General features: G+C 31.8%; 6 protein-coding genes and 2 long non-coding RNA genes across 24 annotated transcripts; 3 read left to right on the plus strand and 5 right to left on the minus strand.

Moving 5' to 3' along the window:
• Positions 1-3945: 3945 nt before the first annotated feature.
• LOC130895231 (uncharacterized) lies at positions 3946-12006 on the minus strand. 5 transcript variants are annotated; one of them, XR_009059449.1, is made up of 5 exons: positions 11790-11988; positions 11558-11732; positions 11147-11259; positions 5261-5460; positions 4184-4197 (listed from the first exon to the last, which is right to left on the minus strand). XR_009059449.1 is itself a non-coding variant. In XM_057802433.1 (4 exons), exons 1-4 carry the CDS (start codon positions 11968-11970, stop codon positions 5363-5365), a joined length of 567 nt encoding a protein of 188 aa, XP_057658416.1. In that variant the 5' UTR covers positions 11971-11988; the 3' UTR covers positions 3946-5362. The 5 variants fall into 5 exon arrangements, 4 of the variants coding, with proteins under 4 accessions (XP_057658416.1, XP_057658417.1, XP_057658418.1 ...); XM_057802433.1 differs by having other exon boundaries at positions 3946-5460; XM_057802434.1 differs by lacking the exon at positions 5261-5460 and having other exon boundaries at positions 3993-4197.
• Positions 12007-12563: 557 nt separating this feature from the next.
• LOC130895222 (ATP-binding cassette sub-family F member 3) lies at positions 12564-38936 on the plus strand. 3 transcript variants are annotated; one of them, XM_057802413.1, is made up of 15 exons: positions 12564-12743; positions 12916-13023; positions 13090-13167; positions 14383-14491; positions 14544-14718; positions 16438-16652; positions 17674-17830; positions 19566-19672; positions 25325-25525; positions 25907-26089; positions 26146-26319; positions 26373-26547; positions 27726-27906; positions 31545-31765; positions 35464-38936. In XM_057802413.1, exons 2-15 carry the CDS (start codon positions 12987-12989, stop codon positions 35623-35625), a joined length of 2175 nt encoding a protein of 724 aa, XP_057658396.1. In that variant the 5' UTR covers positions 12564-12743; positions 12916-12986; the 3' UTR covers positions 35626-38936. The 3 variants fall into 3 exon arrangements, with proteins under 3 accessions (XP_057658396.1, XP_057658397.1, XP_057658398.1); XM_057802414.1 differs by having other exon boundaries at positions 12578-12743; positions 13071-13167; XM_057802415.1 differs by lacking the exons at positions 12564-12743; positions 12916-13023; positions 13090-13167 and adding an exon at positions 14016-14332.
• Positions 38937-41643: 2707 nt separating this feature from the next.
• LOC130895216 (uncharacterized) lies at positions 41644-45219 on the plus strand. The gene is made up of 2 exons (XR_009059447.1): positions 41644-41761; positions 42373-45219. It is a non-coding gene; the product is annotated as an uncharacterized LOC130895216 (long non-coding RNA).
• Positions 45220-46018: 799 nt separating this feature from the next.
• Positions 46019-49330, minus strand: LOC130895408 (uncharacterized). Of its 4 annotated transcripts, XM_057802661.1 has the most exons (4): positions 48757-49330; positions 48555-48701; positions 48336-48498; positions 46509-48278 (listed from the first exon to the last, which is right to left on the minus strand). In XM_057802661.1, the coding sequence occupies exons 1-4, from the start codon at positions 48784-48786 to the stop codon at positions 48181-48183; spliced, it is 438 nt and encodes a 145-aa protein (XP_057658644.1). In that variant the 5' UTR covers positions 48787-49330; the 3' UTR covers positions 46509-48180. The 4 variants fall into 4 exon arrangements, with proteins under 4 accessions (XP_057658642.1, XP_057658641.1, XP_057658644.1 ...); XM_057802659.1 differs by having other exon boundaries at positions 46019-48278; positions 48555-49330; XM_057802658.1 differs by having other exon boundaries at positions 46019-48278; positions 48336-49330.
• A 19020-nt stretch (positions 49331-68350) lies between these two features.
• On the minus strand, positions 68351-69400 carry LOC130895129 (uncharacterized). The gene is made up of 2 exons (XR_009059437.1): positions 69067-69400; positions 68351-68952 (listed from the first exon to the last, which is right to left on the minus strand). It is a non-coding gene; the product is annotated as an uncharacterized LOC130895129 (long non-coding RNA).
• A 33317-nt stretch (positions 69401-102717) lies between these two features.
• Positions 102718-115507, minus strand: LOC130895525 (sin3 histone deacetylase corepressor complex component SDS3). The gene is made up of 5 exons (XM_057802865.1): positions 115200-115507; positions 114790-115139; positions 114461-114673; positions 109269-109383; positions 102718-103068 (listed from the first exon to the last, which is right to left on the minus strand). The coding sequence occupies exons 1-5, from the start codon at positions 115351-115353 to the stop codon at positions 102923-102925; spliced, it is 978 nt and encodes a 325-aa protein (XP_057658848.1). The 5' UTR covers positions 115354-115507; the 3' UTR covers positions 102718-102922.
• Positions 115508-115614: 107 nt separating this feature from the next.
• LOC130895197 (protein cereblon) lies at positions 115615-162714 on the plus strand. Of its 5 annotated transcripts, XR_009059446.1 has the most exons (13): positions 115879-116091; positions 116226-116290; positions 116339-116535; positions 119284-119574; positions 137301-137404; positions 141700-141839; positions 149541-149643; positions 156685-156775; positions 159440-159664; positions 161903-161988; positions 162049-162224; positions 162386-162431; positions 162487-162714. XR_009059446.1 is itself a non-coding variant. In XM_057802382.1 (11 exons), exons 2-10 carry the CDS (start codon positions 115971-115973, stop codon positions 159657-159659), a joined length of 1332 nt encoding a protein of 443 aa, XP_057658365.1. In that variant the 5' UTR covers positions 115615-115810; positions 115866-115970; the 3' UTR covers positions 159660-159664; positions 162487-162714. The 5 variants fall into 5 exon arrangements, 2 of the variants coding, with proteins under 2 accessions (XP_057658365.1, XP_057658364.1); XR_009059445.1 differs by having other exon boundaries at positions 162049-162431; XR_009059444.1 differs by lacking the exon at positions 162386-162431.
• A 13873-nt stretch (positions 162715-176587) lies between these two features.
• LOC130895378 (protein suppressor of sable-like) lies at positions 176588-200345 on the minus strand. Of its 4 annotated transcripts, none has more exons than XM_057802620.1 (11): positions 200115-200345; positions 194973-195331; positions 189788-189972; positions 189409-189726; positions 187827-188025; positions 186431-186655; positions 183961-184090; positions 182715-183311; positions 182423-182651; positions 182134-182311; positions 176588-179897 (listed from the first exon to the last, which is right to left on the minus strand). In XM_057802620.1, exons 1-11 carry the CDS (start codon positions 200138-200140, stop codon positions 178924-178926), a joined length of 3420 nt encoding a protein of 1139 aa, XP_057658603.1. In that variant the 5' UTR covers positions 200141-200345; the 3' UTR covers positions 176588-178923. The 4 variants fall into 4 exon arrangements, with proteins under 4 accessions (XP_057658603.1, XP_057658602.1, XP_057658605.1 ...); XM_057802619.1 differs by lacking the exon at positions 200115-200345 and adding an exon at positions 199798-199832; XM_057802622.1 differs by lacking the exon at positions 186431-186655 and having other exon boundaries at positions 187974-188025.
• Between the last annotated feature and the right edge of the window lie 46213 nt (positions 200346-246558).

The raw sequence follows: 246558 nt of genomic DNA on the forward strand, positions 1-246558 counted from the left end.
GAAATATCTATTCTGACATTTGTGGCTTGTTGGTTTTTATTTTTTTATAAATGTTTACCAAGTTTAATCTATTGTCAGATATTTCGCCAATAACAATAAATCGACGTTGAAAAGGGGTTTTTGTATGAGGTACTGTGATAATTAAAACATTTCCGATATTATCATATCATTATTTTATATAATTCCTCCCTCCGCGGAGATCCTGCGATCCCGAATATTAAAGCAACTTGAAAAATATTTTAAATAATATCTAAGCTTACATTGATTTTTTTTGCTGCCATACCTTATGCATGAGATAATGATCGTCTAGAGCTTGCAACAGAAACTTACTAATTTCTTCATGGACAAATGTTTTAGAGTTTTTGGGTCTATAGCCAACTGATATATTTTTCAAATATGCAATGAGTTTCGAGTATTTATTAATGTCTACGTCGTTATTTTCCATTCAGTTTTGACCAAAGTCGACCACATTTTGGATTTAATTTCAAAATAAGCTAGTAACACTCTTTCTATGAAGTTCTTTTTCCTTTTTTTAGTACGCCACTCCATAAAAGAATTATATAGGTACCTTTAAATACTGTTCCATGGATTTCTCTGGGAGAAGATTTATAATCGCTGCAGTTGCCGATTCAACATCTTCTGGTGTGCAGTTTAAACTTTCTTAACTATTACTCTTCATTACTAATAATAATACTGCACTCCTTTTAATTAGACACCAAACGGATTTTCTTGAACGAATATCAAGAAATAAAAGTGTGATAGTTTATTGAAGAAACGATTTGATATGAGAGAGAAAGTCACAGTCCACTATTTTGATAAAACAATTTTATGATTGCGTTTTGATATTGAATTTGATATGACACGTTACAGCACTTTTTTAACGCAAAAGCGTGAAAAATTGAACCGCTACAGTACTTTTTTTCACGTTTTTTGACCGATTCAGACATTACATTCTTTATGAATGCAAATGAATGAAAAAAAACGTGAATCATAACGGACGTAGAAAAATTTCTATTGAGGTCTCCGCAGCGTAGTGGTTGAAGTAGGTACTACCGCACAAAGTGCACCTAATATTAGAATTGTTACTTATTCAATTCGTCTGTTGTTTTGTTAATTTATATTAAAACATTTTGATAAAGACTCAAAAATATTTGCTAAATCAGTGGGAGACCGTCTTGATCACGCGGGAAGTCGTCTTAGTTGTGTGATCTTTACCATCTACGTTTCACTCCCGACTATCTCGAATGTTATTGTTGACTTTAGGCTGCTGAAGAGAACTCGTGTTTCGTGCGAAGCTGTAACATTTAACAACGTCATATCTATCAATTTCTTTAACCTTAACAATTTCGTACGGACCTAAAAATTTTTTCTTTAATTTTGGATCAGATGTAAACTGGGTTCTTTTTATGGCAATCAAATTATTCTTCCTATATACTCGCTTTCTTTAATTCTTTTACGTATTATCTCCTCTTCTATGATTTCTTTGATTTTAACGTCTTCTTTATTTTTCATTTTAACTAATTCAAAGGGTGGGTGTGGTACCTATGCTTCGCTGATAGGTCGAATTCAAGGCAGTCTGTACTTTGTCAACGTATTTATACCACTTTCCTGAGTCTTCAAAACTGAGTTTTGTCAAGACGGTTATGGGTGTCCTATTTATCCTTTCCACTTGTCAATTACCTCGTGAGACTCCACAAATTGTTAAAACATGTTTAATATTTTCTTTTTCTTCTTAAAGCTACACAAGTTTGGAAAAGTCATCAACTACCACAAAAATGTGCTGATAATTTTTGTTTGTTGACTTCATTGGTCCTAAGTGGTCGACATGATACATCTCTAACGGACCTTCTAGTTTTTGTATAGGATGAAGCATTCCTTCTTTCTTTCCTTCCTTTTTATTCTCTAATATACAAGGTATACAGTTAGTTTTAATCGCTTCTATTTTTTCTTTTAGTCTTGGTATGTAAAATTCTTTGTTTACTACTTATTTTGTCTTTTTCTTTGAATAATGTCCTATCTCGTGGGCTTTTGTTATTATTTTAGTCTGCATGTTCTTTGGAACGACAAGTAATTTTAATCCATTCTCGTATTTATACAATATATCATGCTCTAAATAAACATCTTCATACTTTTCTTTAGTCAAAATCCTTTTTATCACGTTAACGTGTTCGTCTTTCTCTTATTCTTGTCTAATTCTTTGAATGATACCGATTTCTGTAGCAATTATCAGTACTACTGGATTCTTGCTAAGAGCAACGACGTGAGAAATCTGTGTACCTCGTCTATGCTCAATTTCATACTGGAATTCTTCTAGCATCAGGACCCATCGTACAACTCGTGTTGTAAGGTCCTTTTTTTATTTAACTATTATTTCCGTTTCATCATTGATCCCTGCCTGAATACTAAATGTTCCAAGTGTTTTCACTCTGGTATTTTTACCTAATCCTTTTAACATTATATTGTTAGGTATCAATACTAGGTTTCTAAAATGTGCATTATAAACATCTTCTCTGATCGTACAAACATCACTCCCATTATCAAATAGAGCTAACATCCCTACTCCTCCTATACTCAGCTAATCGGCATTTTTTTGGTTTAGTTTCTATTACATTCACGTTAAAATTTCCACCAGTAGATTTTGCAACGTTCTTCGGACATTTATTTGACATGTGGCCATATTTATTACAGCTGAAACACTTCGTACCCCTTCGACTTATCTAGGCAAAGTTTGGATTTATGTCCTCGACCTCCACAGTTGAAACAGGTGAATCTGTTCTCCTTCTTGACATTTTGAATTATTTCTTGGGTATCTCTCTCTTGATGTTTCTTTTCGATAGATTCTTCATTTTGTCTCAATGTCTCTTTTTTTTAGCTCAGACCAACTTCTGATGCTCTTTTCAGATTGTATAAATAATTTAGCCAGATCTCGTAAACATTTCTTTGCGTAAATGAGTTTTTGTAAATCGTTCCAACCCGTAATTTCTACAGCTTCTTCAAATTTAAAAATCCACGTCTGAATTGGATATTCGTATTTGCCATCAAAAGGTCTGATACTCTCTTCTACTTCCCTTAAACTTAATGTAAAGCAATCTCGTTGTCTGCTGCCAACATCTGTATTCTCATAATTTCGCCTTATCGCTTCATTTTCACGCCTTTTTCTCGCTTCTTCGCCATTCATACCGTCGTCTCATGTCAAATTCTCGCGTTCTCTCTAGCTCACGCATATTCTCTAGCCTCCGTTTTTATTCGTCTTTCCCGATGTTAGTCTTTCGTCATAATCAATTTTTTCTGCGTTTCTTATCTTTTCACCTTCGCTATTTAAGCCGTCTTCTTCGTAATATTCGCTATTTAATCCGTCTTCTTCGTCGTTTTCGCTGATTTCACCTCCTTCGTTTGTCACTATTATTCCCAGATATTCCAGCTCCTGGACTTTATCAAATCTATACTCCTTGTTCTTCTTTGTTCTTTCTTTCAATTGGTTGCAGCTATTCAGACCCCTTCCCATCTTCATATATTTGCTTTTTTGATCATTAATGCACATCAATAAAAATAAATATTATACCTTTACAAGTTATAATAACTCATTCTATCCAGTCCCTTTTGGAATATATCGCACAAAGCCAATTGTACCGCCATCTATTCAGAGGTTTGGAAGTTGACTTTTTGATTTATCTTTCTTAGAGAAATTAATTCATAAAAAATATGGTACATTAAGCAAGTTAACTTCTCCAAAATTTTCAAAATTAAAAATCAGTATTACAGGTACCTAGAATTATAATAATTATATAAATTATAACAAAAAGCTACTATGATTTAATTTCTATTCATTATTTCTCACTGAAATTAAATATATTGAAAATAAATGTTTTTATTGTGATTGCTTACTTCTGAAATAATTTTGACGCATTATTTGGAGAACAAAATCAGAGAGAGCTTGTAATTAGAAAAAAATAAAAAAGATTAATTTTTGAAAAATTGTATTTTTTTACTCATACATAAATCCATTTCTCCCAACAACGTGCATTAATTTCATGGGTTATTCATATGATACATCTCAAGTGAGATTGACGATTTACATCTAAATCAGCTGTGACTCCAATTGGTCCTATAGCACCATTATTCAGTACACCGAACATCAAAATATAAACAGACGAAGTGATGTTTAGCACTTTCATGACGCACACACCAGAATATACCCTAAGAAGAAATGTAAACTCAGTTGTTATTATGGAAGGTAGAGGTAAGGAGAACCATCTCTGTGCTACAGAAAGTGTCCATAAAATTCTTTATGTTATGGAGGAGCTACTATCGCATGAGTGTAAATTTTAAATAAAGCGCTAGAAATTTAAGAATAAGGACAGAGAAAGAAAGAAGTGATAATTGACACTTTCCTTCTTACAAATTCACAATAATTAATTAACATTCACGGTTATCTCACAGTAGTTTTTCTAGTTTATATTTACTAAATTATTTTGTACTCCATGAATAGTTTAAATTTTGTATACCAATATTTAATTAACGACTCTAGTCATTTGAAACATAAAATTTTCTAACACTGCATACTTCACTCTATCTAAAATAACTAAGTTCATATGATATCTCGTCCGACAGGAGCGCCATTCTGGTCAAATTTTGAATTATAATTTACCGTCTACAAGCGAACAATTTTTAAGCTATGCCCCTAAATGAGATGGTCCTCCTTACCTCTACCCTCCATATTTATTATGCAATGGAAGCAACATGGCGGATTTTCGATACCAGTGCCCTCGGTGGTAGAACTAATTTATTTTCGCGGTTCGTTTAAATTTACAACAAAGAATACTGTATTCAATTATATTCATTCCTATCCACTTCAGATTTCACACTTTCCTGAATCACTAATAAAAACACCTTAGGTCACATTTATTTACAAAATAAGATTTTTATACATTTTCAACTAACCAAAAATTTCAGTTAAAATAAGAACTAATAAAATACAGTTTTTTATAACAAATTGAAAATTATAATATGTAAATAAATACTAACCAGAAATAAAACAGTAAAATATCAGTACAATATCATTTTGGGATTTTACAAAAAATATTCTATACAAACAAAAGTTTCAAAAATTCATGAACGTGTTCCAAAATCAAAATAATTCAAAACAAGAAAAACAAATCAAGTACACAAGTAAAAAATATTAGGTGGCGCAAAAAGGACGCATGAATTTCAAACCAGTATAATTTGTTTTATTTGCTGGTTACATACAAAATGGACTCACATGAATACAATGTATAGACTATCCAATTTATGACTTTGTTCATTGGAATATTTATATGCACTGTTTGTAGAGAACTGTTCTTCCGCGTCGATATACAAAAGTCTATCTTCGAAGATTTTCATTAATTTTGACAATGTCTTGTTGGAAATATCTGTGATTTCTCCCCGTATTGTTTTCAGGTCCCCTCGCGTACGGGTTTGCTGCAATAAACTTTACTTTTTAAGTAGCCCCCTGGGAAAAAATCACTCCGAGAGATCTGGGGAGCGTGCAGATCAGTGGATATCGCAGAAACCCAAGCAGCACAGTGTCGTTATAATGACGTCAATTATTGGACATTATTAGTCGGCGACGTCGTAGACCAATAAGCGACGTCCATATGACGTGACATTTCAGATGTCATTTTGACGTCGTCTAGAGACGTCTTTCGTACGTTTGTTTTCGGTCATTTTAAGTGCTTTTTAATCAACTATACTCAATTGACTAAATCTTCAGGACAAATTATTAGAGGTAAAAAATATAATTGTCCATTTGCATGAATTGCTTAAAATGTATACTTTAAACTGTGAGTTATTATTTATGTCCATTATTTCCTAGGAGAATTTGTTAATTCTCTATTTTACAGGTTCTGCGTCAAATCAGTAATTTTGCCAGGCTGCTGTTTCGAACTCGTCACCATATAATCCGTCAACTAGTAAAGCAACTGATGTACAGAGCAACATCAGAGCTGTAGTGGAAAGTAATGGAGGTAAAAACCAAAAAATAATGTAAAAACTGTTTTGGTACTAAGGTATATTTTGTCCATGCCAGCAAACACTCAAGATGATGTAATCACTTTATTGAAGACCATTAGAGAACAGAACAATCAAATTTTGCAGTGGATCCGAAAACAAGATCGCAGTGGCAATCACGCCAGTAATACAGATTTACCAGATGATATAGGGGTACAGTTTCCTTTGAATTCTCAAGAGGATATTACCAAATTGGAAACATACCTGAGTGAAAAAAATAATTGCCTGGCTTTGGTGGGTGTTCTGTACCACTTAATATGTATTTTACAATTTAAATTATGTGATTCCAGTCGGCATATCTATCGACTTTTGGAGGGAGAGATTTTACTGGACATACAAACCGCATTTTAAATTTTTTGTTCACTTATTCTCTTGCAACTAATTGGAATTTTTGTGGCAAACGAGGTGAGAAAAAGGCTTTTAAAAACTTAAACGTAAAGGATGTGATTATTGGTAAGTGTTTTCACTTGTAGGTGCATACTTATTATTAATCTGAAACAACATTTTTAGGTGCTGTAAGAAAAAGCTCCCCTCTAGTCAGTCAGAAAGAAATAGAAGATACCATCAAGGTGTGGTTGAAACATGCACCAGAGAAATTGAAAAAGCAGAAGCATGGCAACCCGTAAGAAAAAAAGTGTTGTTAGTCAAAGACAACTCTACAGAAGGGTGGCAGAAGCAAATTTAGCACCTGTGAGTCAGAATTGTTATAATACATCTTTAATAGTTAATAATGATTCCAATGAATCATCAAATTCCGTTTTTTTTGCTGATTCAATGTGTGAAAGTGAAAATGACACCTGTTCCTCAAGAGATTTAGATTTTAATGAAAATTTGCTCTTCAATGATGCGACGTTATACAACCATTTGACTTCCTTTTCCAGTAACGTGCCCCCTAACGATTTATTTTCTAATGAACCGCCGCCTAGCGATTTGCATTCGAAATTGTCAAACTGGGCAGTTTCAAGGTACGTTCGACGTACAGTAGTTACTCATCTCTTGCATATCTTGCATCTATACCATAATGAGTTACCGTTAGACAGTCGAACGCTGCTGAAAACGCCCAGAGAAACGAAAACAAAATCGTTGTTAAATGACGAATATTGTCATTTTGGACTTGTTAACGCTTTAAAATTAAAGTTATTGTCAGTGCCTAATATTTCTCAGTACAGCATTATCAACATTTCATTTAATGTAGATGGACTGCCCATTTATAGAAATGGTCAGAAACATGATCTCTGGCCCATTTTAGCACTTGTAAAAAATTTTAAGAGTGAGCCGTTTGTTGTTGGTTCTTTTTTAGGAAGTGGCAAACCAAATTTATTGTCAGCGTTTTTAGAAGATTTTTTAATTGAGTTATCGAACTTACTTACCACGGGCATTGAAATTAATAATAATATCCATGAAGTAAAAGTTCACAGCTTTGTTTGCGATGCTCCTGCGCGCGCATATCTGAAATGTGTGAAGACCCATTCAGGCTATAGTTCCTGTGAAAGGTGCGACAACTCTGGAGAACACTTGGGACGTGTCATTTTCAAAAATTTACCTTTTAACAAGAGAGACAACGAATCTTTTCGGACTAAAATTGATGTATCTCATCATCATGGAGAATCTCCTCTAATAGCTCTTCCTATAGATTTGATCTATGTCTTTTCTTTAGACTATATGCACCTAGTTTGTCTAGGTGTAATGAAAAAACTTTTGCGTATTTGGACAGGACGCGCAAGCCGAGCCAAAATGAGCTCTACTGCATTTCAAAATGTATCTGAAAAAATTGTTTTTCTCAGTAAATGTATTCCAGTAGAATTCAATCGGAAAGGGCGCAGTTTGTCTCAGTTGGCAGATTGGAAAGCAACGGAATTTCGAACATTTTTACTGTATATTGGGCCAGTTGCTTTGTATGGGAATGTCGATTTGGCAATATATGAGCATTTTTTGCTATTTCATTGTTCAATTATGATACTTATTTCTAAACGCCATATTGAAAAATTCGGAGTTCCATTTGCGCGCCAACTTTTGCATTTATTCGTAACGCACAGTGAAAAGATCTACGGATTAGAGTTCTTAGTTTACAATGTACATTCCTTATTACATTTGGCAGATGACGTTGAAAATTTCGGGCCACTAGACAATTCGTCAGCATTTCCATTTGAAAATTATCTCCACCATTTAAAATCGTTAGTTCAGTCTCCGAATAAACCGTTACAACAGATTAATAGACGCTTAAAAGAAATTGAAATGACAGTGTACGAAAAACATGACTCTACTTCACCTGATGATGAACACTTCTGTAAATGTGAATTGTCCCATTTCTTAGGACCAACGCCAAATTTCTCTTGCAAGCAGTATAAAAAGCTTCATTATAAAGATTTTATTTTTTCTATTGCATCATATTCAGAAGCAAATTGTTTTTGTCTTACCTTAGAAGGACTGGTTTTCAAAATAGAAAATATAGTAGTGGATAATAATGGAGCAGTTTTTATATTAGGTAGGAGGTTTCAGGATTACCGTTCATTTTACAAATACCCTGTCGACTCAAAAGAATTCTATGTTTATCGCATCCAAAATTTATCAGAGTATATCGAGTTATTGCACTGCCACAAAGTTTTTTCGAAATGTATTGTTTTTCCTTTCAAGCAGGAATGGTTGTCATTTTCATTATTGCATCATTAGTAATTCCTTATTTCAACTTTTATGTTCTATAAGTGTAATAGTATGTAGTTTTTTAAGATTTTGTAATAAACTGGTATTAATTTGAACGCATTTTTTTATATTTTTGATCCTACTTATACGTCATTTGTCAAAAATAAGTACGTCATTTTGACGTCTCACCAGCCGGACTAGGTACGTCATTAGTTGACGTCTGTAGGATGTGACATTAACCCGTCATAATCACGTCATTTTAGACGTCCCCATTGGTCGCCAATGGCCTATAATTGACGTCATAGTAACGACACTGTGCTGCTTGGGAAACGTGAAATCACCAGACGACTTCTACTTTATAACTGGTCCAGTTGTGCAAAAAGAGGCAACCTAACGAAGTATCGTGTTGAGATCAGATATTGAACCATTTCGTGGAACATTGCACTTTGTACTGAAAAGCCGTTCAACAGTAATAACGGGTTCATTACTTTTGAACAAATATTCAACAGCGAAAACGCGATGCGCCACGGTCCACTGCGCCATTGCTACTAAGACACGATTCTCTAACCTACAAAACAACCAGCTCCCGCTCCTCCCACTCCCACTACTCAACTCAAATTCATGGGCCACCCAGTATAAACATTTTGAAAAACAAAAATAAATATTCTCTTTATGAACATAAATCAAAAAAATTTTAAAATAAATCAGCCATCTATAATAAACAAAAGAAAATTTTGATTCCACATTTCTTCCAGTGTTGAAACTAGAGGCAACTGGAAATAATTTGATAAATATCTGTACAACCTAGGACATCTTTTGTACATAGAAAGAGCAAAAGTTTTATCCTGTATAGTCCATCATTTTTCTGTACTTTGTCTATGAATATTTCTTAACTGTGAGTAAATAACTTCTTTCGTTACATTATTTGAACTTTACATTATTTAAACTTTCTCAAATGTTTGTTATTGTTTGTTATTCTTTAGACTGTTTTTCAATTTTGATATTTTGGCTATTAATTCCAATGAACCTGATACATAACCATTTCTCTAGGTGTTAAATTGTTCTTACTAGTTTCCAGCTACAGACAAAAGCCCAATTTTTCTTTGTCAAAGCCATTAATTTCCTCTATAACAATGGAGTCTGAAAATTCACTTGAAAACTCCATTGGTTCTTCCATAGGTAAATTGCCAGATGTTATGGTATCAACATCCGAACTATCAATTTGATGCTCCTCGACAATCATATGTTGTGTGTGAGAAAAGTTGATTGGCCAACGAAGCTTTTTGGCGTTCCGAACCAGAGCAATCTAAATGTATCCATGTAAGCTTGTGTGGAATTCTTAGATCTCGTGCAGAGTCTTTGCTTTCTTGTTCATTTAATAATGAAATTTCTTTAACGCAGTCTTTATTTAATTGTACTCCATTCAAATTAAATCCAGAATCAATAAAGTTGTTTTGTATTAATTTAATTAAATGCGGTGTGTCAGCAAAGACGAAAACTTTGAGATTTGGATCTTGTGGGTGTAGGAAAAAACAATTTTCATTTTCGCCTGTGCCTACGTTAAGTGAACTCCAAACAGAAGTATTTGTTGATCCAATATCTGTTACTTGTGCTACTACTATGTAAATAGCAGCATAAAGTTGATCTATTGTATCATTTACAATTTCCGCAGTAAGAGGGGTATCGTAGTTATAATAAATAGGTTGTTTCCATTTAGCAAAAAGACCTCTAACCATCCCAACTTGGACTCGCTTGTGAGGCCCAACTTTTTTTTCTTCTTTACGGTCGACTTCTACTTTTTGCGAGATATAAACTTCATCAAAACATAGCACACACAGTCTGTCAATAAGACTGTTAGCACACATTGTATTTAAAATTGATTTTAGTTTCCCAGGATTCAGATCCACCGCAGCTGCTTGTTTCCTCAACGTAGATAAGGGAGGTAAAGGATGATTTCTTTTTTTTAAGTACCTGTAACCTTTTGGTGATACGCTCCTAAGTGCAATAGCAAATGGTATGTCTTCTTCACTCCATTTGATTCTTTTCTTGTTGGGACTCATGAGTTTGTGTATCTGTCCAATTGTAAAAACTGGTCTTAACAAGTCATACACTTTTTCTTTCACTTTCTTTTGATTTTCTTTTTCTTGCAGATGAAGTTTTTTAGACAGCTTTAACACATCATTTTTTAAAGACTTAGTCTCATTTTTTAAATACTGATTTTCATTTTTTAAATCTTCCATAATACTATCATAATGATTAGATTTTGTCTTCAATTTACCATTTTCAATCTTCAAATATAAGTTTTCTGTTGCTAAACTACTATCTAGGTGATGTGATGAATTTAATTGGCTTTGATCTTCAATGCTAGTAAATCTGTATGTTAAAAAAATAAAATATTGAATAATTATATTTTATTGCCATAGAACTTTTTGAAATATTACTAAACTTGTATACTCACAGTATATTCGATTCCTCTGGTACATGTAAACATTCAGCTGGTGCCAGCTGATATGTTGAACTACTTTGGAGTGGAAGAGGTTCATCATATTCAGTAGTTTATAATTTTTATTCCTGAAATATGTGATGTCAACATGGAATCATACACAGAGTATAGTTTACAAGTTCTTATTAAAAAGGAATATTTATTAGAAAATGAATGTACCAAAGATCTCCATCAATATTTTATTTTGAACCTTCATTTCCATCAAAATTTGCTTTTTTATGAACTATCACCTCATCTTGCTTGGTGTCCATCAAAAATTTCCTTTTTCTACCCTGTCTGTGACATTAAATTTTTTTTTGTATTCTAATAGTTCAATAGTACTTGAAAATTTTTTGCTCACTACATTTGCATCATTATCAATTTTACCTTAAGACATTTTGTTGTCTTTGACTTTGAAAAACTATTTCATTCTGTTGTATATTTTTCATTGGGACAGCAGTCTTTTTTAGTTTGGGAAAAAGACGAACTCTAGAATGAATACTTCTATTAGGAGATTTTTCTTCATAGCAACTATTATTAAATTGATCTGAGCAAATACGAGCTGTAAAAAGTTGATGTTTTAATTTTTATAATAAAAACTGTGTCATATTTTTTTTACCATTTTCTAGTTTAAGTTCTTCAACTCCACAAGCTTTTCTCCATATTTCACGTAACACAGAATCTTGTGGGAATCTGTGATAATGCACATTGCTGTTTCTTGTGTTTTTGTTATGATTTTTACAAAACTTCACTGTACAAGATGGCATTTTACAAATTTTACCATACATCAACACAAACATAACCACTTAACACATGAATATTTTGCAGCAAATGCCAAAGGTAATCGCAACGAAGTGAGCATGCGCTGGAAATAAGTGTTCTAGTCTCCGAAAACCCATTACACCATCCGAAAACCAAGCTTTTGTAATAATTATTTTTTTAGGTGCACGTATTCACAATAACGAAAACGTTCGTTTATTCGTTGCTTATTGCGAACAGACTTTTACATGTATTCTAAATATAAAGATTGCCTCTGTTCCCATCTAGCTATAATATTATTTATGGTGATCAAATTATTGTTTTGCGTTAGTTTTTACACTTTTCCTGTACCTCCAAATTTTGCAAAAAATCCATTTATACAAGTATTTAATTAAAATGTTTCAAATTGGCGCGTCGTTTTGGGAGAAAATCCTCATTGGCTGCTTTCCAGCTGGTGCACAATAGCACACCTTGTAGTTTTTACACCATGAGTTTGTGCACTAGAATAGAAGTTCAGGACGATTTTCAACGCCATCTCTGTGACTGGTTCACATCTAAAGCTTATTTTTTGGTGTTTTATTTTTGAATGTTTGTCAATCTGGATTCTGAATCTAAGTTGCAATCATGTATCGAAAGAAAACCTAGGATTATTGAATGAACAACGTCCATCTTGCAAAGATGATTGATATTGTTTGTTTATTAGCTATTTGCATTTTTGTGCATTTAAAAGTTGTACTGTCGAGTTTACTTACTCAATATGAGTAAACGAGTAAAGGCCTGCTGTGTACCAGAAGCAGAATAAGCAAGCGAAAAGGTGAGAGTAATATTTACTATTTATCAACATAAAAATATTTAAATTGAAAGCAAGTTCATGTCTAAACGAGAATAACCTTTTCTTCCTAACTTCATTAATTTGTATTTAGGAAATCATTTTGTTGAATGGTTAAATATGTTGAATGATTTTATCCTTATTTTACTTTTTATAGACATTCCATTCCTATGAAGAAATGAAGACGTTCGCAGAATTTGGTTGCAATGAATAAATAACCCCTAGTTAATGATTGCAGATAGAGAAAAAACTCTACATTTACCTGGTAAGTACTTATATTTACTGTGATAATAAATTTCTTATGAATCATAGTGAAAAGTTATGTTTGTAGGCTATGAAAAAGGTGAAAATAATATTTTTTGGGTACAGGAGCAACCATCTTCATTTTTAACTCCAAAAAAGCTGATAGGTAGGTATGAATTGTAATATATTATTTCCACAAAAATCTGCCTATTGATTCTCCTAGTCATGTAATCAAGATGCTAAATTGTTTGAATCATTGTACATTTTTGTTATAGGCATGACTCGACCATTTATGGCGGTTATAAGCAGGTAGTTATTTAAAAACAAAGAAATGGATTGATATGTTTAACATCTGAGGAACAGGCTTCATGCTTTTATTTCATATTAATAACCAGAAGGATTATTCAGTAATATTCAATAATAATTAAGGTGAAAGATAAATCTCATTGTATATTTTCTATAATGTAGTTGTCCATATGTTTATTTTTGCTTACTGATTTCACACCAATATCTCACTGTTGACAGTCCTAAGCCTGCTAAAGTGTGAAGGAAAATTTTTTGTGGATATAATTATAAATTGTCAAAAACAAAATAAAAATTATGATAATGATCCTGTGTATCAATATTCCATCTACATATATCTTATATAAACCATTTAATTGTGAAATTTAGATGGTCGCACCAGGTTGTCACATAAATTGTACATGAATCCAAAATATTTTACAAAATACTTCATTTAAACAGCATTTTAATTTCAGATATTTATATTTTCTTGTAAACAACAATATTTGAATTTGAAATGTTAGCAAAATGAAAGTATTTTGCATAATACTTTTGTTTCATTCACTTTTTGATGTGACAACTAGCTTCGAGCATTTAAAATTACTCGAGTTATTTTCAAATTTCCCGCGAAATTGTGAATCCATTTTCAAATATCCCGCGCAAGCCAATTTTCAAACGTCCGCGCATCTACAGCGTTAGCATCGATATGAACCTTAGATCAAATCTTTGATTATAGAAATCTTTTTTTCTTATCTAAGGATCAAATGAATAATTAGTACGGAACCAATCTGAGATCTGTCGCTAGAATCGAACTTTGTCGTAAAATTTTTATACAGAGTGGCAGATCTATCCGTGTATATAATCTTTGTCTATGGCTACCAAAAATTTTTGTCACTTCGATGGAGTTTTAAGGTTATAAGTATTCGTCAATTTCATTTCTAACGAAATTGTTATATTTATTCAGTTTCTCAGAATAATGGGAACGTGTAGCGAATATATAAAATCGATTTTTCCTTTAATAGATGATGACTTGAAAAAATATGTTGAAGGTAATTGCTTACATAAATCTAAAATATTTAAGCTACCTAAAATATTGTAGGTGTTCTGTTAAACGGTGCAGATGAATTTGAAGACAGCGACGAAGTTTATGAAGCTATAGGAGAAGTTTTGCAAGAAATATCCAATGATAAGTCCGAAGAAGATATCAGGTGTGCTTATTTCATCTTTGGTAGTACACACTAATTTATTTAAATATTTAAGGAATATATGTGATCAACTACTTTGTATGTTAAAACCTGAAAGGACTAAGGCAACTGCTAATGGAGCAATGAAAGTATTAAATGCACCAGTTCATTTAGGTTCTATGGTAGATAACACAGGGCAAAATGTAGAAGATGTCAAAAGCATATGGCTGATACAAAGAGACGATTCACTGGTAAGATACTAGAGCTAGGGAATCTGGCTTTAGTAATCTTAGATATTACTTACAGAAAAAAACTGAATTTTAAAAATTATAATTATTATTAACTACTTTTTAACAAATCAAAATTTTCATTTAAATTATGTAACTATAAATCTATTAATATCAATAAAAACTGATTCAACAAAAGTTTAGGCTTTTTAAAAAATGAGGTTTACAAAATTTCTCTAACTATTAGAGAGAATCATAGAGGCGCTCTGATCCTTTTGAACTTAGCATTGCATTGATGCTAACAGTGAAATCTTTGAACATTTAGTTTAATATTACGGTTGGGATTATACTTTTGGTGACTTTTTTGTTTTAAGATATTTTATTAAAATTTATTCTTATTATTAGAGCATACTGAGAAAGTGTAATAGTTGAATATTGATTATGATTTACAATAAATATTACAAAATAACTCCTTTTTCATGAACTTTGGCTATAAAAAATTCTGAGGAAAATATTTTGATAAAAACTTAATAAAGGTGAAATGTCAATATTCTCATTAATATCAAACATTAAAGCATAATTAGTAATAGATGATCTACAGGAAACTGTTTTAAGTAAATTTACTTGAATATTCCTAGAAAGTATACCTAGAAATTATATACTTCAATTCACAATTCAGCTAGAACAAAATATGGAATCAATTTTCTGGATGCCAGATTATATAGAGTTAACCATTATATAATAACAATATGGTATTCAAAACCAACTTTCTCTTCAAGATATTCAAACGTCAATTTAAGTCATTCTATGTCGCAAAAAAGATTAGTAATTATTCCTCCTCAGATCCTGAATTGAAATGAAAATGACAGATAACATGTTCCAAAGAAGGATAAATAAATATTATAATCAATCAAGGAACAAAATAGAACCTAAACATCAAAATGTAGAACACACTTCCTTACCATAAGTACAAGCAGGGCCGGTTTAAGGTTTACAAAGCCTGGGACTAAAATACTGACGGAGCCCCCTTAAGGAATTTGGAAACCCGGAAAAATTAAAAAAAATAATATCAATACATTAGATTTGTGGTATCAACACATCAAAAAATACAGAATACAGACTTTCACAACAACTAGTAAATTATCTTGACAATATAATATTGGAACAAGTCGTAAAAGATATAATACATTATCAATATATTTCACTAAACTAAAATCCAAAACACCTAGAAACAAATAAAGTAACATTTTGATCAATTAAATAGTCATCAATATGATATAAAAAATAAAACTACATAACAAACCATATAATATCAAAAAACATACATTCAATTATAAAAATTCAAAAATTGTTGAAACACTGTCAAATACAAATAATGATAATTTTTAGAAATGATTTTCATACTTAGAAACAAGACAGTTATCAATGGTAAAAAGACCTAAATCATTTGAGAAAAATATATAATGCTATTGTATAAATTTCATTGTAGCTATGAGTAATTTAATTGAATGTTCTTACTTGTGTTAAGATAAAACAACTTAGAATAAAAAATTTAGTGTGGTTATTTTGATATCAATGTTATAGGTGATATATTGATTAATATAATTATGAAAATTGTCCATGTCAAAATTAAACACCAAAGTGTACTAATTCAATTTTATTTAATGTTAAATCATCATGATTTTAGTGAAAGGTTAGAGAAAATCTCACAATAGTTAATTGATTTACTGTTTTTTTAATTAGAAAGTTGATGCAAAAAAATTAGAAAAAGCCGAAGCCAAATTACAAGAAAAACAAGACAAGAGAACTAAAGAAGTGAAAACAATTGCACCACCTAAGCTACAAACTGCTACAGCATCTCAAGTTACCAGTAAAAAAGATAGTAAATTGGAAGCCAAAGGTACTAACAGAACACAGGATATTAGAATAGAGAACTTTGATGTTGCATATGGAGACAGGTAAGTATATGGAATAAGGATCTTGCTTCCTAGTTTCAATAAATAATATGTGAATTCATTTATACATCCTCACATTGTGGTATACATATATAAACTAATTAAAATGAGTGGAACAGTGTGCTTCTTAGAAAAAAATAAAATATTAATCTCAAAGACTAGAAACTAGGCTTAGAAAAAATTGCAGTTTCTATATAGACTGTTGAAAAGTTCTAATATTGTAATTTTAATTTCAAGATAAAAAGCTGTTAGCTTAGGTTAGTAAGGGTAACTTTGATCTGGATTGGGCGTGGTTCACTCGATGGCCCTAGACGCATTGCGTTACCCTCTATATTCCATAATTTGGAAATTAAGTTAACTAGCTTACCACCCTCCCATATTTTACCCTTTTTTAGCTTATAAGAATTTCCAACCCAGAATAAAGTTCTTAGGTTTTCTATTTCTAATTCTGTTATTTTTTCGGGAAAAACTACCGTGTCATTCACCAAAATTTGATGTCGTCTTTTGTACAAGGTAGGGCACTGGAAAAGCAGATGCTAGATAGTATTTTCTTGTACGTTACAACATTTATCATAGTTGTCTATTGTCACTCTCTATTTCTGGAGTAATGTGCCAACAGTACAATGCCTAGTGATAACTCTGTAGTTGTTGCTTCCACACTGGACGTGATGGCTGTTTCCTCCGCATCTTAGCATCAACAGCTTCCTATATGACCTGGTTGCCTCTTCCAGATCACGGATTCAAGATAGTAGTGACCCTTCCTCATCTAATATCATGCAGCCAGAAACAATAAGTAATTGGTTTATTACTTTTTTGTTGAGATTTTTCTTAACTACTATAAAAGTTCTTTGACCTCAATACAAGAATCTTGTCTCCATTGATCCAAGGCTCCTGTATCAAATACAGCATCAAATCTTCAGTGGTTGCCTCTCATTAATACATATTTATAACACTCACAGTCCCTTCTAATTTAATAGCTAAAGATTTGTTTGTGTTCCTTATGTACTGCTATATTTATTTTAAGGGTGTTACTACAAGGAGCTGATCTAACACTAGCTCATGGTAGGAGGTATGGTCTTGTTGGTCGAAACGGCTTAGGAAAAAGTACTTTACTTAGAATGATTTCAAGTTTTCAGCTAAGAATTCCTTCACATGTATCGATTCTTCATGTAGAACAAGAAGTAAGTTAAGTTGAATTTTTTCTTCTATAAAATAATGCTTATACTCATAAAGCTCTTTTGTTAGTATAAATTATATCGAAAAATAGATTTATTGAAAAATTTTGTATTATCTTTATGTATAAAAAACTCATAAAAAATAATATGTAACAGTCGTTTACCAACTTACAGTTTTTTTGTTATTTAATAGTTAAAATCTATAAAATACTTACTGTTTGATTGACGTAATAATATTCCTTTCATATCCTAAGTTTGTTTCAAAATATTATTATATACATTTACATTTGTTTTGTTTTTTATATATAATATAACTCACATGTTTTCTATTATTTGCACCTTATAATGCCACATTAGGCATTTTACTTCTCAATTTTTGATAGTCATACATTTTATCATTTCTTTTATTGTATTAGCTGTGCCTACTGTTAATGTTCTTATCTCACCTTGTCTTCTGACAGCTATTTCATTTTTATTCCATTGTATTATCTATTATAGCTTTTAATAATATTCCATGTCCTGTATTATTCAACTATATCTTCTTGTTCACATTTTTGGTAAGTGGCATCGAGTGCAAAATATTTACATTTCCTCATAGAAATATAAAGATGGAGCTTTCCAAGGTCACCGGTATGTCCAGCATGGCACGTCATAAGCCTGAACTGTGTCTTTTATAACTTCGCCGTTATCAGATATAAACTCAAAGAATTTGTTGAATTTCAAACTTACAAATTAAGAGGACCAGTCTGGATTACTTAGTCTTGGTTTCTTCTTACCGTCCTTGCTTGATTGAATTTCACAGTCCAATACGAATATCTTATTACAATATAAAAATAGTCAAATATTGAAACATGTTAACGTTATTGAAAACAAAGTATTGACTTTTTTTTATGCATGCTTAATGCACTTTTAATATGTTTAAATTTTTCCAAATTTATGGATTGTAATTTAATTGCACCATCTCAAAAATTTGATATTTTTCGTGAATATGTAACATCTGGAAATATTAGTTTAATTTCGCTAATTTTCGAGGGGCTTAATTTTAATACCATCAATGTACACTTTGTACTCTGAATCAAGCTCTAGGATAAAAGTTTTCTGTATTGGAAAACTTTCTTAATTATAGCTGCACTTTTGATCATCGGGACTTATTTCGGGACATATTAGAATTCTTTTTTCTCCAGGTTTTGAATTATTAATTATTGAATTTGAACAGCTAACAGCTGTCGTAATGAAACGTTTTTGAAGTAGTCAAGAATATGAATTTCACATTGAGTATATGATTGCAAATATACTCTTTGGATAAGACTTCTTGACAATTTTTGTAGAAAAACAGGAGAAGTCATTTAGAATAAAGAATTTCAATTGGGATAGAATTACTTTGAACGATTTTTATGTGAATACCGGCAACAACTACATATGGGAAGCTTACATGGGTTGTTGGGATTTGGTTGATTCCTGCTTTAATTTAAAGATGACCTCACTATACAGATTTGTCTAGATTAATTTAGAAATTGGCTTCTTTCATCTTGAAAAAAGTTATTGTGCCTCCAGTGAGTCTTGTGAAATTACAAGAATTGATTATTAACTAAAACAATGTGAATTTCGATTACTTGAAATAGAGGTTTGAGAAAGGGAACTAATTTGGCTTCTCCAATATTACCTTATAATTAAAATCCATTATTGTTTGTCGAATATTTTTTATGTAAATTATGATGTGCAATATTCTTTCTTATTTTAGGTTATAGGAGACGATACTTTGGCATTAAATAGTGTTTTAGAATGTGATACTGTAAGAGAAGAGTTGCTTAAAAGAGAACGAGAGATTAATGCAGCCATTAATACTGGGTAAGATTGAATATTTCATACTGCAATTTGTAAGAAATGACCACATTTATTGATGTATTGGAAAGAAACTTGGTAGTTAATTGGAAATCATTTCTTAAAGTTATTCTGTAAAACTGTAAAACACAAGCTAATATTGCATATATGGCCAATATTAGCTTGTGTTTTTGATTGGCAACTGTGGTCCTTACATGTCCTTTGTGTCCTAATTAAGCTGAGGTTACATTATGTTTTCTATTGGACAATACAATAGTTTGCTAGTATTTTTTAAAACAATTATAGATGATATCAGATTCGACATTATGCTTGAGAGATTGTATGTAAAATACAGTTATGATTACAGAAAACAGTAAACAGCTATATTAACAGACGATACCATCATTTTATGGACTGACACAAAATACTATAGTCCACAAACTATCACATCCATGAATTTTATGTTTTTACAAAAAATTACACAAAGAACCGTCGAATCTTAACTAATTATTTCCCAGACAATAATTACATAAGTATTCAACAGCTCGGAATATATTAAAGTAGTTAGATAAGTTAGATTAGGCTAGATTGTTGTGAATTATGTTTAATATTGATTGGAATAGTCATTGGTTCAATTATGAATAACATACAAGTTATTTTTATGAAGTATTGGCTATGAATGATAATTGATATATATTCCAGAACTTGGTTTCCTATACCAGTCAATTAAAATTTTATTTATTTCTAATAAATTTAGTGTCAAGAAAGGTAAAGATTTTTCAGTATTCTCCTTTTCAATAATGAATTGTATATGAGGATTGAAACTATTGAAGTAAAATAGTAAATTATCAATTTCATTATGGAAGAGATAAAATTATATCATCTACATACTTTTTAATGAAGAATAATTTGAAGGGTAAAACATATATAAGAAAGTCCAAAATATAATCCATTACATATTTACTTATATAGGGGATAATGAAGAGCCTATTGGGGTTCCAAACATTTTTGTTAGTAATTTTTATTATTATAAGAAAAATATATATTGAAATATAATAGAGTTTCTTTATTAAGTTTGCAAATTTTACTTATATCACTTGATTTATGTTATAAGGCATATATTTAAGTGGACATTACTTAAGAGGGATATTACATCTAATTCTAATGAGACGTAATTCTGTGGAAATACCATATAATCAAAAGTTTCATTGAATTTAAATGAGTCGGGAGTTCTGTGAATGAGCACGTGTGTGAAAGTGAATTTTCTTCAAAAATTTATATTAAATTCTGAATTTTCGAATAATTAAGTTCTTACTGGTGCAATTCTAATCTTGTAGAACACGCAGTAAGTTGAAAGCTCAAAGCTCGCTAACCCTAATTTTAAGCACTCATGTCGTTGGATTCGGTGGGCCCTGGGCCTCTTCATCCCAAACTTCTTGACAATCACATATCACAATCCAACATAACTAAGATCTCAATAAAAAATTATGAAGTATATGATAAAGCCCCGTACATTGTATAAATTGCTAGGAAAGGAAGAAACAGAATTGGAATTGAATTTATCACCTCACACCATGTCAATACCTTTCTCACTAATAAAATAATATCAGAAAAATACTGGGATGCATCTATCCCTTCTTCACTAGTTTCAGTAAGAGGAATAGTTAGGTACTAATTGATAATAACACCTCAATGGAAGAAGTAATTACGGAGGGAGTGTCTACAAGACCAATAATAGCAGCTAGAAGATTAAGTAGAAGAATTATTGTAAATGAAGATAATATGATTGAATATAAACCAACACAAATTATAGTAGTCGCCTTTAGAGGCAAGGAATTGCCAAAAGCGATTGCTGTAAATTACTTGAGTCGATAGTACAGGTATATATTGAACCAGTTATCCAATGCATGAACTGTTTAAGATTTGGGCACACAAAAGGAGCCAGAAGAGGTGCTCCATATGTGATAGGAGGAATGTCAACTGAAGAAACCGAAATGCTTCTTCTCAAATGCTCAACATAAATCCACAGACAGAAACTGTAAGGAACATGAAAGACAAAAAAGTATTGAAAAACTTATGACATTTGAAAATTGCTCATACTTTGAAGCCAGCCAGAGGTTTCCTAGAATTGAAAGACAAAGAGATACAATTATATTTACTGGTAGAGATTTTCCTGTATTAAAAAAGAAGTAACAACTTTGAACAACTTTTTACACCAAAAATGAAGTATACACAAATAGTAGATAGAAAAAGGAAACCACAATCTCCAACACCAGCTTATGATGTGGAACTCCACAAAAGATGCTTACTCCCACCACCATGTAGAACTCCTACCCCAGAGATAGTCAATAAGTTTCACTAGTAGATTTTCTGAAAAGATTACTGAAGCATTAAAAAATTAAGGATATAACAAAGAGGGAAGTACTTTCAGAAATTGAGAGAATTGCACATTCGTATATTCTAGAATCGCCTGAAGTGGCGGATATAGAAATGGATCAAAGACAACAGGATATGACTTTTGAAACGATATAAAAAATGAATACAGATGAGATTCCAGTACCAAACAGCCCCGATGAATCTGATGCACAAAGGACATATTAATGACGCATAAATGAAAAAGAAAAAAAAAATAATTATTCTACAATGGAACATTAGAAGTTTATATTCGAATTATTCTGAGTTAAGAGTTTTAACACATGAAAAACAGCCAGACAATTCTTCTGAACGAAACATTTCTCAAACAGGATCAAAGCATTGCTTTCCCACATTATACAAACGTACGGCAAGATAGAAATGACGGAAGGGGAGGCTTAGCTATCCTTATTAATAAAGACAGTTTACTCAACCGGTTTCAGATCTTAGGAGTAAAGGTTAAAGAAATTTTAATAGTTATAATCTATTGCCCACCGGATTTGTACATTACAAAACAAAATTATCTAGAGATATTTAGGAAAATACGCGGACCATTTATCACCATGAGAGATCTGAATGCCCAAAATCAAAGGTGGGGATCAGGCACTACAAATACGAAAGGTATACACTTAATGGACGCAATTGAAGAGCAAAATCTAGTATACTTGAATACAGAAGAAGCTACACGGTTGTCACAAACAGGTCAAAATCGAAGTGTCACGGACATAGCACTCGTGACTCCAGAATTAGCTCCATTTAGTCAATGGTAATAAAAACATCCAGAAATAGCGATCACATGCCCACAGCTACCACAATCAATCAAGAGATGGGATCTATTCAATATATGGTAACCATTCCATCAGAAAATGGAGGACAAAGAAAGCAGATTGGAATAAATACGGCATTAGAAAGGCATTGGAAAACGTTGAATTAGGATTAACTTATGAGGAGTGGGAAATGAAAATTGAAGAAAGAGCTAATATAGCTATCCCAGAAACAAGAATCACGATGAGAACAAGAAAACAGTTAGAAAAGCCAATATGGTGGGATAGTGATTATGAAAAAGCTCGCAGCTTAAGAAGTAGCGCATTGAAGAAATATAAGAACGACTTTTCCGAGGAAAACTACGTAGAATATAAGAAAATGGTAGCCAGGGCTAGGAGAATCATGGAGAAAAGGAAGCAGGAGAGTTTTAAATCCTTTACGGAATCATTAAGCAGAGACTATCCTATTAGAGGTTTGGAAGGTTGTGAGAAAATATCCAAAAGGAGGTAAAGAAAGTGGGACTCAATGTACAGAATCGGAACAATGGTTAGAAACAATGTTGGACGCGATAACCCCGACGATCATTCCGAGGGACGAAGAAGTTATTATATTTAGAAATTCAGTTCCTTCGCCACCAACTAGTGAGGATGAATTACGTTCGTTTCTAATGAATAAAAAGAGGGATACAGGACCATGAAAACTTACTCAATGTTGGCGAACTTACCAGAGATCATGATCAAAAAATTGCTTAATATTTACAACAACGTTATCAACGGACATATGCCCTTACCTGAACAATGGAAAACATCGATAATAATACCGGGTAAAGTCGCTAGTAGCCACGATAACTACCGCCCAATAGCATTAACATCTTGCGTAAGTAAAATGCTGGAGAACGTAATACAAATGAGAATAGATCATTTTTTAGAAAGCAACAAAACATCCAATGATCTACAAGTCGGCTTCAGAAAAAGCAGAGGAGTAATGGAATGCCTCACAAAATTAACTCTAGAGATTTATACGGCATTTACTGAGGGGAAAATAACGTTACGCATATTCTTAGATATCTTTGCAGCCTATGATAATGTTCTTTTTGATAAATTAGCACAACACCTAAATGACATCAATCAATCAATCAATGCCGGCATTATTCGGTTAATCACAGATATGTTGACAGCAAGAAGAATATTTATGAGATCGCCAACTTCTGGCCGGCTAATTGGTCCTAGACAATCTATGAAGGTACTACCACAGGGCTCTCCCCTAAGTCCACTGCTATTCAATGTCTACACAGCAAGTTTGAGGAAGATTGTTAATTGTTCTATCAAGATGATATTATACTGACTTACTCACACTCTAATATCGATCACTTAAGGTACTGTATGGAAGAAGCTCTACATCAAGTTCATAAATGGCTTATCGAACATGGCATGGAAATTTCTGTTAACAAGATTAAGGCGATTATATTCAGTATTTATTGATTCTTTCGATAAATCTAAATATTGTTGTTTCTCCATAATCACCTTTGTCAGATGGTGTGACTATCAAATTTGGATTTTCTTTTAAAACATTCTTTTTGGTTTTATATAATTATATAATAGATCTCTAAATTTAGAAGAGTGTTTAGGTTCATGAATATGGTTGGTTAAAATGTTGGTTGCTTTGGCTATTGAGTTTTAATAACTGAATTGATTTTTTTGTTAATAAGAATATTAATTCAATTCTTTGTTTGTTTTTGATTTGATAAAATTATTTATTATAAATAACTTGTTGCAAGCTATTATTATTAAGTTTGAATATTGTTTTTTAATTACAATTTCATTATTCAAAAGCTTATGTACCAATTCGTTAATCTGGTGACCTGTCTGGCTAAAACTCCCTATCTAGCTGTCAGGATATGCATCATATAAATAATTCTTAACAACTATTGAACCTGATACCATCTTAAATTCCTCATTCAAACTAAATATTATTATTTAAACTATTTTAAAAATAACTATATAAAAATGTAGCCCCCTCAAGTGAGCATGTTACTCATTAAGTAAAGTCTAAACTATTACATCATGTTGATTTTCGAAAATTTGGAAAAATCAGTTAAGCAAAACCGAAGCTATAGAAGATTTTTAGAATAAAGCTCACACTCTTTCCCATTGCTTGTTTGAGTTTATAGTAAAAAACTTGTAATTTAAAATATATATAGATTTTTTTAATAATGCTGTGATTTTCTGTCGGGTTGTTTTTGTAAAATTTGGCTTTTAAAATTTGTTGACTCAATTACTCTCTCTGGCGATAGGTATATGAATATAAAAATAATTTCCAAATTTTTCTGGGCATTTTTCCCTGCAACTCTACATTAAACGATTTCTTATATATGCCCGAGAGGCATTCTTTTGGGGACACACGGTACATTATTTTAATCGGTATTCAAATCAAATCATTCTAATCTACAATAATGAAAACACAATTTCAACCGAAAATGAAATTGATTTATGTTTCTTGCAGCTCTGTTGACCCTCTGCTGAATAGCCAATTGACAGAAGTATACAACCAATTACAAAACATAGAAGCAGATAAAGCACCATCTAAAGCTTCTATAATTTTAAATGGTTTAGGTTTTACATCAGAAATGCAACAGAATGCGACAAAAACGTTTTCTGGGGGATGGAGAATGAGATTAGCATTAGCACGTGCTCTATTTTCAAGGTAATGGTGAATATAAAAGTAAAATAATATAACATGAGCATTCTGGCTATTTTGAATATTATACTATGTAAATTCTGAAATTTATTCCAATCATTTACTTTATTAAATAAATATTTTATCAACTGATTCAATCACTTCTGAAGTGCTTTTTCATTTCACTCGAACAAAATACCTGAAAATTCGTTAAGTTTGTTATATAATTTCCGGTAGGACATCTTGATATCATAATGTCATATTTCTGTACACTTCTAGTAAAGAATACAATATATGAAATTATTAGCTATAAAAAGTTTTAATAAATTTATTTATGATTCGTTGATTGTTGTATAATTTTGGTAGTTATGTTAGCATGTTAGCAAACAGGGAAACTATTTGTTTCAGACCAGATCTTCTACTTCTTGATGAACCTACGAACATGTTGGACATTAAAGCCATCATTTGGTTAGAAAATTATCTACAGAATTGGCCAACGACGTTACTTGTGGTATCTCATGACAGGAATTTCCTAGACACTGTACCTACTGACATTTTACACCTGCATTCTCAAAGGATAGATGCATATAGGTAAATTTATTTTTATTAAAATCGTCCATTTTATTTCAATTATTATAATTTTACAGGGGTAATTATGAACAATTTGAAAAAACTAAAACCGAAAAACTGAAAAATCAACAAAGAGAATATGAAGCTCAAATGCAACAACGACAACACGTTCAAGAATTCATTGATAGATTTAGATATAATGCAAATAGGGCCGCCTTGGTTCAATCTAAAATCAAAATGTTGGAAAAACTGTAAGTATTAAAACACTGTAACTAATAGTATTTGTGTAAACGTTCAGTTTTAGTCCTGAATTGAAACCAATTGTTAAAGAAGTAGAAGTGGTACTCAAATTACCAGACACAGAAACTCTCTCACCCCCTATTCTGCAACTTGATGAGATTATGTTTCAATATACATCTGAACGGGTTATATTTAGTAATGTTAATCTTGGTGCTACAATGGATTCAAGAATATGTATTGTAAGTAATATATTTTTGAAAGTTGAACATGATTTGAAATATACAGGGTGTTTCAATAAAAGATGACCCTGTCTTGAGGGTGGGTAGAAAACTGAAAAATAAATGGGTTTGATGTGCAAAAAAATGCTCAACTCCATCTATATTCAAGATAAAAGACGTTGAAAATAATTATACAATATATTTTATTATTTATTTTAATTATTTTGTTATCTTCAAACCGTCTCTTATAAATCCCCACGGCTGTGGTAAAATTGTCAACTTTCAAGTTTTGTTTAAGTTTATGGCATTATAAATAAATTTTTCAAATGTATCTTGAAATTATAAATAGATCAATGATGGCAACTTAATCTTACTTGAATTGTTTGGTGTTTGATTTAAATTTTCAATTTGTCCAAATTGTGTAAACTCATTTTCTCATCAATATATTCAATATGCAATGTTTTAAAACTATTCAATTGTTTTTAATCTAGCTAAAAGTAGACTAACTTTTGTTTGATCACCATTGATTTTATCAAGAAATGTTTCAAATCTGCTTAATGACCTTAGAAAGGAGCACTTTATAACTTATAAATTTAGTAGTAACCTCAGATTTTCAACTAGATTTCTATCATTTTCTCATGGAGTTACAGAAAATTTGAAATAAGAGAATATTCTACATTATAAATTATTGTTTTAATTTTTGAGATCAAAAATTTTGTTTTGTACAGCAGCTTTCATAGAAATTTTATTTACTTTTCAAATCAAAAATATACAATATCCTTTGTGATAGTTGTTATGCTGGTTACACAGAACAGGCATCTCAATAATTTAAAAATCATCAATACAACAAAAAATACTTACATTTATTTAAGACAAAAGAAATATCAAAAAAACTTAGTAATCTAGTAAAATTTATAATTCTATTCATGTATTTGAATTTTGTCAAAAAACTGTTAATTTGGTCAAGGATAGATTCTATTTTGATATTAATGTTGTGGGTGATTTATTAAATCGTATAAATCTCATACGTCTCAATGTCAGATAATACTTCAAGAAAAGCTGAAATTAAGTGGAAAAGTCAAAAATAATTTCTATAAAAAATTGATATTAACAATAAAATTTAATATTTTATATTTCAAATTATTCTTTATTTTTAAAACGGTAGGAATAAAATGACCTGAAAATTATTTTAATTTTAGGTTGGTGATAATGGTGCCGGTAAGACTACACTTTTAAAGATCATTATGGGAATTTTATCTCCTACGTCTGGAATGAGACATGTACATAGGAATCTAAAATTTGGTTATTTCAGTCAGCATCATGTAGACCAATTAGATATGAATGTTAATTCTGTGGAATTACTCCAACAGACCTATCCTGGTAAGTAAAAATTGTAATACTTTGTTATATTGGATCACTGCAAGTTTCAATATTTTTTATGTGGTAAATATATCAATTACTCTGTTTCATATTTGACCATTTTATTATCCAGGTCGCTTGATTAAGAATTGAAAATGTTAATAGATATCCTCTTAATATATCACAATCTAAAATATTTTCCATTCAAAATAAGGGTTGAAACAACTTTATTTTCACTACCTTCTAGTCATGGCATTTTCATTCAATAATGTCTTGTTGAATCTCTAGACAAGGAATGTTATCCCTGTACAAACCCTTTGTATCGAGCTAGATTCAATTTGCAGCCAAGACTTGGTACAATAATGTTCTCTTTTTATTCTCATAATTCATTTTATCTTTTGAACTTGGGATACTATTATGGACTAAATTGATATTGAAACTAGATAAATTATCTATACTAAAAAAAACACAAATAATTATAGTTTTTTTCAAGGGCAACATTAACCCTTTCAGACCTATAATACACTATGGTGTTCATACTATTAATTGATTATTATCATTAATTATTTTGTTCGCAATTTACATTTTGGTACCGTGTGGCAACATCTAGTAGGTAAAGACACAACTACTAGTCACTTGCTGAACATGGCCGACGATAAATTGCTATGTTGACATTCGAATTATATGTATATAACTGCATGTAACGTGAGTCTGAATAGATTTCGAAACCTGACTTACTGTCTGACAAAGAAATAAAAAGAGAAAAAAACTGTTTGCATGGCTTCCAATTTCATTGGAAAAGGACAGGAAGATATTGCTAGAAGGTGGGACATGAAATCTAATAAATACTTGAATATATCGATGCCTGAAGTAATTGCAAAATACAATCACTCAATGGGAGGTGTTGACTTATTAGATCAAATGATTAGCACTTATAGAATTTTCATAAAGCCACGAAAATGGATTTTGCTATTAATAATGCACATGATAGATTTTGTTCTAGCTGACTGTCAACTAAGAAATATTCCTAAAAATAAATTAATTGATTTTCTTCACTTTCGCTTTGATGTAACCAATGGTCTCATAATGGCAAATAGGCCCATTGAGAAAGTAAGAAAAAGAAGACCAATCTCAGCTTGTGATGATATACCAACATTAACAAAAAGTGTCAGAAGAGGCGAGAAAAGACCCATTGCTGATGATAATGTTGATCATATGCCTCTCTGACAATAAAAAGGAACCCACTAGATGCAAAATGCCACGTTGCAAACAACGTAGTCATATTTTTGTCAAAAATGTAAAGTGCACCTTTGCCTCGTAAATTTCAATTGAAAATAAAGTCTTATTATAACATGTAAAAAAATATTTTCGGACTTTTTTACATTTTAATCTACAAATAGAAATCTACAACTGTTGAGTCTCAATGGACCGTATAATGTACCATAATATTTTGATTGATACAAAATTTTGTTTGTCACAGTACAATTCTTTGATGGGTTAAAAACCACTCGGCAACAAGAAAATAATTTTTTCACAACAAAAAATCAGGTATGAAAGGGTTGAAACTATTTTCTAGTTTAATCCTATATTTTATGTTCTATTAAAATTTCGGCTATGTAATAAATATCTTGGAAAAATTCAACAACGTCGTGCAAAATGGGCGGAACCCTGATTTGTGTCTTAACTTTTATGGAAAAATACATTTTGTATACTCTCTAATGACGTTTGCTGATTTATTTGTTTATGTCACTTTTTTTGGATAGGACGTCATCAAATAATATTTTAAGGGCATCATTCTATATTTATAATTTCTTTGAATAAATATGATATTGCCGATATAGTGACTTACATATTACGGATTAACAACATTCTAACCTATCCTAACCTTTCAACAAACGACTAGCAAAGTTTGAATCATTTCAAACGCTATATTTTTTACCTTGTCTTTGATTCGATCTTTTAGTTATCAGCTTAAAACAAAAAATGCATTAGATATAAATCCAGTGACCTTGCCGCCAACTGAATATAAACTTTTACACCTTTGGATCTCTACAAAAATACAATGTTCAGATTTTGTCTAACCCTAGCAGCATAATGAGATGAAACGAAATTTCTCCTGATAACTGTAAATGATTAATACGATTGAAGAGAGAACGAATTAATTCTGGTACTATCTGATAGCGTAAAAGTTATTTGTTTCAAGGCGGTCATACACCCACATAGCTCCATAGCTCGAACATAGTGTTCAATAAATAAGTCTCAATAACCAAGGCAATCCTTTAAGGCAGCTAAAGCATTAAAGTAGTTTTTACCTGATGAAGGAAAACTGTTAACGAGTGCCGCTTGATACAAGTATTGTAACTTATCTCCGTCACTGAGGATTTTATTTTGGCTTATACTCGAAAACTGAGTTCAACAGGCAATCCTCTTGGAAATATTACCTTTATAGGGCTCTAACTGGAACTTATTTCTCACCCCAGGGTCGGTGAGGACTTTGTTAAACTCAGCGGGATTCGTTTCAAACAGCTCGGCATAATTTTTTTCAATTTCACTGCGCTAACTCAAAGTATTTACATTCAATAAGTCTCTGTATATCGTTTATCTCAACATTCGCCTCCGTAAAAGCGGCAGTAGTATACCTTTGTGAGGGACGCACGAACAAGTCAAAGCTTCGCTGTGTTTTATTTTAAGTCATAATTTTTTACGAATATTTTATTCAGAAATACGTACATTTTCCACAAATACGAAAGCGATCGTTCTTTTCTCACGCAGGGATTCAAAATCACAAACTATAGTCTTCACACCGACGAACTGTCCCTTACCAACTTTCTCCATAATGTCCTGTGACGGTTGCCAAAATGTGCGAATTACTATCAAATTAAATAATTGTTACAAATCGGGGAACAGAACCACAGAAACGAAACACGCAGTTTTGTGAAACTAACGATTATATTTACAAAAAAACACTTGGGCTTTACATTGTACAAACAAGGTTGATAGGTCATGTTAACACTTAATAGAATAGTTCGTTATTTATTGTGAGTGTTGGATTTTGAATTTTTAGGTTCTTCCTGTACATTTAATATCTTCATTTGTAGCTGTTTATTTTCGTTAAAAATCGGTAATATTTCTTACACTGTCAGTTTCATCAAGTTTCTCACATTTCGGAAAATATAGATTTGGAAAAATGAGAATATCTGTCAGGATATGTATCATTAAACACGCCGGCGGCTTGTAACGATCTTTTAGTGTCTCAACATCAATAAAGTAATTTTTTCAAGTGCACTTCTAACATGATAATGTATAAATTTCAAATATCTTGTTACATCAAATGTGATGAAACAACAAACTGGAGTTTCAATCTTTATCAATTAGTACTGAGACCAAACCTGGAATCAGTATTTTATTAATCAAAAATATAGAAATACAGTGTGATGCAATTAAAATATTTCCTCATGACGTTATATCTCAAAAAATATGACATAAACAGAAAATGTGCAAACACCAGATAGTATATAATATATACTAAAAAATTATATTCATTTCGTCCATTTTACTCTACTTTGTATATTTTTACAAACCGATATCTTCATAGAAATTTTATTGTTGTAATAATAAAGATATTTGCAAATTCATTATCTATGCACATATTGTTAAAGGTAAACCAATTGAAGAATATAGAAGACAATTGGGTAGCTTTGGAGTATCTGGCGATTTAGCATTACAAACAGTATCAAGTTTATCAGGAGGTCAGAAATCTAGGGTGGCATTTGCAAGAATGTGCATGGGTCGACCGAACTTTTTAGTCCTAGATGAACCTACTAATCATTTAGATATAGAAACCATTGAAGCATTAGGAAAATCTATTCAAAAATATACGGCATGTATATTATTTAATTTTATTATTATTATTATTAGGGTATTAGGAATGTAGCAAAATTAAACACCAAAGTGTACTAACTTAAATATATTTCGAGCTTTCGAATTCTTATGTATATCATAAAAAGAACCTCAAAATACATTACAAATTTTTTTATGAAAACTCATATCCTTCATATCTTTTGAAACGAATTCTGTATAACTTAACACTATAACTTAACTTAAATAAATTAACATTTATATACCTTATCCGTATTTAAAACCAGTCACTCCTAAACTTTTTGGAATATTTAAACAACACAATATTAAGATACCATACAGTCAAACCCTTGATATTCAATCTATGTTCACTAAAATAAAAGATAAAACACTAATTAATAAATTACCATGGCTTTTTTGGCGGCGGATTGATGTTATTAGAGTTTGGTTGAAAACTTAAAAATTTATATTGATTTTTTAAAATGCTTTTTCAAGATCTAATAAAATATAGGTGTATCTCTCCGTCTCCTCTTATTACTTTTCCAGATGTTTGTCTAATTGTGAAGTTTGCATCTCGTCGACTTAATTCGTAAACCACGTAAATCCGTTTTTCCTATTCAACATTTTGATAACATTAGATAGGTAATTTCTGAACGCATCTAACAAAAAAACTCGTGAAAGTTAAAAAAAATTCAACACAATTTAAAAGTCTAAATAGAAAACTTCAGACTGCTATTTTGTTTAAAGCTAAAACTCCGTTTCAAGTTAATTGAACTGTTTTTCTTCAAATATTTTATAGAAATTGGCTACTATTTTAATCCTTTATCAAAAAGTTGAAGGTCTTCATTCAACTTTTTACGTCGATAAGTTTTTTATGTCAATTGTAAAATTTGGGGATATGGAGTTACGAGGTTTGCGACTTAAGCCGATGATCTGTTGTTCCCCTGTTTACTCTAAATCCTTCTTGTGAATGTTTTTCCAGTTCAACTGTTTTCTTTTATTGCTGACTGAATATAGTAATTTGATTCTTCTATAATTGTTGCAATTCCTTATGTATAATGTATATGTATATGTATAATGGTGTAATAATTGCACTTGCCAATCTACTGGCGCTTCTCTGTAGCTTCCCTGTTTGTTATTTGGTCTATTCCTGGTGCCTCCCCTAGTTTCTGGTATTGTAAGTATTATTTATTTTGTACTTATTTTATGTTTCGTTGTTTCAGTTTCTGCTACTCCTGCTTGTCTTTTCGTCTCTTTGTTTTGCGCCTTTTATATCCTTTCTAAAAAATATCTAAATATTTTCTCCGCCTTTTCATGATAACATCCCCGTTTACTATTATCTTTTCTTTTGCATGTGTTTTGCTTATGAGTCAACTTTTATTCTTGTTGTTTTTTGCGTTTTCAATAACACCTGAGAATAATTTTTGTTTTTTCCTATAGGCGTTTATCATCTTCTCTCCAAATTATCGCCACATTTTTAGTACCTCTGTGCGTTATATAAGTTTATCCTCTGTGCATGTGTTTATTATTCTTCCATAGTTCCATTGTTTGTTTCTTTTAGTTATTTTCCAGATACCTTTATTCTCTTATTATATTCAGTTTGCTTATTATTATATCACAGTTACTATCGTCTATTATAGTTCTTCCAATATCAATCGCAGATTATAAAAACCGGTTCGAAACCCTTGCCGACAATTTTGTTTGACCTACCATAGGCGTAGATACCTCGTTTTTGTAAATTTATTATTTTTATAAATAATTTCAAAAATATGTATATCTTATGCGAGAAAGTATTCGTTAAAAGGCAATCGGATCATTATGAACTGGACGGCATTATACGCCGTTATTTAGACAGATGCACTTAATTTTAGTCCTACTTGGATTATCATTATTATACCTCGTTAGCTTGCTACAACTGAATATTAAATTATAAAACCTAAATAGACCAGTAAAATGTACCTGCCTCTAATGGCGTACCTGTCTTTATTCTCACTACACTGTGCAATTTCATAAAGAAATTTATGAATTAAATGAATCTCACGAAACGACGCGTTTGCTTATCGTAGACTGTCTGACAGGAATATTTCGAAGAAATTGTGTACATACGCTTTCCGACAGCTTCGGACAATAGAAATGCATTTATGTTTACGATTCGATGTTTTCATTGGTAAACAGAAGAGATGATGAATTTTGACCCACATTCATCAAGTCCACGTAGACTGACGGTTCGTTAGATGTTTACCGACTTTTATACGGGGAGTAAACATTATTTTTCATCTTCCTTCTTTTAATTGTATGACTCTTACTGATTTGAAATTTTTAATTGATTCAAGTCCCTTTTTTCTGTTTTCGTAATAAGACTCGAGTACAGTGTTATTTATCCACGTTAGCATAGAGAACCGCCCTGTTTGCGATTCAAACTCCTAATAGATAAATATATTGCTCAAAACTTATCGAAATATTACTAGTTGATGTGTCTGTATTTCTTCAATTTTTTCTAGGCCTCTTTCAATGATAAATAAAAGATTTTTTAGACATCTTCTGTTCTTTTCAGCTAATTTCGGTTTTTATCAAAATATAATCTAAAATTTATAACATTATTAAATACCTATTTGGATCACTCACCCACTATTCATTTTAAAGAGAGGCGTAACATTAACTGCCGACATCATCTCTTAATTGTTGGAAAATATTTGACCACCAAGCCATTTTTTTATGTCTGGGAATAGATAATAATCCGAGGTGGCTGAATCTGGCGAATAGAGTGCATGAGGTAGTAATTCAAACTTCAATTCATTAATTGTTGCAATTGCAATAACGGATGTGTGAGCTGGTGCATTGTCCTGATGAAACAACACTTTCTTCTTATCCAAATGTGGCCGTTTTTACTTGATTCCTTTGCTTAAACGTTGCAATAAGTTCGCATAATACTCGTCGTTGATAGTTTTCCCCTTTTCAAGATAGTCAATGGCAACTATTCTTGGCTGCAGATGGAACGGCTTTTGCCTTCTTTGGAGCCGGTTCTTCCTTTTCAGTCCATTATTTGATTGTTACGGCTTTCATTTAGGCTTGCTTCGACCGCCATATGAATAAACTTTAGAGTAGTTAGATTGGATATTACAGCTCAACAGTTATTCTTTAATCCCGATTTTGAGCTGACAACTGTAGGTGTTTTCTCCTAATTTTTTTAATAAGGAAGAGTTTCAAATGCAAAAATTAAATTTATTTCTATCTATCTTTAAAATAAACGTCAGTCCCAACCGATTTTGTGCTGACAACTGTAGGTGTTTTCTCCTATTTTTTTTAATGAGGAAGAGTTTCAATTGCAAAAATTGAATTTATTTCTATTTCAATGAGAACGATTAACTTCTTTTTTGGTCCTTACTTAACGAATATTTTAACTAGTTGGTAGATTATTGAATAATAATTGCCTTTTTTTACCAAAAACTATCCTTCATTTAAAATATTCTGCCAATTAACCAAAACACACGAAATTTACTTCTCTGATACTATGGGTTTTTAAGAGATATATATTTATTTATAGATTTAATTTTTGTATTTTTTTGACACATGTCCTCATCTTCGCTTTAACCTGTAGCCATGATTTCAAATATAATGAAGCGATGTGTACGGAATCAAAATAACGTTTCCGGCTTTAACTTGAACATTAGAATTCTCGATTAAATTTGTGTAAAATAATTCTAATTGTTCTAATTTTAGGGTGGTGTAATTCTAGTCTCCCACGACGAACGACTTATACGAATGGTCTGCAATGAATTATGGGTCTGTGGAAATGGCTCAGTTAAAAGTATAGAAGGAGGTTTTGATGAATACCGCAAAATAGTGGAACAAGAGCTAGAAGCTGCAGCACAAACAAAATAACATTTTTCATTTATTAAATTGAAAATAAAAGCACTGTGTTTCAGGCTTCATGAAATATTAAGATCGTGACTGTTCCAAATATTGCTCTCAAAATATTAAGTTTTTCCCATTTTATGGGAATGAATATAATAAGATGAAAGAATAAAATAACATTTAAAAATGGTGCTTATTTCCACTCATTGTAATTATTAAAGCAATTTGAGTCAGCACTTCTTGCTGAACAGTAAATGGCAACCCAGCATTTATTTTATGAAGAAAATTCAGTTTTTGTTGTTGAGTATTTCAACATAACACCAACTTGACTTTTGACATTACAATAGTCAGCACTTATGGAAATGATTTTAAAATTCACATATATTTTCTTTATTTCTAAAGAGCATTAACTCAAATTTCTTTTTGGTCAGTGCTTTCACCTGCTTTATTCAGTATTATTAAACCTCTACTTTATACTCTTTATAGTTATAAATATCTACATTTTTTCAAACTACAATAAAGAAAAAATAGACATTATATTTTTGGCAGCATTTGAAATTACTGGTATCAAATAACTTACAATGTCTAAACACAACAGTCCTTAAAATCTAACTGATTTTGAAAGTTGTGAGAAAGAAATAAATTTTTTTGCCTACTATACAGTTATTCTCTGGCATTATTCAGAAGTGATATATTTGAGGTTTTTAAAGGGAGACATGATTCAAATTTTTAAATTTTTCTTAAAAAAAACATATTTTTTATTGGCTTGAAAAATTCTTTGAACCCTTTAGAATTCATTGGTATGACCAATTTTGTTTTCTAACAATTATAATTTTAAAAATTTAATACGTAATTGATTTTTCGTAGTCACTTGCAACAAAACACTCCAAATAAACCAAACGCTGCGCACTCCAAAAAATCATTTTCGCGCAAGGTCTGAACAACCTGCAACAAAATATTTTGCGTGCTTATTTGTGTATTTGTCGACATGGATTTAACTGATATTACTATAACCGCTGGTGCCTTTTTAATTGTAGAGGTATTAGCGGGTAATAGAAGAGCAAAAAAGAAAACCAAAAATGTGGGCAAGACATCTCTTTTTGCGCCTTCAAAATATGATCTAGATTATATGCAGATGAAAATTTTTAGAATAATGGCTGCAGAATATTTCGAGAATCTGATATGTTTTAATAGGTCCTAGAATAATAAAAAAATACCCTATTTCGAAAGTCAATTTCTGTACAAGGTTTCCTGTCTGTTACACTGCGCTTTTTAGCCACTGGGGTCTCTTAACATAGTGTACAATAATTATTTAAAATTTTGATACGATGAATCGGCTTTATAATTAATAAAACCTGCAACGCCCTTATACAAGAACTTAAAGATAAAATAAAGGTTTGTTAATTTATGTGAATAATGTTATTCACATAAATTAACAAATGTTGCAGGGTCTAGACACAGAAATTTGAATGGGTGCAGAGAGATTGGATAATTGATTTACATTAAATGGTTGGTAATTGCCTTGCTTTTCCGATGATATATTGTCCTTCTTAGTATTTTCTCCACATGTTGTTCATATATTTGGTCTTTTTCGTTTCATAAACTGCTTTACAGGTGTGGCTGACGTGCTTGGTTTTGAAGCTAACACAATTACAGCGCATGTGCTTTTGTTGTGTAGCAGGTGCCCTTGATGTTAATTCCGTAGCAAATATATTGACACAAATAAAAGAAGAATTAGCATTAAGTACTGTCCCTGTCCTACAATAATTAATAAATCTCAGTAAGTAAATAGTTCCAATCTTTATATTTACCTTTGCATGTTCCTATGTCCCTTTTGCTTTCTTCTAAAACTCGATATAAGACTTTCCATTTTTTTCCACGTCCGATGCGATGCACCTTATGCAATTACTACGTATCCATCACGCTTCTTTACTTTTTCATAATTTGTTCCATTTGTAGGATCCCATAAAATAGCTACGCACAGTTAAAACACCACAAACGCAGCGGACGTTCAAACTGTCGTATCTACTGAACATCGGCGAACGAATTAATTCCCTTTGAGGAAGTTTTATTTATCTACAAATCTCCGAAAAAGTTTTGCATGTTCTGTTATGTTCGGTGCCATGTACTGATTAGACGAATTTGATACAACGCGCGCGGCGCGTTTTCTTCGTTCGAAGTGCTTTGTTGCAAATGAATACCCACCATTAAAAAGCGGGAATTTTGAATGTCGCAGAATACTCGAGCTTTTAATATGATTTCTTAAAATAATAAGTTAGCTTCAGAAAAAATAGTAGAAAATGCGATATTTCTGAAAACGTTTCCAATGCTCTAAAATGAAAAGATAATGTCAAAATCGGTCTGTCATAACTCTGTAAGTACTATAAATAGGAACTCAAAATTTGATTCCGAGGAAGCGGGTCTTAAAGTTATGTAATTCGAAATTTTTGTTTGCGGTTCTTCAAAGGAGAAAACTACTTTCCTGACTAATACCCCGACGAAGATTGAATTACATCTCTGAAAAACGAGATATAAATAGCAACATCCCTAATAACTCACAATTGGGAGAGAGAGGGTTGTAACCGCTGATTAGTTTCGACGTTTTTGTTTTTCTTTAGACCGGCGTAATCACGTCTCGTTCGGAATTTTTAATCTGAACTAAGACGATACGAGTGAGCGCTATTATTAAGTTCATGTAGTTAAACATTCATTCCCCAAAAAACCCTATTTCGCGCTGACCATATATAATATAAATATATAAAATCTGCTTGTCACCTCTTATACTATATCGAATTGTTTCCACCTTTAAAGAACGTCAAACAATAATTTCGAATTATTGAAAATCGAAATACTATATAATCGCACAACTGCGGCAAAATTTTAACTGACTAATGAAGTGAAGATTGCACCAGATATCTGGGGGATATTTAACTACATGAACCAACTAGCAGTACTTGCTGGTGTTTTCTTAGGTTCGGATTAGAGACTCCGAAAGAGAGGTTATTACGCCGCTCAAACATACAAACCATCGAAACTAGTCAGACTTTTGCTTTGCAATTGAAAGCCATTAGGGATATTTATATCGACAAATATTTGAAAATTACTTAATGCTGTTACTGTTGGATGGTAAATTATTCAGGAATTGTTTGTGCTTAATACTCAATCAACAACTACTGATTTTTTAATTTATTCAAGTTCATAAACTGAATATAAATAACTTAATTATGTAATGTAAACATCAATTGGAAAATTCAATTTCTCACGTTTCATTTTTGATATACATTTTCGATATGTTTTATTACAATAAATAAAAAATATATTTTCTTAAAAATCAAAAATCTTATTCTGTAGTAATCCAAAACTTCTCTATTTTTCAAGTGTGATAAGCTGAGAGTACGCTACTCATTACATATCGCACTAAAACTTCTAATTCTAGTTTATAGCTTAATTTTAGTGATCACACTTTATCAGTAAAAACAGCAAAGTTATGCTAGTATAAAGCATAATAGTCCATTAGGATAAAGGTGTATGTGAAATTTACGGATCTTTAGCATACATATCTGGAATGAAAAATATTTGCTGATTATTGTGTAAGCATCATGCAAGTGTATACTTCATATATTTTCACTTGAAGAACTGTGAAATGTATCTAAAGTATTTTGACTGCGAAACTGATACAGCGGGACAAGATTTAAAGAATTGCTTATAATCTGCTTTTCATGACAAAATTAGAAAATTTTACTAATTAGTATTTCCTCCTTATCAGTTCTCACAAGCATTCGTCAACCTTTTGATATAAATGTCACTTTTCAAAATCAAACTATTGTAAAAATTAAACTCAAAGTCAATGAGTTACGCATAAAAGAATGTGATATATAATTTTGTGGATAAAATTATACATCGTACTCAGCATATAGCATATAGACAATCTAGCAAAAGAAGCCATGAGAAATGCACTGTCAATAAATAACAAAATAACTGGAAAAATATATAAATGAAACAAAAATTAAGTTGAAAGGAGGATGAAAGCACTTTTGCTACGGATATTGCATCAATAAACCAACAAGATATACACAAATAAATCTATAAATTCCCAGTCAACTGGTATAGGAACCAACAAACCACTATATGATCTAGATAGACTCGGTTTTAGACCTCCGGGCTTAACTTGAGTCGTTTGAATACGTCTTCTAAATTCTCCAGATATTCTTCAAATGTTTTCTCTAGTACTACGATGTCATCCAAATAGTCTAGGTATGTATTCTAACGTAACCTTCTCAAGACGTTTTTTATAATTCTTTCAAATATCACGAAACGCATGACGTCGATTTGCCAAAGTGTAGTTCCTGTGACAAAAATAATATTATCCTTATTTTCTGGGACCGTTTCTACTTGCCAATATCCAGAGCTCAATTCTAACCTAGAAAACACATTACTGTCAGCTAAAGTTTCTAGTATCAATTCGAGGCAAAAGATAAATGTCTACGGGACTGACGATAGTCTACCCTGAATATCGTAGTTCCATCCTTTTTCTTGACGAGCACTACTAGATACATCCGTGGACTAATAGATGGTTGAATTACTCTCTCCTATTCAATCTCACGAATTATTCTTTCATTGTTTGGTGGTTGTTGAATTTAAGTCTGGCTTCTTACTTGATGGTAATACTTTACTTTCATTATAAGTTCTGGGATTTCCTTCACCGACTTTTCGTACAACTCTCGTAGTTTGAAATAGAATACAAACTCTTCTAACTTTATCATTTGATTCGTTATGCTCCTGTCTCAAATTATTCACCTAAAGAATTACTAAAACTTGATTTATGGTACTACATCCACTAATGTTTCTAAACCTCTCTGTCATTTCCTTTCAATTTACTTCTCATAGTTTTAAATGACATTTTGGTAATTATCAACATTTATATTATTGTAAAAATGATTTTTATTTCTACGTAAAATCGTATACTTTATTTTACATTTATAATTTTCGCTGCTGCTTGTTTTAGCAGATTCCTATCTTCCATGTCTATCCTTATTCCTTACGTTACAAGATTGTTTTTCTAAATTTTTATTCCCATTTCTATTGTCTTCTGAAGAGGGGGAATGTTACGAGCTCTCCCACTGATATACATCGTGGAGCCTGTCCTGTTGTAATATTTTAATCGAAGCTAAAGTTAGGTAAATGCGCTAGTTATTCATTGCTTTTGTGGCAGCTACTTTTTTACCTGCAAACATTATGTTGTGACTGCTCCTATACAAACAATTTCTAAGAAGTTTTTTTGTTTGTTTACGACAAATTAGAGATTTCCAGGAAATTTTAAATTCTGGAAATTGATGATAGTATACAAAAGAGATTAGTTTTTCAAAAGTAGACGCGACATTTTTTGGTCTGAATGGCATTCTTTGAATAGAATTTGGAAAAAGCGAAAGAGCGAGATCAAAATTTGTGATTTGAAATGCTACATTTTGAAGAGGGTTTTTCTGTTTTTCTCGGGATTTGTCGGCAATATTCAAACTAATGCAGTATAAGTAGATATGAAAGAAAGATTTTTATATTTTAATGGGAAATATCGATTTTTAACGTTCGAATGCTATGTAGACAATATTGTATTAAGTAGACTCTAGAGTCTATACTATCAAGCGGCTTGAGCAAATTTATATATCAAGCGTGATTGATAGTTGAGAAACGCGTTTGAAGCTTGAAGCAAGCATTGACCGTGATTGATAAAAAGTTTGAATGAATCAAGCCGCTTGATAGTCTAGGGCAATTTCCATCAATCATAGCGTCAGTCAAGCGCTCCACTTCGGAAAGCGAGGTTCGTGAAAACTCGGAGCGGGAATTTTTCAGTTTGTTTATTGAATTAAATCGCGATAGTCCAAAATTGTGGAAAATGAAGAGCAAGGATTATTTTAATAGAAATTAAAAAAGTGCGGCGCTAGAAAAAATTGTGAGGTAATTGAAAAAGATAAAATCCGATTTTAGTGTGATACAAATGAAACAAAAAATTAATGTTCTCAGAAAAAACTTCAAAAAGGAGTCAAGGCCATCGAGGGTAAAAAAGTCAGTGTCTACAGACAGCTTCCATGAACCTTTGCTTTGGTATTACAATGACATGCACTTCATAAAAGACCAGTTGGAAATCGCACAAACCGAAACTTCTGAAGTAAGAATTTTATTTTAATTTTTCACAGTACCTATAATTATTGTATATCACGAGTAATGTTACACAAGGCAATATTCTTTTTGCATTTACTGTAGAATTGTCTTTGGTTCTTTGAAATTGTGCCATCTCTTGAATTTCTTGCCTCCCTGACCTAGGTTCTACAGCACCAGACATAATATCGTCTCTGCCAATATCCCGAGGTTGCAAATATTTGGCTCTGTTTTTTGAGCACAAGTAGTTGTGCAAATGGCAACATGCCATTACAATTTTCATAGCTTTCGGTAGTTCAAATTTAATGGCATTTTGAAATATTTTGAAACTCTTCGTTAATGTATCAAATGCATTTTCAACAACTTTTCTGGCTCGGGAGAGTCTATAGTTGAAAATAGTTTTCTCGTTCGTCGAAGCAGCTTCATTTCCAATGAAGACATGCGGAAATTTTTCATTAGGAGTGTCTGATAACTCACGAAGACCAGGCATGTCAAGCAGCAGACAACTTGTGCCAAAATAATGTGTTCTTCAACACACCACCATCTGACACTAGTCTATTTGCTCCCACATAAGAAATTTATAATTTTCTTTCATTCACTGTATTTTATTTTTTGTTACAGCAACCGACTCCGGATGAACACTCGCAATCACAACTCAGTTTCGAAAGTGTAGGGTCTCCTTATGACGTAGTTACACCCCTAACTCCGAAACCAGCCATCCCTGTAAAGACGGGTAAAAAAAGGAAGGCGGGCCTAATAACACTGATCAATTAGTGGGACTAGCGAATGAATATTTCAAGCGACATGAAACTGAAGGAGATACTTTGGCTAAGGGATGGGCTATGAAATTAAAAAAGATAACTCCAGACCAACGACACTTCGCCGAAAAAATTATAAATTACACGCTTTTTTAAGCAGAAATGGACAATTTAACAAGGGAAAGAGTGCGTTTCTGATCCCTCCCTTTTCGTTGGTCACCCTCGCTACCTTCATCGTCATCTTCTTCAATAAATAGTTGGTAAGATACTCCAACCCAGGACAGACGCTGTACATTTCGCATCCAAGTGAAATCCCTTCATACCCAGAGCAATATCACGAAAAGTCTGATAAAGATAATGCTGCTACGTTCTTCTCCTCATTTACCTCAATGTAAACTTGTGCCCTAATCTTTTCAGTTCAGCAATAATGCACATTACCTGTGCGATATCTGTATTATCAGTGAAGTGTAATTATTTTTTTTTCTTGAAATATAAAGAGATTTAATTGGGCAATAATTTCTTACCTGGATGTTTTCCTTCAATGCCTTGATAATTGCAGAGCTAGTTTCCATTATGATGAGCTCCAGAGTCTGCGGAGAAATGACACGCGTGAATTTCAGGTTTTCTAAATCCATGCCAGATGCTAGGTACCTCAACGTGACAATCTCTGATTTGCAGGAATCGTCTCACGCATTCTCGTATCCATCTTCTCGATGTCTTGGCAGAAACTTTCTTGGTCCATGCGAAGAAAATTCCTATAACTCTCTGGTTCCTAACCACTAAAAAAGTTAAGATGTTGATGAGTGAAGCGGTTCCTCATTTTATACCAGACCTTAGACTACCACCTTTTTTTTGTAGTTTCTCCCCTTCACAGCAACCAATGTTAAGGTCAGGAAGCCCAAATCTACTTTTGATACCTTTATACGCTCCACACTCCTCCTCTTCTAAGCTTCGACTGAGAGTTTTGATCAAAATATTGATGTGTTGATTGAAGCACGCTTGAAGCGCCCATCAATAGGACCCGCAAGCATTTGATCAAGCCGCTTGATAATGTAGGGCCTACTTTACTTTATGCTTTGCAACTTGTATGTATGTAGATATTGGGGTTCATATACACTGCAGCTCATAGAATCTATTGTGTCCCCCTTTCTTACTGTGATACTGTGGAACTTTGTGTTTACAGCTGGTATGTGGGATGGCTGTAGTTGCCAGAGATCTTCGTATATTTCATACATTTTCAGGTATAGGGCTCTGAAATCAGTAGTGTTTCACATTTAGAGAGAAATTCAAACCCTTCCTAAACTTTTTGTCGAAGTTAGAAAAAAAATGCAAAACATTACAATTTCCGATAGAGAGATTTCTTTTATTTTATAATTATGTTATTTTATCCAAATCTAATAATTTTTCAGCTAAATGTGCTCCTAAATATATTCCTTGTATTGTCAACAAAGTTATTTCTAAATTAATTTATAAATTAAAAGATGTTTCTGGTAATGACCTAGGTAACTGGCAGATTTATTATTGACGTAGATGAAAATCTTCCCGATAATGATTCTTCAGATCAACATTCTGGTTTTCCAGACTTATCTGGCAATAATTATAATTTGCGAATCAGATTCGACAGTGCTACTGATTAATTCAAAGATTTTTGTTTTTCATTTAGATTTTTGCATGATTATACTTATCTACCTTTTCATTTCAGCCCCATAAAAGGTTATTAGTTTTTTAACTAAAAATAATCAAGCAATTTAAAACAAAATTATAAAAAATTTTTTCTCCGGTGGCGTAAAAAATAGGGGGATAAAAGTCTATTTATCTATTTATAACCCAGAAGTATGGTAGCGAATATCACACATAGTTATTATATTTTTTTTTGAAAATTATTGTAAATGTTCTCATCTTATTGTTGAAATGTTTAGCATTTCATTATCTTTTTCTCAGCACATGTTTAACATTTCATTTTTTGATCAAGTTTACCGTTCCAATGCCAAAATATATTACTACTAAACATATTCTCCTCTTAAGTGTTTCTTCTTTCTTTGCAAACCAGACCTCCACAGCTTTTATTACCTCCTCGATAGAAGAAAATTTACGACCTTTTAAATTTTTCACTTAAGGAAAGAAATGATAGTCGGACGGAGCCAAATCTGGTGAATAAGGGGGGTGTTCTAGTAATTAAAACCTTAAATCACGAATTTTTTGCATGGTAACATGAGATTTGTGTACAGGGGCGTTATCCTGCAAAAACAAAAAAACCTTTGGATAGCTTTCCGCGTCTTTTCTAGTTTCAGTTATTATTCTACCCTTATCCAAAAAATCAATAATGATTACTCCATGGCAATCCCAAAAAACTGAAGCAAGAACTTTTCCAGCAGATTTTTGGATCTAGGAGAACCTGAACGTCGCCATTCCATGTTGCTTTGTTTCTGGATTTAGAAATTAAACCAAGTCTCATCCATAGTAACAATTCGGTTTAAGAAGTCTACATCGTTTTCAAAGCGAACGCGATGCTTCTACCCTTGCTTCTTACCCTTGCATGCATTATGGGGGAATAATGTTGGTCACTTCACCGGAAAGTTCATCAATCGAATTATCACAGAAAAAGTGTCACAAGAAGTTTCAAAGAAAAAATGAAAAGAAAATATAGACAAATTCCAGTTGATAAGTAAAACCTGTATTATCTCACTACATCACACTGTAAATACAAACCATTTTTATGATGTAACATAGTGTTTCATTGAAAGATCAGGTATTAAAATAAAAAAAGTTTTTTTCTCCAACCATCAAATTTTTGTACTATTTTCAGGTGCAAAAGCCATCAATTCCCATACCGTACAAAAATTTGCTCGTTGCTTAGCAACACTTTTAATCCTAGGATTAAAAACGGTACTTTTAATCCTAGGATTAAAAATGGTACTTTTAATTCTAGGACTAAAAGTACTACTAAACTACTACAAAAATTATATGATTAGTACGTCTACTTGACAATCGATATTGCTATACCTTACGATACCAACAATACCAGATATCCATGACTACCGCTTGCTATCGCTGTTATAATTAATAGGTGCTCAGATTTATTACTATTTTATTAACGATTTTTGAATAAAGCTAACTTTATTTTACTTGTGACATGGTTGGAGAAAAAATAGTATATATCATACGGACTAAAAGTACCTATTTTTACTCGCAATTTTGCATTCACTCGACTGCGCTGCGCTCCGCCTCGCAACTGCAAATTTTGCTCGTAAAAAATATGCACTTTTAATCCCTTATAATATAATATCCCAAGCAGCACAGTGTCGTTACTATGACGTCAATTATAGGCCATTGGCGACCAATGGGGACGTCTAAAAAGACGTCTAAAATGACGTGATTATGACGGGTTAATGTCACATCCTACAGACGTCAACTAATGACGTACCTAGTCCGGCTGGTGAGACGTCAAAATGACGTACTTACTTTTGACAAATGACGTATAAGTAGGATCAAAAATATAAAAAAATGCGTTCAAATTAATACCAGTTTATTACAAAATCTTAAAAAACTACATACTATTACACTTATAGAACATAAAAGTTGAAATAAGGAATTACTAATGATGCAATAATGAAAATGACAACCATTCCTGCTTGAAAGGAAAAACAATACATTTCGAAAAAACTTTGTGGCAGTGCAATAACTCGATATACTCTGATAAATTTTGGATGCGATAAACATAGAATTCTTTTGAGTCGACAGGGTATTTGTAAAATGAACGGTAATCCTGAAACCTCCTACCTAATATAAAAACTGCTCCATTATTATCCACTACTATATTTTCTATTTTGAAAACCAGTCCTTCTAAGGTAAGACAAAAACAATTTGCTTCTGAATATGATGCAATAGAAAAAATAAAATCTTTATAATGAAGCTTTTTATACTGCTTGCAAGAGAAATTTGGCGTTGGTCCTAAGAAATGGGACATTTCACATTTACAGAAGTGTTCATCATCAGGTGAAGTAGAGTCATGTTTTTCGTACACTGTCATTTCAATTTCTTTTAAGCGTCTATTAATCTGTTGTAACGGTTTATTCGGAGACTGAACTAACGATTTTAAATGGTGGAGATAATTTTCAAATGGAAATGCTGACGAATTGTCTAGTGGCCCGAAATTTTCAACGTCATCTGCCAAATGTAATAAGAAATGTACATTGTAAACTAAGAACTCTAATCCGTAGATCTTTTTACTGTGCGTTACGAATAAATGCAAAAGTTGGCGCGCAAATGGAACTCCGAATTTTTCAATATGGCGTTTAGAAATAAGTATCATAATTGAACAATGAAATAGCAAAAAATGCTCATATATTGCCAAATCGACATTCCCATACAAAGCAACTGGCCCAATATACAGTAAAAATGTTCGAAATTCCGTTGCTTTCCAATCTGCCAACTGAGACAAACTGCGCCCTTTCCGATTGAATTCTACTGGAATACATTTACTGAGAAAAACAATTTTTTCAGATACATTTTGAAATGCAGTAGAGCTCATTTTGGCTCGGCTTGCGCGTCCTGTCCAAATACGCAAAAGTTTTTTCATTACACCTAGACAAACTAGGTGCATATAGTCTAAAGAAAAGACATAGATCAAATCTATAGGAAGAGCTATTAGAGGAGATTCTCCATGATGATGAGATACATCAATTTTAGTCCAAAAAGATTCGTTGTCTCTCTTGTTAAAAGGTAAATTTTTGAAAATGACACGTCCCAAGTGTTCTCCAGAGTTGTCGCACCTTCACAGGAACTATACCCTGAATGGGTCTTCACACATTTCAGATATGCGCGCGCAGGAGCATCGCAAACAAAGCTGTGAAATTTTACTTCATGGATATTATTATTAATTTCAATGCCCGTGGTAAGTAAGTTCGATAACTCAATTAAAAAATCTTCTAAAAATGCTGACAATAAATTTGGTTTGCCACTTCCTAAAAAAGAACCAACAACAAACGGCTCACTCTTAAAATTTTTTACAAGTGCTAAAATGGGCCAGAGATCATGTTTCTGACCATTTCTATAAATGGGCAGTCCATCTACATTAAATGAAATGTTGATAATGCTGTACTGAGAAATATTAGGCACTGACAATAACTTTAATTTTAAAGCGTTAACAAGTCCAAAATGACAATATTCGCCATTTAACAACGATTTTGTTTTCGTTTCTCTGGGCGTTTTCAGCAGCGTTCGACTGTCTAACGGTAACTCATTATGGTATGGATGCAAGATATGCAAAAGATGAGTAACTACTGTACGTCGAACGTACCTTGAAGCTGCCCAGTTTGACAATTTCGAATGCAAATCGCTAGGCGGCGGTTCATTAGGAAATAAATCGTTAGGGGGCACGTTACTGGAATAGGAAGTCAAATGGTTGTATAACGTCGCATCATTGAAGAGCAAATTTTCATTAGGCGAGTTTACATTAAAATCTAAATCTCTTGAGGAACAGGTGTCATTTTCACTTTCACACATTGAATCAGCAAAAAAAACGGAATTTGATGATTCATTGGAATCATTATTAACTATTAAAGATGTATTATAACAATTCTGACTCACAGGTGCTAAATTTGCTTCTGCCACCCTTCTGTAGAGTTGTCTTTGACTAACAACACTTTTTTTCTTACGGGTTGCCATGCTGCTACTTTTTCAATTTCTCTGGTGCATGTTTCAACCACACCTTGATGGTATCTTCTATTTCTTTCTGACTGACTAGAGGGGAGCTTTTTCTTACAGCACCTAAAAATGTTGTTTCAGATTAATAATAAGTATGCACCTACAAGTGAAAACACTTACCAATAATCACATCCTTTACGTTTAAGTTTTTAAAAGCCTTTTTCTCACCTCGTTTGCCACAAAAATTCCAATTAGTTGCAAGAGAATAAGTGAACAAAAAATTTAAAATCCGGTTTGTATGTCCAGTAAAATCTCTCCCTCCAAAAGTCGATAGATATGCCGACTGGAATCACATAATTTAAATTGTAAAATACATATTAAGTGGTACAGAACACCCACCAAAGCCAGGCAATTATTTTTTTCACTCAGGTATGTTTCCAATTTGGTAATATCCTCTTGAGAATTCAAAGGAAACTGTACGCCTATATCATCTGGTAAATCTGTATTACTGGCGTGATTGCCACTGCGATCTTGTTTTCGGATCCACTGCAAAATTTGATTGTTCTGTTCTCTAATGGTCTTCAATAAAGTGATTACATACGCCAAACAACTTTTTGCTGCCGTCCGCCATTACGCGCACACGCGTTCACACCAGCAGTCCAGCACGCATGCGCCTGCACGTCTCGTATCGTATCGTGGCATTTCGATTAAAAACGCGCCAAAATTAAATCTTGGTCGACAGCCTCGACAGGAATCGATGCTAAAAATAATTGTTTCCTACTAATAAAATAGTTAAATAATTGTTAATTACAACATTCTCACTTCATCTTTAAATTCAAATTGCATTTCCACTTAAAACGTCAGTTTAGTATTTTCATTGCTAATTAATGAATTTATATTTATATCCAAATTTTAGGTAAACAACAATTTAAAATGTACAATTTTTTATAAAGCACGTATAGGGCTTAGTTTTTGTAATAAACTTTCGTTCTAATTTTTTTTATAGTTGATTAAAAAGCACTTAAAACGACCGAAAACAAACGTACGAAAGACGTCTCTAGACGACGTCAAAATGACATCTGAAATGTCACGTCATATGGACGTCGCTTATTGGTCTACGACGTCGCCGACTAATAATGTCCAATAATTGACGTCATTATAACGACACTGTGCTGCTTGGGATACTATTTGTTGGCCTGTAATATTAACATAGTTAAGACATAGAATTAAGAACGAGCAAGGCTTATCGTTTATATGCGTAGCAACCCCCTAACAAAAGAAAAGGGGAATTATCTTCAACGCGCAATTAAATTGGAACGATCACATTAAGGACCTTATTGTCAGATGTCAGAATGGATTAAACCTAGTAAAAGTTCTCTCAAACAAGGACTGGGGATCTGACCAAGAGACTTTACTCTCAATCTACAGGTATGTCATAAGATCTAGGATTTATTATGGGTCCATCGCTTATGCCTCCGCTAAAAAACTGATACTAAAATGTTTAAACACCATAGCCAATCAACAGGGTCGCCCCGAGGTTAGAAGGCGCCCGGGGCGAGATTTTCAATGGCGCCCCCCTCCCACCAAACCATCCGAAAAACCATGATAACTTGGTCCAAATGTAGCAATAAATTTATCATTGAAAAACTTTAAAACAATTAATAATAATAGATATTATTAATTTTAAATCCTAATAATATTATTTTCACTGTGAACATGGACTAATTCTAATCTAATGTTTGAGTTTGCTTTGAGTTCTTCCTCAATTTCTAGGCCGTGACAACCGGTTCAATTTCAAATTCTTCGGCAATTTCCTTAGCGGATATCATTGCGTCTAAAAGACCCTTTTCTCTGAAGGATGAGAGGAATTCTTAAAAACTTAACCATAACTCTGCTTCAAACCAGATAGTAATATATTTAAAATGTTCAAGTGAAGTTTCTTGTGAATCTAATCGTTCAGAGAGGTGTTTCCAGTCATTAAAACCTGACTTTTGCCCAAATTGTGATTTTGAGTTAGGCTCAAAAAGTCAGCAACAAAAACAGTAGACTGAGTTGGAACCTTCAGAATATACTAGCCATTTATGTTTAACTTTTTCTCCATTTTCTACGTAGCGAAACTGGTAATCGTTAGAAAAATGTCTCTTTTGATCATTTTTTGGATAATTATTTTCAGCCTTTAATGGCAAGGGACCTTTTAAAACTAGCTCATCTTTTTGAATTTTATTTATAAACTCTGGCCAAGAGGATGGATCTGAATTGATTTGGTCAACAGTTGTTTTAGGAGAAGAAATTGGTAATGTTTTGTCAGCTTCACTCACATTAATCTCATCAATAGGATTTTAATCTGGGATTGATGGTTGTTCATTAGTTCAACTCACGTTCATCACAGATAAAGAACTAGGAACGAAATATGATGTCAGCTTTGGCACTTTTTAAAGCAGTGCTTCAGTTGTAGCCTCCTCGTCCATTGTTATCTTACGTCTTTGCGCCCTTGACAGCTTTTTAGACATTGTACTGTACAGCACTATTAACTGAATAATAAGCGGTAAATTACTTCACTATAGGTATTGTAACCCACACTGCTGAAAATTACTATAATGTGTCACTGTAAGAATCAGAAAAGAAATTATAATTCGAAAAGACGAAAAAAAAAACAAGTATAAAGACAATTGCAACAGGCACACACGATTAGAAATGGCGATTCCTATGTAGTGTGTGACGTATGTGTATGTAGGGACGCGCGTGCGCGAAGTCTTATGCCTAGTCGGCAGTGCGCAACTCTAGATCATGAGTGGACGGACGAGTCCTATAGTTTTCCCGGGGGAGTTAGCTTAAGAGTTCGGTTTGATACCTATTACTTGCGGAATAGGTCAGCACGGCATAAAACATATTGTAGGTGAAGCATGTATTATAATAGCGACTCACTTACTGCGTCGGGACGGAAATTATTAAGATACTTCCAAATTTTGCAATCAAACACCGGTATTTTTCCGAGAGTGAACTCCGGATCAGAGAATAGTTCGGAAATTTCAAAGGGGCGCCCAGGTATATGCATATTATATTTTGATTTTGAATAATATTTTATACATAAACGAAGAAATAAATCAACATTGTAAGAAAAGTTAGTTAGCGGACACAAGAATATTTCCGCAGAATATATTTGTGCACCCACGATAAACAAGATTGCAGGAAGTATTTCCTTTACACAGTGCCGCTGCCGCGGCGCCCGCCCTGCCCTCGGGGCGGCCCTGCCAATCAAGCCTCACACATAATTACTGGAACTTACAGAACATCTCCCATCAAATGGTTACAAGTAGAACTAGGAGAGCTGTTATTAGCTGAAAGACGACAATACCTAACCTCATCATATGCCATTATAGTATTATAATGAGCAACCATAAACATTAAAACTAGAATATCACAGTTGCAAACAGATATTAAAGCACGTTCGAATTCCAGAAAAAAATCGGCTATTCCTTTTATCAGAGTTTTTAAATATATCAGACTAGATATGCAGTTTCCTCCCATTCTACAATTAAATATTGATATACTTTTCCTATGGCTGATTAAAATTCCGATCATTAACACAAATTTGAATATCTTTAACAAGTAGAAATGTCAGCCTCCATAATATATCAGAACTTTCACTTAAAACTCTCAATGTATTCTAACTTCCATAAAATATACACCGATACATCTAGAACCCCCAATTGAGTAAGGGCTTCTGTTATCACCTCTAATAAATCTTTCCACAAGAAACAATAGCTAACTTGATTAGATCAATGCCTAATCGTATAAGAAATGTTATTAGTGCAAAAGGAGGTCATAACCATTTTTAAGACATCAAGTGTAAGTTTAAAATTGTCAATAATCCTATTTTTATGTAAATAATGAAAAAGCTTAATTTGCTTAATGCCTTAATTTCACTATGTTAAACATAGGAAGTTGAAATAGGTTTTCATAAATTTAAACACTCATTAAAGCATATTAAATTGTATTTTAAACGCATGTATATATTGGTGAAATATACAACCTCATTGAAACAACATATTAGATAGACTCTTTATTATAAAAAGATACCAATACAGCTACAAAGTCTTTATTCGAATTTCAAAAATATATATATACACTTAATATAAGTGATCGGAATTGACTTACTTATAAAAAAAATCATTTTTGATTCTTTTCCAGTTTCTTTGTTCCTACAATATACTTATTCATAGTTTTATAACACAGATACTGAATGGTCAGCATACATCCCACAAGAAAAATAAATCCTTGAGGTAAAAATATCAAAAAAATTAAGTAAACAGAAAACAAAACCTGAAAAAAAACTATCAAACACCCAATATAAACTCCTGCGCTAAATAGAAATGTCGGATCAAAGAAATTCGCTAATTTTATTGATATCCATACCCTCATAACATTCTGAATTTTTCCAATATTGAATTTAGTTTTGAAAAAAAATGTAAAACACTTGAAGAAAGCATTTAAAAAAACTGTCCTTAAAAAATGAATTGTACCCTCTGTCGCTGTTTGCAGGTTTGACTGTGAAGATTTTAACCAATTAAGTAATGCTGGAAGCACATAGTATTGTTGGGAGCATATAAATGAGTTGAATTTCTTTATTTTATCTAATGACGAAGAGCGACTGAGTCTCGATTGTGGTTCTTCTATTTTCAGCTTGGTAATGGATCTTGGAGAAAGAGTTCTCAATTCGGTTGACATATTGGCTATTTTATCTGAAAATAAAAAAAAATAGTTTCATGCTCAAAATTTATGTCATAGATATATGGAAAACCATTAGTTTTATCATAAAAATAAAAATTTTTAGAAAATCAAGGTTTTTTATACCGATATTGAAATATTTTAATGATAATAGGCATCAAATAAAAATGGTCACCCAATTAGTTTAAATTAAAACGATAAAATATTAATATATACAATATTTCGTTAACAGTTCAACCAGTAATTTGATTAATTGTGGTTATTTCTACATATTTTGTGATAACATTTACGTCATTTTACCGACAAAGAGCCATCAGTTCAACAGAAAAAACCATCGAATTGATAACTCGTTCATTTTAAGTAAAAATGTTTGAGTGTTATATCGATTTTCTACCGAGTCGAAGTGATTTCAAATCAAAGAATATCAAATCCATTATTGGGCCCAAAAGGCGAAAAACAATAGATAATAAGTCAACTCTTTGTATATGTTCAATAAAATTCAGTTAGTTCAAGAAATTGATCATTTGAAAATCTCTCCCCAATTGGGTCAATGAGAATTATTAAATTTTGATATAATCTCCATATAAAAGTGTCATAAGCTTAACAAGAACTGAAGTTTTGGCTTTATCTTTTACATTTTAGTGCAAAGTGAAATGAACTGTTTTTTCTTTATATTACTATGTTTTTATTACTTATATGATACCAAAGAATCCATCATAAGGGTGAATTACGGGTGGTAATATTCTTATTTTTATGCGTGAATATCTCATAATTTAATAGGAAAATAGTGCAATTTTGAGAAGGAAATTAAAAAAAAAGTAATTATCATGAAGAACTCCAACTAATTATCCAAATGGAGGAGACCGCCCAAAAGGCTTGAAAGCTTGAAACTTGATAAATACACAATAACAATAATTTCCAGAAAAGCTTTTAAGAGGATACTCTGAGTACCTCTCCCTATTGGAAGGTAAAAATTACCTCTAATTTCCGGTTAAACAGTATTTTTGGTGAAAAAATACATGAAATGAATAAAGAACTATTGAAAGTCCATCAAAGGTACGGGCGAATATAATTTATAATAATTCACCCTTATATGAGGGGGTGGAAACAACCTCTCAAAATTTTAAACATGTTTGATTAAACTTTAGGTCAACAGCTCAAGGAAGCTTACTTCCACTCACAGTTACTTTAATAATACGACTACCTCGTATAGTATTACCATGCATTTTGAAGGTGGGTTCCTGAACTTTCAATTAATACCAATTAAAAACTTTTTGGTGGATCTTTGAGAGATATTAAATTCAAAATATCTGTATTTTTTTTCTTGGAAACTTAGAATCCCAGCATCAGAATGGTACCACACATATAATAGATTTTCCGATGTATTTGTATAGTATTTAATTGAGTCGAGGTTTTTAGGTGATTGAAAAAGTACTCGATTTGCAAAGTAGTATGCAACCATTTGTGAAAGAGTTCTATCGTGCGACTTCATGAAATATCTTGGAAAATACTTAAATTTGTACAATGGTTCCGATTGCTGAAAATATTCTGTCCAAAAATCACAAAATTTACTTGTGTCTTTTTAAAAATAACAATAACTAATTCTGCGTAGTTTCAAAGAATCGACAGTCTTTTCCCATTCCAGAGCTAATAATAACTATTATTAACTTTTTTACATAGAACCGTCAAGTGACTGTACATGATAAAGTGTTGATGATGTCTTTTTGTATAATATACTTCCCGTACAATTGAAGAATGACTCTTCTCAATTATTCTTTCACCTTTTCATTCTACAGTTCAATATATTGGTGATAAAACCTAATTTCTAATTTTCTTCCATCTTTCTATTTCTTTTTTGGTTTTTATGATCGCTCTGTAATAATCTCCTATTTTATTTTGCGTTCGACTTATAATATCGTCCTTGATTTTTTCCAATTTATCTTCTATACTTTTCTTCATATTCTGTGTTATATTCCGTTGGATATTTTCTAGCTGGTCCCTCTGTTTTCCTTATACATCTTCTTGTCTCCTTCATAGATTTTCTACTTTATTGCCAAATTTTTTTCTATTTTCTTCAGTTCTTCTATGTTCTCAGTTCGTTTATATGTATATTTTTTTCAACTATTTCTCTTATTTAATTTATGTTGTATATTATTACAGAAGTTTACTGTAATCTTTTCCTTTTGCCTTTCACTTGGCTTTCCAGTGTTTTTCTTTTCTTTTTCTAAATTTTCTTCTTGTATTTTTGGTATCCAATATTTCTTAATCTCATAGTCATCTCATAGTCATAAAGGGCATAATACTTTATCAACCAATAAAATAAGTTGATATTCTATATATGAGGTTCCTTCTACAGGTCCTAATTGTCATGCTGTTCACATATCAATATTTATAATAAAATCAAACATCATTAAGAAGCAAAAAAATATATGAAACATTTATGAAATTTTGTATTTTTTTGTGCTTAACTTGAAGGATTTTACATTTTAAAAATTATGAAAAATTAACAATTAATGGATCATTTAAAAAAACAAGATTTAAGAAACTGGCAAATACGCTTCATTGACGATTTAAAAAGTGGTAAAGGTGGCATGCACACGTTCTAAAAATGAGCTTATGTTATTTCTCTTTGAATAAAATCAGTAAATTTAAAAAATCATTATTTCACAGCCTTAAATTGAAAATAGACCCTTTATATTTAAGTTTATTAAATATATTGGTTATTTGGTACCAGCATTAAATAACTAACACTTGAGGAAAGCAGACGTTAAGAACTCCAGAATAACAAATCTAGTTTGACGATCAATAAAAAATTAATTGATAGGAAAGATAATCATCTGTAGTAGTTTGCCACATTTTTATGACCATATAATTATAGAGCCAAATTCTCATAATTAGTACTGTACAATTATTTTTGTTTGCCACAAAGGTCAATAGCTTTCTTCAAACGATTGAAGGCTGTATTTTTTGTTGGTCCGTTTATTTTCAGAAATACATTCTACTTCGAACAGAATCTCGCGCATACAGTTGTGTCTGATAAGTAAAATTATAATACGTTATTTAGCAAATTCTTTATTTAAAACTTCGCTCTGACACAGGACTTTCAATGTTTCATTACAATATTATTTTTAATAATCTTAAGATTAATGTCCTTGAATACTATTCATGATGTATACATCAAAGTAGTCTGATGCATTGAAACTTTAATTAATATATTGGTCAAATGCATACCAAGTTAAGCCTAAAGACATATCATTCCTTGATTGGAATTTCCTCTACTATTTATGAAAAGAAACCTTGGTATTATTATTTGAAATTAACCACGAAGGTAAATGTTCAATAGCTGTGATTGGTTGATTTCTTCGGTAAACGCCATTTAATGACAGAATTTTTTCAATTCATATTAGAAACGGTCACATAAATAAAATTCAAAATTTGTAACATGATCAGGCAAAAATATGCAACAAGATATATCAAAGCTGATTGAAATTCAATAACAAGCCATATATTTTTTGAGATTTTAGAACATATTCAACTTATTCAAGATCCCAAAGTTGATAACTGCTCTCAATCTCCTCGTAGTCACTCTTCTAGTGTGGCCACTCAATACAACTAAGTAACCCTATTTTCAACCAAATATTCACACCTGCAACTCAAACTTAACCCAAGAGTGATGCTCCTCTTCAATCCTCCTCTTTCAGTGAAGGTCATAGCGCCACTCGTATCACTACCTTAATCTGTTTATTTTATAATAAAACAGGTCATAGAATTTATTCTTGCCTCTCTTCGTACTAAACTCTAACAAACAGATGAGAGATAACTTAATGGGCATTGGATGTCTGGGTTCTGTTAGTAATAAAAAAACAAGATCATTGTGATAAAGAGGCATTAACAATATTTACTAAATGGTCACCATTCCTTTTCAACCAACCACTGATAAATCAACTAGTTCTGAAACAACCTCTGTCACTCGTTTTACGTTGAGTAACGAATCCAGTCGACCATCAGAAATAAATTTTTTGAAACAAACAACAAATCCCAAATCTTAACAGCATTCACAAATTATCGTCGCCAACTAATCCACCTTCCTCCACTGGTTTGGAGGATCAACTGAGGGTGTCCCTTCTTCATATCAAGGATGGATCTGACAAAATGTACAGAATAAATGTACAGCCGATTTTCATACATTTATTACCCCTCCCGCCAATAATATAATTCCCATGCGCGCCAAAAACCCAAAACTCCCTAATAGATCCCCTATAATTACAAAGTCCAGGTACTAGCTCATCAGTTAGCTCAAGACCAGCAGTGATTGTGTTGGTATCAACAGTATTCTCGATGGGAAGCATATTATTCTTCTTTCCTATTTTAATCATTTTATATTATTTTGTTTCAGCTTTTCTTTTTCACGATAAAGTTCCAAGAATTGGCAGATTGAGGAAAAAAAGGAGTGATTCGTTGCGTGGAGTAGGCAGATGAGACCACGTAATCAGATCACTTCTGACCATCCTATCCCTAATACCCCTATAGGCTTCTTAGCGGTTTCTTCTTCACCAAAATAGACTAACTTTGATATATTTTCCGAGCTTTGGAATACTTATGTATTTATCGTCTGGGAAATAATTAATTAAGATTTGTGGTTGCTTTAAGTTGTATAGATTATTGTAAAAATTTTAAATTCATGACGGTGATAGAAGTATTGATTGATTGATCTCTCCTGATTGGAAATTAGTTTTTTAAAATAACATGTAAAAATTGACATTTCGACTTACTTCGGTCAATTTAAATATTTATATTAATTAATAGATCACTTACATCATGATTATAAAAATGAAAATAAAATCAAAATAAAAGCCCGTTTAAAATGAAAAATTTATTTTCCACTTTTTTATTATTTTTATACTACACTTTGGTTAGGTTAGGTTAATTTTGCCACAATCCCACTAAAACGAAATTCAAGTGATGAAGCTTCGTAGTTTTATTCAAAAACATTATAAGCGGAGACGTTAAAGACTTAATAAGCTTTATTTGTTTAAATATATATTTAATTGCTACATTTATGTTTCAAATATTGCAAATAGCAACTAAAAATTTTTAATTGTATACTTGAAATAGATAACACAGGTTATCATTTAAAAAATAAATCAAAAAATTATTCAAAAGGATTCGCGTGTTATATAATAATTTTAATATGATAAATTTTTGTATTTTGATAAATTTCCAAACAAATATTGAACCCATGAATACTTTTGTGATAATTAGGTCGAATGAATGAGATTTTATATTAAATATCATAAATTCCAACTATCCTTGAAAATATGATAGTAAAAACGTCGAGTCTACGAGTTTTTGATTGTTACTCTCACACAATATAAACTTTTCATATCAATTACCAATGAATCCACATCGCGATACGGGCATATTTCATATTTCATTTATTGCATTATCAATTGCAAAAGCTGTTTTATAATGAATCTAAAACTCACTTTGATAAGACGAGTTTATATGCAAAATAAAGAACCAAATAGTAATAATGTTGGCTATCAATATACATTCAAAGGATTTGTATGGATTTGATTGACATGTTAATGCAAAATATTTGCTGTTCAATCAATCAAAACTTAAATTAATATCCATTTTATTTAATTCCATTGCATTCTATTGCAAAATATGGTTTTTTATAACGATTGTAAAATAAAATTTAACTACAATGACTTTACACATACAAACCCAACAAGTTACTTTAAATGTAGTCGATTATCTCAAAAAGGAAAATATTCGAATATCTAATTATCCTTGATGAAACATCGCTCGGCAGCTATCATGCAGTAAATAACAGTGGAGTAGACAATATTCACATAAAAAAAAAGGAAAAACTGAATAGAGAAGAAATATTGAAAGAACAATTTGCTTCCTTCACATTCAGCACATCCGAGTAGAAGTAGAAGAACTAACCTTAAAATGAATGGATGGTTTAATATATTGTCATAATGTAATTATGGCGGTAGCGGCTATATCTATATTTCACTCGACTTATAGGAAGAGTATTTTTTACTTAAGTAAACTTTTAAATTCAAATAATCTTTCCAAAGTCAACTGTCAAACATGAATCAGTGCTACCAACCGACCAGCATCGTTAAGGTGTAATCTTCCTAATAAATATTTTTAACGATGAATAATGTGAAACAAAGCCAGAACAGAGAAAATAGTATGAAATACTCGTAACAGAAAGCCATTCCAGCATTCTTTCCTTGAATTTGGAACTCTTGCTGGAATGAAAAGCCTTCTGTTACATGTATTTTAATATACTATTCTCTATTTCGATATTAGAACAATGTTATTCTCCTACGACTCAATTCTTAAACGATTTTTGGTAATTTTTTGTAGTGAGTTGGTGCCCTTGAATAACTGTATCATTATGTCAGCTGACTAGATGATGCATTATTCGGTCATATGTGAGGTTATTTCAATTATAAGATATTATTTACAATAAATTATAATGAGTTTTTAGACAAAGTAAATGTAGTCAAGGAATATGGACAAACATACAAAACTGTATTGAAAAAATTTCTTGGAAATGAATAGGTGGTTTAATATATTGAAATCATGTGTCACTCTCTAGAATAAGGAAGATCTAAATATACCTACTCTTTGAAATTAAAAAGATAACTTCAACTACGACAGGAGTATAGATTAGATAAAAGCTAGAAGTTGAAATACCAGGAAGGACAATGAAAAATGAAGGAAATGAAATCATGGAAAACGACAACAGACTGACGTGTAGGCACAAGTTCGATTACCTGGAAGTGACAGTGACAAACGAAGGAAATGAAGCGTAATGTAAGGCGGTGGGGGCCATATCTCGCAACTCGTAGTGTAAATTGAAGTTCTTCACCCGACACTCCGCTTACAGAATGAGTTTTTTTTCTGACCCAAGCAAACTTTTAAATTCAAGTAATATTTCCAAAGTCAATTGTCAAACATTAATCAGTGCTACCAACCGACGGTATTATTTCCCTAATATTCATTTTTAACAATTTTTCTATAAATAAATGATGTGAATACAGGCCGAAACAGAGAAATAGTATAAAACTCTCGTAACATAAGACCATTCCAGCATTCGTTCCAACTATTCTTACATTATTTACCAGAATTTTCTCAACAACTATCAAATTATTTCAATAAATATTATATTAGTATAAGTTATAAAGACATGATACATCATCAAAATAGTACATTGAATTATAATCCCAAATACAAAATATTAAATAAGTAATATTATATATGAGTAGACAAAAATATATTAAAAAGTCATCAATATGATATAAAGATTCATTAAATAACCATTAAACATCAGAAAAACATACCTTTAATTATAAAAATTCAAAATTCCCTGAAATAGAAAGAAAAGGAACATCTTTAGGAATGGTGTACATACATAAAAACGAGAAAGCTCTTGATGATAAAAAAGGCCCAAATAAATCATTTTATAAATTTCAACGCGACTGTGCTTAATATGAATTGAAGGTGATACAATTGAGAATAAAAATTTTTATTTGGATACTCAAATGGTTGGTAATTCAATTTAGATTGTGATAAAGACCGAAATAGAGACTTAATATCGGGATCATTTATCAGCGAAAACAAACAAAAAGGTCTATCTGTCTATAGGGTTATGATAAAGTAACGCTCAAAATTCATTAAACGTACAATTTTCATTTTTGAACACAAAATTCAAAAAAACAGTTCATTTTATTCCGCGTCTTTTGATGTAAAGGTTTTTACATTCTTTGATGAAGCTTTTTATTGCAAAATAATTTAAGTAGGGATCAGAAATTAATAAACACGAAATAATTTTTAAATTAACTAGAAGTCTATCAAACCAAAACTATTTTTTTTTGGAACTGTGTCCCGTTCACTAACTGACATAGGCCAAGGCGATGGAAGACCTGATGTACAGAGATTTAGAACATCTGCGAAGTTATACGTGTCATTTCATATCTAATTCGGTCCATTAAGTCTTCCAAATTGTCAGTTGGTTAACGCAGACCCCACTTTTTGAATGTTCTCACAGAAAATATCAAGGGGGGTAAGGTCAGATGACTTAGGTGGCTACTCCATCAATTCACGTCTTCCAATCCACCTTCCTTAAAACTGATTATCCAGACACCTTCGTAAATTAAGAACATAATGTGATAGTGCACCATCTTGTTGGAAACAAATATTGGGATCCAATGTTTCCCTATTTGGAGATGATCGAAATATTACTTAGAAATAAAGACACGCACATCTGTCAGGGTATAATTTAAACAAGATACTTCATACACTGTTAGTTAATTTATTGATTGGTGTTCTATATTTGAGTTTACTGAAAGCAATTGAATGAATTGTACCTAAAGTGTTGGTTGTTTGCTATCTAAATATCATGTTGTTTAAAGATTCCGGAAAGTTTATGAGTAACTGATTTTATATATGGTAAAGATCAATGAAAAGGTTTTTACAGTATTTTATGTATTTTGTGGATTGTGGCAATGAAAAACCAAAGTACCTTTTTCTTAATTTAATATATACTCCTATCTTTCGAGTACCTACATAATCGAGACTGAAAAATCACAAAATGCGCAGACACGCGCCATCTCACTCGCACGATATGACGTCACGTTGGAATCAAAATGTGCAGTATAATATAAACTGTATACCTGTTAGAAAGTTTTATTTTGATTCCAAAAGTAATATTTGATCCAAAGACATGTCTATATATGTATTATTTATTTGGTTATTGAATTTACCAGTTAAATTACACGTTCTTAAGGCCGCGTGCTGTTTACAAGGAATATAATTTCCTGCCTGTTCCGCGAAATAAGAGACTTATTAGCAAAATTATGAAATTATTCAATTTAATAATGTTTTAAACTAAGACACTTTGCAATATATAGAACTACCCTCTTTGAAATAAATAATAAGGGGTATCATATCTAAATATTTCCAACCAGACTGAAACCGTTTTTGTTTATAATTCTATAGGTAAATAAATAAAAATATAAATAAGAATAATCATTGAATAAAAATGAAAATTGTGTGTGATATTTTGTGATTTACGAAATACATTTGCCATATTTTAAATAAATTTTATCTCTCTCCACTGCTTTTTAAAGTTTTTATTTGGTATTAACGTATTTAATACCTGTTTCTTTACTCATAACCATACTAAAAATTTTTTATCCTTAGATATTGTCATATAACAACTACCCTCAATGTACTTTAAAATTTTATTTAAATTGTTTAGTTCTTTTTTATTTTTTTATCATTGAGAGATTTTTCATTTCTATGTATATGAATCATTTCTACAAATTCTGTTTTTCTTGTATTTTTTTCTATCTAATAAATGTATGTTTTTTCGATATTTCATAGTTTGTTAGGGCAGTTTTCTAGCATGTTGATGTCTGACTGTCTTATATTAATAGCAGAACAATAATTATTACAAGTAACTTCCTAAAGTATGAATTCTTTTATTTTTGGTGTTTTAAGTGAAGTAAAATACTTTGATTATAAATATATATATATATATATATATATATATATATATATATATATATATATATATTAGATTATATATTAGACCTTATGATATGTTTATGATTCTAAATGTTCTTGAATTTAGGTCTCTTCTGTTTTAACATAGTTTTTTTTAAGAATTTTTGAAAGAAAGTCTTTATCAAAATATATTGAACCTGACAATTTGCGTATTTATATTAATCAATTGATCACCTACATCATGAACAGCAAATAAGATTAAATCAATATAGAAATTTGGTCTAATAAAAAGAAAAATGAATTTTTCCTTACATTACATCTCAAATATGGTCCATGGTTCGTTAATGCAGTTTTATTTTGTTATTCATTTTGATGACCTTTTTAGTTTATTTTCTAAATACTGAGATGTCTGCCCTATGTATATAGCAACAAAATTAATACAAAGCACTTGATATATAATATAATATTTTTTGGTGTTTTAGATTTTAATTTTGTGAAATATTTAGAGAATGTATTATATCATTTATGACATATACTAATATCAGATTTATTGAAATAATTCCATAGTTGTTGGAAAGTCTATGTACATATTATAAGGAAAAATGTTTTGATGTTTCGTTCTGTTTTGCTTTTTAATTAATTGTAGTATCTATTAATCCTTTTCTTGAATATGTTGTTAATCATTTTTCAAGTTCAAATATCTTGAGGACCAAGTTGGTTTCATATACCATTCTGTTCTTATATTATTGTTAATTTTATATAATCATGACATCAAAAAAATTGATTTTATTATTTTGTTCTATTTTGATTGTGAATTGTATTTTCAATGTGATTCTTTGGTACAACAGTAATGCAATTAAACAGAAATTAAAGAAAAAGAACAAAATCCAATATATTGGAGCTTACAGCAAATTTTGTTCTAACTAGTCAGCAAAGACTTGTATGTTTGATACCCTAAGGTATAGTGTATGTATATTTATGTTCTGTTTGTTAATTGATTTTAACCTTCTTCTGAATTTGTCATTTTTTATTTTTTCTGGATAATGCAATAAAAGTTCAATTGTTGCGAATCAAAAGTTAAAACACATTTTCAATTTCCAATTGTGATTTTTTATTCTATTTTTCAGTTTTAAATAAAAATTACAAATTCTTAATCTTGGTATTGTATAGAAAAATAATCAATACAAATGAATAAATAATAGTACCTTATTTACTGAAACGTGCTCCCACCAACTTAGAGCACTTGATAAATTCTCTATAGTAGTTTCAATTGGGATGGGATTTATAGTATCTGTTATTATATGTTTGAAGTCAATTAAATTGTTAAGAAACAGGTACACCAACAGAGTTGTATAATATAGAAGCACAAGTGCATGCCGTTGAATCAGTTTGCGAATCTAACATCACAATATGAATATCCCAACAATAATAGGAGACCAATAAGTGATGAAACTGCTCATTATGAGATGCTGATTTCGGTCAATGGTTTACTGCCAACCAAATGTGACAGTGTTGTTTAAGAGTCCGTGTCAAAATGTTTCGTTAAACAAGGCAAAAGTACTGACTGGCATTTATTGCGATGTGGCCACAACATTTAAAAATGGATAATATGGAAATAAGTGGATAAACTGATGAAATTAAATTCGCCTCTTCCTTTCATGGATTAAAATCTATGTGAAATGATTTTATTATTATCATTTTTTTCCAGATATGTAAAACAGATTTTAAATCATTATCTTTATTTTTTAATTAGAACTTTGTCTTTTTACTGCGAGCTTGTAGATACTTTTTTATTATTTTCAGTTGTGTGCGCAGATACTTTATATTTTTATACAAGTCCGAACATGGATTCATTCACCTGTATATAATTTAAAAGCATCATACTTATCGAAAAGGTCCAACAAAATTTTCAGTACACTGTTAGACGTTTTGCCCAAACAAATAAAGGATGACTATCTCATTATAAGACCAAGCATTAATATTTCTAGGGTTCACGCCATGTCGCCAAAATCATACACATCGACGACAAGTTTGTCGCCCAAAATATTTTTAAAAAAACCTATGTTTTATATTTACTGTGCTGTTTTTGCATAAAAGAATTTATATATGCCATAAAAATATGTATAAAAGTGTGTGTAGCATGCATATGTTAATTTTTTTACTTTTGTCTACCACGTTATATTTTTGGACCACTAAATCATAACTTAGGTGGTCCTTTTGGACCACTAAATTTTCATTGCTGGTGTGAACCCTAAATATTTCTTTGATATTGCCTTCTTCAGATATATCTAAACCCTGGTTTCTCTGTTGACCAATAGTATGAATTAGAAGTTTCAAATGATTTCTCTTTATCAACCTTGTGAATAACTTGTATCTGAAATTGTAATTTACTTATAATGCTCTTTTTCATTATAAGAATTTAGGAAAATGTCTCATAGAATCCATTGCTATTTATCCATGTTGTCGGTAAATTGTCTTCTTCATTTAATATCAAAATAATTTCTTTTTGAACTTTCAATTCCAGACTAAGCTGTTTATTTAAACTGAATAATTTTAAGGATTTCACCCCCTACACTCAATCCATGGACAAAGTGTATATATTTAATATACTCTGCCTACAAAATGGAAATATTAGGGAAGAAGTAATATTGAGAAAAGAGTCTACTATTTTTCCAATGTTTTGGAAATTCATTTTATTGAGTTCCTCAAAGACAATAAGTGAGAATTTATTACTATGTGTTACAAATTACAAAATTATAATTTCTTTCAATTTGAATTTTTTTAATTATCATAATTTTGGTTATTAATGTAAAATTTGGGTACTACCAAACTAAATTATATACCTACGTCTATTGAAAAACTATTGAGAAATAATTACATATATATGGTTGTAGAATGTAGGTACCTATATATAATGTGAAACAACACAAATGTATGTGTTTATAGATAAAGTGAGTAGAGAGAAATATAGATAAAATAGTGATAAAGTACTTACAGTAATTCAGCGTTCCCAAATATTCCATAAACTCTTTATTGGGGATATTTGCCAATAGTACTTGTTAATTGCAAGAGATCACAATACACGCAGTATAAGGTATGTATAAAACTCAAAAAACCATTTTCCATTTCACAATGTCTGTATACACTTCAGAATCTCACTGAAGAATAAATTCACTATTTAATCCAAACAAGTGCATTCCACTTCGTTTACAAAAGACTATATTGCAATAGTCACAATTATTATAACAATGTTGTCGCAGAAGAAGTTAGGTGAAGGAGGTGAACAGAATAAATATATATATATATATATATATAATAATATATATATGTATATATATATATATATATATAATAAGATATATATATATATATATATATATATATATATATATAATATATATAATAAGTTGAAACTAAAGATAATTTATTCACGAGTATATGCGATAATTATTATTTTAGTGATTGGACATTAAAAGCAAATGGATGAACTCAGCAATTTCCCTAAAATGCAAAAAAAGATTTCAATAAGTTTGGTTAAAAAGGTTCAATTCAGTTCATATTTGGTGTGATATTGATCAATATGTTTCTCAATGCTAGACCCAATTATAAATTATTGGCAGCATTGTCTACTTTATGACCATGTGTATAAAGAATTCTTGGGAGTTTCAGTACATTGTTGCCAGTAGACTGAAGGCTTATGATCGATTTTAATATTTTTACTGGAAGTTTATTTATATTCTAGGATATTAGATTGAACTTTCTTATCACATTGATAATCCTAAGTAAATTTGGAAAGTTTACTCGGCAAAATTATTAATGTCTAGTAGACAGTCATATAGCGTAACATCATGTAGATAATTAATCAGGATTTTTGGTTATTTCCCTAAAGACTTTTTCATACAAAAATTTTAGACGTTTCAATTCAAATTAAGCGTTTCTCAAAATATTATTTTACATTGATTTGATAAACATTATGTGTAAATACGTCTTTTATTACTTGATACGTAGCAAAATACACTTTGTTTAACTTTTATTATCAAGACTTTTTGTTATTGTTAATTTTAACGATAGGTAAATGAATAATAGGTTTGTATCTTATATATTTCATTAATTCAAAAAAAAACAGCGTATAAATACTGCATCAATTAAACTGTCTCAAACTTCATGACTACAAGTAAACCTACAACTCTTCTTTTATATAACAAACAAAACTAAACACTTAATTTGTGGCTAAGAGCATCCTATAGATAGCCCATATGGACAGTTTCTATAAGTGAAAGCTGTTCCGACTAAGAAAGACAGAATGGCAACGATTTCTCTATCCTCCGAAGTTTTCTACTTTTGGTGGCATACTTTAAATTTTAAATTCAAAAACAATCGTGACCATTTTGGTTGATACAACTCTTTGAACTGTTTCGAAAAATAACTGGACGAAAGTTGGTCTTAAATATAATTTCATTTTTAATTATGGGGAAATGGGGCGTCATAAATGAAAAAAAAAGAGAGAAACAGCAGTTTCTTATTACACTCTAAAATATACAAAATAAACATATAGATAAATAAATGTACGTATGTATATATTAGAGTATCATATACACCGCAAGTGAAAGGATCTATTGTGCCCCCTTTTAAGGCTGCGATACTGGGTATCCATATATTAATAAAATAATTGAATAATAATAAATAATAAAACAGAATAAAACTATATTTATTATAATATTTAACAAGTCAGTTTGCTTTTCAAGTGTATTATAGTTATGATAGTTCTACTGGAATGTCTGTTACTTCATCCACAGCTTGAAAAGTTGAGGGCAGATTCTGTAACACAAAAAAAGAAAAATGCAGTATGCTCCTTACTTAGCAGTTACATGTGTGGAAATTCACATGTCTTCATTAAATTTACCTGAGTTTTTGAAGAGTTGTCTTTTTCGTCTATTTACTAATGTGCTAATGGAGGTGTGCCAACAAATATTATTAAAGATAGTTATATAAACTTCTATTACAAACATCTAATAAGTATAGCTATTATACCTACCTTCAATTTTTTCTGGTATGTGAACGTTTTGTTTAAGTGGTGTTTGTGGTAGTAGAAACGAAAAGTTATCGGTGGAGTTTCCAACAACTGCGTAGCCTATAATTTGTGTTTATGTATTCTTTAATATCAATAAAAATAAAAAAAATACCTTACTAGAAAAATATAGGGATGGCACCGCACTTTTTAATAACTCCAAACCTTTGTCATCTTGTTTTAAACACAAATAGTTGATATTTTTTTTAGACATGCACTGCCGACAGAAAGTTTCCGGACAAGATGAAAATTTATTAAAAGTAAAATAAATCAAGTCAAAACAAGTTTTATTTTATAAATATTTAAAGATAACATTCTACGATCAAAGAAACCATAGAATGGAGAAGTTTCATGATGTTGTTAATATTATATTTAACGTGATGGTATTAAAATATAGATCAAAAGTAATTAATCACTAAAAAAATTTTTGAAATCCATCTATAAATGACTTAGAAATAAATTATTGAAGTTTACGTATTTTAGTACGGAACGTCTGTGGTTTCTGATTCGCCTGTGACGTCATTTGACCTATTCAATATCACCGCACCACGAATCATTCAAGTATTAGTTTCCGAGTTGCCGATATCTTTCTAAAAGATATCGGTAACGTTTCACGAATTTCTTCGATAGGTGGAAAATATATTAACTGTTTCATTCGGTCAGCTATTAAGGAAACAGTTTTATTGAATATTTTACTTACTGAGCTTTTAGAAATATCAAAATCTATAGCCAGACGTACATAGGAATCGTCTAAACGAATTTTCTTCAATGATATTAAAATATCTCTTAATGGACTAGCAACACTTTCAGATAGTAGTTTCGTGAGAAAAAAAAATCTCTTGTGGCAACCCTATATAAAAAATAACGTTTTTAGTTATTTTGTTTATGGTATCATTGCAATATTGAGGCTTGATTGTGTTTGAGAAGGAGCTAGCTGAACTTGTACTGTTCAGTGAAAATATTGATGTTTTTGATTGAGAACTGCTTAGAGAAGATATCGATATTCTCGATGGAGAGTGCTGAGGAGATTCACAAACAATTTGGGAGTATTTATTTCCTGTATTTTTCGCACTGTTCCTCCTTACAATTGTTTGCACTGCTTGATTTTTCTGTGACGTTTTCATATTTACTTGAACTCCTTTGTTTCTCTTTTTATTGGGATGATTATCTGATTCTGTAAAAATAATGCTCTCTGGTAGCGGATCCTCTATTTCATCTAACTCCATTTCATCACACACAATCATTTCAAAAGATTGAAACGAAGATGATTGACTTGAAGTCGATGGTACTTCTTTTGTTAATAGATTTTCATAAAATTAAATTCGACGTCTTTTTTCATACGCTACTCGTTCTTTTTGAGGTTTCATCGCCTTTTGACAGTCAAATTTATGAGGACATATGTTGGCTTTTAACTTCAATGTTCCCCCAACTAGTCGATGTTCAACTAAATTTTCTGTCATTTTCAACCTGTAAATAAATTCGATATTCACAGTACTTACATACATATGAAGTAAATAACAAATATATTTATATAAAATTTATAGTTATTTTTACTGAATAAGTTATTCCGGACCTACTTACGATTCAATAGCTATATCGATCAGAAACAGGCACCTATTATTAATAGTTACTTGTATCAAAATGATCTTCACACACATATTTCGTGCTTTTAGGGCCAATTAATCACGCTTCATTACTTTGCACCACTTTTTCCTTGTTGTTATATTATTTGGTACACGAAAAAAAAAATTATTGGGATTTTTAACTGTTGTGCTTTGACACATAGGAACAATACAATATTTGTAGGCATTTTTTTTTAACTTCTGCCATCGGGTAATAAACAAAATGCGAATCGAACGGCGCAAGCAACTACACAACAATACATTCGTACGTACTCAGCGAATACGTGCTGCGTCGTCTAGGTCAAATGACGTCAACGATGGAGCGCCGCGTGTAATAAAATTATTCTTGCAAGCGCAACTTCAAAGTACCATAACTTTTTAATTTCTTGAGATATTTTATTAATTCTTTCACGTGTTTGTTTTATTTTACTTAAATTTTTATAATTTATCTATATAAAAAAAATGAAAACTTCTTCATTATCGTGGGTATAGCGATCTTTAGATACGAACGAACAAATCATCTTAGATATAGAGGGAAATGTGAAAAGAATATATATTTATTTCCTACCGATTAATCAGAATAATATTCCTACAGAATAATACAGAATAATAATAATCCTACAGAATTGCTAAGAACTCTTGAAACCAATTCCCTTAGATTAATAACTAAGCTATTTAACGTTTAATGTAAAGATCATCGCTCGATAAATTTGATGAGTTATGTATTGAAAATATTCCTGAGCATTATACCCTAAAATATAGAAACACATTAGCTGTACTCAGTTTGGCTTTCTAAAAGGACTAGGAACTAGAGAGGGTTTGTTCAGCATTCAGGTTTTGGTGCAGAGGTATAGAGATGTCAACCGTAACGTATATTTATGCTTCATAGCTTTCGACATTCGACAAGATCCGTCATCATAAACTAATAAATATCCTACTGGCAACTGTCCCCACTACTTTTCAATTTATACTCGGAGCATATATCCGAGAGGCCTTCGGTGAAGATAATGAAGAAGGTACAAAAATAAATGGCGTGACCGTAAACAACTTCCGGTATGCCGATGACACTGCCCTCGTAGCTGACTCAATGGAAGGTTTACAAACGTTATTAAATCAAATGGTTGAGAAATGTCAGGACTATGGAATAAAACTTAATACCAAAAAGAGTACATGATCCAGTAAACGATGGTGACTGTATTGTTGACAATGAATCATTAAAACGAACGTAAAAGATTAACTATTAAGAAACAACTATTAATAACAAATGGGATCACTCAACAGAAATAAAATGTATTTAGAAAGCTAGAGCAGCATTCATTAGACCAAAAAACATCTTGTGTAGTCCAGATCCAAGTTTACAGCTTCGCGTCAGGGTTTTATGATATTACGTGTTTTCTATTCTTTTGTATGGTGTGGAAGCATGGACACTGATGGAAGCAACTCTTAAAAAGGTCGAAGCTTTTGAAGAACATCATGGTTGAAAAATTTACGTCAGTGGTTCAATCAGACAACTAGTTCACTCTTCCGAGCTGAAGTGAACAAAATTATCATAGCCAACATGATCGCTAATGTTCGATAACGGACTCGGCACTATAAGAAGAAGAAGAAGAAGGTTTTACTATTAAAATCATGAACATATTTTGTCTATTTTATTTTATAATGCTACACATTCTTTTCATAAAAGGAATGCCACTAATTTTTTAATTACACGTGGTATTTTTTTTATTAATTTTTCTAACATATTTTTTGGTATATTATTCCAAGACGTTTGATGAGCCTTCCAAAGAAGTGGGATTAAATTTTCTAGCTTTCCAATCCAGTTCATCTCACAATAATCCTATTGGATTGTGGGGGCTATTTCTAACTCACCACTATCTTCTTTATTTTTTAAATAGTTTAGACAAATGTAATGGTAAACATTTTTGTTCAGGGTTGCATTAATTATGTAGAGATCCCCTACCCCAGCATATGGAAAACATCCCTACACCATCCACCTCCATGTTTAACGGTTGGAATTATAGTATAGGGGTGCATTTGTTCCGAAGATCCACGATGAACATAAATTCTTCGCTTTTGACAAAACATTTCGAATTTGAACTCATCAGTCCACAGGACTTGTTTTCAGTTTTCTAATGTGTAAGAGGTAATTCTAGTCATTTTTTTCTGTTTCTGCGTCGCAAGAGTAGTTTCTTTGTAAAAATTCTACCATTTAGGCCAGCTTTTTGTAAACGTTCCTTTACTAAACTTACTGATATTTGTTTATCGTGACTTTCATTGAACCGCATTTGAATTTCCGGTGCTGTAAGCTTCCTATTTATTTTGGACATGATGATTAGGAATTTATTCTCTGCTTTAGAAGTTACACGGGGCCTCACACTGCGTTTTCTCTCCTGTTTTGAATCAGTTTTTTCCAAACGAGTAGAGCTTGGTATATTTATTTTTTTCGCAATATAACACTTAGTAAAACTTTCATTGTGAAGAGGAACAATAGATGCACGTACTTGTATTAGGGTGCCTTCCCATTTACTTTAATGAATAATTAAAAAAAATCAACTATATTGACTACAAGATGGAAATAATGCCACAAAACAAGAAAATTTACTTAACTTCAAAGTAATATAATTATGTGGAAATAATCACTATTAGAAATTGAAAAAGAGCAAAAAATAATCCAATTTTTATAACAAAGAGCAAAAAATAATCCAATTTTTATAACAAATACAAAAAAATATTCTTCTTCGTTGCAAGCCAGATGCGTACTAAATGTTAGGGATGAATATATTATTTTGTTTTTCACAAACAGTGCGCGGGGACAGGTAGAAGACACGATCGTGCAGACTTCGTAAACTACGCATTTGTAGATCAAGTTAATGTGATTATGTATCATATTTCAATTAAAAAGTAAGCAAAAAGCTTGTCAGGAAACTTTCCCTTCGGTAGTGTATATTCAAATTTCCTGATATGTTGCCCATAATATCGGCCCGGTTTAGCCAGAAAGAAGAGCAAACCTAAAATAAGTACAACGTTAATATAATTAACCAACGCTTTTCTTGTACATATATAATATATAAACATAGATTAGTAAATATATATATATATATATATATATATATATATATATATATATATATATATATATATATATATATATATATCCTTAAGCTTCAGTTGTCTACAACAATTTGAAATTAAATACTTTTTTACACCCATTTCAGATCAAATCAAAATAACGGGAATAAAACGAAAACACGTGCTATAATTAGATTAAGAAATTGTTGTTCGTAGGCCTCATATATCAACTACGTATCCACTATATTATGCCAAATGTCAATGCTGTTCTGTGATTAACTCAATATCATAGCCACTAGTGCTACCCACAGTCAAATCTGTAAATGTATTAGTTGTGCTCATGAACCAAGAGAGGATGCTACAGTTCATTTTCTCCTCCCGCACCAGCAAGTTTCCATACACTGGTTATTCCTTAAAAAATCACTAAACAGATATTTCTAAATCAGTTTAGGTTTTAACTAGGTTTAATATATTTTGTTAATATATCAGCTACATAGTTGGTTTCCACTCTTAATATGCGTAATAATTAACACTATATTCATCTTTCCATTTATACATCAACAAACAATCGAATATCAACATGTTTCATTTCCAATTAATTGTTCTCCTAATTATTCGCCATTTATTTTACTGGTTATGATTCTCACTTTATGATATAAGACTTATGGTCTTTGACATAATGCAATACAACGTGCAAGAAATTGCATGCAAGTTTCTATAAACAGTAGAAGTAAACAAATTCTTAACCTCAAATTTTATCTAATATTTTGTACCCACTTTAACAATGAAAATACCAAAGTTAAGTTTTTTGATAGTCAGCTGATCTGTTAGGCCAAAAGTAACTAGATTGCAACTTGTACGCAATAAAAATGGCACAAAACCGATAATGTCAAGATCTTGCATGAAACAATCAATTAATTTCATCTGCGCATGCTTTTGTTTAAGAAATATTGCGTCTTACATTGCATTGTATGTTGTATTGTATCATTTCAAGCCTTTATTAAGGCAATAAAACGTGCAATGCTGTGCAAGACGCAATATTTCTTGATCAAAAGCATGTGGAAATGAGTTTCTAATCTACTAATTTTAAGTTTTATTTTCATTAGGAGTTTTTCAAATGTTTCTTCATCTATACTCATCTAATTTTTCTATGTTTTTCTCGTCTAATTCTCTAGCTAATAATCTGTATATCATACTCCAAAAGCACGGCAGAGGCAGATATAATTATTGCAAGTGATGCATTGGTCACTTTTTTCTTGTTTACTTTCATTAGAACTGCTATTTCCAATTTTAAACTGCCCACAAAATATTAAATAAAGTTTGAGATTAGGAAATTGTTTACTTTTACTTTTTGAATTGTAATTAGTGGCAACACATACGGGTTGAGATTATTAGCAACTAACAAAGAAAAGTACATTCCAACTACTGTTTTTGATGGTGAAACAAATAAGCTATTGAGATTTATTGATTCATTACGATTTTCGGGGGCGTCGGAATGTATTAAGAAAAACTCTTTGTGTTGACGAGTTTGAATTTGTATTATGAACAATAGATTTTAAGCTCAAAAAAGAATTTTTTCTTGCGATTTAATAGACTATAGAGAAAAGTTGAATAAAATAGTTTTTCCTTCTTTATCATTAACATATTTCATGTGAAAAGATTATATATATTTAAATATACAATCTCTTGCAGAATATTTAGATTTGTATTTTGTAATTTTTTTCTTATGTATTTAAACTATTTCTAAAGCTGGATTGAATTTATACAAACTGTCACTTACTTACTTAATTTATTTACACAGTAATTCTAGAAAGTAATCAAACAAATAAATAAATAAAAAGGCCTTCCCACAAATTATAGAAAATTATATAAACGAATTACCGCTGTAATAAAAACATGTAAAAAAACAACCATCGCATTCGCCAAATTTAAGATTCTTCCATCGTAACCGAACAGGACCGATTTCACTGTCCATGTTGTGGACGAGCTCGTAACAGTAGATGTCTTTGAACAATTCCGAGAGAAGTGTTATGTTACGTTTGGTTTAGGTATCTCATGGTATTATATGATGCCTGATTATGCTTCTAAGCGATATTGATAGTTTTGTTCATAGAAGATGATATACAAGGAAAAATATGTTTGCTGCAACAGATATTCTGAGGAAAATACATATTCAAGCAAATAACATGTATAGGTCAGAATATTGTGATAGGTACACAGCTGCACTTAATCTGACAGCACAGATCATCTTAAGGTTACAATGTAATAGATTTCAACCTTCCAAATGTAGTTTAAATTTAGATGTGAATAAACAATATGGAAGTTATATTTTAGAAGTTGACTGAGATTATTATGAAAAATTACGTTATTATCACAGTGATTTTCCATTTTTTCCTGATTATGGTATATTCGAAAAGTTCAAAGCATGTAAAAATTTTTACTACTATATGTTTGCGCTCCATCAAGACCAGCTCTTGAATCCGAGTCCAATTTCTACAGAGCGGTGTCTCCGAGTCTTAAGTGTTTGAAACAGCCATTTGGCGGCACTGCTATCTAGGGATGGAAAATTACATTATAAACTATTTTTATTCAAAACAATTTATTATAGAAATAATAAAGATAATAACTATTATTATTAGGTTACCATAATATGGCACCGTTAAGCTATATTGCACAAGCGCTCATTATACATCTCTCGGCAAACTTCCTTCAGTCTCTGAAGACATAACTTGGTTAAGGAAACGTGTGTCATACGGTCTAATTGTGAATGTTGGTTTAGCGCTATTGTAAACAGTGTCTTCAGTATTTTGGAACATGCTTAAATGTGGACCGTTGATAATCGTAAAAGACTTTTGGCATTAAAATACTGGATCTTCCTTTTTTTGACTGTTTATTATTATCTTTTCTATTATTTAGTTCCTGTTTTTACGACTACTTAATGAATGAATGAATAATACCAGAGTATTTTTCGTTAACAATGGTAGATATTCTCAGGGTTTTTACTTATATACAAATCTAGCTTTCGCATGTTTGTTATTAAAATGTCATCGATCGAAAACAAAAAATTGCTCAACTAAAACGAGCAATTATAAAAAAATATATGGTATTAAATCTAAATAGAACAAATCATTGAATAAATGATTTAAGCAAATATCTGAACACCTACAAATCATTGAATAAATGATGTAAGCAAAAATCTTAACACCTACAAAAATTGTTAAAATACGAAATATTGACGTTATAATGAGCTTAAAGGAGAATCTTTCATAATAAAAAACCTAAACAAGAAAAACATTTGTCGCCTTATAAATAAAGAAGTTCTTTTCGTACTTCTTATACTCATTAATGTGTGAAAGTGCAATAACCTACTAAAAATAAAATATACAAAAAAAATTTTCAAATAAAAGTTGTTATATTTGCACAGATACACATTTTCAAAGTATTTTGAGGTATACAGGGAGGGTGTTCAGCCTAAGCGTTGTCTGCGACTAAACTCTATCCTGTGACGACTCTTCTCCGAAAAATGTTTGTAAAAATAAAAGATTCATATATATACATACATATATATAGTCGCGGTTGTTCTTTGACGTAACCCCACCAAAAAAATCTATTTTTGTAAGGTCCGGTGAACAAGGTCATTTATGGTATATTTATACGTCTCCTATCATGAGCAGGTAATTACTGAAGTAGTTAAGGTAATTCGTTTTGTAAGAAATTTGCCCATTAAGAGTTCCGTCAAAGAAATATGGGCCTATGACATGATTCCCAATTATTCCACCCAATATATTTAATGACCACCTTGTTTGACTGATAGTCCATATACAATGCGGTTGATCTGACATTTCAGCCAGCCTTTACCTTCGTACTTACTAAAAAAACAGAGCTAGATGCAGAATTTTACGCTAAATTCGATGGTAAACAAATATACAGAGTGTCCTATTTAAAAAAACTTTACTTCATGTTGTCAGGCTTAGGCTATATACCCTGTATACCTCAAAATATTTTGAAAATGTGTATCTTTGCAAATATAACAACTTTTATTTGAAAATTTTTTTTGTATATTTTATTTTTAGTAAGTTATTGCATTTCCACACATTAATGTGTACAAGAGGTACGAAAAGAACTTCTTTATTTATAAGGCGACAAATGTTTTTCTTGCTTAAGTTTTTTATTACGAAAGATTCTTCTTTAAGCTCATTATAACAACAATATTTCGTATTTTAACAATTTTTGTAGGTGTTCAGATATTTGCTGAAATCATTTATTCAATTTGTTCTGTTTAGGTTCAATGCCACATATTTTTTTATAATTACTCGTTTTAGTTGAGCAATTTTTCGTTTTAGATCGATGACGTTTTATTAACAATAACAAAAAGACTCTGGAATCATTCATACTACTGAGTCATTAAGTATTTGTAAAAAAAGGAAATAAGTAATAGAAAAGATAATAATAAACAGTCAAAAAAATATGCAAATATAACAACTCTTATTTAAAATTTTTTTGTATATTTTATTTTAAGTAAGTTATTGCATTTCAAGGGCCACCCCGTAGATGTTTATGGAAGAAACTACAGACCACGTCATCTTTGAGTGCCCAGAATTACATGGAGAAAATTATAGAAGGTCATTTTAATAAAACGCAATAGTATCAAATATTGTAAACACGTTGTCAGCAATAATTTCATTATATAGCTAAACGAAAGAATGTAAACACCTTTGTAATGTATTATAGTTAGTTCGCTTAAGAGATTTATAATAATCATTCACCATTTGTAATTTTATATCGAATAAAATTTTTTTATAAAACATATTTTCGGTAACGAAAAATATAATTCCAGCACAGTTTTTTTGGAATTTTTACATGAACTGTGATCATCGCTGGTGCTACAGAGTGTCTTCCAGCTAACATATGAATCGGATACGAAACTGTTTCACATCCAGCATTAACCATTATAAGACGAACGCCTTTGAAAATGTTTTTTGCCCATCATTGATGGAATCTTTCGATGTAAGTTTGATCCATATGATCAATAGGATTTTCTTCTCTATATAAATCATCAATCTTAAAAATTGTATTCTAAATATGGAATGGATTGCTGTTTCATAAGATTGTAAATAAATCATTATCGACGACGACGACGCCTTCATTTATCGATATCTTATATTAATGTCTTTTTATTTTAAGGTAAATTAAACCAAAAAAATTTATGATTCTTTTGCGTAAAAGAGCATGATCATGCGCACCTAGCAATTTCCTCAAACTTCTCTTTTCTATTGGGTATTGAAAACATCGGTATATCACGATTTACAACATGTTGCCGTCAATTTTACTTCGATTCATTGTTTTATCGGTAAAGCACAAGCTGAAATATTTCTGTTATTTACTCCGTGGACCCCAAAAATGTAGGTACCAATTTGATATAGACACTCTTGTATTTTGTCTATGTAAAATAGCTTTCACACATGAAAACATTCTCTTATCCATCAAAACAGGCACATTGATAATATTTAAGTTGCCCCTGACATCACGTTCTTTTCTGTCACTTCCTTGCATCTGTTATCTAATACCAACTTTTCGTGTTCTCCTATTATACGTCTTGTATTGAAAATTTTAATAAAGATAAGAGTTATTTCAGCAGCAAATGCTAATCAGGCTTTAAAAGAAAAAACGGTCACTAAATGTTGATATGTCTGATTTTGCATTCGAGTTTAAATCGTATGGAGAGCTTAATATCTTTAAGTGGTGGATGCACTACATTCTTCGTTCTTTTGTAGGTGACCTATTAATTAATTATGTTTTTTAGTTTTTTACTTCTTAGACCTTGTTTGATAAACTATCTTGATTTTTGGTCTCTATCAATATTTATAGTATTGGCGTTTCGATATTTTCAGTCTTCATCAAAATATGATTTGGGACTGATAATTTGCGTATTAATATGAATCAATACATCACCTACATAATTAATATCAAAATAAAAATAACATAGGAAAATATGTAGATATTGTAGATGATTGCATTAGTGCCATACGAAATTTCCTTGATGTCACATTATACAAAATTAACAATAACATAAAAACATGGTATACGAAATCAACTTGGTCCTCAAGATATTTAAACTTCAATTCGTGTCATCCTATGTCACAAAAAGATCAGTGATAATAAGTTTGGCTGATAGATCTATCCAACTATCAGATCCTTAATTTAGATGCTTAGCTGTATAAAAAGCAAAAACTGCATTAAAAGAAAATAATTATATGGAAAAATGATTATCAACATATTCAAGAAAAAGATAAATAGATACTACAATCAATTGAGGAACAAAACAGAAACTAAACATCAAAGCATAAAACATTTTTCCTGTACCAACAATTATCGAATTATTTCAATAAATACGATATTAGTAAAATTATAAAGGACATAATACTTTATCCAAATATTTCACTCAACTAAAATGATAAAACACCTAAAAATAAAAGAAGTAATAGCATATATTATATACCTTTTAATGGTTATGACGAATAGGTCAGATATCTCAGTATTTATAAAATAGACTTAAAAGTCATCAAAAGATAAACAAAATAAAGCTGCATTGACGAACCACGAAATATCAAAAGAACATAATTTCAATTATAAAGTATCAAAGATCGGAATCAAATACACGAAAGGAGAATTCTTAACAATATTTTGTAAATTTTAAGACAATTGCGAATAATTTTAATGATAACTACATATTTTTGAGATGTAAAAATTAAGGAAAACAGATATTTATGTAACAAATGTGTGAAGTAGCGATTTTTCGACGAATGTGAATATGAGCCGTAAAAAGGCCTTCAAACACGAATTGCATACAATAATTTTTCTACTACCGAAAATTTTCTCAAAAAATAGAAATTTAATGGTAATTTCCCTCTAAAATATATTATATATTTATTAATACTTTGAACATTGTAATCAAGATTAGCAAAACAAAAGAACGAATTTGTGTTATTAAATTTGTCAACTTTTTTATTCGGCATGTATAAATGTGTCATAAAAATAATTATTACTATATAAGTAGAAAAATAAAAAATGGTATCAGCACGACTGAACCTGGGACTTCCCGCATGTGAACCTCGTACTCTAATCCTTAATACCTTAATAGAAATTTTCTATACGTGATACTGCTTAGAATATGTTTATCACACACAAAGTGCGTAAAATGAAGTTTTACGCACTAGAATGTGTGTCTACAGTACGTATGTTACGCACGGTAGTAGAAAAATTAATTTTTTATGGTAAAACTGTTTCTTTAATATATTTTCTGAGCTTTCGAATACTTATATATGTATTCATTGTTAGGGAAATAATTACGATTTTCGGTGGTTTTGAATTGTATTAATTCTTGTAAAAATTTCAAATTCATAGGTTTCAAAATTCAATATTCAAATTCACGTTGCAACGTGAATTTGAATATTCTATCATGATAGAATTATTTCTTACAAATTTTTATCTAAGGACGACGAACGGGGGTCGGCAAACCTGAAGGTGAACGAAAATTGAAGGTTATGAATCGACCGTTTCTTTAAACTTTTTGCATAAAAAATGATGCGAAGGTCACCTTCAATGTTTAAGAAAAAAATTGTTATATCAGAAATCTCAGTAATTACAGTGCATAATATTTGCGCACTGACCTTTCTTCTGTGTTTCTATCGCAACAAAACCGAATTAAAAATCATCTATTGATAAGCTAAAATTACAAACGACGACCTCTCCTTTATAAAGTTCACTTCTTTCACTATTGCAATAAAATTAAATTTGAATAAAATCAAATTTCACCAAGATATATTTTTTTATCCATTTTCTTCCTAAGTTTCAGATTCTAAATCTACCTTTTTGTAAAGTTATACTATTTACTTATTGTTTGCATATATTAAACAGATTATTATAACAGGTTATTCGTGCACTAATCTAAAACATGATTGCCTCATCTCAATCTGTCTACTCCACACAACGAATCACCTCTTAATTCCAATGTCGCTATTAAGATATTTCAATTTTTTGACTGTTATGTTATTTTTGCAATTTCCTTTTTTCTCGGTGCTAAAGATCCCTTTCTTGATAATGTTTTTTAAGTGGGAGCCGAAACGTGTAAAATTACCAAATTTCTAACACCTTATTAACCAATGTTCTGAGGTTTATTTTCTAATATATGGAGCTTCCATTTTTTATGTGAATGATGAGAAAACTTTCGTAATAAAAAATGTAGTTGAAAATATAAACTACATTTATTTCGGTAATTATCTAGATTAGGTTACACCCCTCCGATTTCGTTGAAATTTTAGTATGTTTTAGAGAAAATTATGCTGAAAATTTTGATATTTATATGTAGGGCTCGGAAATCATCCTTTCACAAAGTTTTTCAACTTTGAAGTTTCAGAAAAAGAAAAATAATTTATACATCATAATTTAGCTTCGCATGTCTAGCCTAACCTAACCTAACCTAACCTAACCTAACCTGACCTAACCTAACCTAACCTAACCTAACCTAACCTAACCTAACCTAACCTAACCTAACCTAACTAACCTAACCTGTCAAACACGAATAAAAAAAGACAAATATTGATAGATTTACTAACTATAGTCGTATGTAAACAAACTACACTAAATTCTCTACAAATTTTATGATACATGATGTCATCATTAGGTAATGAAGTCAAGCGGAGCTAAACTATGATGTATCAATTATTTTTCTTTTTCTGGAACTTTAAAGTTGAAAAACTATGTGAAGGAATGATTTCCGCGCCCTAAATCAATCAATCAAATTTTTCAGCATAATTTTCTCTATAACATACTAAAATTTTAACGAAATCCGAGGGGTGTAACCTAATCTAGATAATTACTTTTATTTATTTAACTGTGTAATGGAGTCAGATAATTTAAATAAATTATTAATTTCAATATGTATCATATATTCAATAATTCCTTAGGTTCGCAATATATGACACCCTGAACCATACATAACATATTTTAATTTTCCATCATTTTCTTCAATTATATAATAGCTTCAATTTTTGTGTGAGGTATAATTTACTAAATTCACATTTTTTTATAATAAGTTATATTAAATCATAGGCGTTAATGAGAAATTGTCCATTCACTGGCCCGAAACGAGTTTAAATTCAATGTTCGGAGCTTGTCTAATTATGGAAAAACTATGAAATATATATTTTTTTTCAAATCAAAAGTTAAGACCCTATTCTAGCGACGTGTAATACTGATTTTTGATTTGTTTTATTTTGAAAATTTTTTTTACGAATTGATTTCACTAAGTTAGAAAAATAAATCAAAAATTTACTATTATAGGTCTATGATTTAGTCTTTTTCCTTTTGGATAATTTAAAATTTACAACATTTGAAAGAAGTTTGTTTAAATCAAGGGTCTCCAAACTACGGCCCCAGAGCCACATCCGGCCCGCGGACAGATTTTGTCCGGCCCGCGGAGAGCTAGCATACTTGAAAACTCCTTTTAGAGAACATATTTTTTATAGCAAATTAAATTTAGTTTACTGAAGTATTCTAATTTTATGTTGAATAATTATTAATATGACATCTACATTGATATGGTCATGGGCTAACTACTCATAACATTGTTGTAGGCTTATTGATAATTGTTTTTGTGATAAGTTGGATAAAGAAACACAGAATTGTAATGAGTAAAGACATGTATAATATGCAGAAAATTTAACTTCAGTATATAATAACTAACAAATTATTGAAATGAATCCAACCTAACATTTTATACATTTTAAATAAAAACATAACTTATAACAAGCATAATGACATATGAAATACTAATGAGATTTAAGTAATTGAGATTTTCCCCTGACAATAGTTTGTAGTTGTGGGCTAATTTTACTTGTACCAATTATTAAAAGAGATTTAAGATGCTCATCAGTTAATTTTGATCTGTAAACATTTTTTGTGTACTTCATTTTGGAGAAGGACTTCTCACATAAATAAGTATTACCAAAAACAAAAAACAGCCCAAGAGCAAATTTATGCAAATTATCAAATTGTCTCATTGGAAGACTCTTATAAAATTCCAACAAAGATGAGTTTTGATATTTGTTCTTAATTATATTACTGCACTGTACATTAATCATTTCCATTTGAAGTTCCGCGGCTAGGATTTCAATGTCAGTATCAAAAGGATTCTGAAACATCTTAATTTGATTAAGTCCGAGAAACGAGTATCAAAATTTATTTTCAAAGCACTCAAAGTTTCGATTGCAAAATCGAAAGGAAACTCAGTCTCACTGGAGTGGCTGAATATTTAACATGTTTTAAAATGTGAAAAACATTTACTTCGTAGTTGTGATTGAAACAATATCAATTTCTTCCGGAGTTATTTGATATTAGTGTATAAATCAGGAAGATGCTGGTTTTCTCCTTGCAATCTCAAATTCAGTTCGTTCACATGTTTTGTCAAATGAACATAAAATGCTAACTTCCATAGCCATGCGTTGTTTTGTAATTCAGTAAGAGGGCGATGCTTTTCATTCAAAAAAATTTCTATCACTGCTCGAAGTTCAAAAAAGCGCTGAAGAACTTTCCCACAACTAAGCCAACTTACGGCAGTATGATAAGGTAAGTCGTTTTCTCCAATCTCTTCAATAAATTGTCGGAATTGTCGGTGATTCAGCCCAAAAGATCTGATAAAATGATGACATTTTCCGCACAAACACTGTTGATGAATGATACAATGTAAGACTAATGGTTTTGAGCCACCGTCATTTTCTACAGCCTTTAACACAAGAGCGACCACTCCTTTTTCTTTCGCACTCATGTTTTGCCTCCAACAGTTGTAATACATTTCAAGTTTTTTCATCGAAGGTTCTTTTGATTAATGGCCATTTCAACTCCTTTAAAAATATCTGTACCAGTAGTTGTGTCATGAATACTATACATATCAAGAAGTTCTTCATGCACTTCATAGCTTTTATCTACTCCTCGAATATAAATCAACACCTGAGCAGTACCTGACACATCCGTTGACTCATCCAAGGCCAAAGAAAACCACTCAACATGTCCATTTTTGTCGAACAGTTGAGAGGATATATTTGCAACGATGTTTTCTACCCTTCGAGCCACAGTGTTTGCTGACATACTGACAGTTTTTAATAAATTTACCTTTTCAGGGCACATTTCTTCGGCTACTACAATTATGCATTCTTTGATCATTTCTCCATCGGTGAATGGTTTTCCACGTTTTGCAATTTCAAGAGCCACACGAAAGCTGGCACGAGTTGTAGCCTCTTGTTCAGTTTTGAGTCTTGTAAATGAAGATTGCTGCGATTTCAATCTGCGCTTCATAACAGGAAAATTAATAATATGCAGTGTTGCCGTTTTGCGGACTTTAGTCCGATTTGCAACCTTTTTTAAACGTTGCGTACTTTTTCGGACTTTTTTTTTCATCAGTGGACTATTTCACTTTTTACCACCGGCAACAATGATAATATTGTTTTGGCCCTCGGAACTTACTGAAGTAATCAGTATGGCCCTAAGGCTGGAAAGTTTGGAGACCCCTGGTTTAAATTATCAGTCAACTCCCACACCTCTTCAAAAGTGTTAAAATTTTTACGGAATAAAGAAATTTGTCCTGCCCAGAAGCGACCGATTATGTTAAGCAAGGCCGAAGCTGAATTTAAGGTAATAGTCTTTGAAATCAGATATGATGTTATTGCTATTATTTCTTTACGCGGATTTAATAATTTACTCTAGTTCAAGCAGGTAAAATTATTATTTGGGACGAAATATTCTAAAATGGACGGGACAGAATTAGTTATTTTAATTTGTGTAGATATCAGGTAAAAGCAAAATATCCCAAAAAGATTAGAGCAGGCAAAATTTAATTAAAAAGGAGATATTCATTATGTTAAGGTATATTTTTCTTTTTCTAAGGGTATAAATATATTACCTAATTACAGTAAGAGAATTCTATCACTATCACTATCATCACGGGGTTTTCGAGGTTATAAAATTGGACTGGAAGGACTCAGAATTGTTAATATGCAGTACTTTATATACAGTGTAATGCAATTATAAAATCATATTATAAAAGAACAAAAAAATTAACTTTTAAATGTAAAATGTGTCAATAAACAGAAACTATTTCGACTTGTCCAGAGTAACCAAAAAAGCTAGATATCAATACTTCTGCAGTCAATATTTTACGGTGCTGGAAATCTATTACAAAATCTGTCGAATATAGACGAAACGAGCAAAATATGAATCAAGATGAAAAAATTAAACATTTAAGAATGGATCTATTGAATAGTGTTAGTCATATTTGTCGTTAGGTTTTTAGCTAAACGCTCTAGAAGCCTTTTGGAAAATGTTACTACCAATATGGTTGAACAATTTAATGCCATAATTGCACAAAAGGTAAAGGCAAATTCAAGGACCGATCGTGCCTGACAGCCTTTAGTGAAAATTGTGAAGGACTCGATTTAGAATCAGACGTTTTTAATGCATTTAAAAGTGAATTTTTGGATAACTTAAATAATAGGGGAGAAGAATATATGGAAATCGAAGCAAGTACTTAGCTTCAAGCTGATTCTGACGAAAGGCAATAGTATCGAGGGACAATTGAACATTTGCTTAAAAAAAGTGTTATTTTTTAGTATGGGAACTTCGAAATATTGTTTATACAGAAATTGATAAAGACACAGAATTTTTGAACAAAGAATGTTTCAAAAACTAAAAGAATTTTATTTCAATTGCCTTTTACTTGAAATAATAGATCCTAGGTATACACGAGGTATGAAAATAAGGTATCCGGATTACATTATTAATGCTCTAAAAAGTAAAGAGAAAAGTAAATAAATAAGTAAATCACTAAATAACTATAAAATTATAGTTATTACTTTTTACTGAAATATTTTTGGTTTTTCATAAAATTTGAAAATTTTGAACTTCATAAAATTTAAAAATGTAAAGATATATGGGGTGTTCCATTAAAAAACAACATGTCAAAATTTAACCCTTAAGATGCTCATATTTTTACCGACATTTGTATATAGCACCTCTAATCATCACCTTTCATAGAGACATGAAATCGACTTAGAACTTTGTTCTAATAAGAAAAATTAATTTTTCCTTGCTCCCTATATCTCAAATATATAGCAGTTATCAATTAAACTATTTGTAGTTTTATAAGAATTTAAAAAAAAAACTATACATTTTACTTAAGTTATTTAGATCCTTTTTATTCTTTATATTTATACAAAATATTTTTTTCAATTATTTAACCGCTAATTACGGAAATGGTAATACATATGAAAAATAGTAGATACATTTTTTGTAGAAAATCGGATGATCTACAATTTTTATCTGAACTATTTTTGCTGTAAAGCTCACCGTTTAGCTGAAAAACGCGTAAAACATATTTTTGTAAACTTTCAACATCAATAAAATTTTTTGCACAAGGAGTATTGATGGGGACTTTCACAACTCATTTATAATAGTATTCTGAACATTCATACCAATTTTTAGCTCTATGTAACCTCATTTCCATTTTAAGGAGTAATTTGACTGGACTATTTTGCCATTCTCAAATCAACCAAAATCAGGTTAGTGGGGATGTGCTAATATCCGTCCACTATGACCTCGTCCTTTCCCCCGAGACCACAGCGGTGCCGGAGCAGTGTAGAGATAATAGGCTCCATAATCGATGCATGACAATATAGTTTTTTGGTAGATCAACTGACTAGCGAAGTTTCACACATTTAGAAATATTATTATTATTATTATTATTATTATTATTATTAAGTAGCTACAGCCATTTGTTTTTCTTAAAAATTATAATATAAAATGAAAATTATGTATTTCTTATTTAAGATGATTATGATTACCAGTTAAAAAATAGAAGAGATTGCTAAGCTGTCAATAAACGTTTCTTGCTAAAGGTAAGTGTGAATTCAAGAGAAAAGATGCACGGATTGATTCGTGTTGTAAACAAGATATAATATAGTATTTTTTTAATTTGTACTTACAAGACATTAATTTTTGAGTGTGATGAAAAGTTTTTCGCGAGAAAGAGATTTTTCATCGAGTCGTCTACGGAATCTTTCAAGCATATCGGTGTTGATTTATTTGCTCATTCAATGTTTATCTATTACATCTTCGGTTTTTTTTTGTTTTTAAAACTATTTATTTTCCTTTTGTTCTAAATGTTATAAATATTATCTTATTTAATTCATAGTAATCAATTCCGAATAATAAATATTCGTGAAACAGAACAATATTGTGGATTTTATGTTTCATAGGAACATACTGTGGATTATTTCGTATTTTGGAGTTAATCTATCAGATTTGATTTTTAAAAAAAATTCTAGAACATTCCTTTCTCATCTCATTGTCACATGTTGCTTTGCAATTTATACAGTAGTCTAAGAAGTATTTTCTAAAACCATTGTTTCCTGGATAGTCAGTTAGAGAGAGAGAGAGATTCGTTGAATAGAATTTGGTAGAATAAGGAAAATTTTAACAGGAGGAGAGTTTAATAGAATGGGCCCTGATATAGGAATTGCTCCTCTACAAGGCTGGGGTTGTGTTTGCTAACTTTTCTGGAGGAAAAGAAAAGAGAGCTTGCAAGTGAAAACGGCTCTTCTCAGTTTGGAGGTTGTTGTTTATTTTTATTATTAATGATAAATTTAAAAGGGGGCGGGCGGGTACAGCTGCCTATTCCCTATCGTCAGCCATTTGGCTGGTGAACCGGTTCACTGGGTTGCAAGGAAACCGCAACACCGACGATGAATGAAGAGAGTGTGGGGTGGGTGTGGGAGGTAGGGTTTTATCTGATGGATATGGGAAAATTATCAAGGAAGTTAAGGTAGATTTCAGAGAGTTCATCGTAAGCTAGCAGCCGAAGGGGCGGATAAGGGAGTGTCTTTTTGAGTTTTGAGCCGAGGGGCTGTATATTATTGACCCAGGGGATGGTACGAATTACATAGCGGGCGAGGTCATTTAGGCGGTTAGGTTGGGTTTTTAAGAAGATAATCGGGTAAAGTCTTGATGACGTTTACTCTTAATTTTTGTTATAAATCAGTCAACTCTTATGCAAAAGACTTTTGAGAAAGCTCATTTTAAAGGTTTTTCTATGTGCTTTGATCTTTTGTTCTTAATGATTTGGCTGATATAATAAAAACTTATATAAGTTATTCATGCAAAACGGTAAACAAATATGCATTTTTTTCAATTAAAAATGAGCAGTTTCAATCGTTCATAACTCTAAAAGTAACTTTAAAAAAAACTTTGTAAATAAAAGTTGCTTAGAATTAGTAAATCTATTGACAAACGAGATTATTTCGACACAGGGTAGATTTTGAGGAAGGTTAAAAAATACTACCTTTATAACAATTTTTAATACAGAATACTTAAAATTAAATCTTTATTATAATGCTTTATTTTAAAATATTTTACACCAAAATTCAATTTCAACCCGTACGTACTACCTCCCGCATCATACAAATGATCAAATTAACATACGTACATTATTAAAAATACGTAGGACATTGATACTATCAATATCTGAAGCGCTCGTGTGTGTCCATGCAACAGTATTTTTTACATATTTGAAAATCTATAACCACCTATCATCCCCCATGAAAACTATACATTATATAAGTACCTCTTTTTAATTCTTATAATGTAAGTTTTGCAACCCAATGACGCTCTAGTAAATCCCCATTTAGCATCGTGGGTTCCCCTACCATCACAAAGTTATGCGTGCTACTGTAGGTTGCCGACCTCTGCTCTAGACGAAACATGATAAAATTACTATTAAATGATGAGATAACAAAAAATTACAAGACCTTACGAATTAGTTTCAAAACCAAAATAATAAAATTCTATGTATACTTCAAAACAAATTGATTAATACTGTACAACTAATACTCACTTTTAAGTGTACTTCAAATATTTTTAAGAAAATAACTAATTAGTGTGGCTGATAGAGGAATTCAACTATCAGAATTAAGATGCACAGCTATTGAAGAAGCAAAAATTGTATTTCGAGAAAGTACCTACTTATACCAAAAAAATTACATATTCAAAAGAATACTAAAATGTTCATATTAAAATCAATTGATTAACTAACTAACAAAACAGATCCCAAGCATCCAAATGACCAGTTCGATGTTACTTTTCTCTCTTATTTACTAATTGTTATCAACTTCAATTCACCCTTCTAATTATATCGAAGATCAATGAAGAGATAGAAGCAATGTATATTACAAACTTCTAAATTTACGAGGACGCACATAACAATACACAATCCAATTGCTCGGGTTCAACCCTTACCAAAAAAAAAGACGGTTTCCAACAACTATCGTCCGATTGCTTGTCATGGAGAAAGTCATTAACCAGCAAATCTTGAGTTATCTTAAGTCTGCTAACATCATCAACGACAATCAATACGGCTTCCGTGTACCGATCAACCGGCGACCTCCTGACCTATGTCACCAATGTATGGACTGAAGCTAGAAGAAGAAATATGAGGAATCCAGAGCAATCACACTAGACATATCGAAGGCTTTTGACAGAGTTTGGCACTCCAACCTTCTAAATAAATTAAGACCGTATGATTTCTCGTCCTTCCTTATCGATTGGCATAGTAGCTTTCTCATTAAGGTCGCTATCGATGAATACACCTCAAAAAGGTTTGAGGTCATCGATAGTGTTCTGCAGAGGTGCATCTTGTCACCTACTCTCTTTCTCATGTACATCAACGATCTATTCGACAAAACTGCGAATCCAATCTATAGCTTCGCCGAAGAGGGAGTCCTCTTAAGACCAAAAAGCTATTTACTCCTCAACAGCGTTTAATCCTATACTGTTTGGGAGTACCAACAGCAGAGCTGATTAACTCTTTGAATATATTTTAACTAATTGACTTCACATACACAATATAGGGAACACACCAACATTTGTAACAAGAGTATGGGAAGAAGTGAAGACATTTTAGACACAATATTAAGTACATCGAACCTAAAAGAACAGGTAAAAAACTGGAAGGTATCGAACGATCCGTCTCTTTCTGATCACACAATATCTTGAGAAAGAGACCTATTCAACTGAGCCAGTAATCAGCAAGAATCCACGGACAACAGATTAGAACACATACAACACCAATTTACAACTTTTGCGCATCTAGACCACAACGGCTAAATTCCAACTAAATATGGAGCAAGATGTAAGTGAGGCCATACTCGATGCATACAAATCGAGTTGCCTCCTACAAAAAGTAAAAAAGTTATTGATGCTACCTTGTGGAATGCTCATCTGTCAAGAACCGAAACACGACACCTCTTTAAGAGAGTAAGAGAGCAAAGGGTTCCGGATACTGGCAGAGTTACACCAGAAAACTCATTGCTAACGACTCACTATCTGGGGAGTGGCAAACCGGCTTTAGAAAACAAAGTGGAAAAACATAGTAAAGCTACGAGAGAACTGTAACAATTTCAAAACAAGTGAGCAGCAGTGAATAAATAAAATGGGCTCGGAACCTTTTCAACCATTCAAGTCTCTAGGAGTGGATAGGAAGATATCCTGCCTCACTTGGTCCGCCTCGGCAGAAGCACTCTAGAGCTAGGGTTACATACCCGAGCATTAATGAAGGGTCTAAGTAGCATTCATAGTAAAAGTCGGAAAGGACACCACACATCCCAAATTCATCATACCTATCAGCCTCACCTAGTTAACCTACTTAAAACGATGAAAAACGCTATAAGGACGAATCTAAAGCAGTAGACGACAGAACTGGAATAGGAGTGTACGGGCCCATAGCCAAACACTCTGAAAGCCTGGACAACACACCAAGTATGTTTCAAGCAAAAATTTATGCAATTGAACAATGTTTCCAGTTCAATCTAGTTGTGCCATCCATCTGTTGGTATGTAAACTGACACGGATGGAGAGGTTTCCACTTCAGAATATCCGCACTAATGTAGTTGTCGATAGCTTTTTTCATCGTTTTAAGTAGAAACTAGGCTGATTGGTCTGAAGGAATTGGGATGTGTGGTGTCCTTCTTTCCGGCTTTTGGTATGAAGGTTACTTTGGCCCTTCCCCAAGGATATGTCTCCTTAGCTCTAGATTGCTTCTACACTTACTTCTTAGACATCTTGCTTCATATTTAGTTGGTATTTATCCGTTGTGGTCTAGATGCGCAAAAGTTGTAAATTGGTGTTGTATGCTTCCTTATCTGTTATCCGTAGATTTCTACTGAATTCTTGCTCAGTGGAATCGGTCTCTTTCTCATGATTATTGTGGGATCAGAAAGAGATGACTCATTCGATACATTCAAGTTTTTCACCTGTTCTTTTAGGTTCGATGTACTTCTTCACTTCTTGCCTTACTCTTTTTACAAATGTTGGTGTGTTCCCTACATTGTGTATGTGAAGGCAAGTTTTACAGTCGATCAGAATTAGTCCCGGCCGAAAGTGGATGGACCTGAATTGCACCTTATGCTCCATCGAGAGAACATCTCATCTACTAGTACCTCCTCTCCTGATGACAGTCTCAAGGAATGTCTTCGGCAATATGGTCACTAACACGAGATTGGCTGCAGCTGCGTATGTACCCTTTTTTTCTTTGAAGCTGACAGTAGTGTCTTTATTTCTTTATTTTATGTTCCAATGCTTTGGTTCTTGCTTTTTCTGGTGCAAGTCCTTTTAAAAATTATTAAAAAAACTAATTTTGAAACAGAAGAGACCTAAAATCAAGAACATTTAGAAACATAAACATATCAAAAGGTCTAAGAAATGAAAAATTAAAGAATAGTTTTATATATATTGCATTAACCTAATGATTTATTATAAATTAGTGTTTTTAGTAACTACTGTCTTGAGACAGGACTGGTAGATTAGAGGGCACATAGGACTATAGAATCGGTTGGAAACGCATATGAAAGTGGATGGATAGACTCCGAATACTTTATCAAATTTCGTAATGTTTGCAAAGCCTATCAAAAATAGGAAAACTCTTTTAATTTTGGATAACCACTCAAGTCAAAGCCATTAGTTTTCCTCACGAAAACAACATAATCGTGGTTTCGTTATCTCCTCACGCCAGCCATCAATTACAACCGTTGGATTATAGTATTTACAGTTCATTAAAAAGTCAGCATGCCATAGAGTGTGATTTATGGCCAAGGAACCATCCTTCTTAAAGGATTACAATCTATGATATTGTAGAAATATTTGGTAAAGTCTCTACAAGGATTGCTACTCTAGAGGCTATTAATGGGTTTCAAGTTACTGGGATTAGTCCGTTTGAACCAGATATTTTTTCTGAAGAAGACTATATGTCTTCTCAAGTCACTGAAGAAGCTGAGCCTTCGACAAACCCACCATTTATTTAACTGATTCTCAGCCAATTATAAATAATTTGATAAGTGAAAATATTGAAGAAGAGAATATAGAGACCACAATAATAAATTCACAGTCAAATAGAGTTACAACTTTTTTTATACGTTAATAAAATTCTCAACCTTCAACAAGTGTCGAATAATAATGAGAATAAAATTCTACAGAACATCTAAAAGCAAATTTCGCCAAAATTCATTCCCCAACGCTCTCAAAAAACCACTAAACGAAAATCAAAAATTCAACTTTCAGAATAATTTACGTGCTCATTTTATAAAAATTTGAAGAAAGCTAAAGAAGAAAAACAACGTTATGAATCACTCTGAATATACTGTTTACACCACCACTACACCAACAGTCACAATTACACTGTCTGACGCGAGTTTCGATAACCAAGTTATCGTCTTCAGAGACTGAAGGTGAACTGTTTACAAGGAGACAGGGCAAGAACAAAATTAAAAACAAAAGAGTAAAAATTGAATTGACTTATGATAGCAGTGATTCTGATAATATTATAGACAATAAATCTCATTACATTTACTGTGCAGAGACATTCTCCTAATCTAAATCTAACGAAGGATGGATTCAGTGAGTATGTAAAAATTGGGCCCACGATGCTTGCGCTGGAGCCACAGAGGATGATGATAATCTTGTTTGTATAAATTGTGAATAATTTACCTTTTCTTAAAATACAAAATTACTTAGTATAATAGGTGTGCTCTCAAGATGTTAGTAAAGGTAATCAATAGTACCATCAAAAGGTAAAAATTGTAAAGAAACATTTTTTCTTTCTTTTTACTTCTTATTCCTTTATATATATTTTTCTTGATAAATCGTCTTGGTTTTAGATCTGAAGACATTAGACTTTGCAGATAATAGATATAGCCTGCAGATTCTGTTGCGTGAAACCTCTATCTCAAAGTGTGAGACACTACGGAACTCCAAACCACTACACCTGGAAGCGTATGAAATAAAAGAAGAATGTATTAAAAAAACTTTCAATTGTCTCATTTTTGTTGTTTCGTTTCTGAAGCTCCATTCATTCCATAATTAAAAGTGAAAGGATGAATCATATTTAAGATCAACTTTATTCTAGTTATTTTACGAACCAATTTAATGGAGTTGCATCAACCAAAACCATCGTGATCGCTTAGACAAATAACGAAAAATTTGAATTTGAAATTTAAAATATGCCGACAAAGGCAGAACGGAAATTATTGTTTCCATATACGTTAAGTCCTGCTAATGGTTTTGGTTGGTGCAACTCCATTAAATTCGTTTGAAAAATAACTGGACGAAAGATTTGAAATTTGAATTTGTAATATGTTCAGGTCTGCTAATGAACCAAGAGATGGCGCTGAAAAGGGAATTTGAGTTTTATTAACTAAAGGATGTGGTTGATCTATGACTGCCACTGCCAGCCTCACCCACAGAGTTGCAGCTGACGGTCGCGAATATTCATATTATAAATCTCTAATATATTTCACTAATTTTCAATTCAAAAGGAATTACACGGTAAAATTAAAACAAATCGATATTGTTAACGGGCACATTTCAGGTAACATTATTGAATTAATAATAAAGTTTTGTTGAGTATCAAAAGCCGTGAGCTACCCAGTTATTTGATAAAGTGTTAGACTATATTTACCACTATGCATCTACAGTTTTCAATTCTAAAATTTATTATCAATAATTAGCAAAATTAGATTCTTGGGAATGTTATATTTCTGACTTTTATTATTTATTACTTAATTTCGAAGGGAGGTCAATTGTTCAATGAATGATGCAACCATTTTTAAAAAAAATTATTTCAGATTAGCGAACTGTTTTTTGTTTTAGCTTTTGAACTGATCGTAGAATTTCCACAGAATTCAAGTGTGGGGAAGTAGTTATTTTCCTAACAAGTGCGGAAAATGATACTTTCCCGAACGACGTGGAGCGGAGTTCGGGCAAGCGTTCAAGTGTGGGAAAGACACTTTACGCATGAGTTAGGAACATTATTTTTTCTACGATCGTATATACAAAAAAGTATACCAACCCATTTTTCTAAAATTATTTTATTCCAACAAACATAATAATATACAAAACTTTAATTAAAAACTACTAATCATTATAAATATTAATATTGAAAACACAATTTGTTACATTCTGTAGACTAGACTAGAATTGCCGGCCCAGTGGAGTTATTTGGTTTCAACTGGAAGGTAGATGACGTCGATGAGGATGGCATCAGTTGCAGGTCGCATAAAGATGACGATGACGGTGACAGCAACGGTTTTAAGTCATTTGTAGTACCTACAGAGAATTTTATTTGATATGTTTTTCTTCTGATTCTCGGAGTCCTCCAAATAGTCCTCAGCGACAGTAGTAGACTTCCAGCCACCGAACCGCTTTAGGATGGTTATTTCTTCGCCGGAGTCTGCTAGGAACGTTGCCGAAGAACGTCTGAAACTGTGTCCTATATAACGTTCCGGATTAGGTAGGTGTAAATATGCAGCAATCTCTTCTGGCATCTTACCAAAAGTGTTTACGCCAACACATTGATTTGAGCATTTTCCATTCTTATAATGAATAAAAAATCGATCTTAACGAATGATTTTTGGAATCAGAAATTTTCAGATCAATTAGGTTACCTTTATCTTACAAGCTCGGATCTGCGGAGAGCGCCAGCCAGTGCAATAATAGTACTCACCTAATCATCAGGTATACCTCATCGGGAGCTAGTATAACCCTGGATATTTCTTCTTTCTGTGCTCGTAAACTAATATTTTTTTGTTTAAGAAACTACGTTAGCTTATGGAAGTTTCCTATATACAAATTTTGTTTAATTTTCACTAAACTTTTTACCATCGAATAGCGGGACCATAATGTATTAGATTTCAAAACCTTACTAAGGTCTGAAAAATACGCCAGAAATGGTTGTATTGCTTCTCATACCTTAGTCTGGATTTGGCAGGTAACAGCTCGGAATTAGCTTCATTTGCAGCCTTCAAAATGGCTTCGGGAAGCTCTTCGTCGGATGAATCCATTAATATTATTGTATCGGATTCGTTTTAATGTGGTTTAATTTAGAAGATGGTACTTATTCGGTCACTTCCAAGACGTTTTGGACAACTTTGACGTTTTAGTAACAATTACATGCCTGGGTTGTCATAGCAACTTATATCAAACCCGGGTGGTTTGATAGTTGTTTTGTGACACTCCTTTGAAGAATGTACATGGTTATATAAAAAATATATTTATTATTTTATATTTTCAAAAAATTAAAAATGCTACAAAAAGCTAGAAAAGGAGAAAGATGTGTTGGTCTGAAAATTATAGTTTATATTGAAAATAATTGATAGGAAAGAAAAAAAAACGGTCAAAAAATCATCGTCGGACAAAAAATTGTAATGATTTTATGACGAACGGAATAAGCTCATTCTGAAATTTTCTGTATTTCCTCAATCAATTCTTCATCAAACAAAAAATTCTAAATCTTGAAAAGCACTCATATTCAATATTTAATTATTTGTATGAAAAATATAGGTATATTAACTCTTTAATTGACACTTGTGACTGCCTAATAACTTATTTGGTAAATAACTCGATTTACTCGGAGGTTTACTTTATTAGAAGGTAATCGTTCATATTGGAAGCGAAGAGGGATTTTTCAAAGGTTTGGTGAAATGATAAAACATCTTCCGGCTGATTCAGTAGTAGTTATGAATAACGCAAGTTATCATTCTCGACGCATAGAGAAGACTCCAACTTCATCTTGGAGAAAACAAGAAATTATTGACTGGTTAACCACTAAAAGTAATGAATTAGAAGATAATTTGATAAAAAAAGAATTATTAGCTATAGCAAATTTACACAAACAGCGTTTTATGAAATACGCCGTGGAAGATATAGCAGAAAAACATAGTGTAACTATATCAAAGCAAACTAAATCCTATAGAACTTATATGGGCGCAAGTGAAAGGATTTGTAGCAAGACTCCAGAGAATTGGTGAAAAGCAGTCCAGCATGTCATTAAAGAATAGGAGAAAATGTGGGATCTTGACTACTTGATCGATCGGACCGCTGACCCGTAAATTATAACGTCAAGAGATGACAGTTCCTCAGATGATGAAGATTATTATGATTTTTCATAATTTTATTTCTGTTTAATGTATTTTTTATTTAATGTTCAATAAAAAATAAGTGTACTTAATACTATGTACATAATGCCTAATTTTTATTCTGTTGAAATAAAATTCTTTCCTTTTTACGAGTATTCTACCGGCACGCCTTTGGCACAGTATTTTCAGTGTTTGTGAATGGATAACAATAGGCTAAACCCATAAATTGACCCTAACCTGGATGGTACTACCTGCACTTGATAAAAAGAAAGAATTTAACAATGAAATCAATGCCAAACCATGAAAGTGGCTTAAATATTCGTTGGGTCACTCTGTAATCCCTTTGCATGTAATTTTTTTTAAATTCGGGAGATGTTTCTGATCATAAAAGTGTAAGATGACACTTGACATTTTTTTTCCAAGTTATTCGCAACAACCATGTTAGTTATTAGCGATAATTTAGGTAATATAATCACAATTTGTTAATTAAAGACGTATTTCACAGATACTTATAGATATTATTCTCGAATTATCTCACCAATCCTGATGGGAACCATTTAAGATCTGTTAACCATAAATTAAGTTATACGGTATGTCTCTTATTTTATGCTCCATTAACGTATCGTCTCGCATTACCTAATTTTGTCTAATATATTAGTGTGACTGTGAAGAATCATAAATTTTATTATTTTATTCGTTTTGTATTGTAAGATTTATTGTAGATTGACCGCTCTCAATTTCTTCATGAGCGGTTCCACATTTGCCTTAAGACACTTGAAGTTCTATTAACTTACCAAATTACTTATTTTCTTAATGTGACGTGAAGACCATCAACATAATTAATTATAACCTTTGTATACAATAGAATCAGTATTTAAGAGAGAATGAACTGCCATACGGGGACAGATATAATAGTAACGAAAACGGTAGTCAAATTATTTGAAATCACTTTATTTATATTTTATACTAATACATAGTTTTTTCAAAGTTGTGAATTAAGTTATTTAACTCATTAAATTACATTGTTGTCTTTGCCACGCGTAGAATGTACGTTCTAAAAGTATATGTCTTACATTAAGTTCTCGGTTAAAATTTGGAAACATAGGTTTGTAACTTTGTTATTTTTAATGGAACACCCTGTATATTAATACATTTTTGGAATCTACCTAAAATTTTGGTATACTTTTGTCTAAAAAGTTTTTTCGAAAAATGCATACTTTTTTAGTTATTAATTTTTTTGTAAAAAATTTTACTATTGCAGACCTTTATAAATTATTTTTTTACGAGGGTACCCTTAAAAATATGAAAATAGTTTCGGTTCGGTTGCTTTTAGCAAGGTCAGACGTATTTGAATCTATGTTGAAAAATTTTTCATTTTATACAGGGTGTGTATAAAAAGTGTTCAAAGAAATAAAAAAGAATGTTTACTCCCCGTATGCAATTCGGTAGATATCTAACAAACCGTGAGTCCACGTGGACTCATCTCTACTACCAATGAAAACATCGAATCGTAAACATAAAAACAATTCTATTGGCCGAAGCTGTCAGAAGGCGTACGTACACAATTTCTTTGAAATATTTCTGCTAGACAGATAAGCAGTAGCGTGGCTTGGTGGTACTTTTTTTAATTCATAAATTTCTTTAAATAAATAGAAATATGGCGCTCTATTTAGATATACAAACACAGCAAAATATATTAGAACGATACCAGTCAAGTACATCAAGTTTTGTGAGCATGTGGTTTTAAACATAAAAAACTGAATAAACGGATGGCAATAACTGAATCATCAAGGATAGTTCGATGACAAGATTATTGCGTCATGTAAAAGACTACCGAAGTGTAATAGACGGATGGGGTACAAAAAGGGCTCAGTTCACGTTTGGTACCATGTTTAAGCCCAACTCCCTTATAGGTAGGTACATATTTTACGCGTCTATTTATGTTTTATAATTTGATATTCAGTTGTAGCAAGTTAACGAGGTATAATGATTTTTTTTTCCAAGTTCAATGTAGGACTACAATTAAGTGCATCTGTCTAAATAACGGCGTATAATGCCGTCCAATTTATAATGATTCGATTGCCTTTTAACGAATACTTTCTCGCATACGATATACATATTTTTAAAAGTATTTATAAAAATAATAAATTTATTAAATGAGATATCTACGCCTATGGTAGATCAAACAAGATTGTCGACAAGGGTTTTTATAATCTGCAATTGATATTGGAAGAACTATACCAAGTGTGGTCGCGTGACGGTTCGTCGCGTCATTATAAAGAGTGTTTAGTAACTTCTGGAGCGGTGACAAAAAAGCAAAGTCATACTCAGCCATCCAAGATATGGAGTGTTGGATTGAGAAGTGGTGGAGCCCGGGACTGAAATCGACCCGGGGCCCACTAAGAAATCGAAATCAGTTCGAAGTAAAAATAAATTAAAATCTTATTTCACTATCCATACCGTACATTTAATTTAAATTTCTAAATAATTTTTGGAAAGAAATGCAAACTTTACTACGAATCCAAAATTGCTTTTAAAATAAATGATCAAAGTAGGAGCCTCTGACGCTGAAGATATAGGTGAACCTATCTTAACAGTAACGCTACAAGGTCACTATAACGTTCGGTTATTATACGGGGTGTAGTAACGTAGCGGTTCAATGCCAAAAAGCATATACGAGGTGTAGTCACGTGACGATTCGAAGTTACCAATTGCACATGATGTGTACACTTGTGTTCACTGAAATAGCATACAGTCTTGGGACAGATTTTTGCATTTTTTTACCTATGTAAATCCACTTGATATTTGTTGCCATGTTCACCAATATTAAATTATCAGGTGTTTATTATTTATTATTTACAAGGAAAGTCTTATGATAGACAAGCAATCTTCCAATCTGGTAATTGACTTTCTGATTTTCAGTTAACTGAGGAGGCATTGAGTACATTTTTAATTCAACTGAACTCAAATTATTGAATTATCAGTCACTGACAATGACATTAGGCAGGAACTCTGATTTAGGCAGGCAAAATGTAATTGTATGCTTTTTTAGTGAACAAAAGTGTACAATCAAACTTGTGACATCCATAATATAGAGAAAAACGTTAAAACTTTTATTTTAGAAATTCAAATTTTTGTATTACTCGAACGTAAATGCATTCTGCAACTTACAACAGCTTAATCTCAAATATATAGTTTAATTTAGAATACTCCGTATGACCCTAAGAGTATCAAATGCCATGCACGTACTTCTTCAAGTAAGAAATTATTTTTCTATCCAGGTTACTTAATGTTTCTTTGATTGAGAAGTTGAAAATATGTAGTGACTTTCCTTAAATCCAATTTCTATGGTGAAGCCTTCTGAGAAGAAAAAGTATGTATAATGAATCCTTGGATGTAAACTCTCATTATGACGATTGTTCCAATAATGACGCAACAAAGTCTTATTTAAATTTTTTAAAATTCTGTGAGAGGGAAGAGCTCCATTACGCAGTCGTGTATTATTATGCATATACTTTGCTACTTTCAGGAAAAGTAATGCTTATACTTTTTCAAAACAATCGATTATAAATAGTGATTGGTTCATATTTTTATAATCAAATTCAGTAAAGTTAAATTATGCCTCTTTGTTGTTGCTTAAGTCCAAAAGAAGTAACTCATTTGGCAATATTCAACGATCCTCGATAATACCACCCTGCATATAAAATTTTTTTTACAATTGATTCAATGAAAATAGCAGTTCCTGATATGTTTTTATGTTGATTATATATATTCTTTCAGTTTTTCTCTATCACGTCAAGATGTTGTAAAATTTCAAGATCTAATTTCATTCGAGTATGATATGTATTTTATGAAATAAAGCGAGTCCCGCCTTGATTTTTCCTGAGGTAATGCGGAGAAATTTTTCTGAAAGATACATACTTGAAGCAGGCGCTTTCTTTTGATATAGCGGTCACAAATTGCTTCATCAATCCGAGCGGTTCGTGCAGGATGTTTTTCATACTAGGTACAAAATATTGACGTTTAAGCTACAATTTTTGTTTCCAGTGTTTATCTCGAACTTTAATACCCATTCACATAAGAAGCACGACATTTTCTTATAATTCAGCTGTTGATCAAGCAGAGAGCATATCATTTTGAGCCAAAAGCAGCAAAGGCTTTTTAAGTCAAAAATTCCAATGAAGATGGGTCAATCGCAGTGACCGCAAAAGAGAAGTTGGATGTGTTTGGTGGTATGTTTGCTTTGATTCGCGGGGAAAAGTACCACCCAGTCTGCCTGGAGTTGGTACATCTTTGCCAAAAAACTGGTAAAACTTCTCAACGGCTTGAACATTAATAAAGCGACATGGCCCAGATATAATGTTACCAATCGTATTGAAGAATTGCGCAACTGAACATCAATCCGCTATGCTTTTCTCTATCATATAAAAGAGTTCTCTTCCCTGTAGATTGGAAAGTTGCTCGGGTTCAACTATACCAAAAAAATAGAAAAAAAACAGTTCCCAATAACTACCTTCCGATTGTTTTAGTCCCAGCCATTGCCAAGGTCATGGAGAAAGTGGTTAATCAGGAAATCTTGAGATATCTCGAGTCTGCTAATATCATCAGCTCTACCATCAATACGGATTTCGTAAGCTTAGATCAACCGAGAACCTCCTGGCCTATGTTACCAACATATGGACTGACGCTATAGAGAAATATAGGGAATCCATAGCAATCGCACATGTTTAAGGTCAACGCTGGTGTTGACCCCAGGGGTGCATCTTGTCACCAACTCCTCTCCTGCACATCAATGATCTACTTGATAAAACAGCCAACACAAATCAACCGCCCCAATAAACACCCAAACTCGTAGACAGCAACAGATCACCACCATCAATACCGATCTTAAAAACATTCTGGAATGGGATGGAGGCAATATGATTGCCACTGCAGCCCAGGATTTGGTCCAGATATAAAATATCACCATCACCGCAAATTCACTTCTTGGGTCTTGAGGTTGGAATATGTACTGGCATAGTCACGTGGCCGATTTAGCCAAAACAAAAAGCTAAGCTATATAGCTTTTTGTTCTTTATCTCTCTACAAGGCCCAGATTCGTCCATATTTGGAATATTGCTCGCACATAAGTTTCGATTTAATTATATTAAGATAGATGTTCTTTCTTATTAGTTCCATATTGTAGTGGGTATTATTAAAGCTGCCTAGTTAGGATTAAAAACAATGACAACAAATGACAATCACTCAAGTACCTGAAAATAGGATATGTTTCTTTGCTCATAATTCTTCCCGATTCATATGTTATACTTCCATGAGGACACTATAGTTCTATTGAGTGAAATTCAATCGTTTTATTTTTTATATAATATAATCATTATTCTGATATATAACATATTATCAGATATTGTGTTATTCTCATTTCATATTTACGCTTATTTTTCTATAACTGTGTACCATTTTGTAAAGTGGTTATTAGCAATCATAAAAATAAACAATTTTAAGTAATTTTATCTTCTGAATCATTTACAACTTTATGTTTGTAATAGTAAATATATTCTCCAAAACAATAACCTATTGCACATTAATTATAACGTTTATCAGGTTGCTATGGTAAAGATGAAAATTTTGAGATTCCAGCTGGGCGAGACAGTGAGATATAAATTATTAATCGATATGTAGAATTTCATCAACAACTCCACTTAAAAAATAGCTGGTCCACATATTTATTACTTCCAACTATTTAACATAGTCATATATTAAAAGTTGACTGCGGCAATAATCGCCATAAGGTTTGATTGTCTGTCATTTCTTCAAATATTTTTTTTTCCAAAATATTAATAAACTAAGTCCATATTTGAGTGCTAAATGTTCTTGCTACACATCTATTGAATATTCGCTACATAGTAAATATTGTTTTTTATTGATGGCAATTTTTGACATATTTTTATAAAATGCGATCCAAATCAGAACTATAATTCCTTTCACTTCAGGTTTTGTTTTCTTTTATGGTTAATGTTATGGTAGATAGACTTTGTTACATCTGTGTCAATGACCACTTCATATACTTTTCTCTATTTAGCTTCTTCAATATATGTTCTTAATTTTAGGTGTTTTCAATAAATTATGAGTTTCTAAATCGGAAGAGTTCACTTGTTGGGTGTGGAGGTTTGGAGCAATATGTTCTGGCATAATCACGTAGCCGAATCAACTTCGCAAAAACTTTCTAGCCCTTTTTAAGATCTAGGAGGTATATACTCCGCACTAACTCCTAATCCTCTATAAGGATCAAATTCGTCCTTTGGAAAATTACTGGCACAGTTGGAGCTCGGCTCCTAAGCATACCGTGAGGATACTCGACTCAATACAGAAGAGAGTAATTTGACTTACAGGCAATCCATAGTTGGCCAAAAACTTGGACAGCTTAGATCATACAAAAAAGGTCGCCGATCTGACTCTGTTTTACCTCCACCACCACAAATGCTCTTTCGATCGTCCAACATAATCCCACCTAGAAACCAAAGTTCGCCTACAAATGCCCAGAATGTCAATTTATCGGGACTCCTTGATTTGGAGAAATGCATGCCTGTGGAATCAGCTACCAAGGCACGTCTTTCCCGAACACTACAACCTACGGAAGATGGCTTCTTACATAAAAAAGAGAAAATATTCTAGTTAAAGAACTTACTATAAGAAAAAATTCGAAGTTTATACTCAACTTATATTTTATTTTCAGCCACGTAAAAGAAGAAAACAACTAAGTGAAATTTCTTTCTTCCCCTGAGATAGGTATTTTAGATTAATAGAATTATTTGACATCGACATCGTGTTTATTTGTCAAAGATTATATTTACATAGAGCCGTACAAAAACTGTTGACTTCGTTCATTCAAATATGAAAACATATTTGGAAGCTGCTATAAGACACGAACATAAAAATGATAAAAAATTTTGCATGAGTACGTACGTAAGTCTCAAAATGTTGGAGCACAAAATTTATAATGGATCCTTTTATAAAAATATTCATCTTCTTCATGCTTGTTAATTATTGAGACTGTTTATTATAATATAAAATATTCGACTCAAAAATTCATTGTACAAAATTTAGTGCCAAAAGATATTCGGAAAATACATAGATAGAAAACATATTTTTATGTAGTTATAATAAAAAAGAAATAAATATACATATTTCATGACTTATATATGTAAACACTAATATATTATTGATATTTTACAGATAATTTCAAGAGGCTCTCCTTTTTATCGAAATTTTCCCTCTAGCAAGATAAGAAGTATATATCCTTACTTTAGCCCCATCGGACTTCTTAACCCATATAATATCATTACCAATAGCAGAAATATTAGCTGGAAATTTCGGCATATCACGACCTACAAAAAAATGTTAATATGAAAAATCATGTTTTACCAGCAAGTTTCGTACTGGGTGACTAAATTGCAAAGTTGTCGGATATCATTCGTCGTAAAGATTTACAGTAGAAAATTAAATTACTAAAGTAACCGAACGAATACTGAAAAGTATTTTCAGATATTTAAGATTGTCGCCAATAAATGTAACCTCCATCTTAAAATTTGGGTGTGATTTTTAACTGAAGCTCACTTACAAAATATACCAAAAACTATAAGTTTTTAAAGCCCAATTTTATTTGCTTATTTTTTTCAATACTTTTCAATTTATCTATTGAGAGAGAGAGTAATAAAATTGTGACAATTTGTAGACAAAAGTTTGTAAAAACTGTAAAACAAACATACAAATGACTAAATAAAGATAAAACAAATAAATTACAATATACAGAAAAAAGCCACAATGAGTAACAAAATTATAGTTGATAGTAATAGGTAATAATTAGTATATGTCTTATATAAGTCTTTAGCAAAAATTAAATCAGTATGCAGCATGCCCGGAATTAAATATTATCATTAGAATATGTCATTTACAGAGTAGAAGGCACTTTCCAGTAAATATGCCCTCAAATTATTGCGAAATGCGGGAAAAGATGATATCGTTTGGTTTCATTTGGCAAGTGATTGTGCTTATTTTTTCATTGTAAAGTATTGAGCCCTTAACTAATTTTGAACGTGGAGTAGGTAGGTAAAGGTCTTGCTCCACGTTCCTAAGTAGATAACTGTACAACGACGAGAAGCGTGCTTACGAATTAGGAAAACGGATTCAAAGATGAATAAGGAAGGAAGAGTCAGAATTTTTAATCTTTGAAAGATATCCCTGCTGTTTAGTCCGAGTGAATATCTAACAGCTCTCTTTTGTAGTTTGAAGATTCGCTCAAATTGAGTAGTACCACACGTACCCCAAAAGAGAAGGCATATCGGAGATCCGACTCAATAAGGACATAATAGTCTGTTAAGGAGATGGAAAAGTTCAGTTGGTCTATGTTTTTTCAGGTGACCACCAGTAACTGCTAAACCACTGAACAGATATGAACAAACTTGGTTTCTTAGTAAAGGTATTTATTGCTCCATCAAGGCCATCTTATCTATGGTATGTCTAATTCTTATTTACTTATTGTAACCAACTCACTGATATAGACCGTGAAGCCGGATACGTCGACTTTTTATTTGTATTTTTATAGAGACTATTTCTAAGAAGTCCTTTTTGTCTCGAGATTTAGGTAATTCAAAGATTCTATAAATGATTTAAATATATAAAGCGAAGCTCTAGCAGCCGTGATGACTATGATGAGGAGAAAATTAAATCGGATATCTAAGATGTCAACGACAAATAAGAGAAAGATAGCAAAAGAAAAGAAGACCGAACAAATAAAACTCTGCAAGCCACAAACATAACCCAAGATGGAAGACATTGGCAGTTTTTATCGTGTCAAGGCTCCAATGTTTGACCATATAACGTCCTGGACCAATTATGTAAAACAGTTTGAAACAGCCGCTAGAGTGATTAATTGTTCCGATAAAGAAAAAGTAGTTAACTTAACTATCGCACTGCGAGGATACGATGTACTCCAAAAGATACCTCTTGAATAAACTGAGAACTTTGAGCAGTTAAAGAAGAGATGGACATGCGGTATGGTTACGAATATCTAGGACACCAATCTCATCCTTCAATATGTGACAGAAACCTTCAAGAGTATTGGAATGTTTGGGCATACAGGAATGTTTTGAGAGCCTATGTCATCACGACATACGGGGGACGCTTAGTTTAGTACATTCTAAAACCTTGGTAGATGCTGATTGTGAATATGATGCAGTCTCGAAGGCTTCGAGCGATAATTTATAAACATACAAGAAGAACGTGACGAGAAAAAAATTTGATCAAATTGTCAACTTGATAAAAGGTATATATGACAAGAAGACGAAAAAGATCAGATGCTGGGGGATTGTGGCGAGGGCATGTAGACAATTCGTGTAAACGTCCCCTCGTAATAGAAGAACCCCAATCTACGGAAACACTAGAAAGAGTTGGCTACAAGCGGGCAGCACCGACCCAGGATCATAGCATTCCTTCCTACTACTTTAATTACTGAAATGCCGACTCACTGTCTAGACGACCCTGCTAGCAGACTGCTCTCATTGCAATAGGGCGGAATCTAAGGAAACTACAGTTTCAAAAACTACAGCAGTCAAAGAACCAATATCAGAGAAGATCAAGAGAATAAACCTCACCTAAAGATGATTTAGCAATGGAACTGTCAAGGTTTTCACTGATACACAAGGCATATGGAACTCAGTGGGAATCCCTTGTCCTGGAAGAAAACCTGCTGAAAATAATAATCGATAACAATGATTGTTCCGAGAAGGAAAGATAGCTAGTTATTCTGAGAACGAAAGTAGCCGAGGAACTGAAGAAGTTACTCAACAGTCTAACGGGCGGTCATCTGGGAGTAAAAAAAACATCTGCCAGTCTGTAAGAGATTTTATTGGATGTGTGAAGAACTGGTGTAAGAAATGTACTTTTTGTGCTACGAGCACTGGACCACATCGCAAGAGAAACGCATGGATGAAACATAATGTTGGAAGCTCTTTCAAAAGGATTGCTTTAGATATCCAGAATAAAGAGACCACAGCTCTCGCAGGGGCATTGGTGAAAGAATTTATCAATCGATAGGGAGCACCCTTGGAAGTCCACAGCGATCAAGAAAGAAATTTTGAGAGCCATGTATTCCAGAAATTGTGTGACAAGCTGAGAATGAAGAAGACCATGATAACCGCATTTTATCCACAATGGTCGAGAGATATTTGGAAGTATTGGAAGATACCTGTTAACCAGAAATATTGAGACCCTTTTTTGCATTGGCTTATCTATATGCTATTAATGAGTCCACCGGTGAAACACCTGCAAAAATCATGTTTTGACGATGTACACGGATTAGATGGATCAAATTTTAAGAACGAAAAAATGATACAACACAGAAGCGGCAGATGGCGCTTTTAAAAAAGGGAACAAAATGTGGTTACACAAAATGACGATGAGAAAAGGATTTTCTCTAAAATTACAAAAATCCTGGTAAGTTCCGTACTCAATCAAGAAAATTGACTAGAAGACCGTGATCTGAAGGAGTGAACTATATCCAAGAAGAGCCTGTCCCTCTCTTCGAGGAATATATGGGTACATATAGAGGTGCCGGGAAAGCTAGATATGGAGTCACCACAAGATTATTTACTGGCATACAACATATCCTATAACCAAATACAATTGACCTGTTAAGCAGGTATGTTGGTTCGTTTATGACAATATCGAGATTTCGATAATTGGAAGGTTCTAGAAATTAGTTGAATATATAAAGCAGACTTCTATCGGCTGCAATAAAATCTTGGAAAGGCGCTATTACATAGATATTATTATTAATTGTCATTTTTCTATATCTAATAAAAAACTACATCTTTTGAAAAATTTATGGTTCAAAAACTTTGTAAAAAGGCATACTATGGGGAAAAACAATTTTGAAATAAGACTTAGGTCCCTTAGATGTTCGAGAACAAATGGAATAAACGCATCTCTCGACCAAACCAAGCTTATTGTTTTAATCGGTTGTTTAGGAGTCGTAGATAGTAATTCAACAGAAAACATTACCCCTGCCATTTTATTTTAAAAGATAAGTTAAAAAAATTTCTCGAATAAAGCCTAGATTTGAAAAAAAAAATCGTGCAATTACAATACACTAAAAGTTTAACCATACTGGGAATCTGGAAATATTTCACTGCCTTCTTTCGCCCACTTAATAGATTCAAAAGATCTTTTCCTGTTGAATATATGTAATTTTGAAATGGCTGCGCTATCTTCAAAGAGGAAAAAATATTACCAAAACACTTTATGTATGTACACTTCTGTTCACTGAAAAAGCATACGCTTACATTTTACCTGCGTACATCTGAGTTCCTACCTAATGTCACTGTCATTATCTTAGTCACTGATAAGGGCGCAAGTTGAAACGCAGTCAACACGTGTCAGGGCGGCACAGTTTCTGTAACTCTCGTTGTCTAATGGGACCGCGCGAATTGAGAGGCAGAGCAGGGCGGGGCAGTACTCCGCTGGACGTGGCCTACAGTGGTTCAGGGGAAATGGAATCTAGTGAAGAAAAATTGATTGAACTAGTGCAAAACCACCACCCAGTGTTATATAATACAAGTGATTCGAACTATATGAAAATTTAATTGAAACAAGATATTTGGACAACGATTGCATCTGAACCTAATTTAAAGAACGGTAAGTACCTCCAAATTTCATTTAAATATAGTTTTTAACTAATACAGTTGACTAACTCTTTTAGAATTTATTTTTACTTACTTTTTTTATGATTTCATTCCCCATACTGAAAATTAGTATTGTTTTTCAAATCCAACCAGAAGTTGATACAATAAAATGTTATAACAAGAAACTGGATTCAACGAAACCTATCAAGTCCTTAGTAATTCGACTAACATCATTCTTAGAAAATGCGTCATTACAAAATTTACGTATTTTTCTGCTAGTTCATTTATAAACCAAAAATTAAGGATAAGGAAGACTTTACTTGTAATTCAACAATTCATCAGCGGTGAACTGGTAACGAAAACTGTGTCTCAATATGCGGAGGCAACTGAGCCACACAGTTTTCTGGAAATGCCTTCCCTTGAGCTGTGCTGCCCCACGTGTTCACTGCGTCTCAACTTGCGCCCGGCCTAATAATTCATCAGTTAACTGAAATTCAGAAATCTGCCATTATTTCCAAATCTTAATACGAATACCATAACCAGAGTGAAGAAGCGATAGGAATAAGATGGGACCTTACGCGGAAAGGTTTGGTCTGGAGGGAGGAAAATTTCAAATCACGCACAAGAAGCTGCATTGATTATTTTTATAAAAAAACATCCTTCTGAATCGGCTGCTAGAGCTGCATATGCAATAAACTTTCCAGGATCCCGACATAGCGCAAGTAATCCAGTGTTTGCACCTGATTATGTGTATCATGATCTGTATTTGTGAAAACGAATAGCCATCAAGGAGTTATGCAATGACAGATTCGCGTTTACAGACCACCGAATTCAAGATTTGAAGAACAATATGTTGTCGGAAGTAATAAGTCCTGCAAATTTTCAGTAAATGGTTGGACTTGGATGACTATCAATGGGCTTGGCGTTTGTTGGTTTCGACAAAACAATATTGAGATTTTAGCGTGGTCAGCAAATAGTCCTGATATAAATCCCATTAAAAATTTATGGAGGTGATTGGTAAAAAAAAATACTTTAATGAAATTTTCGTCCCAAAAATCAAGAAGAGATATGAGAATACCTTAAGTTAAATGGAAACATTTCTCGGAATTTAATTCACTCCATTTCAAGAATATAAGAAAAAGCGATTGAAAAGAATGGAGCTCTAATTAATTATTAACAAATTTGTTCTCATATTCAATTATTTATTGACAAATATTTTAAACATTCGTTCTGTTATCTAGTGTTTTATCATTATAAATATTATTTCTGTATTTTCAATTTTTAATTTGGATTATTTTAAGTGACTCTTATGACTTTGAACCAGGTGTCTATTATCAACTCAAGCTCTTCTAGGTCGATTCAGAAAGATAAAGTAAAAAGAGTATTTGTTGTTATAGATACAACGGCAAAAAAAATTTTTAGTATTAGTGCTTATTACACTTTAGAAGTCTTTTTGTAAATACTTACCTGATAACTTAATAATGGTAAACATGGCAACAAATGCCAAATAAATTTACTCAGTGATAAAATTGCAAAAATATGTTCCAAGACTGGTATGCTTTTTCAATGAACAGAAAAAGGTTGATATTTTTTCCAATTATGAGTGAAATCAACTTTATAAAAGCAATTGTCATGTCATGTTACCTTATATTGAGCCAACTTCATAAGAGACACTTAAAAATGGAAAATGTGTTCATTTTAATTTTTTATAGTAATTTTTCAGGAAGACTGCGTATCTATTTGAAGATGAATAAGAGAATAGCTTAAGAATTATGCATGATAAAATTGAAACAATCTAATAGTATGTGAAAATCAGCCGTATAAATTCATGATTTATCGATTAGTTTTATGACTAATGAATGTCTCGTTCCATATTTGAAGTTAGTTATTAGAAGAAATTATATTACCTTCAACAAATACTGATTGTCCTCGATGATACCATCTTTTTTCATATAAAAGTTTACCATCTTCTATCCTAGTCTCTATTTGAGGTACTTCTGTAGTGGCTTGAATTGTCGCATTCTAATGGAAAACAACAATAACATATTATAAGCAGAAAAAATAAATAAGTAGAAAATCCCATTAAAGATAATCAGAATATGAAGATTTCTATTAGTTTTACTTTTCTATGACTTCTTCGATAAATTTCAACCAAACTTCTTAAAGATTTTAACAGGTTCAGATTTTTCCAATTGGAAACAGACAGTTAGATAAAAAAATACTAGAATATGCTTGAATAATACCTGAAGCTTTTTTGGAAAATTTTTCAAAAAATTATACCCGATGCTCGGAAATATCGGTAATTTGTAGAAAAACCGTTTCATTTTGGTGTAGTCTAAACTTCTCCCACTTGTTAGAGTAGAATACAATTGTGTTAGAACAAATAGATTGGTATTTGAAAAAAAAAGTGAGCTACACAACTTTCGAGATAACCAAACCCTGAGCAAACTCTGAGCGTCCCTTTATAATGTTTTTGATGAAAATTTAACCGCTAATTAGGCAAATTATAGTAATTTTCACTGAGTTTTTTTTTCTATTTAGCTGTTTCAGTCAAAATTTAAAAAAAATGAATTAATGAAAATGATGATTGGAATGAAATTCATTGTAAATTCTAAAAAGGCAATAAAAAACCAGGGTGTTTGTTTCATTAAAAAAAAAAGTTGAGATATATTTTCGGTATTACCTGATAGCGTAACAACTGAAAATAGTTTTATAGCTCATCTAAGAATACCTAAGTTCTTTCTAACCATGGAATGGAATTTTTCTGGTATAACAATATTTATATTCGTTAGTCAGCCATAATACTTTCCTTATTGTTAATTACAATCAATTTTGTGAGAATTACCTCATGCTTCATTGAAATAACATTATGTAAGTAAGTATTTATTACTCCTTTGGTATCAACAATTCATTCAGTGATGGGAAGAAATGAAAACAGAAGTAGGGAAAAGAAATGAAGACCTAACCTAAGTTACTGTTGTTGCTTATTCCTTAAAAGTTATGTCATCCTTTGAAAATATCTTACGTTTTAATTTAATTCAAGTAAGACAAGGTAATACTGAAAGATTACATTTTGTAAACTAAAGTTTTGTCAAATTTATGTCAAATCTTCACGATACTATCGACGCTTTTAGAATGAAACGCACATTTTGCAAAACTTATGTTGTGGAAATGTTGAAATCATTCAAGCCAAATCTTCACCAACAATGTATACTCTATAATATTAAATATTACTATGAGAAAAACGCAAAATAACTTCTAAAGACTCAATGGTTTGAAAGAATATCCAATTATTCCTTAAAACGCCTAATCGTGATAAAGTTCCTAGAAATCAAGGGGCATCTCAACAAAATTTTATATCAGAAGAATATAATTTCGAAAAGTTCCAAAATCCATATAATATACCACAAGACACAGATGAAAATTATGTCGATTTCAGTTCATTCAATTCGCCACAACAAAATAATCCATTACCTAAGAAATTTGATGTTGCAGCTTCAAATCAAACAATCACATTCAGGGTGTTTCAAAAAAGGTGATCCCTTCTCTAGGATACATAGAAAACTGCAAAATATTTGGGGTTTGCTTAGTAAAAAATTTTGGTGACGCCATTCATATTCAAGGTAAAGGGCGTTAAAGAAAAAACACATTTTTTACGATTTTGCTGCAACTACTGGCAACATTGTATTATATTTTATACAAATATGTTTTGGAAGCTGATACATCCAATAAATTTGTTTTTATGTCTAACTCTCATAGAGGTCGCTAGTTACACGGTTCATAGCAAGTACAGGGTGCGGCAGCATAACTTCCTTTTTTCAAAAGTTAATAAAACTTATTGTATGAATCAGAAAATTTTTATTCGTTTTTTATAATACAGGCACATACATAAAGTTTTGTTTTACTGAGTTTTGAAGATCAAATCAATTAGGTGACGTCCCCCATTCTCCATACACTGAGTAAACCGATTTCTGGCGTTTGTCATGACTCTTGCCAGCATAGCAGGCGTTATGTTGGCAATTTCTTCCTGGATGTTCGTCTTCAAATCTTGTAGGGTCCTTGGACGGTTCACATACACACGGGATTTCAAAAAACCCCATAGGAAATAATCACAAGGGGTCAAATCGGGAGAGCGGGCTGGCCACTCCAAATCGCCCCTAATTGAGATAAGGCGCTCTGGGAAGTGTTCCCTCAAAACAGCCATCGATGTTCTTGAAGTGTGTGCCGTTGCTCCGTCTTGTTGGAACCAAGTGTCCCCTAAGTCCAACTCATCTAGCCGTGGGAAAAAAAATTCCTGTAACATGTTTACATACCGGTGCGAATTCACTGTCACTGTGACTTCATTTTCCTCAAAGAACCAGGGACCAATAATTCCACGTGAGTAAATTGCACACCACACTGTGACTTTAGGTGAATGCAAAGGCCGTTGATGCAATTGTCGAGGATTGGTATCAGCCCAGTAGCGCATGTTTTGTTTGTTTACGGATCCACACAAATGAAAATGGGCTTCATCACTAAAAAAAACAATAGCGTCCTCAGGAACGACTTCCAGAAAAACCTCACACGCGTTCCTCCGAGAATTGAAGTCACGTTCAGAAAGTTCCTGCACAATTGCCATCTTGTATGGATGAAAATGAAGATCATCATGAAGTATTCTCCTCACAGAACGATCGGAAAGTCCAAGGGCAGACGCATGTTTGCGCGCAGAACGCCGTGGTGATCGCAACACTGAAGTTCTAACTAACTCAATGTTCTCCGGTGATCTAATGGGCCGAGGGACTCCAGTTCTTCGTCTTGTCACACTTGCAGTTTGTCTGAACGTAGTGACCCACGTAACAATTGATTTCCGGTCCGGGACAGGGGCCAAGGGGGCTAAATTAAAGCGATTCCGAAAGGCGCGCTGGGTTGCGATCACAGAACATCCGCTCGAAAAGTAAACCTCAACGGCAAACGCACGCTCCTCACTGTTCCAACGCATGATGGCGACTGAACTGTGCCGGGACAAAACTTTATAGTCCCCCCTCTCGAACGAGACCACTAGCACTCCGTTACGACATGTACCGACTAAATGGCGAACTTTTTAAAAAAGGAAGTTATGCTGCCGCACCCTGTATTTTTGAACATAACTTTTTCAATATTAGATTTATTAAGCAAAATTTCAAGTGAACTTAAACTTCATTTAATTTTACACCAAGAATGTACTCTTGATAAAACTTGATACAATGTACTGTTTTCGGAATATTTTGATTTGAAAATTATGAAGTAATAACTCATGCTGGTATAAGGTATTGATAAACTTATTAATTAGTAAGCATTATGTGAATTGAAATTTTTTTTGTCGGGTAAATGAGACCCCATTGATAAATGGATATATTTAAAAAAAATTGGATCTGAGGGCTTTCGTTTCTTGTAACGTTTTACAATAATCTATTCTAATCAGTATAGGATCTTGTTTTTAAAAGTTAAATAAGTATGGGCACTGAGCTATTGAAGGCCTTAGTATGAAAAAAAAAAACAATTTGATGATCATATATTGCGGTTCCGGGACTCAAACTGTTATTTGTTTCATATCAAGGCCCCCAATAGCTGAGTACCCATAATTATTTAACTTTGAATTTTACACGGCAATAGCATTATTTCTGAGTTTGCCATGGAAAAATGTCATTCATTTGAAACTTACCAAGTAACAATACATTTAGAGCTAATGTCGAGAAACTGGGAATGTGAGACCTAAACTCTGGTAGGCCAGGAACAACAAGAACCATTGATAAAGAAAATATGATTTTAAATTTAGTTGATCACAATCCAACAGTTAGTGTAAGGAATGTAGCAAGACAAACAAATATGTCTTCTTCAAGTACTAGGAGGATACTTAAAGAGCAATAGATACACTCTAATCATTACAGACAAGCCCAAGACTATCTACCGATTAGAGTGGATTTTTGTCACACATTACATGAAAGGACAGCCCTCAATCCGAATTTTTTAAAATGTATTCTTTTTATAGATGAGGCCACTTTTAGGTGACAAGGTATGTTTAACTTCCTTAATGCACACTACTGGTGTGATAAAAATCCACATGTCAACAGGGTATTACATTACCAATACTCATTTAAAGTTAATTTTAACTTTAGTTAACAAATTAATAGGTTATCATGTTCTACCTGGAAATTCAAATGGTGATATGTACCTGGATTTTTTAAGCAATCACTTATTCGAGATATTAGAAGATTTAATGCTAAACGAGTGAAGATCTCTATTTTTTATACACGATGGAGCTCCACCGCACTTTTTTAGATGTCGTAATAGGTGCAGAAGCTCCGATTCATTGGCCTCCTCAGTCATGTTATTTTAATCCCTTGGATTACACAGTTTGATCGTATCTTAAAGAAAAAGTTTATGCTACAGAGGTAAATTCACCTCAAGAATTGGAAGACAGAATTCAACTTCACTTTAATGACCTCATAGTTGACTCCCAACAGTTTAGAAGGTTAATGGATTCTTTACAAACAAGGATAGAGACTTGTGTATTCGTGAAAACGGAGGACATTTTGAACACCTACTCTAATTGAATTCTATTTTATGTAAGCCTTTTTTTAAATTTTCATCTTGTGCATCAGTTATTACTTCATATAATTTTCAAATCAAAATAGTCTGAAAACAGTACACAAAACAATGTTGAGTTTTATCAAGAGTACTTTTTTGGTGTAAAATTGAATGATGTTTAAGTTCACTTAAAATTTTGCTTAATATCATAATAGTAAATGTTCATAACTTGGGAGAAACAATACTTTGATTTTTTTAAAAGTTTTTATGAATATGAATAAAATAAGAAACCTGGAAATCTTTTAATAAATAAGGGAAACATTGGAGATGTTTAATAGGAAGAGAACTATTAGTAAAGTACTGCTTAGTATTGGGCAGTAGAGGAGAGTTCCCGAGTTAATGGAAGAGAGGAATATGGTAATGAGAAATAACTTAAAGCAATAGAATGACAGAAGCAGCAGGAAAAAAAATTAAGTATCTTTTATAAAAAACCAAAGATGATTAGTGCAATTTTTTAGATATTATATTTTCCATATTTATATAGGTAACATACCTGTAGTCCTGGGCTCAAAGAACATGAATTTTCACTTTGTTTTCTTACTGGTGTGGATATTTTTCCTTTATTTATCAGTCTTAAATCATGTTCCACATCCTTTTCTTCTAGTAAATAGGTTATTTGTGCCGTTGGTGGCTTCCTACGTTTTTCAGGAAGAGGCAATGGATCATTGGGTCTTCTACGTAATTTCCTTGTCATTACAGGTTTTACCTAAAAAATTTCATTATTCATTCAAATAAATGAATTGCTCAAAAATTATTTATCTCTGAAGTAGCTTCTATGTGAATTTGGTTTACATTTGATATATAAAACATATATTGTCTCACTTCCATGCAGTCTCCTGTTAGCTCCATGGAGTACCTTTCTGCTTCAACAGTTTTTTTCTTGTCTTCCAAATCAGATATTAAATTTTCTTTCAAATCAATTTTTTTCTCTTCAAACTCTCGAACTGCAGCTTTTTTTTCTTGAATGTATTCTTTATCCACACATTCAATAAGATAGTCTCTATAAAGTACATTTAATCTTAACCGTTCTTTGTATTGATATTCTAACTTTCGTACTTTTCTATTATAATCGTGATGGGTGCCATCCTTAAGTTGTTGAAGTTTTTTCTTTAAATTTGAAAGTTTATCTTGGTACATTTGTTCCTTGATTTCTAAAGGTTCTTCTTGCCTACCTAAAATGTTTTATATTCAAATAGACAATGTTTTAGATACACTCTTAATTTCGTCCTAACCTGTATCTGTTTCACTAGCATCTTCTGTGTCTTCATTGCTCTGGTCATAATGTTCATCTTGTTCTTTATCATCATTGTTATCATATTTATCGTCGTCAAATTCGAATTCTTGATTATTGTAAGAGTTTGGATAAGGTGAGCCTAATAACGACATTTTTACTATTCTTTCATTTAATTAGTAAACGTTTCAAATTGATACCTCATATATTTAAACATAATTCATAAAAAAGATATATAATAGTCAATGCTTAAAGATCATGACAAAAAAAGAAATACAAACCTAATCTTGACAACTGACACAGAATGTCAAAACACTATGTAGAGTTTGTAGTATGGAGGGTAGAGACTTCTACCATCCATAGTTTGTAGATGGGCAGTTTTGAACACAGAACATACCCTAACCCTGATATATTCTGTGGTTTTGTAACCTATAACAAGTGTGGCTGATTTAGCATTTGTTCTTATCATAATAACACTTAAAAAGAGAATTTTTAGAAATGTTTCACATTCATAAAAACGAGAAAACTGTAAATGATAAAAAGACTTACACAATTTAAGTGAAATTTATAATTCTAGGTACTATAGGTCACAACGTCAAGATTTTTATCTATGTAAAAACTAATTTTCAATCAAAAGAGATAAAATCTAAACAATTCGTATTTTAAGGTTGGTCAAAATGACATTGTTTTGTTTTCTGACAGATTTTTCTAAGTTTGTGGTAAAATGGAGAACGATTTAATGAGAATTTACAAATAAATCCAAAGAATTATAATGTCACAACCTGAACAACAAGGTTGGGATAATGATGAAGATGAGCCAGATAATGTGCCTTCTGCTGAAATAGAGAATGGACATGTTACATCTAATACGGAAGATGAATCGGAAACTTCTGGTTAGTTTTTTAATGTAGGCAATAACTTAACAAAATATATGTAGAAAAGTTGCTACAGTCGTTGAAATGACCATTTAACATTATATATGCATCAAATGCAATTATTGATATTCAAATGTATGTGATCTTTGTAGAGGAGGAAAATCCAACAACCTCCAGAGAAGGTGATTTCGATACAGACTTACCTACAATTCACAAGGTAATATATAAAAATATATATGATTTTGAATAAACTTGATTATTTTAGTACCTTGGAAAACTGGATAATGTCAGAGGTTACACTCTTTATGATGATGGACAAATAATTAGTATTCTTGCAATTTACACAACAACCATGGTATTTCCAGGATTTACGTTACCTTTAGTTATAAATATGTATATGGAAACCTCCATTTTGAAAGAATTCCTTGAGAAAAATAATGTGTTTGTTTTACTGTGTGCCAAGTAAGTATTGACGATATAATAAAAATGTGTCTGAATGCCATCTCTCTTTAGCCTTTTGATGCAATAGTATTGTAATCTTCATCGGTGGTCAGAGAACTGTTTCCATTTGTGACAACTTTTATATGTAAAATTTTGTTACAACCACTAGATAAACAGTAGACATTTTTATTTTTTATATAGTTTGCAAATTGAATAAAATATTTCGTTCCTTTCTTTTCAAATCTTTATGTTTTTTAAGTGATAGGTGATAAGTGATAGGATCTGGCAAAATCCAGAATATATTTTAGTTCAATTCTACAATGCTCCAGTTATAGCTTATGCTGACTTGATTTCCAGAAAGCATTCTTTTATGATTAATTAAATTCACATAATTACTATAATCAAGTTTCTATTATGGCTTTTCTATATAGTTCTATTGGGTAAGGGAGACGTAATTCCTCTCCCTGAAAATCTGGCTTCTGAGGGCCACGGGTCAAGAAAGGTAGATTTGTTTGTCTCCATTATTATTGTTGACATAAGGTTCTTGGATTTCTTCCTTGCATTTAATTGTCATGTTACTCAAATATACAATAAATACAGATTACAACACATAAACTATTGCTTTTATAATGAAAAGGCTGTCAAATAACTGTCTTAAAATTGGTTGATTTACAATTATTCTGGATCTAAGTAAGTGAAGTTTGTCCAAATTTAAAGGATGTGAAGTAATGTTTGAATCTTTGAATGTCTCAGATTAGCTGTGATTGACTATTATTTGGGGAAATAAAATTGACTTCCCATTTCTATTGTTTCCTTGTTGATTATCTGTATTGATTGTGTAGAAATTAAGAATTTTGATTAAGTGTGTGCCAACTAAGTTTGTTAACTTCTTATTGGGAGCATTTAAGGTGAAGTTTGGTTTTCTGTAGTAAATGGGCAATCCATTGATTAGGCTTTTTATTTTTTCCAAGGGTTTCATATAATGTTTCTAGAAGTATTTCATTTTAATTATATTTTATACTTATACTTAATTCCTAACAAGACTTCTCAATAGTAAGCTTGAGTATAATTGAAAAACTGCATGATTGTAAAAATTTTTAGATTTCGGTGTTGGCGTTAAGTTCATTTGGATTTTGGCTAGATGCCAGGCATATTGTGTTGCTTATATATTTCGCATTCATTAATATAAGTTTAGGTTGATTTTTCATGTTAGGTCTATAATATTTCTCTCTAATTTTTTTATTATGATTTCATGGTAGTTGTTTGTTTTAAATATATCTCGTTCATCTGTGACATTAATTAGTTTACTTGTATATTTTTTGAGTTCTATAATAGAGGATTTGAAATATTGTTGCAAACAAACTGAAAAAAGTTCATACAGACTCGAATAATCAAAATACAAATAATAAGGGACATCTAGAGCAATACATTATTTGATAAAAGTTACAGCGTCATTATTAAAGTTATTTAGATATAATTGAATGTAATATAGTTGTTTAATTACAAAAGGATTTGGCTTTTACCATAATTAACTGCACATTCGATAACATGGATAACTACTACACATCCAAGAAGTTGGTACCCTATTTTGGAGTTACAGAAATTCTGAAGGTTGATATAGTTTTGTTCTAATTTGTTCCAAAACGGCATAGCACTGAGGGGGACACTTGCGAAAAAATTGAAAACCTATTTTTGAACTGGCACTGCACTTTTAAGGTTTCGCGATCGACGGTTTTTCTGTATTGTTCTAGGTTTGTTCTATATTGTTCCAAAATATTGTGTTAAAAAAATTATCTTTCACAAATTTCATGAAAAATAATTTTTGAGCTAGTACTGTACTTTCGATCTATTGCGATTATGTTCATTGCTGTGAGTTTTTTGAAGTTTGTTCTAGATTGCTCTAGAAAATTACTTTCAAAAAGATTATTTTTTACAAATTTTAAGGAAATTGAGTATATTTAATTAATATTTCACTGCCACCTCAATTGTAAGAAATTCATATGAGTTGTTCTAGCTTTTCACTAAATTTTATCTAAATTTGTTCTTCTTTATTACATAACCAGAATAACTCATATAATAATGATTTCTCAAAACCGAGGTAGCAGTGGAATATTAGTTGATTTAAATTTCTATAGAATGATTTTTTTTTTCGAAAAAAATATTATAGAACAATTGAGACCAAACTTGAAACAACTCTTAACAACGGTTATAATCGCAAATTCTCGATGTTGTGGTGCTAGTTGAAAAATTGAATTTGCTAAATTTGTGAAAAATATTTCTTTTTCGACGCTATATTTTGGAACAATATAGAACAACCGCCAAAATGGCAATATGTTGAAAATGCGATCCTAGTTAAAATTTTAATTTTATTTCAATTTTTTCTAAAAGTTTAGTTCTCAGTCCTACGCTATTCAAGAACAAACTTTGAACAACTGCTAAAATCTAGGAAAAAACTTATAAAAAATCATATAATAGCGATTTTTTGAAATAAAGGTAATGAGATTTTAATCAAATAATATAATTAATTTTCTTAAAGTTAATTAATCTTTATGCAAGCAATATTCAGGAATAATTGAGAACCAATTTGCACCCACTCACAACAATGATCAAAATCTCGATATCTCGCAAGTGCGGTACCAACTTCTTGGGGGTACCTACTACAGAATTGAAGTGACTACTGTGCCACAATGTGTGAACAAAGCAATATTCAAAATGTTTGCAAAATGCCGAATGGCATGGTACAATATGTAATGTTTGTTTTATTTTTAGTGCTACTTTTAATGGCATTCATAATTATGGAGTAACTATGGAGGTATTTGAAACACAAGAAAGATATAATGTCCTTAACATTAAAGCAAGAGGAAGACAAAGATGCAAACTTGTACCAAATGCTGAAATAAGGAGTTTAACTGGTAGACTGAAACGTGTGACTGTACAGATATTAGCTGAGCCAAAAGTTTTAACTCCACTATGTGATACACAGCTATTGAGTTTGAAACAGAGGAGACTGTATAGTTCTAGAAGTTATGATGATGTAGAGAAAAATTATAAATTCAGAAGGTAATGAGTTTTGATTTTAAACATTTAATGTTACTTGTAATTGCATGATAACTTCGAAATTTTCATAATGTCAAATTTCTCCTATAAAATTATTATGGGAACTTTTAGTTTGCTATTTGTGCAATAGTTTCTAATGAAGTATTGTTTTTAAATAAAATTAAAACTGCATAGTGAGATACAATTTGTTGTGTTATTTAAAGGAACATTCACCATGTAATGGATTATTAATATATTACACACAATTGCAATAGGCTACTCGAACCAAATCAATTTTTTTGTATATATATATATATATATATATATATATATATATATATATATATATATATGTGAACAAAAAAAACTAATTTTAGAATATATATGTATATATATTCATATAATGCATCTAAATGCTCTTGATTTTATGTCTCTTCTGTTTCAAAATTAGTTTTTTTTGATAGTTTTTAAAAGAAAAATAAATTTTGACGTTTCGACTTTTCTTTAAGTCTTTATCAAAATATGATATTGACAGTGACAATTTGCTTATTTATATTGATCTATATATAGATCACCTTCATCATGAATATCAAAATATGGATAAAATCAACTTAGAACTTTGTTCCAATTAGAAAAATTAATTTTTCCTTGGTTTCTACTTCTCTAATATATTAAATTTATTAGAATTTACAAAATAGAGCTATAAATTTTACTTAAATTATTTAGATCTTTTTTATCATTTATAGCTTTTTCATTCTTATGAATTGAACCATTTCTAAAAATTCTCTTTTTTGTGTATTAGATTCCGTTTGAAGAATTTTTGAATCTTTATAATTGAATTTATGTTTTTTTATCACATTGATGACTTCTTAGTCTATTTTCTAAATACTGAGATGTTTGCTCTATGTAGACAACGTCACAATTAGTACAAGGCACTTGATTACTTCTTTTGTTTTTTGTTGTTTTAGATTTTAATTTAGTGAAATATTTGGATAATGTATTATATCATTTATGACTTATACTAATATCATATTTATTGAAATAATTCGATAATTGTTGGGAAATCAATTTAAAAACAAAACTGAAACGAAACATCAAAACATAAAACATTTTTCCTTACCATATGTACAAGGACTTTCCCAACAATTATCGAATTATTTCAATTAATATGATATTAGTATAGTCATACAGAACATAATACATTATCCAAATATTTCACTAAATTAAAATCTAAAACACCAAAAAACAAAAGAAGTACCAATTGTACTCAGTATTTAGAAAATAGACTAAGAAGTCATCAATACGATAAAAAAAAATAGAACTGTATTAACGAACCATGAAATAGCAAAAAAACAAATTCAATTATAAAGATTCAAAAATTCTTCAAACGGAATCTAATACACGAAAAAGAGAATTTTTAGAAATGGTTCACATTCATAAAAATGAAAAAGCTATAAATGGTAAAAAAGATCTAAATAATTTAAGTAAAATTTATAGCTCTATTTTGTAAATTCTAATAAATTTAATATATTTGAGATGTAGAAACCAAGAAAAAATTAATTTTTCTTATTGGAACAAAGTTTTAAGTTGATTTTATCCTTATTTTGATATTCATGATGAATGTAATCATAGATCTATGATATATATATATATATATATATATATATATATATATATATATATATATATATATATATATATATATATATATATATATATATATATAACTTTGGCACCTAACACATTGTCGGATCTCTCATTTACGTTTTACGGGTTCCACTTTTATTTTATAACGTTATAACGCATCAAAAATTCTGTGTCATATATTTTTATTTTCAGCTGGTTTTAAGTCCATGTAGAACATAGGCGAAGGGCTCTTGGTTTTATAGTGTTTAACATTGTATATATTTTCACCTGTGTGACCAAATCCTTCTATTTCATCTTTTAACTCTTGTTGATTTACAGAATAGTACATATTTTTAAATACCACTCTGAAGGCTTTGTTTTCTTTTGATTGTGATGTATGGAATTCAATTTCTTTTCTTCAAGAGCTTTCACTATAATGGAGTATGCTTCTTTTGTTTTTGGTTTTATTTTTACTTGATCATAATGTCAAACTCTCATCTCATAATTTTCTTTGGCTATACTAGTTTACTAGTATACTACAGGTTTGTTAAGGGGAAAATATGTTTGACATCTTACACAAAGATGGGCAGAGGTTTAGGAGTTTTATCTTCTTTAACTTCTACACCATCATCTTTTATTGTATCTTCATTTTCTAGTCCATCAAAGCGATTCGTTGTTATTGGTGAATTTAACCAGTAATCGTTAATTTTCTTTTGTTTCACTACTCTCTTTTCTGGACTCAATCTGTTTGTTTTTTTTTTTTTTATTTTCAACGATAGTCCATTCTTCGTTTTAGCTCTGCAAGGTGGGCAGAAGGGGAATTGAGTGATATATTGAGGTTGTTGGTCTGAACTTGAACTACTAATATGACATCCTTCATAATTTAAATTTTATTCAAGGCGCGCAATTAGAATTATTTAAAGGTAGTTCATATTGCTACCTCAGAACTGATGAATTTTCAAATTTATGTTTTTGTTTATAATATTTCTTAAAATGGCTTATTTTCATGATATAACATCACAAAAGATAACATTTTGAGAACTATTATGAAAAAAACTAAATTTGCAAATTTATTAGTTGTAATCTTGTTAGGAGAAAAATATTGGAAGAGCATTTATTTCGTTACTGAAGTTAAATGTAGAAAAAAAACTTTTGAAGGTAATCTGATAATCCTTTAATTATAATAATAACTAAACATAACATGTGTGTATTTAGTAATAAGGTAAAATAAAACATTTTTAATAAAACTCATCTCTTGAACTTCATAATACATCCATTGCAGTTAATTTAGTATTGTTTATAGCCGATAGCAATCTGTTAAAATATTTCAATTCCTTATGAGGATTTGGGAACAAATACATCATATTAATAGATCCTCAGTGTTATGTACAACCTTTATTGAAAGTCATTTTGAAAAATTAATCACAGCTAACACTATACATAATAAAAAGGACACAAAAACACCAGTACTACACAAACATAATGAGTCACCAAGAGAAACTGCACGTTGTCTCAATTTTTTCTGAAATTCGCCAATTTGATATATAGTTATACTAGCAGATCTATTGGGGCTGAACTTGAATTACAAAACTGATTCAACCTTGGGCCATCTGTGTGAAACGTGTATAAAATAGGTGGTTTGTGCTATTATCTCAAGGTGTGGCTGTTGTCTCACAAAACTGGATCCCATGGGTTCATATTGGCTTGAAGGCGAGTTTGTAAATAAGATTATTTTGCAATGATAATTTGGATTTACGTCCTAGTAACCAGTAGTATTTGCTGAATTTAATTCCTATGTATGTATGGATGGATTTGAGATCTCGCATACACTGCAACTCAAAGGATCTATCATGTCCCCCTTTCTTGTTGTGATACTGGAGAACCCTGTGTTTATAGCTGCTCCATCGCACTCCTTTAAAAAGCTATGGAATGTGGGATGACTTTAATTGCCAGAGATCTTTGTCTTCTATTTCATAGGCTCCCAGGTTTAGTGCTCTGGAATTCCTTAGTGTTTCACACTTCGAGAAAATGTGGATAGAGGTTTCATACTTCGTGCAACAAAACCTACACGCCGCATTATCTGCTAGGTATAGTTGAGGCGACAGTGCCCCGATAGAACTCCTTTTAGTATTCATAGATTGTTCTTATTTAGGTTGATACATTCTACAGACCTACCTTGGTTATAGTTTCCCAGAAGAGTCTTTGTCCGTCTCAGCCCTTGTAGGTTGTCCCAATAAATGGTTTTGCTCCTATCTACCCTCTTTTCAAGTGCTTTTTCTATTGTTTTGTAGCTGATACCACAGAAGGATTCGGGTTCCATGAAGGACTTGTCTGCACCCGCTTTAGCGAATTAAATTCCTAACTGTTTCCTTCTAGTAGGGATATTGGTTTTCCAGGTGAGTCCTTTGTCTAGGACCTGGCGGATTTTCGAGGCCATTTCCCTAGATGGTACATGACGTCATGCACACTTCCAACTGTTGTCCACTGGTCAGGTAGAAATCTAGCGTAGTCGCCGATAATATAGATTCTGATGGTAAATGAGGTGTGTAAAATATATCAAAATAAAGGATTTCTACTATTCACCTCTGAAATAATTTCAAAATCAGGGCCGCCCACAGGGGGGGCAGATGGGGCACTTTACCCCGGGCCCCCCATGCTGAGGGGCCCCCGAATCAAAGGAAAAATTATTATTATTTTTTTTTTAATCAATTTATTGGATGTTTATAATATAAATTTAAATTCTCTATTGTTTAAAAGCTGATGATGCAAATTTGAAGTTAATATTTAAAATATTACAATACTTTATATGTGGAGTGATAGAAAACTAATATTTTGTTGAATAACATTATATTATGTTCTGTTATAACTTATTTGTTGCTTTCACTCATCGTGACAATCTAGAGAAAATTTCGAAGATAAAGTAAAAAGGCTTAGGAGGTAATCATAACTCGGAAAATGAATGAAAACATTCTAGGAAAAATGCGAATTATAGGGAAGCGGCCTAGTTCGATTTATTGAAGGTTCTCTCCCCCTCTAATTACGATAAGCATATGAAGTTATTGAAAGTATCAAACACGGCATTTTTTCGATTTACCAAAGCTACCAGATGAAGACATTGATTTATCAAAAATTTCAAATGATCGAAGTTCGAGTTATTGAGAGTCGGCTTTAACATAAAGAGCCTTTGGCTTCGGATTTTCACGGAACTTAGTTTCCGGTTTTCTGCATCCAGGTATCGAGCTCTCAGAATTTTATACAAAATAGCTGGTTAATAACATCCCCACTTTAAACACTCAGTAAACATTAAACAAATACTAGTCAGTAGTACCAGGCAGTTTGTGTAGTGTGCAGTGTTTAATCCTCAGCTGACGGGAATTTATTGTGCGTGTACTTACCTATACGTATTATAATTTCAGGTAAGTGAATTTCTTTTTCAATTTCAATTAGATTTAATATTTTGTGCATAGTTACCGGAACGTATTTTACTTGCGAAAAGATGGTTTGAGACTAATATTATAAATTATAATTAATCATATTTTACTTGGATCCAGTCAAACTGTCACAGTTTATTCATTTTGCGAAATGATTTTTTTTCTTTCAACCGTTTAGTTTTTTGTTTTTTTAAGCCTACAAAAATCAAGTCAAATTTTTCAAGGAAAACAAATTTTAATCTAAATTAATTGAATGTTATGTAAATTCAAATGACAATGTTTAATTTCATTTATTTATAATTGATGTTCTTGTTGGTTAATAGGTCTCTGCATAATGCTGTCCAATTGATCGATTCCTGGATTTTCAGGATTTTGCGTATTTGTTTTCGATACTATAATAGATTATTTGGATTTTTTTCAATGTCTTTAAGAAATGTTCTTTATTAAAGATCTTGACCAAACCTCTTTTTGAGCATCGTCACACTAGCTTTTTCGTCTCAATCATTTAGAATAAGCGATGTTTTACTGTATTCTGGTTTTGACTAAATTTATTAGAATCGGTATTACTTTCAAAAGGTAATTGATTGAAACTCTGCCTTCTGTTTCCTCACTTTTTTTATTATTAATTTTTTTAATTATTCATAGACTTCTTTAGTAGAGCCTGGCTCCCTGGCTTTCAGTTATATCTTTTATATCCTATTATCAGCACTCACGTATTACTTGGCCACAAGTTGCTCACAAACTGGTGTTATTCATTTTTAGGTGCTAATCTTTAAAATGAAGCAAAATTACCCTTCTGGTGCCGAAAAGAGGAAAAAAATTATTGCGAAGAAAGCTGCAGAAGAACGAGGGAAAAGAACGCTTGACTGTTTTTTACTACCGAATGCAAACCTGGTGACTGACCGACTAGGGGACCCATCTCCATCCACTTCTCAATGTTTAGTGCCGGATCTGTATAATCGTGGAGAAGCTGAGACGATTCTAGTACCTAAACAACAAGAAATTTCATCTGTGGAAGACAATAACAGAACTGATAAAGACAGTTTCGATGTTTTAACGACAGCCAACCTGGATTCAGAGAAAACTATCGATGAATCAGAACAAATCAACGTGAATAAAGACCCTGGCACCTGGGGTCGTCTTGACATCAAAACTAGAGATCTTTTGGTTTTAGCGGGACTCCCTGGTAAACCGCAGGGCATTCCAAGGGATAATTCTGGCAGACCGTTTCCCACGTCCATTTTGTCAAAAAAACTAAGTAATGGGGAATCTGGGGATAGGGATTGGATTTCCTGGAGTATTGAAAAATCTGCCTTTTTTGCTGCCCTTGTTGTCTGTTTGAAGACAGAAGTATTGAGAACAAGCAATTATCAAATTTTGTAAAATGTGGCGTTAGTGACAATTGGAAAAAAATCTACGATCGAGTTAAAGACCACGAGTCGAATGTAAATCATGTAAATAATTATGTTAAATGGAAAGAGTTAGTGATCACTCTTAAAGGAAAAAAATCTGGTATTGACGATTCTCTCTTAAAATGCATCAGAGAAGAGGAAGAAAAGTGGAGAAGAATTTTGACAACCGTCATTGACGTAATATTATTTTTGGCAAAACGAAACCTACCATTTCGAGGGACTAGTTCGACTGTCGACAAAGAGGATTGTGGCATATTTTTATCAACACTCAAACTGTTGGGAAGATACAACTCTGATATTAAAGATCACTTGGATTCGCTAGCAAGAGCTAAAGAGTCTGGGAAAAAATTGCAAGCTCATTATCTGTCGTGGAGAACCCAAAATGAATTTTTGAAAGTCTGCGGGGATAAAGTGAAATCAAGTATCATCCAGGAATCACTAGAATCACTATACTTTAGTATAATTGTTGATGAAACACCAGACATTTCCCACAAAGAACAACTAGTTTTCGTGATAAGATACATCAGTCGAAACGACGGTTTATGGGGTGTTTATGAAAGATTTCTCCAGCTGTCTGACTTTGATCAAAAAACAGGAGAGGCCATAGCGAACAAGATCAAGATTGTTTTGAAAGATTCTCATTTAGATCTTCAGTTATGCAGAGGCCAAGCCTACGACAATGCCTCGAACATGTCAGGAAAGTTTAAGGGGGTCAAAACGAGAATCCTTAATGATAACCCTCAAGCCTACTTTTCTCCATGTGGCGCACACTCCTTAAATCTCTGTGGCGTTCACGCTATGGAAGTGAGCACAGAAGTTAAGTCATATTTCGGCAACGTTCAAAAGTTGTACAAAACTTTTTCAATGAGTCCTAGTAGATGGAAGATTTTGCAAAAAACTACCGGAGTGTCCCTCCATTCAGTTTCAACCACAAGGTGGAGTGCTAGAGTTGATGCGATTCGTCCCCTCACTAAAAGGTATCAAGACATTATTCATGCTTTGGTCAGCATATCAAATGAAACGAACTTACCACCTGAAACGCAGGCTGACGTTGATGCCTTGATTACATGGATGAACTCGTTTGAATTTGTTTTATTTACCACAATTTGGTATAAAACTTTGAAAGAGATCGATGAAAGGAATAAAGTGTTACAAAATTCAAAGATTACCGTAAAGGACTCTGCAAAAATAATGGAAGGCTTAATTTCGGACATTGCAACTATAAGGAGTAGTTGGGATAAGTTTTTGGAAGAGTCCAAGTCAATTGCGTCGACCTTCCCAATATCGCCTGAATTTAAGCCGACAAGAGGGAGAAAAAAGAAAACGTTTTTTGATGATTCGGAGGTCCCTGACCATAGCTTCAACGTGACAGATCGGTTCAAAGTGGAAGTTTTTTTGCCGTCCATAGATTTGCTCTCTTTGGAAATAAAATCAATAACTGAGAAGATGAAAGAATTGTCTGATGTATTCACACCGATCATATCTCCTACCGAAAACACGTTACAACTTAATCAACTCTATGTTGATGGTGTAGCAGAAGATCTGGTCAACGGATACCCACGAGATCTTACAAAGGATGAGTTAGCAAATGAATTGACCATTTACTTTAAGCTACTTAAAGATGGCGTGATCAACTCAAGAGAAGGAAACTTGAACTGTGCAGTTGATATTTTGAACAACATTTACCCAAAAGGCCTTGAACACAGATTACCGCAAATTTACATCTGCTTACGGTTACTAGCTGTAATACCAGTTTCAGTTTCAGCTGGTGAGAGAGCCTTCAGCAAAATGGCGCTCATAAAAAACAGGCTGAGATCTGCAATGGGAGAAGATAGACTTAACCACTTAATGATATTAAGTATTGAATATGACATAGTAAGAAAAATAAGTTTTGATGAAGTGATAGAGGATTTTGCCAGATTAAAGGCAAGAAAAGTCAAATTATAAATAAATGCAGTGTATATTAATTTGAATTTGTTTTGCTTCTTTTATCATTATTTTTGCTGTAAATAAAATTCTACTTTAAACTTATACGTATTATGTTATTCACCCTTTGAATTTTTAATCAAATCTAAAAATTTATATTTTAATTAAAATATATTTAAATATTATATATTATATTTAAATTCGGCAATTCCCGGTTCTGGCACTAACTTTTCCACTAATTTTTTCAATTCATTAATATATTTGTATAGATTTAATCTAGAATAAAAAATAACACCAATAACTAAAAATTTATGTTTTGGTCTGTATATGTTTCTTTGAAAATAAGCAGCTTTTAAATATTTACATACCTTAAAATTTTGTGGTTGTTCTTCTCTAAGTTGTACTTAGAGAATCTTTTTTAATAATTAAATTAAACATTGTTTTCCGTATATATAAAAAATAAAAAATCAATTGGCAAAAAAATTTCTTTTTCGCAGAATGATAGCCACCCCCTCCCCAGCACCATCAGACCCAAATGTAAACAGGGCCCACCGAGAGTCTCGGAGAGCCCGGGGCAAAAGCTGTCTCGGTCCGAGACAGCTTTTGCCCCGGGCCCCAGAAATCCTCCGGGCGGGCCTGTTCAAAATATATTCTGACGTTCTTCAAAGGCGAAAACAACTACTTTCCTTGCTAATGCCTCGACGAATATTGAATTACAATTCCTCGGAAGAGCGTGATGTCAATCGACTTTTTTGTTGATATTAACATCCCCAATGGCTTGCAATTGCAAGGAGAGGTTGTAACTACTGACTAGTTTCGACGTCACTACGTCTCATCAGAGCAGTTTACCAACCCTCGTTCGGGCTGGAGGCCTGAACTGAAGACAACGTCAAAGAGCGTCGCTATTTCTTTACTGAAATTATTGAATTCTTTTGTTTCATTATTTAAACATTCTCTTATACACTCAAATCTTCCAATTTCATATATCTCTTGCAATGTATTTAACTGTTTTTTGTTATTTTTCAAACTGCTTTTCAATTTTGATATTTTGACCGTTGTATTCTGATGAACTTGATACATTACCATTTACCTAGGTGTTGAATTGTTCTTACTAGTTCCAGCTTTAGTAAAAAAAACCGATTTTTGTTTGTCAAAACTACTAATTTTCTCTGTAACAATGGAGTCTGAAAATTCACTTGCAAACTCTGATGGCTCTTCTGTAGGTAAATTGCCAGATGTTAAGGCATAAACACTCGGACTATCAACTTGATGCTCTTCGACGATCATATCAATGTATACTTCAAATGCTTTTTATTGAAATCTGTAAAATCACTTTCCAGAAATTGATTTTCACACATGCGATAATTTGATGTTGAGCATTGAATTTTACATAATTGTTCCCATTTAGAACACAAATCAGGAAATTTAAACAAATGATTATTTATCTTGACAATTTACATTGACAATAATGACAAACATTTTTATTACATTACCATCACAATTGGTGAGTAGCAGAACTAAATTTGGGTTACTAAAATTTAGATGCGAGTCGACCTTCTTATTGGATAAGTTCTTTTCCAGTCGTTTTTTTCCTTAGATGTTGTTGTAGATATGCTACGGTAGGGTTTGTATGGTTTGCCAATATTGCTTTGTCATCGTTAAATGACCTATTATGACTTAATAGAAGTGTCAGTGTAGGTGTAGGTTTAGATGTAAATTTTAAAACAAAATTTACCAGAAATAAATTATTCAATATGTTGAATCCACTCAATTCCTGATAATGATTATATAATGATTTAGCTAAGTATTATAGTTAAGTATTTTTTTCTTTATTGCATTTTATTAAATTTTCATTTAATAAACGACAATTTTGAAATTAAAAAGATAAGACAATAACTTATTAGTAGTGTCAGTGTAAAGTTTTACGTCAAAAAAGTAAATCGGAGTTACGCAATAAATTAAAAGAAAAAAGATGTCCTCCGAAATTGTGGAAATCGAAAAATTGGAGTACCAAGCCATCATCAAGTACCTGTATTTAAAAGGATAAAGAGGTAAGCAGATATGCTTAATACCCTTGGTGATCAATGTCCTTCGTATGTGACCGTGAAAAATTGGACTGCAAGCAAAGAGGTAAATTTTCCGTTGACGATGATGACCGATCGGGAAGGCCAGTTTCTGTGTGTCAAATCTTGAATTTGGTGGTCTCTAAACGCGAATACGTCTATCATTGCACGACTCGAATGTTTTTTCATCGTGTTAGATCTGTGCTCGATTTGAAAACGATGTAGACTTCTTAAACCGAATTGTTACTATGGATGAGACTTGGGTACATTTCTTTCTTTCCAGAAACAAAGCAACAATCGAAGTAATGGCAACACTCTGGTTCTCCAAGACCTAAGTTTCGTGTCCAAAAATCTGCTGGAAAAGTTCTTGCTTCAGTTCTCATGTTGCAATGCAAAAAATTCGTAATTTAGGCACCCCCCTTAATCATCAGATTTGGCTCCGTCTCTGCTCCCCATCTTTTTCCTCAACTGAAATAAAGTTTAAAAGGTGGTAAATTTTTTTCCAACGAGGAGTTAATATAAGCTGTGGAGGTCTGGTTTGCAGAGGAAGAAGAAACATTTTTTTTAAAGGTCTAGAGACGTTGCAGGTTCGCTGTAATAAATGTATCCAGTTAAGAGGAAAACAATGAAATTTTGTTTGGTTCTATAGTAGGCTAAGAATTTTTCAATATATCCTCGTAATTCTACTTGTTGGGACACTAGGAGTAAAGAATAAGGTATAGAGTAGGTCCAAGCACAATTCCCTGCTAAAAGTTTACTTGTTTTTCGTCCATGTTTCACCATAAAAAACTTTTTTGCAAATATGACTCTAATATGAGGTATATTGTATGTGGGAACTGTTTATTGAGTAAAATTTTGTGCCAAACCTTATCGAAGCCTTGGCTTACAACTAGGCTGTTACACAATAGCTTTTGTCTTCAAAAGCACGATTTATAGTATCCACTACCCTATGCACTTGTTAGATATTATCTATGTTGGTGTCTAAATCCAAATTGGTGGTTTGATAACATGATAATATGGTGGGCAATATGCTGCTGATACTGTTAGGGGACCATGCCAATTCTCAATGACGATGCTTGTAGAGAATCTTTTTGATACTTTGGTATTTTGTAATGTATGTGTTGTTTGATTAGACTAGCTGTAACTACTCTAGCTATTCTGTCATCATCCGGGTGTATTGTGGGGTATTTATCTTAACATATGTCTATTTTATTGTGTGTTAAAAAGGTTTCAACTTCTTACTTATGTTTAGCTAAGCCAATTTTATTCCAGAGTGCTTATTTATACAGCAGGTCTATTTTCAATTATTAGATTAGTTAGTTTTGCGAGTTGTTTCATTAGATTTTTGATTTCAGCTGCCATTTGTTTCATAATTTGTTGTTTATTTGTGATGGTAGTTTCTAAGAATTCATTGATGTTGTTGCTATTTGTTACTTGTTCGTACTTTGGGTAAGGGGTAAGGTTGTGAGTAAGTGTCAGGTTGTGTGTTAATGTCACTTTGTTGCTTAGGATTTCTTTTACAATGTTGTTGGTTTTTTTGTTCTGTTATAGGTCTTGTTGTTGTGTTATAGGTTTTTAAGCGGGGGTCCTTCTATTTACTATTTCTTGGTATACTGTATAGATTTTCGTAGTTGCTAGGTGTGTTCTACTACATAGTACACATTTTGGGTCTTTTTTTTATTGTATGTTTTGTAGTTGTGCCTTGCTGCATATTTATAGCATCGTCCTGGGTGAGCACAATCACTTTTTTTATGTACATAACAGCAAATCTTAAAGATTGCAAGATGTTTGTTTTCTTTTTGGGCTCTTCACATCTTACTACGGCGTTTAATAATAATTTTACTTTGAATATATCTGTATAATTGTCTTTTTTTTTGGAGGTCAATGGAGAAGATGTTTTTAGGTTGTTTTTGATTTTTTTTAATGTATCTGCTAATTATGTTTAGAACTGTGTGACCTAGACTTTGTAGTGCAGTTATTATTTCTTGATGTTACGTAGAGTGGTGCTGGTTTCGAATCATTACTCAAAATCATTTTTTTTTCATCTAGTGTTATACGTATGTATAACGACTTTATTATCATCAAGTAGTTTTTCTATTATTTTGCAATTTTCTAGGTTGTTTATATGTAGCTTTACTTTATTACCCTTTAGTAATTCATAGTAATAGATTTTTTATAAGATTTTTGTTTGTTCCATCATTTGTTCAATAGGTTATGGTATGAAATAGAATTTGTTGCATTTACTTTTGTTAAAATATTTCTTAAATTATAAAAATATTGTTTTAAATTTCCTATTTGCTTACTAATTTCACTTAAATCTGTACAGTATGTTAAAAATATATATATATATATATATATATATATATATATATATATATATATATATATATATATTTGCATAATGCTAAATTAATAGGTAATAATAAATTATTTACTTGTGTAATTTATATGTCTTCTGTTTTGGTCTTCTGGTAAATCATTAGGAGAATTTCATTTTTCTGTAACAATTTTCCTGATTTCACTTTAGGTTTTCTAAGAAGTATATACGAATACTTTATATATATATATATATATATATATATATATATATATACACTTTATAATTTCAGCTTTTTCAAATTTAGGTAATTTTTTATCTCTAAATTTTGCTATAATATATGTTACATCTTGGTTTGAGTATGTGGGCGGATCATTTCTATTTTCGTTTCTTTTATTAATTATCTTTTTCTTCAACTTCAGAATTTTTATCTCTAATTTTAATATAATAATTTTTAAGCTTCTTTGTGAATCTGAATATAGTTTGATATTATTAAATGATCATAATCAAAAAGATCTCCTTTAATATTGATATGTTAAATTAAATTTAATTATTGGAGGTCAATAATATCTTGCATTTTTAAGTTCATTAATTCCCCCATGTCTTTTTTTATACACGCGATAATCTTAATTTTTTATTTTTGTTCTTCAATAGTTAAAATATATTTATCAACATTTACATTATGAACAATTTTAAACGCATCGTATACAAATATTTTTGTACAGTAGCAATAAATGTTTAGGTTTTAAAGGTTCTCTAGAATATAATGCATATAATGGTTTAGGGTCAATACATTCTTTTATAAATTGAATTATGTTTATCTATCGTATTGCATTAAATTTTTTATTGAAATATTTTGGACTTAATTTAAATTTTCTTATTTCATTGTTCATTTGTCTTTATTCAATCATAGTATTTTGATTTTGTATATTCAGTATGTGTATTTGTATTTAATTCAGGTTCTATAAAATAACATTCGTTCTCTAATATTTCATTATCAATTTTACATTATTTATATCCTTTTCTTCCATTGATATATCATTATTTATTTCAATTATTTTTCTGCCTAACTCCTATGCATTTTCTTTTCCTTCAATTACAATATTTTCTTTATTTTTAATTCATCTAATCCTTTATACTGTAATTCTATGTCTAACTTCCCTTTATCAAGTAATTTTATTTCTAATTGCCTTTTTATATCACTATTTATATTTTTTTCTATCAGAATCTTTTCTTTCAAGTTCTTTTCTTCTACATTCAATTTATCTTCTTCAAATAATCTACGGCGGTCTTGTTCTAATTTTTTCTTTCTTTATAATGATTTGATCCCTATTTGTTCGTTTCTATGAATTTTTCAAAGCGTGGTAATGAATTATTAGGAGTAAAATTTATTTCAACTATTTTTTTATTCTTTTTCTGGAGCTCTTTTCTTTCTATTCCTTCTATTTTGTCATTTTTGTCATCATAATCATTATTATACAATTCTTCTGATGTGAAATTTGGTTTTTGATTTTATCTTTGGAAATATACTTCATTATTGGTATTGTTATTTCTACTAGGTATATCATCACGTTGTTATGGTCAAGGGTTTACATTAATTAGTTGACTGGGAAAATGATTGTTATTATAATAATAAATATTGTTATTATATTCAATATAATTATTATTTCTGGGACGATTAAATTGATTTCTGTTATAATTGTTATTATGCGAAAAACTTATGCACTATTCAGCTTTGAGCCAGTATCATTTATCTATCCCGGATACAAAGTATCAAAAGAATTAGGCTAGGTTGCTGACAAAATAACTGGGACTATTTCCACGTATTTAGCCAATTTCTCCTGGTATTTGTTGAGAACGTTATGAGTGTTCGGTATAGCTACATCGACAAGAAGAACTGAATTGACTCTTCTATCAACTACCACGATGTCAGGTCTGTTATCCGTCACTTGCCTACTGGTGATAATGAACCTATCGTAGTAGAGTCTAAAATTGTCATTTTCGAGCACCTTCTGTGGTTGTATGTATTGAGTAGACCGAACTTGTTAGCCAATTTCTGGTGGACGATGTTGCACACTTGTTTATGTCGGTGTAGATACTCGGTATTAGCTAATACACTACAAGTAGATGTTATATGTTGGATGGTCTCTGATGTTTGTCGGCACTTTCTGCATTTGTCAGATTGAGTGTTCGGATGCTTAATAATATTTTTCTTCTAGTTATTCGTGTTAATAGCCATCTTGAGCCTTCGGCCTCTGGAAAGAGATTACCGCTAGTAAGCCATCTGTTTGAAGCTCCTTTATCAACATGTGGTTGGTTGAAGTCGTGATGATGCCTACCGTGTAGTGCCTTTCGTGACCACTGTTCCAGCTTCTCGGTGTCCGATACTATATTTAAGTCAGATTCTGGCAATGCCAGGTTGAGGGGTGAATAATCCTTATCCGGTGCAGAGTTGAGATTTCCGATTTAGTATGACAAAATTCATGTAGTTTCATTACCTGTCGAGAGGCCTCTTCCACCCTCTTTTCGGGGTAATGTTGTTCTAATAGTGGAGGACTTCGGTTGGTGGTTGTTGTTCTTCGTCATCACTGTTCCTCTACCCTCTAGCTCTGTTTTTGTCATGATTCCAAATGAGTACCACTAAGTTGCCTGCATTTAATTCAGTTTTCATAAGTGACTTGAAATCATAGGTATTTGTAGGTTTCCCCTATATATATAGACAGTCCAAACTCCATATGTATATCGGTGGAGAATCGATGTGTTATATCGAGAAGGTGATTGATTTGACGCTTATTTGCTGCGTATAGCTTGATATCGTCCATATAAAGAATATGGAAGATGGTACATTTGGTGTTTCTGTTCCCTTTAATGTTGAATCCATACTTTGTATTATTGAGCATGGTAGATAGGGGATTCATTGTAAGGCAGAACCACAACGGACTTAGGGAGTTGCCCTGGTATATTCCCCTACGAATGGATATGTCGTCAGTATTGAGGGAGTTTGGACCGATTTGAAGATGTAGGTTCGTTCGTCATCCCTTCATCGTTGTTGAAAGGGAGCTTACAATAGTTGGGTGGACATTGTAGATCTGCAAGACCTCCACAAGCCAGGAATGAGGTACACTATCAAACGCTTTCTTATAATCCACGAAAGCAGTGTGTATATTCCGGTGATCTCTCGGTACTTGCCATATCACAGAGTCCATGATAAGTTGTTCTTTGCATCCTTGGTGATTTCTTCTGCAACCTTTCTGTTCCTCCGCTAAGATGTTATTTTCCTCGACATGCCTATAAATTCTGTTAGTGATACAAGCTGTAGGTATTTTATGTAAAGTGGGTAGGCACGTGATAGTTCTGTATTGAGTAGGGTCATCCGTCGCTGAGCTCATTGGAAGCAAATGAGTGGAACCCAGTGCTAAAAACGTTGGAATCATCAATGCCCGGTGCTTTACAGTAGTTAGTATTTCGGATTATGTCAGTGATTTCTTTCAGTGTGAAATCATCAAACTGTTTCGACTGTCGTCTGTTTCGATGGATTTTTTTTTGGCGTAGCTACAAATTTCCTGTAAAATACTTTTTGTTGATGCTATGAAAAGTATTATTCTGTAGCTTCTTCTTTGTATACTTAATGTATCTTGATAAACGTTTGGACTTCGCTTTCAGCTTCTGCTGATGCAGATCAATATACTCTATAAATAAATATTGTCGATGTTCTGGATGCTGTGTGGGAGTACCTATTCTACTCTCTACTCTAACCGATTTAAACCATTCTCGAACTACTTTGTCTACTCTTTCATACATTTCTTTATCCTCTTGACACTTCAACTTGCTCTTCCAGTCTCAATTGTAGTGATGTGTGACTGCTTATTTTTATACACGTTTGCTCACTGAAAAAGCTTACACTTACATTTCACCTGCGTAACTCAGAGTGTACTTAATACCTCTTAAGTTAACTGGAAATCAAAAAGCTGCAATGATTGCCAAATCTTAATGCAAGTACCGTAGCCTGCGTGAAGAAGCGATGTGAACAAGACCTTACAAGGAAAGGTTGAGCCTGGTGGAAGGGAAATTTCAAATGACGCACAAGATGTTGCGTTGATTAATTTTTTAAAAGAACATCTCATTGTATTGGCTGCATATGCTTAAAAATTTTTAGAATTCCGTCCTACTGCATGTAGACGATTTAAAGCTTCGGATTTGAAAAACTGTGTAAGTCCTACGAAAGCATCGTTTTCAAATGAATGCAAGCAATTCAGTTTTTGTACTTGATTATGTGTATCATGATCTGGATTTGTGGAAACTAAAAAACATTCGAGTCGACCAATGACGGACGTATTCGCATTATAGACCACCAAATTCAAGATTTGAAGAGCAATATTTTGACGGAAGTCCTACACATTTTCAGTAAATGTTTGACTTCGATAAGTATCAATGAACTTGGCGTTTGTTGGGAAATTGGTGTAAGATTCAACTCTGAAGTTTACTTCAATATTCTAGACATTACTTTTACTTCATCGGTAAATCAAACTTATGACGAAACGTTTTTATTTACCAACATGATAATAATCCTATCCACACCGCCCGCATAATTCAACACTGATTTCGACAAAACAAATTGAGACTTTACCGTATCCGGCAAATAATCTTGATATAAATCCCATTGAAAATTTATGGGGGTGATTGGTAAGAGAAAATAAAAAAGGAATTTACGTCCCAGAAATCAAAAAGAGCTATGGGAATACCTTAAATTAAATGGAAATATTTGTCAGAATTTAATTTACTCCATGCCAAGGAGATTATAAAAAATGATTGAAAAGTATGGAGCTCTAATTAATTATTAACAAATTTGGTCTCCTAATTAATTATTTATTGACAAATATTTAAAACATTTAGTCTGTTATTTAGTGATAATAATTTTTATGATATATCTGTATTTGCTTTATAATTTATATTTATTCCATGTTATTTTTTTCAGGTATCATTTGGCCCAATACCCTTTAACATCTTGGATATATGATAAAAATGAGGCAAGTTACTATGTAAAGTTGATTCTTGATTCTCTGGCACATTATGTGGGAGGTAAGCTAAGTTATTTTTACTTTTGCCTTAATAGGTAAGCATGGTAACTATTGAGTAGAATGGCTTTAGGTTCTTCGTTTCTTATCATTCAATTGTGTTAGGAATAAGAACTAAGCTATATCAAATATAAAAAGTCATGAAAAAACAAATTTTTCCAAGAATCTATATGAAAAACAAGCTTTTATTATTTGTTAATAAAATGAAGTTAAAAATAAACTTACTTTAATAAAAAGTATAACACTTTATAAGTTCATAATTATATATTTTTAACACTATAACTTTACTACACTTTAATTATTGATTCTTCTCGTTTTTATGAAAGTCCCAATTATATTAATAAAAGCGTGTCATATTTTGATGGTATAATTAAGAACATTTAACACCTTTTTTCTGTTGGTATCTCAATGTAACACGCTTTTATTTATAAAATTGGGACTTTGCGAAAAACGGAAAGAATCAATAATTAAGGTGTAAAGTTTTAGTGTTAAAAATATATAGAGGGATAAGCTTTATTGTCATTAGAAAATTTTATAATTCTATCGAAAAAGCAACACAATTTTATATTAGGTAATATAAAAAATATAAATGTATAAAATAACTATTTGACTTGATATAATAATTATAATAAATTTCTTCAATTTCTTATTTCTTAGACCTTTTGATATATTAATGCATTTAAATGCTCTTGATTTTAGGTCTCTCTCTGTTTTAAAATTTCTCTGTTTTTTTTTAATAATTTTTGGAAGAAAGATGAAATTGGACATTTCGACTTTTCTTCAAGTCTTTATCAAAATAATTATAATATATAAAATATCTTACTGTACAATAAATTGAATTATGCCATTCTATTGAGTGTATGGTAAATTGTAGAATTCTGTTACAGAATAATAAGGTCTTTCAAGCAGAAATGTTTTTTGTCAATCTTCGGAATTTATTAAGTGAATTTGCCATTTTTAATTCTAAAGGTAGCTGATTGAATAATCTTTTGGCGCTGAAGATGATGGAATTTTTTACCAGATTAGAAGTGGGTATAGTTAAGTAAATGTCCAAATTCTTTCTTCTAGTAGGTTAGGCATGAATGGGTCTCTAAGTTGAGTCGTGAAAGTGTTTGCGAACGAAACAAACAGATTCTAAAAGGAAAAGATCGGGGAGAGTTGAAGTTTTGTGCTTTTTAAAATAGAATTTGTTCTATTACTCAAACCATAAATATAACGAATACCCCTTTTCTGTAATTTGGAGATAGATTTGTGCAAACTACAAGACTCCCAGAAAGGCAAAAAACGAGTAGTAAGTTTTAAAGCAGTACGAGAATCGAGCTGTTCAGACAGATTTAATCGCAAAACAAGCAGAGGATAAGTTTTTGCCAAGTTTTCTACATGTACATACCATTGAAGGGCACCGTCAATATGTAGATCAAGAAACTTTATCAGTGTTTAAACAGAGACCTTTCGCTTCAGACCAGAACTTGATAGTAATGAGATCTTTGCCTATGGTAGAATGTAAAGCTTGTATATCTGGACCACTCCATGTTACACTGGTGACATCTGCGAATAAAGTGAATTTACCATTAATTTGTAAGTCTGTGTCAACGTTAATGATAGCAAAAAAATAAATGAGCCCTGAGGCATACCCCTGCTAGCTGACAATTTACTTGAAACTGTACCATTAGCTCTTACCAATTGTTTTCAACATGCAAGGTAAGTTATTTTGTTAATTAGAATTTACATATTTCATTGAGAACAGAAAAATTAGATTCATTAGTGCATTTATTAGGTAGGAAACCAAATTGTTAAGCTATATAGATTTTATGTTTGAAAAGAAAGGGAAATAAACAGTTTTTGATTAGTCGTTCAATTATCTTCGATAGGATTGGTAATAATGCAATAGGACGATAGATACTAGTGTTATTGTTCTCACCATCCTTGTACAGGGGAACAATTATAGCTGTTTTTATACAGCTAAGGAAAAGCCCATTTTCAATAATCATGAAATTATAAACTGTTATATTTCTTATTAGAGATAGTTTATTTTTAACTGTGTAGTCCATTTTATCAATAAATAATAAAAGCTTGTTTTAAAAACAAGTTTTTTTCTTTAATTTCATTATTAACTTCTTAGTATTTTTAATTCAAAAATTAATATATTTTCTAATCGTTTCCACTTGTTGAAATCGCTTTCATTAGCAATCTTCTCCTGTCGTTTCAATTTCGCTTTCTCTAAATATCGTTTTCATTGTGTAGTAGTTAATTTTATGTTCATGTTGTTCCCACGGTCTATCCCCTCAGAAGGGAGATTGTAGACGGGTAAGTACAGGAGGGTTTGTCGTGGCACTCTGAGGCGCAACGTTAGCGATATGAAATGTTTATACACCCTCACACCATTCAACCCTCGGCTCGTGCTCACCTTGGCATAGGGTCATCAATCTAATCAATCAGACATAATCCACATTTATAACAAACGGAGCAAACTTTTTTCCCCAAATTTGTTGGAGTTGCATATTCACGCCAACCAAGATACTCGTTAAGATGAATCAATTGCAATTTTCCCCATCATCAGACTCCAGCTACCATCTAGTATCAAAGTACTCGTCAAGACGAATCAAATGAGACCAAACTTGATGGGATTGCGTCGTTTATTACGAAGCTCCTATGGTAATCTTCCCCATCATCAGACTCTAAGACCGGGAAGTGGATCAAATGTAACTTGCAAGATTTGATTACACACAATGGGACAGGTGAAACTAAATAAAAGCAGACCCTGGTTACCATCTAGTAACAAAGTACTCGTCAAGACTAATCGAATGATCCCAAACTCGATGGGTGTGTCGTTTTTTACTCACGGAGTTTCTATGCACATCTTCCTCATCATCAGAGCAGCTCGATATCACAATAATATTGCATTGTCATACGATTTATACATGCATGTTAAATTTCAGTTCAGTCTTGTAAAATATAAACTCTAAATGCTTAACAGCCATTAGAGCAGTCTATTTCTTAAATCAGCAGAAATAGTCTTACCGATTTTACAAAAAGATTGGTTCATACAATTTGAGACAATGCATTAAAAGTTTACTTATAATTTGCAATAACAGATTGTTCGACTGAGTCGAATCCAGACCGAACTGACACAACGCTGAAATAAAACTTGAAAAAACTGAACTAGGAGCAACACTGATCTCACGGCACTTCATAGGACCAAATCTAGTGATCTAATCACCCTTAAATCTTCTCTGTTTCAACGTTTCTAAAACTTAAGTTTTATCATATAAAAATACATTGCAGCCTGTTTTATTAAATAACATCACCATTGACGTCGTAGAATCTGTAAAATTTTTAAGGCTTGTGTGGACAATTCCTTGAAATGGGAGTTACATATTACCGCCTTATCTCAAAAATTAAGTTCCTCCTGTTTTGCGCTTAGATCAATTTCCAAAGAACTGAACTTATGCACCTTGAATCCGTTTACCCAATTCGTAAGCACGCTTCTCCAATTTCAGAAAGGTCGTTGCACAGCTAGACACTTAGTAACGAGGGGCACGACCTTTAACTACCTACAACACGTTCAGAATTAGTTAAGGTCTCAATATTTTACAATGCAAAAAAATGCACAATCACTTGCCAATGGATCAAATCGATATCATCTTTTCCCGCATTCCACAATAAATTGAGGGCATATTTACTGGAAGTGTCTCCAACTCTGGAAACGACTTCTATTCTAATAATAATTTTTGCTATGGACTTATATACTATTTATTACCTATAATTTTGTTACTCATTGTGGTTTTCTTCTGTATATTTAAATTTTATTATTTTTTTTATTTAGTTATTTTTATGTTTGTTTTTTAATTTTTACAAGCTTTTGTCTACAAATTGTAACAATTTTTTGACAATAAAGCATTTCTCTCTCTCTCTCATTATCTGAACTTCATACTGATTAATAGTTAAAGTATGTAGAATTTATTTTTATTTAGACCTTTTATATGTTCTTTTGTTGATAAGTCATCTTGATTTTAGATCTCTCCTAATTGAAAATTAGTTTGTGAAAAAAGCAAAAATATTGAAGGCAATATCAAAATATGACTTGAATTAGACAATGAAAATGCATATTTTGATAAAGGCGAAATAGGTCGAAACTTCAATATTTTTTCATTTCTCAAAAGCTGATTTTTAATCAGAAGAGATCTAAAATCGGGACCATTTATCAACAAAAACTGTAGAGTATGTATGAGAATACTTCCAAACCAAAAACTTTTTACTTTTTTCAAATTTAATATTAAGTAGCCTTTCTATTTCCAGAATATATCCCGGAAGACCCAATTAAACTTAGTTATTGGTTTGTACAAAATTATCAGTTAAGCCATGAAGAACGATTACATATTTTATCATTGAATTCTGCATTAGAGAGATTGAAACTTGAGTACAAATATCTGAAATTGGTATGTATTCTACCTGGTGTTGGATATAAATGAAAAATCAATTCCTAGATTATGTAATCCATGAATATTTTCTATGTATATATGTATTTTTAAATATTCACTGAAAAAGTTGTGTAGGTTTCCTGATATAATTATCTGCACTACTATTTAAAATTTCCTTCCCGATCTTATCTTTGAAGCGATTGTACATAAACTAGTGAAAGGTAATTAAATATCAAGGGCTGTGAAGTTCCCTATTAAGAGATAAACAATGACTTCCCAAAGTCAATACGGACCAATCTTAAGTGGAAACTTATGGCACGCAACATCTCTTTTCCACGGTATTACACAATTAAGGTGAGAGCACCGATGGTTGACACGTCAAGATTTGTTTTATTGAAAATTCTGATTTGTTCGAAAACAAAAGTGATGGGAAATCGAATTAATGAAGAATATTTTTCTAAAAATCTACCAAAACAAATACTATGCTTATGAAGTATTTATTATCAATTTTAATAGAAAAAATTATATGTACACAGAAGTGAAAAAACCAGTAGTTGACATCACGCAAATTAAAATCACCAATAATTGAAATATTATTTACCCAATAATTGACATTACTTTTAAAATAATATATAAATATTTTAGAACTTAAAAATCGTAACATCAATAATGAAATGTGATTTTTCTAATGTTTGGTAATGAAAATGTTGAAAATCTCCAATATTTGACGGGTCCTGATTAATGAAAGTCATATACCTAGCAAGTGAAACAAAGTAGGCATTTTTGCAGTAGCAGATTTTTAACAGGTACTGAATACAAAAAATGCAACATACATTTGATATTAAGAATATTTTTTTAACCATCTACATCAAGATCTTACATCCATCACCCAGCTGCACACATTTTCGGAAAGTCAACATTTTATAATTTGGGACTTTTCGATTGTGCTGACATCCTTTTCATTTAAAACAAATATTTACCTGTTAGTGTCTGTACTTTTTTTCATTCGAACAGCAACGTCCATTATGCTTTTAGTATTTATTTCTAAGTACACCGACGTCGTATTTCCATTGTGTGCAAATTTCTTTTTAAGAGCTTCATCGCATGTATTATTGATAATCTTTATAATGGTTTTTGTTGTTAAGTCGTTTTACACGATTTAGCTTTCCTTCATTTTCCTCTGAAATTCCACGGTTGTTCTTTCTTGACACTTCCACCCTATCTGTGCAATCTTTGTTTCTGGTTCTTTATCAATTTTATTAATTATTCTTCTCATACTCTCCAATTTAAGAAATTTGTTGCGATTTTGGTGGCTGATAGAGATATTTGAATGTGTGAGGCTGCTTCATTTCGTTGAAATATAGGTGTATATCTATTATTAAGGACAATGAGGCTCAGTTCGGCAGCCCATTCCATTAACATTTCTCCCCTTTTATCACTGTAAGGCTGGCAGCACTTTCGACATTAAAATCTTCTCCTGTGAGACATTTTTTAAAGTGAGAGCGAATATCAACCAAATCCATATATACCCTGTTCCTTGCGCAGTATTTACAACACATGTTTTTTTAGTTGTATTATTTGGTTCACTTACTAACGTGTTAGTGAAGTAACAATTGATTTGTGATTCGCCATAACTGGTTGTATATTAATGACTCTTGTGCTCGCATTTGTTTTTTCTTTGTCAGAAAATGTACGAAATGCAGACTTTGACTGCAATTATTTATATTTTTATTACAGATAGCGACTTTTATAAGTTTCAGCAGGTCTGTATACGTTCTGTTACCTGTTTCTATAAGTACAGCTTCTCCTGCATGTTTCATAGTAGGTTGAATTGGTCTAGACTCGTAGAAAATTTTGCGCACACCAAGACGTTGCGGTATATATGCTATTCCCCACTTTTTTTCTCAACTTCAAGATTATCATTTCTGTTTTCATCTTCATATATTAAAGCAGGCTTCATCTTGCCCGCTCCTATCACCATATGTCACTTTGCTACTGTAAGTTATGCAAATAATTTTTCCTGGTTCTGGTTTACGTATTCTTATATATTTGGATGTTTCCGGCGCTCGCTTTGTAATTTGCTCAATCAATTTAGTGTCTTTGGGGTCACACACAATAACTAGGTCATTTGCTTCGATGGCTTCTTGGAAGCGTGTAAGCACTTGTTTCCCAGCTCTGCTCTGTAATTTCCTTGAGTTTCTCCTTGTTGAGGTCTTTTTTCTCAAGAATCTCATTTATTTCTGCAATGGTTAACTTTTTTATAATTCCATCTACAATATCTCTACTTCATACAGTACATTTGTGTTGCAGCTTTCCGGCACTCTCTTTGATTTCTTTTTTGTATTTGCACTTTAATTTGCCGTTCTTATGAAGACCGTTGTTTCTTCGTTTATTTTATCAAAATCTTGCCCAATACATCTTGATTATCCATTATTAGTTGTTCCTTTTCAATTGTTTTTCCACTCGCTTGCGTTGAACGTCCTTTGTCATTGCGGTTGGACTTAAATCAGGATAGGCGAAAGATTAGGATTTGTGGTTGTCTCATAATAAGGGATGATTTTCACTTTTCATACATGTTTTATAACACTACGTGAAATTTATTTCTCATTGAACTAACCAGTAATATTTTTCAAAGGTGAAATATTTTGAAGTTTTTTTAAGTACTTAAGGCAGAGACTATATAAATTTATTGTTAGGCCCCATATTTTTGATTGTAGGTACATGTGTCATCGCGACATATGATAATAGAATTGTCATCGAAATTCTCTGAATAAACTTCATATCTCCTTTTCAAGCACTTTTGAATGACAGTTCCAATCGTCTACTGTGCCAAGACGCAACAAAAATTTGACCCAGTCTTGGGGAAAGCCGTCAAAACTAACCTTCGAATTTTTGAGTTTTAATCTCAAAATAATAGACAGTTGTCTTGGATTAAAAAATCAAGAATTCATTGTCTAACAACTTTTTGCACTTTACCTCTCAGTGTTTCAAGTTATTTGGTATCTCATTGATGCTTGTCAATGACTTTAATTCCAAAAACTCGCTACCCCTCCAATGAATTGATAAATATCTGGACATCTATATCTAAAGTATTACACATTTCTCTTTTTGTGTACCTACTCACTATTATAAAAGCACCAATTGTTGACGCTATGAGAAAGACAAATCATTCAATTCCGCGTTCTACAAAAGTGTTCAAGAAAATAAAACTTTTATGTAATTATTATGAATTGTGAGTTCCTTGTGAACATTTTGCACGTATTGGATAAAATAGGTTTTTCTATTATCACGAACGAATTTTTTGAAACATGTACCTAATGTTGACACATTTGCCTGCGACAATTCCATATGTTGATATTTGCAATTCTTAACGTTGATAACAATTTAAATTCACACTTCGCATTCCTGAAGTTATTACTCAAGGCCTAAATGAACAAAATATATTCATAACATGTTAAAATATATTTCGAGAAGGTATGTGACATTTCAGAGAAGTTAAGTGAATTTTTAGCATACCTAACTAACTAAATTAAATTGAAGAGAAACAGACACAGAAACACAAATTTATTGGGATTACCCCTGTAATATCTGGTCTTGGGCAGTTAGTATTGTAGTCAGACTGTTGCAGGGAAGAAGTGGTGTTACTTCAGCATTATCTTCAGAATCAATTTTGACAACAGGGCAAACGCATTCCGGTTCACGTTTTTTGTTAGGCAACAATGACACAATCATATCTCCTTCATTAATTCGTCCAACTTCTTCGTTACTACTCTTCCTCGTCACAATGTCCTATTTCTTCCACGGTGGTGGTTTACTCAGCAACACAGAGTTATAGATTTTGTTTTGCCTAGTCAAATACACAGTTTGAAGGTACGCTTTGTTCACTGGTCTCAGCTGGTAATGATATCAGCTCATCTTTTTTAGCGATACCTCCACCGGCACCACTCCAGTTGACCATTCTTCTTCCCTTCCTTCAGTTACCGTATTCTGCTGAGCAGCATCCCTGTCTTCATCCATATTACAGAAAGTATCAAATAACTGTACATCGTCCTCGGTGTCAATCGATGGGGCCCACTCTTCTGATTTACTTGAACTCTAATGATGATGAGTAACCTACACACCTTCTACTTTTCTTAATCGACCGCGACTTTTACCTCTTCTTTCTTCTTTTCAATTCTTCTTTCAGGCGCTTTATTTCTTCTTTTATTTTCCTTGTATTGTCTCTTTTTTTCTAGAGTTGTTGGGTCCTTACTTCTTTCTTCTTTTCTACTTTTTCTAGCCGCCATTTTTTCGACAGTTTTTCCTCTCCGGTCAAAGTAAACAATCCTTGAAAGGACTTAAGAGTGTACTTTGAGCATGTGAATGACCTTCGTACCATCTTCTGTATACTCATTGTGAAGCACTTCAAGTGGGTCATTTTCATTTGTTATATTTTCGTGAGTACTCCTCTCGATGTCACCAGTAGGTGTGGCACACACTTGCCGATTCGATCGCCAACTCATCATTGTTGGGATATTCATCTTGCAAACATTCCTTGTTGTTGTTCTTGTTATGTATGCCATGTATTTGAATGTGACTTTGTATTTTCTGTCATAATTCATACAAGGAGGAATCTGCAACCTGACTCGTGTTCAATGAGTCACAAATGTTTTGTATCTTTTCCAATTATTTCTCGAATCACTGATACACAAATGTGATACTTCGTTGATGTTAACTTCAGGAACCGAATGTCAAGATTGGGATCAGACGATGTCAACTTAAGGTTCTACTTCGTTGAATTAAAAAGTTCAAGCATCTTGATACACTACGAAATTATTCAAAATCAAATAATTTTAGCAACCAAATCAGCTGTTTCCCCTAATTTTGACACGGGTGTCAACATTGGGACACTAAACTATGGTTGTCTATTGAAATTTAGGGCATTAATGAAATGGTAACTTTTACTCACAAAGATTAAATTTGTTGACAAGGTTGGCGTCGCTGGAGTATCTGCTACAGCTGTCATCAGCTTCAATACCAGCCAGATGATTTATATCGAATGTTATAACTAGTAGAGGCGGTCGATCTCAATTACTACATTCTTATCATTCACGCCAATTTCGAGTACCTACAGTTACCCTCAACATTTGGATTAGTGTCAACAATTGGTGCTTTTACTCTACCTATCAATTTGCAGAAATACAGCTATTCGGCTCAACTTATAATTAAGTAACAGTAATATTGTGTGTATGTTTGTTTAGATAAATTAACTTAACAATAATCGCAATAAAATTTTAATATTCTGAATTGAATGTACAAATAAACTAATTTTTGATGCATCTGCAATTTTTGTACGCAAATAGTAGATCCCAAATAACAGTGAAACTTTTTTATCGGGTCTTAAAACTTACCATATACAATTTTAACCCATTTAGTAACCAAATTTTTTCAAGCTCTGATTTTTTTCTAATTACCCGAATTTTTACGACTCAACTTATAATTAAGTAACAGTAATATTGCCTGTATGTTTGTTTAGAGAAATTAACTTGAAAATAATCATAATAAAATTTTAATATTCTGAATTGAATACACAAATAAACTAATTTTTGATGCATCAGCAATTTTTTTACGCAAATAGTAGATCCCAAATAACAGTGAAACTTCTTTATCGGGTCTTAAAACTTACCATATAGAATTTTAACATATTTAGTAACCAAATTTTATCAAGCTCTGATTTTTTTCTAATCACCCGAATTTTTACGGTTTATTTTGTATACTAACATTATAACTCCAAAAATATGTTGGTTATTTTAAATTTTTTTGTTTAACTTTCAATAGTCATTTGGGCATCATGGGGAATGGAGTGAATATTTTAAATAAATTAAAAAAAAATATTGTATGTCTTTATTGGTTACATATTATGGTAAAATATTATTATTTTGAATGGAATATGAAAAAACATTCTACATGCAAACATATATCACATTCGGCACATTGTTTTCTCCCGTTTGTTTTTTCGCTGTTGCTGGTCCGTACATGGAAGCTAACATTCTTCACCTGTGGTCTACCTGCATTTTTCGGATCTGACGTAGAAGAGACTTTCAAACAGTGCATCGTTATTCCACATATAAAATCCAGAAATGGCATTTTACCATTCTGAACCCGAATCTTTCAGGTTTTCTTCTGATGAATTGTTTGAGGTAGTGGCGTCCGAAGTATCTTATCATTTGCTCATAAATACTTCGGTCTTGTTCGAATACTCCGGTCGAATCTGGAACAATTTATCTCTTTGGTCCTTGGGAGTACTCTTTATATCTGCATTATTTGCAAAATTGAGTTTTTTTATACCCATATATATATATATATATATATATATATATATATATATATATATATATATATATATAAATACCCAAAAATTTTTTCAAACAGTTGGTGAACAAAAAAATTGGTGGTTGCTATTTTGAGCAGCAAACTTTTTAAGCTTTCTCTGACGATGTACTCCAAAATTAGGTCGTCAAAAAATAATTCAAATATTTCATGAGGACTTTTCCGTTGAATTTTTATAATATTGTGTTTTCCAATCCATCCTGTCTTCGTACTTTTCTTTTGTAGAGAAAATGATGGTTCTATTTTTTCCTATTTAGAAACTTCCCTTTCTCTATTCTTTTTTGTATTCCTAACTGGTTGTGTCTCAGTACTATCAGGAATTGTTGACTTCCTTTTCTTACTTTGATGAGGAGTGGATGTATTCGAATTCTCACCAGAATAATGTTCTGAATGGACATCATGAATTTCAAGCTTACGAGATTTTTTTGCACTAGGTAACGTTGTTTTTTTAGTTGGCTGATAACCCGAAGTACTCGGACCATTATCGACAGTATCTTCTGCATGAATACTGTGAACTTCCAGTGTCCCAGAAACTTCTGTGGGGGATTATTCTTCCAATAGATTTTCGTGAAAATTATCACAATCTGTGACTTCATCTATATCTTCTGGTAGTAATTTAACAATAACAATGGTATTGACGTCATCAATATTCCAAAAAAAAGGATATTTGTTCAGGACCTCTTACAGACAGACATTCTCGATAAGCTATTCCTGTGAAAAACGTGTTCAACTAAGAGAAAGAGACTTACGATATACGCATATCCGACTTATGATTTCAACATGATATCCCCAAATGGTTATCGAGTAAAAGAAGTTCCTATAAGTATACGAAGGGACATATTGATAACCCATCAGATTCAGAACAACGAGAATATAACAAATTTTCACCCTATCATGCAGAATTCACGGATTCAAGTTCAAATTTCCATTTCTACAATTGAGGAAAACATTAACAGTGCGAACGATACAACTCACACATGACAAAACAACAAAATGAAACTGCAGTAGGACAAAACTGCGCAATCCCAAAATCGGACTCATGGTACTTAATGGGTTAAAGCCCGTATAAAGCAAAATATTGAAAATGTATTCTACTGTCTATTATAGTATTTGTTTATGAAAAATCTTTCCCACGGTTTGCAAATACAAATGGGAGTCTTACATTTTCATACAACTCTAATGAAGTATGTATTTTCGAAATTTATATGTGATACATAATTCTAAATTTCCATTTGACTGGGTCATTTAAAAACAAATAATTTCAAAGGGTACGGAAGTTCTAATAAGCAAGATATTGAGTAATGGGGATTTCGATATAATCACATTTAAACACTTTATTTCATGTTTTAGGACCGAAGTATGTGTTGCAATAGTTGTGGAGTCCATATAACAGATCCCAGTAAAGTATTTGCAATGTCTAAAGATGGTATCCAAAGTAATTATGTGAATCCAGGTAACTTTTCAATTTCATTTTAAAACAATTTCCATATTTCAATTTATTATTTATGTATGAAATTATTGCAAAATTCCAATAAAGCAGTTTGGAAACAATATAAAATGAACATAGATTGATTCTCAATCAATTCCCAGAGGATGAATGCATAGTTAGAAAATATTTATTCTGAATGTGCAAGGAATTTTCCAACAACTATCGCATTATTTCAATAAATATATTGACAATTCAAAGGACATAATCCATTATCCAAATATTTCACCAAATTAAAATCTAAAACACCAAAAAACAAAAGAAGTAACATTATATAGCAAGTACTAATGATTCTAACGTTGTTTACATAGAACAGACATTTCAGTATTTAGAAAATAGATTAAACGGAATCATATACAAGAAAAATAGAATTTTTACAAATGGTTCACCTGTGTAGAGTCGAAAAAAATACCCAAACAATTTGAGTGAAATTTTCTGGTTCTATTGTAACTAAAGAGTTTTATTTTGATATGTGCTGAACATAACGCTCTCCGGAGGGAGGAGATGTACTTGGCATTAGCCAAGAAATTAGTTTTTCTCCAATGAAATATCGAATTTTGAATTATCAGAGGTGAATAATAGGAATCGCAAAGTTTGAACATATAACAATTTTTATAGGTTAGATTATATATATATATATATATATATATATAATCTAACTAATATATATATATATATATATATATATATATATATATATATATAGTGAACATTACTAAAAAGTGATATTACTTCTATAGCTAAGAGAACCTAATTTTGTGGTAAAATTGTAAATTGTAAAAAAGATAAACAAAAAAATATCCTCCTGTAAAGAAATTAATAGTGAAAATGTAAGCCACTAACGGAAACAACAGTAAAAATAAAGGGTGTTACTTATAACCTGGAAATGCTGCCCATAAATCTTATAGGATATACAAAACTACAGAAAACTAGTCACTCTTTTGATTATTATATTCAAGTCATTACTAGTAGAATATAGTAAGTTAAAAATGCAGTCATGTTAAATATAATATCAATTAATGTTTATTTGATATCAGATTGACGAGAAAGAAGATGGTTTTGGATTAGTTGTACGCTATTACTGAAAATCTGGTCTGATTATGAGTATTCACAAACTCAAATAAAAAGCAATAATTTTATTAATTAAATTATGTATAATTAATTTCAATGAAACTATTCAGGACACCCAGAATAATGAAAAAAGTTTCGATCTATTTTGCTTTTTATCAGGATATAATTTGACAGTGACAATTTCCATTACTATATTAATCGTTACATCACCTACAACATAAATATCAAAATATGTCTTCAACCACACTGAATAATTATTTATTCTTAGTTTTCACATCTTAAAAATAAGTAGCAACCTTCAATTAAATCATTTATAGTCACATTGAAATTTATGAAATAGAATTATAAATTGAATTTAAATTCTTCAGATCTTTTTTATCACTGACGGTTTTCGTTTTTTCCTGTTTCGAGAATTTTTGAATGTTTATAATTGTTTTTTTTTTGACATTTTCAGGAAAATAAAAGATAGTACGCCAACCAAAAAATTGACGAACGTAGTTTATGAAATTCGTTGTTTAAAATACATCGGAGTATAAAAGATAATTCATCAATCAGCTTACATATTACAAGTAACAACAAATTATATCCTGATACCCCTAACATGTTAACTTGCTGAACACGTATTTTATGAAAGTTTTTCAATGGATTATAAATATGGCAAAGTCTTATTAGTAGAAGTATTATCTCCAAAAAAACGCCTTTTTTAGAAATAACATTCGAGGATGTATTGATATCTAGTTAGCCTAGACCAGTTCCATGCATAAACAAAATATTGCGATACCACAGCAACGAACAATAACTTATTAGAAGTGTCAGTGTAAAGTTTGACGTCAAAAAAGTAAACCAGAGTTACGCAATAAAGAAGGTGTCTTCCGAAATTGTGGAAATGGAAAAATTGGAGTATCGAGCCATCATCAAATACCTGTATTTAAAAGGTTTAAGAGGTAAGGAAATTTACGAAGATATGCTTAATGCCCTTGGTGATCAATATCCTTCGTATGCGACCATGAAAAATTGGACTGCAAGCTTCAAAAGAGGTAAATTTTCCATTGAAATGATGACCGATCGGTAAAGCCAGTTTCTGTGTCAGTCATCGAAAATATCGATGTAGTTCATGACATGATTTTATCAGACCGTCGAATTGGGCTATAACGGATATCTGAAGCACTGAATATTTCATACGAACGCATTCATCATATAGTTCACTTCAATTTGGACATGAGAAAAACTACTGCTAAATGGATCCCTAAATGTTTGAATGTTGACCAAAAGCGTGCAAGGGTAGAAGCATCTCGTTCGATCTGTGCTCAATTTGAAAAGGATGTAGACTTCTTAAACCGAATTGTTACTATGGATGAGACTTGGGTACATTTCTACGATCCAGAAACAAAGCAACAATCGATGGAATTGCGATACTCTGGTTCTCCAAGACCAATGAAGTTTCGTGTCGAAAAATCTGCTGGAAAAGTTCTTGCTTCAGTTTTTTGGGATTGCCATGGAGAAGAACAATAACTGGATTACTATTCGACATTATTGACCACTCTATAGGAAAAAATTGAAGAGAAAAGACGCGGAAAGCTATCCAAAGGTGTTTTGTTTTTGTAGGACAAAGCCCATGCACACAAATCTCATGATGCCATGCTAAAATTCGTGATTCAGGGTTTATATTACTAGAACACCCCCTTATTTACCAGATTTGGCTCCGTCCTACTATCATCTCTTTCCTCAACTGAAAAAAAGCTTAAAAGGTCGTAAATTTTCTTCCAACGACGAGGTAATAAAAGCTGTGGCGGTCTGGTTTACAGAGCAAGAAGAAACATTTTTATTGAAAGGTCTAGAGACGTTGCAGGTTCGCTGTAATAAATGTATCTATCCAATTAAGAGGAGAATATGTTGAGAAATAAAATATTTTGACATTGAAATTTTGTTTGGATCTATAGTAGGCTAAGAATTTTTAAATATTCGCTGTGAGGGGAGGCATGGTTGAGGAAATTAAATCGACTTAATCGTTCGTAGTGGTGAGCAATACGGGAGGCTATTATAACCGACATTATAAACAAATCCACGTTAAAATTTTTTGTTTGTTTTAATTATAATAAATTAAATAAAAATGGGTCAACAGAGTTGTTGTATAGTGAATTGTAAAAATACTAGCAGAAATAGTAAGTGCAAATTTTATAAATTTCCAACCGCTACATGGAAAATAAATCAACGGAATCGGTGGATACCTGCAGTTGAAAAGTTTAAGTAAGTAGTATCATAACCTTATTGTTATCAAAAATAATAATTTGGAGTATTGTAAAACTTTGTAAAATTGTTAAGTTTAGTATAAGTAAATCATTTTTCTGGAATTCTCTTATAAAAAAGTAAAACTAAAATTTATAAATTTTAATATTATAAAAATGTAATGATTAAAAGAAAAATGAATTACAGTGAAAAAATTTCTATTTTGCAAACAGTTTAATTAATACTGGGATAAAATTAATAAAAAATATAATTTTTAGCATTGATGGATCACCGTGGGTTCCCAAGCCATATGATTATATTTGTAGTGATCATTTTATTGGAGGTAAAAAATCAGATGAGGATTTGAGTCCAAGCTACATTTCAACAATATTTCCTCCAATTTACAGGTCTCCAAAAATAAATAAATCTTCGGCCGTGAAGAGGTAAAAATGATTTGGTAAAACTAGATCAATATTTATAACATAATAATAATACTAATTTCAGATACAAGCGTTTATTGAATCGACGGATGAAAATAACATCACCTTCAAAATCAAGTTTCGAGCCCACTGTATTAGAAGAAATGATAAATGAATATGATAATCCTCCGATTGTTTCTTTAAAAGTTGACCAAGAGTGTCAAGTTGATTTTTATTCAAACTCTGATGTCAAACGTTTATTTGCAATTGGTATATTACACATGATTTATGTCATGTTGAAACTCAGACAGAAATAGTTGAAGATACTAGGCCGATAAAAATATGTATTAGTAATAAAAACTTTGTTAATAAAGAATGTGGTACTGATCGAAAAACTTTTGCTGATAAGGAAAGACAAGGAGATAATATACTCTTCAATGGATTTGCATCGATTACAAAGGATCAAGAAATCATTGATCTGGCAGGCGTATCATTCCCTAATGTTAATTTTTTATTGACTAGAATATGTACACCAATGTTACGAAAGTACATTGTATCGAAAAAAGACCGACTATTAATTTTTTTAATGAAAATTAAAACTGGATTAACATTTTCGGCACTTGGTGTATTATTTAGTGTTTACAGAACAAAAATTTCAACATTTTTTTATGAGATCTCACAAGATCTTGCTAGAGCAACAAGAAATTTACTATTTTGACCAGATATTGATGCAGTGCAAGAAACTATGCCTGATTGTTTCCTATCTGATTATAATAACACCAGGGTCATAATTGATTGCACTGAATTTCGAATAGATATTCCTACAAGTGTTGATAATCGTGTTTTTACGTGCTCACAATACAAAAAGAATTTCACGGTCAAAGTTCTAATTGGCATACCTCCTGGAGTTTTTATATCCTTAAGATCTGACGTAGCTGGAGGACGGAAATCAGATTCTCAGCTTACAATAGAGTCGGGGTTGTTGGATTTATTGTTGCATTGACGCAAGTGGCAAGAAAGTGCAAATGGTTATGCCACCTTTTCTAGAGAAGAAAAGTGAATTTTTAATTGAAGAAACTCAACAGACATACAGTGTTGCAAGGGTTAGAATTCAAGTTAAAAGAATTATGCAGCGGTTAAGGACTTATCATATATTGCATAAAATTCCACAACATTTGTTCCACTGCATTGACGATATTTTGTATTGTGTTTTGGTAAATTTACAGCCTCCAATTATTTTTGATAAAAAAGATTCTGAAAATGGGGGATGAAAAATATTTTATTACTCATGAAAATTGTTTTTAAGTGCTTGTGATAATACCAACGAAAATTTGTAAGAAATTTTAAATTTATTGTAAGCTTTTAATAAAATTAATAATTAAAATTATTGTAATAAACAGTTATATTCTTTTAAACTTGTTTATAACTAACAAATTAGTAACGAATAATACATTACACATTATTACATTAATGTAACACACAATATCACTTTTTAGTTTTTACTCACTTAATAAATATTGCTTTTTCAGTAACTAATTATAAAAATACTGTATTGACTTTTACACCATTATACATCATAGAAAATAAATTATTATATTAAAATATTTGCCAGATTATTTCCGGTAAAGCTTCGTTTTTCAGATGTACTTTCATCTTCTTTGTTACTAGTATCTAAATTATCAAGGACCTTATTAAAAAGCTGTCAAAGCTGTCGATGTTCCTCAACTTCGCTCTCATATCCAGCTGGAACAAGATTTTTACCCTTGGTCATAGTTTCCGGTTGAAATTTTATTTGATGGCTGATGGACTGAAATCCTGTTTTTATAATAATATCCATGTCTTTGGTTCAACTAAAAATAATGAAAAAAATAATTAATTAAGCGAATATATACTTATTCCATTGAAAAAACAGTTTAAAGCAACTTAACCTCATATATGTTTACTGCATTCTGTTATATATTTTATCATTATATTTACTTGTGTTTTTGGCTTGTTCAAGATAATTATAAAATTGTAGTAAGTGTTAAATTGTCACATTTATTTTTGACGACTAATTTATTACTCTTTATTATACTTTTATTCAAAAATTTTTCTGTTTACTATTAAAAAACGTAATAAAACATTCTCTGACAGCCTCCCGTAGTTCATATTCACTGTGGCGCTGCAGTCACACTCGGAGCGAATATAATAATCTCTGCGTATCTTTTATATTTTTAAAAAATCTATTCCATCTTCTTTATAATGATGTAACTAACCTGTAAAAATTCAAACTGTTTTAATTATTCATTATAGCTATTAGTTGTTTTAAGAGTGAGAGCTCATTATATGATGTATGGTTTTCAATAGGTTCCCAAATAAATTTAAATATTATTGTCTATCCATGATAACTGTGATATTACCCGTTTGTATTTCAAATCACAGGAGTGAACTACTTCAGCGGATAGTAGAGTAAAGACAGGAATGTAACCTGGTCCCCAAAACACTAGCGAAACGTCCAAAACTTATCTCAGGTCACCGTGAAGCATGCTGTGTATCAAATCTGATTTGGTCATTGGAAGAAAGGTAGTCTGTTCTCTGATAAAACAAGAATATATAAGATAATTATATCTAAGACCAGGAGAGCAACTTGCATTATGCTGCATTTAAAAGAGGTTTTGTTATGAGAGCTATTTTTGTCCATAGACATGTCAGTGGTCAAGGGAGACGAGGTTTAACGAGTTCTAGGTTCAACTGGTACCTTACATCTAGTACATTGGAGACGAAATTTGTATAAGATCACATTACAGAAGTCGACTTTGAGTTATGAAGTGTCCAGCAGTCAGACCCAACCTAAACCCGATCGAACAATTATGGAATGAGCTAAAACGAGGAATTGGTGCTAGAATATTGTTATTGTCACAATTGGAGAGTGGCTTGAAATTCCACAAGAAACAATATCGAGATATTATTACAGCAAGAGATGGTCATCCGCCTTATTAAAAATTAAATTTTGGATTGTGATTGGATAATCTAAAAATAATAAATCAAGTTAATTTGTACCAAACATTAATTTAAAGTTATTAACCAACATATTTATTTTGATCTGTAAATCTGTTCACAGTGGGTCAATTTATATACTTGGAATGGTTTTCCATTGTCGACACTGATCTTGATTGTATTATTGTCACATAAGTTCATCATTTTATGGGTGTAAGAAGGTCATTAGTAGTGCATTTGCGATTTTTTAACCTAACCTAACTAGTAAAAGTTCTATTTACAAAAATATATTAATTATTATATTATAATATTTTAGGTGGGCATGTTTATGAAACAGTCACAGTTACATCAGCTCAAAATTTTAAATTGGAAGGACAACCATCAAAGCAATTTTCGTGGTTTCCTGGGTGAGTATTTAATTTTGCATTCGATGCACAAAATTTGTTAGAAGAAAATGGATATGAAAACCAAGAGGATATATACGGATTTTTCACCATTGAAAATTAAAACGAAATCTATTCTGGTATATACATTCATATTTTACTTCCGTGATGATTATGATTAAATTTTCAATTCTAGTGATCTCCTCTTTTAAGTTTATGATTAGAACTAGGTTGTAGCTGTAGTTGTGACAATGTGTTTGAATGATCTTCCTAGCGCTTGGTTATATAAAGGCTATTTCATAAATAATATTGGTTTCCAATATTCATTTAGTTCAAAAATTTAGTTTCATTATAATTAAATTCAGACTTCATTTGAACTACAATTGATACAAATAAAAGATATAGTGTCTTTTAAATCACATCCTACATGTCTCTACATCTTACAAATGATACACTCGACCAAATTTTTACCATTTTTATTTGAATCTGTGTAAGATTCTCCACATATCAGACAATACTTCTCTTCTGATTCAGATTCTGAATCTGAACATAAATCTTTTTTTTAGCTCTGTCCATTCCGATTTTATTTTTTGTGGATTTACCTTTGCTTTTTCCTTTCCCCTTTAATTTCGATATCTTTTTTCTATTTTTTCTTCATCTCTTCCTCATATTCCTTTTGTAAAGCTTTTGTCTCACCGCATTTTCAACATCTGCTCTCAATTAAAATTTTTTCCACGCAAGAATTTCTCCATGGATCTGAATAAATAGTAATATGACGGTGCAAGGTCCGGACTAAATGTTGGATGTGATAGAAGCTCTAAACCACTAAGTTCTTCAATTTTATTCCATGTAATTTCGCATTATGTGATTTAGCATTGTCTTGTTATAAGAGAAACCGTTAACTGTACCTGAATATTTATCCGATAAAACCTATTACATTCGCATCAGCTGTCTTCTATATACCTCAGAATGATTTAAGTACACTATACCTTCATAATTCCACCAGACACACAACAAGACTTTCTACTCGAATCGACCTCTCTTTACGGCAGATAATGGTAATTGTCCTTTGTCTAACTATTAATTTTCCATGATCGAGCTGTTCAGATAAATCCATTTTTTTCGCAAGTAATAATTCATTTTTTATCAGGTATTTACACACCTCTACCCGACATTTCGCTTGAATCTCGGTTAATTCATGTGGCACTATTCAACTTTTATAGATCTGAACCAATGATTTCAAAAGGTCATATATTATATCTTTAGAAGGTTTAAGGAAGTCAAATAATCGGCGCTGCTTGTTCTATGTTAGTTTTCTACTGCTTCCCTCAATATCCCACGCAAGTGGACTACGTGACCGCTCCACTATTAAAATTATTAACCAACATAGTGTCGTTCGTTCATTATCTGTTTTCCCCTTCAATTTCACATATTTTTACCATGACTGTTTTAAAATTTGTTTCCAATAATGTCTTAATAATACACAAATTTCATATTTATAGCACTCTATACTATTTATTATAAAAACGTTCTGCGTCGTCTATACACAAAGAGGCAATGATTAGAAAAAATGATGCGATTGTACTCATCATAGAACATTACTTATTACACACTATGCAATTCATTAGTAAAGCTCATTTCCTATGGTTGAAATTATTTTGGATTACTCTATGTGAACGTTGAAGTACCATTATTTGAAATAATCCTTTGTTATTTTTGAGTATATTTTGAGATTAGACATTCTTCTAAAAATCCTTATCTACTTTCCTTAAATTATATGGAGACATCGTATATGACTGTGGGGCATAAGAAACTTTCCTACCCAATCAGGCCAAGTCCTGAAACTCTTTACTGGCGCATTGAGATTCATTTGCATTGAAAAGGTTAATTTAATTTTATCCTCGTTGTGTAGTTAATATTAAAGATATAGAGAGCGGCACGTAAGTGGAATTGTGCTATCGAAAGAAAGAGAGAAAGACAATCGGTTTACCATTTTCTATCTCCCTCTGCTCTAATCAAAATTTGATTTGCTATTCCCACTCTAAAAACTCCGATGTTATGGCGATTCAATCAGAATAGAGTATAGAGAAATTCCAAACATACTACAAATATTACTTGATTTATCATTAATAGGGCCCATTTATAATACTGAGTTACGCATTAATCGATATTTGGCTTTCTAATTATTTGAAAATAAACACGTTCTCCTTACAAAGTTAGATTAAAACATTTTTCTTATTACTGCGCTGGTATAACCCTGTAAAAACGCCATTGTCTAAAAAGCTTATACGTTTAGAAGTATTGTTTTGCAATTTTGCATCCTCATGTCACTCTATTAATGTCCAAAGATTTGAAGTGGTACAATCCAATGAAAATCATGAAAATTATTTATTATTCATTACCGACTTTTCAACTTCACATACCTGCTATGAGTGACGAATTAAAATCTTAACTATCTTCATCTACCGTTGGAATTTTTTAAACCGTTGGTGACACTCATACTGAACACACAGTTTAGACCAACACGCACTCTGTCTGACGCGCGCTTTGATATGCTTATTAAAACGCGTGCGTCAGTCAGTGAGTGTTGGTGTAGTGGAAGTGTAAACAGTGTCTTCAGTATTCACATTACTGCTGTTACCTGTCTTCACATAGTAGAGTAGATAAATAAATAATAAGTTATTTTAGGTATGCATGGACAATTATGCAGTGCAACAGTTGCCACAATCATCTAGGTTGGCAATTCACCAGTAATACCTTACGTCCCAGATGTTTCTATGGTTTAGCAAAAGTAGGTTATAAAGTTGTTATAACTAACAGAAGTAATTCATCAGATGAATTTCTAGAATTAATTAACTCTAGGACGATAAGCTTTTCAAATGATTACATATCTATTGTACCCATATAAAGAAGGTAAGCATTATTTTTATATTGACGATTATTAATAAATTGATAGTAAAAAAAACAAAATACCATATACAGGGTGATTCCTTAAAAATATCCAATCTCTGAAGTGTAGATTCTAGACCTCAAAATATGATGATTCTGCTCAGCATGCCTTATGCAACTATTGCTAGTTTCCGAGATATGGGGTGTTAAAAGTTTAAATTTAAATTTTGATTTTCGCAATAATTTTTTGTGTTTTCACAATTTCACAAAAACGTAAAATTAGCAATTTTACATGATAAGGAATCATAATTTGCACTCTAATTTAACATTGCTAATAGAGGGCTCTAGTTACACTTGTTTGTGTTAATGAAATCAAAGTAAACTTTTTTGGGCTAAACTTACAACTAAAATAATAAAAAAATATTAAAAAGCGTTAAATTCTGCAAAAAAAAGTTACTCTTCTTTGATTCGTGTAACTCAATCGTTTATCGAGTTATTTGCTTCTAAAAGCGTCTACATTTTGCCCATTTTTTGCAAGATAAACAAAATTTTAACCCAGATTTTCTGGATACAATTATTTTTACTGATGAGGCAACATAATTATAAGAATAATCATTTGTGGGATTCTGAAAATCCACACGCTATGAGGGTACACATTTTCAGCACGAGTTTACATTTGGTGTGGTGTAATATGTGGGTATTTAATAGGTCCTTTTGAATTGCCAACCAATTTAAATCTTTGTTTAGATTTTCTTCAAGAACATTTACACGAATTACTAGAGGATATATCTCTCGCTTTAAGACAAAATATGTGGTTTTTGCACGACGGAGCACCACCACATTATTCTTTACAAGTTCGTCAATACCTCAACGAACAGTTTCCGCATCGATGGATTGGTCGTGGAAATGAGTTTGCTTGGCCACCAAGAGGTCCTGATTTAAATCCTTTGGATTTTTCAATTTGGTCGCAAATGAAGGCATTAGTTTACAAAGAAAAAATTACTTCTCTTCCACAACTGCGACGGAAAATAGAAGAAACCGCGGATGTAATTAAAAATAATAGACAAGGATTATTTGATATTAAGAGATCTTTATAAAAGTGGATCATAAAGTGTATTGAAGTAAATGGTGGGCATTTTGAGCATTTGCTTTGAAGTTTTTTATTTTTGTTTACAAATTTGTTATTGTTACATATTTATGGATTAATAAAAATTTTTTATGAAAAAATTAAAATTTATTGAACTTTTTAAAAGCAAATAACTCGATAACCGATTGAGTTACACGAATCAAAGAACAGTAACTTTTTTTGTAGAATTTAATGCTTTTTAATATTTTTTTTTATTTTAGTTGTAAGTTTAACCCAAAAAAAGTTTACTTTGATTTCATTAATACAAACAAGTGTAACTAGCGCCCTCTATTAGCAATGTCAAATTAGAGTGCAAATTATGATTTGACTTTGAACACCCCGTATCTCGGAAACTAGCAATATTTGCATAAAGCATGATGAGCAGAATCATCATATTTTGAGGTCTAGAATCTACAGTTCAGAGATTGGATATTCTTAATGAATCACCCTGTATATTCCCGATTGGATATCTATGAGGTAACAACGGAAAATGAACACATTGATGATCTAATAGGAATAACTAACACTAATATATCAGGTGGTGGTGAAAATTTAGCTTCAAAAATCAAATGACTTATACTCTTGAGTTATCTTATGTGCAGAAAAATAGTGGACTTATAAAAAGGCTTATTTTTCACGAAATACTTTCATCGATTTTCAATAACTGTTAATTTTGGTAGAAAATAGTTTAAGTAATTAACATTTCCCCCCCCCTATAGTCGGGCCGATAAGGCCCCGTCTCACTACACCCCACTTTAGTAGGTCTAGCCCAATATTCCGTACATGCGGGCCATCCCTAAAGTCGGGCAGAACATTTTCAACATTCAACTGCTGCAGCTGACTAAACTAGGTCCACTCTAATGGATTTTTCACAAACTCAACCTTCAATAGTTTTATAAATCCTCACTAGAAATTGATAATAGTATCACTTTGGTTATAAAATATATTATAGAGCAGGGGTCTCCAAACTACGGCCACATCCGGCCCGCGGAGAGCTAGCATACTTGAAAACTCCTTTTAGAAAACATTTTTTTGTATAGCAAATAGAATTTAGTTTACTGAAATATTCTAATTTTATGTTGAATAATTATTAATATGACATGGTCATGGGCTAACTATTCATATCATTGTTGTAGGCTTATTGTTATTGTTTTTGATAAGTTGGATAAAGAAACACAGAATTGTAATGAGTAAAGACATGTATAATATGCAGAAAATTGTAGTGAGTAAAGACTTATTACTTATAAAGTAATGAATTGTATATAATTATGAATCTTTGTAGAAAATCTATAACGTAAAAATAAAACAAATTTTTTATACTACCAAATTTCATAAACCTACCACGTAGCAATGAAAAGGTTAAACTATAATAATCAAAAGGAATGAAGTTAGTCTGAATATGATCTATGGATTCAATATAGCCAAGATGTTATCTAACTTTTGGTATCTAATATGAAGGTGAAGAAGATATTACAAAATTATTAATAAGTTTTATGAGTAGATTACTTTCAAACGCTGTAGGTTTAATTATGAAGTTTCCCGCCACTAGAGATGTCTTTTTGTAGATTAGTGTTATATATCTCCGTTAAGTCAATTGCTAATATAATATTTCCTCGTAGATTTCATATTTTATTGTACAGTTGTTCGCATTGCAGTATAATTATGGTAAATTGTTTTTAGTTCAAAAAAGTATATAAATAACCTTTGGTGTATTTTTCAGATATGCTGATTGGCTTGGAATCAATTATTCAATGGGCATTTCAGATAGTATCCTGTCAACTTCTTATACCTAGTTAGTTACTGTAGAAGGAAACTATTCACTCATTTCATTTTTGAGAACGAAACTGGGAATTTGAACAGTTTTGTTTCAATTTAATATGTTATTATATGTATATTTATAGCATGTAATATAGTTGAAATTATTTATCACAATAAAAATTTAGTTTATTATACATTTTTATTGCAAGAACCTGTAATGCAAAAATTTCCATAAAACATTTGTTACTCAGTAATAATATGTAATAATGATTTCTATAATAAATACATTTTATAGTCTAAAGAGTGACTTCTATCTTTGAATGTTTATTAATGTGACAATCCCCATATTTATGAAACTAACCATTCCAAATTCAAAATTTTGCTCATCAATTTTGAAGCCGTTTATTGCCAAAAATATTATATCTGGAACTATAAATTGTTGAAATTTTCCCTAAAACCATCACCTCTATATTATGGCGCTTTTTGTTGTTATCTTTTATGTATATTCATATTGAATTTTGGAGTTGTGGCTACCAGTTTGAATGTTGAATACACAAAATAGTATAACATAGACAGAAAAATAGCTTTTCTAAACTACAAGATACGCGTAATCTTTTGTTTGGTCTAATCCGAAGGTAAAGTTTTACCTTCAGTCTCTGAAAACGATAACTTGTTAGTGGTGGTGTAAACAGTATATTCAGCATAAATGTACCATTACTTGTACTTTACAACTTTTATGTATGTCTTTCTCACCTTTTAGTTGGCCCTTGTGCTGTAGGGTAGTGTAAATAAATAAAAATAACTACTTCCTTGGAGAATACCGCGACGAATATTTAATTAAATTGCCGGCGAAGATCTTTTTGCCGATTTCGACATCTCTGTTGGCTCGCATTTGCAAGGAGGGCGCCGTTATCAAAAGCGGTCGCATACCCTTTCTTTCGGTTAATATACGAGGTGCCTATAATATATTTTCTTCTATTAGTATTGTTGAAAAGTTTTTATTTTATTCTTACAGTCAAGATATTTTATACACAATATATCTTTTTAAAAACAAAATTTATCTCAAGTAAAATGCGTGAGAGAGTTAAATGCTGCTATATAATCTGCAAATTCATTTCATATAACTAGTACCTGCATATGTTATACTATGACAAGAAAAGTAATGGAAGAGATGCTGACAGAAATTAGAAACGGATCTCTAGCTTACTTGAAGTTTCAATATAATTTTCTTTGAAAAAAAGAATGCAAAAGAAAATAATAAATAGATGAAAATAGTAAAATAATTATTACTGTCATAAATAAGCCTCTTTCCATTTCAATTAATACATATCGAAACACTCAATCCCCAAACTCCAAATAAACTCCTGTTAAAACTAATTCGAACTCTGTAGGTTTAGATGTAGATTTTGAAACAAAATTTATACCAGAAATAGATTATTCATTATGTTGAATCCACCCAATTCCTGATAATGATCACATAATGATTTTGCCACGTAAGCATTACAGAGTAAATGGTTATAGCAGTTAAGCATTTTTTCTTTATAGCAACTCATTAAATTTTCATTTAATAAACGGCAATTTTAAAATTAAAAAGAAAAATACATACTTCAATACAAAATAAAAAAAGTCAGATTCATAGATTTAATAATAAATTTCATAGTTATAAATTTTCTGTTACCACTTTTTCAAAGGCTTTGATGTCAAGAATGTTTATTCTTCTTAGAAGAATATTGTAGATTTTAACCTATTAGTGACCAACTGCAAGTACAGTTGCATGATAATTCAGAATTTTCTAGAAATAAAAGATTTTCAATTTTTAGAGAAACTTTTAATATTAAAAGAGCGAAGGTAGAAAATGAACAGATGGTTTAGGTATTTAGGTAATTAGGTATATAACATTAACTTATTTAGGTAACTAGGTACAAAAATTATTCTTAAAAAGGTCTTTACAAATGACATTTACCTTAAAAAAAATAGAAAATATTATTATTTTCTTTGATGTTAGATAGTGTCCAGCGGTCCGCGTCTTTCCAAGTTTTTTATTTTATTTAATATAGGTGTCGGGCGAAAGATGAAACCTTTGCGGCCTAGTTCCTAATGTGCAAAAAGTTTTCTTTGTATTCAAGCTATTCCATCTGAGCGAGTATTTAGCAAAGGAGGCCAAATAGTAACTGACCTAAGCAAGGGCGGATCTTGAATTGGGGCCCTGGGCTAATACTGCTTAGGAGCCTTACCTAATTACTCAATTAATTGCCATTTTGACAAAAAACAGTTTTCTGTAGTGATGTAGGTATATATAATGTAATATATGTTAAGTACAGGAAGCAAATAGGAAAACAAAATATTTTATTTATTTATAAAAATATTATTTATTGCAAAATAAATTGACAGGTTATAAATGGTTATGTTATATAAATTATAAAGCAACCTTTCTGCATTTTTGTGCTGCAAATTCTTTTATTTGGTCATCGCACTGTAGGTTCTTTGTTAAATCGTAATTTATCAAACGAACTGATAAATGCTTTAGTCGATAGTTCGACATTGTTGTCCTGTATTTGTTTTCTATATACGACATCCTGGAGAAAGAACGCTCCGCTTCACAGCTAGTGATCGGCATCGTTAAAAAAATCTTTAAGATGGTATAGCAGTTTGGGAAAACATCAACAAGTTTCTTTTCATAAATTAGTGAAAAAATTTCACTGCAAGAGATGTAAGACTCTGTCTTAGACTGCAGTAAGATTTCAACTGAATGCACTCATTCACTAAATGCTCGTCTACGTCATTTGGATAATAATCAATAATATTACATACATTCTTTCCAGATCTATGTGTTCTTGATTTTTGTCTTGCAAATCCATTAAAAATTTAAATTTTTTGCTATAGGTTTCATAGGCTTGGCTTCTATTATTTAAATCCATAATCATCTTATCCAACGCAACGTTAAGCGTGTCTCTTTTAAATTTTTCTGCGCCGTTTACTGAGGCTTTATCTGAAAATTTTGAAGTAATACGTCTCTTATTTATGTCACTGTAGTCTGTTCCCACACTAGTACTTAATTTTTTAGCTTCCTCTTCGTATTCCTTTAGCTTTTGATATGATTGTTGCCTTTTGTTTTTCACGAACTCTCTTAGTGACATAATTAACTTATTGCCTTCACCAATGTCTAAGCCAGGGCTCTGTACTTTTTTTATTAACTACATTAAATCTCTCCAAAATTTCTTCCCAAAAAACAATCAAAATTGCAGTTTATAGTTTCGCCAGTTTATTAAATAAATTTCGTGCCTTTTTTCGGAAATCCACTTTTTCATCGTCATTTTTGCCGAAACTATTGAGAATGTTCATAGTGCCATCATAATAACTTTTCAAAGCTCTGACAGCATCAAAGTGACAAGATCATCTGGTCTGACTTAAACTTTTTAACGTAAATTTTAGTTTTGTTTCACAATTTAACAATTATTTAACCTATGGGTCGAAGCAGAGAAAAAAATGTATATTTTTTGTACTATTCCAAAAAAATTTACAATTTCAGTTGCAACCTTCACGGATTTTTGACCAACTAGGTTAAGGGAATGCCAACTTTAGTAGTGCTTGTACACCATTGTAGATTCCGGCCATATTAGCAGCGTTGTCATTGTCCCCTGCAATTAACCAGTAGTAGTCCATTTGTTTCCAAAAAGGCTTGTAGAATATTAAATAAATATAAGCCAGTATGACTACTAATTTTAATGGAATATACACGTCTTTCATACACTTTTCCCCGAAAACAGTATCGTAATACAATAACAAGCTGGTCATCGTGAGATAGATCTGGGGTTGAATCCATCATAATTGAATAATACTTTTTGTCGTCGTTATTTATTTCAGTTATAATTTGTTTAATTATCTGTTTACCCATAATCTCAATTATTTCCTCATATACTGTTTTTGATAAATATGATATTACAGGGTTTGGTCGCAGCTCTCGTTGTTCAATATGTTCACGTATGTATGGGTCGCATTAAATTATATATTACATTATATTTATATATATATATATATATATATATATATATATAAATATTATATAAATAAAATTACCAATTACTGAAGCTGCTTGTCTAAAACAGACTTATTTTCTTTTCGTGTTAACCACACTAACATTGAATTATGTTCATTAGAATTTTCGTGACTTTCTAAACAAAATCCTATGTGTTTCCAATCAGAAAATCCGGTTGTGTATTGAGAAGGAGTTTTAGAAAAAATTTTGCAAGTCAAACAAAAAACAGTACTAACCCTTTTTGAATAACATAACCACAATCTTTCCAGTAATTGGCCATTTTTCATTTTTTTAGTGAAATATCTATTTGAAAAAGATCTGTTTTGTTCTTTATATTTCTTCATTGAAGCTGAATATATATTCTTCGGATCTTTATTTTGAAAGTCAGTCATTTCATGTGAAAGGACGAAATTAATAAAATCATTATTTAGCAAATCTGGCCACAAGCCCACATCATTATATTTCTCAAACTCAAACTTAATATTTTCTAAATTTCTTTCCACCTCGGTATCGGTATTACCTTCCTTTAGCTGAACACCAATTTCGTTTTCAGAGGAACCAGAGTTTTTGTGCATTTATTTCTTTCTTTTTCTCGACCAAACTGTAATTGTCTTTTTTCAGCTCCACTTTTATATTTTCTAGCAGACATATTCTAAACTAAGATATTTTTCTGAAAATAAACAAAGAACTGGATACAACTTTTAATTTTAATACCTACTTGGTAATGAATGTAGCAATTCACAAATTATCATTAAATATCGAACGAGTTCGATTCATTTAGTTTTGAAAACTGAAATAAAAATAAAAAAGTCATGTTTTATAATTCTTTTTACTTACCTACTGCCTATTAAAAGCAGGAAGTCTAGTTATGCTGAATACTTTCAATTTTAGTATATTAAAGAAAGGTCCGGTCCTTATAACTTTTGAGTTATCACACATTTCTAACAATAACAAAGTCAATTCGTTAATATAGTCGATGATAGCAGGAGTGCGGAAAAATAACAAAATTGCGTCTGGCGACAAGTGGAGGGAAGTCCCCGGTAATAGACAATATACGAAATACACCGACCGAAAAGAAGCGACAGGGAATTCCCCGTTCCGTTTGATGGATGCGCACACGGGTTGATTAATCGTAGTGTTGCCAGCCATAGGATCGGATTTTTTTAAATTCTAAATAATTTTTATTATTGACAATATCGTCTATTGCTTTCAGTTCGGTTGGGGGCCCTCTGTATTCCCGGGGCCCTGGGCTGCAGCCCAAAAAGCCTTTAAGTAGATCCGCCTCTGGACCTAAGAGCGTCACTAACTGGAGATCATATTGACCAGCTTCTTTTTTAACTATGAATAAGACGTTTGTTAACATTCCTAAAAATTTATGATAAACATCTTTCAAGATAATTTTTTGTTTTGCTTTTAGTTGCAAGCCTAAATCTAAGACTAAAGAGTTTATTTTGAAACAAGTCTATTAAGAGCTAGTGACAAATTATCACTTTTAATTAATAATATACAAAAGAGATTGTTGTGTAAGGTGGAGCTTGTGGACAACATCCTGTGAGAATTTGGTTTTATAAAATACAATGTTTCTTGCCTATTTTCATTCTCAAAAGTGCATAATGGTTTTGGTACAGTTTAATTGAATTAAAAAGAGAGTTTTTAAGTGGCTTCATTACAAAGTAAAAGACTGAAATAGTTATTTGTATGCTTAGGCCGCGAAATACCTTTTTAACGCACCGAAAGAACAGTTCTCGCCGAGACCAGTTGCGGCCGAGACAAGATAATCTTGAGGTCGTTAAAAAGTTTCGCGGCTATGGCATACACACAATTTTTCGTACAATCGTTAAAATAATCAAATAATATAATAATCAATTTAAGGATTAAAAAATTTATTTTCTAAATAGTTATATCAACATAATTATTCAGTTCATTATTTGGTTTGTTTTTATTGGGAATAAAACCATAATGTCTTCTGTATGTTCCTAGTGGTATACTCGCTCTTTATCTTGTTTTTTGTAGGAATCAAAGCACAATCGTTCTTTTGAAGCTTTATTTCCGATTCTCGAATAATCGAAAATTGATTATTATCGATTAATCGATTATTTCCGATTGATCGATTGTTTGGGTTGATCGATTATCTTCGATGAATCGATTATTTTATATAATCGATTATCAATTATATTTTTTGATAATTGCCCAGCCGTAGTTATAATGCCCTAAAATTGCGAATCAGTATTCCAAAAAGAGCCTAGGTTCAAATAACTTTTCTATACGGGAGGAATCGATTTGATCGACCAATTCATACCAATGTGCTTTGTACATAACTTTAGAATTATGTCATTTAGGCTGAAATAGACGGAGGAACTTTTTTCGAGTCGGCAGTCGAAATAGAAACGCGGCAATTGATCAAACGGGGCGACATCTCGTCAAGGAGACGGTCGTTCCAAGCAGTGGCGCGACTCGAGGTCTCAGACAACGAACAGTGTAGTGCTCAATCAAAAAGCAGTGGACCTAGATGATGAGTATGTAACGTTACTCTGGTTGTATTACCGCAAAAGGAAGAAAAAGAAAAAGAGACGTCTCTGGATTCATCCAATTCTTTCTCACCGTAAAGATACAGGATTTTTCACAGTATTGTGGCCACAAGTGAAACAGGATGAAGAAAAGTTCTTTAATTTCATAAGGATATCCCAAGCTTCTTTTTATGAACTTTTCACTGTTATAGAACGGGAGTTAAAAAGAAAATACTGTTATGAGGGATTGCATTTCCCCAGAAGAGAGGTTTGTTATAGCTATAAAGTGTGATTCATTATTTTATATTTTAATAGCTATTTATAAAATAAAAATTATGAACTTTATTATAAACATTTAAGTACTATTTATTTATTATAAATAAAATATATAAGATAAAGGAAATTAAAAAGGCTCTTGTTTGATGTGGAACATATGAAGTAGGTGGAGGTGCATATTTCAAAAGAATGTTCATGATTTCCATCCTCACTGCCAATTTAATCATCTTCACTGATCGCTGATCAGTTTTGTTTCCATTTTTTCCAAAATATGTTTTCTTTGATGGGGTAGATGGTACAAGTTCTTTTAAATTATCAGTCTCTTTCGTTTCACTTTCTGTATTCCTTGCATCAAGAGAACTGGTCGTAGACTTGTACTTGAATATTTTACTTAGAAAACTCATCTGCATAGCATATAGATTCGTAATTTCATTAAAGATTATTTATAGATTCCAGACTATTTTGAAAAAAGTTTTGGGCATTAATGGGTTGATATAAACGTCGTGGTATTATTTAGAAGCCTTTCTTGCAGGTTTTATATTGTGTTCTGTTACTTGTAGATGGGTTATGTTGTTATTAAATTCTAGCGGTTCTATCGTGTGTACGTATTGCTTGTAGGGAATGTTCGCATAACAGTCATTAAGGGATGCGATACGTCAACGATGTGTTATTTCTCTGGTACTGGCCTGAATGTTGGTAATTCCAACAAAAGCAAAACATCCTGAATATAGCTGTAAGCCAGAACTTTCTTTTACAGTTAACTTTTTGTTCCTTATAGTCCAAAACACCAGGTTGGCGATCGACACTGAATATTTTCTTTGAATTTTTGCACACTATAAACGTTGACTACCGCACTTTTGCAATTTCCAGGAAATGAGCCTCTGTATTTTTGCAAATAGCGGGTAATATTTTGTGAAAATAATAAAATGTGATGAAATCCAGTTTCATGATCATAAATTGGTTTGTAAGTGAAATAAATACTACTTCGATTAGACGTACTATAAGAACGAAAACAAGATCTTAAATTGTTTGATGTACTTCGAGATCGATTATTTCCAAATACTGTCAAATTTCAGAATATTTTATTCGCACCGGTAAACATTTTTTGTTCGATTTTCTAATCAATCAACGGTAATCTAAGTAATCAAATTTTGGGATTAAGAATAATTGATAGAAGAAAGTCCTCTTCTGAACCAATCTAATTGTCGTTGCTAGTAAAATATTACAATCAAACTTATACAATTTTACTGATCCTGATACACAAATAGTTAAGAGAATGTTATGCCATTGTATAAAGAATAGGATAGTAGGTTAACCTTATGAGGATATCATTTGACGAGGTGGACGCCACCAATAGATGGCAGTAGAGAGTTGGCGTCCACAGCACGTCTTTTCTTACTGAACGTCGTAGCTTGAATTACGTGTTTTCTTAGCTTTGGTTGCCGAATTACCGCAATAACAGATGGCGCCAAAATATTTAAAATATTATATTCAACCCTTAAGCTGTGTTGTAGTTTCTTATTTTGGGTGCCTATAGCAAAGTTGCAATTTGAGTTCATTATTGTATTGTGTTCGTTGTGTTATTGATGAGTTTCGTTAGTTGTGCATTTGGATTATTTTTTTATTTGAGAATCTTTGAACTTAGATATATATTTAATTTTTAAGGTAAGTGGATATTATTACAATTAATATACATCACTACTCTCTTAGTTAATATATTCAAATTATAAGAGACGCTAGATGTATAAATGCTACAGCTTACAATTTGGAAAAAAAACTGTATATTTAGCGAACTACTTACTAAAATGTATTTATATAACAAATAATCACTTCTTCTTTTCAATTTTTTAGAAATGGCTGGAAATAAGGTGTTTATTTTAAGTGTGGACTAAGTAAGAGATCAGATCCTACAATTAAAATGTACTGATTTCCTGTGAATGACCCTACCAGATGTCAAAAATGGATCATACACTCGGGTGAGTTATTCTTAAGACAATTATTTTTCATTAAGGAATAAAAAATAGTGAATATGAATAAATGACTGTTTACAAATGTTCAATACTAAACATAAGTAGGTATTCAATTATCGTTAAATAAAAGATAATTCGTCCAATAGTTTTTTCTGATAATGAGTTTATTTATATTATGGTCGCATTGCATATTATACGAGTAAAATGATCAACGACAAATTCCAAATTCATTTAATCTTATAAACTTATCAAAAGTACTTGAATCATTTAAGTAAGTCTTTATAGTAAAGACAAACAAAATAGAATAAAACACCTTTTTCTAAATATTTCAAACTTATACATAAAAACAAAAACGAACACAAAGGACTGAACAATATTTCACAAAAATTGAAATAGTATTTTTTGTTATTTTTTTATGTTTATGAACTAATCACATAATAATAAGGTAGTGTGTCTGTGTGTTTAAATTTGGAAATTATCCTGTCAATGAGGCAAAAATTTCACCTGTTCAAATGTATACCTGTTTTTTTTATCACATATTATAATATGGTTATAATACTATATTCTATGCCATAACAGATTGACAAAATAGTAACAATTAGGAAGAAAATTATAATTTTCTCCATTCTTAAGTTATACATGAAAATTATACTATTGTTTTATCCAGCATAGAATCTTTGAATGAAATAATATCAAATACTAGTTTTATTTGAATACAAATTTACTATAGACATGTACTAACAAAGCTTCGATACGACGTTTCGCCCTTCACTAGGCAAATATATAGGTTTTTAATGAGGATACGCTTATTTATTATAATTAATAGTCAATTTAAGCGATATAGCACACTTTTATCAAACTAACATCACTAATGATTATTCTTAAATACGTTTCTGTCGTAGATACTCGTTTTGATTTTATCAAAAAATGTACTGAGAGCTTTACTTTAAATATTACCTGGTGTTTTTGATATAAAAAAGATCTTTTTTAACCAATATAATGTCCCTCCATAACATAATCACCATTTTTGTCCATTGTTCATTTTTGTCCTCATATCTATTAAGGGTAAGAATATAGTAATGCTATATACCATCTTACAATTGTTGAATACTTTCAATAAAAATGAATTTTAGTTTCAATTTTATTATATATATTGCAAAAAACACATTTAAAAAGAGATAATTTTATTTGCTAGTAAGTATGCGCTTTTATGACCATACATACTTGTTCAGATAAGTAGACCTTTTGCCCGCTTTTATTGTACCATTAAACAAACAGATGGTTTTGTAAGCATTTATGGTCTCATTGTAAAATATAATTTCTAAAAGTTGAAGGTAGTAACAAGCTCCTCAAGTACATTTTTCCAGTCGCATATTATAAATGAATTTATCATTCCAACAAATATTGATGTTAGTTATTTATTTCACGATTTACCTATCCATAACTTCCTACAGTGATAATAGAAACAGCCTATTTAAAACTATAGAACAAATTAATTATTTTTAAAAAATCTTTCGTATAAAAAATCTTGGAGAATATACTTTTTAATGGTATATATTTTTATTTTGCACTTTAATGGGTTATGATTTCAAAAATATGTGACTCATGCTTAATTTATCTATAACAGATTTGTGAATAAAATCATTTTGTTAAATTAGTACCAGTAGTAATATAAATATATTTAAGTCAACAATGAGCTCAGTTCTAACATTTCTATATTATTTTTATTTATTGGTCTTATCCAAATTTTCGCATTGATTCGTTACTTTCAATACAAAGCCAATGATTATAATATTTATATTAAAATCAGATTATTTAATTATCTTTAGTACGTATATACCTATTTGTATATTTTTTATTTCTGGTTTTGTTACAATTCTTTTGAATGGTCTTTTTTGTTTGATTTTAAAATCCCATATTAAAGATAAATATGAGAGTGTTTTTACCGTTGTTGTGAGCATACCAAGAAATTTCAATGATGTGTAGTTAGTTGTTTTTGAGAATGATAGACAGGTATGGAATTATCTTAACACAATTCGGGAAAATTCTGTCATTCCCGGAGGATATAAGATATAATTAGGGAAATTCCAAATAAGGGTACTGCTAGTCGTTATTCCATTTATGCCCGTTATTGAAAAGAAATAAATTCAAGTTTTTGAACATAAAAAATACTTTACCATAACCATTACAATATACTACGAGAAGAATGTATCCTGATGTTCGACGAAATGTCTATTAAGAGGAATCTTCAGTACAACATGAAAAGAGATTTCATTGAGGGTTTCGAAGATCTGGGCGAGTTTGGAAGAAAGCCCAATTACCAAGGCATTGGAAAAACTTAGTGAGACAAAACTAGACACTATAGGCATAGTATGCGATTTATCAACTACCAATTAAAAACTCATAAAGCATTTGAGGGTTAACAAAAACCAACCTTATGTTTTTCATAATGAGAAAAAATATTATGCTTTTTTTGATGCTCCCCATATGTTGAAATGCGTTAGAAACAATTGTTTGGACATTAGTTTCATATTTAATGGGCAGTTCATATGTTTATCTGACATTCGAAAAGTTTATAATCTTGATAAAAGGAGCAAAACAGGAAAGGCCTTATTGAAACTGACTGATAAGCACATCAACCCGAATTCTTTCGAAAAAATAAAGGTTAAATTAGCTGCCCAATTGTTGAGTCAGTGTTTATTCTGCCATAATGACATCTTTGGAAACTGGTGAACTTATTTCAAAAACAGCTAAAAACACGGCTAATTTTGTTCTAATCGTGAACAATTTATTTGATGACCTGAATAGTACACGTTTACATTCAACAAAACCCCGTAATCGTGTTCTGAGCGATACGAATCCAGAAGTGCTAGCAGCTTTAAGCTCAGCATGATTTATTGGAAAATCTATACAAAGTTGGAAAAAAGGGAAATTTGACCAGACCTGATAGTTTCGATGGTTTTCTTCTCACCATTAACTCCGTTAAACAATTTGCAAGTGACCAAAAAAATGAAGGTTTCAATTATTTATTCACAGGCAGACTAACCCAACAGTGAAAGCATTTCGGACTGCATTTAAAATAAATATTGTCGCCAATTTAATGAGGCCACCTAGAAGTACTAATGCAGGTAGTCAACTGTGGTCTGTGGTCAAAATTAAGAGCTACTTTGTATATATTTTTTTGATAACACATAGTCCAAATGGGTCGGGTTCTGGTTATACAAAAACCAGAAACCAATAATATTAGAATGTGAATAATGTTCCGAAGCAACACTATCATACTTTTTAACAAACATTTTGAGAAAAAGTTATAAAATTACAATAAATTTACTCAATTTGTTGGCCATTCGAATTTCCCACTAACAATGTTGTAGATGTAAATACACAAGGAATATATACAGAACCGTACTATTTGTAGTTTCTGATAATTTTTTCAAACGCTCAGTCTATAATTATTATAATTTTATATCAATAATTTTATAAAAAGTTTAGTTATTATTGTTACTTTATTTAATATTTCTGTTCGATATTTTCTAATAAATTCATTTACTAAAACTTTAAGTGTTTTATTTAGTTTGCCTCAAATGATTTCAACATTGTCACTGTTCTACTATCCTATTCTTTGTACAATGGTTATGCTAAATACAGGAACCAAAGGTGAAGGGGAACAGCAAGACATAAGGCGACAGCATCAGGTAAAAGAAAATAGAGACAGTTTTGAATATATGTTAAATTGCTTATCAACCCATTTTCAACAGAAATCCGATTGAACACATTGTTTTTAAATGAAATGAAATGTTTTATTCTATAATTTGTCGAACAAAATTTAGGTGCAATTTGGAGGCCCTTGAAAACTTCTAATTTGTGCCGCCAGCGTGTAAGACTACTACCAGGGTCAAATGAGATAATAGATGGTGATTAATCACTAGACTAAATTTTAGTAGAGTAATTAGTTTGTGCTTTGCACAATGCCTTAGATGCATGTATTCTATCAGCACAAATTTCTTGTGTGGGTAATTGACTATTATTCACGATATTTATTTGTATATGTTTTGAAAAGTTTACAGTTTTAGAAATACAGTTAGCATTTAATATTGAAACAGAAATTCTTCATTATTTATGTCAACCTAGGCATTTGGTAATTTGACTTTTCTATTTCCTGAGATATCAGTATATCATTAGTATTGACCAAATCGCATTTTAGTTTAAATATTTGTTCGGTTCTATATTCATTGGAATTGTATTTTCAAGTTTGTTTTCAATTGAAAGATTTGTAATTTCGTTGTTTAATTTTTAAATCAATTATGCGATTATAGTGTTCAATAAAACCTGAGCCCAATAATCCATCAAAAACAAAATTACAAATACTGTATGAACCATTGTCTTTAAATGGAGTAATTATTAATTCGTTAACATGGTTTGATTTGTTGTATCTTGATTAATGCCATTTTCAGGTGATTTCTATAACTTTAGAATGTTTAAGGTTTGAAAATGACATTGACCTGTAACAATTAAACTTTGAAAAGTGTTAGTTGCCTAAGTTTGTTTGATTAGCCGTTTATTTAGATTTTTTTTAATCTCTTCAAAGCAGTCTATTTTGGACGATTCAAACTCATGGTTAGCATCTGTGCAGTGAGATCTGGGATCGACAAATTTAGAGTTTGGTTGTTTATTCTGAGGGCTTGGATTTCAATGGGTTCTAAAACTGCTTAATCTGATATATCAAAGGTGTCATACTCATTTGTATTGCAAATGAAAATTGGCATTAATTTCTAGGTAATATTTTTGATAATCAAGTGCATTATTAAAGTATTGATCTGGATTATCATAATAATTCCTGTTTAATAGTCATAGTGTTGGCTGAAAGACAATTTTTATTTTACTGGAGATTTTAAAATTTTCTTTGACGTGTCCAACACTCCTTTATGGTATGTCCTTTTATTTTAAAAAAATTACATTGTTTAGGTGAATTCTTTGACTATAATTACCTTGAAGTTTGTGGGATTCATATAAGTTCTATTTTGATTCCTGAAATAATCAAAATACGAAAAGTTTTTCTATATTTTGTTCTTGAGATATGTGAGTCATTTCTAAGAAAAGCCTATTTTTATGATTTCAAAGTACATCTGTCAGGATTTTATATATTTTTAATGTAGATAACTCCAAATAATTCAAATTGATAATTTGAATTATATTGAAATTTGATTATTGATAGTTGAGGATAGATAACCTTTAAAGTAAAAATAGATTGTTTTTTGATAGAAACTGTGAAAATATGATTAAAAAATATATTGGAAAAAATTTATTTATACAGAATATACAATGCAAATTAATATATAGGTTTTTAATAAGGTACAGCAGTTTTAATGTAAAAAAATAAATGAAGTTTGTCGATAACAAAAAGTATAGCAACCATAATTTACATTACAAACTATAATATTTATACATTGTAAATCAGATTATTAAACATAAGTCAATAAAAAACAGTTTCAACTTAAAATTGCTACAAAGAATTAATCATAATTTTATAAAATATAATTAATTTTGAAATATTTAACTAAACAATTATATTCATCAGTCAGTTTTGTAGTAACTATTATTTACAATAAATTTTTTCGAAATATCTTTTTTCTTAGAGCAAATTCATAATTTCAACATTTGTTTTGGTGGCCAACAATTGTTGTTTTCAAATTCCCCACACCATTTTAGGATTGTTAGATATAATGAAACAGTTTATTTTGATACATTTTCGCAGGTTTGTTAGGTTGATAAACTATTTGTTTGAATATAAGCAGATGTTTCCTACATTCATATACAAATAGTTTTTTCCTTTTCTTATCAGATAAGTAAAACTATTTTACTAATAATTCAAAAAAGCAACTTCTCAAATTGACTATAATTACTTAAAGAGGGCATCTTTTTCGGGAAAAACTGTTTATTTCTTTAACAAACGAAATATTTCAAATGGTTACTGAAAAATTAAAGCGCTCAATATCTTGTTATATTCCAATACAAAATGGAGGAGAAACAAGGCGAAACAAAAGGTTTTAAAGGAAAAATATTGCTACTAAGAAAGAATTTTAATGTTTAAGCGGATACTGCGATTAGAGGCATAATAAATATAGAAGTATTGCTAAACCTCCAAGAAAAGTAGATCAATAATAAAATATCTAATCAATTGAATACCGATGTACACGAAATAACAAATGTAAAGAGAAAATACTTTAGATAGCCTTTAATTGATAATAGTATGAAGAAAAAGTTCAACTCGCTGAATTTGTCTCCTTTGAATATGTTTTTAGAAATCAACCAAAATTTTGATAATATAGTTGTTCATGTGAACCACCCCAAATTCACAAGAAGCTTTATTTTTGTACATAGTAAGTGGAAAGCAGTGCAGAGCATTGAAAAAATAGTGCATCTTTCTTTCAAATATAATCTGTAATATTTTGAGAAAATACAATTAGGAAATAGCAAACATATTGGATGAATAAAAAACTTGAATCAAGTATTACAATCGCACATTCTCTTTTTGGAGGCTATTCAAAACAATTTCAACATTAACTTCATTACAACACTTTGAAAGAGTTACTAGATGTTTAAAGAGTAAAGAGTAAAACCAAAGACCTAGAGTTACTTTTCTCTGAACCAAATGATATGAAAGTACAAGGATATCTGATTCACGAATAAATGCCCCGAATAGTCTGAAATTCGAGTATATAAGTAATTCTTTATAAAAAAAAAAATTGGAACAGTTGTAATAATTTTAACCAAGAAAACGTCAGATTTAAACTATTTACAGAAGCGTACTGTTGAACCACTTTGTAAGAATACATTCCAATCAAAAATCAATCAAAACTACAAAAGATATATGAATATTATTTCATTTAAATGACACTTTAAACGAACTACTCAATTTTACACTCTTTATGGGCTCATAAAATAGTTTCGGCAAGAAAATATTGGTGCTAGGTGAATTCTAACATTCGTCACCCACTTACACATATTTACTTTTTTGGAAGATATTGGAAACATATTGATATCCTGAATGTCTGAATGGCAAAGTAATATGAAGTAGTGATAGTTGCTACAATTGATCAATTTTTAAAAATGTACTCTGAATAAGATTTGTAAAATCAAAATATCTTCAATTCAAATTCAAATTGATAAACATAATTTATCAACCTATATAAAACACAATTTAAAAAAATTATATATAACATAGGCTATTGATAATTGTAAAAATCCCTGGTGTTCTTGTATGAGGTATTTAAAAAAAACCTACATCTTGGTTAGATATTAAAAAGTATGAATGAACAAAGAAGAAATTAATGTGGGATGTTTAGGTACCAAATGAACTTTATAATTAATGATAAGTAATAAATAGTAATGTAATTATTTATTAAATTTTGAATATTGTCCGTGTTAGGTCAACGAATTTTCTAATGATATAATTTTGTGGAAATTTTACAAAATATAAAGAATGTATGACAACTTAAAGCAGTTCTGAAACTATTTTATTCCTACAAAATCCAATTAAACGATATCTTAATAGTTTATATACAGATAAGTTGTTAATTAATATAAAAAATCTAATTAAATAAACAATATTAAGGTGGAGAATGTGTCCTATTTGACCTATTACTTCTATGATTCCTGAAATTTCTGTTGCCATTATGTCTGTTGTGAAAGTTATTCCTACCTCGCCGCCTGTCTCTGTTAAAACCACCTCTCATTTCTCTGTTTCCTCCTTGGTAATTTCCTTGGTTTTCAGGAGGATAGTAGTCATCGTTGTAAGAGAAGTTTTGGTTATCTTGTGGCGGAGGGAAGCTACCAAATGGCAACGGTGCATTTCCCAATAATCCTCCGTTTCTAGGATCAAAATTAATTGGAAAATCAGGAGGGAGGTTTGGAACACCAGGAGCAGCTCCTAATAATCCCGGTTGATTTGGTCCCATTGGTGGCACTATTGGGGGATTGTGTCCAATCATGGGATTTATTTTAGCAGTAGCATTAGTGAGTATCGACAATGCCGCAGTTAAGCTTGGATTAGTTTGTACATTAGTACCCGGGATAATATCTAAGTTAGAGAGAAGATTATTCAATACGGGATCGTGCATATTTGTAGAATCATTACGAAGACTCAACTCGTGGTTTAACAATAGCTTTTGCTGACTTGTTAAACTTTCATAAAAAGCAGAGCTTCTAAGCATGGTTATTTGTTGGTTATAGTTCATACTTGTTGCAGCTTGATCTGATTTTGGTTCTTCAGTTTTTCTTAATCTAGGATCCACTCTTACCGTAGAACTTGCTTTAGGGCTGGCTTTTGGACTCATTGGCGTATCTCTTTCCTCTGTACTAAGACGGAAAATCTTTCGCAATCTAGGATCTCCAGTTTTTTCTGCATCACTTACACTAAGCTTTAAACCAGTATAGTCTGGTCTAGGTATTTCTGCGATAATCAATTTCCACGTTATAGGAGGATGAGAATTTATACTGGCATCAATTTCTGAGGCAGGGGTATAATTTTGCATACCTTTGAAGGGTAACTGAAGAGTACGGAGGTCGACATCAGATCTCAAACCTGAAAAAATAAGAAATTAAATCAGTTTATCAGAATGTTTTAGAAAATATACATAGATTAACTTTAGTTTTTTTAAATGATAGTCTTTTGCATATCAGCTCAAAATTTTAATTGAAAAAATTGGCGATGCTATTGATTATGTGTTTATGAAACAGTCATTATTGTTGGGATCATATATCTTCATTATATATTATTTATAGATTATATGGAATATAATAAGAAATTTCTAATGTTGAATCAACCCTCATCTCAATTCTCTTTCGGGATTTACTTGAAGGTGACATATTAATAATGGGGAGGATACTCTACATATAAATAAGACCTCCAACCAGTATATGCTCTTTTTACCCATCAGATTACGAAAAAATCTATTGTCTGGAATACTTTAGCACGTCAAATAGAAATTAGGGGGATAACACATGATTAACAAAAAAATATAACTGAAGATATCAGCAATTCAAAAGTAGTATAAAGTGAAGAAGATCTATCTCATTAAATAGTAAAATTTATGTCTGAAACATTGAATCAAATTATAATAGTTTTTCTAAACGTTTTAATAATTTTTGGTACTGTAATGGTTATATTTTATTGTTAAGAAATTGAAAAAATAGGTGCAAATTTATCGTTCAATGCGATATTATGACTTTGACATGCTGGAATATTCAAGAATGTGATTTTTTTAATGGTTAAGAATTTGCTGTGAACTTTTATCATTTTCAAATTGTTAGTCTAAGAAATGAGAGCATCTCTACGGTTCACTGAACACCCTTTGATACGCTGGAGTTAATGATTTTTCACTTATCTCGCATGGTCACGTACCTCTAAAGATTAATATTTATTTATTATCATTGTTTTATCACCGTTTTTAAAAATCTATAGACGCTTCCCCTGAAATTGGACATATTATAGGACCATTTATTTTTCCTATCATACAATCTACCAAATCTAATAGGTTTCCGCAACGCGTAAATAACTGCACATATAGCATTATGGACTACCCCTATTAACTAAAAGTGACCATATTCTTCTTCTTCTTACATTAGGACTAGGTCCTGTATTTTCATCAAGGGTTTGCCAGGAGTAGTTGGGATGCTGAGGACCAGCTTTCATACCACCTTATAGGTGGTCGTCCAGGAGGTCGAGTTGTGTCTGGTTTCTCTTCCTCTCTTCCTTTGTAATTTTTGCTAACCGTTCATTTGGCATTCTGTCAACATGGTCTCTCCATTCTCTTCTGCGGCTCCTTGCCCATCTTACTACATCCTGAATATCGCACATGTCGCTTATTTCTTCATTTTTCTTCCAATCGAGTAACGTATGTCCTGTTATTGATCTCAGAGTTCGCATTTCTGTTGTTCTTAAGAGCCGTTTAGTGGTTGTGTTCTCCGCTCTAGTTTCTATTCCATATGTCATGGCCGGCCTTACGCAAGTTTTATATATTCTAATTTTACATTTTGTGCTCATGTATTTATTTCGCCAAATTAAATCTCTAGGGTATCCTTATATTAATGCTGCTTTCGTTGTTTGTGGTTTTACTTCTTTCTTTAGATTTCTATCGCTTGTTATGTTTATCCCTAGATATTTGAAGGACATCACTTGTTCCACACTCTGATCGTAGATCGCTAGTTTACATCTTCTCGATTCTTTAGATATTGTGAGAGATTTTCTTTTTTTTTGTAGATATTGGCATGTTGTAAATAGCGATGAATCATAGATAATTATTCTGTTTTCTATTCATCAATAGACACTGTTATATATTTGAAAACTTAAAATTGACAGCGTTTATCTAATAATCGACAATCGTATCAAAATTTACAAAACTTGAATTTATTAGTTTTTAATTGTACTAAACTGAACAAGTGAGTTAGAAGTAAGTTAAAATATGTGGCATTTTATAGTTATTTTTCATGATTGAAAAAATTTGACGAAATCTGTAAACATTATAAATATTCATCTTAAACAAAAAAATCTTAATACCTGAATAGTGACACTCGCACTTTGCAAATCAGAGCGATTCAAAAATCAATCACTTTCAATTATTAACAACTTTATAAATATATCAGTTATTTGCAAAATGCCAAGTGCAGAATCACCAGACATTATTATAAAAATCTATTTCAACAACCATACAGAATCTTTTTTCATTTTAGGTTTGATAAATTAATGAATGTCCTACAACTTACATTTGATAATTTTTTCAGGTAATATTTATTTAAACATATATTACTTTCACAATTACCTCTTAAATCAATATCTTCATCGGAAGGAGAAATATTTATGTCGACACTGCCTTGTTCATAAATAGTAACTTTATCTTTTGATTCTGTTGAACACTGCCTTTGTCTTTGCCTAGGATCAAGTGGAACTCTACGATCTGCTTTTGGAGAATCGCCTTTATCAAGTGCTAATCTGGGATCCTAAAAACCAATAAATCTAATGTAAAAAATTGATAAGGAGGTGCTGCCTAGTATCTAGGAAAGCAATAACTTCAAATCAAATTAATTCAAATGATTCAATCTTCACATTACCTGTCTAGGTATTCGAGGATCTCGTGGATCTGTCACTGTTCTTGGAGGTGTGGTATCAGGAGTTTCTTCACTAATTTGTGTCTTTGAAGTAGATGAGAACTGATTACGACCTTTGCTCATAGATGTTAACAATTTAGTTACTTCTGCAGAAATATCAATTTTTGAGAGATCCCCTAATTTGTCCACAACATCTTGAGGTTTTATTGCAATTGGGCTTATATGAAAATCACTAAAAATCAATCACACATAATTAAAATGAAATAACTCAATACAGTATAAAATATTCACTCACTTTGGTTCTACAGTTTCCGAATCCTCTTCTTTGTTATCTTTAATGTCTTCATTGTCAACTTTAATTGTCAGTCTGTTATCATCTTCATCATCATCATCAGAATACCAATTAATATTGTCATCTAATTTGAATTCTTGTTTACTATCAGACGGTAAAACATTGTCTTTTTGATTAGCTTGTATCCTCATAAACAGATCTCTTTGTGTTTTTGGTAAATCTGCTGGAATGGAGGACTCTTCTTTTTTTTCCTCACCAGTATCTATATGGAGCATCGGTTCATCCTCAAGATCGTTATCTAGATTATCGGAAGGCATTGAGGTATTGAATAGTGGAGGAATTTGTCTTATATCTATGTCTTTGGTTGAGAGTAATGTGGGTTGCCTGATGTCGATGTCTTTTGTTGTCAAGGGGAAGGACAAAATGCTGGTTGGACGAATATCCTCATCTTCTATTGGTATTTGTAAAATTCCGGCTTCTCTTTTGTATCTTTCTAAATCCAAATCTTGAGTATCTGGCACTTTGCTAGATATAGGAGGCTTTGTTGTTGATAGGTTTGATAACGGGGGAGGTAAAGTTCGCATATCAATATCACCATTACTGAAAATGACAATATAAATAATCTATAAATCAGGAAGATAAAACAAGAATCAAGATAAATGGGAATTTCAAGTGTATAATCAACATCATCTTCAAGAAAAATACGGATGAAAAAAAGGGTACTAATTGATTTTTATGGAAAAGAACAAAGTTGTTATTTCTTTCAAACGATAATTCCAGTCGCTTTCTATTAAAAACCATTTTTATGTTAATTCATTTGTCATTTCAACAGTTTAATTGTATTCAATTGTATGTGGTTATCTAATACAGATACTTCGGTAGTTAACTATCTTAAGACTTAAACTACCATTGTTACTAATTATTTCTTCAACTTTAACAATATTGAGATCGTATGAATATGATTTATTAGAGCAATTACTGCACCACATCATCACCACTTTTGAATACAAATGTTCGATATTTGATTGATTATAAACATTATGTAACGTTTTCAGAGCACTATATATGAAATAATAAAATTTAAGACATATACTTAATTAGAATGAAGAATAGGTTTTTGACAGAATACGTGAGAATAAGTGAGAAGAAATAAGTTTTTTGCGATTACCAATTTTCAATTTATACATTGGAAGCCGGCAAACTAGAATAGAAACAAGAATATGTTGAAATTATTTCAATTTTATTTTACCTATTGATCCTCATATCCTGATCTTGACCAAAATTGAATGGTTTCAGAGGGAAATCTTTAGCCATTAAGGGGACTTCTGGTTCCTGCCACCTTGAAGGTCGATTTCTACTCTTATCTAACTTGTTTTTATCTATAAAAAAAATGTAGGTAATAAATTAGTTTTGCATTTTAATGTTTTATCAACAATGTCTATTTAGCGCATTCATCCAAAAAGAAAATGAGAAACGAAAAATGTACAGTAATAATGGAGTATATAAATAAATATAAAATAATAATAAATCGTACGTTCCATTATTAATATAATTCAAATAAATAAACATATTGAGCTTTGCTGTTGAATCGTCTTGGTCTCTTTTAATTGAACATAAATTTTAATATATATATATATATATATATATATATATATATATATAATGTTCTTGATTTTAGGTTTATTCTGTTTTAAAATTAGTATTTTTTTGGTAATTTTTAAAATAAGGATATTTATAAATAAATTCAAAGGTGATTATTATTATATATGGAGTAATTTTCTATTTTTCAATATATCAAATATATATTATATATATATATATATATATATATATATATATATATATATATATATATATATATTTGGTAATTTTTAAAATAAACATAAATTTTGACGTTTCGACTTTTCTTTAAGTCTTTACTAAAATATGATATTGACACTGACAATTTGCTTATTTATATTAATTTATAGATCACCTTCATCATGACATCATATATATCAAAATAAGTATGAAATTAACTTAGAACTTTGTTCTAATAAGAAAAATTAATTTTTCTTCGGCCCCTAGATCTCAAATATATAGCAATAATCAATTAAATTATTTGTAGTTTTATTAGAATTCACAAAATAGAACTATAAATTTTACTTAAATTTTTTAGTTCCTTTTTATCATTTATAGCTGTTTCGTTCTTATGACTGTGAACCATTTCTAAAAATTCCCTTTTTCGTGTATTAGATTCCGTTTCATATCTCCATCCCTCTTTTGATAATGGCTTAAAAGTGGGAGCCGAAACGTCGAGAACATTCATTATATGTATATACCAATGTTGATATAAAACTAGTTTATCAACGTTTTCCTAGTGGAAGTGCATAAAAAACTAAAAAAATATTGAAAATTACTTACATTTTTTATATTGTATTTTGACTATAATTTCAGTACCCGATGATAAATACATAATTATTCGAAAGCTCGGAAGATATTTTAAACAGAGTACACTTTGGTGTTTACTACACTAACTGTACAAAGTGTATATTCCTAGCTTTCGAATACTTATGTATTTATTGTCTTGGACTGAAATTATGGTTAAGTACAATATAAACACTTAACGATAATTAATCAAAAATTGGAGCTTTTTAAAATTGGTTATAGATTGATAGAAACATCAAGATTATTGATTATGGTTGTTATAGGAAACGTATTGTTATATTTCTTTATACTAACTGATATGAACGTATTGTGTTGAGGACAGTAAGTTATATAATCAATTAATATAGTCAACGCATAACTTCAATACATTCAAATGTTCATAATGGCCCCTCTTATTCTTGAACATATCTTGGTTTTATGTGTTACTTAAAGATATTTTTCAATTCTTTTCATACATAATCAAAATTGTTAAGTATCGTTCGAAATCAGTTAATATATTCCATTATGAATGATGGTTCTCTACAAAAAGAAGAATGGAGTTTTGATGCATTACTCTTAAGTTACACCATAATGATCAAGATCATAATGATCAAGATGATATTTACAACTTACTGTAAACATCAAAAATTATCTACTATCAATAAGATAAAAACTTTTTGTAACATCTTTCATTCTTATGAACTACCGATTTGAAAAAATATGGTTTACTACCGTTTATTCTGAATAACCAAATAAAAGGAGACGATTGCAAACTAGCAAATATTCAATAGAAATGAATGTTTTCAATATGCAGTGAGTTTCTGATTAATATTTGCAAAATATTGAAATATGAGCAACATTACACTAACATCTACAAGCAAAAATGGAAGACATTTTGTTGTTGCCTCCTTTAAATTTTATAAATCTTAACGCATTTAACCAAAACTCAAAAGGGGTTAGAGATTGAATTTACTTCAATCTTTAACAAGAAAATAAAGATTCTATCAAGAAAATAAAGTAGAAAAAAATAGTGTACAAATATGAGAGAAAAAATTATTTTAGGATCAGTCCAAACCGATTAAAGAGTTCAATTTGAACATTAGTTTTCAATTCTTGAGTATTAGTAATATACATCCAATACTAGGACTAGATATCAAATGAAGTGTCAATTGTTATATTTTTAATAATTTGGTTTTTCTCTTCCGCATGTAAAACCGAATTTGCCAAGTCAATATAAAAAAATTTAAAACAATAAAATTAATAATCAACATAAAAAATCATCCGAAATAAAAAAAAAATAAAAAAAAACTAACCATCACATCCTTGCAACAATTCAGGGGGCACGGGTACGTTAATATCAAACAATGATGGTATCCCACCTTTTACTACCGGTTTGTTGAGAGTTCCATTTTGTTCTTGTAGTTTGTCTTGAGTCTCATTGATCATGTTCAATGCCTCATCGCGACTGATCCTAGGAAATCCACCCAGTATCTCGCGTGGAGCTGTTTCTATGTGTTTAAACAAAATTTGCTTCAGACCTATAAATTGGTTCGGTCAGTGTTGCATACCTTTTTTGTAGGATGGTAGGATGGTTTAGGGTACTGGTTAGTTGGTTAGATGCAGGAAGAGAAAAACAAAAAGTCTTCGTAAATTCAATTTCATTTTAAATAGTACCTCACGCAGATATCCTATTTCTTTCCCAATTTTCATTTAAAATTTATTATATAAATGGATTGTTTTTTTCCTGAGACTATCTAAAAGATTAAAATATTATAATTTGACCTATGAGACAGAGGAAAACAAAAATTTAATCAAGAGGAATTTATTTGACTGAATTTGAGAGAAAAGAAATATCGAGAAAAGGGAATCAAAAGAAATTCTACTTCTTTTATTGTTTGAACATCGATTAGTCTGAATTTTTTACTTCCTTTGAATTTAAGTTGTTTTGTGTGTTTTCAATTCTTCATATCATCATATGTACCAATCTACATTCAAAACAGATAAACATTAACAAAGATTTCAAGTGAATTATTAGTTTAAAATTTCAATTAACTTAACTACTTCAATGAGTAGCAACTCATCTACTATGCATCAACATTTCTTTACTCAACAGACAAATACATGATAAAATGATTTACGAATGATAGCATCCGACATATTACAACTTATTATTTTGGTATTATATTATTAGAAAATAGCCATAAATTCAAGTTGATCTCCACAAAAAGTGCTATTAAGCACTAAGCACTTTCCAAAATCTCAAATTAATTTTTGAGAGAGCCAAAGTAAGTAAAAGTAATGATCCTCTTTTGATTGCTAATATTAATATTTGTTTTTAGTCAAATCAGTACAAATGAAAAAGAGGAACACAATTGAAAATAATCCACCAAACAGAATGTTTTGACTTTTTTTCTATATCTATGTCTATCTATGTCCTAAAGAGGAGTAAAAAGTCCTGACAAGAATGCCAATACAAACACTATTCATCTGCATTAGGCATTATGTAGTTGCTGAAATATTCATATGGTTTATCAACAGCTCACTACTACTTCATCCGCAATATAAAGTTATAAACTTCCTTAAGTATTAATTGTTGAATTATTGAAACAAAATTTACGAAAACGAAATTGCACTCTTCAATTGAAAAATCTTCTTGTTTTTTTTTGGATTAGAGGTTAATTGAATGTTTGAAATTAGTTTATATCTTACTTTCAGACAATGCCTTGCCATGGGCGAATTTGCAATCGTCTCCTTGGGTACAGTGTAAACCTGTATGGTAAAATTTACAAGGAAATTCAGAATGCATATATGAACATTTGTCACCCTTAGCGCAACAGTCCATCAGATAAAACTTACACAGTTCAAGCTTCATAGGTGGTACAGCTTCGTGGGAGTAAGGACAATCATTCTGGAAGAAAAGTATTATACATTAATATTTTAATGGAAAGCACATCGGTTACTGCTCAGAGTATGTAGTAAATATGAAAATTATATTTGTTTTATTTTAACCCTCTGACAGGCGCATTATGATATGATAAGAGTATCTGGTCGGACACAATTCATTTGGTAGATGAAGTACATTTATTATTATGTTATGGTAGAGAAAAGGTATAAATTAGGCTAATTAGTCGTAAAGAAGTATATGATCAATTTAACGAAATTCACATTGAAAGACCGCTCAGTAAGCAGATTTATTGTGGGTGAGGGATGTTCCAAAATCTGGAAGAACAGGACTATGCGATGTTGCAAAGTTAGATATTTTATCATTATAAGACGACCCTCACGCAACTACAACAGAAATTGGCTAAAAACAAATTGTTAGTCAGTCGTTTGTAGTAGTTTTTAAAGAAAGAAAAACTACATCCACACAAAGTTCAACTTGTTCACGAAATTTTAGAAAATAAATAGTAGTAGTAGAAATAATAGAATCAACGTTTTATTTAAGTGGTACAGTAAATCGACTAAATTCTCGCTACTGGATTCAATCGAAAAATACATACATACATGTTTCTATTTGCGGCATTGCCAGATCCACATAATGGGAAAAATTTTATCTAGTTATATATAAATGATTTTACCACATCGTGGACAGCTACTAATTTTTCTTGAGCTTTTATGTGTTAATATGATCAAATCAAGAACATACCACAAAAAATTTAATTCTCTAATAATTAATAACGAGATGAAACCATTTCACCCCATAACCGTCCTAACCTCTCAATTTTTCCAAGAATTGCCGATTACTCCTTAGTATCTCAGCCAGGTAAAGTAATCCGATAAATTCCTTGAATTCAGCTACCTTTGTAGGCTTTGCTTCTTTAACTCTTAGAAAGCGGCTCTACTCTCTGTTATGAATTACGGAATCTTGACAGGCCAAAATATATTATACTCATTTCGCTTATTGAATGCGACCGACGGAAGGTTAATATAAAATAAAGCTAGTGGCATAGAATAATTAAGGAATTTAAAATTTTTACAAAAAATAAATAGTTTGATCAATATCCATTCAATCAATTACAAGCTGATTAAATATCCAAATTGGTATTTTCAGTTTTTTATATTTCGTCACTGTTAAAATGTGTTGTTTCTATATCCTCATTTATGTTGAATATTTCCATTCATAAAATTATTAATTTGAAGATTTTGATTTAAAAATTGGCCAATTATGATTTATTTTCAAGTAAAAACTGACATATCGTCTTTTAGCTCTAATAGATCACCCCTTATTCAAAATGACAATGACATTTTCATAATTTTTTCGAAAAGTTAAAATGACTGATGAAAATCTTACTTTTTGACATTTTCCTTGTAAGTAGAAAACGCAAACGCCTTGTGAATCTTTAAGAGGTTGTTGGTCATTCTTCCAATCCTTATCCCTTTTAATTCTACTACGATCCTTATTTCCTTTTCTTCGCTTTCTTTTAACTTCTCTATCTTTATCTTCCAATCTATTCATATCATCGGAATGCTCGGATTCGTAACTCTCTTCAGAATGACCGGAATAATTAGGTTCTACCCTGACGTCCATTTTAGGACTTCCTCCTCGCATGTTGATCATTTCATTTTCATCTATTTCAGATTTTGGTGAATTGAACTTTCTTTGTTTAGTCTGAAAAGTATAGTGAACTTACTTTTGTTTCTAAATAAATATTAAGTATTTTCCAACTTACTTTCTTACTATCTTTTTCACCTTTTCGTCGTTTTCTTCCTCTTTTATCTTCACTTTTATCGCGATCCCTTTCTTTTTCCGTGTCATCTCCGCTGGTAGCCGCTGCTAACGCTGCTGCCGCCTCTTTTTCTTTCTTGCTTAGAATTGTAGCTAATGTTTTTTCAATATTTTTGGCAAAATCGTCATCTACAGTGAAAAGAGAATTTGGTCAATGAAGTCTACTAGGAATTATAAACCAAAGTCTGACCATGAGTGGTACCAAAATATCATTGTCGATGGTGCTTTTTAAGATATCGATAGAAATAAACACAAATGTTTCTATCAATTAAACTTTTTTACTGAAAAAATAATTTATACCGTTATTGTATATAACTAGGCTTGTCAAATGTTTTCAGAAAACGTCCCAGTGTCACTTCTCGTCCAAAGTAATTAATTGTGTAGTGTTATTGAGGAAAATTATATTGTCATTTAATTCTGCACTGTATGAAAAGTAAAAACTATATATGTGATGGTTTTCTAGTAAATAATCTTGTCATCGTATCTTCTTGTTTCGCTAACTGTGACCATGCGTCTTGGGCGAGTTTAGTAGTGGGCACTAACTAAGTTATGTAGCTTCAGCGTCAGAAGGTATTTCTTTGCACAGTACACCCCCTCGTGCAAATAACATTGGGCTCGCCAACATCGGCGCTTGCTTGCGATAGTGATGAAAATCTGTTAGTTGTCAGTCGTTGTCAGCAGTGCGTGTTGTGTTAGCGAGCTAGCACTGTTTCATTTGTCTTGGATTGAAAGTTTATTATCTGTTAAAATACTTAAAATACCAAAACAGTCGTGTAAATTTACCAAAGATTTAATGAATTCCCTTTTTTGAAAAAGGTATATAGTTAATGTAATTGTAATTCTAAGTTTTCGGTTGCTCATGGTAATCGATCCGATATAAAAGATCATTTGCAATCGATTGAACACAAAAAGAGTTTAGCAAGTGCTTTTAGCTCATCAAATCTGACCAGTTTTGTTAAGACTGCGAGTTCTAATGACAAAAGCTTTGCTTACCACACATCAAATCATAACCTAAGTTTCAATTCTAATTCCTGTTGATTAAAAATTATTTCTGAGTTTCTTAAACTAAATTCTCACTTGTAAAAACTAAGTGTGAAGTAATAGTTTTAAATGACGTAGCTCCTTTAACTTAGGAAGAGTTTAAAGAAGACTTGTCCAAGTCAAACTACGAATATGTATGTATGGATGCTTCAAACTGAAATGATATGAAACTTGTGCCAATTGTTGTGTACAAAACGATTTGAAGAAGAGAGTAATTGGCTTTTGTGACGATAACTGCAACACTAACTTTGGTGGTGTGAAAAGAGCAAGAGAAAACAATGTTTTCCAACGACACATGAATAGCTTAGTACGGGAAATCAATGGAATCGGAAGTGTACCACTGTGTAGGATGCCAACTGCAATAGTAAGTCACCCAATCGACATTGAGTTCTCAGTGGTGAAGATTTATAAATACTTCAACACGGAAACATTCGATTTCTATTAACGATGTCTGCTCTGGAAAGAATTTTACAGAAGTTTGAGGGTCTGAATGCTTTTTTTGGTAAAAAATATGCTCCAAAACAATAAAAAACATATTTACTAATTCAAATAAAAGTACTACAGCTTTTGAGGTTGCTGGAGCTCAAAGGAAACCTGACAGAAAGAAAGGCCTCAAACTTTATTCCTGGGGTGCAAAGAACATATACAGAAGTCTAGATAATACGTAATAGTATGAAAGAAAAATTTGATGGCTTTTATGACAGACACATGCTTAGACCTCCGAGAGAACATATTTGGAAACGCTGAACAGTCTGACGGAAAAGTCGATACTCTTTTGAAATTACCAATAGCAGTCTTCTTGATGAAAATATAAAATAAACAATGATAATTTGAAAAATGACTCAGGCTATTTGGTCACTTCAACGAGATTCACAGCAGTCCTTAGCCTGATCAAGATTGTTGGGTATGCCTTCTGCTTACCTGGGACATCAGCACCCGTTGAGAGAGTATTTTCTTTGACAGAAACGCATAGACTGATAATAGAGGTTTGATAAAGTTAAAGACTTAATGATTTGTTAAATTAACATTGGGTTAGCTTGTGATGATTTTTATAATAAGATTAAAACTAAAAAACACTTTCTAAAAAAAGTCGTAACCAAGTTTTATTCATTATACAAAGTGTTCTTACTTGTAACTTGAATGAATATTAACATGTTTCAATTTATAATTGTCATTTATTACCCATACCCATGGCATTAGGAATATACTACCCTCTAAAACTCTAAAAACCAACCAAGGGTGTGTATACTTAAATAACCTACAAGAGGGGAGAGGGTTCTGTTTGAACATTTAAGATATCTGGCAAGATATACGAGTATATATAGCATAACCACCAACGGTTGATAACTTGGACTACCCAAAATTATTTTCAAAGAACATAAGTGGTTGGTATCCCAATCAAGAGAATATACATCAGATATTTCAAAGTAAATTAATTGTATCTCGAGTTGTGTGGCTTGTGGTTCCATTCTATTGGGGAACCATGCTAGCAAGGTTAATTCCAAATAGTTGAGGTACAAAAAGTTAATAATAATAATTCTGTTGATTCTCAGTCAACCCTCAAAACATATCTAATGAATTTCAGAGTTTTGTATAATACATATTATGTAATAATAAACTGATCGAGTTAATCGCGTTGTAGTCAGATGATAGGATCCTTTCTACTCGGATAGACCATCGGAAAGACCCTGGCAAATTTTATTGAAAAATCACATATTGTTAACTTCTTTCTCGTAATTTGCACCACCCGAAAGAGCGAAGAGAATGAGAAAATACAGTGCTTCTGAATAAATCAGTAAGTAAACAACAGTATTTACCATCTAATAATGTCAAATTTCTTATTTGCTCTAAAAATCAAGAAAAATATTTTTTGAGGGCATATCGACTGCTCCATGATTCTAGTACAAAATTGATCCAATCAACCATAATTCGCTTTATTTTAATTTGTATTGTATTAATTTACACCATCGGGTAAAGTGGAGAAAACATGAAAGTATTACTAGCGTTCTTTCAAATATAATCCTTACAGAAAAAACAATACTTTCATTTTCTTGCATAATCAATCTCAGGAATTGGTATCGTTGTCCCCTCATTACATGAACGAAGTATCTTAAATTGCAAGCTTTTATGGTAGTCAATAATTCTCTTTGTATTGCCATTTTGCGTAAAACTTCTTCATTTGCGATTCTATCTGTCATTGATATTCGTAGTATTCTTTTCAATATCCACATTTCAAAGGCTTACAATTTTTCATTATTGCTTTGTTTAAAGTAGCTGCCTCCATTCGTACAGAAGGATCGAGTGTATGTAACATTTTATAATTCTCTTTTTTAATTAGTTATTCAAGTTTTTACATCGAAAGAAATGTTTATAAAATGAACTGTGAGCAATTTCAATTCTTACTTTTATCTCTTCAGTGCTGTTATTTCTCGAATTAATCCAAGCCCCTAGATATTTGTATTTCTGTACTTTTTTAATGTGGTTATTTCCAATTTGTAACTGTGCATTCTGATTTTGCATTTTCGAGAAGTGCATGTATTTAGTTTTATTTAAATTCATGTGTAGCATATACCGCTCGCTGACTCTTCTTACCTTTTCTGTAATTCTTTGAAGGTCTTCTCCCTGGATAATTACTTCCGAATATATACTAGAAAGTATTGGTGATTATATGCATCCCTGTCTTACTCCACGTTTTATATGTATTTCTTTTGTTAGTTCTCGCTCTATATTCATCTTGGCAGTCCGGTTATAATAAAGTGTTGTCATTATTTTGTATCTGTATTAATTTTTCACGTCAGACTTTAAAATAAGCCTTTTCGTAATCAATATCTCGAATGAACTTTTCTGTTAACATGAAGGCAGCGTTGGATGAATACATTAAAAATGAAAAGGGCATCCTGAGTACCAAGTCCATTTCTAAAACCAAATTGAGTGTCACTCATACCTTCCTCCAGTTTTCGATAAATTCTTGTGTATAACTTTCACGAATGTCTTGTGCGTGTAACTCATTAGTGATAGTCCGATATTCTTTGCATTTACGGTCATTTCTTTTCTTGGGAATTGTTATGAAAAGATTTTCCAGTATTTGCAATTGGTCTTCCTCAAACAGCTCATCGTCATCCTCCTCCTAGTGATTTAAATTAGCTCCAAATTGCTCTTCGAGAAGAATGGGATTTTATGCCTGACCCGCTATTAGAATTACATCAATTGTTAGAAAACATTTTTTAAAAAATGTGTTAATTTATCATTTTTTCTTTATTTTGTATATTTTTGTAAAATAATCAATAAACGTTATTCACTTTTGGCAGATTCTGTATAAATAACCTAAAAATCAACACACAACATACAATAAATTAAAGAGATTAATTTAATTAATAAAATTATAAGACCAAATCTAAGAGCAAATTAATAGTATGTTTCTGGTAGTGAAAATGAAAACGAAGCTAACCATGTAAGTTTTCTATAAAATCAATAATTATTCTACCAAAGTCTTTCCGAATGCTAAACCATTTGGTAAATACGATCAGCTGATGGATTGCTTCGTTTGTTTATGTTCTTTTTGAACTTTAGAAATTATTGCTTCCCCTCACATGATTGTCTATGATTTGTTTTCAGCATCATAATGGATAGGTTACTTAGGCTTGGAGATTTTAACTCTGATACTAAAAGTAAAAAAAAGGAATCCGAGTCCAACTGAAAACATATTTCAAATAATAGAAAGATATATTTCAAAGATATAGAAAACATCAATGAATTCACGACAAATTTGTCAATATTCAATCTGGAATCACCAAAAAATGTAGTTGGATTATGAGATATTAAATTTGTAAAGAAACAGTTACTACATCTCATGCAGAAAAGGGTTATAAAAACAAAATATAGGAATACTTAAGGTTTACCATAGTATTGTGACCTCTTGGATTAAATAGAAAAAATTTAAAACTAACAAAACAGGGAAGTGGTAGGAGTAAAATATGTAGGGTACCAACTAAAAATTTAAGGAATAAATTTAAATTAATTCAAACTTCTTCAAAATGAGTGTAAGAATACATTACGCAAATATGTAAATTTAGTATAAAGTTTATTACCAAGTGTATCGATCGGGTCTTTATTTCTCAGTTTTTCCCATTTCTTTCTCTGCATTTCTTCTCTTTTCCTTAAATGTAATATACTTTTTTCTGCCTCGGTCATATGTTTTTTGCCCTTCTCATCTTTTTGTCTTCTTTTTTCTGACCGATCAGCTCTATCTCTTTTCTTCTTATCTTTTTCATTGTTAACAATTTCTGGAGGGCCTATTTCAGGAAGTTTGTTTGAACTTGTATTTTGAGCATCAACCAATTGAGGTATTTCTTGGGGAACTGCAGAAGATTCTTCATCGTCCTCAATTTCTCCATCTTCTAAATCAAGAGGATCAATTTTTTCGGGCAGATCTTCTTGGGAAGTATTGCTATGAAGAAAATTAGGCATATAAATATATTTATATAAGAAGGAAGAAGAAAGCAATTTTAGTAAAAAATGATGCGTTTTACCATGTCTTTCAATACTAATCAGACAGTAGCTAGTTCATATTCCTAACAAAAGGTATAAGATTAGTTATTAATCTTGAGCTGTGTGCTATTTTATCATATATGTTAAAATAAGCGCATTTGTGATAAAATATTAGCTGAAGTATCACAACTATCTTGTTAAAAAAATGGGTGGAGCATGAATATACTTATAGGTTGTATTAACGTATTGATTGGTATTTATATAAAATATGGACTAAAATTAAATATAAAGTTAAATATTATTTCGTTATACCCATTGCTATAGAACAATTTAAAAAGGATTCAATATTGTCCCTGTCATTACAAAAAACTATACTAATCTCAACTCCATAGAGGCTCATAAAAAAGTTCAAACGCATCGAGAGCGTACTTTGAGGCGGCATGCATCAGATGCTTAAAGGAATTTAAAAGCTGTTAGTTTAAGTGGAAGGAATAATTTTTATTTTTCAACAGCTCTATGCATCACATATTATTATATATGGTAATAAGTCAATTCAGCCACGGGCGGAAATTATCGGCCAGCTGCGAGTCCAATGTTTCTGAAAAACATCTAGCTTTCAAATAAGTTGTCAAAAAATCAACAAAAATATCAAATTCAGTTTATAAGCGCGTTTACTCGATTAAAAAATTTATGAAAAATTTTAAAAGGATAAGAAAGTTGATAGATATAGTTATAACGTATAGGTCGTTGGGTTTCTAGTTCTTTCACTGTCAGACGACTTTGACAAAAATATAATTATGATAATGGATGAAAGTATTAAAAATAAAAATCAAATTACAAAAACGTGTAGTAGATAGATAAAATTGCTCTTATCTATGAGAATATCGTGTAAAACTATTACAATAAATCAAATCTTGTTTGGGATTAGTACCAATGTTAATTGTGGAAAACTTAAGTGAACTAAATCAATTGACTGTACTTAAAAATCTATTAGTTTAAAATATACTTTTATGACAGTGGACTAGCGTATTAATGAAAGTCTAGAAACATCTATTTACGTCATAGACGCAGGGCCGTTCCTACCAGTGGGGAGTTGCGTGTTCATCACGCAGGCGGCCCATAGCAAAGGGCAGCTGCTCGAAACCGATTTTATACAAATTTAAATTTAAAAAAATAAGTAATTTGAGCAAAAAATATCTTTGAAAAATGCAAACCACGAACAAAAAAACACCATTTTATTTTTAGTCGAAATCCCAATTTTTGTTTTTTATGATTTGTACAATTTTATTTTATAGGAGTACTTTATTTATTGTATAAAATTGTTTTTTTAACGTAAATATATTTTTTAATTGCTTGGGGGGCGTCCTATTTTATTTTTCACGCAGGCGGCCAAGAAGCTAGGAACGAACCTGCATGAACGATAATGTAAATTTAAAAAAATCAGAGGGCGATAGTCAAAAAATGTGTACCTTTCCATACGTACACAGCTCCACTGATAAAAAAATTATCAGTTGTTGTTGAGAAAAGAAAAATATATGCATCTATATTTATAACGTAAAACCTAAAGGGATCACAGAAAACTTTAAAGAAGCCCGAAATAGAGATTGATAATGTATCAATATTCATAACATCCATTGAGAAGGACTAATGCCAATAAAACTTTAGAATTTATTTTGGAATATTATATAAAAATGAAAAGTGTATATAAAGATATGTCCTAGGAAATAACATTGAAGATTGCACCGTGAGTTGGTAAAACTATTTAAAAATTACATTGCAGTTGATACTTCACGTCTACACAGATTGAATAGTTTTTAGTAGATATCATAAGATAAGAAAGAAGAGGAAATTACGGAAAGAAATACAAATCTTAAAAGACACGATTGAAAAATTTTTTGATTCAAATAATTATTTAATATAAAGAAATTACAGGTGAACTCTCAGCGTTATTCGAATTGGAATATAGCAACTGATGATTGGTCTTTTACACATAGAGTCAGTCGTTTATGAAAAACATGAACAGATCGTTCAAAGATAATAATTTCTAAAAACTGTAAATAGTACATTTTCAGATCTTATTTTAGATTTTAGTCAATGTCATATGGGTTCAATTGAGTTAGTTATACAAAAGTATGGAGTCTGTACTGTATATTCAATAGTTTTAACCAAAATATCTCAAACCTATTCTTTTTCAATATTAAATACTGATAATCTCTCTAGAAGATCAGTTTTGCTGGAGCTTTCTTCAAAATAAATGTACCGACTAAGCTAAGTTTGCTCATTCCAATTAAAATATTTTAAATTCCAGGTAGTTCAAACTCAAATCCATGTTTTTTTTCGTGATAAAATAATAGAAACGACAAATTTAAGATCGAACCTTTTTTCGATCCAAGATTCATTATTGTGATATATTTTATGGTGCTTTATCCGACAATATCTAATCAAACTTTCGACTATCATACTATATAACAGATTTTCGAATAGACTAGCAGAAGGGAAGCAGTTAAGCGCGATTAACCAGTTGAAGCAACATTTTGTATAGCTTACAAGATAGAATTAAGTATTTTTCCTCTATTTTTAGGGGAAGGAAAATGTTTTGCTTAAAAACAATACTTTGTAGGGAAGAAATAGCAAAAAAAGAAAGATTTTCCACAATTTCTAGCTTGTAAATAAGTTTTATGAGAAAAATTAATATAACTCGCAAATACAAAATCACATGTATATAATTGAAGGGTTGGGAAAGTGCCACCTACTCTTCTAACAATTTATATTAAAAGAAAAATCAGTACAATACATATTACTACATGCTAGTTCTGTCTTTCTCACACGCTATCATCCACTTCTAGCGGATTAATTTAAAAGGGCTACAAATATTTAGTCAAAAAATTCCTCTTAAAAATAAAATTATCCTGATTTTTCGATTCTCCTTATTATTTACTGGTAGATATTAATAATGAGTTTGTAATTCGAAATAATTTACTACCGTGAAAACACTTTTCGGTATTAAATCGATATATCTATAGAAACGTTTAGGTACAGTATATATAAAAGCTAGATAGCTTGGGAGTATGTATACCATTTTGAAACGGACTGCCTCTATTTAAAAAAAAAACGAATATAGCTCTCTACAGAACTACATTTCAAAATCTATATAGGTATAGTACTAACAGTAAAATGATTTGTTGGGATTCATTAAAATTTTGTATACACAAAAAAATTATTGCATAGTTTTATATAAAATTGCAAACAAATATTAGAATGTTTATTATCACAATATCTAACAGATAAAATTCAATAAAGTTTGGTTTAAATAGATTAAACATTCAATTTTTATGAGTGATTTACTTATGGAAACTCAAGTATGTTCAAGCTATTTATTAAAAAAATATGTTTCGTTAGGAAGGTACATTTTTTGATAATTATCAATTTATTTATTTTTTATCTGAATATCAAGCTATTTCTATTTTACAAGAGTATATTTGAATTTTCCCGCACTATTGTAAGTTTCCTTACAGATAGCGCTAGTTGTAGACAATCCGTTTCCAAAGGTTTCAAGGTCGACAAGATATTCCACATGTGTAATTCGACCCGTGACGTCATAATTTGGGCTGTGTGCCAACAACGTAATAATTTTTTCTCATTGTTTTTCATTTCTTATCGTTGCAATCTAATTAGTCATATATTTATCTCACAAAGCAATTTTTCACAAATGAATATAGGAAAATGTAGGTTTGCAATATCGAAATATCCTGTAAATGTTATAAAAACAAAAGTTCTATTTGATATACCCTCACCCTTGCTACATTCTGTAAAAATTAACTAGTTTAGGATAATAGGCCTTAAAAACTATGAAACCAAATCACCAATAGGTACCTATTGAAGTTATATTAAGTCAGTTAAAAATAAAACATCAAATCAACTTATTGCCTCTATTAATGAAAGGCCATGTTCATTTTATATTGAAATTACTGCTTTTAATATTTTACTTACGACTTTAAAATCTTGATCCTACAAGTATTAATCAATTCTGTTTGATAATGTGTTTTGAAATTTTTGAATTAAAATACCTACTTAGGTCTGTAATATGCAAATTTATTAAAAAATAATTCCTGAGGTCATTTCCAAGGGCACACTTAGTTTTTAATTTCAAGTTAAATATTTAATAAATGAGTATATCAGTATTGTTTTTGAGATAAGAATGATACAGCTCTGATAAGAAATACCATGAAAGTGATATGAATAATTTTTGACAGATTAGCACACAGCCAAAGCCATAGAAAATGGAGGCCATTATATATTTAGCATACACAAAAGTTTCTATTACGTACCTATTTAGAAATATGCTAATATTAAGTTGGAAATGATAGAAATACAAATTTTTCATTATATTTATGATTAAATAAAATTAGAACTATAGCTAGTTACCTTCCTCCATTTTGATTACTAATCATTTTTGGCATGTGACTGATAAAAAATCTAAAATCCAGCATTTTACGTAAAAACTCAAATACTGTCAATATCTGTATTTTCACGTTATTGATGACTGGATAATAGAGTATTCATGCAATTTCTTTATTAAGTTATTTGGGCAATTTAACCCAAAGTGTGTACCCACGCCTATGTAAGATTTAGATTTCTGAAAAAATTTTCGCGTGATTATTCAATCTCAACGTTAATATGAACATATTTCTGGCCTCGGAAACAGTATTTCGTGTAATTTTGCCGTAAAAAGTAATGCAAACCTTTTAATTTCACATACGAGCGCCATTACGACCTAAGTAAATATTCACTATTAGGAATATTATTGAAATGGCATGAAAGTCACTCATTCACTGTTTTATCTGTCCAGATGTGATGTTGAGGGGACAGATATATTTAAGTAATTACGCATATTTTCATGTAAAATTTAACCGACTATTCTCTTTGGCGAGGAGACCACAAATGATTTTATGACAAAGAATGTGATATCGAGCTGGTAGCTTAGAAACCGGCCAATAGTTTTGTCCTTGTTTATCATAATCGACCAATCACTGTGCGGCTAGCCGGTTCCATCCCAGAGGTTTATGACCTTCTACAACCTAGTTAATTTGCTATGCAAGAGAAATTGAGAATATATATAAATTCAATATGTTCCAGATTAAAAAAAGGCTAAAAAATTATCTATATTCATAAAATATTCATTATCTGAGGTTTCATTGTAAGAAATATCGAATTTATTTGAACGATGAAATTCAGATCCAAATGACATCTATTGGCGAAAATTCATAAATCGATTAATAGAATTTTTTCAATATGAATATTGAATTTGATGATTCTGAATTACTTCTCATGACATAACAACAGCGGTTAGTGTTTTTATAAGTGTTTATTTTCATTATATTTGTGGTAAATTGATTATTAACATCTAATAAAGCTTTGATTATAAACTATCGCCCTCTTGTGGTGGATTATTTAACTGTTAAATTAAGTTTATTTTCAAAATCATACGTGTTTGAACCAAATTCGTTTATTTCTGTAACAACCTAGCCACATTTTTTATTTATCCTCAATATAATATATCATCGATCAATATTCTGTCTATATTTTATACACCGATAATGCTCTAAGGGTGTTCTTTATAAAAAACTACTATATAGGCAACACCCATTTTCTCTTCTCTTTTAAGGTTAATATATACTTATGGGTATAAAATTGATGAATAAATGATTAATATTCAATTATTAGGACAGAGCCAATAAGGACTATGTATTGTTTGAACATAGTGCTGTTACTATTCAATTTTTTAAATACTAAAGAAATTTTCAAATATTATTTGTATTTCATTGGATGGTGTAACTTTAACTTGATATTATTTCATGATTTGAAAGCAAAAATCGTGTATCCTAAAGCAAAATTTTGTTATTCAACTAAAAAACAGTAACAAGCACAAGTATTCTTAGAAGAAACGCGAAAAGTAGGATTGGAGGTAAATGAAGATAAGACTGAATACATGAAAGTGGGAAAAGTTGCTGAGCCCAATCATTCAACGTTGGACGTTATGGGATACAGCTTTAAAATTACTGAAGAATTTACGTACCTAGGATTTACTATGAACATCAACAATAAAATAAAAGAAGAAATACAGATAAGGTTAAATGCAGCCAGTAGTTTTTTTTGGACCCTATCGAAATTACTTAAAAGTAAACTACTGTCAAAAAATATGAAAATAAGTATATACACAGTCATAATACAGTCAGTTTTATTGTATGGAGCTGAAGTGTGGACATTAACAAAACACATCCAGAAGAAGTTGATAATATTTGAAAATAAAATATTAAGGAGGATATATGGACCGGTACAGACGACCAGATATTGTGGCTGTGATAAGAAGTAGAAGAATTAGATGGCTGGGCCATGTAAGAAGAATGATTGAAGAGACAACAATAAAAAGAGTGTGGAGACGTCAACCAGAAGGGAGGCACCCACTAGGAAGACCAAGAGTAAGATGGCATGACCAAGTGGGTGAAAATGTAAGGAGACTTGGTGGAGAAGTAGACATGGTTGAGGATAGAAAATTATGGAGACAACTTGTTGGCGAGGCCAAAAATCAACTTGGATTTGAGTGGCCACAGTAGTAGTAACAGTATAATGGTTCGTTCCCTGAAACAAGCATGATTTTGTAATTTACACTTTTCAATATGGTTCTTCTTTTGATGCTTTGAGTTGACAAAGGCTTGGTGGAAACGTCATACAGCAACAATTTCCCCACGCTTTTCAGAACACTTCCGATAATCTGTAATTTTAAGAACCACTCTCATATTCGTTGATTACTTTAGATTTTTAACGTGCATACTCTAATTTTACAAGCTGAAGAATTTTTTTGGTTGAATCCCGCTAATCCCAGGAGTTACTGGTCCAAAAAAAAAATTATTTCAATTATGAATAGCCCATTTATCGAGAAATATTATAACTATAACATCACGCTAGAACCAATATGAAATGACAAATGTTGCAAAAATCGTGAAAATTTATTTTGTTTGAAATCTTGCACGTGCAGTTACTCAATAATCGTGTATAATGGAATATTTCATCCAATTAAAAGTCTACAATAGCGTAATATGCCTTAAGATGCTCAATATAAACTTTTTTATGGTATACAAATTTGCTTAAGATTATTTGCGAGGCGATGTATTTTCTAAAATTATTTAATATTTAAGACTGACCGCATGCTGGATTGTTAATACTATACAAACGACGAAAAATGAGAAGAAAAGAGCAGTGAATACCGATACAAATGTTTCATTCTCGCGTTTGCCTTCACTACACTATAACGCTTTAACTCAAATGACCTAGCGACTAGACGTATGTGTTCTTTCTTGATATTCCTTCACAAAATTGTGACGACTAAAATTGACTGTCCAGAGTCCAGACAGGTCTTTTAAGAATAAATACTCCTCGAGCTGTCGCCCGGTCCCACTCTTTACTGCTAGAACTAATCTTCTCAAATTTTCTCTATTATATCGAATGAATCAATTTCACTGTCGAATGCAGAACTCTAGGTATTTTTTGCAGCACTATTTCTAACATAAGAAAGAAAATTTTCTCCATTCTAAAACTCTTATTCGTATTTGGCAGAGTTATCGTGGAATTCTAGAACTGTTATGTTCACTTTCTTTGTATTTTTGTGTGTATATTATTTCTACATCTAAATGTACCATTGTCTCACGTTTTAATTGGCCCTTGGTCTGTATTGTGGTGTAAATAATAAAATAATAAATAAAATAATGTTTATTTGAATCTATTACATAAGCGAGTCACCCAGGGGGGTAGGGGGGTAGTTGCCCTCCCCTATAGATCAAATGTAGCTAGCCGAAAAGCGACCAAAGTCCTAAGGCCGTGCGAGCAATCGACTTTACCTATTAATAAATTCCGCATGGCATGACAAATTAAGGTTTAATGTGTATTGTAGAAAGTATTGAAATAATCAGAATAATATTAAGATTTTGACATCCGTTTTTAAAATCGCCGTCATTTTCATCACGACTATATCAGATCTGCAAGGACGCAAGGCCTTAAACAGCGTAAAAATATGTCGGTAGATATGGTATGTGTGTGTATTGCATTTCTTTCTTGAAAGCCGTTCACAACCATCTACGTTAGCTTTGTATGATTTGTGTGCGGCATACCTAAAGTAGAAAATATTGTAACTAACATACAATTTTAATTGGTTTTGTAGACAATGCCATCTGTAAGTGTTCATAAGAAACAGCAATTGTGGCACGATAGGTTTAATCTAACATCTATAGTCTATTTCAGAAAGGTATAGAGCAATAAAATGGGGAATTCCGTCTAGTTCGGCTCAAATTCGGTGTCGGCTATAGGTGTAGGTCTAGAAATAGTATTGTTTGTAATATTAAAATTTCAAGTAATGAAGAAGTTTTCATTTTTTTATAGATAAATTATAAAAATTTAAGTAAAATAAAACAAACACGTGAAAGAATTAATAAAATATCTCAAGAAATTAAAAAGTTATGGGACTTTGAAGTTGCGCTTGCAAGAATAATTTTATTACACGCGGCGCTCCATCGTTGACGTCACTTGACCTAGACGACGCAGCACGTATTCGCTGAGTTCGTACGAATGTATTGTTTTGTAGTGGTTTAGGCCGTTCGATTCGCATTTTGCTTATTACCCGATGGCAGAAGTTAAAAAAAATGCCTACAAATATTGTATTGTTCCTATGTGTCAAAGCACAACAGTTAAAAATCCCAATAATTTATTTTTTCGTGAACCAAATATTATAACAAGGAAAAAGTGGTGCAAAGTAATGAAGCGTGATTTAATTGGCCCTAAAAGCACTAAATATGTGTGTGAATATCATTTTGATGTAAGTAACTATTAATAATAGGTGCCTATTTCTGATCGATATACCTAGTGAATCGTAAGTAGGTACGGAATAACTTATTCAGTAAAAATAACTATATACATATTTTATGTAAATATATTTGTTATTTACTTCATATGTATGTAAGTACTGTGAATATCGAATTTATTTACAGGTTGAAAATGATACAGAAAATTTAGTTAAACATCGACTAGTTGGGGGAACATTGAAGTTAAAAGCCAACATATGTCCTCATAAATTTGACTGTCAAATGGCGGTGAAACCTCAAAAAGAACGAATAGCGTATGAAAAAGACGTCGAATTGAATTTTATGAAAATCTATTAACAAAAGAAGTACCGTCGACTTAAAGTCAATCATCTTCGTTTCAATCTTTTGAAATGATTGTATGTGATGAAATGGAGTTAGATGAAATAGAGGATCCGCTATCAGAGAGCATTATTTTTACAGAATCAGATAATCATCCCAATAAATAGAGAAACAAAGGAGTTCAAGTAAATATGAAAACGTCACAGAAAAATCAAGTAGTGCTAACAATTGTAAGGAGGAACAGTGGGAAAAATACAGGAAATAAATACTCCCAAATTGTTTATGAATCTCCTCAGCACTCTCCATCGAGAATATCGATATCTTCTCTAAGCAGTTCCCAATCAAAAGCATCAATATTTTCACTGAACAGTACAAGTTCAGCTAGCTCCTTCTCAAACACAATCAAGCCTCAATATTGCAATGATACCATAAACAAAATAACTAAAAACGTTATTTTTTATATGAGGTTGCCTCAAGAGATTTTTTTTCTCACTAAACTACTATCTGAAAGTGTTGCTAGTCCAGTAAGAGATATTTTAATATCATTGAAGAAAATTCGTTTACATGATTCCTATGTACGCCTGGCTATAGATTTTGATATTTCTAAAAGCTCAGTAAGGAAAATATTCAATAAAACTGTTTTCTTAATAGCTGACCGAATGAAACAGTTAATATATTTGCCACCTATCGAAGAAATACGTAAATAAACACGAACGAAGCAAGAACCCTAGCGCAACTCGGAAACTAATACTTGAATGATTCGTGGTGCGGTGATATTGAATAGGTCAGTCAAATGACGCCACAGGCGAATCAGAAACCACAGACGTTCCGTACTAAAATACGTAAACTTCAATAATTTATTTCTAAGTCATTTATAGATGGATTTCAAAAATTTTTTCAGTGATTAATTACTTTTGATCTATATTTTAATACCATCACGTTAAATATAATATTAACAACATCATGAAACTTCTCCATTGCGTAAGAGAATGAGGAAAAGTATGTTTTCTGTCAATATCGAAATAAATATAGGGATTACTTAGGTAGTAGATTATATAGTTACGTTTTGCGTTTAACAGGTACCGTTTACATAATGCCTAATTTTTATACTGTTAAAATAAAATTCTTTCCTTTTTACGAGTATCCTACCGGCACGCCTTTGACACCATACTTTCAGTGCTTGTTAAATTAACCCAACCCTGGGCGGTACTACCTGCACTTGATAAAAAGAAAGAATTTTACAATGAAATCAATGCCAAACTATGAAAGTGGTTTAAATATTCGTTGCCCCCTTTGCATACCTAATGAGATTTTATTACTCTATACCTTTCTGAAATAAACTATAACAGTTATTGATGTCTTAAAAGAAACAAATTCCTTCTTTCCCGAAACGGAAAAAGCATTAAAATTTTTGATCGCTTTACCATACTCGACCTGTACAGTACAGCGATCTTTTAGCAGCCTCGAAAGACTAAGAACATGGCTAAGAAGCACCCTGGCAGAGGATCGCCTTATGTTTTAATTAAATATTATTTTTGTTAAAATAAAAAATTATTATGTTTAAAATTTTGATTTAGTTATTGTGCTATCGAGGGCTTGTGAAGTTTTATACATTGATATTAGAATCGTTCTTATTACAATCGTCATCGAGGCAAAGACTTCCAAAGTGTACCGCTTCATGCTCTCGACTGTACCAGGCGTTCATATTTTTTATCCTTCATAATATTGCCCCATTGCCTCCCCCCCTTAGTCATAAGCTGACGATGCCCTTGCTATTACATAATGTTTCAAAGTCAAATATACAACTTAGTCCCGATAGTCCACGTACAGTTAGTTCCAAGATATTTTATATTATATACTTAGGGGGCATTAAACCAAATTTTTTTATTATTCGGAAAAATGGGCTCTTCGGGTATACTATAGTTAATTTATTTGAAATACATGAAATTCAAAGTAAAAACGTATAAAAACAAAGCTTTTCTAAAATTTTTACTCAATCCTTGGAGACTCATGTACTTTTTCGATTGAAATAGTGGTAGTGCTGGAAGACAATCACGGGAAATGTCTACGTTTTCTTCGTTTATCCAATCCAAACTTTCATCCACGCAGAGCAGCTCTTTAGCACGACGTTTGACAACACGCATTGGTAGAATCTCGACCACAGTTTTTCGTCGAACCGCATGATCTCAGCTTCTGCAGTTTTTTTATTATTTGGCAAAATAATAAATCGTTCAGACATGCTATAGTTAATTTATTGGATATAAATGATATTCAAAGTAGAAACGGATAAAAACAAAGCTTTTTTAAAAATTTTTACTCAATCTATAGAGACTCGTGTACTTTTTCGATTGAAATAATTGGACACATTTCATCTGGGGTTTCTGGTAGTGCTGGAAAAGTCACGGGAAATTTCTACGTTTTCTGAAGATTTTCCTTATTACTCTTAAACTGAATGATTTTTAGAGCCAGATTTATTTTAGTTCGCAAAATGAATTTTTAAAATAATTTTTTTAATATCTGTATTATTTTTTTTTAATTTGACGTGAAATGTTCGATTATCTCTTCTTGGTTTAAATGAGATTTGATGAGATTTAATGGATGCCCCCTTACCTGTAATAGTTGGTTGATCTTTCCAAACAACTAGTACAGGTAAGTACGCCCTACGTCCTATTGTACTTAAATAATAAATCATTAAAATAATTTTTACATAGAAATTGTTAATCCAAAATAATAATGCCTAAAAAACTGGGGTCGTGTAGATGGGTCCCAAATTTACAGCTTTTTTCTTGTAAACCTTAGTACAAAATTAAATTTATTTAGAATCGTGTCCGATTTTAGAGTTCGCAGGTTCTAAGTATATGTAACAGAATAAACCAAAACACATTACAAAAAATGCAACTCTTATTTATTTTGAAGCTGGACAACGCCTGTCTATTTTATTATTAAGAGGTACTAAAAACAACATGAGGAAACTGGGTCCTTCTTCGAAATTTTATCTTTTTTTCTGTTTTGTTTCATGAAATTATCTCTTTTCAGTTTTAGTCTATGGCATTTCAAAAATAAGTCATAGGGAAAATAAAAAATTGAAGTTTAGAAAACAATATATTTAGTTATGATTATTTTCGCACATTTCTCCAAATGTTTTATTTTTACCTTGTTTACTGTTAGATCTATAACATATATCTGTTATTATAAATGAAGGGATGTCTTGGTTGTCTAAGGTTTTTTCTTCTTAAAACGCTGGTTAGAAGGAAAACACTTTTATTATAGAATTTAAACAATGGAAACACTTCACTTATGTACAATGTAAATAAGAGAACTGAGGTTGATAGTAAAAATATTCGTGTATATGGTTTATACGTTAAATGAGCGGGAAAGCCGTCTTAGTTGCGTAACCTTTACCGTCTATGTATTACTCCCGACATTCCCGACTCTCGACTGTTATTGTCGGCTTTAGAAGAGAACTCGTGTTTCCTAGGTGGCTGTAGGATGGATTAGAGCAATAATCTCAATTCTACATAAATGACAATTATATGATCGCCTAGCAAAATTACCAAGTCAGAAAAGTCTTCGCTTTTGGAAGACAATAACAGTAGGTCTTCATAATCAGAAGTGTCACTGCTAGTAAAGGACTATTCTTTAGAGGGACGTATTTTTTAACTTTTTGTTTTAGTATCCGTTGGTTTTGTTGGGACAAACAACCAGAGAGAGGATAGGATACAAAAGGGCTATCAAGCCTATGGAAGAAATAAAACCCAACTAAAAAACAAAAACATAACTAAACAAAACAAAATGTACATAACCCTAATAAGACCAGTAATCACATATGCGATGGAAACAACAGTAATAAACAAAAGAGAAGAATAAGAACTTAAAAGAACCGAAAGAAGGATAATGACAACAATGACAGGCCCAAACATAACAGGAAGGAGAAAGAAGAGCAAAGAAATACGAAGAAATAGAGAGAGAACTGGGGAAGGAGAATATAGTGAGATACATAAAAGTACAAAGTCTCAACTGGACCGGGCACATAATGAGAAGAAAACCAATTGAAATAATCAAAAGAATAATGCAATGGATCCAATTGTGGCCAAGGAGAAGGGGCAGGCCGAGAAAAACTTGGAGAAACGAAATAGAGGAAGACATAAGAGCACTCAATATAGAAAATAATGGAAAATAATAACAAAAGCAGCCAAAACAAACGACAAACTATAAAGAAAATAAAAATCGAGGTGTAATCCACATAAAAAAAGGATTTAAAGCGCCAAAGGCGATAACCATAATCCACATGGGATTGAAAGGCTTGATGATGATGATGATCCGTTGGTTTTCTTCATCTTTGCTTAAGCTTTTATCAATACAAATCTTGGTGATATCAACAGTTTTTTTCTTTTTTGTTCTTTCTTTTCTGTAATTCGCGCGACTCCTTATCTTGTTCTTTTATTATTTTTCTGTTTTCGATATCTCCTCTTTGTTCATTCTCATGTTCAAGTCTTTCAATATATTCTTTTGTCCCGATTATTTCAGCGTTTGTAATCATTCTTCTTCTTTTTGTCGTATGTGTATGTTTTTTTGTGTTTATCACTAGACCCAGCAATATATCTTCAATTGATTTTCGATTCTTTCCTGAAACTGATTCCATGCGTTCTTCAGCTTTAGCTAGCTTTGTTCTTAAACTATTTGCTTCCGTGAATGTTACATCTATGGTCCGGGTTGAAGGTGTGTAGCGAATCACAAGTAAGTCGCCATGGTACTTGTTAAAGATGTGTCTTGGATCACAGGCAGGAAAGAACTTCATGGATCACAGGTAACTCGCTGATATTCATGGTACTTGTTAAAGATGTGTCTTGCATCACAGGTACGTCGCTGATAGCGCGATAGTTGTTGATGTTATGCCTTGAATTGTAGATGTTCTGCAAACATCGATTGCACTCGTTGTGTGGGTTTCAGTATTTAGTTCACCATTCTTTTTCTGTCTTTATAATGCAAGGTCTTCTGGTTGAAAAATGTCTATTTACTGGGTGTGAGTTGATAATGGCTCTAACATTATCATAGACCCCAGTGTTTCCAAACATGCTTATAAAATTTTTTTTTTCATTTCGTAATAAATCTTCTTAAGAAGTTCATCAAAGTCTTTTTTGAAATCTTCTTTCTGGGATTAAGTCTCTACCGTTTCATCAAGTATTTATCCCATGTAATTTAGAAAGTTCCAAATAAGGCCAAGTCTAATGGTTGGAGTACGTCAGTTGTGTGGGGAGGAAGCTTTATTACGTAACATTATTTTCGTCGGCAAGTCTACAAAGTTCTAATATGAGCTGTGTCGCCGTCAAAAATAAGTAAAGTAGAAAGCTTCTCTGATATCAATTTAAAAAAACTTCCATTTACTTTACGCTTAATACATCCTCTTTTATGTTTCTACTCAGTCAAGACTATTTTATTTTCTCCTTTAAAAACAACAAATGGGAGTAATTTGTCACCCTTTGCCGAGGAGCACAGATTTAATGTGTGGTATTCTCTCGTCCTACAAGGCTTATCATTCTTGTGCTGCGAACCCAAGTTCGCCCGACGACTTCAGAACTTTTTTTTTGGATCATGATTAATCCTAGCTTGTCTTTTATACCAAAACGTCAACAGTTTTCTTTAATAGATCAAAAAAAAATTTATAACGAAAAGATTACTTGTGCCATTCTCGCATATTATACAGCTTGAGTGTTTGTTCCTTTTGGAAAATCTCAAAAACTGGTCCTCTCTAGAACATCCATCTTTAAAATTGTTTTTGATTGATATCATTGACCTTAACAAAATATTGCACATCCTAAATTTCCTTTCTTGACAAACCAACGCCCTACTTTTCCATTCTCAAAAATCCTTCTACTAACATTTTTTCATACTCATCCCCCTTGTACATCCCCCTTGTACGTCTAACGTGTCTCCTACGAAATTGTAACTAGAATCACGAAAAAATGAACTGCACTGTGTTAAAAATGAAACGACAAAAATCGCGGTCTGCAGTTGGATACCGATTATTATTAAGTCGGCTGGGATGTGGACATAGTAAATCTTGCGGCAGACAGATGGCATTGCCAGTAACGTTTTTCTTCCGTGGCTTGATAGAGATTGAGTGCCATATGAGAGTGGCCGCATTGTTTATCCATTACGCGGCTGATTAAGCATTGAATTAAATTTGTTCTTTTAATAATAATTCTTATAAAATCGTTATTTATATTCAAAAATATTCAATCAAAAAGTTTTTCAAAGGCTCAATCATATTTTTTATTTTAAGATAGTGCACCTAGCTGAATTAAATTTCATGTTATCTTCAAAAATAATCATGTTTATGTTCTTGAAAAAAGCCTAACTAAGAATTTTCTCATTAATGAAAAAGTAATTTAATGCTATTTAACTAAGAGAATAAACGCTGCAAATTTCAGACATGAGTTGATTATTTGGTTAAAAAAAAAAGTTTTCAAGGAATTTTCATTTTGCAACAATAATGTAATATGGGTGGCATTAGTATGGCGTTGTAACATTGTTATAACCCTTTTTTCGTGTATTTATATCAAGCAATTTATCTAAGTTCAAAAATATTATAAAAGATCGACGCTCAACCAATAAAAATTTAGACACCATGTGGCCACATTGTTTCTATCAAGCCACAGTACGTTTTTCTATGGTCATGCCATATCATACCAATAATTTTCTATGGGGTGGCCTTAACCTAACCATTCTAACCGGTGACCCACCTACCCCACCATACCTTATCTAGGCCAAAATGCTGAAAAAAGACCTTTTTTTTGGGAAACATAGTTTGATATAAATAAATGTTTTAGTTGTAGCTTGTGTTTTATTGCAATTGCGTTTCTGATGAAATAGTGATTATAAAACAAATTTATAAAATGATGAAGAGGCGATTTGGAGCAACTTTTGTGATTAAAGAATTGCATATGAAGTAAAATGTATTAAACTAAAACTATAAACCTATCCATAAATGAAAAAAAAATAGAACTCAATATAATTGAATTGTTGACGAATTTAGAAAGGAAAATAATCGAATTTGCATTTTATAGCAAAAGATATCAATCTTGTATAAAACATGATTGATTAACAACGAACGGTGAGGTCACACCGTTTAAGAATATGGCTACATAGTGATTTATTGGATATAAAAAAGTAGATATAGACGGAAACATTGGTCTATTATTCACCTTAATGCTTGGTATGGTATAATATTGTTGGACAATAGTGCCATGAAATAGGAGAAAAACATTACAATAATCAATCCTGGACCGAAAGAAAAGTGGATTTCAAATGCGTTGCCTCAGCCAAAAACACTAAAGTTTCAAGTTTTATACTATCATCAGGATTCCACAGCTGATCTTTTGAAAATTGGTTTGCTGTTAAATATACAGTAGAATAGTATTATTGGTATGTATAACGTACATTGTCACATCCTCGATAGGGAAGTAAAGCACCAAACAAAAAAAGTAATAGAAAAAATATTTTCGTGGAATTTATTATTACAAGAGCTACAGAAAAGCTAATCTTGTGAAGATATTATCGGCGTTTAATAATGGAAAAAAAGTAGAAGAAATTTTTAAAGGCCATATTATGTAGAAGCATAAATATATTTTTTTGCGTAAATCTTGGCACAATCTGTAATAAAATACCGTTAAAATTTATTGTCATATCGACGGTTTAGCACAGGAATGGGGAAACTACGGCCCGCGGGCCGTCTCCGGCCCGCAAAGCGTTGAAATCCGGCCCGCGACCATCAAACCAAAATCAAGTACAGCTTTCTTATTATCATAAATTACATTCTCTACATACAAATGGCAGTAATGGCTGTGCGTGTCGCACATAAAACAACATGTGCGAGCGCGGACTGAGATATGAGCGAAAACCGAAAATAAACTTCGAGTAGGTGCGTCTGTCGTCGAACGCGCTACCCATGTGAAGCAACTATTTTTGAACACCAGCAAATTGGAATTTTATAAGTCTTTATCTAGGTCACAATACCCAAATATAGTTGCCCATGCCAAGAAAATAATGGCTTCGTTTGCTATTTGTGCGAAAAAACATTTTCAATAATGAATAATCCAAATTTGTCTTCGTAATAGGTTTTCGGATGACCTCCTTTTTTCATTGTTAGCAATTTAGCATCACAAATGGAGCCGGCTTATGATGAAGTCATGTAGAAACAAAAACAGTTCCATGTCACATGTTTCCACAAAGACCAGCGCTCCTCAACCTTTTACTTCGCGGTTAACTTGAGTTCAATTAATTGCAAATGAAAATGTTATTTTTTAATATTGCACAATAAATTAGTGATCCAGAAAAATCAAAACAATATTTCTATTTTACTAAATAATGTAGTGCTATTTGGTCCGCCATATATTTCGTTAGAAAAAATTGGCACGTGAAGAAAAAAGTTTCCCCATCCCTGGTCTAGAACATTGATTTGCAAACTTTCATTTCATAGACCAGTTTCAAAATTTTGCTGAATTTGGTGGACCCCCTACAGTTATATTACTACCAATTTTCAAATCTTATAATCAACCAAACAAATTTCCAATTAAATTTCAATTGATTGTGCTGTGAGTGGATATCAAAAAACCAAAGTTGGCCAACGAAAATATGACTCCATTCAACTTCACTTCTTTGAAATCTACAGTGACTCACAGCACAACTACCAATCAATTCTTACAAATTATATTCAGAAAAATCCCCACTCGGGGTGGTAAAAAGAAATATAGTATATTTTCTTGTTTTGTAGGTATTTATTCAAATATCTAAATTATTATTGTTATAAAAGTCGTAATATAATCAAAATTCAACACTTAATAAACGTAACTTATGGTAATTACAAAAAAATGAATAATTTCAATAAGAGCAATGTACTGGATGGATTGACAGCAAATTATCAGGGCTGGATTAAGATTTATAAGGCTCGGGGCTAAAATAATGACGGGGCTCCCTTAAGGAATTCGAAAACCCGGAAAAATTCACAAAATAATATCAATACGTTAGATTTGTGGTATCAACACATCAAAAAATACAGAATGATTTCCAAATGATGGGGCCCTCTTGGATTTTTTGATAAGATAAGACGAGAAAAAGACGATACACTCTTTTAAATGTTACTTCCAGCTCCTCATTGATACTAAGCTCGAGTAGGTCCTCTTGTAATATTACACTCTCCAATCAAATGGATTCATGATTCATGGTGGTATTTCCATCGACAGAATAACTCGATATCTGATTTTAAAATCATCATGCTATTAAATATTTAACGTATGTCTCAATATCTTCATCAAGACATTCTTCCTGCGACAAGTTTGAAAACTGTAAAAATTCGCACCGGCCAATATTTTCCTTCATGAATTTGAATTTACCAAGAAACGTTGAAATTACACTCATTGATTTTATTGACGCTTCCTGTTGTAATTATAAGTTGAGGTCAGTCAGTTAGGATCTTTACTTTCCAGAAACCCTAAAAACTGAGTCAAAAAGTATAAAATCTTGATAAACGTGATTCTTTTCCAGCGAATTCAATGCATTATTTTGTTAACTACATTAATCACAAATTGAAAATTCTCAAAAGAATTCTTAGATTTGTGCAGAACAGTTTTTGAAACCCCTTCAAAAGCAGGCAGAATCAACTGTTCGCCAATGGTGTGTCGTTTTCCATATTTTGTTATTAATATTGAAATATTGTAAGATGCCCGCAAGCCATCATCCTGTACAGAGTCTCTTTTCATATTTTTCCTTCAATGTTTGGAAATATCTCAAATCTTTACTTATTTTATCAGGATGACACCTTTCACGTTTCATAGCCTCATTGCTTAAAGCTCTGCTGTATAAAGTCATCGTTTGTTTGTCTTAGATGGAAGGAAACTAAATTTTAAATATTCAACAGTGTACTGATGACAATCCTTAGATTCGATCAAGTTCCAGTGGGCAATTATTTTTAATTATCAAAAGCAATAAATTGCTTAGATCCATAACAGTTTTATGAAAGGAACTGATATTATTTTTATGTGATATAAAATTATAATTTCATTGATATATTCTAATATATTTCTGTAAATTCTATAGAAACTTTTGAACAATATTTTGATATCAAAACTCTACAATAATTAAATAAATTCAATAGGTAATAAAAACGTAGGATCAATCTTTTTTGGTTTTCCTTACATTTACATATTACAATATAAAATATATATATATTGTAATAATATTGTATTAATAATGTTTGCATGTAGTAGGCACGTAGTAAAAATTAAATATTGAACTTCTCATAGAGGAAAGTACCACGGGCCCAGGCCTGGCACAGCCTTGGCCCAACTATGTGTAACTCTGGGCCAGGCTTGTAAGCCAGGCTTGGCCCATCCTTGGTTGCCAGGGCTGAAACCTGGCTTAAAATTAAAGCTTAAAATTAATTGATAATTTATTAATTAATTTATATTAAATTAATAACTAATTAATTTATATTGAATTAATAATTAATTGAAAACTAGGATTAATAATGGTTTACATATATTGACAATAACACTTTTTTTAATATGCTTATACATACTTATAACTTATACATTAAATAATTTTAAATGAAGAAATAAATAAACATTAATTTTCTTTGTTGCGCTGAGCGCGTCCTCCTTCTCTGTCTCTAGCTCCGGATAAATAAGCACTAACAGCGGTTAACACTGCTATTTTCTCATTTGAAACCCTGTACTTTGCCAGCAAAAATTCTGAAACGATATAAATAATAACATTTAATTTATATTTAATATTTTAATTAAATATTAACTTACTTTCCATTATTTTGTAAGTTTCAGTTTCCTTAAAACTTATTTTCCCTACACCTTTAATTTTCTTTCCAGATCCACTGTATTCCTCTTTTCATTAGTTTTTCCATTATTTTCGTAACATCCTTATCGTATTTTGTACATCCGGCTGACACCATTTGAAATATTTCGATCTAGAAATAATGATTACTTTGTTTAATATATTCTAATTCATGAAAATGAAGTTAGCCGACATCTGGAAATTTTTTTCATTGATAAATTATTATAAAAATCAAAAAAAATATGTGTATAGAAAACATGAAACACTACAGGTGAAATTTTTTATGAATATTTTTTAGCTTTAATTTTATTAATTAAAGAAATAAACAATTTATAGACATCTGCTAACTTCTGGATAATTCTAATTCATTAATAAACAATATTTAAAATAATTTTTAAAAATTTATAGCTGAAAATTTAATGATTGATAAATAATTTTTTTATATTTTTTAAACAGTTATCGATTTACGATATCGATTCTCTTCACTTTTCTTTTCGAAAATCGGGAAACAAATTTCGTCCCTGTTTATCCCTAATATCAATTCAATTATCTTTATGAGGTTCCAAAAACAAATAAGTAACGTTTATTGAACACGGGATATTTGCAAAACGTAACAACTGAGAATTCCAAGGTAAATTATTTTCAAAACAAAGTCAATCTAAGAAAATATAGAAATTTTAATAACAATAATAATAATATCAGCAATTTTGACAATTTCGTTGCCAATCAAAATTATACTAATAACCAGTTTCTTATGTATTCAAACCAAATCCCAATAGATAAAAAACCGACTCCTATGAGTATTAATTCACGCTTCACAGCTCGGCTTAATTAGTAACAAAACTATAATCATAGAAATAATAGTAATAATAATAATAATAATGATAATAATAATAACCCACACTGGCGGACATGAAGATAAAATCACCAATAATTAATAATAACTCTCCGTCTGTTTTAAGCCTAATTGTGGTGCTTTTGCAGTATCCTGTCTACATAAACGTGACAAATATCCGTACCAATAACACCAACAAAAAAACCCTTGTGGCAACGCCATCTAGAACGTTCCATCGATACCATTAGGAGTGAGCTAGGACGCCTAAGGGAGTACAAGAATTGTGCACAACCTTCTAAAAGCTTGAGAAACCACATCAGAAAAATATTCAAGAACATAGGTACTCACACACAGCATTCAGAACATCAACAACATTTGCGTGAGTATATTGATATGCTTCAGCAGAAGCTAAAAGCTAAATCCAAAAGTTTATCAAAATGCATTAAGTGCATAAAGAAGAAGCTACAGAATAATACTTTTCTTAGTAACCAAAAAGTATTTTACAGGAAACTTGTAGCTAGGTGTAATGAAAACGCCAATCAACCAATAAGAAAAGGCTACTGGATACCAGCCGAAAAGGTGCGATTAAATATTGTTCCGATGCAGTTTGATGATTTCACACCGAAAGAAATCACTGACGTAATCTAAAATACTAACAACTGGAAAGCATCGCGAGTTGATAATATCCAAAACTTCTGGTATAAAAAATTCCCGACCGTACACAGGGAATCCAGAATCCAGAACCCAGAAGATATTCCAACGTTTTTAGTACTGGTCTCCACTCATTAGCTTCCAAAGAGCTCCCAGACTGATTACCCTACTCAGTATAGATCTATCACGTGCCTACTCACTTTATATAAGATACTTACAGCTCTTATCACTAACAGAATGTATAGACAGGTTGAGGAAAAAAACATCTTAGCAAAGGAACAGAAATGTTGCAGAAGAGATCACCCAAGTTGCAGAGAACAAACTTATCATGGATTCTGTAATAGTTTGGCAAGCACTGAGAGATTACCGGAATATACACATTGCTTTCGTGGATTATAAGAAAGCGTTTGATAGTGCACTTCATTCCTGGCTTGTAGAGGTCTTGCAGATTTACAAAGTCCACCCATCTATTGCAAGCTTCCTTTCAACAATAATGAAGGGATGACATGACGAATGAACCTACATCAAGCTATACGCTGCAAATAAGCGTCAAATCAATCACCTTCTCGATATAACACATCGATTCTTCACCGATATACATATAGAGTTTGGACAGTCTAAGTTCAAGATTCTACATATCGAAAAAGGCATTGTCATGAACGCAAATGTGCAACTCCTCAACGGAGATATCGTACAGGCGATGGAAAACGGGGAAACCTACAAATACCTAGGATCTCAACATACTAAGCTGCTGGACCACAAGCAGGTAAAAGCTAGAATCCAGGATCAATACACCGAAAATGTGGAAATAATCTCATTTATTATATCAGCAACCGGCGTCGTGCCTAAGACATTGTACGATAGCATCGCCAAACTGGAATTATCAAAAAACACCTTCGCCGACATCCAGAAGGCTGTAATATTGAATACTTGCCACACAGTGCGCGAGTTTATTATGTGAACCAAGACGGCTCTAAGCTGAGTAGTGCATAAGTTTTTCATATAATAATAATAACAACCTAGCTCAAGATGGCCCATTGGGTTATAGGCCACAGCCGAAATATACTGCACGAGAATTGTATAACGCTGAAATTGAACAAATTGATACATGTAATAACAGAGAAAGTGAAATTTTCTGAGAACAAGAATATTTTTACGCTGATTTCAAATTTTTGAATTTCCGCCAGTCAAGAGAAAATAACGTAAGCCCCTGAAGTATTTCTCTCAATAAGGTAGACTGTAGTGAACTTTGTTATATTGCATTTCCAGAATACAACGTTAAACTATTGGTTGACTGTGGTACTACAAAATCTTAGTCTACCGTTTTTCAAAAATCTAGCAACAAGCATATAGTGTAGAAATACCTTTTTCAAAAATTTTTAAATTAAGAGAACAACAAAAATTGAAATTTTATTCATTCCAGCTTCATAAGATTTCGACAGATTAATTGGAATTAATTAATTCTAAATTCTAAAAACTCGCCTTGATTATGAAAAGGAATTTTTGATAACGCCTACTACTAGAGTTAAATTAAATTTTCAAAGATAAAGAACAAAAATAATACACTTCAACCTCGCGTCCAAAAGGTCATTGAACTGAAAATGTAAAAAACGGTGAAATAATAATTCCTTATGAAAAAATACACAATTGCCAGATTCCCGAGAGTTTGGCAATTGCGAAAATTGGATGTGCTCTTACGACCATATTAAATAACACAACCAAACCAAAATTATTTACATGAAGTTAATAATTTTGATGATTATCCTAAAGAAACATTGGATCTATCACAGATCCGGACTGATCATTTAAATTACAAAGACAGAAATTCAATTTTAGAAGTATGTAAGAATTTTCAAATATTTTTCATAATGATAAAGTACCATTAAATTTTACTAGAAAGATTAAACACAAAACTACGGACGGTTTATTCAAAAATGTATAGCTACCCGTTCGTACACCGGAAAGAAGTAAACGAACAAAAGAAAAGCTGTTTAAACAAAACATTATAAGACCCAGTAACTCAGGCTGGTCTAGTCCTATATGGATAGTACGTACCTAAAGCACCTAATAAACAAACCAACGAAGTAAGCTTCAGAGTAGTTATAAATTATAGCAAACTGAACGAAGAGATTATACATGACGAGTACCCATTACCAAATATTACAGATTTATTAGATAAACTTGACAAGTGCCAATATTTCACAACTCAGGACTTCTTGAGCGGGTTTCACGAAATCGAAATCTGCGAAAGTGGTATAGAAAAAAACAGCCTTTAATGCAGAAAACGGTCATTATGAATTTTTGCGGATTCCATTTGGGCTCAAAAATGTACCCGCAACATTTCAGAGTAGTGGATAACATCTTCAGAGGAATTCAAAACGAAAAATGCTTAGTGAACTTATTTCATATTTTCAACATTACTTTCGGAACACATCGAGAGATTAAGAACGGTTATTTGAAAGGTTAAGAGACGCTAAGTTCAAAATCAGTTAAATAAATCAGAATTCCTTACGAAAGAAGTGGCCTACCTTGGTCACGTGGTCACTACTGGCGGATTCTGGCTAAACCCAGGCCTACTACTACTAAACATATAAAAGGATTTCTTGGTCTACTTGGGTATTACAGACGATTCATAAATAATTTTGCTAAGATAACCAAACATTCTACTAAATGTTTAAATTTAGCAACTGACTTTAGCAAGGTGGCGTTGGGTGTGGTCCTGGCCCAAGACCCCATCAAATATTTCAGGCCGTATCTCTAGGAATGTAAGTCCTTTATCATAACGGATCATAAATCTCTCGAGTATTTGCTTTCATTAAAGGATTCCAGTTTAAAAGTATTGCGTTGGAGGATAAAACTAGATGAATTTGCGTACACTATAATTTATAGAAAGGGATCCCTGTATCCCTGTAAGATACCAAATCCATTTAAAAATACAGACGCTAGCAAATGATGAATCCACAGCGAACAGCCAACAAATACTTATTCCCGACATTTAAACCATGAACGATACACCCCTATCAGCCCTAAAACCGGGGGTACCGTTAGAAGACATCAAGTTGGACCAATTCCCGGATACCCTATACGAAGCGACAGACAACTACCCCTTGCATTGGATGACCGGAATCACCGACACACTCAGCGAGTGGACCATAATGATTTATGCCATGATAGTAGGGGCAATCGCAGCCTTTGCCTACAAGAAGTTCCAAATCAGGAAGAGGAAAACATCCCAGGCTTCTGTGGCTCCATCACCATCGATTGAGCTCCTTCTTGCGTCATGAGTTGAAACTTCGACGAAAGGAGTTATCTCAACCTTCTTGACGACGCAGGAGAAGATAAGCGAAGTCGCCATGGTTCAAAAGATTCGAATATTATTCAATAATTGATTAACTATTCAATATTGTTCATTCCGTTTTAGAGTTAAGTTGTAACATTACGTTTGTAAACTTTTAATTTGAAATTAATATGTTTTATATTCAAAAATAAAATAATAATTTTTTTTTATAACCTCAAATTAGATTATGGAGATTAATAATAAAGAAGAACTGAAATCTGAATTATTTATAATGGAAAGTAAGAATGAAGTTCAGATGATGGATTATTGAAAATGATTCCACATCTGGAAAAAGGTATCGAAATTGCCCATAAACATCAAGTTAATTCAGCATTTTTCTGAACTACCTGCAAATTTACCTAGCCACAAAAATGTAGAGAGGCAGCGGTTTGAATAAACGAAAAAAAAACAATTAACAACAAAAACCATATTTTCAAAACCAAACTCATTGAAAGAAACAATGGATGATCAGAAAAGATCTAGTGAAGTTGTGCATACAGAATTCGATCACAGTTATGACTCTAGTTTAGATGAATCTACTAAACCAAAAAAAATATGAAGTTAAGTTTTATATGAATAAAATTATTTGTAAATTAATGTATCACTATATCCGTACAATTTATTAATATGTACATTTTAGAGGGATATTTAGCACACAGGATTAACATTCATTTAAAAAGTCTTATATTTATTGTATTTATCGATCATTAGCCTTGAACCCAAGAACGCCGCACTTTTTAACCTCGCTAAATTTAATCCCCGAATTTTATGTATAAAAAAAGAGCGGCCACTACCCTTACGGCAGGAAAGTTTTCATTAACTGCGCGAAATTTCACCCTTTCATTTTAAATATTACCGCCGCTACCACTATGGCCGAAAAAACCAAGAGTTTTAAATCCCGAGAACACCTGCTTTTAAGCATTGCAACCATTCACCCCTCAAATATCTATGATAAATAATAGGCGGAGCTATCTCTGTGGCAAGAAATTTGTCAGCGCGAAATCCTAAAAATTCCGTACCCTTGCTTTGAACCCTCTTTATTACTCGATAATTATGGGAATAAATGTCTAGTTATGTGCACCATCCAATTGTGCATACGGGCAATTGAAATACCATTTCAAACGTACCCACCGAGACGCAGCGCATGCGCAAAGCGAACAAGGAGGAACGGACCTGTTTGACATTTATCCACTCGTGAAAAATCGACGTAATTGTCTTTCGACTCTTGGCCGCTAGAGCTTAGTTGTATCGTTTTTGAAACTACTTCTGCTTGCTTCCTCTAGTCAGAAGAACAACGCCCCAGGTGCAAGTTGAAGAGCTGACTGCACAAGAGGATATACTTGCTAGAGGAACAGTGACACAACTGTAGTGGAAGACGATAAACTGACGCTACATAGGCTACAATTCAAGTGCAACAATGATGTAACTGTACTTTGTATCATTATGAGTATGATTTACCATAACTCTGATTGTTATTACTTTTAGTTGCTTTTTAGCCCAAGAATTCATGTGTTATTTGCATAACTGAATGTTGTCCAATATTCCAATCTGCGTAGATCATGGCACTTATTACTTTTACATTACTAGAACAGTTTAATAACAAATCATTCCGTAGTGGTACCAATACATGAGGATACAGGTGAAAATCCACAGTTTTGCTGTATGATTATTCAATTTAAAAAGAATCAGAACAATCAGATTGGCTGGTTGGTTTTGTATGTTCAAGTTAGTTTAAGAAAAGTTAAACAATGTAAATACTTTTCCGGTTCTAATAGTGACTCTTAAGTCTCTGAAAAATGGTTTCCATTGGGCATGGAATCTAGAGAGCTTTCTTATCTCATGAATAATGATAAAAAGGTAAGAATATATAAGCAAATAAGGGATAAAATGTTATGCACCATAAAGTAGAAAGAAAATTAGGTTTAGAAGATAATATTGTTCAACTCCCAATCTATTAATATGAAAGTTAAGAACATGTGCTGTACATTCACCTTTGTCAATAGTATGATTCTAGAATACAAACTGAGGGTTTTAAATCCTAGCTATAATGAGATTTGATTTATTAACTATAGGAATGGAAGCCTCGTTCTCGAACCATTGTTGAACCATAATTAATTTTATAAATTCAGTCTTGATTGTTTCCATGTAGCGTCATCTATTACTAAAAATTTTGATTTCAAAGTTCTATAACATTCTAACTCATAAAACTCACATCTCCAAATTTGGAGATTTATGTCTTGGTTCTCCCTGATTATTTAATAAAAAAATATTTCTAAATTTATAAAATAAATTCCAAGTGTGAAAATTTTTATCTTGAGACAAAAGATATAATGTAATAAAAAAACAAATTAATAGTTCGTATGACCGCCTCTTCTTACAATCAATTGGCCAACTCGTCTCAGCATCTCGCGAATAAAGTTATCGATAACATGGTCAGCCGTATTTTCCCACTTTTCTTGGACGGTAGCAGTCAGGGTTACAGGTAGGTTTTCTCGATTGGATATTGCTCTATTAATGTTTGGTGAATTTGCTGGCCAATTCATTCTTTGGATATTTCCTCTATGATGTTTTGTACCATTTCCGTATGATGTGGTCTGGCATTATCATCTTCAGAAATGAAATTTGCTCCATATATATGCATAGCGCAAGCGCTGAACTAACGGTCTTATAATGTTTTCAGCGTATATGGTACCTGTCATTGTTCGCTCAATGACAATAAGTGGTGTATGGCGACCATACATTACATATACGGATCCGCCATGATATCTCTGGTAAAATTGAGTCGTTCCTGTCTACCTGTGCCTCTTCAGATCCTTTCCCGCCGACTATCATTGAGGAAACTAAGTCAGGACTCGTTGGAAAAAAGAACATTATGCCATTGTTGTAAAACCCAATCCCTATGCTGTTGAGCCCATTGGAGACGGGCAGCTACGTGTCGTCGTGAAAGTCTAGACACCCTTAAAGGGTGCAGAACTGGAAAAAGAACTACCAATGTCATTGGCAATTACTGTTCAAATAAAAAAGACAAAAATATTCAAATTTTTGAATTGATATTTAAATAACCTACAATTAATTCCTCTGGAAGAATGTTTTCTATTTTTTGTCATTACAGTTTTGGTATCAATTTCAGTTTTAGTTACTTTCTACTGCAGTGACTTTGATACATCAAATTTATTTCGGTATTTAGTTTTACTGGCTTCATTTAGGTATGAGGACAATCATATCTACTGATAAATGAATGAGTTCTCCACTCATTTTTGTCCACATACCACTTGATAGTTTGTCTTAAATGGGTTACAAATCCAATTTGACGTTCTAAATTTTTTATGTCTTCTTCGAAATATTAGATAGAAATTATTTATTGATGATAAATTGGTGGAAATTACAAAGAGTACACTAATCTAGGTTTTCTATATAGTGAAATACAAAAGTGCCGGATTAGTTTGAAATAAGAGAAGGTTCACTGTCGGCAGGGTGATTCAATGTTTTGTGTGCATTAAAAGACTAACGGTGAAATTTTAAGTTATTAATTTGATGGATCTTAACAAAAAGTCCAAGAAAAAAGTGATAATGTCTGAGATTTTTGGTTATAAAAATTAACAATAAGAATGTTGCAAATACCAAATAGAGGAGGATTCTAATTTCCAAATTATAAAACACATAATACATACCTTTATAAAATTTATACAGGTTGTTCCAAATTAGCAGAGTTCTTACAACAGCGAAATACGGGTTACGTAAACAAATGAACTCAATAATGTTTTATCAATTTCCCTAGTTAAAATTAAATGATTTTTAAAGATGTAAAATATTTAATTTGTTGTTGGGTTTGATCGATTTGTGTGAAAAATATCATTTCATATTTTGGTTTGCAAATTTAAGTGTAAAATAAATACGCAGCCTGATATAAAGTATTGAAAAATATTTGTGAGGAAAGTCTCCACAAAGATCCATGAAAGGCACATTTTTAAATAACTCTTCAAGTTTTGCTCCGACATTTCCGCGACAACTAAATTTATTGAAATTTTCAACAAAGAGTATTTCTAATTGTTTGACATAAATATTAAATGATATTAGTTTGGGGGTAAATTGAGACCTCCAGAGCATTTTAATTAGAATATACTTTATCATCATCAAACATTATACAGGCCCTATAAGAGTATTGCAGAATACATTTTTTTAATATATAACCAGTAATATAAATCAAAGCCGTGTGTTCTTAAAAAATTTCTATAGTTGCATGTAAATTCTTTTAAAGAATTATTTCTGGTTACCATTGGAATATCGATATCTTTATATATTTTTAGAATCAGGAATCATATTAGGCAGATCTGTATTATTGTCTTTTATACAATTTGCATCTTTAGCCTCATTAAAATTTTTTTGGAAGCCCTACAAAATTGAATTGGGGTTGGATTCTTCCAATTTCCCCAACAATATCTTGCCAGCCCACAAAAATCTTTAAGCAATCTTGATTTGGGTTCCGAATAGAATAGGCATTATCATTATTTTCCAACCATTTATAAAATGTATAGTATTATTCACCTCCTTTAATTTATTCACCTTTAAGTCATTCGATAAACATCATATTTCGTGTGTTCGCGTGTTTTGTTTGAGAGGTAGGAAAATACTTTTACATATCGTAAGTGCTTGCTGTTCTGTCTGGTATGTCGCTCTCGGAAGCCTTTCCCATACCGACTGAAAGCTCTCTCTACTTTCTCCTGTTTTGTGCTTTGAGACCAAGTCAGTTAATCCACCTACAAATCTTTTCAAGAACCTTATCAAAAGTAAAATTGCTCTTCTCCAGGTGTTTTGCAAGTACTACCACGGCCACGTCGTCCGCGAATGCTACAAGGCTCGCCTCCCTCTGCAAAATCAGCTTCAGTAGTCCATCGTGCATAAGAGACGCCCTAGCACTGAACCTTGGTTTACCCATCCAGTGATTTTGTATTTCTTGGGGCCGCTCTCTGTATCGTACATAAGGGCTCTGTAGGTGAAGTAGGAAGCTACCATCCTCTGCAAGTATTCAGGCACACCCATCGTTCGAAGAGCCTCCATAATGCTAACCCATCTGGCTACATTAAAAGCGTTCTTTGTGTCTAGCGTCACCACCAGGCAGTACTTTTTTTATACCCTCTTTTCCATCTGGCACCTGAGTCCGCTTCCGTTGTGGTGTTAACAATGAGATCCATGACGTTGAGAGTAAAGCGACCTCTCTGGAAGCCGTATTGGCATTCTCATAGTAGCGGTTCTTCTACAGCTCCTATCCTTCTGTGTAGAATACGCTAAAGGATTTTATTGGCGGGATCCAGCATACGATAGGATGATAGTTCGTTAGGTGGCTTCTTTCGTTTTGGCAACAGCAGTAGTCTCTAGTGCTTCCACGTGGCAGGAAATGTTCCTTCCTTAAGATATGTATCATATACATCAAGGAACAGCTCTACGTCGATGGCCGCTTTGAGTCCAATGTTCGTAATTCCATCTAGACCAGGTGCCTTTGTGTTTCTTACTATGTGCAACCTTCTCCCAGTTGCTCTTCTGTAATTAGCAGAATCGTCTTCACTCCAAACTATTCTATGGAAAGATGGAGTTTCGATTTTTAAAGATACAAAAATTAAATAATCTTCGTCAAGAGCTTAAAACGTGTTGGCATTGTCATAGGTAGGCTTTTCAACCAGGTCATGACCACCCTATATGGCTTGCAATACGAGTCACCCTCTACTTCATTAAGGAGCTCCAGCATTGCTTATAACTACACTTGATAGCTTTATCGAGCTTCCGTCGTGTCTCCTTGCATTTTGTCTCCAGGTTTTCGAATTGTGGTTTTTTCCTTGCCTACTAGAAACGATTCAGGATCGAACGTGCTTGTTTTCTGGCCGCTACTTCCCTATTTCCGATTGTGGAAGGCACATGCATTATATTTACTGATTGAGAAATTGCATGAAATAATCACGAACATCGGCAACAATGCAAAAAGATAGTCAGAAAGTCGCTCGCTTATTATTAATTTAGATTGATGAAAGTAAGTATTTCAATAAGCGCTTAGTATTCTTCTGAAACTCGCATGATTTAAGCTCAGTTACGTTTATATGATGAGGTGATGAACATATACATGCAAGCTGAATAAAAATGGCAAGAATTTTCTTATTTGTAATATCATTGTATTTACTATAAATTTAAAATTCAAAAAAACTAGGTTCACGGGTTAAGCCGCGTTGGAATTTTAAAAAATTCTCGTCGTTTCGGCTCCTACTTTAGAACCATTATCAAGAGAAGGGTTGGGGATAGGGTGGTTATTCGTTCATTGGTAAGAAGTGATCCGATTCCATGGTCTCAATCTGTCTACTCCATACAGCAAGACTTTTAGATCATAAAAATGAGATCAACTATAACAGCCAACAATAACAACCAGTTAGTCCTCGACAGCAATGAGAAAATCAATATTTGATAAAAGTATACAGAAAAACTTTTTGAAGACGATAGATCTCCAGTTGACACCATTACCTCTCTAACTGGTCCACCAATTACTAAAGGGGAGATTGAAAAAGCTATACATAATTCAAAAAATAACAAAGCTGCTGGTCCGGATGAAATTTCTTCAGAAATAATCAAATAAGGTACATCATATATGAGACAGGTCACTACCCCAGGAAATGGTTAAGCTCTACTTTTATTCCCTTGCCTAAGAAGACAAATGCAAGAAGACGCGAAGACCATAGACTTATTAGCCTGATGAGCCATACCCTAAAAATATCTCTCAAATCATACACCAAAGAAAATCGTGAAAGTGCGAAAGAGACATAAGCGACTCACATTTTGGGTTTAGGCAACGGTTAGGCACAAGAGAGGCAATACTCGAAACACAAGTGCTTGTCCAGAACTGCTATGACCAGAGAAAGGATGTTCGATGCTGCTCCTCAAAAGGCTCGATATATAACAGAAAGACATCCGGCGTATAAAAACTTAAACTGGAACAGCGGTAATAAAACTAGACAACATTGTCCGACAACATACAGATCAAAAGGGGGGTGCGACAAGGATGCGTCTCCACTCTTATTCAATTTATATTCCGAAGCAATTTTCCAAGAGGCACTAGAGGATATAGAAATGGGAATCAAATTTAATGGGACGTGGATTAACAATATCCGTTATGCGGACGATACCATCCTAATCATTGATAATATGCACGACCTACTCGTACAACAGCTTGTAATAAGATAGGAGAACAGTGCAAATCAATGGGCCTAAACATTAATACCAAAAAAATAAAATTTATGATTAAGATGCGTTTACACATGCGAGTTTTTCACTATCGAGAATAGCCGATTTACTCTGGACAGTAAAACTCGCAAGTGTGAAGTGTCCTGAGAGTTCTCGCCGGAAGTAGAGAGTGAACTCTCCGAGAACTGCCCCTCTTTCGTCACAGTAGCAAGTGTAAACGCTTCTGAGAGTTACTCTCAGAAATTCAATTCGATTTTGACTTTCTGAGAGTACTCTCAAGAATGTCTTTACCAAAAAATGGACGCATGAGGATGTTTGCATACTCATCGAGTATGCAAATGTCCAATACTTTGGGACTTTAAGGAACGCGATTATAAAAATAGAATTGAAAAAAAACTAATTCTTGAAGAGCTAGCCAGAGACAAATATAGTGGAAATAAATAGAAAAATACACAACTTGAGAAATCAGGTAAGTTTATTTCATATAAACAATAAAAATTGTACATTTTAATTAATAATTCACAACTTATCAAAAAAATTAAAAATAAGAAGAATGGAAATGAAACCAGTGAAACGAAAACTTGGTGCTATTTTTCGGCATTGAGTTTTATTGTCCCATCTCTTGAAGCCGCTCCTTCTCAATGTAATCTGGTAAGTTTTTCTTAGACAATTTTTACAGAAAATTAGATATAAATATCGATTGGAATGGAAGGAATAGCTAATACAACAATACAAGAGGTGATTGTTGCCAATGGTGGGGTGAGTGATTGTTGCCAGAAGCCTCCTCCCTCTACTACCTGCTGCTCACCGCTTCTATCATATTCTGTATTCTGTGGAGACACCTGGTTCTCAAACAAACTTCAAATTTTGTTGAGCATATTCATTTGGAAAATGCTACAGTTTTTTCTGATAAAGCGATTCCAATTGTCACATCAAACGAAAAATTATGTGGGAAGAAAAGAAAAAAGGAATATTTGGACAATGACGGTGTCATTAAAGCAACACTAGAAGTGCTCGCTAGAAACCCCGATGATCATGACAAATTCGGAGAGTACGTTGCGTGCGAACTAAGATCTATGCGTATTTGAGTTCTCTTGTGAGCAGTTCATATCATTCTTTCTCCACCCCCACCTCCGACGACTCCTTCTCCTTTGCCTACAAATCCCATTAAGTCCGAAAATAAGAATAACCTACCATCCCAAGAAATTGTTGAGTTGAGTGATTTTGTACATTTATAACATTTTATTTCAATTAAATACGTTTTTATTTATAAATCTTTTAAGTTTCTTCTAAACAGAAATTGCTTCTCTCATTGGAGTGTTCTTCTTAAAAATTAATGGGCTCTCTAATTGTACTAATAATTCAACTTCCACTCTTGAAAATCTAAAAAAATTTCGAAACTGCTGGGCTAGTTCCAATTCACGGGTCGATGTGTGGTAAGCGCCTAAATTATTCTGTCTTTGGACCCAAGACCTAACCCATTTTTTTTCTTCCTCGATTCGTTTTTCTTTGACATTCACAAAATCAACAAAGCCGCTGCTATTTCTCGTTTCCTTGAAGACATCTTGAATAATGTATACGTTGAATTAAAACGCTACAGCTGATAGCACTGAACTAAAATTATGAGATGTTTACTGGCTTAAGTCACTCTCAGAACTAATAGAAATCGCCCGTGTAAGCAGTCTGAGGGTTCTCTCGAGAGTTGCCATAGCGTGCAGCTCTCCGAGAGTGGACTAGGGTTAATATCACTCTCACGTGTAAACGCACCTTTATTTCAAGAAACATAAATATGTTTGAAAACACCACTATAACATTTAACTCAATGCCCTTAGAGAGGGTGGATAAATTCCAATATCTGGGAACCTGTCTCCTTGAAGACTGGGCATCAGACAAAGAAATAAAATTGCATTGATCAAGCCCCACAGACATTCTTGAGGTTTCGAAGAGTGCTTACTTGTCTCGATTTTGATCTTAAATTACGACTGAGGTTCGTGAATTATTTGAATTAATTATGCGAAACAACAAATATTAATTTTTGTACCTAGTGATTCAAGGTAAAATTGAAGCAAAGATAGGGATCGGAAGGAAGAAAACGTCTTGGTTGCGTAACAACAGGCAGTCGACAGGATTACACGATATACAATCCTTAGTACACACCGCAAGAAATAGAGAATCGAACATCCATTAGTGGATATGCATTTAAAGAAGACATAGACAACTACAGTTAGATGTGCATTTCTCTGTAGTTTTCATTGAATAGCAGTTACTATTGATAGCGATAGTGTATTACTCTGTGAGAGAAATGATTTTTATTCTTAACAAATATACTATATTAGTAAATTATTAACCAAAGCTGGCAAAATTGAGTTGAAATACTAAGTAGAGCTTGTGTACTAGACTGTTTATTCTGTTGTAATAATGCCATCGTAAACCAACTAATATTTATTTAACTGTTACCACTTTTGTACAAGTTTTTATATAAAAAATAAAAAGTTGATTGAATAAAAAAAATGCTATATTTATGTTTTGATTTAGCAGGCAATTCTTAAAAAATCCCTATCCTAACAAAAATCATATTTTCTATGTATTTCTAGGAGTGCATACAAAAAATTTTTTCGAAAGTACAGATCAAAATAAAGTGAATCATGATTGATTTATTCTAAAATTGAATTAATTTTCTGCTAGGATCAGGATTTTTCACAGCGTATACACAGAAGGTACGACCATTGGAGCAGCTGATCCGCTGTTAAAAAATATTTTTTTACGGTTTTAAGAGGGGTGCAAATATGTAGTAGTCCGAGAGCCAGGTGAAAATTTGGTTAATTATTTCTTCTCGATAGATAATTGGTGATATTATGACCGTCAGCTGCGGCGCAGTGGGGGGGATGAGCGGTTGTAACCTCCCACGCTTGAAGAAAAAAAAATACATTCACTCATTTCCTCTCGGCTAAAAATTTATCAAGTTATAGCTAACCCAATATCTCACCAAAAAAAAAATCAGCTGGCTATAACATAGTGTATTGTTCGTCAGCTGATTTCTCGATCATGGAAAAAAAATCTTCAGTTCCTCTCAAATAAAAATTTACCTGATGACAGCTTATATGTAACTATTGATAAATATATACATCAGCTGGCTGTATCTAGGTGGAAAAATCGTCAGCTGATACTTTGAAGGTCGTTACATAGAAGTTAGCCAGAAGCATTTACTGACTATTTGAAGGCATCAGCTGACCAGGTTTCCCTCGAGTTACTGCTAGCTGATTTTTTTTATTTATCACAGAAGTATATTTAAAATAAGCTCACAAATTTTCATGCGGGAGGAAATGACGTCTCTTTAATTATTCGCCATAGCACTCCAATATGAGTGTTGAGGTGAAACAATTATTTCGTATCAATATTTTTTAAACTTATATGTATATAATCAAATAATTTTAAATATATTCCAATATTTAAATAATCAATTTGCTTAATATAAATTAAATAATTACTTGATAAAAATATTTATTAAAAAAAATTATGAAAAATTATAACAAGAATGACAATGTAATTTAATCATTTTCATTTTCGCTTTGGCTTGAGTCATAACCATCTCTCTCTGATCCATTGTCCGAGTCGCTGACAGAGCTGTCTGCTCTAATATTTTCATCGTCATCATCTGTACAAAAAAAAATTTGAATGCGTATTTTACCATAAAATCATTAATTTGATAATAAAATGTTACCTTTTTCGGGCTGGATAGTTATTTCATCAATCGATGTTGGCAACTGACTTCCAAATAACCAGGTGAAATTATATTTATTGTCGATTTCTTCTCAACCATAGTCTTCCGGATCATCAGAAGTTGGAACCTTCAAGTGTGCATTTGACCAAATTTGAGCAATGTAACATGCTCTTAAAAATTGCTGATATAGCTCTGATTTGCAAGGTGGTAGAGAAGAGCCATCAATACCTTTTTTTGGTAACTTGAATGTCTCAGTATCCAAGAAATTATATGTTTTTTCAAACAATGCTACTCTTGCTTCATTGACCTGTGTCAGACGATTTAATCCATACATATGGCAAACAAACTCTTCTATTTTCTCAAAAATATTGTCTCTATCCTCTAATGATTTTGACATTTGGATGAAACACTTGATGAAATCATTCGATTTAGCCATTATTGAAAACGGTCGTTTTTTTCCTTTTCGAAAAAAGGCTGGGTTATTTTCTGATATATTAGCCATGTTAGCTAACATAATTATTAACACGTCAGTGTCGGAACAACGAATTGTCACGTTCGCATTAATATCAATGTTACAGACATAGAAAATCATTTTTGTATCCGCTTCTTCCGTGAGCCAGGCACGAAAATTCTTCAACACGAGTTTTGAGTCATCAACTATGAATCTAAAACAAGTGTCTGCACTCACATAAACAGTTTTATCCTTTATATACGGCCACATATAATCTTCTTCCCAATTTTCAATAAGAAACTGTACTAGTGCTTCCTTAAAATTTACGTTCTTCAGAGAAAAATCTTTTTTTCGAACTTGGTCAGGGCCTTCGATATGGAAGTTTGCTTGCTCCTTGCCTCGTAGTTTGTGTTCTGTATCTTTTATTGATGGAAAAATGTATCTATCAAAGACAATGTATATTATCTTAGCTGTGGTTGCACATATCATTTGCAGTACTTTTTTTTAAATCTTTCCAAAGCTAAGAGGTACATCTTTCATCTGATGTAACTTAAAATACCCATCATACACTATAACATCTGTATTTTCTGGTGGCTCAGAATGTTCATAATTTTCTAATAGAGCCATTAATGCGGATTTTTGTGTTTTACACATAGTGCCAACAAGGTGGAAGATAGACAGTGGTATCGGTGTTAAAGGATACGTGAGTACTTTATCTAAATCAAGTTCCTTTTTTAAAGAGATTTGGAGTAATTGTCCAAATAAATCACGTTGCATTCGCAGCTCCACGATTCCTCGAGCAACTGTAACTTTTTTTTTCTTCATCATATCTACGAAAGTATGACATTTTACCCTAGAAATAGCCTTCTCAAATTGGTTTGGGTCATTTACACAACTGAGAATATAATTTTCTCGTTTTGTATTACCTTCTTTTTCAACATTGAGCAAGAAATTTTCAATATGCTGAGGTGCTCCTTCTCCAGTAGAAATGTTATATAACTCTTGTTTATTTAAATTTTCATCAAACGGATTAATATTACGCTTAATGCCATCAATGAATCCATGAAGATGTTCTGTATTTTTTTTTATTCGACGGTCACGTCTTGTACTTTACTAAGTCCAGATTCATTCATTGTATGACTGATGATAGTTGAACGAATAGTATGACTTCGACACCATCGTTGCCTAGCTGAGATTGAATTAGTTATATGCGAAATTCCCGTCAGCTTATTCGCAGCATCAGCGTTAATTGTTTGCTCAAGAGTCAGATCAATTGGTTGCTTTGAGTAAGGTTTTTTTGTCCGTTTTATACCGAATGATCCTTTTTCAAAATTTTCGCGTAATCCTGGATGAGTCTCGTCAACTTTTATTAAGTTATCAAGATACTTAACTAAATAACGGGCATAATTTGGCTGATTGAAAACGAAAAACAAATTAACTATTTTCAATAAGGCTAGTTTATAGATTTCGAAATTACTGGAACGGATGCTTGTATTGAGTAATAAATAATAATCAATGAATCTTACATACATCATGTAATACTGCGCTGTCTTGCCATGCGTGCCTTCCAAAGTATGTATTTTAAATTGCTCATATCTTTCAAGTAGTTCCGTTAATTGTATTGTCGGTTCAATTGTTCTTGTTTTTAAAAACTGGACTAAATAGTTTAACCATTAACTGATTCATTGGCGAGTAATTCTTCATTTACCATGATATTTGTGAGACCACAGTTATCAATAAATTTGCCCACTGCTTTGAAATATGCCATCATAACATGAAATGCTCCAAGATGAACAAATAAATCTTTAAAAGTTTCAGCCTCAATACTCTTGATTTGCAGGGCAACTTTTGCAATCGCAAGGTCGTACGTTACTTCGATGTATTTCTGCCCACATTCTGTAGCCACTTTTTTTGATTGAATCATGGTTTCATATACGGTTTCTTCATTTGTTGGTGAATCATTAATTGTTGTTAAATAACAAACAAGTTGCTTGGGAGAAGGGTCTTCATGTAATAAACTATTATATCCAACCCACATCGGTATGCCGGTCAAATTTAAATAGTGTGAAAGAACCCATGCAAAATCGATATGCGTTACTGATTGAAGATTGACAGTATTTGGTTCCGATAACGCATCAGGTGGTAGCATACACTCAATAAGTCTTGGTTTTTTGGTAAATTTCGTAGATTCACGAGTGATAATATCATAACTACGCCTATGTTCACGACTTCGCACTGTGCCAACATTTTCCGCATAGGTATTTGACTGCAAACTATCGTTCTCAGCTGCTTCTTCTACGTTGATTCTCAAAATTTGACTGTACATTTTCGTTAACTACTTCTTCATTGATGGTCAAACTGTCAATTTAAAAATTTAGCTGTTCATTTTCGTTTCCAGATATTTGTTGACAAATTATATTTTTCTCTATCTGAAAAATTATACCTACGGTATCGTGAAGCGTGTCCTTACCGGTTCTCGTTTCGACGAAACGATCATAATTGTCAAATGCAACAGCAGTATGTAAGTCAGATGTTCGCTGAATACCTTCTGGGTAAACTTCGGAAAGTTCACAAGAAGTTAATGTTGCCTCAGTTTCAAGACCTTCCAATGTACTATAGCTACAACAATGACCGTACCGATTTACAATATCGACAATTTTTCTACTACTTGTTAAGCTCTTTAATGTCAAGCCTAAGCATATATGTTTCGATAACTTGTTCCGGCCATTAAAAACGGCATAAATCAAATCTTCGGAAAATGATTTAGCTAGCCTTTTAGTTGTCTCATTTTGTCTTCGTCGGTAATTATCACCAGAAATTAATTTCGTATAAAAATTCATCAAAATTTCAGGTACTTCGCATTCGCCGTCTATTAAATCTTTTGTTTTTATTTGATCTGGTAATTTTTGTGGCTGAATTTTACGTATTTCTTCGTTTAAAATACATGCAGCTGTATCTAAAATATTAAGTTTTTCGATTTCATTTTGAATCATGACACCTTTGAAAGGTTTACTAAACTTTTACCCTTAAAAGAGATTACGTTAATTTTTTTTGAAATTTTTTTTAATAATATATCTTTTAAGTGGTATGTTTTGGAAGTGTAATTGGACACGTCTTCCTTATTTTTTTTAAGTGTTCAACGAACATATTTAAAAACTTAAAAAAAAAGATTGTTCTTGATTAATAATATTTTCAATGACAAACTTTTCGACGACATCGTAAGCTTCTGCACGGATGTTTCTTGTAGAATGCCATTCGGATTTTTCTTTTTCTTGTTGAAGTATTGATTCTCGCGAAGTAATATAATTATTTTTACAGTATTTATGGAAAAATAACTCTTGATTTGGCGGTAAATTTTGAAGCTTTTCGATCATATCCATATCGTTGCTCTCAATTGCCAAATTTTTTATGGAATCAAGCCCATTCGTAAAAACTGATAGTTTTTCTTCACGGCTTTTAATTTTTTTCCGGGATTTTCCGCAAAAAAAAACATGTGCAAGGACTTTTATCTACAGAGTTATCTGTACTTACATTTTCATGGATATTTTCAGGAACTATTTCGGGTTCAGCAGCAAAGCCTATGTCATCAGTAACAGGTAGATCCAAGTTAACCTCACTTGGGTAGACGTTCTCACCAGGTAAAGCATTGCAGGTATCGGTGATTCCACTTGTCTCCGCCAGTGGATTTACATTTTCATGTTGTCTAAAAAATAATAATAATTATTAGTATTATGATAATAATCATCATTAATAATTACAATAACTACAATAATAATATTTTCAAATTTTAAAGTATAGTAATGTTACATACTCTGTATATTATTTAGTAGACTATTACGTGCCTAGTGTATAACATTACTGATGATGCTTATAAAAATCGTAGCCTAAAAAATAAAAGGAAAAAAAAATAATTTAGATACATACTGTAATCTCGCAGTAGATGTGTCTTCTGGTGTTATTTTGCGATACTTTGGGGGCAAAGCCATAAAGCGTCTATAACACTCAATGTGGTACAGCTGAAAATTGTTTTTTTTTCTGTAGGAAGTACAGCCTCGTGTCCACTTAGTTTATTATTTTTTCGAACACTCAATATAGCACTGCATTTAATGAGATTTTCTTCACTGAACGATTTTAAATTGGAAATAGATTTTGTTTTTTTACAAAAAACGCAAAATGGCGTTACATTAGACATTTTTATGGTTTTCACAGATGCAACAATAATGTTTCTAGAATATTCTTTTCGTCTGACTACGTTTGCTCGTCTATTCTAAACGTACATTAGTCCCCTTCTTTTTTACTTCTAAAAACGTACGAGCATGCGTACAACTAACCCCCTCCAAGCGTACCTTAATATTGTCTTTGCTATGCTGGCGTGTGTTGTTTGAATCTTTAAAAATAACAAGAATAATTAAAGAGACGTCATTTCCTCCCGCATGAAAATTTGTGAGCTAATTTTGAATATACTTCTGTGATAAATAAAAAAAATCAGCTAGCAGTAACTCGAGGGAAACCTGGTCAGCTGATGCCTTTAAATAGTCAGTAAATGCTTCTGGCTAACTTCTATGTAACGACCTTCAAAGTATCAGCTGACGATTTTTCCACCTAGATACAGCCAGCTGACGTATATATTTATCAATAGTTACATATAAGCTATCATCAGGTAAATTTTTATTTGAGAGGACATCACTGAAACTGAAGATTTTTTTTTCCATGATCGAGACATCAGCTGACGAACAATAAACTATGTTACAGCCAGCCGATTTTTTTTGTTGAGATATTGGGTTTGCTATAACTTGATAAATTTTTAGCCGAGAGGAAATGAGTGAATGTATTTTTTTTTCTTCAAGCGTGGGAGGTTACAACCGCTCATCCCCCCCACCGAGCCTTAGTTGACGTTCACGAGGCTTTATAGTTCGATTTTCTGATGCATTTTACTAATTATCACTTGAGAGGAACTTGGTCATATATATCTGTTACTGGCTCTCGGACTATAGGAAATTTGATATATTTAGATAGTACAAATTCAAATAAAGCTACTCATTGATTTAATCAAAAGCTTGCCATTTTCCTGCCAGGAAAGTTTTTCGAGAGGTTTTTGCTTATTTTCTTCAGTTTTTAGGGGTGTGTAAATAAGAACAAGACTAACCATATCCGATTGTTTCATAAAATCAATAATTTATTGCCAGAGTCTTTCCAGTGTCTACCAAGATAGAAAGGATCATAACATATGACAACGACCCGATTAACTCAATCAGTTTCCGAACAACAATGAACTCCATCCAGGTTAGTTTCCGAACATTCAGATAATATAATGATCGGGTTAACCCGATCCTAGTTTCCGAAAAATTCTTTTTCTTCTGTGTTCGTATGATCTTTTCGAATAAAATTAACTGTATATAAATGATAATCATTTAAGTTTACAGGATTACTTTGACGCTGTTTTTAATTAATTCGACCAATGCCATTCTATTTTTTGCTTTTCGTAAATATGCACCAAAAAGTTTTTAAGTAGGTAGAAATATTGATCCCTTTTTATACTTAACAGGGCTTATTGAATGTGAAGTGAAAAGTCATAATTCCAAATTATGTTCAGTTTTAAATTCTGCAAAGCTTTGAATGCTAACAGAATATTCTTGAGAATGAGTTTGAAAACCTTACTTTGTGTTCTACATTATTTCCGAAATATTGGAAACGGATATCAGGCTTTAAAAAAATTTTGTTGAACCAGTATCTATGAGAAATTTTAATGGTCGATTTGTTATAATAGTCCAGGAGCTGTCAATCTAAAAAATTCCCTCATCACGTGCATGTAATTTTTTTTATGAAAATTGATAGTTCAAAACTATAGACATTGAAATAGGGATTTGCAAAGCCGGAAAAAATTAATTATTAAGAAGATCGATAAATGTTTTACTCTCATGGAATGAAATGGTTTGCCTACAGTGTATTTGATATAAAAATTTCATTCTCTTTCATAAAAAATTTACGCAAACCAATTTTTTTGGAAGGGAGGTTCAGGCAAGCCTTTTTTAAAGTGTGTGATGAGGGAGGAAATTTTCTCCTCACTACATGGTTTTTTTATTTTGTTCGTTTTAATGTCTACTTTAAGATTATCTTGGTTTGCGGGCTCAGAAACGTCCGGAAATATCCAGCAAAGCAGCTTAAAATCCATTTACTCATTTTCGATAATTAGAATCATAGTCAATGATTTAGAATAAATGTTTCTCTGTAAAAATACTATTGGAAGGGAGAAATCTTCTCCCTCATCACACACTTTAAAAATAGACCAAAAAATTGGTTTGCGTAATTTTGTTCTGAAAGAGAATGAAATTTTTTATCGAATACACTTTAGGTAAACCTTTTCGTACCATGTGAGAGAAACATTTATCGATTTTTTTCGGTTTTGCAAATCCACGTAAGCCTCGCGATTTCAATTCTTATAGTTTTAACTATCAATTTTCATGAATAGCTCCTGGACTATAACTATGTTTGGTGATAATCTTTTATTATTCGATTCGATATATGTAATCATTTGAATTGGTCTAGATTGAGGTGTATTTTTACTTGCCGACACGTTTTGTGTGATCTTGTGATCTTGTGATCTTTCAAGGTTTGCCAAAAACTTTTTGGTTGATGAAATATCTTTATGTTAAATGTATCTGGAGGAAACGGTCTATGTTAAGAAGATTACCAGTGTGGGTTAATAAAATAATGAAAAGGTGTAGAGGAGGTCTGAGGAATATATATGTATTTTCTTCGTTGTCGATGTAAACAACCATCCAACTTTTTTCTATCTATCAGAAAATTTTTTCTTATCAACGTCAGTAGTTACGCTTGTCCTACTTGACAGATACGAACGATGGAGCATTATTAGATTGACCACGAGACTTAATTTGGCCGTGTTAGTCCGAGAGCCGGCTGTATAAAAGTCTTTTGGATCAGATGCATCAATAATTTTTGGGGTATGAACAATAAAACCATAGGTCTAGAGGTCGACACCCCTGAAGTTGCTTGATTTTGCCCGCATGCAAAATTATGACGTCACTTCCGGTTTTTATTTTAGGTGTAATTGTAATTTATGAAATAGTTTATGTAACATATAAAATCCATCAATTATTTCTGTATCTACACATAACGGATATTCTGGTGCTATCATCTTCTTAATTTTTTTGCGAGAACTGATTTATCTGTTTTATTCATTTCACCTGTGCACTGAAACAATGATGGTGGTGAAAAATATCGGGCTCTCCCTACCTACTCGTGTTCTTTTGTTAATGCCAGAGTAACTCCAAACCTAGCTTACGTTACAGGTACAAAAGAAAAAACGTTAACGGCTACCTGGACTTAAGGTAGAAATACAAAATAAATTCTTAAGGACTTAAATGTTAATAAGAAATAGAAAAATTTACAGTAAGTATTTCAAGAAAATTGTAGTTATGTTACAATTAATAAAAAAATAATTAATAATGTATTTGGAAAAGATATGTAGATAACTGAACATGCATAAACATGGAACGTATGAGTTAGAGCTCATTGATTTTTTAAACTAAGTCGACAATTGGGTGTGAGTAAATAAAAGGTGTTGACCAATTTTTTTAGTAATGTTAGAGTTATAGAATTAATTATTAGTATTAGTATTAGTATTTCGACAAACTTTTTTGTTTGACAATGTTTTTGGTGTGGACGCTATCCCAACAAACATTTCATGTATGGAAGGAAAAGGGGCCGCCATTTTTGTCTAGAATGTTCCCGTCCTAGATCGAAGATTGTTTGTCAGTGACTTCCCCTACCACCTGTTTGGCTTGTTTTAGTGTATTTTGAAGTGGTTTTCCGGCCTAAGTTTTGGATATAAACATTATTATTTGTATTTTTTTATTGAAAATATTCAGTGGAAAAATGGGTGTGTGGTTTTTCCACAAAATGAGTAAAGAGTTTTGGAGCCAGGAGAATTTGATAAGGTTAATTAACGTTTACGAAGGTAAACCTTTATTGCGGGACCCTAATAATGATGATTATAAAAACAAAATCAAAAGAAGATGATATTGCAAAAGCTTTAGGTGTAAATAATGTCGCCAAGATTAAAAGAAAGATTGAAACTCTTCTAGTGCAATATAGACGAGAGAAAAAGTTACTAGTAACAAATTGTAAGACCGGGATGGTGGCCACAGAAAAAAGAAGCCTTGGTGGAGATTAACTTATTTTAATTTTTTGTATCAGTCCAATTAGAAAATAGCAACAGTCAAGTGGGATTGCAATAAAAAGCCTAGCAAGAGGCAAGCTTCAGAAGAAGCTTACATGATAATGAAAGAGTGCTATGAGGGAATGAACAAAAAGAGAGATGAACAAGTTTATGGCGATAACGTAGCCATCAGATTGAGGCAAATAAAAATCCAAAAAGACTTGTGTTTTAAAAAACAAGATCGATAAGTTATTATTTCAATATGAAATGGAGGAATATGAGGAAACAAGGACATTTGTAACACCAGGAACGAGAAACGCAAGAGAGCTTGGCAATGAAATTGAAAATGAGGAAGAGGACGACATAAGCGAATATAATGACGAGTTCAGAGATTCACCGTTGACACAGTTTAGTTCGCTATGTAGTTTTAAAATTGACTAACTTTTATGGTTCATATCAAATTTTGAATTGGGCATGTAATTAAAATAATATGTCAAGCGATTGTATTTGATTTCCAAAAAAACCGGTTTTTCTGTTTATTCTTTTCCTACATTATCACACTAAATTACTATTTATCATTTCGGAAATCATCACCACTATATTTATAACGCCGTAAAAACAATTGTCTCTGCCACCATCGACGAGAACGAGGTTCTTCCATTAAAATATAAGCTGCTGCAAAGCAGGCCAGACGACGGCGGCGGTTCAAATCACCCATTCTTCGAGAAAACCTAACTGACTATATAATGTTTAATGCCGAATCGCAATTGTTTGATGAAAATGTTTGCTGAAAATGTTTGTCAAACAATTGTTTGTTGAAATAAGAAATGTTTGTTAAAACTATATGAGGTATATATTTCATTGAGATCAGAAAAATTAGCGTGATTAGTACATTTATTAGGTAGGAAACCAAATTGTTGAGCTATCAAGTTTTTATGTTTGAAGAGAAAGGGTGGTTATAGACAGTTTTTAATTAGTTGTTCAATTATCTTACCACCCTTATGCAGGGGAAAATTATAGCTGTTTTTAGACAGCTAGGGAAAAGCCACTTATTAAAGGATTCGTTGATTAGAGAACATAAAACTTTAATCATCACTTCCAGAAAATTTAAAAATAACTTGACTTGAAACGCTGATAATTCATTGTTGCCGCAGTAAGTCTTATTTTGAATGCTGAGTATGGTTTGCTCTAGCTCAAATCTATCTACTCTATCTATCTCTTAGAAGGAATGAAGAAAGAGCATCACGACTTGGAGATATTTTAGAACTAATATTCTTACTTACGTTCACGAAATAATTCGCCTGTGTGGAAGTCAATAGTGTTTGATGAATGGGTTTTGTTTCTCAAATCATTGATAACATACCAAGTTTCTTTCGAGTAAGTTTTAGCTAGCGATATGCGATTGTTGTAATAGTTGTTGATAGTTTTCCGATACAATAATACATAGTTATTGAAATAATTGAGGATGTGAGAATTGTTTGTGAACTTTTTAATATACAAGAGTGATCTCATATTCTTTAATGAAGTGCTAAAGCGACAAAAACGAATTCCTATATCAGTTATTGAGAAAATATTATTAATTTGTTTTAAATCATTCATATTTATAAGCAAACAATTATGTAAAAGTGTTAATGACACAATGGAATTAGTTGCAGTATGCTTGGTGTTGGCAAATCTATGATTTACAGAGTTATTTAAGTAGAGAAATGTTGCTAAATTAAAACAGCACGCAAAGCTCCAGGAAAACCAAAAATTCAAATAGAAAATCATTTGAAAGAAAGACTTTAAAGAAAAGTACATCTTCGGAAAGTACATCGGAAAATAATTTCCGACAGTAGACAAAGTTCTTGTCACGGTTCGAGGATTAGCCTGAACTAAGTCAAAGTACACCATAGAAACTTAAAAAAATAGGTTTTCACTAGAAAAATCATTCCAAAAACTCTATTTTAAGATACGAGCTTGTAGTATGGATAGAGCATATTTTATAAAGGTGAATCATGGATCAAATAAATTTTGGCATGATGAAACTGTTATATTCAAAAACAGGTTTTTCTAAAAAATACATAATAGTACACTTCGGTTAAACGGTTTTGTCAAAGGTCGTTTATAGACTTTTGTAATTCCTCGTTCCGGTGTTTTTGAAGAATGTTTTGAACAAATGATAGATTTGATTTCTCAGAACTGTATAATTGTAATGGATAATGCAAGTTATCACTCGAGACTTTAAGAAAAATTGCCCACAACCAAGTGGTAGAAAAAAGATTCACAGAATTGGCTAAATTCAAAGAATATTAAGTTCCATCCCGGTTATGTGAGGAAAGAAATGTATTCTTTCTCCACTATATTATTGCGAACTAAACCCGATTGAACTGGTATGGGCACAGATGAAGGGAGAAAAATGATTCCTTAAAAATAACTGGGAAAAGGGAGTTAATCATATAATTAAAGAAGTAGAGAGAATGTGGAAGTTGAACAATATTACTGATATATTAATCGAGTAACTCATTGTGAATAATGGCTGCAACAATTCATCTTCTGATTCCGATTCTGATTTGGATTTCTAAAAAATAGCTCTACTTATACTGAAGATATTTGAATTAAAATTATTCTTGATAAACGTGAGGTTGTTTAAAATCAAAGTTCCAACTCTTATACCTGTACAACCACTATGACACAATGTTCTTCATACCTTGTGGAAAAATAAACACTTACCTTGAGTTGTTTGGAAGTTACAAGCAGGTTAATTAGGTGAAAATATAATTGTATATCCGATATATTTATTGTATTTATACAAATGTAATTTCATACGAAAATACTAACGGTATAGTTTGAAAAAATATTTTAACTGTCTAATAAAAGAAGTGATAGGCCTATGTATTTTGCATGCTACTTTATTTTATTACTCCCTCATTCATAAAAATAGACTAAAAACTCTTTATTACTAATGTAATAATATTTTATTGATTATACATATGTAATCAAAAGACAATTTCCAATTTTGTATAATATAATAAAGAAAATTGTCAAATTCTGCTCAATGCTTGTCGGCCTTCTAAAATACAGATGTCAATTCTTTTTTTGAGTGAATTGAATTGCCATATAGTATATAAATCTCGCTGTTTTCAAGCCAATGAAGAGATTGCGTGTTTTTGGTGTATTAAATTGCTACTCAAAACTAACACATGCCGAATGTAAGGTACCTTGATCATGTCCACAAACAACAAATTTTTTTAAATAACAGTTCACTGATATAATATTTGAGAAAGAATTCGAATTTTGTATCGTCTACCACAAGACTTATGTCTTCTATATTGTTTGTATTTACAGAACACCTCACGCTGACGTGCATACTTTCTGTCACAAACTACTGACCTTCCTGTAGTCGTTACTTCTAAATGCAAACTAATTCTATGTGGCAATCTCAGTATTGATTATTCCAGTGTATGTACTAGTCAAGAATATCTTCAGTCGATTTTTGATACTTTTTTTTTGGTCATGCATATAACGGCACTAACCAGAGTAACTAAGACCAGTTTCAGTACTAGACTAAGTCGTGTAATTGGATGATCTAGAACCCACCGACTGTACAGGGTCCTTCACGACGAGCTGAATCGATATGTATATGGGAAAGTACTGCGACTAGTGTTCTGAAAATTTGATTGCATGAGTTTTCTGAAATGCTCGTTTCAGCTAAAATAATTTCAGTTTTCTGAAATTTCCGGTTATACCGAAAGTGGACCCAAACTTCGTTATTTTAAACGGAATGTTATGGTTTTTATTGATTTTTTGGTATATACGTGAAATTTCAATATATCTTTATATAAGGCATAGTATGCCTAAAGTCCACCATTTTTAAATTATTTCACCTTTTCGAAATTTTTGGACACATGCAGCCATCCACTAAAAAAATTAAATTTCTAAGTTTAAGTGAGTCAGGTCTCGTATTTTTGGGATTTGGACAAATAACACTTTCAAAATCTGTGAAAACCTTGACAAAAATTTATGTAGGGTGTCAGAAAATGGTACCGAATTTCGCAATCTAAAAACTTCGAAAATTTAATTTTTTCAAATGGCAACCCTCATTTTGCTCTTTACCATTGGATTCTACGCTTTAAATTAAGGGGATTTCGTTAGTAAATTCATATATCTCAAAATAACGATTTTTGTAGAAACTTGAAAAAACTGAAACAAAAGCTAATATATCAACAAACAAACAATGAAAACAGCTTGACATTTAAGCGTTGCAAAAGTGTTCATCATGTCCCGTTTAGGATTTATTAATGAGGATTATTTCAATTTGCTGGTAATATACGGGGAATATGCTAGGGTTATTCAAAACGGGACATGATGAACACTTTTGCAACGCTTAAACGTCAAGCTGTTAAGCTGTTTTCATTGTTTGTTTGATTGTTGATATGTTTTTTTTGGTTATTCCAGACAACCGACAATTAAAAACCATAAAGTTTCTACAAAAACCGTTAACTTAAGATATATGAATTTACTAACGAAATCCCTTTAATTTAAAGCGTAGAATCCAATGGTAAAGAGCAAAATGAGGGTTGCCATTTGAAAAAATTAAATTTTCGAAGTTTTTAGATTGCGAAATTCGGCACAATTTTCTAAACACCCTATATAAATTTTTGTCAAGGTTTTCACAGATTTTGAAAGCTGTTAGTGTTATTTGTCCAAATCCCAAAAATATTAGACCTGACTCACTTAAACTTAGAAATATAATATTTTTAGTGAATTTCTGCATGGGTCCAAAAATTTCGAAAATGTGAAATAATTAAAAAATGGTGGACTTTAGGCATATGATGCCTTATATAAAGTTATATTGAAATTTTGTGTAGATTCTTAAAATTTAATAAAAACCATAGCATTTCGTTTAAAATAACGAAGTTTGGGTCCACTTCCGGTATAACCGGAAGTTTTATAAGACTGAAATGCAAGCAAATTTTCAGAAAACTAGTCGCAGTACTTTCCCATATACATATATCGATTCAGCTCGTCGTGAAGGACCCTGTACTATCGTTAATTCAGGTCTCTTCGATCATGAAGCATGAAGAACAAAATTTTAGGTAAAATCCAATATTAAAAATGCTTCTGGCAAATTATGCCGTATCTTTTCGGAAAAAACACTAGCTAGTCTGGCAATAAATTATTTTCCCCTCATGTGTTTTAAAAATAAGCAAAAGAAACCTGGTCCATTAAAAGTTTACGTTTATCTGCAAAAAATATGCGAACTTTAACTCACTTAAGGAAATTATAGGATAGAATCTTATTCAAAAATTACGTAAAACTATACAGAAAAGTTTATCATAAGACAATAAAAGCCAAAAATATTCATTACAATAGAAGACTTCTAAAGAAGCATGGTAGATTGTGAATGATCTAAGAAATAAGGTTTCTTCATCGATCTCCTGATAATCTCATTACTTTGTAAATGTTGCCCAAAAATTCATCAAATTTTATAACTCCTTCTCATGATCCGCTTTCATATCTCCCTGATACTAATGCTAATTTACACAGATTCTTCTTTATGCTCTCAGTTTTATCAGAGCTTCACAATACAATTAATGACATCAAAAATAAATACATCTGGAACAGATGGACAACAAAAATGATTTCGGATCTGCCCGATTGCAATTTAATTAACGTTTTATATCAAAATGGCACATTTTGTAATTGCTTTAAGACGGCTATAAATATACCTCTGCATAAAGGAGGAGATAAAAATCAGGCATTGAATTATCGCCCAATTGCGCACCTTCCCACGTTGTCTGAGACCATAGAAAGATTGGTCAAAAAGAGGCTTTTATCATTTCTGCTTAAATATAAAATACTTACTACCCATCAATTTGGGTTTTTAAGTAACAATATAAATAATGTCTAATCTAGCCTAAACAGCCATCACTCCACTGAAACAACTTTTTGTGATTTTTCTAAGGCTTTCGATTGTGTTAATCATAAAATTTCAATTAACAAATTGCAGTATTTCGGTTTCAGGGGAACACTTCTCGCATGGCTTAAGTCATACCTTACCAAGTCAACTTGTAAAAGTTGATACATCGATGTCTTCTCGTAATTTGGTTTCTTCTGTTTATAAACTACATCGGCTATCTAGACATCAGTGGTAAAATATGTCTATTTACACACGACACCAGTTTTTCTTGGAGCAACACGGTTCTCATGGCACTTCATAGGACCATATCTAGTGACCTAATCACTCTTAAATCATGATGCAATTCTAATCTTCTTTGTCTCAACGTTTCTAAAACCAAAGTTTTTTATTAAATAACACCACCATTGACGTCGTTGAATCTGTAAAATTCTTAGGGCTTGTTGTGGACAATTCCTTGTAGTGGGAGTTACATATTGCCGTCTTTTCTGAAACACCGAGCTCCTTCCGTTTTGCGCTGAGATCAGTTTCCAAAGAACTGGAATTATCCATCTCCTTAACAGTTTATTATCTCCCATATGCCTTTCCCATCTGGGGTACGCGTGGCGCGACTCAATTTGAGCGAATCTTTAAACTAAAAAATAGAGCTGCTAGATATTTACTCCGATTAAACAGCAGGGCTCACTGCTTGGACTTCTTTAAAAGATTAAAAATTCTAATTCTTACTTCCTTATTCATCTTTGAATTCGTTTGCCTAATTCGTAGGCACGCTTCTCTAATTTCAGAAAGGTCGTTGCACGGCTAACCACTTAGGAACACAGAGCACGACCTTTACCTACCTACTCCACGTTCAGAA

The sequence above is a fragment of the Diorhabda carinulata genome, chromosome 6, assembly GCF_026250575.1.
Source record: "Diorhabda carinulata isolate Delta chromosome 6, icDioCari1.1, whole genome shotgun sequence".
NCBI lineage: Eukaryota > Metazoa > Arthropoda > Insecta > Coleoptera > Chrysomelidae > Diorhabda > Diorhabda carinulata.

What these genes read in the sequence shown, in the direction of transcription:
- LOC130895408 (XM_057802659.1), bottom strand. Translation starts at nt 48,176, where the DNA reads ATGGCAACCCGTAAGAAAAAAAGTGTTGTTAGTCAAAGACAACTCTAC.
- LOC130895222 (XM_057802413.1), top strand. Translation starts at nt 12,987, where the DNA reads ATGATTGCAGATAGAGAAAAAACTCTACATTTACCTG. An exon ending in AACTCCAAAAAAGCTGATAG is followed by an intron (nt 13,168 to 14,382) that starts GTAGGTATGAAT and finishes AAAATATTGTAG; the next exon opens with GTGTTCTGTTAAACGGTGCA. An exon ending in TTCTTCATGTAGAACAAGAA is followed by an intron (nt 17,831 to 19,565) that starts GTAAGTTAAGTT and finishes TTCTTATTTTAG; the next exon opens with GTTATAGGAGACGATACTTT.
- LOC130895197 (XM_057802382.1), top strand. Translation starts at nt 115,971, where the DNA reads ATGTCACAACCTGAACAACAAGGTTGGGATAATGATGAAGATGAGCCA. An exon ending in AGTACAAATATCTGAAATTG is followed by an intron (nt 141,840 to 149,540) that starts GTATGTATTCTA and finishes TTCATGTTTTAG; the next exon opens with GACCGAAGTATGTGTTGCAA. An exon ending in CAATTTTCGTGGTTTCCTGG is followed by an intron (nt 156,776 to 159,439) that starts GTGAGTATTTAA and finishes AAGTTATTTTAG; the next exon opens with GTATGCATGGACAATTATGC.
- LOC130895231 (XM_057802433.1), bottom strand. Translation starts at nt 11,970, where the DNA reads ATGTTTGTGTTGATGTATGGTAAAATTTGTAAAATGCCATCTTGTACA. An exon ending in AGACAACAAAATGTCTTAAG is followed by an intron (nt 11,260 to 11,557) that starts GTAAAATTGATA and finishes CACATATTTCAG; the next exon opens with GAATAAAAATTATAAACTAC. An exon ending in CCAGAGGAATCGAATATACT is followed by an intron (nt 5,461 to 11,146) that starts GTGAGTATACAA and finishes AGTTTATTGCAG; the next exon opens with CAAACCCGTACGCGAGGGGA.
- LOC130895378 (XM_057802619.1), bottom strand. Translation starts at nt 199,832, where the DNA reads ATGCCAAAAATGATTAGTAATCAAAATGGAGGAAG. An exon ending in GTGAAAAAGATAGTAAGAAA is followed by an intron (nt 189,727 to 189,787) that starts GTAAGTTGGAAA and finishes TATACTTTTCAG; the next exon opens with ACTAAACAAAGAAAGTTCAA. An exon ending in TCGGAAACTGTAGAACCAAA is followed by an intron (nt 182,652 to 182,714) that starts GTGAGTGAATAT and finishes ATTGATTTTTAG; the next exon opens with TGATTTTCATATAAGCCCAA.
- LOC130895525 (XM_057802865.1), bottom strand. Translation starts at nt 115,353, where the DNA reads ATGTCGTTATTAGGCTCACCTTATCCAAACTCTTACAATAATCAAGAA. An exon ending in TGCTAGTGAAACAGATACAG is followed by an intron (nt 115,140 to 115,199) that starts GTTAGGACGAAA and finishes AAAACATTTTAG; the next exon opens with GTAGGCAAGAAGAACCTTTA. An exon ending in TAACAGGAGACTGCATGGAA is followed by an intron (nt 114,674 to 114,789) that starts GTGAGACAATAT and finishes GAAATTTTTTAG; the next exon opens with GTAAAACCTGTAATGACAAG.